The 288,358-nt window shown below is 44.4% G+C and overlaps 1 protein-coding gene across 1 annotated transcript; it reads left to right on the forward strand.

Moving 5' to 3' along the window:
• The first annotated feature begins 26,497 nt into the window (after positions 1 to 26,497).
• LOC126183921 (dual specificity protein phosphatase 10) lies at positions 26,498 to 243,001 on the forward strand. The gene is made up of 6 exons (XM_049926267.1): positions 26,498 to 26,645; positions 83,431 to 83,654; positions 109,162 to 109,472; positions 232,069 to 232,401; positions 242,203 to 242,513; positions 242,942 to 243,001. Exons 2-6 carry the CDS (start codon positions 83,431 to 83,433, stop codon positions 242,999 to 243,001), a joined length of 1,239 nt encoding a protein of 412 aa, XP_049782224.1. The 5' UTR covers positions 26,498 to 26,645.
• The last annotated feature ends 45,357 nt before the right edge of the window (positions 243,002 to 288,358 follow it).

Raw genomic sequence — 288,358 nt, forward strand, 5'->3', positions numbered from 1 at the left:
GTCTGAAAGGAACATACTAGTATACAATCTGGGCGGAAGACTTGCTTTCTTAAGTGATTTCACTACTTCCAGGAAATCTACTTCCCTTCCGCACAGTGTGCTTGTTCAGTGGATACAGGAGCGAGGAACAGATGCTGTTCATGAACGGAGAATTCAGATATTAATTTATTCTACATCTGATAGGAATAGTAAAAATAATACATAACTTTGCCGGACGGTGTGGCCGTGCGGTCTAGGCGCTTCAGTCTGGAACCGCGTGATCGCTCCGGTCGCAGGTTCGAATCCTGCCTCGGACATGGATGTGTGTGACGTCCTTAGGTTAGTTAGGTTTAAGTAGTTCTAAGTTCTAGGGGACTGATGACCAAGATGTTAAGTCCCATAGTGCTCAGAGCCATTTGAACCAATACATAACTTTGTTGCTAAAGTTGCGTCAGTTGCTGACAATAGATATGAATGTAGCAATATATACAGATACTAAAGATTTGTAAACCTGTCACCCTTCAGTACAATGTCTATTCCGAAAATGTCGAGCCCTGGCCAGTACGAAAGTCTGTAAATGCTATTCAAGTGGGAAACACACAAAATGCGGTCAGTGCATGAATGTTCGAATTTTAGTACACCCACTGCTGTAGTTCCAGAGAGGATGCTTCTATCTCATTGATACCAGTGTCATCGTTCGTGGCAGCGCCCTGGCGTTAACTGGCGGCACGCGTATTTGAAAGTGAAGGGGACCGGATAACAGCCGATAGCGCACTTCTAAGCTGCTGATACTGGCTTCTGTTCTTGATAAGCCGGAGCGAGGACACTCGGCCATACGGGTGCAGTACTCTCTGCGACCACTGAACGAGTTTCCTGAGTGGACGGCAGTAGCTGCTAAAGCCGTCGGCACACGGACCGTGCATCCGAACGTTGAACGTTGAGCGTGCCGAGTTTCTGACGTCATAGCGTGGAATAGCACGTTCGGGAGTCTTTCCGAACGTGCAGAGCAATATCTGGCATGTCAGATATTCTGAGCGTGCGTCTGAGCGTTGACCAATGAGATGGCACAACGCCACCTACGTCACACGCACGCCGCCTCCCTTCAGTACAGAGTTGTGAGGCGCCATATTGGCATTCATTTCAAGCCTGTATGTATATATGCCGTTTCTGAGCACCAGCAAATTGAGAATCATTGGAAAACCCGTTGTTAATTCTGTGATTCGTTCCAATAAAATAACGAGAAACATCATATTCATGGCAAAAGAATTATTGTAACTTGCGTCTTATGAGAGTAGGCTATTTGAAGGCAGTGACACAAGGATGATCCACCCAAAACGCATTGTTCTCGTACAATTTGTTATAATTAAATTTCAATTAGTAACGCACCTACGATAACGTTTTCTGCAACGGGTGAGATAGTTGGATTACTTGCGACATGTGGCTGTGTGTTGTTGGATTAGCGTAATGTGTAGCGTAACTGTCTCGTATTTGATGATAGATGGGATGGTGGTTCGCGTCTCGACACTTCCGTATTTTATTTCTTAACATTAGGGTTTTTATTAGGTTCTGATACTTTATTATTAGTTTATTGTAAGTATATACTATGATATTTGATATTATGTAAATATAAGTTCACCTTTTTTTGAGGGGTGACTTTGTTCGATTGGCTTAATCTACAGGACAGCTTGCGCTACTTCCATAAAGATATTTTGCTCCTTTTCTTTTTCGCTTCGCAATTCACATGTTGCAAAGATTTTGCTATTGGGTAGGAACAGTGATTGAGTATGAATGACCTTGGGGTTTTAATAAAATGTGGGAATGATGAAATAATGTTTATCATATGCGGAGAAGTATTCCAAATTTGTACCGCACTGTTTGTAATGGAACTTTTATGTCTCTGTCCTTATTGATTGGACACGGTACTTTCCTTTTCGTGGAAGATGGAGGAAATGTGCGTTTTAATAGTGCTAACGTGGGAATTTTACGCGCGCCCGTTGAGTAAACAGTGTGATTTACGAACTAGAAACATCGCTCAACTGCCGCTGGAGTGCGTTGCGATCGCGTATACCACATTGGGGCCCACGTACCGTATGCACAAGTCGCATCATTCCTGAGCGTTCAGCAGCACGTTGCACTTGGCACGCTCAACGTTAACGTTCGACAGCACGGTCCGTGTGCCGACGGATTAAGGCTCACTACAACGCCGGCGGTCGGCTTCTTCCCTTCGGCGCTCTACATCGGGTCCACCAGTTGCGCTTCGTGGGGCGGCGGGTGGAATTTAATTGTTACTTTATAAATGTACACGTAGAAAAGATGCATTTCCCGGCCGATGCACCATATGTGGGGCGGCGGGTGGAATTAATTGTTATAAAAATGTTCCTATTATTTATGCAGTCTTTTGCCGTTCTCAACACTGGCTCTCTAACTACAATATTGGCAACCAGAAAGTGATTAGCAAAACGTGAAGACTGTAATTAGAATTCCTAGTGCCCACTTCATCTGAGAAATACACTTATAGCTACAGCTTATAGCTCTGAGGAATTAGGAGATTGTCTGGGATTCATAATCAAAAACGATTCTCTAAAAATGTTCACTATATTCTGAAAGTCACAGACCAAAAAGAATCCACACAATCCAACTAACAGAGCAGTTCAGACTCTAATCCGCTGATACAACTATAACTGTTCAAATTAAATGTTTAAATGAATGCTCGCCATAATTTGATGATAATGTCCATCAAACGCCAAGCTAAATAATGGTAGAATGTCTGTCCCGCGACGGCACATGAAAATACGACATACGCAAACTGAAGATAGATCATTAACGTCATCCCAGAATTAACACTTCACTCGAAAACGATTTCATGGTTACGCGTATCCCGAGTAACCTATTACGGCATCCGAGGCTGTTTATAGCAATGATACCGACGCGACGCGACGCGACTCCCGGCACAGGTGGCGTGCTATTCAGCGTCTGGAGAGAACTTGGGCCTTCTTTTCTCGCGCAGCGTTCTTATATATAAAGCCGCGGTGCGGACGGCTAAGAGAACGCCTGAATAATTCCGCTCTCCCGACTAGCCGCTGAGCTAGTAATGCACCACTTTAAGTTATTGAATAAATCATTGCTTCCTTTGCTGATGACCGATGAAGCTCTCAATTTAAATGTGCAATCAGCACACAGGTAAGTAATCATAATAAAAGTCTGACGTGGCTAAGTCAAATATTTTGGGCGAGAAAATTAATGTAATTACACTACACGCAGTAGACGAGCTCTGAACTTGCCCTTTGGAGATACGCTTTTGCTACAGTTTTTATAGTTATTCTATTGAAACTTCTCACATCTTTATGATTATAGCGGATCTCCCTTCCACTTAAATTTAAACATCCTAGCCTTATTTATTCGCCTACTTAATCTATCTTGCTTCCTTAATTTCTAAGACAAAAACCAGAAAATCATGAATTTCAACTAAAATTTTAATTTGTGAGATCCAGAATACTGTTTCTACTAAATTATTATGAAAAAGGAATCTAAATACAAATTTTTAAGTTTCTAGCTCTTTTCTGTTGCGCCAATGATTTTTACAGAAAAACGTCCAAATTTCGAAAATGGTTAAAGTTATTGAACTGACAGTCAACATATATTGATTTAGTATTACTCCTGACATGCTAGAAACGTTTCAGGTTATTTACTTGATTTTTAAAGTATTGCGCAACATTTATGACGTCAGAGCTAGTTACAGCGGACTGGCTGGCACACAATGGAAAAACTGATGTAAATTTTATACGGCGTGAGTAGGCTGCTTCCCTACAGCTTGACGTAGCAGTCAGCCGCGTTCCGGACCACGGGCACAGTTATCGCACACGGCCGCCATTTGGCAGTAGTGAGAGTAGGATCGCTACGTCTGCAGACTGGGCAACCGGATGCCGACGCTGCAGATTCCGGCTGACGCTGACCCACGCACGCCGCGCCGTGCCATCGCCGAGTTCGCGCAAGGCCGGCTCTGTACCCTTGATGTAATAAAGTCAGTGACAGAGTTACCCGTGGTCGTCTGCACTCTTCGGCGTGAGTCATCCCCTCTCCCAAACCATACCTCTCCGTCGTTCTGATATATTACAGTCCCTGAGCTCAGGGGGTTGTAACTATTTGGTGTTAGAAAGTGATCGTTTCGCTTTCCAACACCATATGTTACGTCGGAAAGTGTCCGTCCACGTCCAACACTACGTTCTGGTAAAAGAATTGGATTTTGTGAGTGGTGAGTGGGGCAGGAGTGAGGCAGTGGCACTTGACGTAGGTACCATCTCATCGCAATTTGGTGCGATGAGTTTAAGTTTTATTTATTTATTTTTTTTCTGTTTGCTCTCGTTGTCAGAATTAGTTGTGTGAGCTAGCATACAAGATATTTAGAGCTACTCTTATGAAGCCACAGAATCCGATGGACTTATCTTTGTTCAGACGTAATGGTGGATGGGATAATTTAGTGTCAGTAAGCTGTCCATTTTGCAATTTGTGTGGGCACGAGTTGCAGTGTACCAGAGCTGTAGCATCTGTTTTCTCTGTATGAAGGCAGACTGGCGATCTGTCTAGCAGTTGTATTGTGTGTAGATGGGCGATGATTCACCGGAGGAATTAATTTGTGTTTACATTTTTTGTGTAGAGTTGAATGGTAGTTTGTGTTTTGTTTTGTTTTAAGCTTAGTGAAATTGAATACGAAGTAATCCATAAGCCAGGGAGATCGCACGCAAATGCAGATTCGTCAAGCCACGGAATAGCAATTTTAAGTACACCAGGAAAGAGCGTTGAAGAGTTGCAGCAGGCGCATGAGTGTTAGGCATTTAAGTCACAGCCACATTTCGTTATGCACCAGGGTTTGTTGTGTAGAACGACGAGGTGTGGACCATGTGTGGTGGTTCCAGAGGGTTTTCGGATGGACGTCAGCTCACGAACATATGTTGTCAGGTCATGTTGGGCGATGTGCGACCGACAGACGTGTAGCAGAGAAGTTTTAGTGGAGGAACAGGAAGCGTTACGTGGAGCAGTATGTTAAGGACTGTGTGCCATACACGCAGAGGGCCGACATTATGCATCAGCAAGTGTTGTTGCAAAGGTTACCAGACGCGTCCAGTCCATTTTCTGTGTTGGGGTTCGATGTCTTTGGGCCATTTAATAAAACACCTGCAGGAAATAGGTATGTTCTCACGACCATTGATCATTTTTCTCGGTTTTTGGGAATGGTACCGATGGCAGACCAACGGGCTAGTACTGTAGTGCGGGCATTAGTAAACAACTGGATATTAAAGTTTGGGGTGCCTGATACCATAACCACGGACCAAAGTAGGAATTTTGTCTCGGATTTAATGAAGCAGTTATGCTGCGTGTTGCGAATAAGGGAGTTTCTGACAAATCCGTTTCATCTACAGACTAATGGGAGAACAGAACGCGTGCACAAGGCAATTGCAAAGATGCAGAGCTGTTACGTAAGTTCCAGACACGACGACTGGGACGCCTATTCACCGTACGTATTGTGCGGCTATAATGCGAAGGTTCATGCTGCAACGGGTTTGTCGCCATTTGAGGTGGTGTACGGCAGGAAAATGCCACGTCCCTTCGACATTTTGATTCCTGAATTAGGAGCCGATGGTGAGTCGGTGAGGAAGTTTGCCAGAAGAATTAGGGGAGTTTGGAGGAGTGTGCGAAACCGAACACGAAGGCGATAGAACGCCAGGGACAACCAAACAGACGAATGGGCAAATTGCTGCTCTATCGCGTGAGGCAATGGGTAATGGACACTAGTCTCTATACGTCAAAGGGGAAAACGAAGAAATTTTCAACAAAATGGACCATGCCAGGTCGTGGAAATGACCTCACCGGTCAACGTGAAGATACAGTTCCCCCCAAAAACATCCTATATACACGTCAGTCGCATAAAACCATTTAAAGGAATGGTAGAGGAGATACCATAGTTATCGGCAGCCAATCTGGAAGGGAAAATTACAAAACGTAAAGAGAAGGAACCTGAATTTTGGGAGTAACATAAAATACATGATGTGCCGTATAGGTTAAGATCGCGTAAGTAAGTTGTGTAGTTGTAATTTGTTGATTTTTTATTTTTATTTAGTGTATCAGAGAGTATGTATTTTTGTACCGTAGATACACTTGTGTTTTTCTTTTGTTGCGGAGTTGTTAGTTCTTCATTTCGTTATTACCGAAACAGTCTTTATTTTGTGGATTGTGCATTCTCGGGAAAAGGGAGGGATTATAGAGTCATTTGTGATCTGTCTGGGTTGCCAAGTACGGACTGATAGGCGAACATGTGATGCGAGTTTGTTTATGGGGCAAATAAATGGGATGGGTTGTGGGAAGGAGCATTTGCCAGCCCGAACGTCCTTCCAGAGAGTGGGTACTCATTGGTTACACTCCGTATTCGCACCGGAAAATGTATGGTTGAATTGCTACGAAGGAGGCAGACCGGTAGGGTTCGAACGACTCGAGCTTCGGGAAAGCGGAATGATCATTAATGGCATGAAGTGTGATGTAGTCGGGACGGAGTTTCTCATCTTCCGGCTACGCTTACAGGCCCAACTGTTATGACACTGTAGCGGAATACGTTGTATTGGCCAGAAGGATATCGGAAGATATTGCCCGTTGAAAATTTAAAGTATTTAAATGACACACTCAATCCAGAGCTTTTGTAGTCCTTGGACAGATTAATATAGTCACAGCAAGACGGAATTTCGGTGGAACAAATGTGGCAGTATATACACCATTTCCGGGAAGAACAGGAGCGTATCTGGCACCAGTTGTGGCGTGTTTCAAGCACGGCTTTACATACTGTATTTCTGGGTAAGACGCAATAGGGCACAGGGTGTGGGCGTGCAAGCACACCAATTACCCAGTAGAGCGATTGACCGGCATTGGTTGGGGTAGCAAGTAGTTTTAAGATCTTAATTAGTGTATAAGGGAATGATAAGGGATAAATGGAAGTAGTAAAATTTGAGCGGGAGATTGTCCTCAATGAGTAAATCATTAGAGTTAAGGTAGTTGAGTGGGAGCACGGTGTTAAAGATTCGGCACGAATCTTCTCGGAAGGGAGGAGGTATGCTGCGCCACGAATAAGTACAGGTGTGGATTTGGAGAATTCTTGTAAATCTCGAGCAACTATGGCTGGAAGGCAGTAGTTAAGGGACCGATTGGCACATCGGATGGCAGGTGCGGGCGATGTTGGTATTTTGCAAACGATTCTGCGAGGCAGGTTTACGACACCGCTCACAGGCTAGAGGGCATGACCTGGCGGGCACTGAATACAAATGTAAAATAATCAGGGCAGCACAGGGCACCGAAGTGTTGTGAAGAAACCATACATTGCAGTTACAACAGCACCTAGTGGCCTGTGTGTAGGTGCCGAAGCGGACTGAGGAAAGCTGACGTTGTAATTATCAAAGAGCACACTCCACCTGTCCCCTCCAGGGGAACCACGTCAGAGGCGTAGTGAAAAAATAAGCAAGCCCGGAGGCTCAAAGCAGGCAGTCATGTAGACATTTTGTCCTCGTCTAGAACCAGACAAAATGGCGACTATTTAAGTTGCAAGCCAACTGCGACGTTCTCTTGGTGATGGATATCAGCAGCCAACTGGCCTATTGAAGCTACCACCAACACCAAGCTCCTGGACCTGTCACTGCTGTGGCAGGGAGCGTCTCACCTTGGAGCTACACCAGCGTGAGGAGAGAGAGGGCTGCTAGTCTCTGCTCTCTGGCTAACATCGTCTGGCGGGCTACAAGCTGCCATCCGCGAGGGGGGGGGGGGGGAAGGGTGCGAATTCTCGGCCTCTGGGGTGCAGAGCTGTCTGCAGGCACTGAATGAGCTACCTGGACAGTCGGCCGGAGCTCCTAAGACTCACTACAACTATGGCGGGCACAGTTAACACATACATCGTCACTTAGCCATAGCGCGAATAGGACTGCTACGTCTGCAAGGCTGGACAACCAGACGCTGACGCTGCAGATTACGGCAGGGCGCTGACTCACGCACGCTGTGCGTTGCCAGCGCCGAGTTCAGCGCAAGGCCCGCTGTGTACCTTCGATGTGATAAAGCGAATGACACACTTGCCTGTGTTTCTCTGTATGCTTTGGGGTGAGTCATCCCTCTTTCCCAAACCACATCTCTCGGTCGTTCTGGCATATTACAACCCCTGAGTTCGGGAGGCTTGTAACAATCGTATTTCCATTGCTATCGCTCAGAGAAGCCATTGATTGTGTCTTGCCGCTAGCATATCTTGCATATTTGGATTTTCAACCAGATTTCGAGAGAAACTTCCTTTTTGGAAACTATTATATCTATCTCGCATTGAAGTCAGCTTTAAATTTCGTGTTTCAGTAAAAGATCGTCAGTATTTGGGGGGGGGGGGGGGAGGGGTTGCGTTTGTTTAAATTCGGCCTGCTTTTGTCGTTGTTTCTGCAACAGTATTCTGACTGCTTTGTGTAACATTGGGGATCAGCTCAAACGTTTGTTAATTTATTTGGTATAATTGTCTCAATTGCTGTCGATACTGTTTCTTTGAATTCAAACCACATCTGGTCTATACATACATTGTTAATTTGTAAGGAATAGAGATTTTACACTCAGGATGGCGTCCAGCGAATATTTATCTGCTTTTTTGAACTGATGTATTTTTCGTTTATTTTTGGTGGATTTGGGAGTTAAGGCATTCAGTCTCACTACGATAACCCTGTGTTCACTAATCCCTGCATCCGCTTTGATGCTCCTAATTGGGTCAGAATTATTTGCTGCTAAGAGGTCAAGTGTGTTTTCAAAACAGTTTACTATTCGAGTGGGCTCATGAACTAACTGATCGAAATAAGTATCAGAGAGTGCTTTTAGCACAGTTGCGGATGATGTTTTATGCGTACCTCCGGATTTAAAAATGTGTTTTCGCTGACATATCGAGGGTAAACTGGAGTCACCACCAACTATAATTGTATGAGTCAAATACGTGTTTCAAATTAGACTCAAGTTTTCTTTTAAACTTTCAGCAACTGTATCATCTGAGTTGGTAGGCTGGTGAAAGGATCCAGTTATTATTTTATTCCAATTGCCAAGAATGACCTCTACCCATACTAACTCACATGAAATATCAACTTCAATTTCGTTGTAAGATAAAGTACTTCTAACATCAACAAACACGCCACCGCCAACTGTATTTAGCCTATCCTTTCTGAACACCGTTAGGTCCTTTGCAAAATTTCGGCTGAACTTGTCTCCAGCTTTAGCCAGCTTTCAGTGCCTTTAACGGTTCGAGCGCGAGTGCTTTCTATTAGCGCTTGGAGCTGTGACACTTTCCCGTCACAGCTACGACAATTTACAACTGTTATACCGATGGGCCCTGGATCTGCGTTTATTCTGTGTTTGACCTGCACCATTTGAGACTGAAGCCTTTTTTGTGTTCCTCACAAACTCTTTAACCTAAAAAACTGGCCAGTCCACGTCACTGTGTAGCCGCCTCCTGCATTTAATGGACATCTGACCTATTTAGTGGAAACCGAAACCCCACCATGGTACGACGCAAGTCGAAGAATCTGCAGCCTATGAGGTTGCAGAATCGTCTGAGTCTCTGATTCAGATCGTCCACTTGGCTCTGAACCAGAGGTCCGCAATCGGTCCTGTCAGCTATGCTGCAAATGGTGAGCTCTGCTTCCATCTCATAAAAGATTGACAGCCTTTACCACTTGAGACAGCCACTTGAACCCTGAGAGACTCTCTACCGATCCAAAGCAACACGCATCGTTGGTACCAACGTGAGTCACCACCTGCAGTTGGCTGCACACTGTACTCTTCGTGGCATCTGGAAGGGCCTTTTACATGTCTGGAATGACTCCACCAGGTTTGCACACAGAGTGCATACTGGCTTTCTTCCCCTCCTTGGCAGCCATATCCCTAAAGGGCTCCAAAGATGCCTAACATTGGAGCTCCCAACTACAGATAATCCCACCCTCTGTGACTACCTGGATCTTGCAGTCTGAGAGGTTTTTCTCAGAAACAGGACAAGTGACCGCATCTGGCTGAGGTACATTGGCAGCCACAGATAGCACTTGGAACCTATTTGTCAGACTAACCAGGGAAGCACTATGTTTGCCCCCCCCCCCAACCCCCCCGGAGGTCTTTCGCATCCTGCCGCTCCCTGAGACGACCTGCCACTCGAACACGGGTGAGGGATCAACCTCAATGAGAGCAGTAACTGGTCTGGCCACTGCTGCGGGCTGATCGGCGGACTCGTGGGTCGTGCTCGACGTCCATTGGATCCCCACGGAGCCGGCCGGAGTGGCGAGCGGTTCTAGGCGCTTCAATCTGGAACCGCGAGACCGCTACGGTCGCAGGGTCGAATCCTGCCTCGGGCATGGATGTGTGTGATGTCCTTAGGTTAGTTAGGTTTAAGTAGTTCTAAGTTCTAGGGGACTGATGACCACAGATGTTAAGTCCCATAGTGCTCAGACCCAACCCATAGTGCTCAGAGCCATTTGAACCATAAACAAAAGGATCTCGAGCCACAGTGGCAAGAGTACCAATTTCCGTTTCCTCGTTCGTAACTTTCCTTTGACGCATATATTTGCGATGCCTTAAAGATCCAGTTGTTCTCAATTTATCATTCACATATTTAAATGTACGAAGTGTAGGGTGAGTGCGTTGATGATATCTTTCAGCGTAGAAGTCTCTAGCTCTCAGTGAATTTTGTTGGCAATCTCCATAAATGAGAAGCATATCGACTTGTTCTTTGAAGGAATACATCCGTCACATTCTCTTGATTTGACGATACTAGTCTTATCAAATGGTTCTGAGCACTATGGGACTTAACATCTGAGGTCATCAGTCCCCTAGACTTAGAACTACTTAAACCTAACTAACCTAAGGACGTCACACACATCCATGCCCGAAGCAGGATTCGAACATGCGACCGTAGCGGGCGCGCGGTTCCAGACTGTAGCGCCTAGAACCGCTCGGCCACTCCGGCCGGCTATCATCAGTATTGTCCAGCTCCTTAAAACCCCAGATGTACTGTGATAGACTCTCATAATATCAAATTTCTCTGTGAATACATATACAAGTTGAGTCACTAACTATTGCCACCTAGAATAACTCCTAAAGTATGATATTAGCTGAAAAGTTTGTGGACAAATGTTGCATGGGACAACGGGGCCCATAATATGACGTTAGTTTTTTGTTGTTAGATGGGGTCGCGTCAGACATATGAAGGTCAACTTTGTTTCTTCAAATGGGATGCTATAGTTTGGTACTTATTTTCTGATTGCGGCTATCGAGACGATTCCAATGATGTGTAACAGTAAGGTCACAAAGGTGGCATGAACGTCCATTTACAGAAGGTGTTCGAAGTAATGACCATTGGCATCAATGAAGTGCTGCAATCTTCTTATCATGGATTGAGGGGTATTCCTTATCACTCTGGCACTTATCGAAGCACATGCTCTGACAATTCTCTCTCGTATATTGTGCAAATAGTAAATATTCGCCGAATATGGCGTATCCATATAACGTGCCATTCACATGTAAATACCATTCGACGGTTTCACAATACAACACTAACAGGAATGATAAGACTACTGCCGGCCGCGGTGGCCGAGCGGTTCTAGGCGCTTCAGTCCGGAACCGCGCTGGTGCTACAGTCGCAGGTTCGAATCCTGTCTCGGGCATGGATGTGTGTGACGTCCTTAGGTTAGTTAGGTTTAAGGAGTTCTAAGTTCTAGGGGACTGATGACCACAGAAGTTAAGTCCCATAGTGCTCAGAGCCATTTGAACCATTTGAATACTGATGATATCCCTTGCAGGGATGGAAGTTGACGTTGAAAATTTATGTAATTTTGAGCGGTGTTAATCAACGCCTCAGCCGTTGATTCACTCCAACACAAAATTAACCCGGAAGCGGAAGCACATGTAAGGTGACAGTATAATTTTCACCGCCTAACATGATTTTTATATCGAGAAATAAATTCTGCTCATCAAGTCGATGAATTTTATTCTTTGCTTAGAAACGCGCTATTTGCATAGTATGGACAGTAATTAATTGCTCACATGAACCCAATACTAACAAAATCCACCTAATTTGTATTTCTGTAGCAGTGGACTGAAGTCTAAGCGAGGATTCCCAGCCGACCCAGGCACAGCGACACAGAACTCAACTTAGGAAAGCGAACCCTTGCTATGGGAGTTCAAGTAGGGATGTGACGCGTGGACCACTCCTGACATTTTCAGCGGAGATAACCGCACAACAATGCGTCACCGTTGGGTGAGTCTTCTGTGTCACACCCGCACTGAAGTAAACATCCTAACGCAGCAGGGTACCATTTGGGTGGTGCCAAAGGTGAACGCAGCTCTTTCATTTACGCGGAAACATACGAACGCAAAAAGTGCATCATCAGCCTGACATAAACAAAATTCATGTGACACTGACATTTACAGGGCGTGAGATCCACACCTGGTATCCAAAAGCTTGTTCACTTAAGGGGCTCCGGAAAGGCTCAAAATCATGAAAAGTTCAATTTTTACTTTTTTGCGTTGTCTGAATCTGCAGACTATTACCTTTTAATAGATATATAATTTATTCAATTCCGAAGACTACAACTATTTTAAAATTTTTTTTGAAATATGTTCTACATGGGCGTGACCCACTGTGGCGCTGTTAAACTGCTGTCAAATGGAGTTATTATTAACGTCCGTGTTCATCAGGTACATTTTAGTGATGTGAGATAAAGTATGTGTTGTGGCTAACCTGTGATGGTTCAATACATATCGCTGGTGTGATTGTCGATTGTTTCATGTTTATTTACTCTGTCGTTATCTCGAAAATATTCGTAATTAATTCTGTTTCTTGAGTCTCTGTTTTGTTGAAGTATAATAATGAGTAAAAGTAAAGTTATTAGAAATCCTCTGAAGGCTTTTAAGAAAAGGAGAAATGTTGGAAAGCCTAAGGTATGTGTTATTACTGTAAACAATAAAGACGATAGGTTCTAACATGGTACGAGCGATGCTTGCTTTAGACAAGGAACGCCTTCGGGCTGCAGACAGGGCTGTAAAGAGTCTAGAAATACAAGCAAGAGTAAACAGGAGGAGGAACAAGAGGAAGCTGGAGGAGGAGTTTGTAGAGGATGAAGATAATCCATCCTATGGACCTGGAATGCACTAAAAAGTTAATCCAATCTTTGTCGCTCGATTCCCAAAACTTTTATTTTCTCATACTAATTACATGTTTTCTAAGGATCTTCCAAACATATTTGTTTCAAACTTTCAGTAAATGTTACACAGTACATTCTGCATAATTTAACACAGCCTTTTTCCCAAAAACTGTATATTTTTGAATATATAAATAAAAAATTGCAAAAAAATGTTGTGAATTTTCATTACAATTGAAAAAAATCATCTTTAATAACTGAACTAAAATTTTGTAAAATCGCTGTGTTAAGTTGTAGCCCATATTCCAATAAATAATCTGTAAAAAGTTCAACTTCCTATCTCAAATACTTTGTGAGGAAAGATGTAATTTATAAGCGTTATTTTAACACTGCAAGTATAGGGCGTTCCGGAGCCCCTTAAGAAAGCACTGAGGAAGGCAGTGAGAGGCCACTCTTGGGGCGCAGGAAGGAGCACAACAGCGTGAGTCACTGGCATTTCTGCCAACGTAAGTTGCAGCAAATCATCTCATTGGCTGCACTAGTTGTGGTAGGGGGCGAAACCACGCTACGGTGGGAAAGTCTGTTCAGTCATTCCCTTCCTACAAGGGCTGTGTGTTGGACAGAAAGCATCCCACTCTGTTGTGATTCTGGAAGAGAAGTTTTGTTTCTGTGTGTGTGTTCATGAGGTTCTGATATCACCCATATTTCGGCCAACAATCTCGTAATATCACCAGAATGGAGAGCTGTGTTCTATGGGAAATTTGATGGCAGCAGTGTACACGTCGCTCAGCCTTCGTGAGTCAACACGGCCAGTTGAATTAGCGGGAGGGAAACATAGTTTTTTCGTGTCACGAAAACTTAGGGCAATTTACAACTGTATGTCCAGTCAGTAGAGCAGGATTGTGAGGTCAACAGGTTCGCAAGGCGTCTACGCGCCCGCCGCCGACACACGTCACAGCAGTCCACGACCGCCCTTATCACCGTAGTCTGCACAAGGTAAATACTGCGTTGCTCAGGTGCAAAGTGTGGGAGTCACTAAAGTGTGTTCACTCCAGATCTGCTTTAGACTGGAGCTGATTTGCTTAGTTTTTCTCTTTCTCTCATGTCCATGTTGGCCACGGTATTGTGCATGGTTTCCTCCAGCTTAAATTAGAAGAAAGCGTTCGGCTGATAGACGATATTTTTCAGATACAATAGATTAGTCAGTGTACATACAGTCAATTGTGTGATTTTATAGCACTGTCAGTGTAATATTTACGGGATAAATTTATTTGTGTTCAGTGTGCTTGAAGTTACGTTAGTATTTGAGGAGCGCCGGAACAAACCACGATGTATTCACTTCTGCTGTATTCGCGTGTTTGAGCTGTAGGGGGGAGGTAAGGGAGTAATAATACATGCTGCCACAAAATAATTTTCAGCATAACACGACATCAAGTGTTTTAGGGTGTGTTTTTTCTTTTTATAGCTTGTGGAGCCATTTCGAGATTAATATTTGTTACTTTCTGTATTAAAAGCAAATGCGGATTTATCGGTTTTTGTTCCGGCGCTCCTCAAATGTAATAAAAATACGTAGTAAAGGTAGTAGCTTGTTTGCTTGATATGAAGCACGCACTGACATACAAGGTGTAAACGGTATAAGGCGCCAAAATTATACAGATGGCACATCTCGCAATGCTTGACAAAAAAGTCTAGTAACATGTTTGCGTATTTCCTACGGTTGTCCCAGAAAAAAACAGTTCGTCTCTGGATAATGGTTTTGGAAAAGTAGATACTTGGCAGTGCACGCACGTAAGCAATCGGTTCCTGTCATTGCCCGCTGCGCGTATTGACATCGCGAGCGTAAATCGTAAACACATAGGCAACTGCGGCCTGAGTGGCTGCGTCATTGTAATACACCGAGCGACGACAGTAGGCGAGTAACCTGTGCAGATGTTATTGCAACTCTGTCAACTGTTAGGATGAAAAGGAGATTTACTATAGCTGAACTATGCGATATGCATTTAATTTATGGCGAGGCAAAAGGTGTTGCGAGGGCAGCTGTACGAATTTATCGAGAACGCTTCCCACGACGACGACTTCCTGCACGAAAGACATTTGCTGCTGTACACCAAAGGTTTGTGTCATTGTAATTCTCTACTTGTATGCGATTATTATGCATTTACATCTTAATGAAGTACAGTAGTTAATTTCCTTCGATTGAGAGATACTGGCTCTTTACTGCCCCGCGCAGAAGGCAGAGGCCCACAACGCGCCGATCGTGCATTGGAAGCTGAGGAAAGAATTCTGGACCGCATCCAGGAGGATCCTTCTCAGAGTACTAGAGGCATCGCCCGCCACGTGGGTATATCGCACACTGTCGTCCATCGCACTTTGCAAGAGGAGCGTCTGCGGCCTTACCACATTCAACGCGTACAAGCATTAGAAGAACAAGATTTCCCTCCACGACGTGAATTCTCAGAGTGGTTTTTGTTACACAGCGCGCAGCATGATTTTGTCAACAAAATACTCGTCCCAGATGAAACGTGTTTCACTCGCGACGGAATAACTAATTTCCATAACATGCACACGTGGAGTGTACACAATCCTCTCCAAGTAGTGGCAACACATTTTCAGCGACGATTTTCCGTAAATGTGTGGGCGGGTATGCTCGATAATTACATTATTGGGCCCTATGTTTTACCTGCTCGTTTGACTGGTAACTATAACCGAACGTTTCTAAAAAAATGGTTCAAATGGCTCTGAGCACTATGGGACTCAACTGCTGAGGTCATTAGTCCCCTAGAACTTAGAACTAGTTAAACCTAACTAACCTAAGGACATCACAAACATCCATGCCCGAGGCAGGATTCGAACCTGCGACCGTAGCGGTCTTGCGGTTCCAGACTGCAGCACCTTTAACCGCACGGCCACTTCGGCCGGCGAACGTTTCTAGAGAAAACATTGTTACCAACGTTGTTAGAAGACATTCCGTTAGGCATACGTCATAACATGTGGTTCCTCCACGATGGTGCTCCACCCCGCGTTGGTCACAGAGTACGCAGATTTTTGGATATTCGATTTCCAGGACGATGGATAGGGCCTTCGGGTCCACGTCGATGGCTAGCACGCAGCCCTGATTTACATCCACTGGATTTTTACTTTTGGGGCCATATGAAGGAACTTGTTTATGCTGAGCCAGTAAATAATGTGGACGAATTGACGCAGAAGATTTTAGATGCTGCCAATACTATAAAGGCCAATGTGCATGTGTGTGAACGAGTGCGACGAAACTGGGTTCGCCGTAATGAAGCATGTGTAGAAGTGAATGGTGGTCATTTCGAACATTTATTATAGTATTGGTGTAAGAGGAAATGAAGTAATGGGTTTTCTTTTCGTTACGATGTTGTACAGAAGGAAAATAATGTGAATTTAGTATTCGTTATGGCATTGCCGTAAGAAGGTGAAACAGTTGATTGTAATTAATGCACAACTATCTACTTGGTGAGTGATTGAATTTGTACTAACGGAAATACGTTGTGTTTGATATTAGCTTGTCGTTACTACTACGACCTTCGTTATCGACTTATTGAGAAACAGACTGGTTGTATTCAATTCACGTAAAGCGAATTATACATTCTTAACAACCCAAAAACCGTTTACATTCCTTTTTTCGGTACCACCTGATTATCACACCACGTCGTTGTACACGTTTAATGATTTCAATCCTCTGGTCGGCTCGTTGCCTTTCTCTGGCCGCCCCGTCATTGTAGGCAATAAGCTCGGTACGCCGTGTACTGTCGGTTGACTACGTAAACAGAAATGCGTATACTATCTACCCTACGAACATAAGGTTTTAATAATACAAAAATAAAGTACATGATACAAGAAAATGTCATTAGACTTTTTGTCAAGCACACCTAGATGTACCATCTGTATAATTTTGGCGCCTTATAACGTTTACACCCTGTATTTTAGGTCATGTATATCAGATATTATTCTGATGTCGAAATATGACTGTGTTTGGGACCTCCTTACCTGGCATGGCCTGTTTTCACAGGCACTTTAAATTTGTCACAGCTATTAGTCCGTGGTAAGTGGTAAGGACAGGTCATACCAAACAGAGCGAGTACATTAGAATATTTCTCAACGAACCCAAAACTGTTTAAAATCTGAAACAAACTATACAGTTTTATGTTCAAAATGGCTCTGAGCACTATGGGACTCAACTGCTGAGGTCATTAGTCCCCTAGAACTTAGAACTACTTAAACCTAACTAACCTAAGGACATCACACACATCCATGCCCGAGGCAGGATTCGAGCCTGCGACCGTACCGGTGACGCGGTTCCAAAATGAAGCGCTTAGAACCGGACGGCCACATCCGGCCGGCACAGTTCTATGTTATTTGTTATCCCACAGGTTATGCGAGAGCAAAAACACGATGTAATTACCATATAAATAGATCCGAAAATCGATATTGGTTCGAAAGTGCTTAATGTGGAAATGTTATTCTTACAAAACTTTTAATGGAAAGGAAACAATTAACTGTGGAAATAGCGCTTACGCCGGGACCAAAAGAAAATAACGTAAATGTGGGAAACGTAAAATCTGGTAATCTCAGAATAGGTTTTACGGTAATTATCCTTTTATATTGTTTATAATACTGACCATGTACTAAAAGTGTACTTTAGAAACAGAATGATAAGTAGATAGTAATGACCTCATATTTCTAAATCGCATAGATGAGGAATGTGTTTTGCTCCTACTGACACAAAAACTTGCGTGCGCCCTTGACTATTACTGTTTCACCGAGTTCCACATATTTTGCACTACGTGATCAAAAGTTTCGGGCACCCGCAAAACACACGTTTTTCATATTAAGCGCAATGTGCTGCCATCTACTGCCAGGTACTCCACATTAGCGACTACAGTGGTCATCAGACATCGTGAGAGAGCAGAATGGGGCGCTCCGCGGAAGGCACGGACTTCGAACTGGGTCAGGTGATTTGGAGTCACTTGTGTCATACTTCTGTACACGAGATTTAAACACTCCTAAACATCCCTAGACCCACTGTGTCCGATGTGATAGTGAAGTGGAAACGTGAAGGGGCACGTACAGCACAAAGGCGTACAGGCTGGCCTCGTATGTTGGCTGACAGAGACCGCCGCTGTTGAAGTGGGTCGTAATGTGTAATCGGCGGACATCTATCCAGACTATCACACAGAAATTCCAAACTGCATCAGGATCCACTGCAATTACTATGACAGTTAGGTGGGAGGTGAGAAAAATTGGATTTCATGGTCGAACGGCTGCTCATAGCCACACATACGCCGGTAAATGCAAAACGACACCTCGCTTGATGTAAGGAGCGTAAACATTGGACGACTGAACAGTGGAAAAACGTTGTGTGGAGTGACGAATCACGGTACACAATGTGGCGATCCGATGGCCGGGTGTGGGTATGGCGAACCCCCGGTGAACGTCATCTGCCAGTGTGTGTAGTGCCAACTGTAAAATTCTGAGGCGGTGGTGTTATTGTGTGGTCGTCTTTCTCATGAAAGGGGCTTGGACCCCTTGTTGTTTTTCGTGTCACTAACTCAGCACAGGTCTACATTGATGTTTTAAGCACCTTCTTGCGTCCCACTGTTGAAGAACAATTCGGCGATGGCGATTGCATCTTTCAATACGATCGAGCACCTGTTCACAATTCACGGCCTGTGGCGGAGTGGTTATACGACAATAACATCCCTGTAAAGGAGTGGCCTGTACAGAGTCCTGACCTGAATCCTATAGAACAGCTTTGGGTCGTTTTGGAACGCCTATTTCGCGCCAGGCCTCACCGACAGACATCGATACCTCCCCTCAGTGCAGCACTCCGTGAAGAATGGGCTGCCATCCCCCAAGAAACCTAGCAGCACCTGATGAAACGTATGCCATGCTAGAGTGGAAGCTGTCATCAAGGCTAAGGATGGGCCAACACCATATTGAATTCTAGCATTACTGATTGAGGGCGCCATGAACTTGTAAGTCATTTTCAGCTAGGTTTCCGGATACTTTTGATCACATGATGTATGTCTTTCATGTTCTCTTCGAATATTCTTTCTAATATTCCGGAACGAAGAATATACGTAGGGACTTCAGAAAGTAAGTTACACATGTCATCCCATGCTAATAAAACCATTGCCCAACAAGGGAGTTACATTGTCAGGTTTTCCTGCAGACACAGTTTTGCTGTTCTACGGGTGACAGGTGCATCACAAAGTGCGAGTGAAGCGGCGAGGCAGCTACAATCGTACTTCAAATTGAAAGCACGTAGGACAGTATGATTCTTGTCAACAAAATGTCTACATTGCACGCAGATTCACCGTGAAATTCTGGTTGTATGTGGACCAAATTGGACCAATTCGTAGTGAAATGATGCCGACAATTTGGCCAAAGCCGCTCAGACGTGAGTAATTCTGATGGGGAAATGGAAAATGAGCGTATGGCGTCAGTCGGTGGGAGTTCCCAGGCTGGAAGTTCGGCCACCAAGTGCAAGTCTTATTGGGTGCGACGCCACATTGGGCGACTTGGGCGTCGACAATGGGGATGAAATAATGATGAGGACAGCACAACTTCCACTCCCTGAGGGGAGTAAATCTCCCACCCCAGCCGGGAATAGAACCAGGGCCCCGAGCGTGGCAATCCAACGCGCTGACCGGTTTCTTTTTATCTCATTTTGTTCTATATTGTTCGTTGATTTGTTCATGGCGGACGTCCGATGACACCCGTTAAGGTTGCTCGTTGATTCGTTCTCAGTTTTTTTTTCTTTTTTATTACAGAGGGTAGCTAAACCCTCTGGCCGAACACGCTGAAATACCGTGCCGCCGACCGTTCAGCTGTTGGGGCGGAATCTGAAGGGGAACGGAGGCTATTGACCACAGACGACAATGTCCAGGCAACCGAGGAACTCATTCACAGCAATCGCAGATTTTCCAACGATGACGAGGTTCACCCAGCGATTCTCGAATGGCTGCGTGACAGAGGAGTGGAATACTATCGTTTATAAACCGAATGATTGGCAGATCGTTCCGACCGTTGCTTACATAAAAGTTATGACTATGTTAGAAAATAGTATCGCATACCTTTGTCACTTTGAAGTTTGAGTGCAGCAATGAATAGAAGTCAGTTGGGTTGCCATAGTAATATGTAACTCACATTTGAAATTCCATCGTAGCTTCATTTATCAAACGAAGTCGGCGACATACTTCGGCAGCAATAAATATTAAAAACTACGTTAGTACGTTAGAAATTTCAAGACAGTGGTCGTTATAGCTAAGAAGAAACCACACGTCGATCTGTTTACTAGTTCTTTATACATCTGAGTTGTCCTGTCTTCGCTAACACATCGAGTGTCACACTTGTTACCTTTCTTTTTTTACACTGACAGATTGCTGATTTCGACAAATTCTTATTTTCTTGGTGATGTGCAGAATGATTCACCATCTGTATGTGCATCTACATCTACATAGATACTCCGCAAGCCATGTGCGCGGTGGAGGGTACCCTGTACCAATACTAGTCGTTTCCTTTCCTGTTCCACTCGCAAATAGAGCGAAAGAAAAACGGCTATATGTATGCTCCTGTATGAGCCCTAATTTCTCTTATATTACGTCGTGGTCCTTACGCGCGATGTATGTTGGCGGCAGTCAGCTTCAAATGCCGGTTCTCTATATTTTCTCAACATTTTTTCTCGAGAAGAATGTCGCCTTCCCTCCAGGGATTCCCATTTAAGTTCCCTAAGCATCTTCGTAACACTTACGTGTTGTTCGAACCTACCGGTAACAAATCTAGCACCCCGTCTCTGAATTTCCTTCATGTTTTCCCTCAGTCCGACCTGGCACAGATCCCAAACACTCGAGCAGTACTCAAGAATAGGTCGCAGCAGAACCCTATTTGCGATATCCTCTACAAGTATACCACACTTCCCTAAAGTACTCCCAGTAAACCAAAGTCGGCCGCTCACCTTTCCTACCGTATTTCTCACACACTACTACAACCGTACCCGAACATTGCAGGTTTGTTCCTCCTACTCATCCGCATTAACTTAACATTTTTCCACATTTAGAGCTAGCTGCCATTCATCGCACCAACTAAAAATTTGGTCTATGTCGTCTTGTATCTTCCTACAGACACTCAACTTCAACACCTTACCGTACACCACAGCATCATCAGCTGACAACCGCAAATTTGCTGAATATCTGGTCCACCAAATCATTTATGTATACAGGGTGGTCCATTGATAGTGACCGGGCCAAATATCTCACGAAATAAGCATCAAACGAAAAAACTACAAACAACGAAACTCGTCTAGCTTGAAGGGAGAAGCCAGATGGCGCTATGGTTAGCCCGCTAGATGGCGCTGCCATAGATCAAACGGATATCAACTGCGTTTTTAAAAATAGGAACCCCCATTTTTATTACATATTCGCATTGTACGTAAAGAAATATGAATGTTTTAGTTGGACCACTTTTTTCGCTTTGTGATAGATGGCGCTGTAATAGTCACAAACATGTAAGTACGTGGTATCACGTAACATTCCGCCAGTGCTGACGGTATTTGTTTCGTGATACATTACCCGCGTTAAAATGGACCGTTTACCAATTGCGGAAAAGGTCGATATCGTGTTGATGTACGGCTATTGTGATCAAAATGCCCAACGGGCGTGTGCTATGTATGCTGCTAGGTATCCAGAACGACATCATCCAAGTGTCCGGATCGTTCGCCGGATAGTTACATTATTTAAGGAAACAGGAAGTGTTCAGCCACATGTGAAACGTCAACCACGACCTGCAACAAATGATGACGCCCAAGTAGGTTTTTAGCTGCTGTCGCGGCTAATCCGCACATCAGTAGCATACAAATTGCGCGAGAATCGGGTATCTCAGAAACGTCGGTGTTGAGAATGCTACATCATCATCCACTGCACCCGTACCATGCACCAGGAATGGCATGGCGACGACTTTGAACGTCGTGTACAGTTCTGTTACTGGGCACAAGAGAAATTACGGGACGATGACAGGTCATTTGCACGCGTTCTATTTAGCGACGAAGCGTCATTCACCAACAGCGGTAACATAAACCGGCATAATATGCACTATTGGGCAACGGAAAATCCACGATGGCTGCGACCTTGGCGGGTTAATCTATGGTGCGGCATTATGGATGGAAGGATAATTGGCCCCGCATTTTATCCATGGTAATCTAAATGGTGCAATGTATGCTGATTTCCTACGTAATGTTCTACCGATGTTACTACAAGATGTTTCACTGCATGACACAATGTCGATGTACTTCTAACATGGTGGATGTCCGGCACATAGCTCGCGTGCGGTTAAAGCGATATTGAATAGCATATTTCATGACAGGTGGATTGGTCGTCGAAGCACCATACCATGGCCCGCACTTTCACCGGATCTGACGTCCCCGGATTTCTTTCTGTGGGGAAAGTTGAAGGATATTTGCTATCGCGATCCACCGACAACGCCTGACAACATGCGTCAGCGGATTGTCAATGCATGTGCGAACATTACGGAAGGCGAACTACTCGCTCTTGAGAGGAATATCGTTACACGTGTTGCCAAATGCATTGAGGTTGACGGACATCATTTTGAGCATTTATTTCATTGGCTCAAATGGCTCTGAGCACTATGGGACTCAACATCTGAGGTCATCAGTCCCCTAGAACGTAGAACTACTTAAACCTAACTAACCTAAGGACATCACACACATCCATGGCCGAGGCAGGATTCGAACCTGCGACCGTAGCGCTCACGCGGTTCCAAACCGAAACGCCTAGAACCGCACGGCCACACCGGCCGGCATTTATTACATTAATGTGGTATTTACAGGTAATCAAATGGCTCTGAGCACTATGGGACTTAACATCTATGGTCATCAGTCCCCTAGAACTTAGAACTACTTAAACCTAACTAACCTAAGGACAGCACACAACACCCAGCCATCACGAGGCAGAGAAAATCCCTGACCCCGTACAGGTAATCACGCTGTAACAGCATGTGTTCTCAGAAATGATAAGTTTACAAAGGTACATGTATCACTTTGGAACAACCGAAATAAAATGTTCAAACGTACCTACATTCTGTATTTTAATTTAGAAAAACTTACCTGTTACCAACTGTTCGTCTAAAATTGTGAGTGATATGTTTGTGACTATTACAGCGCCATCTATCACAAAGCGAAAATAGTGGTCCAACTAAAACATTCATATTTCTTTACGTGCTGCACTGCACGAATATGTAATAAAAAATGAGGGTTCCTATTTAAAAAAAAACGCAGTTGATTTCCGTTTTTCCCATGGCAGCGCCATGTAGCGGGCCAACCATAGCGCCATCTGGTTTCCCCCTTCAAGCTAGACAAGTTTCGCTCTTTGTAGTTTTTTCGTTTGACGCTTATTTCGTGAAATATTTGGCCCGGTCACGATCAATGGACCACCCTGTATAGAGAACAACGGTCCTATCATCCTTCGCTGGGGCACTCCTGTCGATACCCTTGTCTCTGGTGAAAACTTGCCATCGAGGACAACATACTGGCTTCTATTACTTAACAAGTCTTCGAGCCACTCACATGTCTGCTAACTTATTCCATATACTTGTATATTCGTTAACAGCCTGCAACGGAGCACCGTGTCAAATTCTTTTCGGAAATCTAGAAATATGGAGTCTATCTGTTGCTCTTCATCCATAGTTCACAGTATGTCCTGTGAGAAAAGGGAAAGTGAGTTTTGCACTAGTGATGCTCTCTAAAACCCTGCTGATTTGTGGAGATAAGTTTCTCAGTTACAAGAAAGTTTATTATATTCGGAGAATATGTTGAAGGAGTCTGCAGTAGACAGAAGTTAGGGATGTTGGTCTGTAATTCTGCGGGTCGTGCGCTCCTCCCCAGTCGCCTGGGACTTGGTGCTGGGCGAAAGATTCACGATAAATGCGAGCTAGGTAAGGGACCAATGTCGTAGAGCACTCTTTGTAAAAGCTAATTAGGATTCCCTTCTGATCTGGTGATTTATTTGCTTTCATATCTTTCAGTTGTTTCTCTATCCTAGGAATGCTTATTACTATGCCGTCCATACGGGAGTCTGTCCGATGGTCCAATGACGGTATATTTGCACAATTATCCCGAGTGGTCCGCAGCTCGTGGTCGTGCGGTAGCGTTCTCGCTTCCCGCGCCCGGGTTCCCGGGTTCGATTCCCGGCGGGGGTCAGGGATTTTCTCTGCCTCGTGATGACTGGGTGTTGTGTGATGTCCTTAGGTTAGTTAGGTTTAAGTAGTTCTAGGTTCTAGGGGACTGATGACCATAGATGTTAAGTCCCATAGTGCTCAGAGCCATTTTTTTTAATCCTGAGTGAACGATTTCTTGAACGTGAAATTTAAAATTTCGGCTTTCGTTTTGCTGTCTTTAGTGGTTAAAATTGCTCTGAGCACTATGGGACTTAACATCTGAGGTCATCAGTCCCCTAGAACTTAGAACCACTTAAACCTAACTAACTTAAGGACATCACACCCACATCCATGACCGAGGCAGGATTCGAACCTGCGACCGGAGCGGTCGCGCGGTTCCAGACAGAAGCACCTAAAACTGCCCGGTTTTGCCGTCTTCGACTGCCACATCAGACTGGTCGACAAGGGACTGAATGGAAGCCTTGACCCACTTAGCGATTTCACATAGGACCAGAATTTTCTCGGGTTCTCTGCCAGATCCTTCGCTAAGGTGTGATGGTGGTGGCAGTTGTGTGCTTTGCGTATAGTTGTTTTCACAGTGGCACGAATGTCTACCGACCTTTCCTTGTCATTATTTGTGTCTTTTTTTTTAAACGAGAGTACAACAGCCTCTGCTTCCTCGGCATCTTGGAATTTCAGAACTAACGTCCAGTCCGGCTTGGATAGCTCAGATTACTCATCCAAAGATCCGTGGATTTCCTGTGTCACTTATCGTTTCTTTTACGTCTGGTCCAGAGTAGATCGTGGCTACCCGACAAGAGGGACTCTCGAAGTCCAAGGTTGTGTAGTTATTGATCTTTTCACATGTCACCATCTCGAAAGTGTACCACGAATATCGCGATTCGCAGATGGCCTCCGGTGACAGATTCAACTACCGTCTACAACTTCGTTTTGATGACAGGGGTACATTCTTTTGTGTTAGCAGAAGAGCCAACACCGTGTTACGAGTGGAGGCCGAAATGCACGCGTTTTAGCTCACGCAGGCTGCTGTGAGGAGGGAAGAACTATACTGACGTGAGGTCTGCAACATGACAAGGAATGAGAATTCAGAAAGCGGACGTAATTAGTTTGATACTTAACTTTAGTCCATTAATGACGAACGTCGCTCTTGACGGTACATGATTCACAAAATTATCTGTTCAGAATACATTCTTGAAGATATTAATTATAGTAACTGAACAGGGGGCCTTGCTAGGTCGTAGCAAGTGACGTAGCTGAAGGCTATGCTAAACTGTCGTCTCTGCAAATGAGAGCGTACGTAGACAGTGAACCATCGCTAGCAAAGTCGGCTGAACAACTGGGGCGAGTCCTAGGGAGTATCTCTGGAATAGACCTGCCGTGTGGCGGCGCTCGGTCTGCAATCACTGATAGTGGCGACACGCGGGTCCGACGTATACTAACGGACCGCGGCCGATTTATAGGCTACCACCTAGCAAGTGTGGTGTCTGGAGGTGACACCACACATACGACTATGGCTAGTTTTAACAGCATATAGGCGAAATTGTTCAAATGGCTCTGAGCACTACATCTGAGGTCATCAGTCCCCTAGAACTTAGAACTACTTAAACCTAACTAACCTAAGGACATCACACACATCCATGCCCGAGGCAGGATCCGAACCTGCGACCGGAGCGGTCGCGCGTTTCCAGACAGAAGCGCCTAGAACTGCTCGGTTTCAGCAGCCGGCCATATAGGCGAGTCACAATGGTTCAAATCATTCGCATTACAGTAATTAGTTGTTCTCTATGACACGTCGGGCAAATGGGCTATCTGTAATGCTACTTCCGCCGGTATGACAGTCCCATTCGCAGTGGCTCCTCTTCAATGAGGTAGTTAGAGGACTAAACGAAATTCACCATCTTCAAAGCCGTGAATAGAATATGGACAGTTTACGAAATGTGGCTCGAAGCAATCACCACTGAGGAAGACAGAGGCAGGTGTAAGAAAAATGTAATGCATTCTTCCGTTGAGAGCTTTCATGAATGAGGACGAGGAAGCAACTTGCGTCCACTTCCCCCCCTGCGTGGCAGCAGAGGCGCGCTGCGCGCCGGCCGCTAGCTGCGCGGCTGAGTCACGCAGTTAGAAATCGGCAAGCCTAGCGGCAGCATGGGTGTCACACTGTTTGGCGTCGGCGCCTGCTACTTTGAGTGCGTGCGTGCGCTGTGCAAGTGTTTGCGGAACTAAACTACACCTTTCGGATTATTGTGCTCTCCTCTTCACATTCCATTTTTGAGACAGGTAAGGACAACCATCATAGTGTCCCTTCAGATTATAACTTCTTTTCTTCATTTCATTAAAAAATGTATGTCAGAAAGTTGTAAATTGCTTTTAAATCTAGTCGTCGCTTTAGTCAGCATTATTACCCGTCATGTTTCCCGTGGCAGGTGAAGAAAGAAACACGCGTAGAGCGAAACAATTGTACAGACGGATTTGTGTCAACGTATTTGGGATTGTATGACGCTTTATTTCGTAGCTAAACACAAGCCCTCGCAAAACCACACACACACAAACAAATATTTAAATTTTATTCTTTATGTCAAATAAATAGAAAAGCATGTCATAGACGTACCTGTGCTTATACAATGCTAATAGGCCGCATTTATACTAAGCTGATTAAAGGATGTAAGTACGTGTAGTATTGTATTGGAGATAAATGTGATGTTTTTTCGTCCTGTTTCGGGTGGTAGATGTAGTACAGACTTAATGAGACACGGTTCCACTTAACACGTATGTTCGATAGTCGTCACGAATTTTTTGTTGTAGTGGTCAGTCCACTGAAGTCATAATTTTCGAGATGAAATTGTTTGCCACTTGCCCGACTTCTCATTTTGATGAGCCCGACAGTAGATGTCAGGCGAACTATTGTGTACAAAAACAGGAACATGGAACACAAACGTTCGCTGGGCAGCACGGAAGTGGGCATGTGTTACCTGCCAGACACGCACAATTTATTCCATTCACGTTTATGGCGGTTTTATTCACGCTTCCTTTCTGACGTTTGTTTTAATTCCATACGTTAGAAAGATGAGGTGACATACACAGCTGACATTTTAAGAGAAACCGGATCTTTAACACAGAAGTAGAAATTTCGTGCATAGTGTTAAGTAAATTTGGTATTGCGGGTTAAATCGATCTGAAGAGCTGCTAAGCTCACACTTATTGTCATTCATATTAAAACATACACAAACACAAGCACAGAGAGAGAGAGAGAGAGAGAGAGAGTGTAGAAACACGTGCCTAGACTGCACCTGTCTGTATCGAGATTCCTGGAGCTTTGCTCACCGCTCGAAAGACTTCGGCCATGTTCGGTTGTCTCCGTAGCAGCACAGAAAGTTCCGCAGACGTTAAATTTAGACGGTGAGTCAGACACAGTTGGCCACATTTTCTCCTCCACGTTACTGTCACATGCTGATTTCTTTCTAAAATGTTTCCAGAGGCATTTTCGTGATGTAATTGATGGCAACAGCCAGAGATGAATGCTTATTGCCGAGATGCAAACTATTACCTGCAAAGAAATAGAGCGTTCGGAAGGTGCTTAAGTACATTGAATAGTAGCACGAAGATATTTTATATAGTCTGTTGCGGAATAATTGTTTATTAGGAATGCTGCTAAGTGAGAGCTACTCCGTAGTGACACAAGGGTGCTCCTTTTATTCATCGCGTCAATAATTTTCGTTATTGTCGATATCGTTGAAACAAGAGTACTCTCACGTCGAATACAGGTGATTGATTGTCGAAAGAAATTTTGTTATCTGAGTTAAAAGGTCGAGCAAACCATTTAGGTACCATTTGGTGAGACTCCATAATCTCTCGCAGAATGAAACTCTCAATTCTGTTTAGACAACTTTTCGTCATTTTTTACATTCCATAAACTCTTTCGAGTGACTTTTCTTATCAAGCTGTATCAACACATTAACATGTGTCAACACATGTTTAGGTTTACGTACGTTATTCTTCGAGCTTGCAATGGAATGCATACTTCGTATGTTCAGGTCTCGTGTTAGTTGTGGAAAACCACTAAATTCTCACTGTGCGACAACACTGTGAAAGCTTAGGAATTAATTAGTACATGTGTACCAATACACAATGTTCGCGAAGCATTCTTGAGGTATGCGCGTTGCTGTGCTTGTTTTTAAATGTGCAAGTGTCTCCTCGCTGACATTTACAAGACCTAGTCACGCGTGATGATGGACGTTAAGACACGAACAATTTTTTCCAAATGAAACCGATTCTGAAAATCGCTGCCCGACGAACATTGTAATACTCTCTTCCATTATGACAGTTGAATGTCACCATTGTAAAAGATCCTCACCTGAAAACTTTTTTATCATCACTGCTGGTCCAATTGTACATAAAAATGACGTTGATGAAGTCAATAGTCCGTATCAGTGGTCGCATACGACGCTGTCGTGATACCTTATGTGAAATTCGAGAAAGTCTACAGAAAGCAGAAAGTTAGTATACTATACGCCTACTGAGAGCTCACAAACATAAACAGAGTACAACGTGAAACCGTAATCGCATTTAACAAGAATGGTAAAGCTGGCATTACTCTTTATAACTTGGGTGGATGTAATATAAGACTGGACGAATTAGTGAATCTTATAATATGGAAGCCATTTTATGGTCATATGAAATGTTTGTGTGAGGTTTTGGTTTAACTAGGTAATTTCAAATATGCTTCTTGGAGTGCTTTCCATTTGTTTGTGTTTCTTATTTAGCAACACACTGAAGAAACTGAAAAATTTCAGTGAGCAGCTAGATACTCCAACAGTGCAGAATTTCTGTAGTCAGTACGAGGGCGATTAGAGATCAACAAAATCCAATAGTGAACTGTAGGAAAGGCGTTGTCTACCACATGAAACATTACATTTAAAATTCGAGGAACTTTCGTGGGGATAATTTCCTAAAAAATACCACGACCATGGTAAAATAAAGGTTAGCATTCTTCATATTAATAAGTCATTGCCAAAGGCGACAGAGAAAGCCCTATTAACACATTGAGACACACCTTTGGACTGGAAGTCTGTCTGTCGCGTACTTAGCTGCTGTTCTTTCCGCTGACTCACTCTTTACTCACAAAAGAGATATTTATCTACGTTGTGACGAGTTGCCATTTTTAAGTTATAATCCTAGCAATTGTTGTGCAGCTACATGTTCTTGATGCATGTTTTTCTGCGTCAGCGTCCGTGAACTTTTTGTTAGACATGTGGCGGAAGAGGTACAATACTGAATTTCGGTTAGAGCTCGTACAGAAATACCCCATGCAGCGTTTAAATGATGCACTCACACAGCAAAACCTTGAAAAACACATACATTGGAAATCCACCTTTGTTGGTAATATATTGTTGACCTCACACAGGGGTAACACCTTCAAAATGGCAAATGTGATTGTGAAGCAGTTGTAGCGATAATCATTAATATGGAAAAACAAGAGAAAAAGCGTATAAGTTCAGTGGAGGAGATAAAAAATCGTATAATTTCTCAAACAACAGCAAGAATATTTTAATTCAGACAGTAAAATTGCAGAGAAATTAAGGATGGAATCTAGAAACTGAGGCTGAAATTGGGAGGAATAATGTTGTTGTTGCAGTTTGATGCAGGTGTCTATCCTGAGCAAGCCTTATCGTATCATCATATCTATAGTTAGTGCAACTTACATGTACTGAATTTTATCCATAGTGGATGCTGTTGAACTCCGTGACTGTTCCTTTTAGAATGTAGAAAAATTTCCGCTATCAGTCACAATAAAAAAATTATTTATTCGCCACACGACCGGTTTCGGGCTTGTGCCCATCCTCAGGTGTTTGTAGTTTCATGTATCTGTTTATATTGCTGGAGATCACTGTTTGAATACAAAGAAAATTATTTTCTGGTGACGAAACAGATACAAGTGGAACAATTGTACGTCGCAAAGCAGCATTTGTCGAAAATATACATAAAGATGAAGTATCCGTATTATAATTATGCTGTGGTGACAGTTTCTCCACTCATTTGCACTGAGTGTGACGAATAAATAATCTTTTATTGTGACTGGTAGCGGAAATTTTTGTACAGCTTACATCTATCTGAACCCACTTACTGTATTCGACTCCTTGTCTCTCCCTGCAGTATTCACTCCTCTCCCCTCCCCCACAAACACACTTGCCTCCATTGCCAAATGGACTGTTGAAGAGTGTGTTTCCAAACTGATTTATATCCATAAAATAAGGAGCTCCAGAGGACAGCTTGTTTTAATATCAGATCCTTAATGTTTCATGAGCATATGTGAAATTAAACACCTGACTTCATGATCTACCTGTGTTACTAAAACCCTTGATGTTTGGAAGTGAAGGGACTGGGTTCACGTCTTGTAGCGTGAAGGCACTTTGACATTAAAATAAATTTCTTTAATATTTCTTCTTATTATAATATGAAACAAAGTATTGTATTAAATAATTGTTATATGTACTGTTTATTATTATAACTGAATATGATTAAAATGAAGAACCATAATTTTTAAATGTGTCTAATGTCCTATTTTATATACGAAACTATTTAGCAGTAAACACCACAGGAATAAAAATTTCGAAACTTCTGTAATGATGTATGCGTGTTTCATCAGCGTAGTACCACATTTCAGTACAGCAGTAATGAATCATAGAAACAATCTGATTTGATGCTTTCATTAGCACCTTCATAACTGAACATCTTTTTATGGAATCCATAGGGAGGTGATCCGATCCCACACCTAGTTTGGAAAGCAGTTTTTTACGTCACTTATTTTCTCTGGTTTCACATTTTCCCACTGACAAATCTCGCACATTCATTGAATAGCACTTTTTACCTCTTTTCAGTGGACTAGCTTATCAAAAGGAGGTTGGGATGTTGCCATTTATACTCTCTGATAATTTTTTTGGGTTTTCTGTGCTTTTAATTACGCTGAACAAATCGTTTTCGAAGATTATTGGTATGGCTTGTTCGTGTGAGTTGTTGGTAACGCCAGAAAAAGCTTCATATATTTAAGACAGTTTCAACAAAGAAAACATATACATTCAGGCATTGAGAAATAATTTGTAACAAACAATTTCTGAGTCTGTAGGAAATGAATTTTCGTAGCAATGAATTATGCTATTCTGATTTAAGTTTGGGGAACACTTTCACGTGTCTTAAGTCTGTAACAACTCCTTGTCAGTGGGACCTCAGTAGGAATTCCCACTTCCCATTACACGAGGTGCATCCAATCTGCGTATGGATAGGCACACTCCATTTTGTCGGCTTACCGCTATCTGATGGGCTGGATTCAGTTAAACCAACCTTTTTACTAGGTACAAGAGAACTCCACCACTCACAAGAGGTTATCTTCGCGCATAAACTTTCAGTAACGTTGAGATGAAAACAACAGTAACGAGCTGTAATGCTAGGGAGCGACAACAGGGAGGAAAGTACTAGTAGCAAAAGAGGTGAGAGCGAACAGGAATGCTTATACACGGTATGAGTAAGAGGTGGTACATCTTCGACAGATCTGATTTTTGAGGGTGAGAATATCCATTCACTTTTGAGAGCAGCCATGTGCCACTTTTTATAGCCAGTAGTCGAAAAAGGATTTTAATTTAGAGAATTGACTTATCTATAGCGAGGACTAAAAACAATGGCATTCGTTTACCGAATTAAAGCGAATCTTTATTTCTAAAACCGTCAGTAACAATCTGATTAACGTTTTCTTTAGCGATCACGATGTAGTTAAGCTTACTTTGCGTAATGAAATAAGAGTGCGTCTCACGTCATAGGGACGTGGACAGAGGCCGTTCTCATGAGCGTCACAAAAACGGGAGAAGGAACATCGCAACTTCACTACGTTCTGGATCCAATCACCTCTAATGCCCTAGGTTTTGTCCAAGAGAGAAAACCGAATACAAATAAAGCTGCACTAGTGACACCTAAATTAAGAACACTGTATTTATAAGTACCCAATGAGATTGTTTTATGATTTGTAACATCTTTCTGCTTTGTAGACACGAATTGTTAGGGCCCCTCACACACCCTACTTGCAATCTGTCGCTTTCTTCGATCCTTTCACACACGAGCGATTTAGCAAGCTGGTTCAACTATTTCGAACGCCATGGAAAATGAACTGCTGTGCTTAGGAGCGGTGACACGATCTCTCTACGTTGACTAATATGATGCAAAAAATAATTACATTTTATTGACATCAAGTGTGTTGAGTACACGTTTCTAGTCTGTATTTCCAGTCTACAAGCGCCCTACACTATTTCGAACTAAACTGAGTACATAACTGATATGACCTCAGTGAAAATATTTCCCTTTTTACACCAAATTTTGATCCAAGAAAGAATATTAACAGGATCTAACTTCGATTCCATTTATAAGTTGAGAAGTGGGACGTGTTTCATAGCGCTACGAAAATTTAATTACGTATTTATTTGAATGCAGCATTATATTCAAACCTTCTGATTTCTTGGGAAAATGTATGGTCTTTGTGCTCGCCCTTATAGAGAGGACACGTGATATGAGGGTATAAGACCTCAGTTGGTAGACACTAGAACTTACTCACAAATAAATCTGAAATACAGCATCAGCGGCCTGAGCGGGGTGGCGCAGTGGTTAGCACACTGGACTCGCATTCGGGAGGACGACGGTTCAAACCCGCGTCCGGCCATCCTAATTTAGGTCTTCCGTGATTTCCCTAAATCGCTTCAGGCAGATACCGGGATGGTTCCTTTGAAAGGGCACGGCCGACTTCCTTCCCCAACCATCCCTAACCCGATGGGACCGATGACCTCGCTGTCTGGTCCTTTCCCCCAAATCAACCAACCACCCGGGATCAGCGTGAACTCTCGATGTTCGCAGAAGCACTAACTTACCTTATACCGACCGTAAAATGCTTTCAAAGAATTTCAAAGCAAAATAGTCTGTGTCACATTTTCAAACGGATTCAAAATAAAATGTCTTTCTTAAACTGAAATTTTATTCTGCGTTTTTTTTTCAATTCAGAGTGTGTAATATGTTAGTAAATGGTAGTTTTCACCTCTTGATGGATTGCCAAAATAGCTAGATTTGTTAATTTCGAGGTGGATACTATAGATGGTGAATAATATTTTATCATTCTCAACTTACAGAAGCTTCTCTCACTACTATAATTAGTTACGACAGCTGCGAGGAACATTCTCAGTGTAGTGAAACCATGTTAGGTAGCCTCCTTCAAGCTGGACTCGTAAATAAACTGTAAATTAACCCCAGTAGACCAGAGTCAACAAGTTATTTCTTACAGTCTGTTGTAACTACGAAAGCACGTAGACGTACTCACACTTTTGTGTCAATATCTTGGGGAGCTTTGTCAAGGTTGCATTCCTCAACTTCGATACTTAATATTTTTGCAGGCCTTACAAAGGCATATTTTCGGCCAAATTCTAGAGCTGTAGGAACGTTTCTCGAATTTTAACAATTTCCCTATGTAATAAAGAAAATATTTTTCGTTTTAAATAATCTTCGTACGATAAACCGGCGTCTCTAATTTTGTCGCCAGAAATGTGCCTCCTAATTCAACCTTGGAATTCAACAGAAATGCCAACAACGTTTTACAAATTTTAAACGTAACTTAAAACCTCGTCTAAGAATTCCTCTGCTTATCATAGAATGTCGTCTGTAAGGCGCTTATTTACTGAATCACACTGATTTACGTTGAATCACTCAATTTGCAAATGGCTTTGGATGTTAGCCATTTCACGCAGTACTGGTTCTCAGGGACTCGAGATACATAGAAAACGAAAATGATTGCATCACGACTAACAAAGTTCCTGCGTCCGTTCAGGTGTTCAAGTTTTCATTTATTTCTCTTGGCCTCACTAGTGTTGTCAAATTTTTTTTGTAATGATTTCGTGTCATGTTTACTGCCTCGCTTCTGACGCTCCAATGTGTGCCCTGCACCCTCTCCAAACCCTTGCCCATAATAACAATCAAATAAACTCCCATCGCTGGGTGAACATTGAAAAGGAAGCATAACAGCCTTACAATTTGCCCTAGAAAGTCACTGAATCCACCTCTACCGAAGCCGCATGCAAGCAAACTACACTGAAGCACCAAAGAAGCTAGTATAGGGATGCGTATTCAAATGTGTAAGCAGGCAGAATACGGCGCTGATGTCGGCAACGCCTACATAAGACAAAGGTGTCTGGCGCAGTTTTTAGATCAAAATGGTTCAGATGGCTCTGAGCACTATGGGACTTAACTTCTGAGGTCATCAGTCCCCTAGAACTTAGAACTAGTTAAACCTAAGGACATCACACAAATCCATGCCTGAGGCAGGACTCGAACCTGCGACCGTAGCGGTCGCGCCCGTTCCAGACTGTAGCGCCTAGAACCGCTCGCCCAGTTGCTAGATCGGTTACTGCTGCTACAATGGCAGGTTATCTAGAGTTAAGTGAGTTTGAACGTGGTGTTACAGTCGGCGCACGAGCGATGGGACACAGCGTCTCCGAGGTAGCGATGAAGTGGGGATTTTCCCGTACGACCATTTCACGAGTGTACCGTGAATGTCAGGAATTCGGTAACACGTCAAATTTCGGACATCGCTGCGGCCGGAAAAAGATCCTGCAAGAACGGGAACCAGCGACGACTGAAGAGAATTGTTCAGCGTGACAGAAGTGCAAGCCTTCCGCAAATTGCTGCAGATTTCAATGCTGGGCCATCGGCAAGCGTCAGCGTGCGAACCATTCATCGAAATATCATCGATATGGGCTTTCGGAGCCGGAGGCCCACTTGTGTATCCTTGATGACGACACAGCACAACGCTTTACGCCTCGCTTCGGCCCGTCAGCACCGACATTGGAGTGATGATGACTGGTAACATGTTGCCTAGTCGGATGAGTCTCTTTTCAAATTGTATCGAGCGGATGGCCGTGTACGGTCATGGAGACAACCTCATGAATCCATGGACCCTGCTTGTCAGCAGGGGACTGTTCAAACTGATGCAGGCTCTGTAATGGTGTAGGGCGTGCGCAGTTGTAGTGATATGGGACCCCTGATACGTCTTGATACGACTCTGACTGGCGACACGTATGTAAGCGTCCTGTCTGATCATCTGCATCCATTCATGTCAGCTGTGCATTCCGACGAACTTGGGAAATTCCAGGAGGATAATGCGACACCCCACACGTCCGGAATTGCTACAGAGTGGCTCCAGGAACGCTCTTCTGAGTTTAAACATTTCCGCCGGCCTCCAAAATCCCCAAACATGATCGTTATTGATCTGGGATGCCTTGCAATGTGCTATTCAGAAGAGATCTCCACCCCCTCATACCCCTACGGATTTATGGACAGCCTTGAAGGATTCATGTTGCCAGTTCCTCCCCGCACTACTTCAGACATTAGTCAAGTCGAGGCGACATCGCGCTGCGGCACTTCTGCGTGCTCTCGGGGCCCTACACGATATTAGGCAGGTGTACCATTTTCTTTGGCTCTTCAGTGTACGGTCAGTGGGTGGTTTGGGCAATGCACAAATTCGACATTAGGATTGATATGTTTTATTCGTTGCTGCACATCTGTCTCTCTTCTGGCCACTGTAGCAACATTATCGTAAGCTTGCCCTATACAATTCATAATGTCGAGTCCATCAGCTTCGAGCGTCTGCTAAGAGAACATTTATACAGGTACGCCAACTGCTGAACGAAGCACAAGTGCGCTTCAGAATTTTTATGCCTGAACTAGAATTCCACCGACAAACTTTCAGAACTGCCCGGGGATAGCATCTGAGTATTCTCATATAAGACACCGACAGCCTCCGGCCGCTCGTTACACAATGATAACTTAATTATGATTTATTCGGTTTGTTGCTCCAGTTGTCTTTTTTTTTTCTTTGCGGATACATCGTCACGAAAGTGGAAAAGCCAGCAGTGAATATACCACCAGAATGTAAAACACAACAACCCTCAGACGATGGAAAAGTACTGCGATGCGGCTGAAGTCGGTTGCGGGAACAGATCGTCATAACGTCGTTGTGCGGCTCTTCCATTGCGCAGTCCAACATTGCATTCAGTGAATCCACATATGATGTGCATTGTGTATATCGGTCAGCTCTTCATCAGTAAACCTATCCAAAGTACTGTTGTGTCAATTCGCACAAGTGGCGTCAATTGAAGATAGTTGCACCAAGCAACCAAACTCCCTGAAGAGGCCTTTACAGCTGTTATCAGTCCACCGCCGTAGCTGGGTGGTCAGCATAGATGGCTGCAATATGAAGGACCCGGGCTCGATTTCTGATGCAGCCGAGGACTTTTCTTTGGTGGGAAGACTCCTAAAGGATTCACTAAACCTCGTGATGCCAATAAAGGAGCTACTTGAGCGAATAGCAGCGGCTTCATGGTCTGGAAAGCTTGCAAAACGGCCGGGAGAGTGTGTGCTGACTGCATACCCCTGCATACCGCATTCGCATGATGCTGCAAGGCAGAGGATGACACGGCAGCCTGGAGACGTCCATTGGGCCTTCACAGCCAGGTAATTAGGGCAAGAAACCCAACGAAATGCATTAACTCTATAACAAGCTGCCAGAGATCGTGGGTCCCTCATACCAAAATACTCAGAAGGTATTCCTCAACAATCTGTGAAAGTCTGTCAGAGGAGTTCTGGTTCACCATGTATAGTGATTCCTTTACTTCGAACATCACATTTCAGGTCTAACTCTACACATATTTGCATATGGTTATGATACTATTTATTCCAGTCTTCCAATAGTCCATCACGTTCTTCCCCCTGTCTCTGTCCATCTTCATCTCCTCCCCTATCTGTCCATCTCCTTCTGCTTTCTCTGTATCCACCTTCTCCTCCACCTCTATCTACCTGCTCCCGCCCCCCTCTGTAGACCTGCTGCTGCCCCCCTCTGTAGACCTGCTGCCGCCCCCCTCTGTCCACCTGCTTCCACTCCCCCTCTTGTCAGCTGCTCCCACCCCCCTCTGTCCACCTGCTCCCGCCCCCCTCTGTCCACCTGCTCCCATCCCCCTCTGTCCACCTGCTCCCGTCCCCCTCTGTCCACCTGCTCCCGCCCCCCTCTGTCCACCTGCTCCCGTCCCCCTCTGTCCACCTGCTCCCACCCCCCTCTGTCCACCTGCTCCCGCCCCCCCCTCTGTCCACCTGCTCCCGCCCCCTCTGTCCACCTGCTCCCGCCCCCCTCTGTCCACCTGCTCCCGCCCCCCTCTGTCCACCTGCTCCCGCCCACCTTCTGTCCAGCTGCTCCCGCCCCCCTCTGTCCAGCTGCTCCCGCCCCCCTCAGTCCACCTGCTCCCGCCCCCCTCTGTCCACCTGCTCCCGCCCCCCTCTGTCCACCTGCTCCCGCCCCCCCTCTGTCCACCTGCTCCCGCCCCCCCCTCTGTCCACCTGCTCCCGCCCCCCCTCTGCCCACCTGCTCCCGCCCCCCCTCTGCCCACCTGCTCCCGCCCCCCCCTCTGTCCACCTGCTCATGCCCCCCCTCTGTCCACCTGCTCACGCCCCCCTCTGTCCACCTGCTCACGCCCCCCTCTGTCCACCTGCTCACGCCCCCCTCTGTCCACCTGCTCACGCCCCCCTCTGTCCACCTGCTCCCACCCCCCTCTGTCCACCTGCTCCCGCCCCCCTCTGTCCACCTGCTCCTCTCGCCTGTCACGGTCCACCTGCTCCTCTCGCCTCTCACAGTCTGTCTCCTTCTCCTTTCTTCTTGGCCCAACCTTCTCCTACTCCTCCCTCCTTTATGTCTATCTCATCCTCCCCTCTATCTCACCTTCTGACCCCATCTAAATGCGTCTCCTCCACCCCTTTTCTCTGTCCATCTCTTCCTTTCCCCTCATTGTCTCATTTTCTGCTCTCCACTACTCTCTCTGTGTTACCCCATCCCTTAATAGGAGATCACTGTTTTTTATCGCCACAGTGTTTTCTTCCAGATACTAAGTGATATGTGTACAAATGTTGGGTGAAAACGATCCAGATATTTAGGAGGATCTTTGTACTTGTGGCTTTGCCTGCACACATCCCATACATTTCATTCTCATGTAACTTATTACACACAAATTTTCACACTTATTTCACCTGTATCTTTAACGGGTTTCGCCCTGTAATTTCATTTTCACACAGCTCAGTGTTTATGACGTTATATCTCCTGAAATATGTATCTTGCAATTACATATTTTTGAAGGTACATTCAGTGGCATATGTGGATACTGTTTGCTATAATATGTTGCGGTTGGTTGGTCGGTTTAGAGGGGGGGACCAAACAGCGAGGTCATCGGTCCCATCGGATAAGGGGAGGATAGGGAAGGAAATCGGCTGTGCCCTTTCAAATGGACCATCTCGGCATTTGCCTGAAGCGATTTAGGGAAATCACGGAGAAACTGTCAGGATGGCCAGACGCGGGTTTGAACCATCGTCCTCCTGAATGCGAGTCCACTGTGCTAACCACTGCGAAACCTCGCTAGATAATATGTTGCGAACAGAGTTGACAGCAAAGGAGTAATAGATCAAAACGTCCTGCTTCATGCGGCAGTTTTGCTGCGTGAACAGCGAAAATGTAGTAAGCGAGAACCTTGTTCTCTTTCATCAGTTTGTGGTGATTGTCAACGAGAATAAGTTTCGTTAAGGTTAGAAAGTATGTGTAAAGTTAGTTGCAAGTCAATAAGTTCTCTCATTGACAAGTACTGGCTTAATAATGTCTGAGTTTTCGTGCATCGTGGGCTACACTTCTGTTTCACCCCTACCCCCACCCTTTTGGTATTAAGTGGTTCTCAGCACCAGACTGATTCTTTCCAGACAGTGATGTTGTTGTGACCAGAGGAAACTACTTTCTTCTGGCCACAAATTTGGGTTCTTTGATTACTCTGGGAGAAGGCCAGTCACGAAATATTACACACGTAAAAAAAAAGTTTTACATCACCCCGGTTCCCAGAACTCCTGAAGATAGATGTTGACTGTGGGTATTGTATCACAGACACAGCCCCTTTGGCTGTTCAGAGATGTCACTAAACCCGCACAAAGATGTAAACAACCATACATGAGCAGCGCCTATTAGACGGAGGGGGTCCGACAGCCCATCAGTCCCAATCATTCCACCAGGAAGGAGGTGTTATCTGTAGTTCAACTATGCCTAGACGATCAATACCGCGGTTCGATCGCGTCCGCATTGTTACTTTGTACCAGGAAGCGCTCTCAACAAGGGAAGTGTCCAGGCGTCTCGGCGTGAACCAAAGCGATGTTATTCGGACATGGAGGAGATGCAGAGAGACAGGAACTGTCGATGACATGCCCCGCTCAGGCCGCCCAAGGGCTACTACTGCAGTGGATGACCGCTATCTACGGGCTATGGCTCGGTGGAATCCTAACAGCAAGGCCAGCATGTTGAATAACGCGTTTCGTGCAGCCACAGGACATAGTGTTACAACTCAGACTGTGCACAATAGGCTGCATGATGCGCAACTTCACTCCCGGCGTCCATGGTGACGTCCATCTTTGCAACCATGACACCTTGCAGCGCGGTACAGATGGGCCCAACAACGTGCCGAATGGACCGCTAAGGACTGGCATCACGTTCTCTTCACCGATGAGTGTCGCATATGCCTTCAACCAGACATTCGTCGGAGACGTGTTTTGAGGCAATCACGTCAGGCTGGACGCCTTAGACACACTGTCCAGCGAGTGCAGCAAGGTGGAGGTTCCCTGATGTTTTGGGGTGGCAAGACGCCCCCTACGTTCGTGGTCAAAAATCAAATCCCTGAAGAGGAGAAGTCGTGATAATAAATAAAACAAGTCATCAGGGCTAATAGGGCGGTGGCTAACTATGATATATATGTGTGTATAAAGTACAGTGAGTGAGAACGAAAGATATACATCAGGAAAGATCAGGATTAGGGTCTCCAGCAAGTTAAATATCCAAACCCCCCCCCCTTTGTTACCGTTGCAGTCACCCTAATATGATACAGGGTGTTTCAAAAATGACCGGTATATTTGAAACGGCAATAAAAACTAAACGAGCAGCGATAGAAATACACCGTTTGTTGCAATATGCTTGGGACAACAGTACATTTTCAGGCAGACAAACTTTCGAAATTACAGTAGTTACAATTTTCAACAACAGATGGCGCTGCGGTCTGGGAAACTCTATAGTACGATATTTTCCACATATCCACCGTGCGTAGCAATAATATGGCGTAGTCTCTGAATGAAATTACCCGAAACCTTTGACAACGTGTCTGGCGGAATGGCTTCACATGCAGATGAGATGTACTGCTTCAGCTGTTCAATTGTTTCTGGATTCTGGCGGTACACCAATCCACGCCGCCTCCTGCATGTTTCGGATAGCCCAAAGCAATCACACGATCATCGAAATATTCATCCAGGAAATTAAAGACGTCGGCCGTGCGATATGGCCGGGCACCATCTTGCATAAACCACGAGGTGTTCGCAGTGTCGTCTAAGGCAGCTTGTACCGGCACAAATTCACGAAGAATGTCCAGATAGCGTGATGCAGTAATCGTTTCGGATCTGAAAAATGGGCCAATGATTCCTTTGGAAGAAATGGCGGCCCAGACCAGTACTTTTTGAGGATGCAGGGACGATGGGACTGCAACATGGGGCTTTTCGGTTCCCCATATGCGCCAGTTCTGTTTATTGACGAAGCCGTCCAGGTAAAAATAAGCTTCGTCAGTAAACCAAATGCTGCCCACATGCATATCGCCGTCAACAATCGTGTGCACTATATCGTTAGCGAATGTCTCTCGTGCAGCAATGGTAGCGGCGCTGAGGGGTTGCCGCGTTTGAATTTTGTGTGGATAGAGGTGTAAACTCTGGCGCATGAGACGATACGTGGACGTTGGCGTCATTTGGACCGCAGCTGCAACACGGTGAACGGAAACCCGAGGCCGCTGTTGGATCACCTGCTGCACTAGCTGCGCGTCGCCCTCTGTGGTTGACGTACGCGGTCGCCCTACCTTTCCAGCACGTTCATCCGTCACGTTCCCAGTCCGTTGAAATTTTGCAAACAGATCCTTTATTGTATCGCTTTTTCGGTCCTTTGGTTACATTAAACCTCCGTTGAAAACTTCGTCTTGTTGCAACAACACTGTGTTCTAGGCGGTGGAATTCCAACCCCAGAAAAATCCTCTGTTCTAAGGAATAAACCATGTTGTCTACAGCACACTTGCACGTTGTGAACAGCACACGCTTACAGCAGAAAGACGACGTACAGAATGGCGCACCCACAGACTGCGTTGTCTTCTATATCTTTCACATCACTTGCAGCGCCATCTGTTGTTGAAAATTGTAACTACTGTAATTTCGAAAGTTTGTCCGCCTGAAAATGTACTGTTGTCCCAAGCATATTGCAACAAACGGTGTATTTCTATCGCTGCTCGTTTAGTTTTTATTGCCGTTTCAAATATACCGGTCATTTTTGAAACACCCTGTATATAACATAATATACAATGTTGGAAAACGTAATTCGCGTAAAAATAAGTAGAATCACAAAGGATATGAAATTACAATCCACTTTGTTGACAGTCAAAGATATTGAAAATACCACAGTGCTTTAGTTCCATATGGTTGTTCAGAGTGTGAAATCGCAAGGTGTTTTTACAAAAATGGTTCAAATGGCTCTGAGCACTATGGGACTTAACATCTGAGGTCATCAGTCCCCTAGAACGTAGAACTACTTAAACCTAACTAACCTAAGGACATCACACACATCCATGCCCGAGACAGGATTCGAACCTGCGACCGTAGCAGTCGCGCGGTTCCAGACTGAAGTGCGTAGAACCGCTCGGCCACCGCGGCCGGCGGTTTTCTTACAGTTCTTGCTCTCCACCTCCTCAAGGATGTTCAGAATCAAACCTTTTTCTCGACAATGTAAAATAAGATAAATTGGAGTTCAGGCAATCAACCGTATATCCCGTACCAAAAAGATGTGCTCTTAAGAACGACTGTGATCTGGCTACATTAAAATGCAAACAGAAACGCACATTATTATGACTTCCTTTGCACGTTGTGCGGTTCTTTAGTGGATACAGGAGCGAGGAACAGACGCCATTCATGAAGGGAGAATTCAGATGTTAATTTATTCTACATCTAACATAAATAGTAAAAATAATGCGTAATTTTTTTGCTGCAATTTTAGTGTCAGTTGGTAAGAGTAGATTTGAATGTAGACACACATACAGATACAAAAGATTTACAAATACGTCACTCTTCAATACACAGACTATTCAGATGAAGTCGAGCCCTGGCCACTATGAAAGTCCGTAAATGTTACTCAACTCTCAAAACACAAAAATTGGCTCAGTGCATGAATGTTCGTACATAAGTACATCCTCCTCTGGAGCTCCGAAGTGGGGATGCTTACATCTCGTTAGCAGCGGCGTAATCATTCGTGGCAGCGCCTTCGTGCCACGGTGGCGGCTCTTGGAAATGCGGTGGCGTAAATGGCGGCGCGCGTATTTGAAAGTGCGGCCGACCGTATAGCGGTCGATACCGCACACACTAAAAGGTCTGCCAGAGTGGCCAATGTATTTCATCGGGCAGTCCCAACACTGAACGCTGTAAACACAAGATGTATCGAACTGAGGAACAGAAGACCATTCCCTATACCTGTATTTTTGGCCAGTGCTCTGAAGAATAAAAGACGCTTGAGAGATATTTTTTATTACACAACTGGCCATTGAAATTGCTACACCACGAAGATGACGTACTACAGACGCGAAATTTAACCGGCAGGAAGAAGATGATATGCAAATGATTAGCTTTTCAGAGCATTCACACAAGGCTGGCGACACCTACAACGTGCAGACATGTGGAAAGTTTCCAACCGATTTCTCATACACAAACAGCAGTTGACCGGCGTTGCCTGGTGAAACGTTGTTGTGATGCCTCGTGTAAGGAGGAGAAATGCGTACCATCACGTTTCCGACTTTGATAAAGGTCGCATTGTAGCCTATCGCGATTGCGGTTTATCGTATCGCGACATTGCTGCTCGCGTTGGTCGAGATCGAATGACTGTTAGCAGAATGTGGAATCGGTGGGTTTAGGAGGGTAATACGGAACGCCGTGCTGGATCGCAACGGCCTCGTATCACTAGCAGTCGAGATGGCAGGCATCTTATCCGCATGGCTGTAACGGATCGTGCAGCCACGTCTCGATCCCTGAGTCAACAGATGGGGACGTTTGCAAGACAACAACCATCTGCACGAACAGTTCGACGATGATTGCAGCAGCATGGACTATCAGCTCGGAGACCATGGCTGCGGTTACCCTTGACGCTACATCACAGACAGGAGCGCCTGCGATGGTGTACTCAACGATGAACCTGGGTGCACGAATGGCAAAACACAATTATTTCGGATGAATCCAGGTTCTGTTTCCAGCATCATGATGGTCGCATCCGTGTTTGGCGACATCGCGGTGAACGCGCATTGGAAGCGTGTATTCGTCATCGCCATACTGGCTTTTCACCCGGCGTGATGGTATGGGGTGCTATTGGTTACACGTCTCGGTCACCTCTTGTTCGCATTGACGGCATTTTGAACAGTGGACATTACATTTCAGATGTGTTACGACCCGTGGGTCTGCCCTTCATTCGATCCCTGCGAAACCCTACATTTCAGTAGGATAATGCACGACCGCATGTTGCAGGTCCTGTACGGGCCTTTCTGGATACAGAAAATGTTCGGATGTTGCCCTGGCGAGGACATTCTCCAGATCTCTCACCAATTGAAAACGTCTGGTCAATGGTGGCTGGGCAACTGGCTCGTCACAATACGTTAGTCACTACTCTTGATGAACTGTGGTATCGTGTTGAAGCTGCACGGGCAGCTGTACCTGTACACGCCATCCAAGCTCTGTTTGACTGAATGCCCAGGCGTACCAAGGCCGTTATTACGGCCAGAGGTGGTTGTTCTGGGTACTGATTTCTCAGGATCTATGCACCCAAATTGCGTGAAATTCTATTCACATGTCAGTTCTAGTATAATATATTTGTCCAATGAATACCCGTTTATCATCTGCATTTCTTCGTGGTGTAGCAATTTTAATGGCCGGTAGTGTACAATCGCACAGCTGCTATCATAGTTTGACGAAATTGTCGAAATAAAAGCCATACCAGAACTCGTAACGTTACGAAGACGTCGTCTACTCGAACCGATAGCAAACCACAGACTAACGTCCCCTGGCAACACTTAAACACACAGAGCGAGATGTCGCAGTGGTTACCCGCTGAACTCGCTTTGGGAAGGACGACGGATCAAACCCTCGTCCGGCCATCCTGATTTAGGTTTTCCGTGATTTCCCTAAATCGCTTTTGGCAAATGCTGTGATGGCTCTTTTGAAAGGGCGCGGCCGACTTCCTTCCCCATCCTTCCCTAATCCGAAGGTTCAAATGGCTCTGAGAACTGTGGAACTTAACATCTATGGTCATCAGTCCCCTAGAACTTAGAACTACTGAAACCTAACTAATCTAAGGACATCACACAACACCCAGTCATCACGAGGCAGCCTAATCCGAAGGGACCGATGACCTCGCTGTTTGGTCCCCTCCCCCAAACCATCCAACGCTTAAACACCCGAAACCTGCAGTGAGTGGAATGTTGTTTACATTCTATGTAACCTGTATGCCTGTACGTTAAAGCAACCCCGTAGTGCACCTGTTATATATTCTAGGTGAAAAGGTAATACAAGTAAAGGGGGCGTCTGCCTGTTCTACAAATGGCCACCTCCTAACTACTACTCCTACGTGGACGGGATCAAGTTCGTATTTTCAAATGGAAACCCCCTCCCATTTTTACTGCATAATAGACGCGTACCCGACGTTGCCCGGGCATGTATTAATTCCAATCTTCTATTAGTCCATCTCCTTCACTCCGTCTCTGTCCATTTCTTCAACCCCCTTTCTCTGTCTACCTCCTGCACCATCGGCTCTATGTTCATCTCCTCCTTCCCCCCTCGCTTTTTGTCCATCTCCTCCTTTTCCCTCCCCCTTCCCCCCGCGCTTTCTGTCCATCTCCTCCTCCTCCTTCTCTCTCCACGTCATCATGCTAGTAGGAGGCTAGTGGTTCTTATCCCCACATATTGTGCCTAATAAGTGCACTAAAATTCGTTGAAACCGTTCCAGGGGTTGACGATCCTCAAATCGGTGAATTTGTCCGCATACGCACAATTACAATACGCTGACGGATATAAAACACAACATCAAGAAATAATACAGGTTAATGAAATTTCTGGAATACATTTACCGAGGTAACATACTTAAGTGATTAATATTGCAAAATCGCAGGTTAATGTAAGCGCGAGATAAACCATTGCAAATATGATAAGCTGGAGCATTAACAACCAGTTCTAACAACCCTACCACAACAAAGGTCAAAATTTAATAATGATTGTGGTGTTGCTCACGCTGCTAAATACTGCATTTTCGGGCAACAACAAAGTTATTATGTGGCAGGTGTCATTAGAGCACAGTTAATAAAGTCATTTCATGTAATAATAAATAAACTAGGCACTCATCTTTCCGTATTTCCCACGCTGGTCTCGTTGTAAAATCATGGCTCAATCGTCGAAAATCCAGGTGGTGATGATTCCAAGCTCGGATGCAAAGAGGCCTAGGTTTTATTCTGCGATATTCAAAAGTTTTGTAGATGTGTTTCACAAATCATTCTTGAAGATTAAACCTTTGAAAGTTAGCACAATGGTGACGTAAAAATGCAATCAGCACTCCGAATTTAAGTTACACTTCTTTTTTATTACTTTTGCTGCAGTATCACGTATCACACAAAACATCGCTTCACAATACAAAACATACTTGAAAACATCTTCCTCACTGTTAAAGATCACAATTTATAAGCTGACCACAATACGTGTCTTTTCAACATGAGGTCCAAGACTTGACCTTTTCAAGGTCCGACTCTCTAACTAATAATCGCTTACGCGCCCAAAAATCAGAGTTACAAGTACGTCAAAGATCATAGTGACAAAAGAAAGAATACACATAAGAATAATATCATTGCAACATAGACATATCGATGTATCAAAGTACCTCTACATTAATGAAATCAAATCTGAATGTTGTCTCAGAAATATGTTCACTACTTTACAGAAACACAGTAGAATATTGCTGGTATCGAGAGGTTGAGTTGAGGTGCCGTAATGGTTACGTAATTCAAGTACCATTACACAGTGTAACGGCCATAATGTTGAATGCAAACATGCATGCATTGTATTGTACAGGTACCAGCTGCCATATACATGCCTGTAACACCTGGTGGGTCAGTTCAAGAAGGTTAATGCTGTTTGTGGATGACACTGTTGTTGTCGTCCGATGATGTCCCATGTGTGCTGATCGAGCAGGCCAACCATGTCGACACTCTGAAGAGCATGTTGGGTTACAACAACTGTATGTGGGCGAGTGTTATCCTGTTAGAAAACACGCCATGGAATGCTATTCATGAGTATCAGCATAACAGGTCGAATCAACAGATCGATGTATAAATTTGCAGTCAGGGTGCGTGGGATAACCACGAAAATGCTCTTACAGCCGTCACTGGCACCGAGGCAGAACCAGCTTTCTTCAGAAAACACAACTGATCTCCACCCTGCCATCCAATGAGCTCCCACTTCACACCACTGAAATCGCAACTGATGGTGGTCACGGTTCAGTGGCTGGCTCGAGCCTGGCCGTGAAGTAGCCGATTTGTAGCAGTTAGTTTTGTCACTGTGGTGCCAACTGCTGCTCAAATTGCTGCTGGAGATGCAGTATCATGCGCCAGATCCATACATCAAACACGATGGGTCAAAAATGGTTCAAGTGGCGCTGAGCACTATGGGACTTAACTTCTGAGGTCATCAGTCCCCTAGAACGTAGAACAACTTAAACCTAACTAACCTAACGACATCACACACATCCATGCCCGAGGCAGGATTCGAACCTGCGACCGTAGTGGTCGCGCGGTTCCAGACTGTAGCGCCTTGAACCGCTCGGACACCCCGGCCGGCAAACACGATGGTCTTCCCTCTTGGTAGTGCCACGTGGCCATATGTAGCACGGTCTTATTGTGACCGTACATTCTCATACCACCGCTGCCATTAATCGTATACAGCGGGTACATTCCTGCCGATGTCCTTCTGAAGAAGGAACATACAGCTTCTCGTATCGCTATTAACGACCTCGTTCAAATTCAGTGAGGTGTTGACACTGGCGTCTTTGTCGCCTGAAAAGTATTCTTGACTAACATCTACTCACCACGTCCAGTCACTACGGTAACTAACGCTCACGAGTGTTCCAGCGCATATTTGAAGCAAACCTGATTTTCATCCTCTAGTAGTGCGAACATAACTTGACTAGAAGAAGGGATCGGTTGGTAGGACATGTTCTGAGGCATCAAGGGATCACCAGTTTAGAATTGGAGGAGAGCGTAGAGGGTAAAAATCGTAGAGGGGGACCAAGAGATGAATACACTAAGCAGATTCAGAAAGATGTAGGTTGCAGTAGTTACTGGGAGATGAAGCAGCTTGCACAGGATACAGTAGCATGGAGAGCTGCATCAAACCAGTCTCAGGACTGAAGACCACGACAACAACAGTAGTGCGAAGTTTGAATATACATCTTTCAGATGTACAAACATGCGTACCAACTTTTGTTTATGTCGCACAACTCCTTCTTAGCATTGCGATCTTTTTTTCGTCAGTGTGTGTTTCACATATATTTAACATATTTTACACGTACATCTATTTCACCTGTATCTCTAGCGAATTTCGCCCTGGAGTTTCATTTTCACGCAGCTCAATGTTTATGATGTATCTCCTGACCTGCGTACTGTACAGTCATACAAGTTTTCAGGTACATCCAGTGTTATACGTGGCTACTGTCTGCGAAATATGTTGTGAATATAAGTAGAAGTAAAGAAGTAATAAATCAAAACGTTATGAATGATGCTGCAGTTTTTCACGCAACTCTGTATTTGTTAGCATATCTCGTGAACTGCGTGTCTTGCAATGATATAATTTTTGTGGTAGATTGAATGTTACATGTGAAGTGTGTCTGCAAAATGTGTCGCGAATACGGTTAGTAGTAAAGAAAAAAAAACATTAAAACGTCTTGCTTCATACAACAGTTTTTTCTGCATAAACAGTGAACATCAAGTAAGCGATAATTTTTTTTTTCCTTTCATCATTTTGTGGGGGTCGTCAGCAAGATAAAAGTTTCATAAAGGTTTGAAATTGTGTAAAATTTGTTGCTAGTTTTCAAAGTGCTCTCATTGTTAAATACTGTATGACTTAAGATATAGGTATACGCACGTCGTGGTCTACACTGCTTTTTCACCCTCACCGCCTCTCATTTGATAGGTATGTCGTTCTGACCCCCATCCCCCCACAACGATGATATTGCTTTTTCACCCTCACCCCCACTCCTTTGATAGGTAGGTCTTTCTAACCCCCCCTACAACGATGATATCCAGACAGTAAGTGGTATTTGTACTAAGTTTGGTTGAAATCAGTCCAGTGGTTTAGGAGGAGATGTTAAACATACAAACATACGTAAGTACATAGAAACAACCATTGTTATAGTATGTATTTATTCGGATTCTACGCCAAAAAGTTCCTACGATTTACTGTAACCATTTTTACCATTCGTGGCAGATGGCGCTGTAATCGAAAAATTTCAAGTGAACCTGTTTTTTTCAGTTGAGTATGGACGCATTTTATTCCCCATTTCATTTATGATGTAAATGTAAACCTTCGTGTTCTAACGATTGGTATTCATGTTCAAACGTTACTTGAGCACTGCAAATGTGATGGTACGTTACACATAATATAGCTAGACATTGACATTTGTGGCAAGTAAGTTACTTGTATGGGAACGTAGTTTCCTTTTCCCCATGGTGTTGATTGTGGTGAGTCCCCATACGAAGCTTGGTTTCGGCAGCCGCCCTCGAACCCCGCCATCAGGGTGCCTAATTCCGGTGATTGTTTCCGTCATAACTCTCATAGTGGCCGCTACGCGGCTACAGGTGGAAATACAGACCACAACCATTGCGCTAAGGTACAATGTACATGAAGTGATAAGACAGGCGCACCTGTCACGGATACACACATCATTTGAACACTCACACGCTCGCTCCATCGCTCGCGCCCCACTGCAGCGTCGGGACATTCGTAAGCACGAACATCGAACGTCTTGACACCAATCCTTTCTGGAGCCCATTCTGGCACACCTGGCGCAATGGTTCAAATGGCTCTGAGCACTATGGGACTGAACTTCTAAGGTCATCAGTCCCCTAGAACTTAGAACTACTTAAACCTAACTAACCTAAGGACATCACACACATCCATGCCCGAGGCAGAATTCGAACCTGCGACCGTAGCGGTCACGCGGTTCCAAACTGAAGCGCTTAGAACCGCACGGCCACACCGGCCGGCCCTGGCGCAATGGATGTTGTATCTGTTGCAGAGAAGATCGAAATAATTTTAATTTATGACTGGGCTGCAAGAAAGTTGTACGCTGTTGTTTTCTTTATGCCGAACATTTTATTGATGGACCGCGATCTGGTGCAAACTGTTCATCGTATTGTAGAACAAGAAGGAAGTGTGTCGCAAACAAAAATCTCTTATAGAAACTGTAACGGGAAACGTCCATAATGAAATTACAATAATAGCTGCGGTGGAACATAATGCACAGGAAAGTACCAGAGACATTTCGCGGCGGTCTGGAATAGCTCACACAAGCGTTCGTGCGGTCATACACTGTCATAAATACCATCCCTATCACAACTCCATGCATTAAGAACTTTATGGGAATGATTTTGAGAATCGGATGCGTTTTTACAATTGGGCGTTCATGCATATACAAACAAACCCGCAACTCTTTCGTTAGGTAATGCCTGTCACTAGTCAACATTTACGAACCACGGCGAAGTTAACCTTTGTAACATGCATTGTTGGAGTGTAGAACATCCGCAATGGATATGTGAGGTGGCTTGTCATCAGCGTCCTTAGTCAGTTAACGTTTGGTGCGGTATCTTAGGCAAAAAACCAATCGGCCCCCATGTTATTGAAAGGCCATTGTATGGAGAGAGATATCGTAAGTTGTTGCAAGAGGAGATACCCATTCTGTTGGAAGATGTACACTTCGTACTGCGATAGAATACAGGGTGATTCAAAAAGAATACCACAACTTTAGGAATTTAAAACTCTGCAACGACAAAAGGCAGAGCTAAGCACTATCTGTCGGCGAATTAAGGGAGCTATAAAGTTTCATTTAGTTGTACATTTGTTCGCTTGAGGCGCTGTCGACTAGGCGTCAGCGTCAGTTGATGCTAAGATGGCGACCGCTCAACAGAAAGCTTTTTGTGTTATTGAGTACGGCAGAAGTGAATCGACGACAGTTGTTCAGCGTGCATTTCGAACGAAGTATGATGTTAAACCTCCCGATAGGTGGTGTATTAAACGTTGGTATAAACAGTTTACAGATAATGGGTGTTTGTGCAAAGGGAAAATTTCTGGACGGCCGAGAACGAGTGATGAAAATGTAGCACGCATCCAGCAAGCATTTGTTCGCAGCCCAGGAAAATCGACTCGCAGAGCTAGCAGAGAGTCCTACGAAAAAGGTTAGTTATGAAACCTTATCGTCTGAAATTGGTTCAAGCAGGCATCCCGTGACAGAGCACTTCATCACTGGCCTCCAAGAAGCCCTGATCTTACCCCCTGCGATTTTTTGTTATGGGGGTATGTTAAGGATATGGTGTTTCGGCCACCTCTCCCAGCCACCATTGATGATTTGAAACGAGAAATAACAGCAGCTATCCAAACTGTTACGCCTGATATGCTACAGAGAGTGTGGAACGAGTTGGAGTATCGGGTTGATATTGCTCGAGTGTCTGGAGGGGGCCATATTGAACATCTCTGAACTTGTTTTTGAGTGAAAAAAAACCTTTTTAAATACTCTTTGTAATGATGTATAACAGAAGGTTATATTATGTTTCTTTCATTAAATACACCTTTTTAAAGTTGTATTCTTTTTTAATCACCCTGTATATGGTTCCAACATGATGCCTGTCCAGCAAATTACTCTGCAAGAGCTAAAGGATGCACTGAATAACGATTTAAATGGTTTCTGTTAAGTTGTGTACATACATTCTAAGCACGAATTACAAATGGAAGGTCGTCAGTTTGAGCATTTATTGTGAATTACAGTTATGGTGAGAGGCAAGGCGACTCAAAAATATCAAGGATCACGATGGGAGCAGAAAGCTGTTACATCCACGTCGTTGTTTCTCGATCACGCTTAACGTAGGTTCTAACCAGTCATAGAATGGATAACCATCTTGTAGTGCACAATCAATTATATAATACTACAGTGAATTTCGAACATAAATATGAACCGTTAGAACACAGAGGTTTATTACACCGTAAATGAAATGTAGATTCAGATGCATCGCTTCTTGATTGCTAAACCACGGCACACTTGTTATTTGTCGATTACTCCGCAACCTAACACGAATGAAAAACAATGGTTTCAGTAACCCGTACGTATTTTTAGCGTAGAATCTGAATACGCAATAAAAATGAGGTGTCCCATTTGAAAATACAAAGCTGACGCCGCCCACGCAGAAGGGATGGTTAGGAGGTGGCCAGCTGTAGCATGGACAGATGTCCCATTTCGAAACATAAACTTTTCATCCAGAACATTTTTTTTTCCTACGATGCATCGTTTTTAGGATATTTGTTTTAACTTGACACAACGAAATATCTCGAACGACGCATCGTAAGAAATACTGTTCTACATGGTAGTAATGGGGACTTAAGTCTGTGCTAAAATTGGCCAACTCGTATCCACCTCTCTTGCTTGGGCAGGATCAGCTTTGTATTTTCAAAAGGGCCCCCCCATTTTTGCTGTATATTTGGATTCTACGCCAAAAAATTACGTATGGTTTACTAAAACCGTTGTTTTGCATTCGTGGTAGATGGCGCTGTAATCGTCAAATACCAAGTGAGCCTGTTTTTCTACCTAAAAACCGACGGATATGATTCTACACATGCCAGTCGGTGTGGCCGAGCGGCTCTAGGCGCTTCAGTCTGGAACCGCGCGACCGCTACGGTCGCAGGTTCGAATCCTGCCTCGGTCATGGATGTCTGTGATGTCCTTAGGTTATTTAGGTTTAAGTAGGTCTAAGTTCAATTGGTAAGTCTTATGGTGCTCAGAGCCATTTGAACCATTTGATTCTGCACTTCATTTACGATGAAAATGTAAGCCTCTGTGGTCTGATGGTTGATACTGATCTTCACGTTACTTGAGTGTTGCAGATGTGATGGCACATAAAAATAATGTGGCTGGACACTGAAATTTCTGACAAGTAAACTACTTACATAGGAACGTAGTTTTCTGCTTCCATCGAGGTTGTTTGTGGTAAATTCCCAAACCACCAGAATACTTGATTTGTTGGCCACCCTCGAATCCCGCGATCAGGGCTACTGACTGTAATGTCCAGGAAGCCTGCATACTCGGTTCGCTAGACAAATAAACAACTCGTATTAATGAGTTATATTGCCATTAATCAAATACAATACTTATCTTTGGCAACTACACAGAGTGTCGCAAGCAAAGGACGACATATGAAATAATCAGTCTTTGCAGTGACTGCTGATCTCTGACAAAAATCTGTCCTGAACTGCTGTCGATGTCGGTAACTTTGCTATCGAAGTGCCTTACGTCGACGCTGCTATTGAACTGGGCCACCACCAGTCCTCTTCATCTAGGGTTCTGCTGTCGCGTTGTCGTCCTGGAAGGGAGGTCTCGTCAGCGTGCGATTGACTGACTTCTTCTCACAGTCTTCTCTTCCCTGTCGTTCCCGACTGGCGTGCTGGCGCTTGACTTTACGCCGTAACACCGACTTTGGTGCGTGTTTCCATCCAACCGACCTGACTCTCAAGCAGGCCGCTACGCGGCTACGGGTGGAATACATACCGCAACCATTATACTAACGTAAAATATCCACGAAGTGGTAGTGACAGACGCAGCTGCTATGAATGCACACACATCGTGTAAACACTCACACGCTCGCCCCACACAACGTGGCAGGTCCCACTGCAGCGCCGGAGTCTTTCGAACACCGTACTATACTTTACGGCCCAACTCCTCTCTGGAGCCTGTACTGCACAGCTGGCATAATGGATGTTACAGAGAAGATCGAAAAATATTTAATAGAGGATGAGGCTCTGGTGGCGAGAGGGTTAACGTGCAATTCCGAGCCGGCCGGTGTGGCTGTGCGGTTCTAAGCGCTTCAGTTTGGAACCGCGTGACCGCTACGGTCGCAGGTTCGAATCCTGCCTCGGGCATGGATGTGTGTGATGTCCTTAGGTTAGTTAGGTTTAAGTAGTTCTCAGTTCTAGGGGACTGATGACATCAGAAGTTAAGTCCCATAGTGCTCAGAGCCATTTGAACCATTTTGCAATTCCGAACAAGATCGCAGACTGCACTGACGGGTTCCAGGCGGCAGCACTGGTTCCCATTGTTCGTAATGTGAGGCAGCGTCGTCTGCTGCCGTATACCTGCTTTGGCGACTGGCCGCGCATCCGGTCAGCAACCAGTAGTGCCGCTGCCGACAAACCGCATAGCGACCAGAAACTGCTTTTACTAGCTGGACATACCCAATTCCGTGAAGACGAGTTTCTCGGACTCCGATGACGAAAAGTTAGTTAATAATGTCGCAAATTATTCTGTAATTTATGACGCAGGACATGAAGAATACAGAAATGTTCTAGTAAATAATAATGTCTGGAAAGCTCTAACAAAGGAGTTATGTACACTACTGGCCATTAAAATTGCTACACCACGAAGATGACGTGCTACAGACGCGAAATTTAACCGACAGGAAGAAGATGCTGTGATACGCAAATGATTAGCATTTCAGAGCATTCACACAAGGTTGGCGCCGGTGGCGACACTTACAACGTGCTGACATGAAGAAAGTTTCCAACCCATTTCTCATACACAAACAGCAGTTGGCCGGCGTTGCCTGGTGAAACGTTTTTGTGATGCCTCGTGTAAGGACGAGAAATGCGTACCATCACGTTTCCGACTTTGATAAAGGTCGGATTGTAGCCTATCACGATAGCTGTTTATCGTATCGCGACATTGCTGCTCGCGTTGGTCGACATCCAATGGCTGTTAGCAGAATATGGAATCGGTGGGTTTAGGAGGGTAATACGGAACGCCGTGCTGGATCCCAACGGCCTCGTATCACTAGCAGTCGAGATGACAGACATCTTATCCGCATAGATGTAACGGATCGTGCAGCCACGTCTCGATCCCTGAGTCAACAGATGGGGACGTATGCAAGACAACAACCATCTGCACGAACAGTTCGACGACGTTTGCAGCATCATGAACTATCAGCTCGGAGACCATGGCTGCGGTTACCCTTGACGCTGCATCACAGATAGGAGCGCCTGCGATGGTGTACTCAACGACGAACCTGGGTGCACGAATAGCAAAACGTCATTGTTTCGGATGAATCCAGGTTCTGTTTCCAGCATCATGATGGCCGCATCCGTGTTTGGTGACATCGCGGTGAACGCACATTGGAAGCGTGTATTCGTCATCGCCGTACTGGCATATCACCCGGCGTGGTGGTATGTGGTGCCATTAGTGTATATATATTCAACCAGTTAATTATTAACAAATAGATCCATATGTCAATTGTTTTTACAACCCATTGTTAACAGCTGCCTCTTGCCACGCCACAAAATCGTACTCACTGAAGAAAAAATCCTTAAGTTTTTCTCTAATAGCCGGCTGGTGTGGCCGAGCGGTTCTGGGCGCTTCAGTCTGGAACCGCGCGACCGCTACGGTCGCAGGTTCGAATCCTGCGTCGGGCATGGATGTGTGTGGTGTCCTTAGGTTAGTTAGGTTTAAGTAGTTTTAAGTTCTAGGTGACTGATGACCTCATATGTTAAGTCCCATGTGCTCAGAGCCATTTGAACCATATTTTCCTCTAATATCAAAATCACTGCTGTTCAGAAATCCTCCAAAACGAGATGTGTTGTTTTGGCTGGTTGCCTCGTTGACATTGCAGCTATAAAATGGAATACCATTTTCTTCAAGATAACGGTCTAATAGGAAATTGTGTAAACAACTTTTCGATCAAATGAGATCGTCAGGCGCCACAGCAATAGGACTATAAAATACTCTAAATACTGGGGTTAACAGCAAAAAGGCGTTTCCTGATACTTCACGAGCACGGCATAGTCCATAGTGACAGGTCTGTTTGTCGCGATGTGATGTAGCAACTGTTCTGGAATAAAGTTTCATCATACAATCAATGAGAGGAAACGCTTCGTCTTCTATCAGGAAACGTGGTAACATCACAGCTGTGCCGGGAGGACATTTTGGTGGAGGTATATTAAACTCCTTTGCGGTTACTTTCTTGCCCATAGCCGACTGAAATATCCCGTTATTAGACTCCTTTTTCCGTAAACGTCGACATCTCAACGCCGAGGAATTTACAGTTTATGTTGACAATAGCCAACAAAGCAACTGAAAAATGTCTTTGTAATTAAAAAACAGCGATCCACTCTTCTCTGGTGCTCATATGTGCACATTTTTTTCCATCTATAGCGCTCATCGATGACCTTGTTTAGTCCCCTACCCTGAATCAACCAGCCGTCTATAGTGCCTACACAATCAGGTATATTCCGTTTAAGCCAAAATTCTTGTTCAACACGTCTGAAATTTGATTCAGTAGAAGGTGGCATCAACATGGGCAGCAGCCTTAGCCTTAAAATCTTCAAAATATTTTTCACAGTTCTTGTTATGTAACATGGTTATATACGATACGCCAATGATGAAGACCTATAAGTTTCTGCCTGTGGCAAGGAATCTGAAACAAACGAAAACATGTAGCTAATATAATTCCATATACAGATGATGACTGTAAGAAGTAGTGAAAGTTTTTAAGGAACGTTTATCAGAGGTTCAAGAAGAAAAGGAACTTAGGAACGGGCTCTGCTGCCTCAAAAAATTCCGAAACAGATACACGAACAGCTGTCATTCCTTGATAGTGTTCCACAACACAGATATGGTGAAACAAATATTACACTGACATCATCACAGCCAACTACATAAGAAAGCAAAGAAGATATTGGAGATCAAACTCGTCAACTGGACCTTTCGGCATGACAAGAAGAACATGTGGCAGGAACAGAAAATAGTGGTGAAACATCTGAGGTAACAAACGATGAACGTTGTGTGCCAGCACGGAAAAGAAAAGTTAGTAAAGTTCGTACTAATGATGATACAATACTGAAAATGGAAAGGAAGTGACGAAATTAGGCAACATTAACTAGAAAGGTTTATGGAACACAAAGATGTTGATACTGACGTAATTTTTCCATAAAATCAGCGTAGTAGTAAGTAGTTTACCTCCAGTTTATAAGGCAGAAGCCATAAGAAAAACTTGTTCAAAATGTTCAAATATGTGTGAAATCTTATAGGACTTAACTGCTAAGGTTATCAGTCCCTAAGCTTACACACTACTTAACCTAAATTATCCTAAGGACCAACACACACACCTATGCCCGAGGGAGGACTCGAACCTCCGCCGGGACCAGCCGCACAGTACATGACTGCAGCGCCCCAGACCGCTCGGCTAATCCCGCGCGGCGAAAAATTAGTTATATCGTTTCTGATTACGAAATAATGGCGGCACAGTGCAACACACATCAGTCAAATGTTACCAGCAACCCTTCAACCTACACACCTCTCTCACCAAGTCTTGGAATCGCAGCACAACATAATAATGTACAAAATTTTGTGTACTCAGCGTCAAATACAGGGTGATTAAAAAAGCATACCACAAATTTAAAAATGTGTATTTAATGAAAGAAACATAATATAACCTTCTGTTATACATCATTACAAAGAGTATTTAAAAAGATTTTTTTTCACTCAAAAACAAGTTCAGAGATCCAGAATGAGATTTTCACTCTGCAGCGGAGTGTGCGCTGATATGAAACTTCCTGGCAGATTAAAACTGTGTGCCCGACCGAGACTCGAACTCGGGACCTTTGCCTTTCGCGGGCAAGTGCTCTACCAACTGAGCTACCGAAGCACGACTCACGCCCGGTCTCACAGCTTCACTTCTGCCAGTACCTCGTCTCCTACCTTCCAAACTTTACAGAAGCTCTCCTGCGAACCTTGCAGAACTAGCACTCCTGAAAGAAAGGATATTGCGGAGACATGGCTTAGCCACAGCCTGGGGGATGTTTCCAGAATGAGATTTTCACTCTGCAGCGGAGTGTGCGCTGATATGAAACTTCCTGGCAGATTAAAACTGTGTGCCCGACCGAGACTCGAACTCGGGACCTTTGCCTTTCGCGGGCAAGTGCTCTACCAACTGAGCTACCGAAGCACGACTCACGCCCGGTCTCACAGCTTCACTTCTGCCAGTACCTCGTCTCCTACCTTCCAAACTTTACAGAAGCTCTCCTGCGAACCTTGCAGAACTAGCACTCCTGAAAGAAAGGATATTGCGGAGACATGGCTTAGCCACAGCCTGGGGGATGTTTCCAGAATGAGATTTTCACTCTGCAGCGGAGTGTGCGCTGATATGAAACTTCCTGGCAGATTAAAACTGTGTGCCCGACCGAGACTCGAACTCGGGACCTTTGCCTTTCGCGGGCAAGTGCTCTACCAACTGAGCTACCGAAGCACGACTCACGCCCGGTCTCACAGCTTCACTTCTGCCAGTACCTCGTCTCCTACCTTCCAAACTTTACAGAAGCTCTCCTGCGAACCTTGCAGAACTAGCACTCCTGAAAGAAAGGATATTGCGGAGACATGGCTTAGCCACAGCCTGGGGGATGTTTCCAGAATGAGATTTTCACTCTGCAGCGGAGTGTGCGCTGATATGAAACTTCCTGGCAGATTAAAACTGTGTGCCCGACCGAGACTCGAACTCGGGACCTTTGCCTTTCGCGGGCAAGTGCTCTACCAACTGAGCTACCGAAGCACGACTCACGCCCGGTCTCACAGCTTCACTTCTGCCAGTACCTCGTCTCCTACCTTCCAAACTTTACAGAAGCTCTCCTGCGAACCTTGCAGAACTAGCACTCCTGAAAGAAAGGATATTGCGGAGACATGGCTTAGCCACAGCCTGGGGGATGTTTCCAGAATGAGATTTTCACTCTGCAGCGGAGTGTGCGCTGATATGAAACTTCCTGGCAGATTAAAACTGTGTGCCCGACCGAGACTCGAACTCGGGACCTTTGCCTTTCGCGGGCAAGTGCTCTACCAACTGAGCTACCGAAGCACGACTCACGCCCGGTCTCACAGCTTCACTTCTGCCAGTACCTCGTCTCCTACCTTCCAAACTTTACAGAAGCTCTCCTGCGAACCTTGCAGAACTAGCACTCCTGAAAGAAAGGATATTGCAATATCCTTTCTTTCAGGAGTGCTAGTTCTGCAAGGTTCGCAGGAGAGCTTCTGTAAAGTTTGGAAGGTAGGAGACGAGGTACTGGCAGAAGTGAAGCTGTGAGACCGGGCGTGAGTCGTGCTTCGGTAGCTCAGTTGGTAGAGCACTTGCCCGCGAAAGGCAAAGGTCCCGAGTTCGAGTCTCGGTCGGGCACACAGTTTTAATCTGCCAGGAAGTTTCATATCAGCGCACACTCCGCTGCAGAGTGAAAATCTCATTCTGGAAACATCCCCCAGGCTGTGGCTAAGCCATGTCTCCGCAATATCCTTTCTTTCAGGAGTGCTAGTTCTGCAAGGTTCGCAGGAGAGCTTCTGTAAAGTTTGGAAGGTAGGAGACGAGGTACTGGCAGAAGTGAAGCTGTGAGACCGGGCGTGAGTCGTGCTTCGGTAGCTCAGTTGGTAGAGCACTTGCCCGCGAAAGGCAAAGGTCCCGAGTTCGAGTCTCGGTCGGGCACACAGTTTTAATCTGCCAGGAAGTTTCATATCAGCGCACACTCCGCTGCAGAGTGAAAATCTCATTCTGGAAACATCCCCCAGGCTGTGGCTAAGCCATGTCTCCGCAATATCCTTTCTTTCAGGAGTGCTAGTTCTGCAAGGTTCGCAGGAGAGCTTCTGTAAAGTTTGGAAGGTAGGAGACGAGGTACTGGCAGAAGTGAAGCTGTGAGACCGGGCGTGAGTCGTGCTTCGGTAGCTCAGTTGGTAGAGCACTTGCCCGCGAAAGGCAAAGGTCCCGAGTTCGAGTCTCGGTCGGGCACACAGTTTTAATCTGCCAGGAAGTTTCATATCAGCGCACACTCCGCTGCAGAGTGAAAATCTCATTCTGGAAACATCCCCCAGGCTGTGGCTAAGCCATGTCTCCGCAATATCCTTTCTTTCAGGAGTGCTAGTTCTGCAAGGTTCGCAGGAGAGCTTCTGTAAAGTTTGGAAGGTAGGAGACGAGGTACTGGCAGAAGTGAAGCTGTGAGACCGGGCGTGAGTCGTGCTTCGGTAGCTCAGTTGGTAGAGCACTTGCCCGCGAAAGGCAAAGGTCCCGAGTTCGAGTCTCGGTCGGGCACACAGTTTTAATCTGCCAGGAAGTTTCATATCAGCGCACACTCCGCTGCAGAGTGAAAATCTCATTCTGGAAACATCCCCCAGGCTGTGGCTAAGCCATGTCTCCGCAATATCCTTTCTTTCAGGAGTGCTAGTTCTGCAAGGTTCGCAGGAGAGCTTCTGTAAAGTTTGGAAGGTAGGAGACGAGGTACTGGCAGAAGTGAAGCTGTGAGACCGGGCGTGAGTCGTGCTTCGGTAGCTCAGTTGGTAGAGCACTTGCCCGCGAAAGGCAAAGGTCCCGAGTTCGAGTCTCGGTCGGGCACACAGTTTTAATCTGCCAGGAAGTTTCATATCAGCGCACACTCCGCTGCAGAGTGAAAATCTCATTCTGGAAACATCCCCCAGGCTGTGGCTAAGCCATGTCTCCGCAATATCCTTTCTTTCAGGAGTGCTAGTTCTGCAAGGTTCGCAGGAGAGCTTCTGTAAAGTTTGGAAGGTAGGAGACGAGGTACTGGCAGAAGTGAAGCTGTGAGACCGGGCGTGAGTCGTGCTTCGGTAGCTCAGTTGGTAGAGCACTTGCCCGCGAAAGGCAAAGGTCCCGAGTTCGAGTCTCGGTCGGGCACACAGTTTTAATCTGCCAGGAAGTTTCATATCAGCGCACACTCCGCTGCAGAGTGAAAATCTCATTCTGGAAACATCCCCCAGGCTGTGGCTAAGCCATGTCTCCGCAATATCCTTTCTTTCAGGAGTGCTAGTTCTGCAAGGTTCGCAGGAGAGCTTCTGTAAAGTTTGGAAGGTAGGAGACGAGGTACTGGCAGAAGTGAAGCTGTGAGACCGGGCGTGAGTCGTGCTTCGGTAGCTCAGTTGGTAGAGCACTTGCCCGCGAAAGGCAAAGGTCCCGAGTTCGAGTCTCGGTCGGGCACACAGTTTTAATCTGCCAGGAAGTTTCATATCAGCGCACACTCCGCTGCAGAGTGAAAATCTCATTCTGGAAACATCCCCCAGGCTGTGGCTAAGCCATGTCTCCGCAATATCCTTTCTTTCAGGAGTGCTAGTTCTGCAAGGTTCGCAGGAGAGCTTCTGTAAAGTTTGGAAGGTAGGAGACGAGGTACTGGCAGAAGTGAAGCTGTGAGACCGGGCGTGAGTCGTGCTTCGGTAGCTCAGTTGGTAGAGCACTTGCCCGCGAAAGGCAAAGGTCCCGAGTTCGAGTCTCGGTCGGGCACACAGTTTTAATCTGCCAGGAAGTTTCATATCAGCGCACACTCCGCTGCAGAGTGAAAATCTCATTCTGGAAACATCCCCCAGGCTGTGGCTAAGCCATGTCTCCGCAATATCCTTTCTTTCAGGAGTGCTAGTTCTGCAAGGTTCGCAGGAGAGCTTCTGTAAAGTTTGGAAGGTAGGAGACGAGGTACTGGCAGAAGTGAAGCTGTGAGACCGGGCGTGAGTCGTGCTTCGGTAGCTCAGTTGGTAGAGCACTTGCCCGCGAAAGGCAAAGGTCCCGAGTTCGAGTCTCGGTCGGGCACACAGTTTTAATCTGCCAGGAAGTTTCATATCAGCGCACACTCCGCTGCAGAGTGAAAATCTCATTCTGGAAACATCCCCCAGGCTGTGGCTAAGCCATGTCTCCGCAATATCCTTTCTTTCAGGAGTGCTAGTTCTGCAAGGTTCGCAGGAGAGCTTCTGTAAAGTTTGGAAGGTAGGAGACGAGGTACTGGCAGAAGTGAAGCTGTGAGACCGGGCGTGAGTCGTGCTTCGGTAGCTCAGTTGGTAGAGCACTTGCCCGCGAAAGGCAAAGGTCCCGAGTTCGAGTCTCGGTCGGGCACACAGTTTTAATCTGCCAGGAAGTTTCAAGTTCAGAGATGTTCAATATGGCCCCCTCCAGACACTCGAGCAATATCAACCCGATACTCCAACTCGTTCCACACTCTCTGTAGCATATCAGGCGTAACAGTTTGGATAGCTGCTGTTATTTCTCGTTTCAAATCATCAATGGTGGCTGGGAGAGGTGGCCGAAACACCATATCCTTAACATTCCCGCATAAGAAAAAATCGCAGGGGGTAAGATCAGGGCTTCTTTGAGGCCAGTGATGAAGTGCTCTGTCACGGGCTGCCTGGCGGCCGATCCATCGCCTCGGGTAGTTGACGTTCAGGTAGTTACGGACAGATAAGTTCGTAGGACTCTCCATACAGTTGATTGTGGAATTTGCAGCTCTCTGCTAGCTCTGCGAGTCGATTTTCCTGGGCTGCGAACAAATGCTTGCTGGATGCGTGCTACATTTTCATCACTCGTTCTCGGCCGTCCAGAACTTTTCCCTTTGCACAAACACCCATTCTCTGTAAACTGTTTATACCAACGTTTAATACACCACCTATCAGGAGGTTTAACACCATACTTCGTTCGAAATGCACACTGAACAACTGTCGTCGATTCACTTCTGCCGTACTCAATAACACAAAAAGCTTTCTGTTGAGCGGTCGCCATCTTAGCATCAACTGACGCTGACGCCTAGTCAACAGCGCCTCAAGCGAACAAATGTACAACTAAATGAAACTTTATAGCTCCCTTAATTCGCCGACAGATAGTGCTTAGCTCTGCCTTTTGTCGTTGCAGAGTTTTAAATTCCTAAAGTTGTGGTATTCTTTTTGAATCACCCTGTATAATTTTCTTCTTCACTTACTGCATTTCTTAGGCATTGTGGTTTTGTCATCTTTAATAAAACTGAGCATGAAGTTAACCTGTCTTTTATTGAAACGACAATAGCTCCTGAGTATATTTTCATTACTTAACAATTTTTTTTTATCACTGCTGTGTAACTACCTTATGCAGTTCTACTTTTATATAAGCGCATTACTAGCTTTCGTCTTTTCCTTTAATGTAACAATAAAATGTCATCATCTTCCTCTTCCAATAACAGCGCAATAACTGAGGTGGATTTACCAGAAGTCTCGCCTCGCGAAGTTCTTACAAGCGACTGCATTGCTTAGCTGTCGCTACGTTCCACAACACATCGACTGCGGGGGACAGTGTTGCCGTTTCCCGTCTGTAGCTGCGGTCTGTCGCTGTCGCCGTGTTCGGTATTGCACCTAAAGGCAGCTCATCACTATTAACCATTCATATGGGAACAGAAAACTGCTACAGCTAGATCGTTGTTCCTGGAAGACGGTAAATATAGTTTCCAACCAGATGCTGAAATGGCTAACCGTATTCTACTGTGCTGTAAGCGCTGAGTTGACACTCGACGCGGTGGCTGATGGGAGCGACCGTAAAGGTATCTCCCATTTACAGTCACTCCCATCAGCCATTGCGCCGGGTGTCAACTTTGTTTTAGGAATTTTACAATCAGATTTGCAGCACTAAAGTAAGTTTCGAACATAAATATCAATCGTTAGAATAGAAACGTTTACATTTACGTTGTAAATAAAATGTAGAATCAGATGTGTCGATTTTTAGTTGCAGAAACAGACACATTTGATATTATTCGATGACAGTGCCTTCTGTTACGAATGCAAAACAATGGCTTGAGTAAAACGTATGAATTTTTTAGCGTAGAATCCGAATATGGAATAAAAGTGGTGGGCGGTGGGGAGGGGGGGGGGGGAGTTTCCTGGCTGAAAATGTACATTTGCCTCACACACGTAGTGGTGGTGTTTAGAAGGTGTCCAGTTGCATCACACTCAGATGTTGCATCACACTCAATGTTAACTTTTCACCTAGAAAATTTTTTCCTACGATGCACCGTTTTTCAGATATTTAATTGTCTCATGTTGCAACAAACAGCCTGTATACACTACCTGAGTACACAGCATTGCCTGTGCATGTATTTACTCCAATCATCCATTAGTCACTCTCCTTCTTCCCCCTACCCCTTTCCTCTCTGAACGTTATCACGCTCGCCACAATAGGAGTCTGGTGGTTCTTACCCACACAGTATTTCTTTCCAGATTGTAACTAATATGTGTACCAAAATTTGTTAAAATCCAGCCAGGTATTTGGGGAGAGCTTTTTACGCGTGCCTCTTTGCCCATGTTAACACATGTCAAACATACTGCATATAAAACTTCCTGGCAGATTAAAACTGTGTGCCGGACCGAGACTCGAACTCGGACCTTTGCCTTTCGCGGGCAAGTTCAAATGGTTCAAATGACTCTGAGCACTATGGGACTTAACATCTGAGGTCATCAGTCCCCTAGAACTTAGACCGAGCGGGGTGGCGCAGTGGTTAGACACTGGACCCGCATTCGGGAGGACGACGGTTCAATCCCGCGTCCGGCCATCCTGATTTAGGTTTTCCGTGATTTCCCTAAATCACTCCAGGCAAATGCCGGGATGGTTCCTCTGAAAGGGCACGGCCGACTTCCTTCCAAATCCTTCCCTAATCCGATGAGACCGATGACCACGCTGTCTGCTCTCCTTCCCCAAACCAACCAACCAACCCTAGAACTTAGAACTACTTAAACCTAACTAACCGAAGGACATCACACACATCCATGCCCGAGGGAGGATTCGAACCTGCGACCGTAGCAGTCCCGCGGTTCTGGGCTGAGCGCCTAGAACCGCTAGACCACCGCGGCCGGCGCCGGCAAGTGCTCTACCATCTGAGCTACCCAAGCCCGACTCACGCCCCATCCTCACAGCTTTACTTCCGCCAGTACCTCGTTTCCTACCTTCTAAACTTCACTGAAGCTCTCCTGCGAACCTCGCAGAACTAGCACTCCTGGAAGACGAGAGCTTCTGTGAAGTTTGAAAAGCAGGAGACGAGGTACTGGCGGAAGTAAAGCTGTGAGGACGGGCCGTGAGTCGTGCTTGGGTAGCTCAGATGATGCCGGCACGGTAGCTCAGCGTGTTCGGTCAGAGGGTTAGCTGCCCTCTGTAATTAAAAACTGAGTGAACGGATCAACAAAAAACCTGAATGGCTGTCATCGAACGTCAGCCACGAACAAATTCATCCACCAATATAAAGCAAAATGAGGTTAAAAAAAAAAAGGTAGAGCACTTGCCCGCGAAAGGCAAAGGTCCCGAGTTCGAGTCTCGGTCCGGCATACAGTTTTAATCTGCCAGGAAGTTTGATATCAGCGCACACTCCGCTGCAGAGTGAAAATCTCATTCTGGATACTGCATGTATGTTTAACATATTTCACTCGTATTTCTACAAATATTTCACCTGTGTCTCTAGTGGATTTCGTCCCGAAGATTCATTTTCTCGTAGCGCATTGTTTATAACGTATCTCCTAAAGTACGCGCTGTACATTGATGTAAAGCCTAAGGCCGTGTCGCACGTAAGCGTCAGAAGCGACCGACAGCGAACGACGTCTGGATACTCGACACTCAAGCGCAAAATGGCTCTGAGCACTATGGGACTTAACTTCCGTGGTCATCAGTCCCCTAGAACTTAGAACTACTTAAACCTAACTAACCTAAGGACATCACACACATCCATGCCCGAGGCAGGATTCGAACCCGCGACCGTAGCGGTCCCGCGGTTCCGGACTGCGCGCCTAGAACCACTAGACCACCGCGGCCGGCGACACTCAAGCGACAAGCAGCAGCATTGGGCGAATAGCTCGGGTGTTCTGCGTGCGAGCGACCATCTCTCGCTACAAGATGACTACTTAGATCCGGCCAGTTTCTATAAAACGGCGCCTCTAAGCTGTAGAATACTGTACCTGGAGAGTAAGGCTACAAAATTAGCTTTGCTTAGGAAAATAAAGCGAAAAGGAATGTTATGCGTGAAATTTACAATGGAAGGAATCTTCATGGATAATTTCATAATTTATATCATCAACTATGAAGATCAGACTAATTCTTCGAATACACGTGAATGAGCAGAGGAGCATTAGACTATCTCATCTATAAATTGAAGACGAAAGATTTTTACATGACCAAGAACTTTTAACAGCCGATAAATGCGGAAGAATGACTGACTACTGTAAATGCAAAGAACAACACAGCAACCAAAGGCTAGCTGTGGTGTAATAGCCGGCACGGTAGTTCAGCGTGTTCGGTCAGAGGGTTGGCTGCCCTCTGTAATAAAAAAACTGAGTTAATCGATCAACAACGAACTTGAAAGGATGTCTTTCGACGTCCGCCCCGAGCAGATGCAACGAACAAAAGCGAACAAAATGAGATTAAAAAAAAAAAACGGATTGTCAGTGGAGGTAATGAAAAGGTCGTGAGTTCGACCCCAGCCATTTCGTATATTTCAACTGCTTCAGCTACAATTCTGTATACTAAGTTTTATGTATACTGTTTACACTGCATCGCTAAGTATATTTTTAAGCTCTTGCCAAAGTACGTGATCTGTAAGTATGTACGCACCTATCCCAGTGTATCACACACAGTAAACTCCTAATAAATTACATTGAACAACCATGAAATTTTACAGATGTTTGAAGTTGCCAACGTAATTCATCAGCAGTCAGTGTCAAGGCCGAGAGTTTCAGTTAATCTAAATAGTCTGTAAAAGTAAAGCATACAAAATTTTTGAAAAGAAAGTCAATATTTTTGTGAAATGAGTTGTCTAAAAGCATAAAATAAAAAATGTTAGGGAAACGTTTGAAGCACCTTATTTCCTGTTCATGATTTCGAGCATCATTCAAAGGCACGTAGAACGTTTCTCTGGTATAATTATTTCTTTCACACATCATTTCACAAAATATTTGACTGATTTCTTTCATTTTTTATTTTCAAGTTTTATTCAGAAAGCGTGATTTTACCGATTCCTCTTTTGCCTTCCTAACGTCTTCTGTTCTCGAAAATCCTAACTTTGGTACTTGTTCGAAGGAAGCCTTTTTGACATTTAAATACCGCACCAATGTATCTTTTTATGAGCAAAATAGCTAGGTCTTGAACAGTTGAACTTTTTGACACTTCATTTACGTAGCTTGGCAGCAGCTTTTCGTGAAATATTTCAATTTTTGCTCAACTCATTAAGTTTTTCTTAATTACCCTAATACTTTCAGGCAGTTAAATATTTTCATGCAAAACTAGACCTCCCTGGTCACTTTGATACCCCGTTTGCCTGTTTCTCTCTGTTTGTTTGGCTATGAAAATTCGGACAAAACCTCATGGTGTAATTTATAGGAAGTCTTGTTTTTGCTCTGCTCACGCGTTCACAAAAACGTATCGAGTGTTAATCATACGCTAAAATAGCCCTTCCTGCGTACTGCCATTTCCAAAAAATGTCATTTCGATATCTTGAACCGTTTAGGAGATACGACGATTTTTACGACCACTTGATTCGTGATGCGCAGGAAACAATTCGGACGCGCCGCGAGCAACCTGTCTGCGGATACAACAACCAATATCTCAAGAATGAAAAGAGAGATTCTTCCGGTCTCAACTTTAAATACAATTTAGATATATTGGTTACATTTCATACGCAATAATGTATGGCCTAAAATGAACTATACGGAAAGTGTACGCAGTGAATTTCGTGCTGCCGTGTAGTCAGTTTCGTGCAGCACAGTAAACTATGACGAATAGCGAAAATAAATTCAGACCGTTATCGAGCAAAGATATCAGCCTGTAATATGCGGAAGAATCAAATTTTTTCGCCGAATAGTTTTCTTATAATGGGATGATAAGTATTTCATAGCTACCGGAGCGTCCGCTCCGCTGTTTCGCCGAGAAGACACGTGGCTCTGGGGTGTACTGGAGCGACAAGATTCGAACACGTTTGAATTCAAACGTGGCAAGTTGTAGCAGAGAACAGGCAGCGCCGCAGACTTCGCACACGTAGGACGCTTCTGTAACCATAACCTGCGCTGGTGTTACGTCGTCTGACGCTGTAGCGCGCTGTCGGTCGTTTCTGTCGATTACGTAGGACGCGGCCTTGTGTCTGCTCGGCGCTGGGCCCCCATGTTTACCGCCGCCGCTTCCTCGGCAAGCTATCTGTCGTGCTAGTGGGCACATCTTGTGACACTACTGCCACACCACACCACGCTTCAATTTGTTCGCCTGCTTTCCGAGAAACCTCAAAAAGATTGTGCCGTTTGCAAAACTTCAGCCAGCGGGAAGCTTTCACAGAGTGAAGCCTTCTGGCGCACTCCCTTCTGCGGAGCTAAACAGATGGTTGCGTCACGCGCCATAGACTCTATTTAAGTCATTATAGGCATCAGAACGAACTGACACTTACGGCTAAGGCCATTTTCCTTGACTTCCGGAAGGCGTTCGATACAGTTCCGCACTGTCGCCTGATAAACAAAGTAGCCTACGGAATATCAGACCAGCTGTGTGGCTGGATTGAAGAGTTTTTAGCAAACAGAACACAGCATGTTGTTATCAATGGAGAGACGTCTACAGACGTTGAAGTAACCTCTGGCGTGCCACAGGGGAGTGTTATGGAACCATTGCTTTTCACAATATATATAAATGACGTAGTAGATAGTGTCGGAAGTTCTATGCGGCCGCGCGGGATTAGCCGAGCGGTCTGTGGCGCTGCAGACATGGACTGTGCGGCTGGTCCCAGCGGAGGTTCGAGTCCTCCCTCGGGCTTGGGTGTGTGTCTTTGTCCTTAGGATAATTTAGGTTAAGTAGTGTGTAAGCTTAGGGACTGATGACCTTAACAGTTAAGTCCCATAAGATTACACACACATTTTCGCGGATGATGCTGTAGTATGCAGAGACGTTGCAGCATTAGAAAATTGCAGCGAAATGCAGGAAGATCTGCAGCGGATAGGCACTTGGTGCACGGAGTGGCAACTGACCCTTAACATAGACAAATGTGATGTATTGCGAATACATAGAAAGAAGGATCCTTTATTGTATGATTATATGATAGTGGAACAAACACTGGTAGCAGTTACTTCTGTAAAATATCTGGGAGTATGCGTGCGGAACGATTTGAAGTGGAATGATCATATAAAATTAATTGTTGGTAAGGCGGGTGTCAGATTGAGATTCATTGGGAGAGTCCTTAGAACATGTAGTCCATCAACAAAGGAGGTGGCTTACAAAACACTCGTTCGACCTATACTTGAGTATTGCTCATCAGTGTGGGATCCGTACCAGGTCTGGTTGACAGAGGAGATAGAGAAGATCCAAAGAAGAGCGGCGCGTTTCGTCACAGGGTTTTGTGGTAAGCGTGATAGCGTTACGGAGATGTTTAGCATACTCAAGTGGCAGACTCTGCAAGAGAGGCGCTCTGCATCGCGGTGAAGCTTGCTGTCGAGGTTTCGAGAGGGTGCGTTTCTGGATGAGGTATCGAATATATTGCTTTCCCCTTCTTATACCTCCCGAGGAGATCACGAATGTAAAATTAAAGAGATTCGAGCTCGTACGGAGGCTTTCCGGCAGTCGTTCTTCCCGCGAACCATACGCGACTGGGACAGGAAAGGGAGGCAATGACAGTGGCACGTAAAGTGCCCTCCGTCACACACCGTTGAGTGGCTTGCGGAGAATAAATGTAGATGTAGTTGTAGAAAGGTCGGCTGCCAGTTCCTGTATGTTTTTTTTTTTCTGTAGAATTCAACTCGCACCGCTCTGACTTGCATTCGTTTGCGATGGTAGTTGCACAATAAACTGCACATGTGATCAAAAGTAAGAGCTGCCGGTTCTTGTAAAGGGGCAATCTGACGCAGTAATTATTACACCTGAGGTGGAGTCCACGAGAGGAGTAAGGCTTTGCACAAAGTCGAGTCTGTCACACCGAAAGCCAAAAAATGCGGTATGAGTCTTTTCGTAAGCTTCCCAATCCTCGGCTGCATCATCATACGGAGGAAAAGTGGGTGGATAGACCGGTGGAAAGGTACGCAGTCTGTTAATGGAAGCCAAAAAAGTAGTCACAGCTGAAGTAAGCTGTTCAATCAGGGCCGGGAGCACGGCGTCCCTAATGACTAAACCTGATGAAACCGCACTTGAAGACGCATACGCGGAAAAACCGTAGCGGTCGCGCCGTTCCAGACTGTAGCGCCTAGAACCGCTCGGCCACTCTGGCCGGCTCAACACACACAACACAGAGTCCCAAAGTCTGTGCTAAAGAAACGCATGCATGTACATGGGTTGCTGTTCACGTTGAATGTTGAAATTATTCTGTCATAAACACTGATACACGCATCTCATTTGCGCTATTTAGTGTGTATTGGCTTCTCACAGGACCCTCGTACATACTTCCCAGACGTGCCATGGGTTGATGCATTTCTGGGCACTATCTCAGATTATACATGAATGAATATGTACCAAGTATAACCCTGAAATTTTTTCATAGATGGGTCCACCCCGAGCACTATCCTGGGATTCGTGCCGGTGGATCAACCCCAACCATTATTCCAGACCTTGTGCAGGTGGATCTGCCCCAGACAGTATCCCCAGACATAGCACATGGTAGATCCACACATAGTAGTGTCCCTGGATGTAGCATGTTCTGTATCCACTGTGAGCAAAGTTCCAGAATTAATGCAGGCAGATCCACTTTTCAGGTGCTACTCCCAACACATCCGAGAGAGTGGGGGCCCCATAAAAACATAACTGAGCTATGTGTTTGTGTTGACAGCAGAATTATGTCAACACTCAGCTACCACAACAATCCATGTTCATATGAGTGTTTATAAGCTTTGGCTTTGGCAGCTAGAGGGATCTGTGTTGACATTCTGAGGAAGTATACTTTATAGGTACCACGGCTAGTTTGCGACACTGCATCATAGATGGACAGTAATGTAAGCAGTAAGAGATTATATACGTTTGTACATTTCCGTATAGAATATGGAAAAGTGAGAAAAATACGTGAAAACGGCAAAAGATACGTTAAAATCGCCGGCCAGAGTGCCCGAGCGGTTCTAGGCGCTACAGTCTGGAACCGCGCGACCGCTACGGTCGCAGGTTCGAATCCTGCCTCGGGCATGGATGTGTGTGATGTCCTTAGGTTAGTTAGGTTTAAGTAGTTCTAAGTTCTAGGGGACTGATGACCTCAGAAGTTAAGTCCCATAGTGCTCAGAGCCATTTGAACCATTTTTTTACGTTAAAATCCGGATACAACGTAGTCATACTGGATATCTGTATTTATACATAGGAAGGAGATGAAATTTCTTGTGATATAATCACAAGACCAAAGTGTCTGGAAATGTCTTCGATATTTTCCTCGAAAGGCACAAGTTCGTATCAAGGAAGAGAACCGCTGGAATCACAACACCGTCTGTTCCCAAATTGGCCGAGAAATCTGCGCCAAGGTTTGAGAGAGGTCGCAGAGCCTTAGAAAAAAATATATGGAGTTTGCTTATACAGGGGGAGGGAGACACGTGATGTCATACATACACTTAGAAATTAAAAATAAAAAGCATTGTACATGCGGATTAATCTGTGGAGAGGGCTGTAACGAACAGAAATATAATAGTGGAAAGATGATGCATTCGAGAGAGAGAGAGAGAGAGAGAGTAAGTGAGTGTAATTGCACCCTCATTTAGAGGATATAACCGAAAATGATGGCGTTTGGATTCTTTACTCATACCTTTTTGCTACCGATATGCATAATCGATTCAACTGTGTTAGATAGGTGGAGGTCTAACGGAAAATATTATCCATGTGCCTATAATTAACGTAGAAATCTATTACGCAAACATATGCTCGTCTAAGGCACTGCAGAATAACCTATAAGCACTCTTCGCAGTGTGTTTTCCGTAAAACATTCGGATTTTTATAATTTTTTTTAAAAATACACATCAGAGGTCAGTAAAAGGTTGATGCAGCCATGAAGCTTTATTACCACTTATCGCCCGCAGGCGGAGTCTGCGCGAAGCAGCTGCGTGAAGCCTCTGGACATTACGTGAGGCTCTCGTGAGCCTTCGCTGGCCGAATAAAAACTTATCTTCACTACCTTCTGTTACTATTTTTACTTTTACTGCGGGAGCGCTGCGTAGCGTCATAGCTGCTGGACTCTGACCTGTAACTGAAACGTCTGAAACGAACTGAAGTTCATTCCATGAATTTTAGCTGCAGTAGCTTGCCGTGTTAGAAGGAAATTTTATTTTTCCCCGCTCACTGTGTTGTCTAATGTCGTAGTTTACTCTGATGCAGAGCTCTCAGGTGGTGGTGGTGGTGGTGGTGGTGGTGGTGGTGGTAAGTTCCTATGGGAACAAACCACTGAGGTCATCGGTCCCTACGCTTGCACACTACTTAATCTAACTTAAACTAACTTACGCAAAGGACAAAACACACACACACACACACACACACACACACACACACACACACACACACACACACTCATGCCCGAAGGAGGACTCGAAACTCCTACGGGGAGAGCCGCGCGAACCGTGGCAAGGCGTCCAAGACCACGCGGTTACTCCCCGTGGATGATGCAGAGCTCTCCCTGGCCTTAAGCACAGACTCGACGAAGCGACATGCGCTCTGACTGAGTAGAAAATACAGGGTGATTCAAAAAGAATACCACAAATTTAAAAATGTGTATTTAATGAAAGAAACATAATATAACCTTCTGTTATACATCATTACAAAGAGTATTTAAAAAGGGTTTTTTTCACTCAAAAACAAGTTCAGAGATGTTCAATATGGCCCCCTCCAGACACTCGAGCAATATCAACCCGATACTCCAACTCGTTCCACACTCTCTGTAGCATATCAGGCGTAACAGTTTGGATAGCTGCTGTTGTTTCTCGTTTCAAATCATCAATGGTGGCTGGGAGAGGTGGCCGAAACACCATATCCTTAACATACCCCCATAAGAAAAAATCGCAGGGGGTAAGATCAGGGCTTCTTGGAGGCCAGTGATGAAGTGCTCTGTCACGGGCTGCCTGGCGGCCGATCCATCGCCTCGGGTAGTTGACGTTCAGGTAGTTACGGACAGATAAGTTCGTAGGACTCTCCATACAGTTGATTGTGGAATTTGCAGCTCTCTGCTAGCTCTGCGAGTCGATTTTCCTGGGCTGCGAACAAATGCTTGCTGGATGCGTGCTACATTTTCATCACTCGTTCTCGGCCGTCCAGAACTTTTCCCTTTGCACAAACACCCATTCTCTGTAAACTGTTTATACCAACGTTTAATACACCACCTATGAGGAGGTTTAACAGCATACTTCGTTCGAAATGCACGCTGAACAACTGTCGTCGATTCACTTCTGCCGTACTCAATAACACAAAAAGCTTTCTGTTGAGCGGTCGCCATCTTAGCATCAACTGACGCTGACGCCTAGTCAACAGCGCTTCAAGCGAACAAATGTACAACTAAATGAAACTTTATAGCTCCCTTAATTCGCCGACAGATAGTGCTTAGCTCTGCCTTTTGTCGTTGCAGAGTTTTAAATTCCTAAAGTTGTGGTATTCTTTTTGAATCACCCTGTAGAATGCATCGCCTTTCCTCGATTTTTAACTAACATGTTGGTAAGCCTCAGTGTGCGCTTCAATCTCTCTAATCTTACCTTCAGGGTCTTTACGTGAAATATACGTAGAAGGAAGCAGTACATTCTTGGAATCTTACCAGTAAATCACAGCGTGACGGATAAGGCCTCTTGCTGCGTCTGCGACTTACTACACGAACGTGTGACAAAACGTGGATTTTCTCTATTTCATGTATCAGTCATATCTGGTAATGGCTCCTGACTATCGTCTAATACTCTAGTGTCCGTCAAATGAGCTGTTTTGTAAACTGCCTCCTTCATGCATAGATTGCATTCCGTAGCCGTTCTACCACTGAGTGTCAGTCAGGCATCTGTCTTTCCTACGATTAGTTTTATGTGGTCATTCAAATTGTGTCGCTCCGTACCCATACCGATGTTTAACGGATGTGGCTAATCCCAGCATCGACAATCATGTAATCATACAATAACGGTTGTTTCGGCCTGCTTATGCTCAGTACATTGCATTTACCGCCAATCGCAACACAAAGCGTCGATCCTTCTTGTACTCGGCGACTTGACTGTATACAGCAGCATTAACCACGAAAATCTTCAACGAGCATCTGACGTTATCTACTTCGTCATTTACACGTACTGCCAACTCCGGTACTGGCTGTGAGACAACGGAGAAGGCATTCACGTGACGAGAAACAGCGGGTGGACTTGCCAATGAATGATGATGATGTTTTGTTTGTGGGGCGCTCAACTGCGTGGTTATCAGCGCCCGTACAATTATCCAATCTTTGCTCAGTCCAATTTCGCCACTTTCCTGGATGATGATGAAATGATGAGGACAACACAAACACCCAGTCATCTCGAGGCAGGTGAAAATCCCTGACCCCGCCGGGAATCGAACCCGGGACCCCGTGCTCGGGAAGCGAGAACGCTACCGCGAGACCACGAGCGGCGGACAATTGCCAATGAAAGTTATGGATTCACACCATTACAACATTCGTAGACATGAGATAGAGGGATAGAGGCCTGCTACTCTATGTGATCAAAAGTAGCCGGACACGTGGCTGACAATGACTTAAAAGTTCGTGGCGCCCTCCATCGGTAATGCTGCAATTCAGTATGGTGTTGGTCCACCCTTAGCCTTGATGATAGCTTCCACTCTAGAATGGCATACGGTCAATCAGGTGCTGGAATGTTTCTTGGGAAATGGCAGCCCATTCTTCACGGAGTGCTGCACTGAGGAGAGGTATCGACGTTGGTCGGTGAGGCCTGGCACGAAGTCGGCGTTACAAAACATCCCTAAGATGTTCTGTAATATTCAGGTCAGGACTCTGTGCAGGCCAGTCCAGTACAGGGATGTTATTGTCGTGTAGCTTTCCGCCACAGGCCGTCCATTACGAACAGGTGCTCAGTCGTGTTGAAAGATGTAATCGCCATCTCCGCATTGCTCTTCAACAGTGGGAAGCAAGAAGGTGCGTAAAACATCAATGTAGGCCTGTGCTGTGATAGTGCCACGCAAAGCAACAAGGGTTGCAAGCCCCTCCATGAAAAACACGACCACACCACAACACCACCGCCTCCGAATTTTACTGTTGGCACTACACACGCTGGCACATGACGTTCACCAGGCATATGACGTTCACCAGGCGTTCGCCATACCCACACCCTGCCATCGGATCTAGCCGTTGTGTACCGTGATTCGTCACTCCACACGACGTTTTTCCACTGTCCAATCGTCCACTGTTTACGCTCCTTACACTAAGCAAGGCGTCGTTTGGCATTTACCGGCGTGATGTATGGCTTATGAGCAGACGCTCGACCATGAAATCCAAGTTTGCTCACCTCCCGTCTAATTGTCATAGTACTTGCAGTGGATCCGGATGCAGTTTGGAATTCCTGTGTGATGGTCTCGATAGATGTCCGCCTATTACACATTACGACCCTATTCAACTGTCCGCGGTCTCTGTCAGTCAACAGACGAGGTCGGCCTGTACGCTTTTGTGCTGTGCGTATCCCTTCACGGTTCCACTTCACTATCACGTCGGAATCAGTGGCCCTAGGGATGTTTAGGAGTGTGGAAATCTCGCGTACAGACGTATGACGCAAGTGACACCCAATCACCTGACTACGTGCGAATTCCGTGAGTTCCACGGAGCGGCCCATTCTGCTCTCTCAAAATGTCTAATGACTACTGAGGTCGCTGATATGGAGTACCTGGCGGTAGGTGACAGCGCAATGCACCTAATATGAAAAACGTATGTTTTTGGGGGTGTTCGGATACTTTTGATCACATAGTGTATATTCTGTACGCAACTGCAGAGTTTCAGTCATTTGTCACTCGTTTCAATCCTGGAAACGAATTGTTAATGTGAACCGTCGTGCAGCTTGTACGTCCTCCTCTAACTGGCTGCGTATAATCGCAGTGGCGCGCGGTTAGAGGCCCCATGTACGGATTGCGTGTCCCCCCCCCCCCACCCTCCCCCTCTCCCGTCCCCCGCCTGAGGTTCGAGTCCTCCCTCGGGCATGGGTGTGTGTGCTGCTCTTAGCGTAAGTTAGTTTAAGTAGTGTGTATGTGTAGGGACCGATGACTTCAGCAGTTTGGTCCCTTAGGAATTCACACACATTTGAACGGACGGCAACGACATCGTCAAACGGAACTGTGCGGGAACTTCAGTACAACCGCACTTCACAAAACGGTGAAACGGAGCTTAAGAGACGTGATATAAAAATTTCAAATTTATTATAACAATTAGAACACGTAAGAGTTTCTTTTATAGTTTGTTTCTAGCAAAGCCGTAATTCATAACGAATGTTCTTCACAAAGGTTGTATGGTAAAATTTGCCACGTTACTGAGAAGTCATCAAACCATTTCAAAACTTATGCATTTATTTGCTACAGAATTTGTAAGGGGCAGTTAAACGAAAACGACAGTTGGAAAAAAGTAGGTTATCTGTTTATTATTTCAAAAGTAATCGCCGCAACTGTTAATACATTTATCTCACTGTGAGCCAAGACGATGAGTGCCATTATGGAGAAGTATTTGCGGTTGCCTACGGAAACACGATTGTACCCAGCCATCCACCTCTTCGTCCGAAGCAAATGATGGCAACGAATGTCTTTCTTCGGAGCTCCAAAAATATGGAAATCGCAAGGGGAGAGTTCGGGATTTTGTGGAGGATATGAAAGAGCATCCGAGTGAAACTTCTGCAATCTTTGTAAAAAGTGGGCGGGCATTACCCTGCAACAGAATCATGCTGTCCCATAACTTTCCTAAGCGTTTGACGTCGAAGGCCCGCTCCAATTCTTTCAAAGTGACCACATACGGCTGTGCCTTAGGCGACGTTCCGGAACACAGCACCACAATGACCAGTGAGCACTTGCAGTCAAAGAAAATGTTGTCGAGACTGTCGCGGAGGTGGAATGCCTCTCGTTTGACTACGCTGGGAAGCTCTTACACTGTGTGATCAAAAGTATCTGGACACTTGGCTGAAAATGACTTCAAAGTTCGTGTCGCCCTCCATCGGTAACGCTGGAATTCAATATGGTGTTGGCCCACCCGTAGCCTCGATGACAGCTTCCACTCTCGTAGGCATACGTTCATTCAGTTGCTGGAAGGTTCCTTGGATAATGGCAGCCGCTCGACCATGAAATCCAAGTTTGCTCACCTCCTGCCTAACTGTCATAGTACTTGCCGTGGATCCTGATGCAGTTTGGAATTCCCGTGTGATAGTGTGGATGGATACCTGCCTATTACACATTACGACCCTCTTCAACTGTCGGCGGTCTCTGTCAGTCAACGGACGAGGCCGGCTTGTACGCTTTTGTGCTGTACGTGTCCCTTCACGTTTCCACTTCACTATCACATCGGAAACAGTGGACCTAGGGATGTTTAGGAGTGTGGAAATCTTGCTTTCAAACGTATGACAAGTTACTCCCAATCACCTGACCACATTCGAAGTCCGTGAATTCAACATAGCGCCCCATTCTGCTCTCTCACGATGTGTAATGACTACTGGGGTCGCTGATATCGAGTACCTGGTAGTAGGTGGCAGCACAATGCACCTAATATGAAAAACGTATGTTTTTGGGGGTGTCCGGATACTTTTGATTACATAGCGTATATAGGGCAGACCATGACGCGCTGAAATTCTTTCTCGCAGTCACTTGCGGTGTGGCATGTTTCGGTCGGCACAATCGTTCGGCAGAATCGTATTGTCAGGACAGTTTACCCTCCGCTGTTTGTTCGTGGTTTGAGGGACATTCAGAGATCCACTGACGATTTGCATAAAGAGGCGCAGTTTAACAATCTATTGTTACTAGCCTTCGAAACTGAATGGGAACCACAGAAGAGAGGGATGAAAATTCTCGATATGTATTGTTCTGTCGCATAAGCGACGGGTACTGTAAATTACGTATGAAACTAGATTAAAAGACCACGTAGAAAGAATTAAAAAATTTAGGTGAAAATGAAGGGAAGAATGATCGACAGACGGGATTAATTTTTCTGTGCTAGAAGCACTTTGTGCTAAATTTGCAGGCATGGAGCATTTGAAATTGGTAGTATAAATAGTAAAATTTCTGAAGTCGGACGCATTATTCCAATGTAGAGATGGGTCGTTCGCGAGCTGACGGGTCCAAAGAAACGAGTAATCAAGATGAACGAAACGAGCGATGAAAGAATTCGAAGGAACGGTCCTAAAGTTCACGTCGGTCGCGGCTTTCTACTTATAGTTCCCGGGAACGGGAAACGGTGGGTCTCGTTCCCCGAACGGCACGTCGGCCGGTCTCGTTCTAGCCTCGGTCCCGTTCCCATCTGTCTCGGTCTCGCTCGGCTGGACTCGTCCATCTTCGCGTGGCCACCCTACGCAGTTCCACTGTCGACTGCTCATAGTTAGTTCAGTATAGAGTTGTTCGTTTCGGTCGCTGCGCACGCCAATTCTAGATCTGTTTCAAACCCTTTTTGAAAAAAAAAATGGTTCAAATGGCTCTGAGCACTATGGGACTCAACATCTTAGGTCATACGTCCCCTAGAACTTAGAACTACTTAAACCTAACTAACCTAAGGACATCACACACACCCATGCCCGAGGCAGGATTCGAACCTGCGACCGTAGCAGTCCCGCGGTTCCGGACTGCAGCGCCAGAACCGCACGGCCACCGCGCCCGGCAAACCCTTTTTGAACTCTGAACTTCTAGTTCTTTTCGTATTCCATTCAGCGCCCATGACCGGTAATATAAATGTATTTTATAATTACGTAGCCGGCCGCGGTGGCCGAGCGGTTCTAGGCGCTTCAGTCCGGAACCGCGCGACTGCTACGGTCGCATGTTCGAATCCTGCCTCGGGCATGGATGTGTGTGATGTCCTTAGGTTAGTTAGTTTTAAGTAGTTCTAAGTTCTAGGGGACTGATGACCTCAGATGTTAAGTCCCATAGTGCTCAGAGCCATTTTTATAATTACGTAAATTACATAAAATTACGTGGTATGTAATCAATACATCTTTTCAGTTAACAAGACGGCATATCATCTTACTTCACTATTTCGATAAACAGCAGAAGGAATACTTGTAAAAAGGCAAGGTTTTTTTGGTTATTACACATGCAAAGGAAGTCGGCACGGCACACACGAGTGTCCATTTTCCGTCTTTTTCTTGATCCAAGTTAAAAGAGCATGTTCATTGTTATGGAAGGTGGACCGACTTACAACCGAATGAAGTCGGCGTTCCATAATCGAGTGTCTGGTGTCACATTTTGTAAAGAGAATATGATAACTTCTACAATATTTCAATGGTACTGTAGGCGGAATAAAATAGCAAAAATTTCTGTCATGCAGCTGGTCATTGGGTCGGATAACAGTTACACATGCTGCTTCAGATCTGTGCCAGAGATGATCAGTGGAAGTGGCTGGCCAGTGCTGGCGTGCCAGTCTGTCTGCAACCATTAGCCGATGCTTTTAGTGTGCCACGTGTGCTGGTCGAGGCAACCTCTGTATCCAGGTAGATCAGGGCACTGTGGGCAACAGGGGTTTTTCGTTATCTTGTCGAAAGATAACATTACGGGTGACCGCGAAGGTACGACACAGCCGTCCACTTTACACACCAGACGTGTAACGGCTGCTGTCTAAATTAAAGGCTATGCAAGCCAGACGAAAGCGTGTTGTGTCCGCACCATGCCACCACGCAAGGTGCTGGGTCCCTATGAGGAAGGCAGATGCAATCTGGTAACTTTCTCTCTGTTCGGAGTATCCAAATAAGAAAGGTGTTGCTACTCACGTGTCCAGTGTGATCGTCGGGCGAATCACTGTCGGAGCCTCTGCTGGCGATCAAGAGAAGCTGCAATGACAGTCGCCCTGTGCGGAGTCAGACAAGTCGCCGCTGGCCGTGTTACTGCAGACGAGCCCATTTCCTGACTCCAGGCACGTTACACGGCTTTGTGGGTGAGCGATATGTGTCTCTCCTTTTGGAAGATAGTCGCGTGGGGCCGTCGAGAAGCGGACTGGTGTCAGAATCCATCGACTGCGTATTCTCGTGATAGTCGTGCTTTGTGGGTATTTTTCCGAGATGTCAGTAGCCGTGTGCACTGAGTTCCACACACACATTGCTAGTCTGACGAACACTCCGACACTCTAGTGCGCGTCGATCGTCCCTTAATTCAAACGATTTTAATCTTACAGAAAATATTTGGAGTAGAAAGTAAAACCTACCAACCGACATCCTCCCATTCTGTTAGCTATATGGGGTCTAATCGTTTGAGTCTCTCGGGCTGGGTTCGGCATTCTCGAATATGCGATTGAAAAAAAAAAAAAAAATTACCGCACCACTTGCTTTTTAAACGAGTAGCACAACGCGCTTCAGGAATAAATTCGCATTGTCTAATGCGACTGTTTACGTGTCTGCTGGTCTGCCCCTCTCGTGTACTCGCAGACGTCAGGTAAAATACCGATGTAAATAGCTGCATTCGAGAGTGTGAAGAATTCACGTAACGTGTCGTGCTGTTAGCGAAAAAACTGAACTTACACGGTGTTTTTTACGAGGTTCACTCCAAAAGAAATGCACACTATTTTTTTTTTAAATCCATCTTTTATATTACATGTTTGAAAGTTTTACAGTGTGTAGATACATCCTTTAGGAACAATATTTTGATTTCTCCACATAATTTCCATCCCTCTCAACTGCGTTACGCCATCTTGGAACCAGCGCCTGTATACCCGCACGGTAAAATTCTGGACCAACCTGTTGTAGCCACTGTTTGGCAACGTGCACAAGGGAGTCATCATCTTCAAACCTTGTTCCACGAAGAGAGTCTTTCAGTTTCCCCAAAGAGATGATAGTGACATGGAGCCAGGTCAGGACTGTAAGGCGGGTGTTTCAGTGTTGTCCATCCGAGTTTTGTGATCGCTTCCGTGGTTTTTCGACTGACATGTAGCCGTGCAACCGCAAAACATCCTGCTTTTGCCGATGTGGTCGAACACGACTCAGTCGAGCTTGCAGTTTCTTCAGTGTCGTCACATATGCATCAGAATTTATGGTGGTTCCACTTGGCATGATGTCCACAAACAAGAGTCCTTCGGAATCGAAAAACACCGTAGCCATAACTTTTCCACCAGAAGGTGTGGTTTTGAATTTTTTTTTTTTTTTTTTTTTTTTTTTTTTTTTTTTGCATGATGCCACTCCATTGATTGCCTCTTCGTCTCTGGTGAAAAAGATGGAGCCATGTTTCATCACCTGTCAAAATTATTCCAAGAAATTCATCTCCACCATTCTCGTACTATTCCAAAAGTTCGCTGCATACCGTTTTTCTTGTTTCTTTGTGAGCCACTGTCAACATCCTGGGAACTCACCTGGCACAAACCTTTTTTAACGCCAACACTTCAGTATTCTGCAAACACCTCCTTCACCTATCCCAACGTAGCGTGACAATTCGTTCACTGTGATGCGTCTGTCAGCAGTCACCAATTCGTTAACTCTCTGCACATGCACATTGTCTGGACTCTGGAGTGTGTGCAGTACGAGGCCTGCCGTTGCGAGGACAATCCTCAATATTGTCGTGCTCGCTTTCATCACGTAACGTGCTTGCTAACCGTCTAACTGTACTGCGATCGACAGCAGCATCTCCATACGCATTTTTCAACCTCTTGTGGACGTTTCCCATTGTCTCGTTTTCACAGCACAGGAACTCTATGACAGCACGTTGCTTCTGACGAATGTCAAGTGTAGCAGCCATCTTGAAGACGTGCTATGACGGCGCCACTCACGGGAACAGGTTGAACTAAGTTTGAAAACAAGCTGGAAAGATGTATCTACACACTGTAAAACTTTCACACATGCAGAATGAAAACTGTATTTTTACAAAAATTGTGTGCATTTCTTTTGGAGTGACCCTGGTATTTAAATTATTAATCAGGCAGTTGCAGACTATCTAAAAGTAACAGTTACGACGAATGTAACTTAGATAGCCGTATATATTTGTCACGATAAAGGACGACAGCCAAAACAGTTGCAGCATAAAAATTTATTAAAATTCTTGACCAAGGTTTCGGCATATGTAAATATACCTTCATCAGAAGTAAAAAGTCCTGAACAGGAAGACACTTTCATTAGCAAAACCTCAGCATCAGAAATGAGAAACACTAAAGCTTAAGTACCAGTGAAATTACCAGAGTAATACAGGCACAAAATCTTTTAGTTACTTTCTAAAATTACATCATGCAATGGAGATTAATAAAACAATTGTGCCAAAGGCGTCGTCAATAATTAAGACATCTTCTCCATTTGTACAACATGATTATGGGCACAAGGTCAATGCGAACAGTTTAGCACCAGTACTTCGCCTATGAACTATCGAGACGAGAGTGTGAAAGCACTAGGGCAGATGGTTTCGCCGAGAGAGGGCACTTGTGGTATGTGCCAGACACTCGCTCATATTAAAATCTATGGATACCTACATAAAAAAGCCTCCTTTTTTTAAAAAAAGTCTGTAGGCTGTAGAGCAGCGTAATAAGCTGCTGCCAGCACGCCCCCTTCGGGGGGAATTGAAAATCAATAAAGAAAAAATAAACTCATTTCTGATGCTAAGGTTTTGCTAATGAAAGTGTCTTCCTGTTCAGGACTTTTTACTTCTGATGAAGGTATATTTACATATGCCGAAACCTCGGTCAAGAATTTTAATAAATTTTTATCCTGCAACTGTTTTGGCTGTCGTCCTTTATCGTGAAGAATTTCAAAAGTTGCTGTTTCAGCCATGTTTAAAATCTCGGTATATACAGGGCTATTACAAATGATTGAAGCGATTTCATAAATTCACTGTAGCGCCATTCATTGACATATGGTCACGACACACTACAGATACGTAGAAAAACTCATAGTTTTGTTCGGCTGAAGCCGCACTTCAGGTTTCTGCCGCCAGAGCGCTCGAGAGCGCAGTCAGACTAAATGGCGACAGGAGCCGAGAAAGCGTATGTCGTGCTTGAAATGCACTCACATCAGTCAGTCATAACAGTGCAACGACACTTCAGGACGAAGTTCAACAAAGATCCCCCAACTGCTAACTCCATTCGGCGATGGTATGCGCAGTTTAAAGCTTCTGGATGCCTCTGTAAGGGGAAATCAACGGGTCGGCCTGCAGTGAGCGAAGAAACGGTTGAACGCGTGCGGGCAAGTTTCACGCGTAGCCCGCGGAAAATTGGCTCATGCCACAACTGGAGACCGACAGCGCCGACTTCATCTTTCAACAGGATGGTGCTCCACCGCACTTCCATCACGATGTTCGGCATTTCTTAAACAGGAGATTGGAAAACCGATGGATCGGTCGTGGTGGAGATCATGATCAGCAATTCATGTCATGGCCTCCACGCTCTCCCGACTTAACCCCATGCGATTTCTTTCTGTGGGGTTATGTGAAAGATTCAGTGTTTAAACCTCCTCTACCAAGAAACGTGCCAGAACTGCGAGCTCGCATCAACGATGCTTTCGAACTCATTGATGGGGACATGCTGCGCCGAGTGTGGGAGGAACTCAATTATCGGCTTGATGTCTGCCGAATCACTAAAGGGGCACATATCAAACATTTGTGAATGCCTAAAAAAACTTTTTGAGTTTTTGTATGTGTGTGCAAAGCATTTTGAAAATATCTCAAATAATAAATTTATTGTAGAGCTGTAAAATCGCTTCAATCATTTGTAATAACCCTGTATTTGTGGTCGATATTCCTGGCTAATGAAATGACCGATGTGGCAGATGTCGGCGCTGGTGTGCGAGCGGGCAGCGCGCGACGGCCTGAAGCTGTCGCTGAACCGGTCGCTGTCGGAGCCGGCGGGCAGCAACAAGCGCTGCAAGCTGGACCCGCTCAGCCTGCCCGCGACCCCCAGCCCGTGCACCGAGGCGCAGCCGCTGCTCGCCAGCGCCGTGCAGATCGTCTACCCGGACGCCCTCGCCGCGCGCCTCGTCCTCGGCGGCGACAAGTAAGTACAGCATCGGCACCTAGAAAGCGAGGCGCGGCAGCGGTAGGCAGAGAAAGGAGCGGCTTTCACTTCGGACAGACTTGACAATTGACAAAGCCTCCAAAACTCAGTAATAAGACAATTGCAAGACGAGGTCAACGTAGTGTACTCCCGAGAATGAGCGGAGCCTTCAACACCGCGTCACTAGAGGTACTTTGCGTTGTGATGGGGACCTGCCCTATAGACATAACAATACGTTATAGAGCTGCACTTTACTGGCTTAAGAGTTTTGTGACGGCTCCCAAGCCGCGCGGGATTAACCGAGCGGTCTATGGAGCTGCAGTCATGGACTGTGCGGCTGGTCCCGGCGGAGGTTCGAGTCCTCCCTCGGGCATGGGTGTGTGTGTTTGTCCTTAGGATAATTTAGGTTAAGTAGTGTGTAAGCTTAGGGACTGATGACCTTAGCAGTTAAGTCCCATAAGATTTCACACACATTTGAACATTTTTTTGAACGGCTCCCAAACCCAAGGTCCTCGACGGTACTTTTGCGGCAGCCACCACAAATTGTATAAAGCGTGGGTAGTGACCAGGATGTATCAATGTCTGTTGGCCGAAAAATAATTAATGACAAGAATTGCGCCAGCTAGAATGAAGAGATAACTTATCTTTATTTCTGACGAAACGTGAACCAGCAATACAAGTCCAAGCAATATCCAAGAGTAATCCGTGTACTGAGGCTAGTCGAATACAATAGCAAATATCACACTACAATGGCTCCGCTATAAACTCCACGAAAGACTAGCAATAGACAATCGACAATAGACTGTCCGTCTCGGGGCCCCTTTTTTTCCCTTTATTGAATTTCAATTCCCCCCGAAGGGGGCGGGCTGGCAGCAGCTTAGTATGCCGCTCTTCAGCCTACAGACTTTGTTAGAAAGATGAAGAGAATAAATAATAAACACAGGCGATAAATCGGAGACTTAAAGAGTAACATGGCGAAAAGAAATCGTAGAACTTAAAACAAAGAACAGAGGGATGATGACGCTAAGAAAATACATACAAAGCAGACAGGTAAAACAATAGGCAGACAATTAAAAAAAACGGCGACAGTCTGGTTTCTGTTCGCAAAAGACATAAAATTCACACCAAGCGACACGAGAAAGACGAACAACACTGAACAGTCACTGGAACACTGCACTAAAAAGTTGGCAAATGTGACATACCACAGCCGAGAGCAGGTGGGGGGAAACTGGACAGATCATGGGAAAATAAAAAAGGGGGGGGGGGAGCCGGGAAAGGAGCTGACGGAGGATGAGGACCCATAAGCTGGGGCAGACGCGATAGGGAGTGGGGTAGGCAGAGGAGGGGAATACAAAAGGACTCGGGGTGGGGGGAGAAGGGAGGTCGGGAGAGGTTTAGTGGGGAGAAAACAGGACGGAAGGGGGGAAGAGGGAGCCCAGGGAAAGGACAGAGGAAAGGAGGGGGAGTGAGGATCAGAGTTGATAGGAGGGATAAATGTAGGGAGAGAGGGCATCATCCGGGACGGGGAGCGTCTCGGGGCCAGCGCTCCTCCTTATATGAAAAAGGCAGAGGGCGCTGCGGAGTGCGGACCCGAGCTCAGACATGGCGCGACCTCTTCCGTCGGCGGTAACGCCCTGAGACGCCGACGGCCGCGACAGGAACTGTGGCCAGCGACGTCACGGTCAGGGCGTGCGTGCGCGAGTTGTTTGGTTGGTTGGTTGGTTGGTTGGGTCCGTGGATACAGCAAAGAGAGAGAGGCTCGACAAAGTCACCGAAATTACGGGAACCAACGTTATGAAGAAAACACAAATGAAACAATGGCGGATTCAAATATGACTGAGAGAGTGGAATGCATCCGACAAGGGTCGCAGAGCACACTCTTATCTTTCCTTATGTACACGAAAGACTACAACTGTAACATGTGGACCCAAGCCGGAGGATGGTCCATTTCCTGACAGGCCACAGGCCGTATCCGGTACATTAAAACCGTATGGGACTAACTAACGATGAAGTATGCGTATGCGGAGAAACTGGGACACCAGAACATGTCACAATGCTGTGCAACACGGTAGCACAAGTGAGACCTGTACAGAACGACAATGACATCGCCAGAATAATACGTAATCCCGATGACTGGAACACAATAAATAGCGAAGCCGATATTGTATCGAACACTCTGCACGAAGAATACAAGCTTGAAAACCCTTACGGGATAAGGCGTAGACAAGCACAAACAACACAACAAACCACACGGGAGGACACAAACACGGCCACAGATTCCGAAACAGAGGAAGGAACACTAAGTGAACATGACTCAGAAGGGATCAACATGTAAGGGTCCAAAACCGACGCCGGCCGTGGTGTCCGTGCGGTTCTAGGCGCTTCAGTCTGGAACCACGTGACCGCTACGGTCGCAGGTTCGAATCCTGCCTCGGGCATGGATGTGTGTGATGTCCTTAGGTTAGTTAGATTTAAGTAGTTCTAAGTCCTAGGGGACTGATGACAAAAAAAAAAAAAACGGTTCAAATGGCTCTGAGCACTATGGGACTTAACATCTGAGGTCATCAGTCCCCTAGAACTTAGAACTACTTAAACCTAACTAACCTAAGGACATCACACACATCCATGCCCGAGGCACGATTCGAACCTGCGACCGTAGCAGTCGCGGACTGATGACCTCAGATGTTAAGTCTCATAGTGCTCAGAGCCATTTGAACCATTTGAACCAAAACCGACAATGCATAACTTTGCATGTGACAACGCAGTCACAAACAACACAACAATCATAAAACAATAAACACCGGCACCACATCCTGAGACTGTAGTAATAAGGTAATGTCGTTTGGGAGGAGAAGGCTCGAAAAACTTTTCTTCCGAGGCTCCTCCTCCCCAATGACATCCTACATAGTGTTTAAAGTATACTGCACACAAGCAGTAATGTACTGCTCGTCTTATTGTGTGCAGACAGATGTATATTCTCTTCTCTATTCAAAGCTACAATCAGTGAATTTTATATATCAGAAATGTATTAAGTTATTTAAGAAATAGTGCATTCAAGTAGCAATGAACTATATTCTATTTCTACCAACAAGTCACAAACATAAGTGTATTTCTCATGTAAAGCTAAAATTTATGTATTCCGTGTATTAAGTGCTGAATCAGCATTTAATTTGTACAAACATACATTAGCACAAACCATTTCAGATGAGAATGGCTCGAGGTTGTACCGAGACCTTCTCATCTGAAATAGGTAGAAATAGGCCATTATCAACCAACATGATACTTAGACTGTATTACACATGCAAATACAGCATATCACTTCCCTCTACATACAACAAATTATTTTCACCACGCTCATTGTGTTAAATTTTCTTTTTTTATTTTTCTTTGACATTTGGATTATATAAATGATATTCTCATCAATTAGGTAGTAACAAATTATATGGAAACATTTTAACAATTCTTAAGCATTCAATTTGCTGTAACCTCATAGAAATCTTTATATATTACGTTCTTTACATTATTTAAAAAATAAGCATTATCAACTGTATACCAATAAGATTCAGAAGCATCCGACCCACCTTACATTTCAAGGCGGTGGATTACTCTGTACTGTTAATGAAATAAATAAATAAAAATAAATAAATATACTTATGACACGTTCAGACACTCACTAATGTTCAAAAAATGTTCAAATATGTGTGAAATCTTATGGGAATTAACTGCTAAGGTCACCAGTCCCTAAGCTTACACACTACTTAACCTGAATTATCCTAAGGACAAACACACACACACACACCCATGCCCCAGGGAGGGCTCGAACCTCCGCCGGGATCAGCCGCACAGTCCATTACTGCAGCGCCTCTGACCGCTCGGCTAATCCCGCGAGGCCGCTCACTAATGCCATATTCCTAAACCAGGTCTCAAAAATAACGCACACAAACGAGCCGGGGTACCACAACACCTATATGAAACTTTCAGACCTGCGGAGAGCGTCGCGCCGTGCAGTTTCGGGCATATAAATGCGGAGCTACACTACGTAACTCGTATATTTTATAGAATTCAGTTATATTCTCCTTGACCCGAACCAAATCGCCACCGAGAAGAACTACGAATCACTCACAGCACAGTGTTCGCATAACCCCATGAAGTGAAGTATCCCAGAAAAAAACTGGAAAAATATTTGGAACGAGGTCTCCACCGTTATCCTCCATACCGTAGCAAGCGCCTCTCGGTACGACGTCATCGGTAGGATTATCCCTACTCCTGAAATAATCCATAAAATTAAGCTGCAAGCCACTCCTCCTTGTCATCATTTGCTGCTGGTCGAATATGTGGAACACTTACTTCTTTGCGGAGATAAAGTACTAATTTGGCATTGGACCAGGAGAATGCTGGCTTTAATGAACAGAACCATTGCCATCACCGTGCAAGTGTATGGCGCCCTCTATCGCGCGTGGAACCTTTACCCGAGTGCATAACACTATAGCTACATTTGGCTAATGAGAAATATTGTGCACTTTGTCGTATTCCACAAATCACCTGCCCAGAAGAGCATTACAAGTTGCATAACCATCCCTGGTAAAAGACAAACTTTCGAAGTTTGCACTGTTGTAAACCGGCACAACTAGACCAAGTGACACGAGTCCTCTAACGCGCTTTACGTTCGTTGACTGAGTATTAATCTCTTTTGGTCGACCTCTGATGTACAACGATCCTTGTAAGGATCGAAAATAGGACTCTGAATTCGTATGGAAACAGAAGTTCATAGATATTATCCTACCGTGTTTTTAAGGGTCGAAAACTGAACTTGAAAATAATTGTAGAGTGACGAGACATTCACTCTACATGTAAGGGGATTTCCTTCGTTTCTTCACTTCAGTTTAATTAGGACATGTACATTACTCGCACGATTCAGGAACACAAGACAACTGCATAACGCCTGCAGAAGAGTAACGTTTGCTGTTCACGAACGCAACATTATTACGCCATTAATTCAGCACCCATTTCCTTTACTGGACATTCAGATTACGTAAGTCGAGGTAGTTTATCGCAACTCAGTCGGGTGATTTTATCGCTGAAGACGACTGTTTACGTTCCAAGTAAAAATTTTCGTATTTCGTTAAGAAAAGATTATTTTTATGTTAATTAAAATTGAAAGAGTTTCACTATTTGTTTTGTGTTTCTAGGGAAGAACACGCTGTTGAAGCGATGCAAGCTAGGCCGAAAATGAATAAGATCGAGAGAGGGAGAGAGAGAGAGGGGGGGGGAGGGAGAGGGAGGAAGGAGAGAAGAGGAAGAAGAAGAAGAAGGGGAGAGAGAGAGAGAGAGAGAGAGAGAGAGAGAGAGAGAGAGAGAATTTGGATGTAAGCTTTGTAAACGGAAAATGGAAAATTGATTCTCCAGTTGCCAGCCCAGGGCGGCTCGGTCTACATCTACATCTACATTTATGCTACGCAAGCCACCCAACGGTGTGTGGCGGAGGGCACTTTACGTGCCACTGTCATTACCTCCCTTTCTTGTTCCAGTCGCGTATTTCGCGGGAAGAACGACTGCCGGAAAGCCTCCGTGCGCGCTCGAATCTCTCTAATTTTACATTCATGATCTCCTCGGGAGGTATAAGTAGGAGGAAGCAATATATTCGATAATTCAGCCAGAAACGCACCCTCTCGAAACCTGGACAGCGAGCTACACCGCGATGCAGAGCGCCTCTCTTGCAGAGTCTGCCACTTGAGTTTGCTAAAACATCTCCGTAACGCTATCACGGTTACCAAATAACCTGTGACGAAACGCGCCGCTCTTCTTTGGATCTTCTCTATCTCCTCCGTCAACCCGATCTGGTGCGGATCCCACACTGATGATCAATACTCAAGTATAGGTCGAACGAGTGTTTTGTAAGCCACCTCCTTAATTGATGGACTACATTTTCTAAGGACTCTCCCAATGAATCTCAACCTGGCACCCGCCTTACCAACAATTAATTTTATATGATCATTCCACTTCAAATCGTTCCGTACGCATACTCCCAGATATTTTACAGAAGTAACTGCTACCAGTGTTTGTTCCGCTATCATATAATCATACAATAAAGGATCCTTCTTTCTATGTATTCGCAATACATTACATTTGTCTATGTTAAGGGTCAGTTACCACTCCCTGCACCAAGTGCCTATCCGCTGCAGATCTTCCTGCATTTCGCTGCAATTTTCTAATGCTGACACTTCTCTGTATGCTACAGCATCATCCGCGAAAAGCCGCATGGAACTTCCGACACTATCGGTGACTGAGGACAGCTTCGGACCCAGGACGTTGCGAGATCGCGCCCGGCTCCACCCTTGCGCACGTCATCTCGCAGTCTGTTGGATGACGTCACCCAGAGAGCGGAGGCTGACCGCACCCTGCCCTCTGCACCCGTGCAGCGTCAAGTTTCGCTCCCTCCCCGCCGCGGCCGCGACGCTTCCGTACTGCGGAGCTTGTTTGATTCAGCGGGCCGGCAGGCCGCCGAAATTCGTCACCAGTTGGTCGTCGTGGTTGGCTTGCAACTTCAACAATTCTCATTCTCTGCGGTTCGAGACGTAGACAGAATGGCGACATGACCGTTCGCCTTGAGCCCCTGGGCTTCGTTTTTCATACTCCTTTTTCTACGCCTCTTACGTCGTCTCTCTGGAGAGGCCGAGTAGAGTGTTCTTCAGTAATTCTAACTGCAAATTTTTCTAGCCCGCTGCGAAGTGCTGTTGTAACAGCAAGATACGGGTTTTTCATAGCATGTCATTGCCTCGTGTTGCGCCTGATAACTACTCACTCGTCTTTGCACTTGTTCATAGCGCCCGACAGTCCATATTTCCTCGCCTGCAAGGTGTGTCAACCTGCCTCGCAGACCTGTTAGCTTAATATCAACGTTTCCAGCGCGTGCTACCCGATGTGTCCATCGGACCCCTTAACTTCTGCCTTCTGGCCACAGCTGCGGGAAATTTTCCGTAATTTCCCAAATCCATGCCTATAGTTATTCGGGTTGCAGCAATACACAGTAACATTGGGTTGCCCCTCTGTGAAGTAGTATAAGGTAAGAAGATGCCGTTTCCTTTTCACTTAACTCAAGTCTGAACGGGGAGAAAATGGAGAGGAATTTACACTACTGGCCATTAAAATTGCTGCACCAAGAAGAAATGCACATGATAAACGGGTATTCATTGGACAAGTATATTATACTAGAACTGACATGTGATTACATTTTCACCCAATTTGGGTGCATACATCCTGAGAAATCAGTACCCAGAACAACCACCACCTCTGGCCGTAATAACGGCCTTGATACGCCTGGACATTGAGTCAAACAGAGCTTGGATGGCGTGTACAGTTACAGCTTCCCATGCAGCTTCAACACGATACCACAGTTCATCAAGAGTAGTGACTGGCGTATTGTGACGAGCCAGTTTTCAGTTGGTGAGAGATCTGGAGAATGTGCTGGCCAGGGCAGCAGTCGAACATTTTCTGTACCCAGAAAGGCCCGTACAGGACCTGCAACATGCGGTCGTGCATTATCCTGCTGAAATGTAGGGTTTCGCAGGGATCGTGTGAAGGGTAGGGCGACGGGTCGTAATACATCTGGAATGTAACGTCCACTGTTCAAAGTGCCGTCAATGCGAACAAGAGGTGACCGAGACGTGTAACCAATGGCACCCCATACCATCACGCCGCGTGATACGCCAGTATGGCGAAGATGAATACACGCTTCCAATGTGCGTTCACCGCGATGTCACCAAACACGGATGCGACCATCATGATGCTGTAAACAGAACCTGGATTCATCCGAAAAAGTGACATTTCGCCATTCGTGCACCCAGGTTCGTCGTTGAATACACCATATCATCGCAGTCACCTGTCTGTGATGCAGCGTCAAGGGTAACCGCAGCCATGGTCTCCAAGCTGATAGTCCATGCTGCTGCAAACGTAGTCGAACTGTTCGAGCAGATGGTTGTTGTCTTGCAGACGTCCCCATCTGTTGAATCAGGGATCGAGACGTGGCTGCACGATCCGTTACAGCCATGCGGATAAGATGCCTGTGATCTCGACTGCTAGTGATACGAGGCCGTTGAGATCCAGCACGGCGTTCCGTATTACCCTCATGAACCCACCGATTCCATATTCTGCTAACAGTCATTGGATCTCGACCAACTCGAGCAGCAATGTCGCGATAAGATAAACCGCAATCGCGATAGACTACAACCCGACCTTTATCAAAGTCAGAAACGTGATGGTACGCAGTTCTCCTTACACGAGGCATCACAAAAACGTTTCACCAGGCATCGCCGGTCAACTGCTGTTTGTGTATGAGAAATCCGTTGGAAACTTTCCTCACGTCGGCACATTGTAGGTGTCGCCACTGGCGCCAACCTTGTATGAATGCTCTGTAAAGCTAATCATTTGCATATCACAGCATCTTCTTCCTGTCGGTTAAATTTCGCGTCTGTAGCACGTCATCTTCGTGCTGTAGCAATTTTAATGGCCAGTAGTGTAGGTTGCGAAGTGCTGTTGTAACAGCAACATAGGGGTTATTCATAGCACGTCATTGCCCCGTGTTGCGCCTGATAACTACTCACTCGTCTTCGCACTTGTTCATAGCGCCTGACAGTCCATATTCCCTCGTCTGCGAGTGGAGTGAACCTGCCTCGCAGACCTGTTTGCTTAATATCAACGTTGCCAGCGCCTGCTACCCGATGTGTCTATCGGTCCCCTTAACTTCTGCCTTCTGGCCACAGCTGCGGAAAATTTTCAGTAATTCCCCAAATCCACGCCTATAGTTATTCGGGTTGCAGCAATACACAGTAATATTGGGCTCTCCCTCTGTGGAGTAGTATAAGGTAAGAAGATGCCGTTACCTTTTGACTTAACTGAAGCCTAAACAAGGAGAAAATGGAGAGGAATTTAATTTGTGAAGATGATGTGCGAGTTTAGCAGGATGTGAAAGAAGCAAATACAAAAGCAGTTGAGCGAACAGAACAGGTTAAATGGCGTACCGGTAAGTTACCTCAATAGAATTGGATTGTAGGTTTTATTGACGAACACTACACACCTAACGGCAAGAAAAAGAAATTTATGAATCGGTGCAAGAACTATATCAGTCATAGAAATGACATCCTCTGTGAACTTCAAGCTTCAATTGCCAGCGAAAACTTCAATTCTGCATGTTGGGTGTGTCAAGCCATTGAAAGGAGCTGTATGCCTTTTACCGCAGATACCAGTGCCATCGCCACTGCAGAATGTTAAACACAACAAGAAAGGAAAAGAGATCCTAAGTCAATAATAACTTAATTTTATGGGTTTGTGAAATGTATTGTCAGTAGCATGTGAAATAGTTAATTTTGTGTGCTTTGATATTTTTGGGCTGTTCTAGTGTTTATTTTGTTATTATAGAATGTTGTATTTTGGACACTTTTTTTTCTTTGTTAATAGCCTTTCACTATCTATGCCTTATGGTACATTTTTATCCAGTGAAGTGGAAAGCTAGTGGGAAATGGGTATGAGTAAAGACACAAGAACAACTACAAAAATAAAACTATGTAAAAATGTCTCGTACGGTCTGCCTGATTAGGATGGTGTAGATTAGTGCACAGGCACGTGAATTACAACTATGTCTGGGTAAGACAGAAGCAGCTGAATGTCACAGAGGAGTGTCGAAGCGGTACACTTATTTTCAGAAAGTGAGCACGAATTGAGTTTACTCAGTATTTTCTCCAATAGTGGTGCTCGATACGATTTGAAACGAGACTTGCCCCACCAGGCAGTTCACTTTCGGTGTCGACGGGCCTAGGCGAGGCGTAAAGCTTTGTGTCGTGCAGTCGTCAAGGGTGCACCAGTGGGCCTACGGCTCCGAAAGCTCATATCCATTATGTTTCGTTGAATGGTTCACACGCTGGCACTTGTTGATGACCCAGCATTGAAATCTGCGGAATTTGCGGAAGGGTTGCACTTCTGTCACGTTGAACGATACTCTTTAGTCCCGATCTTGCAGGACCTTTTTCCAGCCGCAGCGATGTCGGCGATTTCATTTCTTACCGGATTCCTGATATTCACGGTACACTCGTGAAACGGTCGCACGGGAAAGTCCCCACTTCATCGCTACCTCGGCGATGCTGTGTCCCATCGCTCGTGCGCAGACTATGACACCAGAGTCAAACTCACTTAAATAATGATAACCTGCCATTGTAGCAGAAGTAACCGATCTAACAACTGCACCAGGCACTTGTACATATATAGGCGGTATTCTGCTTGTTTACATATCTCTGTATATGAATGCACATGCCTATACCAGTTGCTTTGGCGCTTCAGTGTATGTAAACAGGCAGAACAGGGCGCTGCGGTCGAAAATCCAGGGGCGGCATTACGTGGTATTAAATAATGCTTATAATTATTTCTCTAGGGATGACTGCTTTTTCGTCCAGTAAGCTTACATGTATGCATGCAGACTGAAGCTTGCTGCGATCACACCTATAGGTATTAAATCAACACAACAATAAATAACACACAGTATATCTAAGAAAAGCATTGCGCCTATTGGTCTGAAAACCACGCAAGCAGAATTTCCTACATATGAAACCGATTTGTTTAAACAATATTGTAGGATGTAAAATGAATAACAAGAATAAAAAATGTTCAAATGATGTATATTTATTTCTGTACAAATCATTAATATTTTTGATAATAAAAGAACTATTTACAATGTACCACCTAAGTTATTATTGAAGCAAACGTAGCGGTTCCATAGGAATATGCTTGCATCATTTATTTACGTGGAAAAAATATTTAACTTTACGATAAGCATACATTTTTTAAAGGAAGCGTACAAACTTTACGATCTATCTTTCATTAGACCGAAAATATTACTGTTTTCAGGCTTTATTCCATAAATTTTATTAGCTGCATATCCAGAAGTATGGAATACACCAGGATAATACATTATCACTTCACGTGGGTCACAACTCTTCACACAGTAAATGAAGCTGGCCATATAAATGTAAAGTAATTTTAGGTCCTTGCAAAGAGTTTTAGCAAATTTCTAATAAAAACTGTTCATGTGGAGTTTACATAGATTCAGTACACTCACATAGCAACATAAAGAGGTCTCAGAAACCATAACGAAACCTTTGTCATTCCCAGAGCAGCGTATTAATTGTTGAGGATAGTTACCCATTTAAAATTTGGCATGATGATGTAATGTCTATCACCAAAATGCAAATATCAACAATTGACTAAACAAATATTGTGGTGATTCCTAATATTTTATATTATTTAAAAAAATTCACATTTTTCAGACATAAGTACTGTTATGTGTGTCGACAGAAGTGCCGACACAGTGTTATTATGAAGGGGCCGAATAGGGCACGCGTCAACTCACGCCGTCCTGCGTTAAGTCTGAAACAGGATACTTCATAAATGCTATAAAGAAAAGAACGGAGCTTCTCGTATACTCAACTTTATTCTCCTGTGTGGTACATCTCCATGGTGAATACAAGTAAGACTCTCTCCAGATATGGTTAACTGCGCCTTGCTAGGTCGTAGCTATGGACTTAGCTGAAGGCTATTCTAACTGTCTCTCGGCAAATGAGAGGAAGGCTTCGTACGTCTAGTCGCTAGCAATGTCGTCCGTACAACTGGGACGAGTGCTAGTCCGTCTTTCTAGACCTGCCATGTGGTGGCGCTAGTTCTGCAAGTACTGATGGCGGCGACACGCGGGTCCGACACGTACTAATGGACCGCGGCCGATTTAAGCTACCACCTAGCAAGTGTGGTGTCTGGCGGTGACACCACAAGTACTGCACTGCTCTAATGCAGATACATCACCGCCTACAGGTCATTGTGCTAACCTGTTCATTTCGTATCAGTTGTTACATCCTAATTTAACAACTCGTGGAACGTGAGTTTCCTCACAGACCAGAGCATTAGTATAGTGTGGAGTGAGTCAAGTAACAGCTTGTAGTCATCAAGACTCAATCTGCCATGATGGATGTTTGATTTCGTTTGTGATGTCATTCTGTATTCACTGTCGCCTTTTTGAAATGTTTTTCTCGATATTGAAAATGTAGCTTGTACATTGGTATTTAAGATACTGAAATTCAATAACTTTTAACAATCTCTGTATAGTAGCAGAAATTATCTTATCTCTCTCAGAGTACATCTCAGTAACAATACCAGCAAAAAGTATAAATTATCACGTAGGATAATTCTTGCTTCATCATCATATTTAGTGATTGAACACATGTATGAGTCAGCTCAAAGTTCATACACATGAAGTGAACATGAGAAAAAAAATTAGTCAGACAAAAATAGTTTAACAATACAGATACATGTTCAGTTTTCTATTTACGAAACCTTGTTTCATATGATAATAATAAACATTGTACATGGTAAAGAATATTTCTGTATGTTTTGAGACAATAATGACATACGCCTTATTCAGCGAGAAATTATAGCTGAGTAATAAATACGATCACACACTACATAAAACGCTTCCTCATAACAGGTCCTTTAATGTTTTTCAGCATATTTTTAGTACATATATTTGCCTCTTGTAAATGCTGCAAACAAAACAGTATTTTGTAATACTGTTGCAAATATGCAATGTTTTGAGCCACATTTTAGTTCTATAAAATATGGCCTACAACATGGCTGTGTCAGGCTACAATGAACATCTCGCATAATAGCTAACTTTGTTATCTTCCCTGTTCCCGTCAGATCACTGAAGTTAAGCGCTGTCGGGCTGGGCTAGCACTTGGACGGGTGAATATCCGGTCCGCCGAGCGCTGTTGGCAAGCGGGGTGCACTCAGCCCTTGTGAGTCAAAGTGAGGAGCTACTTGATTGAGAAATAGCGGTCACGTAAACTGACATACGGCCGGGAGAGAGGTGTGCCGACCACGTGCCCCTCCGTATCTGCCTCCAGTGACGCTTGAGGGCTGAGGATGGCACGGTGGCCGGTCGGTACCGCTAGGCCTTCATGGCCTGTTCGGGCGGAGTTTATTTTAGATATGTCACTTTCACTATCATCAGTATCGTCTAAATAACATCATTGACAAAGTGCAGATTTTATATTTTCACACTGAATATGATTTGCATAACAAAAGTGTAATTTAAAAACTGTGAACTATGTGCGTGTGTGTGTCTGTGTGTGTGTGTGTGTGTGTGTGTGTGTGTGTGTGTGTGCGTGTATGTGCGTGTATGCGTGTGTGTCCAGTTGCCACAATTCTAATTTCGTGTTTGAGAGATTTTTGGCGATCGTACCAGCTCTATGGAACATTCTATAAGCTCTCCTGGAAGTTTCTCGGATGTACTGTCGGATGGAATCATCAAAGACCAACGATATTTCGGCGAACAATCGTTCGGCCATCATCAGGTGGTACTGATGGAATCAGCACCACCTGATGGAGCGGAACAGTTGCTCGCAGGGAAAGCCTCCGATCGCATGCCCTTCAAACTCATTTCATGTCCTATTACATGAATAGCTCTCTTTGCTACTAATCTCTAGCTCATGGTATTGAGAATGCCAGGTCAAGACCAAAGTACAGTTAACTGACTACATTCCCAAGTGTGCTCATCAGGATGTGGAACGCTCACCCTGTGTAACTATGCTCCTCCCGTATTCATGTGTGTGAATACTTATGTCTCCATACATATGATTGTATTGCCAAAATCTGGTTATTGTACAGTGAGGTGACAGAATTCCTTGGACAGCGATCTACATCTACATCTACATCCATACTCCGCAAGCCACCTGACGGTGTGTGGCGGAGGGTACCTTCAGTACCTCTATCGGTTCTCCCTTCTATTCCAGTCTCGTATTGTTCGTGGAAAGAAGGATTGTCGATATGCCTCTGTGTGGGCTCTAATCTCTCTGATTTTATCCTCATGGTCTCTTCGCGAGATATACGTAGGAGGGAGCAATATACTGCTTGACTCTTCGGTGAAGGTATGTTCTCGAAACTTTGACAAAAGCCCGTACCGAGCTACTGAGCGTCTCTCCTGCAGAGTCTTCCACTGGAGTTTATCTATCATCTCCGTAACCCTTTCGCGATTACTAAATGATCCTGTAACGAAGCGCGCTGCTCTCCGTTGGATCTTCTCTATATCTTCTATCAACCCTATCTGGTACGGATCCCACACTGCTGAGCAGTATTCAAGCAGTGGGCGAACAAGCGTACTGTAACCTACTTCCTTTGTTTTCGGATTGCATTTCCTTAGGATTCTTCCAATGAATCTCAGTCTGGCATCTGCTTTACCGACGATCAACATTATATGATCATTCCATTTTAAATCACTCCTAATGCGTACTCCCAGATAATTTATGGTATTAACTGCTTCCAGTTGCTGCTGACCTGCTACATGGCGGTAGTACCGTGTTCACAAGGTAAGGGCAGTGAATTGGTGGAGCTCTGATTTGTACTCTGGTGATTCAGGTGGAAAGCTTTCCGACGTGGTTACGGCCGCACGACAGGAATTAACAGACTTTGAATGCGGAATAGTAGTTGTAGTAGACGCAAACGACATTCCATTTCGGAAATCATTAGGAAATTCAATATCCCGAGATCCACAGTGTCAAGAGTGTGCCGAGAATACAACATTTCAGGCATCACCTCTACGGACAACCCAATGGTTGAGGACCTTCACTTAGTGACAGAGAGCAGCGGGCTCTGCGTAGAGTTGTCAGTGCTAACAGACAAGCAATGTTGTGTGAAAAAACCGCAGATATAAATGTGGAACGTACGATAAATGTATCCATAAGGACAGTGTTGCGAAATTTGGTATTAATAGGCTATGGCAGCAGACGAGGCGAATGCCGTTGCTAACAGCACGACATCGCTGGCGCGTTAGATCGTCAAAATCCCGAAATGGTTGCCGCAGGGGGCTCGTCACTCTTTGGAGGGTTCGTGCTTGGCCGCCGCGGGTCCCCAGCCTTCGCAGCATTTTCTCCATTCCGTGCTGCATGTCTATCATCTTGCTATTCTTTTTCCCCTCCCTTGGGGAACACGTCTGGAGTCTTATTGGGAATGTCCTGCATTCTGTCACTGACGTACGAACAGTCTCACCTTTGTTTTCCACTTCAAAAAATGGTTCAAATGGCTCTGAGCACTATGGGACTCAACTGCTGAGGTCATTAGTCCCCTAGAACTTAGAACTAGTTAAACCTAACTAACCTAAGGACATCACAAACATCCATGCCCGAGGCAGGATTCGAACCTGCGACCGTAGCGGTCTTGCGGTTCCAGACTGCAGCGCCTTTAACCGCACGGCCACTTCGGCCGGCTGTTTTCCACTCCCTTTTCATTTCTTTGTTTCTCTTTCTCCTCTCGTTCCTCCGCTTCGGTGTTTGAGAATCCTCTTTTTTTTTTCTTCTTCCTCCCAATGCGTACCCCGAAGGCCGGCCCACGCGTCTGACGCGTAACAGGTGACTGGGTAAAGCGTAATTCCCAGCCCCGGTTCGACCGGTAGGGTTCGCACGTACCTCCTAGTACAGACCTGGCCCAGGGAGGCCGATCGCCTGCCCTGTAACCTTCCCAAGTTGCCAATTGATCCGTCTATCAGGTGTTCGGGAGGTGTGACCTGAGGTATGCCGGACGGTGTGGCCGAGCGGTTCTAGGCGCTACAGTCTGGAATCATGCGATCGATACGGTCGCAGGATCGAATCCTGCCTCGGGCATGGATGTGTGTGATGTCCTTAGGTTAGTTAGGTTTAAGTAGTTCTAAGTTCTTGGGGACTGATGACCTCAGAAGTTAAGTCCCATGGTGCTCAGAGCCATTTTTGACCCTGAGGTGTGAACAATCACCTAAGGCGGGTGCGCCCTCTTGTGAATAGGGCCCTCAGTTGGAAGGAGCGCGCCATCGGAGACGCTGGATATCATGGGAGATTTCCTCGCGCTGATTCAATCATCTTCCCATTCAACGTCTACAAAACGTAAACGAAATGAGGCACATTCACATTTGAAAGCATCTCTCTCGATGGCTCTTCAATACCAACACTATTTACGATACGATAAATGAAATGTTTATGAAAAGTATATGGTTCCATCACAGGAGAGCTCCGTTTTTGCGACAAAGAGTTCATTGTTATTGATAAACATGTTCAGTGTGTCATGTTGAATTCTCTCTAATGAAGCCAACAAAGCTTCGAATTTGTTCGTAATAAATGAAAACCCTCAAATAAAACTGTTTCGAATTAATTTGAAAATAAAGGACAATAAGTTATTATTCTGCAAAATAGTGTTCTTCCTGTGGAGTGGGATCCGCCTGTATTGCAGCAAGCTTCTGAAATCCTTTATAATCCAAATACCGTTTACTAAATGGTTCAAATGGCTCTGAGCACTATGGGACTCAACATCTTAGGCCATAAGTCCTCTATAAGTTAGAACTACTTAAACCTAACTAACCTAAGGACACCACACACACCCATGCCCGAGGCAGGATTCGAACCTGCGACCGTAGCAGTCCCGCGGTTCCGGACTGCAGCGCCAGAACCGCTAGACCACCGCGGCCGGCTACCGTTTACTGTGAGCTTCTGTATGTATACAGAGCTGCAAGAATAGCAGAAAAATTAGAACCTCAACGGAAAGTGAAATCAGTTCCTTGTAACCTGTGCGTTGATAAATGAAAGTACAACCCACTGTGCCATTACCTGTGGTTTCGGAGCCTTCAGTATAAAAGAGCTATACGCTTATTAAAGTCCGATCAGTGGCGAAACGGAAACCACAGTGAAAATCAAATTTTTTTTTCAACAGTTAGTACGTCTCCTAGCTACTTCTCTTTATAGTCGCCGATCCGACGTAGACATTTGTCGTAGCTTTGTTTCAGCTTTCGAGTACCTTCGTCATAGAAGGCAGCCGCCAGTGCTTTCCAGCAGTTATGTACGCTGGTCGGCAGCTCGTTGTCTGTGGCAAAATTCTGTCTTCATAGCCAGCGGTTCGTGTGAGCTGAGGGAGAGTCTGCATTGCCCGTGCAGTACGCGGCCGTGAATTGTCATGAGGAAGAAAATGCATGACAGTTACTTAATTTGTGCAGCATGAATCCAAGCGAAATATCTCAGCAGGCAGTCGTACTTGGCGGGAGGCACTATTTTCGTTTACGAGCTCACTGAGTGTTCAGAACTGAAAAGTTTGACGCGACACGGTGGACGGGCGTATTAGACACACAGCCCAACACATCTGTGCAAAGCTTCATCGGATTTTCACTGAGGTTTCCATTTCGCGTCCGATGGGACCTTAACAACCGAATAGCCCATCTTTACCTCGAAATAATGTGGATTGTCAGTAACGCATGTTACTACCGATTGCTGTGCTCCAGGGTTTGGTTTTGATCGAAAATAGAAAACATCAGAAGCTGTAGTAGATATCTCGTTGTATTGGCAATCGGAATGCATGCATATTATAAAAATCGATGTACGTACGTCTGAGGGCGTACTGGGAAGTTGTTGTTGTTGTGGTCTTCAGTCCTGAGAATGGTTTGATGCAGCTCTCCATGCTACTCTATCCTGTGCAAGCTTCTTCATGTCCCAGTACCTAATGCAACCTACATCCTTCTGAATCTGCTTAGTGTATTCATCTCTTGGTCTCCCCCTACGATTTTTACCCTCCACGCTGCCGTCCAATACTAAATTGGTGATCCCTTGATGCCTCAGAACATGTCCTATCAACCGATCCCTTCTTCTGGTCAAGTTCTGAAGAAGAGGAATTTGTTACTGGGAAGTATTGCCTCCTAATTTCATGTCTGAAAACTCTTGAAGTTTTTTAAATAAAACAAACCGTCTACATATTTATTCTTCATGTCCGCGTATTTATTTCTCAACATCGCCACCCTGGCGACGAACATATTTCTCCTAACGAAAGACGAGTTTGTTGATACCGTCGCAGTGACAGTGAATCCAAGGCGTCGCATTGTTGCAGATGTCGCATCGCTCTCGTGTGATCTGGCATTATCGTGCTGAAAGGGAGGATATTCCCTGTATGAACGACCTCTTCAAATTCGAAACTCGATTACAGTTAACTGTTTGTCACGCGCCGACATAGCTACATTACTCAACGCATTGTTGCACGCTATAATTGAAGGCCCCTAGTGACAAAGGACCGCAGGTATATAGAGGTGAAAAATAAAGATTTAGAATGTTAATAGCACTCCGTCTTCAGGCCACAAGTGGCCCATCGGGACCATCCGACCGCCGTGTCATCCTCATATGAGGATGCAGATAGGAGGGGCGAGTGGTCAGCATACCGCTTTCCCGGTCGTTATGATGGTTTTCTTCGACCCGAGCCGCTAATATTCGGTCGAGTAGCTCCTCAATTGACATCACGAGGCTGAGTACACCCCGAAAAATGGCAACAGTGCCCGGACGGTCCCATCCATGTGCAGGCCACGCCCGACAGTGCTTAACTTCGGTGACCTGACGGGAACCGATGTATCCTCTGCGGCAAGGCCGTTGCCAGAATGTTAATAACGTTTGTTTAATTTAAAAAACTTTAAGAGTTTCCTCGCCCAGAGAGAGAGAGAGAGAGAGAGTCTGTGTGGGTGCGTATCTGTGTGTTCCACATCTCCTAAATCGATTTCCACGGGACTTGGTACACATACCACTTACTGTCGGTAAATCGTCGCTATAATGGAGAGAACCACGTACTTATTAAAGGGGCGGCAGTGGGACTGAGAAACAAGTGTAGCTCTCGCGCGGGAATTGCCAAACTATGTATCCAACATTTCACTTAGTAGACTTGCAACAAACTTTACACGTAATTTCAAACATTTTCGAAACTTTTTCCCACTGACAAGCCCCCACAAAATACTGAAAGGAAAAAGTATATCACTTACTACATTTTCGCTGTTCATACAGTAAAACTGCCGCATCAGGCATGACGCTTTAATTTATTACTTCTTCGCTACTAAAGACACATTTTGCAAACGACATTCACATATACCACTGAATGTACCTACAAAATTATATAGTTGTACGACACATAGTTCAGAAGAAATGATATAAACACTAAGGTGCGTGAAGAACTGCTTCATCATGCATGACGTTCAAATTCATTACTTCTCTGCTACTAATACCATTATTAACACATTTCGCAGACAGTGTTCGCATAAGCCGCTGAATGTAACTACAAAATTATGTGATTCTGTGACGTATAGTTCAAGAGACATAACTTTGTTTAAACTGATCAGAAACCCCTCGAGTGTGAGGTGGCAAAAGAGGCCAGTGATGTTTACGGCATTCGACGCCCCACGTATTGTCTACCATGCAACCACAGTATTGGCTGCTGATGGCGATAGTGGGCTGGACTGGAGGTATCCAGTGATGAGCACAGCATCAGGCTACAGAGCGTAGCTGAACAGTAAGTCGACGAGGAACTCACAGCAGTGCTATAGTGCTAGCGGTTTTAATACACAGCAGAGTGATGGCAACGTTAAGCAAAGCAAATATTGCATTATGTGTGCAAGAACAACTTCCGAAGAGGAAATATCGTCAGAAAGGAACCGAAGGAATTTAGCACTGTGAGAAAGATGTGGCAGACGAAATATTAGCGTTTCTGCTAGATGGTCAGTGAAATGTGTGGTGTCATATACGCTCGACTGTGCGGTCTATCTACATCAGGAGTACAGTGATAATGGTAGGTGCCTAACGAGTGAAAGTGACACTAAAACAAATATCGAGTCATCTACGAAGGGCCGGCCGAAGTGGCCGTGCGGTTAAAGGCGCTGCAGTCTGGAACCGCAAGACCGCTACGGTCGCAGGTTCGAATCCTGCCTCGGGCATGGATGTTTGTGATGTCCTTAGGTTAGTTAGGTTTAACTAGTTCTAAGTTCTAGGGGACTAATGACCTCAGCAGTTGAGTCCCATAGTGCTCAGAGCCATTTGAACCATCTACGAAGGTTGCCAGGAAAGTAATGCACCGCATTTTTTCTCTCAGCCGCAAACAATGCTAAGAGTGCGAAACGTTACGTATGTATTTCTTGAAGTCCCCTGAGTGAGCGTGCCAAGTTTCCCCCACTTTCGACAGATAGCGTAGTTGCAGGACAGTTTCAAAATGGCGTCTGTAGGTGATGTACGTTACAGGCAACGTGACGTCGTTGAGTTTCTCACTGCAGAGAAAGAAACTGTGGGGAATATTCACAAACGCTTGTGCAAAGTCTATGGAGCATCTGCTGTCGACAGAAGTACAGTTAGTCGCTGGGCACGACGGGTGAGGTCATCAGAAGGCGGTTCGGCGGAGTTCCACGATTTGCAGCGATCGGGGAGACCATCTACGGCTATCACAGCTGACACTCGTGACCTAGCCCCCTCGGACTTCCACTTGTATGGGCCATTAAAGAATGCCATTCGTGGAGGACAGTTTGAGGACGTTGAGTAGGTGATTCACACAGTGAAACACTGGCTCCTTCACCAGGACAAGGATTGGTACCGACATACCCGCCCTTGTTTCGTGTTTGAGGAAGGCCGTAGAACGGGATGGAGATTACGTGGAAAAATAGGGTGCGTAGGTAAAACACCATTCTCTCGTGTGTGTAATTGTCATTATGTTCAATAAAGACTTGTTGAAGAAAAAAATGCGGTGCATTACTTTCTGGGCAACATACTTATCGGACAGAGAGCCACAAATTTCGTCTCCAGTGAAAAATAGCAAAGGACAATCGTTATCCAAGGAGCGAGTACTAAACATATAAATGGAATATCATACGCAGAATAGTAAAAAAAATCAATTATGAACAAATTTCGAATATGTCCACAGCAATATGACCCTGAAGTGCAGAAGAAAAACTACTATATTCAAGAGAGGACATGGCGCTCTTGTTACAAAACTGTTGTTTGCACGTTTCAGGGATGCTTGCTACAGTTTACAGGATATGCACCATAGTGACCTACTACGTTAAGCACATCAAACTGCGAGCGACTTAGATTACAGTGATTTCAGGGGAAGGAGTGGGTGGCTGCATAACTTCAAACAGTGCTAGAGAAGTGGAAGAAGTAAGATAACGAAACTTAAACAAAGCGTTCACTTGATGATGTACAGCAAACTGCGGAATCGGTCCGAAAATTTGGAGATGAGATAAACTAACTCATCCCATCGTTCAGTAAGGAATTTGTTTTCAACACCGACCAATCGGGTTTTGAAGAGGAAATGAAAACGAAATGGAACCCTGGAAATTACTGGTACCAAGAGAGTTGTACCAATATCGATTAACATCAGTGCTTAACGCTTTCGTATACATTTATGCCTACTGTTAATCTGGGTGGTGAATTGGCTGGAAAGTTATTTATTGTGCTGTGAAAAGTTGGAGGTGCTCTTCCCCCTACGATTCTAGCTGGTGTGCGTCATCTTGCAATGGCTGTAGGTAATATTTACATCACAGCAAGCAAGAGTGAGAAAATGGGCCAAAGAAAACTACAACTATAGAATGTGAGCTGCGTTTGGCGAATAGCTGGGCAAAATAACTTGCATTTACTTGATTTCTGGTCTGCGTATAAAAACCATACTCCTTTAGAGCAAACTGTCCCTCATGAAAAATTTGTGGCATTGCAAGTCATACCACCTGGAACTACTGGACAAATGTGTGTGAAATCTTATGGGACTTAACTGCTAAGGTCATCAGTCCCTAAGCTTACACACTACTTAACCTGAATTATCGTAAGGACAAACACACACACTCATGCCCGAGGGAGGACTCGAACCTCCGCCGGGACCAGCCGCGCAGTCAATGACTTCAGCGGCTAGACCGCTCGGCTAATCCCGTGCGGCACTACTGGACAAATTCAGCCCCTAGATATGTGTTTTTTCCGTGCCTTTAAAACATATTATCGCAATATCTGCAGCTACGCCTTAAAGGACAGCCAGTTTCGCTATACGACAGACGGTTTCGCATTCGGTTGTAATGTCCACGTACTCCACAGCTGTCTCACTGTTTTTGATTACTACCATCGATCCCACGGAAGCCGAGGTGGATGGCCTCATTGTGCCACACCAGCCTGTGACCGTGCTGGCCGGTGTGACCGAGCGGTTCTAGGCGCTTCAGTCTGGAACCGCGCGACCGCTACGGTCGCAGGTTCGCATCCTCCGTCGGGCATGGATGTGTGTGATGTCCGTAGGTTAGTTAGGTTTAAGTAGTTCTAAGTTCTAGGGGACTGATGACCTCAGATGTTAAGTCCCATAGTGCTCAGAGTGATTTGAGCCATTTGAGCCTGTGACCGTGGCTCGGTGTGTGTTTCGAGCAGCTGACCGCCTCAATGACAGCGTATTCGGACACGATCATCGACCTGGTATTTAAAGAAACATAGCCGCACGGTCTAGGGGCGTCTTGCACGCGTCACGCGGCTTTCCCCATCGGAGGTTCGAGTCCTCACTCGGGCATGGGTGTGTGTGTGTTGCTCGTAGTTAGTTTAGGTTAGATTAAGTAGTATGTAAGCCTAGGGACCGATGACCTCAGCAGTTTGGCCCCATAGGAACTTACCGCCACCACCACAAGGCCGGCCGGTGTGGCCGTGCGGTTCTAGGCGCTTCAGCCTAGGAGCGCACATCCGCTACGGTCGCAGGTTCGAATCGTGCCTCGGGCATGGATGTGTGTGCTGTCCTTAGGTTAGTTAGGTTTAAGCAGTTCTAAGTTCTAGGGGACTGATGACCTCAGATGTTAAGTCCCATAATGCTCAGAGTGATTTGAGCCATTTGAGCCTGTGACCGTGGCTCGGTGTGTGTTTCGAGCAGCTGACCGCCTCAATGACAGCGTATTCGGACACGATCATCGACCTGGTATTTAAAGAAACATAGCCGCACGGTCTAGGGGCGTCTTGCACGCGTCACGCGGCTTTCCCCATCGGAGGTTCGAGTCCTCACTCGGGCATGGGTGTGTGTGTGTTGCTCGTAGTTAGTTTAGGTTAGATTAAGTAGTATGTAAGCCTAGGGACCGATGACCTCAGCAGTTTGGCCCCATAGGAACTTACCGCCACCACCACAAGGCCGGCCGGTGTGGCCGTGCGGTTCTAGGCGCTTCAGCCTAGGAGCGCACATCCGCTACGGTCGCAGGTTCGAATCGTGCCTCGGGCATGGATGTGTGTGCTGTCCTTAGGTTAGTTAGGTTTAAGCAGTTCTAAGTTCTAGGGGACTGATGACCTCAGATGTTAAGTCCCATAGTGCTCAGAGTGATTTGAGCCATTTGAGCCTGTGACCGTGGCTCGGTGTGTGTTTCGAGCAGCTGACCGCCTCAATGACAGCGTATTCGGACACGATCATCGACCTGGTATTTAAAGAAACATAGCCGCACGGTCTAGGGGCGTCTTGCACGCGTCACGCGGCTTTCCCCATCGGAGGTTCGAGTCCTCACTCGGGCATGGGTGTGTGTGTGTTGCTCGTAGTTAGTTTAGGTTAGATTAAGTAGTATGTAAGCCTAGGGACCGATGACCTCAGCAGTTTGGCCCCATAGGAACTTACCGCCACCACCACAAGGCCGGCCGGTGTGGCCGTGCGGTTCTAGGCGCTTCAGCCTAGGAGCGCACATCCGCTACGGTCGCAGGTTCGAATCGTGCCTCGGGCATGGATGTGTGTGCTGTCCTTAGGTTAGTTAGGTTTAAGCAGTTCTAAGTTCTAGGGGACTGATGACCTCAGATGTTAAGTCCCATAGTGCTCAGAGTGATTTGAGCCATTTGAGCCTGTGACCGTGGCTCGGTGTGTGTTTCGAGCAGCTGACCGCCTCAATGACAGCGTATTCGGACACGATCATCGACCTGGTATTTAAAGAAACATAGCCGCACGGTCTAGGGGCGTCTTGCACGCGTCACGCGGCTTTCCCCATCGGAGGTTCGAGTCCTCACTCGGGCATGGGTGTGTGTGTGTTGCTCGTAGTTAGTTTAGGTTAGATTAAGTAGTATGTAAGCCTAGGGACCGATGACCTCAGCAGTTTGGCCCCATAGGAACTTACCGCCACCACCACAAGGCCGGCCGGTGTGGCCGTGCGGTTCTAGGCGCTTCAGCCTAGGAGCGCACATCCGCTACGGTCGCAGGTTCGAATCGTGCCTCGGGCATGGATGTGTGTGCTGTCCTTAGGTTAGTTAGGTTTAAGCAGTTCTAAGTTCTAGGGGACTGATGACCTCAGATGTTAAGTCCCATAGTGCTCAGAGCCATTTGAACCATTTTTGAACCACCACAAGGAACACGATTGATCGGGCCGGGCTACACTTTCCCATCTATATGTGGACCAATTTCGATGATCCCGTGCAAGACTGCAATCGTAATTGACGATCAACGTGGAATCACGTACGGACTCCCTAATCGAGTATGAGCGTTGTATGATGTGATCCGAAACAGTTATGGCCGCACCAGCAAGATGCTCTGCTGTCGGATCTGCCGGTAATGTCACCTGTCCTGCGTTATTGTAAGTAGGCTGTTTAGGTTTTTATGTTGATAACGCCACGTATGAAAATCACTGACTGTGCCGTGTGCTGTCTGTGGCTGGTTTGCATTGTTGGAATTAGAGCGGATGATCTGGGCGTGTGTGTCCATCAGAGATAGTAAATTTGTAAGACTGGATTTCATGAACTGATTATATATATATATATATATATATATATATATATATATATATATATATATATATATATATATATATTATGAAAAAATGGTTCAAATGGCTCTGAGCACTATGGGACTCAACTGCTGTGGTCATAAGTCCCCTAGAACTTAGAAGTACGTAAACCTAACTAACCTAAGGACAGCACACAACACCCAGCCATCACGAGGCAGAGAAAATCCCTGACCCCGCCGGGAATCGAACCCGGGAACCCGGGCGTGGGAAGCGAGAACGCTACCGCACGACCACGAGATGCGGGCTATATATATATTATGACTTTTGAGCACTATTAAAGTAAATACATTGTTTGTTTCTATCAAAATCTTTCATTTGCTAACGATGCCTATCAGTAGTTAGTGCCTTCAGTAGTTTGAATCTTTTATTTAGCTGGCAGTAGTGGCGCTCGCTGTATTGCAGTAGTTCGAGTAACGAAGATTTTTGTGAGGTGAGTGATTTCTGAAAGGTACAGGTTATTGTTAGTCAGGGCCATTCTTTTGTAAGGATTATTGATAGTCAGATTGCGTTGCGCTAAAAATATTGTGTGTCAGTTTAGTCAGTAGAGTGAAATGTCTGAGTACGTTCAGTTCTGCTCAGCTGTTTGAAAATCAAATAATGTAAGAGATTTATCAGCACAGTCATTCATAAATTTTCCTAAGGGGACGTTTCATTATTGACCTGGTAAGACTCGTAATGAGACGTCGACTTTGTGGAGACAGTCACGGCGGCAGCACGCAAACCGTCCACTAGCATCGCTGTTCCGGACAGGCTCGTTTTTCAGCGGCCAGGCAGTAATAATCTGTCTTTTTTCAGAGTCGCTTATGTCGGTGGATTCTCCGATTTGCGGCCCGTACCGTCGCCAAAATGCGTCTGTCCGGCCGCCGGGCGTCGGGCAGTGGTGACAGTGTTCCCGGTTGCGTGTTGCAGGCCGCTGGTGGTGCTGGACCTGCGGCCGTTCTTCTCGTTCAACGTGAGCCACGTGCGCGGCGCCGTCAACGTGAACTGCTCTGACCGGTTCAACCGGCGGCGGCTGCAGCACGGCAAGGTGTCGCTGGCGGAGCTGGCGGGCAGCGCCGAGGGCCGGCAGGCGCTGCGCCGGCCGCCGGGCGAGGTGGTCGTCGTGTCGGACGACTGCCCCGACGCAGAGGCCGGCGCGGGCCGCATCTCGGCCGCCAGCGCGCTGCACCTCGTCGTCACCAGCCTGCTCGCCGACGGCTGGCAGCCCGTCTACCTCGTCGGTGAGTCGCAACTGCGCACCCACATACACTACTGGCCATTAAAGTTGCTACACCGCGAAGATGACGTGCTACAGACGCGAAATTTAACCGACAGGCAGAAGATGCTGTGATATGCAAATGATTAGCTTTTCAGAGCATTCACACAAGGCTGGCGCCGGTGGCGACACCTACAACGTGCTGACATGAGGAAAGTTTCCAACCGCTTTCTCAAACACAAACAGCAATTGACCGGCGTTGCCTGGTGAAACGTATAAGCAGGAGAAAAGCGTACCATCACGTTTCCGACAAGGTCGGATTGTAGCCTATCACGATTGCGGTTTATCGTATCGCGGCGTTGCTGCTCGCGTTGGTCGAGATCCAATGACTCTTAGCACAGTATGGAATCGGTGGGTTCAGGAGGGTAATACGGAACGCCGTGCTGGCCTCGTATCACCAGCAGTCGAGATGACAGGCATCTCATCCGCGCGGCTGTAACGGATCGTGCAGCCACGTCTCGATCCCTGGGTCAACAGATGGGGACGTTTGCAAGACAACAGCCATCTGCACGAATAGTTCGACGACGTTTGCACCAGCATGGAGTATCAGCTCGGAGACCGTGGCTGCGGTTACCCTTGACGCTGCATCACAGACAGGAACGCCCGTGATGCTGTACTCTACGACGAAACTGGGTGAACGAATGGCAAAACGTCATTTTTTCGGATGAATCCAGGTTCTGTTTACAGCATCATGATGGCCGCATCCGTGTTTGGCGACATCGCGGTGGACGCACATCGGAAGTGTGTATTCGTTATCGCCATACTGGCGTATCACCCGGCGTGATGGTATGGGGTGCCATTGGTTACACGTCTCGGTCACCTCTTGTTCGCATTGACGGCACATTGAACAGTGGACGTTACGTTTCAGATGTGTTACGACCTGTGGCTCTACCGCTTCATTCGATCCCTACGAAACCCTACATTTCAACAGGATAATACACGACCGCATGTTGCAGGTCCTGTACGGGCCTTTCTGGACACAGAAAATGTTCGACTGCTGCCCTGACCAGCACATTCTCCAGATCTCTCACCAATTGAAAACGTCTAGTCAATGGTGGCCGAGCAACTGTCTCGTCACAAAACGCCAGTCACTACTCTTGATGTACTGTGGTATCGTGTTGAAGCTGCACGGGCAGCTGCAGTTGCACACACCATACAAGCTCTGTTTGACTCAATGCCCAGGCGTATCAAGGCCGTTATTACGGCCAGAGGTGGTTGTTCTGGGTACTGATTTCTCAGGATCTATGCATCCAAATTGCGTGAAAATGTAATCACATGTCAGTTCTAGTATAATATATTTGTCTACTGAATACCCGTTTATCATCTGCATTTCTTCTTGGTGTAGCAATTGTAATGGCCAGTAGTGTAGACACAGCGGCAGCGACAGGAATTCGACACACCGTCTCATCCGACCACGGATATAGTTGCAAAGCAACCTGCCAGGTTTATGTGCCATGTGCAGCATCCATAATCCACATCAACAAAAATATCTGCGATAGAATAACTCGCACTTGGTAGCTCACGAACCACTTTAAATGAGAGCAGATTTTAGTACCGTAAATTTGGTCATAAATATCATCGAGGGCTACAACAATGCGACTGATCCACTCTCGTACATACGGTTTTAACTGGGAGACCGAGTGGCGCGGACCTGCGCAACGCACAGCAGTGGAGAGAAGTCTACAGACGTGTTCTTAATCCCGCAGGACTTGGCCTTTGGGATCACCACGCGCAAGGGTTTGCTTGTTAGTGGTGAAATCCGCACGTGGGGTTTTGTCAGTTGTAAAATTTTATGTGGCGTGTGCTCGTCCCGCACGTTAATTGCAGCCACATCCCGTGCAAAAACGACTCGAACACGTACTATTATCGCTACTACAACAGTAGATATTGCAGCTTTCAGCGCGAGTAAAAATCGAAGATGTTCTAGTTCTCGCGCTAAGAAGTAGAAGTACCGTCACGATCGTATTCCTTCGATTTGAGAGCTGCAAGACAATTACCCAGATACTCCACCCCCTCGGGGATGGAATATGGAAAACGATGCCTACAATATAAAATGTACTCCCTCTGCGAATTTCATGATGAGTCAGGGATGAGTCAGTCAGTCGGAACATTGCTTTTTGTGTATAAGTTTTCAGACTTGCTTTGCTACCGGTCAGACATTTTGTGTTATTGTGCAAATGATCCACTGTAACTGCGAAAAATTTTCATGATTATAGTCATAACGGACTGATATGATGACGCAGTTTCACATGTTTATCGGCACTACATCTCTCAAGCGCATTATGTTTTGCAGAAGCAGCGTGAAAGCTCTTAACTTGGAATAATACGATACTCTCAGACGTTTAGCAGTACATAAAACTGCAATCATCCGCCTATAAACGGGAACTGATATAGTATTCAGGCTAGTATCATAATTTTTAAGCGATTCCAATCATATATTATAAATGCTTTGTGTTGTGCATAAGACATCTAACGTTTCCAGCGGATTTCTAATGGCACTGTGTTCTGAGATTCAACATCATGCGGATCTGTGAACTATGTAATTGAATATCATCATGAGGATGACGAACATAGGTACTTCACCGACAGCCCTCGCAAGAGCAGAGCTGTGTTAGTGGGCCTTGGTCTGTAGGGTATGCATCTATAAGTACGGTATGAACATCCGATGTTTTCATAAGATTTCTAAATCATTTCAGATGAATAAAGCTGTGCTTCCTTCAACAGCCTGTATGTGCTAGGTTTTTGCTGACGAAGATTCGAACGCTCACGACAGTGAGTGTCTGTTACTACGTTGAGACTGCATTTCACATGACAGTTCAAGATCCTACATCTACATTGATACTCTACAAATCACACTTAAGTGCATAGCAGAGGGTTCATCGAACCAATTTCACGATAATTCGCTGTTATTCCATTCTTCAACGGCGCGCGGAAAAAACGAACACTTATACATTTCTGTGCGAACTCTGATTTCCCTTATTTTATTATGATGATCCTTTCTCTCTATGTAGATCGGCGTTAGCAAAATATTTTCGCATTCGGAGGAAAAAGTTGGTGGTTGAAGTTTAGTGAGAAGGTTCCGCTCCAACGAAAAACGCCTTTGTTTTGATAGCGTTCATCCAAAATCCTGTATCATGTCAGTGACACTCTCTCCCCTACTTCGCGATAGTAAAAAACGTGCTGCTCTCCTTTGAACTTTCTCGATGTACTCCGTTAACCCTATCTGATAAGGATCCCACACCGCGCAGCTGTACTCCAAAAGAGGACGGTCAACTGTATTGTAGGCAGTCACTTTAGTAGATCCGTTCCATGTGTTCTGCCAATAAAACATAGTCTTTGGTTCGCCTTCCGCACAACATTTTCTGTGTTTTATTTCCAATTTAAGTTGTTCGTAATTGTAATTACTGGGTATTTAGTTGAATTTACGGTCTTTAGATTTGACTGATTTATCGTGTAACCGAAGTTTAACGGATACCTTTTAGCACATACATGGATGACCTCACACTTTTCATTGTTTAGGGTCAATTGCCAATTTTCGCGCCATATAGATGTCTTTTCTTATTCGTATTGCAATTTGTTCTGTTTTGTCGACAAATGATACATGCTACAGTGGATTCCTCTAGATTTCCGGCGATATCAAGCGTCACATTTTCACACATGCATTCTGTAAAATGCAGGTGTATAGCTGACAGCCAATAGCATCTTAAATGCACTCCGATCAGACGAATTTCGTGGCCAATACATCGACATGAGTATTCCTCAAACCACTGTATCACGATTTAAGCCTTTCAGCACAGTCAATTAATAGGGTGATTGTACAGGAAAATGGGTTATAATAGTTCTTAAGCATGTGTAGTTGGTGTACTGCAAATGGTAGAGGTTACATAGATTGAAACAGTAAGTCGAATGACAAATTCAGTATGGTAGTAGCAGTAGATTCGTATTATGGATTCAGATAGGCGCCCAGCTAGCTTTAGTCATATATTCATAAACATATATTCTCAACCATCTGTACCATAATGAGCATATACTCTTTTGATGGGTGATAGTATTATTATTTAACTAACAGTGGTTTTCGTTATTGGTGTGCCTTGATGTTATGGAAATTCTGATATCGATGCAGACAAAACGTTAAACTCCAATCATCCTTCTTATATACAGAAAGTAGTCTAGTGTCCAGGTTAGCATTGAATTTTTAAATGATTTCCATCTGATTCTTCACATAAATTGTGTTTTACGTTATACACATTTCTAAATCGTGACAATTGAGGACTCTGAGGGTGTAAGCGCTGATAACTGCAGTTATTTGTGTTGAATTCACACAGTTTATATCATTCACTTTCCTTTTGCTTGTTTCTTCTTTAAGATGAAACACTAGCTTCATGTCACCAAATCGTGGATTTTCAAAAATTATATCTATATTCATTTCATGATCAGAGTACATGCCTACAACGACGCGCTTTTTGTCACCCGCACTCAACTTATGGAAGATAAGACAGGGAATGTCACAACTCTCGTTACTCCACTGTACGATGGAAGTGGCTCGATGAGTGTGATGAGGGTGGACACACAAAGTCTGGAAACAGTTTTGCATGCTGATTTCATGTCTGCTCCAATCCATCAGATGCACAGTGCAATGCTGGTGACGTGAGCCTCGGTGCATATATTGGATATATTGGAAACTCGAAGTCTGGAAACAATTGTGTTGCCTGTTCCCGTAAATAAACTGAAATTCGCAAATAATCCGACTAAGAGGCGTCAAACAAAAGGACATTAACGGTTCGTTATGAAGTCGTCCAGATCTAACTTTGCAAAACAATCGGAGGTTGTTGGGTCGTGTCAGACCTTACGTATGGGTGTGTTTTATATGTCTTAGTGCTTAAATAATAAATATTAATAACTCTCGTGTGACTTTAAAAAAAATGAAAACAAGTTTACGACACCTGCCCACTGAATCTGCCGCGACAAATACAACCTGCAGGCAGCGATGATCATAGGAAATATATTTAAAAATCTCTATGCCTTACAAAAATAACATAAAAACACTTAAATTTACGTGTCGTGCTTAGGTCAGAATTTTCTCTAAGAAAGTAAAAATATCTGTTCTTGACTTTGATTAGAGCCAGAAGTATTTTGTTTTTCTGGACGAATTTTTTCCATCCGGGATACAAATTCATACGTATTACATTGTATCTCGAAAATTATTTATGTCAATGAAATCCCATTTTTTTCGTTGATTAGTTAAGTAACTCGTTCTGCAACGAATCTTTCCAAAGATGCATACGTATTCCGTTTGATATGTGTAAGTTCGTTTTTTTACGATATTGTATTGATTTTTAACTCTTAAAAGAAATGAAACTTTTAACCTCTGCCTCCTACAAAAACAAGTAAAAATTCAGAAATTCATGACATAGATGTATATAGTGTTACATACGCCTTATATCAGGTATCTTCATCGTACATGGTAAGGCAGGCGAAACTAAACATTACGCGATTCTCTCACAGCTGACTGGCTTTGCGACAACACAGTGGGGCGGACGATGGCATTACAGCTCCCTCTGTCAAATGCCAACTAAGAAACTTCCTGGCAGATTAAAACTGTGTGCCGGACCGAGACTCGAACTCGGGACCTTTGCCTCTCGCTGGCAAGTGCTCTACCAACTGAGCTACCCAAGCACGACTCACGCCGCGTCCTCACAGCTTTACTTCTGCCAGTACCTCGTCTCCTACCTTCCAAACTTTACAGAAGCTCTCCTGCGAACCTTGCAGAACTAGCACTCTTGAAAGAAAGGATATTGCGGAGACATGGCTTAGCCACAGCCTGGGGGACGCTTCCAGAATGAGATTTTCACTCTGCAGCGGAGTGTGCGCTGATATGAAACTTCCTGGTTCTGCAAGGTTCGCAGGAGAGCTTCTGTAAAGTTTAGAAGATAGGAGACGAGGTACTGGCGGAAGTAAAGCTGTGACGACGGGGCGTGAGTCGTGCTTGGGTAGCTCAGTTGGTAGAGCACTTGCCCGCGAAAGGCTGAGGTCTCGCTCCGGCACACAGTTTTAATCTGCCAGGAAGTTTCATATCAGCGCACACTCCGCTGCAGAGTGAAAATCTCATTCTGGAAGCTAAATGCCAACTAGTTTAAATCGTAATCTAGATATTTCTTTCCCTTCCTTCGTGCACCTGCTTGTACGATTGGTTTCAAACAAATAAGGACGCTGTAATTAGCATCGTCGTCAGAAAACTGATTGTTTGCCTACTTGCGTCTTTTCGTAATAGGTAAACAGGTGGACTGGTTTCCACAGAGTGGTAAGATGCTGCAGCCTTGCGACGAGTGGCGTTACGAGAACTCTGTTCCGCTTTTTGTTGTGAGGATCTCCGCTCCGATGCAACTTCCCGCCAGCTTTCTCAATTCCGACAGGGGAAAGCGACCAATTGTCAGCGCGGCGTTTCACTTAACAGCAGCACTCGCACACAACTACCGCACTCTGTGTTGCCACTTGACTAAACAAAATGTGTCTACTCGAGAATTTTTATCTCTAGTTGCAGGCTGCCGATTTTATTCATTTTGTGAAGTGCAGAAATATTGCCAGATGTATGAGACGACGTCACTGGTGATGACCAGATCCTATACTTCATTCATCGTAAGCTCAACCCTAATGTTCCGAGCTAGCGGACGCGGTGCACGAACAACAGAAGTCGTGATGTCACTGGAAACGGGGCCGACAAATGTACTGATCATTTCGTTATTTTTCTAGCGTGAATAAAACATTCAAAGTTGTGGCGAATAATCGTGTTAAATGTTTAACACAATTAGTTCTTGCTTCAAATCTGAACAGAAAGTCGTTTTTTCTGTCCCACTATCCGTAGTCGTGTGCTCCTGTCTTCGTATATTCTGTGAAAATGTATGACGTTTGTGGCGCCGAGAATTACGATGCCACAACGTGGGTGCACGCTGTCGTAAGTTGGCACTACGAGAGAAGACTTAACTACGCCGATCACAGCGCCCTCTGGCCGACGCTGTGGAGCTCAGGGAATGCCGTCTTGATTTCTCCCTTTTCATAAAGAGCAGACGGCCTGGAAATATCGCTTCTACTACCTCATGGGCTAGCTTGCTATTGAGACTTTGTATTAGTTACGTTCAGTTAAAGTTTGGACAGCAAGGAGTATTTTTTAGTTTCGAGATTATACAGAACACTCATACTAACTTCACAGTATTAGACATGGACTACGGCTTCACACCTAGCCAAAGTTACGTATGCATTTGATATTTACTTGTGTTTTTGACTCTATGAAAAGTGTTAAAGTTGCATACAGTACCGAAGTGCTTCACTTCTCCTGCTCCTACTCGTTTCCTTTACTCTCGGCCTATATTACAGAAGCAGTTCACAGGAGCTGACCCACGCACCGCCTATCCAGGCGGGATACAAAAAAGTAGCTTCATGTTATGCAGTGAAAAATATGTGCCAGAAACCGTTACAAGGCCTTCGAGACGTCTTAAGGAGGGGGGGGGGGGGAGCGGAGGGGAGGGCAGCGCAGGTGCAGGTGAAATACACCAGTAAGGTGATGTTCAAGCCGCAAAAAATAAAAAAAATAAATAAATAAATAAATAAAATAAAATAAATTACTGTAATAATCGTTGCTGCCTTTACTCGACAGGGCGTAGTTACGTTCGGAGGGGAAAGAGAATCCAGTGATGTAACAACGAACGCTGAGGAATGCTTATCTTCCCAATGAACTGAATATTGACTATATCACAGTTTTCTTGAGTGTTCCTTTGGGCCTTCAAAATCAGTAAGTCTAAACCAAGGAAACCATGTGGTAAAATATTTCTTCCACCCAAGAGTGTCATGTATTAGATTTTCAGGCATGGTGTTTACTTGTCGCAGACGTGATGATGATGTTGAGAGAGAGAGAGAGAGAGAGACAGACAGACAGACCTAAATGGCTCTAAGCACGATAGGACATCTGAGGTCATCAGTCGTCTAGACTTAGAACTACTTAAACCCTAACTAGCCTAAGGACATCACACACATCGATGCCCAAGGCAGGATTCGAATCTGCAACCATAGCAGCAGCGCGGTCCTGGACTGAAGCGCCTAGAACCGCTCGGTCACAGTGGCCAGCAGAGACCGACCTCCATATCTGTCAGTAGTGGGGTAAAGGAGGTTCTGGTGCACTTTTGATATCAAACTGAATGCTAATTAATTAAACTGAGCAGTTAAAGCACCCCTCCTCCTCCACCTAACCTACTGTTCTGCTAAGTGCTTTATGATCCTTGGGGGTTGATTTATCATCTGTGCGGATAATTTGTCCTTCTGAGAAACTTCCACTCCTCTCCCTCCACCTTCCCCACCCCTCTGGGAAAAGGGACACTTTTTTGTCACCTGCTCTCCATTTCAGTTCTGAGCCTCTTTTGCTCCTCAATCCTCCCCATGCCACAGTTTGTATCTAGAACCTGTAAAAACTGCAGTTGAGTTCACAGAGGGAATTCTTATGTGGATAATGCCACCAATCGGCTTGAATGCTGTACAGGCTGACTTGAGGGCAACAGATGGCAGATATTTTTCTAATTTTGTCCTGCCACTATGCATTGTATGTAAAATGAATAAAACCCAGTGTTTTTTTTTCGGAAGAGTTGTTTCAGTCAGAGACCTCCACCCAGCCATGTCCTATCCAACAACCTTTTAAAAGAATATACGAGTGTAGCTTCTTATTACAGGGGTCAGGGTGCTCATGTGCAGCTCCCTCCAGTGCTGCCACCTTCTGCTCTTTTGTGCTGCCACCACCGTCAAACACTATTTTATGAATGTTCGATGTGGCCGCTCATTGAGACAGATGCTGAATATTGGCTTATTGGGCTCTCTCAGTAAATGGCTCTGACTGCTCAACCACGAAGTGTTGCTCATATGTCAGTAACAGTCAGAGCAAGCAAGAGCCAATTGTATTTCATTGAAATAAGGATTGTGGCTTACACACTTCGCAAACCTCTGTGCGTACACATTATTTTTTAAAAAAATACACTGGGCAGGAAAACATCGTTTATCATTTTCCATTTTTACAACCAACAGAGTGAAGTTCAGTGGACGGATGCCCATCAACCTGTTGTCAAGCGTTCACATCGTAATGTTTATAGCAGTGCTCGTACACAGAAAGAAGCATACCATTTTTAAACATTTGAGGCAGTAACTTTAATCTGTGTGAAATGTCTCGTTTGCCGAGGTATAAGCTGTGTAGGTAACAGATTTACACTGTTACATCTTTCAGTAAGATTCCTACGAGGTTAAGTCAATTATTATCCCCAAAGTAGTTACAAAATTTTATTGTAATCAAATAGGAAACTTACAAGAACAGTTTTCGACATAGCCTCCTTGGTCCATCGTTGTACAAGCTTCCTGATGCCCTCATAAAAGAGGGTTCTCGGTTGAGCTGCGAGCCGTAGCAAACTTAATTTCAAACAAATAATCAACGTAGCTCATCACATATTGAAGAAAAAAACACCTCCTGGGTGTTTAAAAAGCGTATTCAGTCAGTGGTCGTAGTGGAAAAAAATCATTGAGAAAGGAGTGAGAAGAGGTTGTGTTAAAACGCCTATGGTTTGACCAGTACCTAGTGTATCTGGTAAAATCAAACTGTTTCTAATTCCAGTGTTAGCAGGGTTATCGACAGTGTGGTCATTAGCACGTTGGGGTACCACCAGACCCCGAACAGTGAGGAACGCATAAAAAGCTCGTGAGCAACTACAGGAATCTTAAAGACATAATAGGGTGATGGACGCCTTCGTAATCGGTAAAGGACTGTATATAAAACCACGTTAGAAAGGGCTTGGGTTTTTTATTTTTAAAAAAATCGCCTAACTACACTTACCTTTCAGACCACTTACCAATACACATCTGCTTAGACTCGTCAAGAAACTCAAAATCCCAAGATCTTGTTGTGCGTTTATGCGAAAGACTTTGCCGAAGACGATTTGGAAATGCAAGGAATGTGGGATCATAAATTTAGACATCACAGGAGGATCTGGAATCCAGTGAGTTGCGTATGTAGAATAACGTATTGTACTTTGGCTGACATGGGGATTTAGGAGCCACCAGAAGAATTGCGTCGCTACTTCGCCATTAGCTGTGTGTTCTGCAGTTTTCGGCTCTGCCAGTATTTTGATTCATACCTCTGTGGACATTTCTGTCTAATGTTTCTCCTGATGAATGTATAAAAACAAGCAGCATGCACATCACCAAATCAGTTGAGCCTCAGGTGTCATGTCGCACACCCTACTTTAAAAGAGCACTCATCTGTATAAGTGAAAATTGCTTCCACCGAAGCGAGGGTGATAGAGTGGAGTATTGCATTGCTTGGTATGGGAACATAACAGCATTCCAAACATCACCGAGGTGAACAATAAACTTCACATTGGAGTCGGTAAGGTTGTAGAGATTCCTCCGGGCTTGTGCGACACTGACGATCTAAATGTAATTATAAAAGAATCTTTAAAATTATTTGACTGATGTACAAACACTAGTACATTTAAAACCGAGATAAAAACGACAAAACATATAAGAGCCTTTAGCCGAAAGGCTCTATACGATCAATACTCTGTTTCTGGAGGAGCAAAGTTTGAGCTAGTAATATCGAGAATACTGAGAAAAATTTACTTGTTGGATCAGCCAGTGGATACTATCTTCGTTAGTAAGATATACGTTGAGTGCAATATCGCTGGGAATTCTTACATCAGCATCTGATTAATACATACAGTTTGAGTTGTTTTCTGCAGGGGGAACGTGATACAAACTCGTTGAGGTGCCCAACAGTCAGTATATCCCCCAGTGCCTGTTCAGACGTTAGACCATGTTGAATTGAGCATTTTTGACCAAGACAGGAACCTGGTTGATTTTCAAGGAGAGTAAATCATAATACGTATTCATTTGAAGCAGCAGCGCTATAGAAATGAGGTAGAAAATTAGCTCACATCTAGTCACTATGCCACGCTGCAGTGAAAGGACAAGGCGGTAACAATTCACCATTTAGACACAATCTCATTGGTGTCGAAGTCAACCGAACAAGAAACATTGAAATCACACCAACTCTCAAAACTTTCATATCCGTATTAAATACAGACCTCAGTATACTAGAAAATGGGGGATTGTTCATTGACGGGCCGTTAAGTAATCACTTCAGAATGTGCATCGCTCTCAAAATGCCTATGGAATTCTTTGAGGGCAATAACTGGCCCATTATGAGTGCTAAGCATGAACTGATTCTCGTTAAAAGTGCAACAGAAAATAATGCATACATTCAATATGCACACACAGTGGAAAATAAGTCTTTTCCATAAATTAGTGTGAAAAGTACTGCTCATTCCTGTGTCAGATGAGACCCATCTGAAACATTGCATGAGTCGAACTCTGGGGTTCAACTGACATTAAGTTTCAGTTCATTGGAATGCTGAGTATCCAGCTCTACCGATGGCTTCAAGGCATTACTGATGCTGAGACATCTGATGAACAAGAAATGCTTCCATTCATTATACTCGGGCTGCGAACAGAAAGGCGAGGGTATATGTAACTAAGAATTTCAGCGCATTCATTAACAGTAAATTAGCCAATGCAAAAGTGTTCATAAATTAATTATATTACCCATATGATAATCTACAGCTTAAGTGGAACAATGACAGCATCGGTCAGCTGTACATTATTTACTCGAGATTTCGATCTTCTTCCTACGAGGCTGATGAATTTTGATGTATACTAAGTAGGATGTCTCTTGTTTTCTGACTTCAATATTTTTGAGCGCTCACCCTCCAGGAATATTTTTTGAATGAATCTAAAACATGTCTGCACAATTTTTTTTACTGATTGAAGCACTTTAACTCTTCCTTATTTGAGCATGAACTCGTCGGAGGATCACGATCTTTCACATCGTTCGCAGATGTCACGTGACGTCACCTCAGTTTACCAACTTGGGAGCATGTAGTGCAGTAGTTATTTGTTACCGATCGTGTCGCACGGATTTTCCAGTTGCTATATATGAGAGCGCGCTGAAAAGCAATGCCTCTGAATTTGTTGCGCGAAAATCCTTAAAGGTTTTTAAATAATACAAAAGTTATTAATATTCCACATCCTTATTCTTTGTGTCTTCGTATTTGTTTCTCAACACAGACACCTTGGCAAATAACCTATTTCTCCCAGCAAGAGACTAGTTTGTTGATACCGTCACTGTAGAATGTTTAACTTCGTTGATGGAGCCAGAACCTTACCTCTGCCCGCACGACTTCATCTCTATCAAAGTGAAGCCCCCAAAGGTGTTCTTTAAATAAAAATCGGATGTAGCCAAGATGGGACTGTATCAGTGACAGTGGACTCAAGGCATCATCGGACTGTTGCAGATGTCGCAACGCTCATGTGTGGTCTGACATTGTCATGCTCAAGGAAATGGTGTTTCATGTGAGGACGAACTCTTCGAATTCGAAACTCGATTATAGCGTTCCTCACACACCGACATATTTACGTTACACACTACAATTTCGAACCCTCTAACGACAGAGGGCTTAAATATGTAGACATGAAGAACAAAAATGTAGAATGTTAGCAACATTTTTTTTTTCATTTAACAAGCTTTAAAAGAGTCTTCACATAATAAATTTGGAGGTATTACTTTTCAGCACACCCTCGTAAGAAGTGACATCAGCTACACAGTGGTAAGGAATATGTGTTTTTAGTTGTAGATATCAAGGCACTATATAGCTGGACATAATTACCATCAAATAGACAAGTGCTCCCATAAGGGAGGTAAAATCAATCATTAGTTAATGAGGTAATCACCTGGTTCGCGAGTGCATTATATTTTAGGAGAATACGCGAATGCGAAGAGTTATTCAGCATTGTTTACAAAAAACTTAATAAGTTGCATTAAGACTGGAGGAAATAGCAAAAATGCAAAAAAAGTCGAGATGTGTTTAAGCGCCGTGAAGAGAACTTTGTAACTCATTTGGGCCATTTATTTGATATCGCACATGCCAGTGCTCTACGATCAATCAAGTAGGTAGAATTCAGGATATTTTTACTTCGACAGAGAGAGCCAGGGCATAAAGGCTACCTTGCAGGAACTAGACCGAGTACTTGTGAATAAAGAAGGAAGTACGAGGCAGAGAAAACCGGAAGAAGACAAAAGTACACGGCATCTGCGGCCAATTTTCTGCTATAATTCCTTCTTTATCGTGTTGAGAATGAGATAAAGCGTCTTCAAGATCATATGAAAGTGAGGTAAATGACGGTGAGCTTTTAGAACATACTTCTGACCGTCGTTCATTGAGAATCGTGCAAAGCGACGTTCCACAGGCTTTATTGCGGAGAAATTAGCACCTGCCTTGGATAGATACCAGCTGAGTGTAGGAGACTATGTATATGTTCATCAGGCGACAGCAGAGGCACCTGGTCATAGTACTGAAGAGCTCTGTATTAATATGCCTTCAAAGATTCAGACAGAAGAACAGCGTGAATCGGTTCCGCATTAACGCATAAGTATATCTACCAAGTTAGACTGTTATACAGTAAATAAAGCCCAAACGGGATCTCTGTGAGCAGCTGCACTTTATGTGCAACGCCACCCAGCAGGAAGAGCGGGCTGAAACCAACTTCTTCCGCTATTCTCGAAGCCACTGCATGACGTCATTTCCGCCCTTACCGAGGATGCGTTCACTACGCTATTGCAACGTGATATATATCTCTGACTTAATATGTAACTATTACATTTAAGTGGGTGTTGTAATGTGTTTTATCTACAGGTAGATCTGAGTGTTGGTGTTGTAATTTCGGTGTTGTAATGTAGACATTTTTTTCGTTCTATTTGCAATCCTGCCCGCCAGTGCAGGTAAGGATGTGAGGTCGAGTCCAGAAAGCACTCTCCCCCATGACTTGACTGGCACTGCGCAGACATCTCAGCAACAAAAATTTTTCCTGTTAGGAAGGCGTACATTTAACTCTTTGATTGATCAAACAGTGGTTTGGATAGTTTTAGAACGTAGACTAGTATTAATAGTGTAGTTCAGATAATGGTTCAAAAATGTAACTGTGCAGCATCTGTTTGTTTTTAATTTAATGAAATAAAATTTTAGCATACGCTACCTTCATGTATTATGTAGAAGTAGAATGAACATTTGAAAAACATAGTTATTTAGTTAAGTCCGATGGTTCGTTTTTATTGTCAGTGGGAATAAAGGAAGAATCTATTTTTAGTTCTTATTATACATTCGTATACAAGTATGGCTGTATGCTGACTATTTACAATTTTTTGAATAAAAATCTGAATTATTATTTCGCATTAACTACACTTTAAATGTTATATGAATGGAAATTATGCTGCGGAATGAAGAAACTGTCAAGGAGAAACGTTTCCAGTTTATTTTCAAATATGACTTCGTTGTCCGTCAGACATACTGTATCATTTCGTTGGTGATCAAATATTTTGGTGACAGTATTGTATACCCATTTTTGTACTAAAGAAAATTATAATATGGAGTAATGAATGTCATTTTTCTTTTGCCGGCTTCCTCAAAAATATTTGAAAAGGCTGCGCCCGAACGTCGTCTTATTCATCTGAGTGCAAACAATATATTGTCCAAGTCTTGGACTGGGTTCCTTAAGGGTTCCGATATAGACAAGACTATTCACATATACTGTTAGAATGTGCTTAATTCATTACGTAACGAATTAAAGGCCACTGGCAATATCTGTGACCTGTCGAAAGCCTTTGACTGTGTGAATCGCAGCGTTCTCTTAAGTAAATTAGAATATAATGGTGTCACTGGCAGTACTGCAAAATGGTTTGCGAAATTCCTGTGGAATAAGTAATCATTCTTCGTGTGAATGGAAATAAATTACATGTTGTCTTCTGTAAGGTTCCATCTCGGATCCATTGCTTTTTCTTTTGTACATTAATGACCTCTCGTCTGTTACACTGCAAGATGCGAAGTTTATTTTGTTTGCAGATGATACAAGCATTACTATAAACAGCATGTCAAGTGTGAATGGCTGCTAATCAAATTTTCACTGACACTAACTAATGGTTTAAAGCTAATTCACTGTCATTAAACTTTGAAAAGACTCACAGTATGGTTTTCAGGAGCTTTAAGAGATTTCCTAACAGCATGTGCATAACGTACGAAGACATGCAGATAAAACAAGTCGACAGTGTTAAATTTCTGGGATTACAATTCGATAATAAATTTAGTTGGGAAGGCTAAACAACAGGACTGTTGAAGCGCCGAAACAAGTCTTTAATTTCAGTGCGAATGATGTCAGAGATATGGGAGATATAAATATAAAAAACTTGCATACTGTGCTTGCTTTCATTCTATTATGTCATATGGGATCATATTCTTGGGTAACTTGTCAAACCAAGCAAAAGATTTTGGAATGCAAAAGCGTGTAATAAGACTCATTCGTGGTGTAAGTTCAAAGACATCATGTCCAAACCAGCTCAAGGAACTAAGTATTCTAACCACTGCTTCTCGTATATTTATTCCTTAATGAAATTTGTTGCAAATAATGTCTCTATTTCCAACCATAGTATCTACACTAGGAATAAGAACAATCTACGTATATACCTAAAATCACTTACCTTCGTCCAAAAAGGAGTCCAGTATTCAGGAACACACATTTTCAATATATTACCAGCAACCATTAAAAACTTCGTTTCAGATAAAGCATAGTTTAAACAGAGTTTGGAAGACATTTCGGTTGGCAGCTCCTCCTACTGTATGGAAGAATATCTGAACAGGTATTGTTGGACCGATTTAAGTAAAAATGTCTGTTAGATTTCAGATTTGACAGCATTTGGTCAAAACAGCCAAGATGAGGTATTCTGTATTTATTATAAGTACACAATTATGTTTCATTCTGACAGTTTATTAATTCTGTAAATATTAGCAGTTCCACTTTACTGTAATGTATTCACATATTCTGACATTCTCCTGATAAATGACGAGAGGAGTGACTGTTATATTCAAATGGTCTACGTTTTTTACGTTGTACTCTCTGACATGTTCCACACCCACGAGAATCATCTCATTTTTGGGTCTGTGGGCCGAAAACTGAATCTAACCTAACCCAGTCTAATCTTGTATCGTAGTAACGTACATCAATGTTTCTTTTGATCTGGTTAAAAAAAAATGGTTCAAATGGCTCTGAGCACTATGGGACTTAACATCTGAGGTCATCAGTCCCCTAGAACTTAGAACTACGTAAACCTAACTAACCTAAGGACATGATGCCTAACTCCTGAAAAAGATGTCTGTGAGATGATCGCGGTTAAGCATCATATTGTGTTCTTACAACACGCTTTGGGGAATGATGAGCTACCCCAGAACATTTCGTCATTCGACAATGTGAGCACGTAGTGGACCTGTAATGAATTAAGGCGGCACTCATTCTGACGTCAGTATAATTCTATGAAAGACAGCTTTACATGGTCGCTATAGTCGTGAAAACGTTTTCAGCGATCTAGGGAAATATTTGCTTTATTACAATTACAGTCTCGGATCACAATGTTTATTTGTAATAATGTAATCAATTTCGGTTAGTAATGACCAGCTTCGTATTTCAGTAGAAGGTGTTGCATTATACGTGTGACACCACCACACTTAATGGCGTGATGTGTATAATGCAACACATTTCTACTGAGGTCTGAAGATCGTCATTACCGACCAACATTAATTACATAAATACAAATAAAAATTGTGATCCAAGACGGGAATTATAATAAAATCAAAACAGCTTGTTGCGGAAAAGACCTTGCTTTCCGTTATAGTACGTTTGTCCGCGGTATAGTTACATCCAAAATGTTGTATGATGTCAGCCAGATTCATGCTATTTTCAATTCATTATTTTGATTGTCTTCGCAGGGGTTAATGCATAGTCTGCAAAGATACCAGAGACAGCATGTTCAAATTAATACATCATTGAATAGAAGATGAATGGCTAGCAGTTTGTGTCATATGTTCGAAAGAAATTAGATCCATGTAGAGGCGTGAATCTTTGAAATATAACATTGGTACTTCCTGCCTGGAGTTTATTATGTTGTGTCCAGAACGAGTGAAATGCACTTGGTGGCATCTTACTTATATTCATTAACTGAGCATGACAGGCATTGTAAATGTCATGTAAATTGCAGGTGGAGGGGAGAGAAAGGGAAGGAATTACTGAGGTCAGCTGCTTCGGGATTTTATGCAGAACCAGCGACGGTGAGTGGAAATGTGTGCCAGACCGAGATTCGAACCCGGGGTCTCCTGCTTACTAGAGTGTTGCGCCATCCGGACACAATGTTTATTGCAGTTGTGCGGATTATCTCGGCACGTACCCCAGCTAACTCACAATCCTGCCGAGCGCCACCTATTTGCAGCGGTGTCTGTTCTTTTAAACATGTCCGAAAGGACAGAAACCACACATTCATATAATTGATTCGCCTCGGTAGTCCATGAATCCACCATCTTTAGTGCAGATTCACACTTACGTTCGACCTCCTGCGGGAATCTCAAAGTAGCGAGCATGGAGTACATGGATGGGCACTGCGGATAGGTGGCGGTGGGCAAGAGTGCGGTTTGGCCTGGAGGCGTGCTGAGATAATCTGCGCGATTGCGACAAATACTGAGTCGAGAAAGCGCAGTGGCTCACGGTAATGCCTTGGAAGCAGGAGATCCCCAGTTTGAATCCTGGTCCAGCACACATTTACAAGCATTGCTGCTGATTTTGCATGAAGTCCCGATGTAGATGACGTCAATAATTCTTTTCCTTTCCTTTCCCTCCCTTTTCACCCTCAATTTGCGTAATAAACTGACACAAAAAATTGTAACACCAAGAAGGAGTTGTGTGAGGTAAATCAAAGTTGGTAGGTGTGCTTCTACATCTGGAAGATAATGTCTATTCAGATTTAGTGCCAGTCGTATAAGAGTGACGGTAGTAACTCCACTTTGAGAATGCAAATCAGGTTTGCTTTAAATACGCACTGTAACAGACGTGAGCATTGGTTACCTTTGAGAGTGGACGTGATAGTCAAGAATGCCTTTGAGGCGGCAAAGACGCCATTATCAACACCTCACTGCGTTTGAACGAGGTTGTGTAATAGGGATACGTGAGGCTAGCGATATTGCAGAAAGACTGGGCAGGAATGCAGGCAGGCGCTGTACATGATTGCTGGCAGCGGTGGTCACGAGCAAGAAGACTGGGATCCAGACGGCCACGTGGCACTACCGAGAGGGAGGACCATCCATCGTGTTCGGCGAATAGCTCTGGCCCATCGTACTGCATCTCTTGCAGCATTTTGAGCAGCAATTGGCACCAGAGTGACACACTTCACGGACAGCTCTGAGCCAGGCGCCCTGTAGCGAGCGTTTCACAGACGGCAAACTTTCACCATTTGCGACTGCAGTGGTGTCAAACGGGACCTCATGGGATGGCGGGTAGGACTTCTGTTGTGTTTTCGGATGAAAGCTGGCTTTGACTCGGTGCCTGATATTGGTTGGGAGGAAGCCAATTGAGGCCCTGCAACCAACCTGTCCGCATCCTAGAAACACTGTGCATACACCTGGAGTTATGGTTCAAAAATGGTTCAAATGGCTCTGAGCACTGTGGGACTTAACATCTATGGTCATCAGTCCCCTAGAACTTAGAACTACTTAAACCTAACTAACCTAAGGACAGCACACAACACCCAGTCATCACGAGGCAGAGAAAATCCCTGACCCCGCCGGGAATCGAACCCGGGCGCGGGAAGCGAGAACGCTACCGCACGACCACGAGCTGCGGACTGGAGTTATGGTCTGGGGTGTCAGTTCATATCGCGGGAGGACCACACTCATTGTTATCTCATGCAGCCATACTGCAAAACTGTCCGAAGCTTGTGGTCTAGTGGTTAGCGTTGCTGCCTCTCGTCCGCAGCTCGTGGTCGTGCGGTAGCGTTCTCGCTTCCCACGCCCGGGTTCGATTCCCGGCGGGGTCAGGGATTTTCTCTGCCTCGTGATGACTGGGTGTTGTGTGCTGTCCTTAGGTTAGTTAGGTTTAAGTAGTTCTAAGTTCTAGGGGACTGATGACCGTAGATGTTTTTAATTCCCCTAGTGCTCAGAGCCATTTGAGCCCTTTTTTTTTTGCTGCCTCTCGATTATGAGGTCCCGGTTTCGATTCCAGGCCGGGTCGGAGATTTTCTCCGCTAGGAGACTGGGTGTTTGTGCTGTCCTCATCATTTCATAATTATTAGGGAAAATTGACGTGACTGGACTGTAAGGGGGCTGGGATTTTATACGGGCACCGATAACCGCGCTGTTCAGCGCCCCACAAAGCAAATATCGTTATCATCATCTTACTGCATAATTGTATGTCACTATGGTGATTCGACCTGTTGTGCTGCTATTCGTGAACAGCATTCCAGGGGGTGTTTTCTAACGGGATAACGCTCGCGCACGTATCAAACCCAATATGATCTACGGAATGTCGACAGGTTGCTTCTCCTGCTCAGTCACCGGATTTGTCTACAGTCTAGCAGATATAGGACATCAGCCAACGACAATTCCAGTGCCATTCACAAAGAACATTAACCTTCCCTGTATTGACCGACCAAGAGTTATAGGCATGGAACTCCACCCCGCAAACTAACGTCCGACACTTGTACAACACAATGCATGCACGTTTGCATGCGTGCATTCAACATTCTGGCTATTACACATATTCTTAATGTACCAACATCTGGCATTTGCAATGGCTTACCTCGTATTTACATTAACCTGTGTTCTTGCTGTGTTAACCAGTTAAATATGTTACCTAGACAAAGGTGTTCTCGAAATTTCGTTAATCTATATTAATTACTTTTTTGGTGTTGCAATATATTTTCCATGAGTGTCTGTATCACAGCTGCGGGTCCCGCGTGGTGAACCGAGCGAGGTGGCGCAGTGGTTAGACACTGGACTCGCTTTCGGGAGGACGACGGTTCAATCCCGCGTCCGGCCATCCTGATTTAGGTTTTCCGTGATTTCCCTAAATCACTCCAGGCAACTGCCGGGATGGTTCCTCTGAAAGGGCACGGCCGACTTCCTTCCCCATCCTTCCCTAATTCGATGAGACCGATGACCACGTTGTCTGGTCTCCTTCCCCAAAACAACCAACCAACCAACCAACCCGCGTGGTGTCTGTTCTTTCGGAGACGTCTGAAAGAACAGAAACCACGTATTCATGTGATTGTAAATGTTATTCTGCTTATTTTGCAGTGGAATGACTTCGGTCTCTTTCGGTCTCTCTCTCTCTCTCTCTCTCTCTCTCTCTCTCTCTCTCTCTGTCTTCCTAGTGGTAAACGACAAGCACGTTTCGATGTTCTTCTGTTATGCGCTCTTCGTTGTTTTTCTTTGGGATAAACTGTGCTTTTTTCCTTTTATTTCTGTTTTCGACACGACGTGGAGCAGCTCGTGTTTCCTGGACCGCAGTATATTTTCTCCTTGTTACTGAACGAAAGTAACATTTCTCGTTACCTACGTGCAACAAAAATGTCATTGCTAAAGATGATTTAGCTTGGTGCGTCACAGCGTCAGTTGTTCTGTAGTATGCTTACACCAATTGTTGGAAATTTTGATGCACTGCTGAGAATGTGTTTCTTTTAGTGGTCGTTAAGCAGCTCATAATCGTATTGTAAGTGTCGTATTGATATTGACCATGCCCCCAGTGTCTGAATATTGATGAACTCTTGTTGCTATAAGGATGTGACTGGAAGAGGTCATCGGTAGCGACACCGAAGTCGGCTGTATCTTCGAATATGTAGCGAAAGAGCATATTCAAAATTAAACAGTTCGTATTCATGAACCCTGCATTTCAGTGATTCTGTAGTTAGGTAGTAGAACTCATGAGTATGGGAGTGACTACTGTCTCTTATGAGATTTTCACTGACTAAATGAGGTCAATATCGATGTTGCATGAATTCGTGCAGCAACTATGAATTGCTTGACGAAAGTGTGAAGTTCGATTTTAAATTATTTTATGTATTCCCGGGGAAAGTATTTGGTAGCGCCGCGAGTACTCTTACGAATTTTTCTCTGCCTTTCTGCCAGAACAGGTCGTTATAGCAAAGTCGAACCATTTAATTTGGGCAGTCGAGTCTCCAGAGATTGGCACCTAGACAACTGGGGTGCTACGCAGCTTGTGGCCGCTACGGCCTTCCCATTTAGTCATGTACTGCGCATAAACAGGTGGAAATTCCCGTTAATGTTTGATTACACGATTGCTGAAATGTAAGCCTTCACATGCACTACTTACCTGAAGGTATGAGTACGGAATGATTTGAACTGAAACGACAACATAAAACTAATCGTAAGTAAGACAAAAGCCAGCTACAAAGTTGGTATCGGTACCTTACAAAATGGTCGCTTGAGTGTTGTTCGTCAGTCTAGGAGCCTTACTAGATAAGAATGATAGATAAGATCCAAGGAAGATTTGCGCGTTTTATCACAAGTTCGTTTTGCAAGCGCGAAAGCGTCACGGACATGATCATTCATCGCGAGTGGCAGACACCACAAGAAGGGCGTTATTCCTCACAGTGGTTTTTGCTGTTAAAATTCCGAGAAAATACACTCCTAAAAGGAAAAATGGTTCAAATGGCTCTGAGCACTATGGGACTCAACTGCCGAGGTCATTAGTCCCCTAGAACTTAGAACTAGTTAAACCTAACTAACCTAAGGACATCACAAACATCCATGCCCGAGGCAGGATTCGAACCTGCGACCGTAGCGGTCTTGCGGTTCCAGACTGCAGCGCCTTTAACCGCACGGCCACTTCGGCCGGCTGTTGAAGATAGTACCGGGAGAAAGTGGCCACCACCCATGTAGGTTTTTCTCTGCTTTTTCTGTATGACCAGACGTAAAGCTAATATATTCCTCTCTTGTTGTTGTTGATGATATGACCTTCAGTCCGAAGACTGTGGTGATGCAGCTCTCCGCGCTGTACTATCCGCTGCTAGTCTGCGTAATTGTAGTGACCTGCATCCAGTTGAACCTGCTTATTACAGTAAAACTTAGTTGCCCTTTACAATCTTTAGCTCCCAACCTTCCCTTCATTACCGAGCGAGGTGGTGCAGCAGTTAGCACACTGGACTCGCATTCGGGAGGACGGCGGTTCAAACCCGCGTCCGGCCATCCTGATTTAGGTTTTCCGTGATTTCCCTAAATCGCTCCAGGCAAATGCCGGGATGGTTCCTTTGAAAGGGCACGGCCGACTTCCTTCCCCATCCTTCCCTAATCCGATGAGACCGATGACCTCGCTCTTTGGTCTCTTCCACCAAACAAACCAACCACTAAAACGTGTAGAAACGTATGTAAAAACAGGTGAATACGTGTAGCACTAAAGTTTCGCTGTTACCACAAATTGCAGACAAGCAGCGACGTCCCATTACGACGTGACTAGCCCGGTTTGATGTTGAGAACATGTGCAGTAGGCTGTGCTCACTCCATAGATATTTATGCTCTATGATGGTGCCTCATTATTGTATTCGTTTTCAGTGAGTGTATTTCACCTCGTATGTACAAATATGTTGAAACTTACGTCCTGTTCTATAGTAAGGCATCATAAAAAGGAGTCGAACTGGAAACAGACAGTATCAAGAATTCGATTTTAAAAACCATCACATTTGCTAGATTTTAAATCGTCATACAGTAGGACAATAGGAATGACGGACTGCCTACACCATATCCGCAACCTTCACACCATTCCACCTCATCAGACCAACGGTTAAAACTATGGAGGAACCTTATGCTATGTAGCACATTGCCCCACTCCCATTTGGTATGCGAGTAAATTTCTATTACCACCAGTGCCTTCAAAACCCTTCCTTTCTTACTTTTATGTAGAACTTGCACGGCCTTGGTGGTCTCTGAAATAGCGTGGCCAGTTTCCTTGAAATATGTTTCCACTGCAAAATAATTGCTCCTGGTCAGCTGCTTGCGTTCTTTGAATATAGTGCCAGAATTACGTTCTGTATTATATACTGGTCAGTTAACACATAATTTGGCACTAGATTCAAAGGGCACAGTCGGTCGACCAAGGGCAATAATTTTACACTGGCAACATATTTGAAAGAGACCGCACACACACACTGTTTCAGAGACCAGCAATGCTAGACAATTTCTATATGAAAGCAGGAAAGGAAGGGTTATGAATGCACCAGAGAAGACAGAAATTTAAACGCATTCTAAAAGGGAGCTGGTCAGTGTGCTGAATGAACAAACAGTACCACATAGAATAAAGTTCTTACAGAAATTTAACTGTGTTTGATGAGGTAAAACGGTGTGAAGGTTGCACGTACTGCCCACGCAGTCTGTAATTTGTAAATGTCAGTTTACAATCTTGTTGAGCTTGATAGTTTTTAAAATCCAATGCTTGATAATGTCGGTGCTAAAGTTTGACTGCTTTTTATGATGACTTGTTATGGAAAAGGACGTCAACATATTTGTATTTGCGAGATGGAACAGGTTCCGTAGATAAAATAATTTTAGATACGTCGAGACACGATATAAGAGTGAGGCACTATATCCCTGGCACATATGATCAGCTGGGGTGTGGTAACTCTCAGTATATTTTTGAACAACTGTTTACTTGCAATTGGCCTGCGTCGAACTAACGGGGCGAGATAGAAGTTACGCGCGAGTAGTGTAGTGAGTTACTTTTTCGTGCGTATGTCACTTCGGCATTAGTCAGTGAAGTGTTGACTAGCATAGAAGGTTGTACCACCCATGTCTTTAAGAATATGGGAATATTCACTTGAAAATGGCTAACGGCCGAAAACAGCTGACAGTGACGTAAATAACTGTTCTCTATTAACAGCCAAGGTATGGAATTACCCTTGTCTCGTGTGGTCCCATATTTCTCCGGAAAATATGTTCTCCAGTTTGTCCAGTCGTCTGCAAATAATCCGTGTCGTTCTCTTCCGACCACTTACTAAACTGACAGTTTAATTATATTCACGCCACTGGGCACTTACCTTCTACGTATGGGAATTACCATGTTCTTTTTGAAGTCTTGAGGGTATTTCGCCAGTCTCATACACCTTGCGCACAAGGTGGAACAGTTTTGTCATAGCTGGCTCTCCCAGTGATCTCAATAATGCCGAGGAAATATCGTCTACTCTAGGGACCTATTCTCTATTTAGGCCTTTGAGTGTTGTGTCAAATTCTTCTCGCAGTACCATATCTTCCTTCTCATTTGTATTGACATTCTCTCACCTTTCATGTAAAGTCGTATTTAAATTTCGCTTGTTTAGATCTTATATACAGGGTAAGTCACCTAACATTACCGCTGGATATATTTCGTAAACCACATCAAACACTGACAAATCGATTCCACAGACCGAACGTGAGGAGAGGGGCTAGTGTAGTTGGTTAATACAAACCATAAAAAAATGCACGGAACTATGTTTTTTAACACAAACCTACGTTTTTTAAATGGAACCCCGTTAGTTTTGTTAGCACATCTGAACATGTAAACAAATACGTAATCAGTGCCGTTTGTTGCATTGTAAAATGTTAATTACATCCGGAGATATTGTAACTTAAAGTTGACGCTTGAGTACCACTCCTCCGCTGTTCGATCGTGTGTATCGGAGAGCACCGAATTACCTAGGGATCCAAAGGGAACGGTGATGGACGTTAGGTACAGAAGAGACTGGAACAGCACATTACGTCCACAGGCTAACACCTTTTCATTGGTCTTTTTCACTGACGCACATGTACCATGAGGGGTGAGGTACACGTTCGACGGGCGTTTCATAGGACGTGGAGGACGCATAAATTGTCCAGCCCGTTCTCCTGATCTTACATCTCTGGACTTCTTTCTGTGGGGTACGTTAAAGGAGAATGTGTACCGTGATGTGCCTACAACCCCAGAGGATATGAAACAACGTATTGTGGCAGCCTGCGGCGACATTACACCAGATGTACTGCGGCGTGTACGACATTCATTACGCCAGAGATTGCAATTGTGTGCAGCAAATGATGGCCACCACATTGAACATCTACACTCTATTCCACTCTGTAATTGAAAACGGAAACCACGTGTGTACGTGTACCTCACCCCTCATGGTACATGTGCGTCAGTGAAAAAGACCAATAAAAAGGTGTTAGCATGTGGACGTAATGTGCTGTTCCAGTCTCTTCTGTACCTAACGTCCATCACCGCTCCCTTTGGACCCCTACGTAATTCGGTGCTCTCCGATACACACGATCGAACAGCGGAGGAGTGGTACTCAAGCGTCAACTTTAAGTTACAATATCTCCGGATGTAATTAACATTTTACAATGCAACAAACGGCACTGATTACGTATTTGTTTATATGTTCAGATGTGCTAACAAAACTAACGGGGTTCCATTTAAAAAACGTAGGTTTGTGTTAAAAAACATACTTCCGTGCATTTTTTTATGGTTTGTATTAACCAACTACACTAGCCCCTCTCCTCACCTTCGGTCTGTGGAATCGATTCGTCAGTATTTGATGTGGTTTACGAAATATATCCAGCGGTAATGTTAGATGACTCACCCTGTATATTACTTCCAATTTTTAGCTTTTCCTTCGTCACTTAATAGTGCAATTTGAGATCTGAATACTTACATAGCTTCTTCTCGTTTCCTCAAAGAACTCCTTAATTTTCCCATAGGCGACAGCTATCTTTCCTCCAGAATTTAATGTATCTTCAGTTCAGAATTTGTCCTTTAGCCATGCGTGTAAAACTATGTGTACATCTCTAATGTTCCGAAGGCGAGCGTACTGAGTTCGATTTTACGCTAAGGCCCTTCTCACGAGCCGAGTTGATTGCCTCTGTGGGATGCTCATGGCAGGAGTGTCTTACGTCAGCGCCCCTCTGCTGAATCTGTCTTAATACCAGTGATCGTTTCTTTTTACACATTGGCGACAAAATTCCATGTGTTTTGAGAACTGTCTGCTGCGTAGTTTAGTATCAGAACAATGGAAACCAACCTTCTTTCAATAATGTGTACATGTAGTTACAAATGGTTCAAATGGCTCTGAGCACAATGGGGCTTAACATCTGTGGTCATCAGTCAAATGGTTCAAATGGCTCTGAGCACTATGGGACTCAACATCTTAGGTCATAAGTCCCCTAGAACTTAGAACTACTTAAACCTAACTAACCTAAGGACATCACACACATCCATGCCCGAGGCAGGATTCGAACCTGCGACCGTAGCAGTCCCGCGGTTGCGGACTGAACTCCTAGAACCGCTAGACCACCGCGGCCGGCCATGTAGTTACAGAAAAGAGGAATTAGCAGTAACAGCAGAATTTGACGAAGAAGATTCATAACGGAAATTCTTGACAGAGATCTTAGCGTAAATTGTCCATGCTTCCGGGAACTGAATGACTTGTAAAAGTGCCACACAAATATTTGAAAACGTCAGTATCTGTTTTTTCGAGAATATGTATACATACAAACACACCAAACGGTATTTGAAGGCACTAAACATCGTCTTTTTGCTTTATCGTTTGTTCCTCGTTTTATAACTGCCAAATAACATCAATAGCAGGTGAGAGCCTGTTACAACCCACTTCGAAATTTTCCAGATTTCCTTCTTCCCCCGTGACATCATCCATGTTGTCAAATTTCTCATTTCCCACCCTCCGATGTAGACCAATTAACTTACGTATAAAACAGCGGGAAATTCAAAAAATGATGGAAAATTCATAAAGGTGTATCCTGTTGTAATGAGGACAGCCACATTGTTCTTCCTCCCCTCCACATCGTCTCTAGACCAACTGTGTGATTTGAAAATGGCTGTAAAAACAAATAGGATGGCTGGGGCATTGTTCTATTTGTTGGGTATATGGATATAGCCTCTGTTGCCTTCACATGTGTTACTTGTCTTCTTATCAGTTTCCCCCCCCCCCCAGCCCTTTTGGTTAACTAGGTGATGGCAGAAAGCTACTCCATTGATATGATCCCAACCACCATTCCCCTCCACACTCCCCTGGGGATGGTAGTCATCGTCATGTGATGGTATTCACGCACTGTAAATCTGTCAGTAAACATCATGAAATGTCATCAGAGATCAGCCATCACCCCAGACAGAATACAAAGAATAAGAAGACTGTCGCATTCGATTGGAAGCATTAATCTACTCTTCTCTCTTACTGCGTAAGTGTATAATTTTGGGAATACATATGATTTTCTTTTCTGTGGTGAATAGTGCAACAAGCCTCTGATGCAGCAATACCTGATATGTTGCAGCTGGACATACACCAGTTTGCAGCAACATCATTTGTCGAGCTGCAGCAGCACAAAGCTGAGTTACCTGATTTATTGGATCAGCCATTTTGGTTTCTGGCGTCTGCACCATCACAGCTGCATCCCACAGTAAGCCTGCATGATATATGGGATCAGGTGACACAGCCATTCAAATAGAAACTAAATCCTCAGAACGCTAAGCTGCTGCTGAGTGGTTCCAATGTACTACTCTTCACCACAACATGTAATTTGACTGCCAGAGGATCGAGCCTGTAAATAGAGGCATAGGAGAACATACTGACTCTTGTGTTGTAATAGAAATCGAGAATGTTAAACATTGTCTAAAAATGGAGTATACACAGTATTAAGTAGGAATATCGATGTGGCATGATGGAGTTCAATGGCAAGTGTATATGATGCTTCCCATACGCCTATTGACATCTGCTTCTTTGGCAGAAACTTCATCATAGACATGTACAGAGCTGCAACACTCAAGGTAACGTTGACAGTAGTCCATCTGCTTAAATCATTGGAGTTTTATGAACTTATGTGATCTACAAAGTGCATTATGTATTTTGGCAGACAAGTTGAGTCGCTGGCAGGTGTATGTCTTTGCCCTATTCAGTGACTTTGTAAACAATTTGTGTGAATATAGTATGCATGTGAATGATTTAGAATTGTGTATAAATTCGTATGTTCATACAGTACCGAAGTGCCCTACAAATCTCCCCGTAACTATTAAATGAATAAAAGCTAAATTTACAAATCTAATAACTAGTCATATAGCTGTGGATGCCATAGAGGTCGAAGTGAAGGCATATAAAAACAGTTATTTGTGAAATAACGCAGAAAAGAATGACAGTATTTTTAACTATTGTGACTATCTATATATATATATATATATATATATATATATATATATATATATATATATATAAAGTTGTATTTCCTACAACACTGATTTTTCCCACCTGATCAAGTCAGTCACATGTGGTTCAATAAGTAGATCAACATCGTCAGAGAACTGCTACCACCCTCCAGACAGAATAAAAAGAAACTGCGTAGTCAAATGTAAGTATTATTAACGCCTCCCTCTCATTTTTATAATTATTGGTATTGACAGTTTTTGGGTAATTTGCTGCAGTTTTGAGGTACTTTTGGCGATTTTCTCGCAGTACTCCAAATACCCACATTTAACCAGTTTTCAAGAATAATATGTGAATTACAAACATATCCCATGTTAAATGATTCCCACAGGGCAATATTTAAACAAATACGCCCTTACCGGTTTCATCTCCTAGAAGCCCACTTGTGCTCTTACATTATGTTAAATAAGACTAATTTAAGATTCCCTTTAATAACATTGCTGCAATAAACATTTACAAATTCACACAGATATCCCTTGTTTAACAATTACCACAGGGGAACAGTTAAACAAATACTATCCCGTTACATACCTCCTGAAGGCATTATAAGCTCATTTAGCACATCCTTGGTATCGATCAATCGCACTGTAATCAAACACCACAGATTTTCCACGCTATCATGTTTAAACAATACCTCACCACCCACGGCAAGAACTTCTGTGTTATATGGACAAGCAAATACCCTCTGTGCACCATGCAAGGTGTTTCAGTCTCGCATCACAGCTGCACTGTCCACTGTCGACCAGATGTCAAGTCAGGGTCATTGTCATGTAGTCAGATTTGAGCGACTGTATAGGTGGCGCTGTGTAACAGCCAGCAATTGTATGGTAATTATAAAACAGCCAGTGACTACATAGCTGACGTGAAGCAGCCCACGTGTGTATGCTTATCACTCACTTGTCAGTAGAAGCAGTGAACCTCTGCGGGTTGGTGGGTAGAGCAGTAAGGACTCTGACATACAGCAAACACACATTGAAAACATGATAAACCAACCAATCATGAAAATTGATTTTATCAGTAGCTGTGTAAATACATGTTCCATGTGAATCACTTTTTCCTTACATTTTGTATTACAGAATCATTCCACTTTCTATTGCTTTTGATGGTTACTTCCAAATATTGTTTTATCATTCCATATACATATGACTCATAGTTCACAGATATTGGGAAATAACACCACAGCATTCGGAATACAATCAGAGTGTGTCTGCAACTTCACACTCCACTAATGTAATATCAGCAATGAAACAACTCAGGGAAGAGGATGTAATGTATGTAAGCAACATTTCTCCCTATATTGTTGGGTAAATAGAACTAGAATTTCTAGGACTTTTGTAATGAATGATACTTACCAGTTTACACTACAGTGGAAGCATATGACAGGGGATATATTGTAAATACTCACAGGCACTACGAGAAACACATAGCACAGCTTATGTATAAAACTTGTTTCGTCTGTATTAACAATGTGCTGTTATATATATCAAACTATAGATACACAGAGAATAGTTCATAACCTTCTCTCTCTTGATTATCAAGAAGGAAGTCCTCTAGATCACACAACTTTAATGTGTTGTTATTACCCTCAGCAGACAAATGGCAGAATGACAGTAGTGTCACATATATGCTTGATACACAAAACCTTTAATATGGGATGGTTTACGTCTGCTCAGCACATTGGTACTTTTAGGTATTATCCATCTTGCAAAAATTTTGATATGCTGTGCATCACTTTAACGAGTTCCCAGATTGGGAATAATATATCTCTCCTGGAAATGGAAAAAAGAACACATTGACACCGGTGTGTCAGACCCACCATACTTGCTCCGGACACTGCGAGAGGGCTGTACAAGCAATGATCACACGCACGGCACAGCGGACACACCAGGAACCGCGGTGTTGGCCGTCGAATGGCGCTAGCTGCGCAGCATTTGTGCACCGCCGCCGTCAGTGTCAGCCAGTTTGCCGTGGCATACGGAGCTCCATCGCAGTCTTTAACACTGGTAGCATGCCGCGACAGCGTGGACGTGAACCGTATGTGCAGTTGACGGACTTTGAGCGAGGGCGTATAGTGGGCATGCGGGAGGCCGGGTGGACGTACCACCGAATTGCTCAACACGTGGGGCGTGAGGTCTCCACAGTACATCGATGTTGTCGCCAGTGGTCGGCGGAAGGTGCACGTGCCCGTCGACCTGGGACCGGACCGCAGCGACGCACGGATGCACGCCAAGACCGTAGGATCCTACGCAGTGCCGTAGGGGACCGCACAGCCACTTCCCAGCAAATTAGGGACACTGTTGCTCCTGGGGTATCGGCGAGGACCATTCGCAACCGTCTCCATAAAGCTGGGCTACGGTCCCGCACACCGTTAGGCCGTCTTCCGCTCACGCCCCAACATCATGCAGCCCGCCTCCAGTGGTGTCGCGACAGGCGTGAATGGAGGGACGAATGGAGACGTGTCGTCTTCAGCGATGAGAGTCGCTTCTGCCTTGGTGCCAATGATGGTCATATGCGTGTTTGGCGCCGTGCAGGTGAGCGCCACAATCAGGACTGCATACGACCGAGGCACACAGGGCCAACACCCGGCATCATGGTGTGGGGAGCGATCTCCTACACTGGCCGTACACCACTGGTGATCGTCGAGGGGACACTGAATAGTGCACGGTACATCCAAACCGTCATCGAACCCATCGTTCTACCATTCCTAGACCGGCAAGGGAACTTGCTGTTCCAACAGGACAATGCACGTCCGCATGTATCTCATGCCACCCAACGTGCTCTAGAAGGTGTAAGTCAACTACCCTGGCCAGCAAGATCTCCGGATCTGTCCCCCATTGAGCATGTTTGGGACTGGATGAAGCGTCGTCTCACGCGGTCTGCACGTCCAGCACGAACGCTGGTCCAACTGAGGCGCCAGGTGGAAATGGCATGGCAAGCCGTTCCACAGGACTACATCCAGCATCTCTACGATCATCTCCATGGGAGAATAGCAGCCTGCATTGCTGCGAAAGGTGGATATACACTGTACTAGTGCCGACATTGTGCATGCTCTGTTGCCTGTGTCTATGTGCCTGTGGTTCTGTCATTGTCATCATGTGATGTATCTGACCCCAGGAATGTGTCAATAAAGTTTCCCCTTCCTGGGACAATGAATTCACGGTGTTCTTATTTCAATTTCCAGGAGTGTATATCTCCTGCTTTAGTGTAGCACTTCTGTATAATACCTGTACCGCCTGTGTTTACAGTCTCCTACTAGAATGAATTGTCAGTCTGCAATGGAGTGTGTGCTGATACGGAACTTGAGCAGCTGGTAGAGCACTTGCGTGGAAAAGGAAGAGTCTTGGGTTCAAGTCACAATGAAGCGCACAGGTTTAATAAGCCAGGTAGTTTCAGTCTCCTCCTAATTTATCGGTATTTAATTAAAACTGTAGGTACACAAATCGTAACTTACAACAATCTCTTCGTATTGCTAACTGTGGTGTCGCGGGGTAGCCGTGCGGTCTAGGGCGCCTTGTCACAGTTCGCGCGGCTGCTCCCGTCGGAGGTTAGAGTCCTCTCTCGGGCATGGGTGTGTGTGTTGTCCTTAGCGTAAGTTAGTTTACGTCAGATTAAATAGTGTGTAAGGCTACGGACCGATGACCTCAGCAGTTTGGTCCCATAGTCCGTACCACAAATTTCCAAATTGTATTGCTAATTGTTATGTAATGCAGTAGGATATTCTCCATGGTGTACATCCAACACGGCCTTCTACGGCATATATGCCCCAAACTTCCATGCTCCTGATTTTGAAATGAAACTCGCTTGTGAATAATAGCTGGTACTCCAGTAGAGCAAGGGAACCCGACGTGTAACAAAGATTTCCACATAATTTACAGGTAAATAATTAAAACAATGGACTAACAGAGCATAGTTTATAATCTTGTCTTGATCTCGATTATCAGCAAGGTGAACTTCTACAAATGCCAACTTTGTACGTCCTTATTACCCCTGTGGAAAAATAGCAGAATGACAGTGGAGCTACATATTTTACACTCAGTATCTTTAATAAGGAATGGTTTTTGTTAGCCAGCCTTCTTAAAGTATGTGAAATAACATTGTTTGTAGGAAGCAATCCTAATTTGGCAATGTCTACGTATGTTTGACGGTATTGTAGAGAATCAAAGTCCTACATTCAGAAAAATATATTTCTCCATCTTTAGTATGACACTGATGTATAATACATGTGTTTTCCTTTGTTGGAGCCTGTAATGTAATGTACACCACAATAGTTTTAAAAAAACCGGTTTTTGTTGGCATTTAATACGTTTAGGAAGCTTCCTCAGGGTCAAACACATGGTCCATTCCATAGTTAGAAAAATAACAGTTTCTAGTTTGGTCATACAATCATCTTTAGCCAAGGATGATGTAAGTCTTTCCGTTGTTCACTATAACATTATCGGTGCCCTGGTAGTCTTCCTCCTGCTTGTGTGGCGACTGTAGCGCAACTCACTGGTGTAGACATGAGTGGCTCCCGGTCCCAGCAGGCAGAGCGGCTATGGTGCATGATACGAATATGTTTAACAGATCACTGAAAATATCCACATTTTTTGCTTGTTCAGTGAATAAAGACGTTCCTGTCATATGCCAGTCAGCTGACAACTGAACATGGAGATGTGAGATATCTATATGGTTTGTTTAAAGTGCATTTGATATCAAGAATGTGCTAAATGAACCCATGTTACCACCATCGTGTAACTGATATGTAGCAAACGTGCATTTGTTTAAACATAACTGTGTGGTATTTGTTAAACTTGGAATATATCTGTGTAGTTTACACAGATTCCACTCTTGAAAAGTAGTATGGAATACTGGGAGAAAAATAAGAAAAATAACTCAAAAACTGCACATAATTACCAGATAACTGTAAATTGTAATAATTTATAATAATGAGAGGATGGGTTTAATAGTAATTACATTTGACTTTACAGTTCCATTTTATTATGTATGGTTCGAATCCTGCCTCGGGCATGGATGTGTGTGATGTCCTTCGGTTAGTTAGCTTTAAGTAGTTCTAAGTTCTAGGGGACTGATGACTTCAGAAGTTAAGTCCCATAGTGCTCAGAGCCATTTGAACCATTTTATTCTGTGTGGGGTCGATAATCTCTACTGATGCTTCATGATGATGATTGACAGACATGCAGATCGTGAATGGCATATCATCATGATGACTACCAGTCAGAGATGACTGGGGGAGACCAGTGGTGGGGGTCTCACCAATGAGGTATCAAGTATCGTTTCACGAGTTAAAGTTTGGGAAGCAGATCGCCTACTTAAAAAAGAAAACATCAGCAAAGCCGTATTAACAGTTTTCTTTTTACTTGTTTTCGGTATGTAAATTGAAGGTGGGTGGGGGCAGAAACGAAAGGAAAGGGAAGGAATTCATGAGTGCAGTAGGAGATTAGTGTTTAACCTCCTGTCGACAAGCTCGTGTTAGGGAAGGATGTGGAAGGAAATCCGCCGTGCCCTTTCAAAGGCATCATCCCGGCATTTGCCTCGGACGGTTTAGGGAAATCACGGAAGACGTAAATCAGGAGGGCCCGATGAGGGTTTGAATCGTCGTCCTCCGAATGCGAGTCCAGTGTGCCAACCACTGCACCACGTCGCTCGCCAGGAATTTGTGATGTCAGCTGCGTCGGGACTGTATGCGGAGTAAGCGGGAACGAGTGAAAATGTGTGCCGTATCGCCTGCTTATTAGGCAGTTGCTTTAGCCACTGCGCACCCGCACACACGCCTTCCGCAGTTGCGCAGGCTATCTCGGCACTCCCCACCGCCGACCCACATTCCTTCCTATCTCCACCTATCCACAGTCCCCGTGCATCTCCCCCTTGTTCGCTACTTTTAGATTTCCGCAGAAGGACGAACGTGGTTGTGGATTCCTACCGAAGATAGTGGATTCATAGCCGGTCGAGGCGAATGCGCGGTTTCTGTTCTGTCGGACTCGACCACGCATATTATTGTTTTCGTTGCGGAATGCAAAAGCACGGGAGCCGCACTAATTCGCTTCCGTCAATTTCTCGGCAACACTATGGTCCTTATGACCACCCCTGGTCCGGAAACGTATTGCCTGGCATCAGTGTCCGGCAATGTTGCCAAACGGTTGGCTATGATTCGTGTAGCCGTCAATACTGACAGTCAATATTGCCGGGCCCTACGATCGATAATATGCTCCGATAACGTACAGGGCCTGCAGTACTGGATCTACTAAATCAGTTCCGTATAGAATGTGAAGATAACATCTACTTTCATGTGTTTAAGGCAAACAAATTTTATATACCGTAATTTTTAAATAATTATCTGACAAACATTATCTACATTACCGCGCTCAGTGGTCAGCCAGCGCCGATGTTAGTCATCGTCTGCAGCTCAGTCATTGCTGCCATCATGTCTTTGTAGCTCCGTTCCAAGTTAGTCTTCAAATTTACCGGATTCGACATTCAAGATTACGAGAGATTAATTCGTCACTGCAAGATCTGTGACTTGTAAATTATGTCAATCTACAGACGCTTAGTCTAGTAGCGTCTTCTATAATTGTCATCCAACTGGACTACAGCAAAGTTAAGTAATAAATACTTTCTTATTTTGTACTCCTGCTAATTAATTGTGTCTTCCTGTTGTAGCTACCAAGCAGTCTTGGCATAGTAGAACTCACGTTTCCACCTCCTTGGCTACCTCATATTTGCCACCTCATGTTGATGGACTCGATTATGGTGGAAGATCGAGAGCCATCACTTATCACTTCCATTAATGTAGTGAGGAAAGACTACTGTTCACCAAAACATGCTAAGTGAACTGGGTGTCCTACCGCTTGTTTCCTCTAAATGAGAAAAGTTGGCTAACAACTGTTACAAATTTTTACCGGCAAGCAGAACTTGCGCTGTCCCCGCCCCACTGATGAGTTTTATTATTTGCGTACTTCGGCTCTGTCTTGATGTTGACTAAATTCGTCGAGCGAAAGAGGGGACGGCGCAGCTGATGAAGAAAAGTAACTGACGCTGTCTGATTGCCTCTCGTAATAACTCTTATTCAGAACGCCTTTTTTACAATAGTTACAGCGATTTATTTCTGATACCTATGTACAGTCGGCTCTTGAGGTACCGCCTACTGCGTTACCGGCCGTTAAATTGCTTCTTCCTACTTTCGCTGTTATACACAAAGTTCCTCATTATACGTTCTTCGTTTTTTTTCCTCCGAAGTCCAACAACCGCCTCGGAGTATCCCGCCGCCGCGACTCTGGACCTCTATGGAGCGACGTCATCAGCCTCACTGTGTTTGCTCCATGGCGGCCCGCTACTTGCCGCGCCGGTTGCTGGCTCGGTGTTTGAATTATCTGCACATATAAAAACCAAATACTTCCGCAGTATTTATGCACATAACTAATAAATTCTAACCCGCAATTTTATCATTTAATTAGAATTTGCGCTAGGCCAGGGGCGATAAATGGCGCATGCAACAGACCACTTGCCGTCTGTTACACCACAAACTGAAATTTGACTTAATTGACCATTCCCTCGAGAGAGATTTTTTTTGTTGCAGTTCAGATTAAAATGTAAAAAAAACTCAAAAAGCTTAGAACTGTAGATTCGGCAAAATTTCGAACACAAGACATAGTTTTCTGCCACACAGAAGTATTTCAGTAGTATATTTTTTACACGAGCTTCAGTGGAAAGCAAACTGTAGTTGCTGTCGATATGGTGGCACAAATAAGTAATAATGCGCACAGACAAAATTGGAACAGAACACCTATTATTAACGTTATCCAAGTTGACACTCGGTGCGGTGGCTGACGGGAGCGATCGTTAATGGAAATGTTTGCAGTTGCTCACATCAGCCACCGTATCGAGTGTCAGCTCTGACTGCGAATAAAACCCATGTGCCAATTTGTAATGGGCAAAATGTCGTTTAATACATGTCGAATGTTTTCTTCAGACGTTCGACAGTACACTGACGGAAAAAAATCGCAACACCAAAAATAATTGAAATTAGAATTATACGAGGCGTGGCTAGAAAAAAACCGAACTAGTACTGGTGAAACAATAAAACGAATGCAATAAGGCTGAAAGTCGCGTGGCCTGTCACGTGACTCTCGCTCCGCCTACTGCTCGAGTTTCATCTGCCTCCTGCACTCAGTCTGCCCGTGGCGTCTGTTTTAAGTAGTTGACGTTTTGTCGGAAAATGTTGAGTGTACAGAAAGAACAGCGTGTTAACATCAAATTTTGTTTCAAACTAGGAAAATCTGCAAGTGAAACGTTTGTAATGTTACAAAAAGTGTACGGCGATGATTGTTTATCGCGAACACAAGTGTTTGAGTGGTTTAAATGATTTAAAGATGGCCGCGAAGACACCAGTGCGAGTGTCATCACTGGTGTCTTCGCGGCCATCTTTAAATCATTTAAACCACTCAAACACTTTTGTTCGCGATAAACAATCGTCGCCGTACACTTGTTGTAACATTACAAACGTTTCACTTGCAGATTTTCCTAGTTTGAAACAAAATTTGATGTTAACACGCTGTTCTTTCTGTACACTCAACATTTTCCTACGCACAGACAAAACGTCAACTACTTAAAACAGACGCCACGGGCAGACTGAGTGCAGGAGGCAGATAATACTCGAGCAGAGCAGTAGGCGGAGCGAGAGTCACGTGACAGGCCACGCGACTTTCAGCCTTATTGCATTCGTTTTATTGTTTCACCAGTACTAGTCCGGTTTTTTTGTAGCCACACCTCGTATTAATACCTTCAGCTACTGACGGGGACTCGAACCCTGGATCTCCTGCTTACATGGCAGACGCTCTATCCATCTTCTTTTTTTTATCTCATTTTGTTCTATATTGTTCGTTGAATTTGTTTGAGGCGCACGTCCGATGACACCCGTTTAGGTTCTTCGTTGATCTGTTCACTCAGTTTTTTTTTTTTTTTTATTACAGAGGGTCGCTAACCCTCTGACCGAACACGCTGAGCTACCGTGCCGGCTCCCAGCAGAGCCACCGAGGGCACAGAGACTACTGCGACTGCAGAGACTATCTCGCGCACGCCTGCCGCGAGACCCACATTCTCACCTACATTCGTAGTGTCTCACACCATACAAGTATAAAAATAATTGAAGTAGAGTAATAAAATTTCTGGAACACATTTGTCTAAATAACACATTTAAGTGATTAACATAGCGAGATCACATGTTAATGTAAGGCGTAGATAACCCATTGCAAATGTGAAATGCTGATACATTAATTACCGGTGTAACCGCCAGAATGTTGTATGCAAGCAATCAGACGTGCATGTATCGTGTTATACGGGTGCCGGATGTCAGCTTGTGGGATGGAGTTCCATGCCTGTTGCACTTGATCGATACAGGGACGGTTAATGCTGGTTGTGGATGACTCCTATATGTGCTCGATTGGAAACAGATGTACTGATCGAGGAGGCAAATGCAACATGTCGACACTCTATATGTCAGCGAGCGTTATCCTGTTAGAAAACACTCCCTGGAATGCTGTTCATGAATAGCAGCACAACAAATCCAGTCACCAGATTGACGTTCAAATTTGCAGCCAAGGTGCGTGTGATAACCACGAGAGTACACCTGCAGTCATATGAAATCGCACCCCAGAACGTAACTCCTGGTGTAGGTTCAGTGCTTCAAGCATGCAGACACATTGGTTGGAGGTCCTCAACTGACCTCCATCTAACCAGTGTGCGATTTGTGCTTTTACCAGTGGGGGGGGGGGGGATGTCTTAGGGGGTTAGTATAATTACATATGTTACTAGCTTGGACCGTGGCGTTACTCATGGTTAAACATTTATTTATAAATAGATGCTAATGTCGAAACTCACTATTCACGCGTATGCACTATCAGAAAAGCCATCCCTTGTTATATCTTTAAAAGTACATTATAGGTAAAGCTTATTTACAAAATCATCTCCATACAGGTATACGACGGGAATGCAAAAAGTAAAAGGCATATTTGTGAAAAGCTGCACTTATTCTGATTATAGGAAACTGAAACATGCGTTATTTTTCTACGTAACCTCCCTGGACTTCAATGCAGTTTTCCCGACGTATTACGAGTTTTTTTTTTTTTATTTCATCAGAAAATACCTTTTTCGGTCGCATCTGTAACCAATTTTGCACCGCAACAATGATGTCTTCATCACTTTCAAATCTTCTTCCCTGTAGTGCTTCCGTTAAGGGTCCAAACATGTGAAAATCGCTTGGAGCCAGGTCTGGACTGTATGGTGGACGTTGCAGCACCTCGAATCTCAACTCCTTTATTGCGTCGGCTGTCCGTTTGGCAGAATGTGGGCGAGCGTTATCTTGCTGCAGGATGACACCTCTTCACAGTTTTCCACGACGTTTGGATCTGATTGCAGGTTTTGGTTTCGTACGCAACACATCACATCCACCATACAATACAGACCTGGCTCTAAAGCCTCGTTTACGCTGGGGCGACGTCTTACAACATTATGGCATGCTACGGAAATGTGGCCGGCCGGTGTGGCCGAGCGGTTCTGGCGCTACAGTCTGGAACCGCGCGACCGCTACGGTCGCAGGTTCGAATCCTGCCTCGGGCATGGACGTGTGTGATGTCCTTAGGTTAGTTAGGTTTAAGTAGTTCTATGGGACTGATGACCTCAGAAGTTAAGTCCCATAGTGCTCAGAGCCATTTGAACCATTTGAACGGAAATGTGGCGTGCGTCGTCTTGTAGCATGCTACAACAGGCAACATCTTGCGGCGTATGTTGCATACGGCAGGTTAATTTATACCAAAGCCACAGAATTTGTGCCACACGAGTGTCGGTCTTACAGTATAAAGGACGATAAAGTATCGCAGCGGCGGCCTACTTGGTACTTGTACATGCAGCTAACAACGGAAATGAAAACCAAAGGAAAAGAAAACGATGGTTGAAGAGAAGAGTATTTAAAGAAGGTCCACCAGATAGTATCCAAGGAACTAGAAGCAGACTATGGTGCGTTATTTAGTAATGTGTGCTTTCCTCCCAGGCGCGTTAGTCCGCGACATACCGTTGCCAAAAGGTGACCTAACGATAAATGTTCGCACAGGTACCGGGTCGGTCACCACCCTGTGTCAGGGCCCGGGGTGGGAATTTCAGCCCCCGGTTCACCCAACTCTGCGGTACGACTGCTGCGGTATGACTGCCACACTACTTCCCTCGCAAGCTGGAAAGTAAACGGATGACGCACCTTAGACGAAAGCAACAATGACAACATGAGAACGATGTTTTGAAATGCTTAACTATTACATAACACTTTTTCAAAATTAATAAGCAAACATATTAACAGTAAGACTGTATTAAAAACTTTCAGTGTTCGGCTTCACAAATTTAAATTATATGTGAAGTTTTACTCCAGTGCGTGGGAAATAAACATCCCAGGTTGGGATGCATAAACTAAAGCCAGAGGAGGGGATGGTCTGATGCAGAGGGGGGGGGGGGGGGAAATCCCCCCCATCCCCCCCTGCAAATCGCACACTGCAGCTAACCAACACACGGACATCACTGGGACCGAGGCAGAAGCAGGTTTCATCAGGGAACACGACAGACTTCCACTTTTCTCTCCAATAAATTCTCGCTTGACACCACTAAAGTCCCAAATGGCGGTGGTTTGGGGTCAGTGCAATGCACACTACAGGGCGTCTGGCTTGGAGCAGTTCTTGAAGTAACCCATTTGTAACAGTTCGCAGTGTCACTGTACTGCCAACTACTGCTGAGACTGCTGCTACAGATGCAGTGTGACGGGCCAGAGCCATTAACTGAACATGATGGACCACATGGCCGTCTGTAGCCTGGTCTCGATGCGCCCTTACCTTCCCGTGATCACCGCTGCCATCAATCACGTATAGTGGCTACATACCTAACACGTCTTTCTGCAGTATCGCAGAAGGAACAGCCAGCATCTCGTAGTCCTATTACACGACCTCGGGCAAACTCAGTGTGGTGTTGATAATGGTATCTTTGTCGCCTTAAAGGCATTCTTGACTAGCATCAACTAAGTACGTCCATTCTCAAAGGTAACTAAAGCTCACGACCGTTGCAGAGTGTATTTAAAGCAAACCTGATCTGCACGCGAATAGTGGTGCTACTTGCACTACGCTTATGCGACTGGCACGAAATTTGAGCAGACATCATCTTTCAGGTGCAGAAACACACCTTCCAATTTTCGGTTACGCCGCACAATTCTTTCTTGGTGCTGTAATTTTTTTCCCTTCAGTGTACAACTTTGTATCATTGATCTGTTATTTCTGGTGCTCTAAGCACACTGCACAGTCATTCCCACATAATTAAATGGTGTTACTACTATCATGTAGATACTACTAAGTGTTAATTTTCTCCGACTGAATAAGCAGTGCTGGGACCTGTTGCTCTTCCAAAAATGGTTCAAATGGCTCTGAGCACTATGGGACTTAACATCTATGGTCATCAGTCCCCTAGAACTTAGAACTACTTAAACCTAACTAACCTAAGGACAGCACACAACACCCATCCATCACGAGGCAGAGAAAATCCCTGACCCCGCCGGGAATCGAACCCGGGAACCCGGGTGTGGGAAGCGAGAACGCTACCGCACGACCACGAGATGCGGGCGTTGCTCTTCCATGTTGGTAAACATCCTCTGGGTTGTGATAGAACTATGAAGCAGTGATTACACACGAATGGTACTGATCTTTTTTCCAATATAGAAAATTTTAACATCAATTAGAAAAGTATTGCAATAAAAACTGAGTTGTTTTCGCATTGCTATCCAAAAGAGGTGTATTGTAACACCTCGCTTTTGTGTTGGCGAATATTGCCCACTTACAAATTTAATAGGGCCCAGCGTGTAACAGTGGTATTTTAGTAGTTACATTCACTATTTGGCAGCGTGCCGCACTATTTTTATGACCTCTGAGCTCTGCCTAACAGCCGGCTTCTAGAGCGCCGGCGGCAACAGAAGCCTGTGCTCGTTTTGCCCTCCTCCCGTCTTTCCTTGGATGGATACAGTAATGAGGTACGTAGACATAGTACTCATCTTGTCATGTCCGCCATATTCTGAATTACGAAGTTTTTTGCTTTGTGCAGATGACACAAGGCTACCGCGGCTGTCCGCTTTCCATGTGCCGGTTCTGTGTAGCGTATCTGCAGTAACAACTTCCGTCTCACGACAGGCAAAAATACCCATAGACTTCGGAAAGAGTATAACAATTAAAATAATAAAACCGGCAGGTGCTGACATGTGTGATTATTGATGAGCTAGCAGTTTAATAACTCATAGCTGGAAAAATAATGACACCAATTATTTAAAGAAAGAAACCCCAGTTTTATAGAATTTTTAGATATAACATTTTGACAATGTTGTCTCTGACACGCTGTTTTATATTATGACGGTAGAAGAGTTAAAATAAAAGGATTGAAAGGTTATCTGTAACTTTCACAGAAACCAGACCGCAGTTATGAGAGTCGAAGGAACCATAGGGAAACAGTGGTTGAGAAGGCAGTGAGAAAAATGGTTCAAATGGCTCTGAGCACTATGGGACTTAACTTCTCAAGTCATCAGTCCCCTAGAACTTAGAACTACTTAAACCTAACTAACCTAAGGACATCACACACATCCATGCCCGAGGCAGGATTCGAACCTGCGACCGTAGCGGTCACGCGGTTCCAAACTGAAGCGCTTAGAACCGCACGGCCACCCCGGCCGGCCGAAGGCAGTGAGACACGGATGTAATCTACAGGGTGCACATAAAGTCCGGGAACACTTTCAGTTATTTATCGAACAAGAACTAACATTGTAGAGATGCCATAAAACCATGAGTGACCTGGCAGACATCAATACGGTAATCGAATTGTTGCCATGCCTGTACCAGCGTGGCATCGTCGACTGTGGCAGTCGCTTCCCGTATTCTCTTCCGTATTCTCACGTGATAGAGGCGGTACATACACCAGATCTTTAATGTGTCCCCACAGAAAAAAGTCACACGGAGTGAGATCTAGTGGTCAGGGAGGCCATTTCATGAAACAGCTGTCCCCTTCTGTAGCACTGCCGATCCATCGATGGGGCAGTTCCGTGTTCAGATACCCACGAACTTCACGATGAAAATGGGATGGAGCCCCATCCTGTTGAAAGATGTACGGAGAGTCCGATTGCATTTCAGGCATCAGCCATTGCTGCATTATGTCCAAGTAGGAATATCCAGTGGCACAAGAGTGGCCCGCACAGTTTTCGTCGTGACAAGGCACAAAACATTTACCTTTGGAGAATCACACTCAAATTCATTGCATTCGTGTGGATGCTTTGTACCCTTAGAACCTTGATACTAAACATCCGTTGAACAGCTACAGCACACTTGTTTTTGTCGCTCCGCACCTGAATTCGCCATGTTTGCGACTAACTTTGACTACGCTGTGGCTGTATACATGAAAAAAAAACTTTCACGGTTTTTCTTCAAAATGACGATACCTGTACAATGTCTGGTTCTTGTGCAATAAATAATTGAAAGTGTTCCCGGACTTTATGTACACCCTGTATGTTCCGTATCATTTAATCTATACATAGAGGAAGCTGTGAAAGGAAGCAGGGAGATACTTAGATACTTGGAAATGGAATTAAAGTTCAGGTAGAAGAAATAAAAACAACAAAGTTTACCAATGACATCGTAAACTTACAACCAAACTGACAACTTACAACCTAACCTAAGCCTGGGGATACGCTGCAGATCAGTTATTCAAAAAAACTAAATAAATAAATAAAAAATACGCGCAGGGAAATGTGGTCTGTTTTGTTCTCTTCCTGTGCGAGCATATATGACGTCACATGCCACATCATCAACATGTCGCGGGACGAAACTGACATCCGTTAGGCCATCAAAATCGTTCGTAGAGGTAAGCGAAAGTAGTACATCTACATAAATACTCTGCAAATCACATTTAAGAGCCTGGCAGAGGGTTCATCGAACAACCTTCATACTAATTCTCTGTTATTCCACTCACAAACAGCACGCGGAGGAAACGAACACCTGTATCTTATCTGATTTCTCTTGCTTTATTATAATGATAGTTTCTCCCTATGTTGGTCTGCGTCAACAAAATAGTTTAGCATGCGGAGGAGAAAGTTGGAGATTGGAATTTCGTGAGAAGGTCCCGCATCAACGAAAAACGCGTTGGTTTCAATTATTATTGCGATTCCAAATCCTGTATCACGTCCGTGGCACTCTATCCCCTATTTCTCGATAATACTAAACGTGCTGTCTTTCTTTGAACTTTCTCGATGTACTCCGTTAATCCTATCTGGGAAGGATGCCACACCGCACAGAAGTACTCCAAAAGAGTTGTTTTTGGGGAGGGGACCAAACAGCGAGGTTAAAAAATGTTCAAATGTGAGTGAAATCTTATGGGACTTAACTGCTAAGGTCATCAGTCCCTAAGGTTACACACTACTTAACCTAAATTATCCTAAGGACGAACACACACACACCCATGCCGAAACGGCGAGGTCATCGGTCTCATGGGATTAGGGAAGGACGGCGAAGAAAGTCGGCCGTGCCCTTCCAAAGGAACCATCCCGGCATTACTCTGGGACGCTTTGGGGAAATCACGGAAAACCTAAATCAGGATGGCCGGACGCGGGATTGAACCGCCGTCCTCCCGAATGCGAGCCCAGTGTGCTAACCGCTGCGCCACCTCGCACGGTAATGCTCCAAAGGAGGACGGACAAGTGTAGTGTAGGCAGTCACTTTAGTGAATGTGTTGCGTCTTCCTAGTGTTCTGCCAATAAAACACAGTTTTTGGTTCGCCTTCCCCACAGCATTTTCTATGTATTCTTTCCAATTTTAATTTTCGTTATTGTAATTCCTAGGTATTTAGTTTAATTTACGGCCTTTAAATTTGATTGATTTATCGTGTAGCCGAAGTTCAACAAATTCGTTATAGCACTCAAGGGGTGATATGTTACTTTTCATTATTTATGGTCAGCTGCCAATTTTCGTACCACTCAGATATCTTATCTAAATCGTTTTGCAAATTTTTTTATTTGATCTTCTGATGACTATACTAGGCGATAAACGACAGCGTCATATTCAAGCAACCTAAGACGGCTGCTCAGATTATCTCCTAAATCGTGTATATATATGAGGAACAGCAGAGGGCATATAACGCTACCTTGGGGAACGCAAGAAATCACTTCTGTTTTACTCGATGACTCAACGTCAGTTACTGCGAACTGTCACCTCTCTGACAGGAAATCACGAATCCAGTCACATAAGTGAGACGATATTCCATAAGCACGCAATTTGATTACAAGCCGCTTGTGAAGTACAGTGTCAAAAGCCTTCTGGAAATCTAGAAATACGGAATCAATTTAAAATCCCTTGTCGGTAGGACACAACACTTCGTGTGAGTGAAGAGCTAGTTGTGTTTCACAAGAACGATGTTTTCTAAATCCATGTTGACCATGTGTCAATAGGCCCTGTTGACTATTTATCAATAGGCCGTTCTCTTCGAGGTAATTCATAATGTTCGAACACGATATACTCGTATGTTCCAAATCCTGCTGCATATCGACGTTAAAGATATGGGATTGTAATTTAGTGGATTACTCCTATTGCCTTTCTTGAATGTTGGTGAGAGCTGTGCAACTTTACAGTCTTTGGGTAAAGATCTTTCGTCGAACGAGCTATCGCATACGGTTGTTAAGTATGGAAGCAGGCGTAAACATGTCTATTGAGAAACAGTTTTGCAGCCACGGAATTGTGATATACCAGTCAAATGAAGCTCTGAGAATCTGGAAATGTTGTACATATATTCCACCTGTATCTCCAATGAATCTCCTGCAGTTTCATTTACACGCAGCTCAATGTTAATGACATCGCATCTTCTGAAATACGTGTTGTGTATTGATGTAATTTTGCGGATACATCCAGTGGCGTATGTGGCTACTGCCTGCGAAATAAGTCGTGAATAAAATCAATAGTAAAGAAGTAATAAATTAAAACGTCATGCATGACGTGGCAGTTTCTCACATACCACTGTATTTGATGTCATATCACCTGAACTGTGTGTCGTACAGTGATATGATTTCTGGTACATGAAGTGATATATGTGAATAGCGTCTGCAAAATGTGTCGCGAATACAGTTAGTGGTAAAGGAGTAATAAATCAAAACATCGTGCTTCATGTGACAATATTACTGCATGAACAGCGAAAATGTAGTAAATGATAAACTTTTTTCCTTTCATCATATTGTGGAGCTCATCAGTGAGAAAAAGTTTCGTAAAGGTTTGACATTATGTGTAAAGATTGTTTTAATTCTCTAAGTGTTCTCATTCTCAAATACTGGATGACTAAATTATGGGTATTAGCGCTTGATGGACTGTACTGCTTTTTCAATCTCGCCGCCACCCCATTGATAGGTTGTCGGTTCTTACCTCCACTGCGATATTTCTAGTCAGTAAGGGATGCGTGTACCAAGTTTTCTTGGAATCATTTCACTGGATTAGGACACGAATAACTAATAATCATTTTTACCTGTATTCGTCACTGAAACAATTTTTATCTACATTGGTGGGAAGGGAAGCACGTTATGCAATGCGCACACTGCAGATAGGCAGCGTAGCAAGTGAGTGCTAATCGTGGCCGTTGACAAGCGCTACTAGGCGAGGCAACATCGGTTATCTTCGGCAGTTTCCGCTGACGTTTGCGAAGTTCATTCGCGCTCTCTCTCGCACACGGCAACTGAGTGCAGACGACGGCGATGGGCTACTCGTTTGCTGTCGTCACCAAGCGGAAAGGTGCACCTGCTAGCGTCAGCAGTGTTGTGCAATGCGTCACGCCGCAACCGCAACGAGCGCTTTGTGTTGCTGACTCCACGAGATATCTGTAAGGATCTCTCTCTCTCTCTCTCTCTCTCTCTCTCTCTCTCTCTCTCGTCCGCCGCTCGTGGTCTCGCGGTAGCGTTCTCGCTTCCCGAGCACGGGGTCCCGGGTTCGATTCCCGGCGGGGTCAGGGATTTTCACCTGCCTCGAGATGACTGGGTGTTTGTGTTGTCCTCATCATTTCATCATCATCCAGGAAAGTGGCGAAATTGGACTGAGCAAAGGTTGGGAAATTGTACGGGCGCTGATAACCGCGCAGTTGAGCGCCCCACAAACCAAACATCATCATCATCATCATCTCTCTCTCTCTCTCTCTCTCTCTCTCTCTCTCTCTGTGACACACACACACCCGCGCGCGCGCACGCGCAAAGAGAGAGAGAGAGAGATCGTATTTACCATTCAGCGCATTGGAATAGGAGTTTCACATTAGCACTTGATGACGTCTTTGATATACCAATGCAAAGAAAGGCAGCACACTGCACCGATATTTGGGGACGTTGAAGGGGTTGTTCTTAACCGCGAAGTTCGTTTGAACACCGCAATAGTTTACTAAGCATGTTTCTATTGTCCCTTTTGTACCTGGCCAATAGCGTGGACCATACAATTTAATGTGGTCTCCGAATCACGGAATAACTTGGGATTTTTCACATTAATAAATCCTGGCTTGAAGTATAGAAAGCAACAAGTTACAGAAAAAAGGCCTAGGACGAATTCAGGATTGAATATTGGAGCTGTGGATTTATATCTTACTTTTAGCCATGGAGGCCCACCTGTGGGTGCGACTTTGTTGTCATTCGTTCCCAGTGGCATGAAATGATAGAGATGCCATTACCAATCCACTTTTAACAATATAGTGAGAAGAGCTGTCTTCCAGCGTCTGAATGCAAAAATAATGGTTCCAGAACACTCTGTTGTCGGCCCTGCGCAAGCCATCTGCGAGTACTATCTCATTTTTGGCCTGCTGACATGGGAAGCACGACGCCGTGAGAAATTTTCATGAATGTGCAATTGCCTCGTCACATGCAGGGTGAACTTGAACTCCACCGACGAAATTTCGGACGTTTGTTCCGCTGAGTATTTTTGGTGTAAGTGGCTCCACGTCTCCGGGACTACTTACAGAGTAATAATGTAAATGTGATTTATTACTTTTGTTACCCTAACTACCATCATTTCCGCCAAAATTCCTTCGCAAAAGGGAAAAAGCCTGTAATTGCAGTCACGGAGATGAGCAACGCAGAACACAGATTAATGAAATAGCCCACCGATCCAAAGTCCGTTTCCATAGCTGGTTGGTGAGAGCGGTAACTGCCATGTGGTGAACCCAGGTACTGCCAGGACCTTTTCCGTGGTGGGAGGAACCAGTACGCGGTCTCGTAAGGCCAACTGAGGAACTGCTCGCACGATAAAGGGGGGGTTTACTATCTTTGGCCCGAAAAAAACATCTTCTTTGAGAACTTTTTCTCGGCATGTGTTATAGATATCAATGTCAAATTTGGTCAAAATGTTTATTGATATTTCCTCTACAAACTGAAATTTTTTCGACCGGAAATGTCGAAGAGCAAAGGCGGAAGTGCCGTCCGAACGAAACAAAATTTCGATGTAAACCTCCACGCGCGGTATGTCACACATCACCGGCTCGTCTGAAATCAAAACTGAGTTGACGTTAGCGAAGTACATAAGATTCTTTAGGAGTTGTACCTCGCTTAAGCTATTTGGACCGTAGGAAACAAAATGGCGGCCATTTGAAAAAAAAATAGGGTTTATTTCATCGATTTTTCGACTTCGTTGGCCAAGTAAAAATATTTGTAGTTGATAGATCGGAATGAAAGTGGTACAACTCGTACACAATTTAGTTAGCTTCTTCGGAAACAAATATGATGCCAATCGGTTGAGTAGATTTGAAGTTACCATACCGCGCGATAAAAAGAACGTCATTTCGAGGAAAACACGTTTGACGTTTTGATACATATAAATGCAATATTATGCAGCGTACGTTCAATCTGCTATTCCGGGTCCATAAACTCTCATAGATGGCGTTCTGCTCGATCTGGGCCATCCTGCGCTGCTCCAGAGCCGCTCGTACTGTCGGTGACAAGCGGTTTTCGGCCACTTGAGTCCGGTGGTCGTCCGAATGCTTGGCAAACTACGTCGAATAAGAGTCCCAGGGTGACGCCCATCGTTGTCATGGTCTTCAGAATTGCTGAATACTCTCATTGCCAGGGAAGTTGCAATCTCCACAGTCTTCGCACGAGAATGCAAATACTTGGAGGCTAACTTCCAAACATACGCGTTCAAACTTTCATTTAAATTTTGTGTGTTTCCTCCCAGGCACCGGTACAATAACTCGTCCTCCGAAAGAAAAAAAACTGGTGCGTGAAAATGGCCGATTTCAGGCACGTGCATTTTTTTGTTCAACCGCGAATAACAAACATTTCGTCCGCAGCTCGTGGTCGTGCGGTAGCGTTCTAGCTTCCCACGCCCGGGGTCCCGGGTTCGATTCCCGGCGGGGTCAGGGATTTTCTCTGCCTCGTGATGACTGGGTGTTGTGTGATGTCCTTAGGCTAGTTATGTTTAAGTAGTTCTAAGTTCTAGGGGACTGATGACCATAGATGTTAAGTCCCATAGTGCTCAGAGCCAACAAACATTTCCGCTCCGTATTCGGAAAAACAGTTTCAGGGGTGGATTCTAAACACTTTTATGTAACCAAAAATGCTATAAAAAATCTATTTTTTGAACCAAAAGATAGTAAGCCTCCCCTTAATACAGGTTCCAAGGTCAAGAAACCCGAGGCAGCAGTGTACCGAGCACATGCCCCTAGATACGCCTTTGGCAGAGGATGGCACGTCGGTAGGTCGGGCGCGACTGGCCTGTCTAGGTTCAAATGGCTCTGAGCACTATGGGACTCAACTTCTAAGGTCATCAGTCCACTAGAACTTAGAATTACTTAAACCTAACTAACCTAAGGACATCACACACATCCATTCCCGAGGCAGGATTCGAACCTGCGATCGTAGCGGTCGCGCGGTTCCAGACTGTAGCACCTAGAACCGCTCGGCCACCCTGGCCGGCAGCCTGTCTAGGACCAGGACGGAACTTCCTCTAGCTCTGACGCAAAAGTACAGCGACGTGACTGCCAAACAGCTCGGTAGAGCGTCGTTACCGAGCGACGTGGCGCAGTGATTAGCACACTGGGCTCGCATTCGGGAGGACGACGGTTCAAACCTGCATCCAGCCATCATGATTTAGGTTCTCAGTGATTTCCCTAAATAGCTTCAGGCAAATGCCGGGATGGTTCCTTTGGCAGAGGACGGCCGACATCCTTCACCATCCTCTCCTAAACCTATGGGACCGATGACCTCGCTGTTTGGTCCCCTCCCCCAAATCAACCTACCAACAGCGTCGTTGTATTACTTTTCCACTGCATTCAGTAAACCCACACCCCCAAGTGCATATCACTCAACTCTTCTCATCAGTAAACCTATCGCTACTACTGCGTATCTTATGTTAACGTACAAGTAAGCCGTGCTGTCTCAGCCGCCTTCCCACAGTTCGCTCGGCTGCCCCCGTCGGAGGTTCGAGTCCTCCCTCGGGCATGGGTGTGTGTGTTGTCCTTAGCGTAAGTTAGTTTAAATAGTTTGTAAGCCTAGGGACCGAAGACCTCAACAGTTTGGTCCCATAGGACCTTACCACCACCGTTCAAGTAACAGTGCCGGAAAAACAAGACCGAGACAGAATACAAGCTTGAGGGCGAAGAGGAAAGTGGCCATTCCTGTGTCAACAGGAAGATCCCTTATTGAAGGGAAAAACTTTGTCTGCAAACAAGTTGACATCTGCACAATTGTGCACACATTTTCAGTGAAATACTAAGATAAATAAGGTTAAGAAATCAAACTAAATGCAATTATTCTGTATAAGTCACTGGATAGCAATGTTCCGTTATACATATACTCAGGAGTTATCCCTGAACAACCACAGAAATTCTGACGGTGGATTTGGGACTCAACTGAATAATTAACAAGTATGAAGTGTGGCGCGAACAAACAATGACAAAGAAGAGACGCACAGGCACGGAAACGTTCTTCGGTGTAATCAATATGACTGAAGCAACTAACAGGAAAGGAAGACTCAAGGGTCAACATCATTACGTCCACAGATAAGGATAATTGTGATTCTGAAAATGCATCCTCGTTAACATTAATCTGAGATGTACACAACAATGGCTTCCTGCTGTACACAGCAGAGTTTATAGATTTCAGTTAAATTCAGTATACCTCAGTGAGTTCGCTAATTCGAATACACTGTGCAACATATAATTCAAATTCTATCTTTCCTGACTGATTAGCGTAGTCTATGGCAAATATACTGTTATACACGAATGTGTGGGTTTTGCGACGCGGACATACCTTAGTAGATCTACTGCGTGCAGCTTCTAAAAGAAAAATGTCGGTTCTAGTGGCCTTTGTACTGTCTCATCTCAGACTACAGAGTTTTGTTACCTTGCTTGCCTTACAGCGCTGAATCACTGGTTATAATTTAAATGACCCTTTTAGCCGATAGTATACGTTTTCCTGAGTATTATTTGTCTAATGAACGTGTTGGGCATAACTGGTTGGCTGCTGGACGTATCTCTGTACTCTGTGTGTAAAATATCTCTCCCACTTTGAGATAGGATGGTCAATGCCTTCTTGGAAAATGGTTGTGGTCACCTACTTAACTATGTCCTCCTTCAGGGTTTCAAAAATATGGAAATCGCAAGAGGAGAGGGCGGGACTGTACGGAGAATGTGTACGTATGGTCTTCCCAGCGAAACTTCTGTAACGTACTCGATACCACCTTGGCGACATGTGGGAGGGCCATGAAAAAAAAAATATTCGTGGCCGTCGATTAGCTTTGAACGAAGAGATGCACGCGTGAGTACAATCATGATTCCGTAGCCAACCGCAAACACTTTTTCATGAAGGACTGACCGTCTTGTTTTGCAGTGGGATAGATTTATTAATTATTATCATCTTTACTCCTTTTCCTACCTGAGACTCTCTTTGATCTTCTTTGTCGGTTTATAAATAATGTTTACGCCGTTTTTGCGCAATATATGGCCGATTCTGTCCGTCACTCATGGATGTAAGGCAGAAAGACAGTTCGCGACACTTCTTTTTCCGTTGTGCCACTTCGTCGAATATTTGATTCTGTGGCACTTCTTATGTAACTGGTGGAGCACCCATTGCTCCTCAGAACGCTTTGCAGATGTTACATCTCGCGTCTGAAGTGCTGCAGCTCACGTATTCGTGTTGCTCGCGTTGCGAGCGTGTTAATCATGCCTGTTTTCTGGCTCGGGTGGTGTGGCATTATGGTAAACAAAGAACCAACGCCAAAGCCGACCAGGATGTCGTTTGGTGCAAGTTTTAGTTTCTTCAGCTTCTCAATGACATATTCTGAGTCCTTTATATATGCGTCAGTCTTTCCTCCGTGCGGCTGGAGCAATGTGAGCCAAGTGTTTCGCTAGTTAATACGTCGGTAAACCAGGAGCGCTAACAGTCGGACTTAAAGGAACATTATTTTTGGTAGACATTCTGTGTTGCGCAGGTTCTTCTGTGTATCCGCCGAGAGAGAAGACGTCTTTGTGAATCGATTCCTATTCCGTGTGATTCGCTGCGTCGGAGCTGGACCTAGTTTTCTGTACGTCGCCGGATCTAATAAGTCTCGGATCTTCTGCTCATAATCTTCGGCCTTTGTTACGACGGTTGCATTTCCCTTATCGGCTGCCATTGCCAGCGTACGTTTGTCGGCGTTATTACCCTTGCTAGCTTGCAACTCTACTTTCTTCAGGTTGCAAGCTGGTAGTTTTGCTCGGCGAAGTATCCAGGCGGTTTCAGTGAGTATTTCCTCAGCTCTTTCAGAAGGAAGCGTCCGAATGACTGTTTCCATATTAGCAATCATAATGCGATGACAGCGAAATTCTCTTCTTTTTTGAAGACAGGCTGTTCTCGTTGGTCAGTTGTCGTTCGGTGAGACTGACCACAGTGCGTGACATGTCGGGAATTACATTGTCAGTCTGCTTCCCGCGTCTTGCATACTTTTTCTTCTGTCGCTCCGCCCAGTGGTCGAGTTCATCCTGCATGCGCCGTCTATCTTGTCCCAGTCGTCTCTATTCATGCTACTGCTTAGTTGATAAAATATGTCCAAAAGTTCCGCAATATTTTTGCCAAGTGTCTCCATGTTGATTGCTCACGAAGAAAAGCTCGTTCTGTTCTGTCATAGATACGATGTGATTGTGCGGTGGTGATTAGGCGCTTACATTTCAAGAACTTCGGTGTGGCCACTTTATCCCGACACCGCGACGGAGAGACAAAAGAGGTAAATCAATCTCGCTTTCTTCCTCCGTCGTTGGTTCAAATGGCTCTGAGCACTATGCGACTTAACTTCTGAGGTCATCAGTCGCCTAGAACTTAGAACTAATTAAACCTAACTAACCTAAGGATATCACACACATCCATGCCCGAGGCAGGATTGAACCTGCGAACGTAGCGCCCGCGCGGTTCCAGACTGTAGCGCCTAGAACCGCTCGGCCACTCCGGCCGGCCCCGTCGTTGCTCAAGGCGTTGGTACAACCCAGAAATCTCCTCTCCGTAGTACGTAGTACAAAATTGTTAAAGCTTTCGTGGTCACTTCTTGGCAAACTGCCTGTTGGCTTCTGCCTCGGGTTCTTCGGCCGATGGTTGTTCCATAATTTTTCTGACGTTTCGTGAACGCGAGTGGATCTGGCTCGCTAACATCAACGTGCTTGTCCGTGGTCATTTCCACTGCGGATCACGTCTTGCCACTTGCAACGGTCTTTCTCTGCAGGTCGGTGATTTCCTAAGACACCTGAACAGTCTACATGCCAACGTAAAATTTACCATGGAGGTAGAAGAGCACCAACGGCTACGTTTTCTGTGTGTACTGGTCACGAGGGATGTTGAAACCCTGAGACACAGCGTGTATCGAAAACCGACAAATACTGATCAATACCTGCACAAACTATCAGATCACCACCCGAACCAGAAAAGATGCATGATTAATGTGGTGTCACCGCCAGACACCACACTTGCTAGGTGGTACCTTTAAATCGGCCGCGGTCCATTAGTACATGTCGGACCCGCGTGTCGCCACTGTCAGTGATCGCAGACCGAGCGCCACCACACGGCAGGTCTAGAGAGACTCACTAGCACTCGCTCCAGTTGTACGACGACTTTGCTAGCGACTACACTGACGAAGCCTTTCTCTCATTTGCCGAGAGATAGTTAGAATAGCCTTCAGCTAAGTCCATGGCTACGACCTAGCAAGGCGCCATTAACCATTTCAAGAGAGAGTCTCACTTGTATCATCAAGAATGTTGTATACAAATGATGGATTAAAGTTAAGTATTCCAGCAGCTACGTACTTTTCTTTATAGCATTCATTACGTATCCTGTTTCAGACCTAACGCCAGCCGGCGTGTGTAAACGCGTGCCTTTCGGTTACCCGTCACTGTGGACTGGCTGTCTTGTCAGTCCACAACATTTAACACGCTTACAAAACGAGCAAGACGAATATGTGAGCCGCAGCACCTCACACGCGAGAGGCAACACCTGGAAAGCGTTTTGAGGAGTAGCGGGTGTTCCACCATTTACATAACAAGTAACACAGAATCAAACAGCTGGAGCCGGCCGCTGTGGCCGAGCAGTTCTAGGCGCTTCAGTTTGGAATCGCGCGACTGCCACGGACGCAGGTTCGAATCCTGCCTCGGGCATGGACGTCTGTGATGTCCTTAGGTTAGTTAGGTTGAAGTAGTTCTACGTTCTAGGGGACTGATGACCTCAGAAGTTAAGTCCCATAGAGCTCAGAGCCATTTGAACCAGTTTGAACAAACAGTTGGAGAAGTGACACATCGGAACAAGAAATGTCGGGGGCAGCCTTTTTTGCCCTACATTCCGAGCGTGGCGTACAGTGTCGGCCATATATTGCGCAAACACGTCGAGAAGATTATTTATAAACCGATAAAGAAGATCTAAGACTATCTCAGATCGGCAAAGGACAAAAGTTACCCATTTGAAATGTCGCGAATATACCGAAAACCATGTACATGTGGAAAAGTCAGTGATGGAATGACTGGACTGCAACTCAACACCAGGTTCACATTTCAGGTGTCATGTCAGGTGGGAGCAGGTAGCGAAATCTAACGTGGCGGAACACGCGCTGTGTGAGACCGACCACATAGTATAATTCACAGACACGGAACTTTCTTCTATAGAGAAGAGCTATTACTTTTGCTTGTTTAGGGAAGCTATAGAAACACACAAACATTAAAATAGCTCCATCAAGAAAGAAGAAGGCCTCAATGTGAACACATTGGGCGGAAATGATCAGGGGAAACCCTTGGACGTCGGTGCGCTAGGTACAGTAATCTGCGGCCGAAAACTCGACTCCAGTCCACCACCAGCATTGAAGGGTGAAGCTTTAACAATGGCAACCGCTCGTGCTGGAAATGCGTCAGAAAAATTATGAAACAAAAGTTGGCAGAAGAACCCGTGACAGAAGCCATCAGGCAGTTTATCAATGAGTGGCCACGAAAGCTTAACAGTTTCGTACTAGTCGGTGAGTTTGGCTATTTGAGCAGCAAAGAAACTGATGATAGACGAAATAGTGTCGAAGTGAAGTGACTGTAGGAGGATACAAGATGACTCAGATGAAACTTCCAGGTGGTGTGATGAATTGAAAACTAGTTCTAAATGTAGATAAATGTAAGTTAATGCGGATGAGTGGGAAAAACAAACCCGTAACGTTCGGATACAGCATTAGAAGTTAAAAAATGGTTCAAATGGCTCTGAGCACTATGGGGCTCAACTGCTGAGGTCATTAGTCCCCTAGAACTTAGAATTAGTTAAACCTAACTAACCTAAGGACATCACAAACATCCATGCCCGAGGCAGGATTCGAACCTGCGACCGTAGCGGTCTTGCGGTTCCAGACTGCAGCGCCTTTAACCGCACGGCCACTTCGGCCGGCGCATTAGAAGTGTCATGCTTGGCACAGTCATGTCGTTTAAATTTCTGGGCATAACGTTGCGAAGCGATATGAAATGCTACGAGCATATGTGGATTGTGGTAGGGGTGCCGAATGGTCGACTTCGGTTTATTGGGAGAATTTTGTGAAAGTGTCGTTCATCTGTAAAGCAGACAACATGCAGAACGCTCGTGCGACCAATTCTTGAGTACTGCTCGAGTATTTCGGATACCCACCAGGTCGGATTCGAGGAAGAGAGCGAAGAAATTCGGAAGGCGTGCTGCAAGATTTGTTACGGGTATGTTCGATAAGCACACAGGTATTACGGAGGTGCTTCGTGAACTGAAATGGGAATCCCTAGAGGGAAGACGACGCTCATTTCGCGAGGCACTATTGCGGAAATGTAAAGAACCGGCATTTTGAGGTTGACTGCTGATCGATTCTACTGCCACCAGCGTACTGTACACTTCGTGGAAGTGCCACGAAGATAATGTGAGAGAAATTAGGATTCGTACGGAGGCTTTTAGACAGTCGCTTTTCCCCCACTCTGTTTTGCAAGTGGAACACGAACAGAAATGACAGGTAGTGGTGCGTGGCACCTTCCTTCATGCATCATACGGTGGCTTGCACATTATGTATGAAGATGTTGAGTAAAGATCATCACGTCAAAATGAAAATAGTAAGGTAACTTAAATGTGCCGCCAGAAAAAACATCTCTTAACACAATAGGTGCAATTTTATTTGATAAACGACAAATGATGTATAATATGAATAAGGCAATCATGTTTGGATGAATACAGTTGCGAAATACAAATATTATTTATTCTTATCTACATGTTAAAATAATTGTGGTAGCTACTGAGGAAGAATGGCTTCAAATAATTGTGGTACCTACGGAGGAAGAATGGCCTCAAATATTCACACAAATGTTATCAACTGAGAGAAATTTCGGTATATAGAAGCTATCGGAAATTTTGGTAACGACCTTGTAAAGAAAACTGAGTACACACTGTCTGAATAGGCGCCCATCTGCAGAAAGGTACCGTTTCTGGTCTACACGAATGACGGATTTCGTGAGGGGAAGAGCACAGTTTCGGGTTCGACTGTTACGCTATGCAACACAGTAGACAAGAAAAAGAGTACCAGGCCACACAGATTGTTCGAGGCACAGCAAAAAACTGCGTGGCTGGCTTTAATTCCATTGTGCTTTTTCATGTATGCGACAGCAGAATGTCAGCCGGCGCGAGTTCGGATTGGTGAAAGAACAGTTGTGATGGAGAGAGAGCACCATAAGATGATTAGTAGGTACGGTGTGTGATGGAGAGTGTGCCATAACACGATTAGTAGGTAGTACGTGAGAGGTCGTCACACCGAGGTGCTGTTGTCCATGCCAGTCGTGGTGCATTTGTTTCTTTTTCCTTCGGAATAATGTAATGTAAACAATTTTTAAGTCTTGCTAGTGACAAAAGTACTTTATTTTTCTCCCTGGAGCCGGTCGGGGTGGCCGAGCGGTTCTAGCCGCTACAGTCTGGAACCGCGCGACCGCTACGGTCGCAGGTTCGAATCCAGCCTTGGGCATGGATGTGTGTGATGTCCTTAGGTTAGTTAGGTTTAAGTAGTTCTAAGTTCTAGGGGAATGATGACCTCAGAAGTTAAGTCCCATAGTGGTCAGAGCCATTTGAACCATTTTCTCCCTGGAATTTTTACCTTATTTACTTTGGTTGTTAGTGGCGTAATTCAGAAAATATCGTTCTTGTGAATTATGCAAATCGATCTTTATTCACACAAAGTACTGTGGGCTATCGGCAGGAAATTTCAAGTTGATCCCATATTTCTAGATTTCCACAAGGCTTTTGACACCGAGCGTCACAAGCGGCACGTAATAATATTCCAGGCCTATTGAGAATTGTCTTAGCTATGCGACTGGATTCGAGATTTCCTGTCAAAATGGTCACAATTCGTACTAACTGAATGGTAAGTCATCCAATGAAGCCTAGGTTGTATCTGACGTTCGTTAAAGAAGTGTTGGGGCCCAAAATGGAACGATGACACAGAAGATGTTGTGGCGCAGGCGAACCAAAGATTGCGTTTTTTGGCAGAACTCTTAGGAGTTGCAGCAAATCTTCTAAAGAGACTGCACACACTAAGCTTGGGTTGTTTTGGGGGAGGAGACCAGACAACCAGGTCATCGGTCTCATCGGATTACGGAAGGATGGGGAAGGAAGTCGGCTGTGCCCTTTCAAAGGAAACATCCCGGCATTTGCCTGGAGCGATTTAGGGAAATCACGGAAAACCTAAATCAGTATGGCCAGATGCGAGATTGAACCGTCGCCCTCCCGAATGCGAGTACAGTGTGCTAGCCACCCTACCACCTCGCTCGGTCAAAATGGTTCAAATGGCTCTGAGCACTATGGGACTTAACATCTGAGGTCATCAGTCCCCTAGAACAGAACTACTTAAATCTAACTAACCTAAGGACATCACACACATCCATGCCCGAGGCAGGATTCGAACCTGCGACCGTAGCGGTCGCGCGACTCCAGACTGTAGCGCCTAGAACCGCTCGGCCTCGCTCGGTCACTAAGCTTGTCCGGCCTCTTCTGGGGTATTGCTGACCAGAAGAGGATCCTTACCACACAGGATTGACAAACACTGGAAAAATTGAAAGAAGAGCAGAACGATTATGTACTTTCGCGAAATAGGGGAGATAGTGTCACGGATATGATGAGCGAGTTGGGGTACAAGTCATTGAAAAAAAAGGCATTTTCATTGCGGCGAGATATTCTCACGACTTTTGAATCACCAATTTTCGCCACTGAATGTGAAAATATTTTGTTGAATGTGAAAATATATTTTGCCCTAGATGCTCCAAACTCTCTGTACAGATTGTTACCGACAGTCTTTGTGAGCCAGTCGTTAGCTTTACGGAGGACGACATTCCAGATCCATTTTCCATGACTTGTATAACATCAGGATTAATTAGTACGTAGGTCACTTAACAACAGTATTTTGCTGTATCCCTGTTATCCTTTTCTAAACCTCTCTGTTAGGGGAACCATCAATGCGTTCACCGCGACGCTCTATTATTTCGTTGTATGGTCTTTCCATTAACGTCGTGATCAGTCGCGATTCCGTCTGCCAGGTGTTTCTCACAGTAAAATTCCGTTTGGCCACGAACGCTGTAGCTTTGTCAACAAATTTCCATACTGGTTTAGTGGTTTCATTTCAGTCCTGGCTATCACTGTTTCATATGTCCTCATTCCAGCTCTTACTCCGTCGTTAGGTTTCTCTCTATTCCAGATATTCTGGCGCTCCTTCGTAAATAACAATTTAAAAAGTTATCTGTCTTCTTAAACCATTTTTTCCTTAAAATTGCTTGAGGAAAGGCCACGGCGTATTGCCCTCCTCATCCTTTTCTGATGCGAGCTTGTGCTCCGTCATTAATGACCCCGGTGTCGACGGGGAGTTAAACACTACTCGTCATTCCATTCTACCTGCATACCCACAGCGAAAGAAATAGAAGGGGGATTTTTAGTCTGCGCCGTACATCGTACAAAGGCTTACAGAAGAGTTACGTAAATCGCCTCAGTTTGACGCGTTTTTCCCGTGGCAGTGAGCGCGTGGTGGCGCCAGAAATATGCACGGGAGCCGTGTAGCGGCCGGGACGGGCGAAGCCAGGTGTGTGGCGGCGACTAAATCTGGCAGCTGGAGGTGGGGACGCCGGCGCTGACTCACGCATCGACCGCCGGCTGCGGCTGCCCGGGCGCGCTGACTCAGCCACACACACCACGCCCCACGCACGTGCGTGTGCCCCGCCACGCCGCGGCCCTCGTTTCGCTCCCGCCTGCATTCCTGGGCACTCTTCACTCCCGTCTCCGCCGCGGACTTGCGGTTGTCGCATTTACCGTCCTTTTCCTTCCGAGCAACCACATCGACATTTCGCCAGTCTACTATTTGAGAACTCATTTCTAGTGACACCATAGTAAACACCCGGACAAAAAAATTTGTCACCTCTGCGGGTATGACGCTAATGGTGCCTAGTCAGCTTCTAGCCTCCATTCGGCGTGGTGGAAGCGTAAGAACATTTGACTAAAACGTTTCCAATTTTTCATATACAGAGTGGTCCATTGATTGTGACCGGGCCAAATATCTCACGAAATAAGCGTCAAACGGAAAAACTACAAAGAACGAAACTCGTCTAGCTTGAAGGGCGAAACCAGATGGCGCTATGGTTGGCCCGCTAGATGGCGCTGCCATAGGTCACTCGGATATCAACTGCGTTTTTTAAATAGGAACCCCCATTTTTTATTACATATTCTCGTAGTGCATAAAGAAATATGAATGTTTTAGTTGGACCACTGTTTTCGCTTTGTGATAGATGGCGCTTTAATAGTCACAAACATATGGCTCACAATTTTAGACGATCAGTTGGTAACAGGTAGGTTTTTTAAATTAAAATACAGAACGGGGGTACGTTTGAACATTGTATTTCGGTTGTTCTAATGTGATACAAGTACCTTCGTGAACTTATCATTTCTGAGAACGCATGATGTTACAGCGTGATTACCTGTAAATACCACATTAATGCAATAAATGCTCAAAATGATGCCCATCAACCACAATGCATTTGGCAATACGTTAACGACATTCCTCTCAACAACGGGTAGTTCGCCTTTCGTAATGTTCGCACGTGCATTGACAATGCGCTGACTCATGTTGTCAGGCACGATAGCAAATATCCTTCAACTTTCCTCACAGAAAGAAATCCGGGGACGTCAGATCCGGTGAACGTGCGGGCCATGGTATGGTGCTTCGACGACCAATCCACCTGTCATGAAATATGCTATTCAATACCGCAATACCGCTTATGTGCCGGACACCCATCATGTTGGAAGTACATCGCTATTCTGCCATGCTGTGAAGTATCTTGTTGTAACATCGGCAGAACATTACGTAGGAAATCAGCATACATTGCACCATTTAGATTACCATCAATAAAACGGGGGCCAATTACCCTTCCTCTCATAATGCTGTACCATACATAAACCCGCCAAGGTCGCTGATGTTCCACTTGTCGTAGCCATCGTGGATTTTCCGTTGCCCAATAGTGCACATTATGCCGGTTTATGTTACCGCTGTTGGTGAATGACGCTTCGTCGCTAAATAGAACGCATGCAAAAAATCTCTTGTCCCCGGTGGCAGAACTGTACACGACGTCAAAGTCGTCGCCATGCAATTCCTGGTGCGTAGAAATATGGTACGGGTGGTCGGTGTTGATGCAGCATTCTTAACGCCGACGTTTTTGAGTTTCTTGATTCTCACGCAATTTGCCTGCTACTGATGTGCGGATTAGCCGCGACAGCAGCTAAAACACCTACTTGGGCATCATCATTTGTTGCAGGTCGTGGTTGACGTTTCACACGTGGCTGAACACTTCCTGTTTTCTTAAATAACATAACTATCCGGCGAACGGCCCGGACACTTGGATCCTAGCGCACGCCCGTTGGGCATTTTCATCACAATAGCCATACATCAACACGATATCGACCTTTTCCGGAATTGGTAAAGGGTCAGTTTTAACACGGACAAGGTATCACGAAGCAAATACCGTCCGCACTGGCGGAATGTTGCGTGATACCACGTACTTATACGTTTGCGACTATTACACTGTCATCTATCACAAAGTGAAAAAAACATTCATATTTCTTTACGTACTAAACGAATATGTAATTAAAAATGGGGGTTCCTATTAAAAAAAAATGCAGTTGATATCTGTTTGACCTATGGCAGCGCCATCTAGCGGGCCAATCATACCGCCATCTGGTTTCCCCCTTCAAGCTAGACGAGTTTCGTTGTTTGTAGTTTTTTTATTTGATGCTTATTTCGTGAGATATTTGCCCCAGTCACTATCAATGGACCACCCTGTTTAAATTTCAATGTTTCGGAGCTAACTGTTGGAAAAAGAAATAGCGTAACAAGTAAGTCTCAAAAATGGCGAGGAGTTCTAGAAATTTACAAGCGAATTTCATTATATCCATTGTGGATGATCAACTGTAAGTGCAATGAAAATATCTGGTTCACACATGTAAGTATAATGCGCAACCACACGCGTTTTTAGTTTAATAGGATTTGTTGTTCCATTAACAAGTTTTCGATCCACTGAATGCTCATAATCAGATGGAGGCGTTACAAAATTATTCTTGTGCTGCTATAGTTAATGAATGGTCGTGATGCTGTCCAAACGTATGCGTAAATTTCCGCTATTTTCGTCATCACCAGGGTCCTAGTATCTAGCTACACATCACCAAGAAAATAGAATTTTTGTAATGCCTCCATCTGATGATAGGCTCGCAGTGAGCCGAAAACTAGTTAATGCAGCAATAAATCGTATCACATTCAAAACTCGGCTGGTTGCATATTGCACGTACGTCTACATGTACATTTATACTCCGCAAGCCACCTAACGGTGTGTGGCGGAGAGCACTTTACGTGCCACTGTCATTACCTCCCTTTCCTGTTCCATTCGCGTATGGTTCGCGGGAAGAACGACTGCTGGAAAGCCTCCGTGCGCGCTCGAATCTCTCTAATTTTACATTCGTGATCTCCTCGGGAGGTATAAGTAGGGGGAAGCAATATATTCGATATCTTATCGAGAAACGCACCCTCTCGAAATCTGGACAGCAAGCTAGACCGCGATGCAGGGCGCCTCTCTTGCAGAGTCTGCCACTTGGGTTTGCTGAACATCTCCGTAACGCTATCACACTTACCAAATAACCCTGTGACGAAACGCGCCGCTCTTCTTTGGATCTTCTCTATCTCCTCTGTCAACCCGACCTGGTACGGATCTCACACTGATGAGCAATACTCAAGTATAGGTCGAATGAGTGTTTTGTAAGCCACCTCTTTTGTTGATGGACTACATTTTCTAAGGACTCTCCCAATGAATCTCAACCTGGCACCCGCCTTACCAACAATTAGTTTTATATGATCATTCCACTTCAAATCGTTCCGTACGCATACTCCCAGATATTTTACAGAAGTAACTGCTACCAGTATTTGTTCTGCTATCATATAATCATACAATAAAAATACATTTCTATGTATTCGCAATACATTACATTTGTCTATGTTAAGGGTCAGTTGCCACTCACTGAACCAAGTGCCTATCCACTGCAGATCTTCCTGCATTTCGCTGCAGTTTTCTAATGCTGCAACTTCTCTGTATACTACAGCATCATCCGCGAAAAGCCTCATGGAACTTCCGACATTTTCTGCTGGGTCATTTATATATATAAACTGAGGCGAAAGAAGTCACGGGATAGCAATATGCGCATAATTATGCAGATGGCGCTGGTATCGTTTACACAAGGTATAAAAGGGCAGTGCACCGGCGGAGCTGTCATTCGCAGTAGGTTGACTCATGTTAAAAGGTGTCCGACGTGATTAATGCCGCTCGACGGGAATCAACAGATATTGAGCGAGGAATGGTTGGTGGAGCTAGACGCGTGGACCATCCCATTTCGGAAATCGTTAGGGAATTCTGTATTCCGAGATTCACAGTGTCAAGAGTGTGCCGAGAATACAAAACTTCAGACATTACCTCTCACCATGGACGACGCAGCGGCCGGCGGCCTTCACTTAACGACCGAGAGCAACGCGTATACGTAGAGTTGTCAGTGCTAACAGGAGAGCAACACCGCGTCAAATAACCGCAGAAATAAATGTGGCACGCCAGACGAACGTATCCGTTGGAGCAGTGCGGTCAAATTTGGCGTTAATGGGCTATGACAGCAGACGACCGACGGGAGTACCTTTGCTAAACGGTTCAGTGCCTCTCCTGGGCTCGTGACCATATCGGTTGGACCTTAGACAACTGAAAAACCGTGCGCTGGTCAGATGTGTACAGATTTCGGTTGGTAAGAGTGTGGCGCAGACAGCAGGGAACCATGGATCCAAGTTGTCAACAAGGTATTGTGCAATGTAGTAGTGGCTCCATAATGGAGTGGGCTGCTTTTACATGGAATGGCCTGGGTCCTCTGGTCCAACTGAACCGATCATTGACTGGAAGGCTACTTGGAACCTATTTGCAGCCATTCATGGACTTCATGTTCCCATACAACGATGGAATTTTTATGGATGACTGTGGGCCAAGTCACAACATTCGGGACATTCGAGCGAATGATTTTGACACCAAGATCGCCCGACATGAATCCAGTCGGGCTTTTATGGTACATAATCCGGAGGTCAGTTCGTGCACAAATTCTTGCACCGGAAACACTTTCGCAGTTATGGACGGCTGTAGCGGCAGCATGGCTCAGAATATCTGCAAGGTTCTTCCTATGGCAAGCTGAGTCCATGCCACGTCGAATTGCTGCGCTGCGCTGGGCAAAAGAAGTATCTCATGACCTCTATCACTTCAGTGTGCACAAGGTGATTCAGCTTTCGTTTTATGCAACGCGCAATATTATAGCTGGCCTTCGTAAACCACGCTGAGATTTTCATATTCTCTCGTTCCCTACGCGCAAACTATTAGCACTACAGAGAAAACGAACAGGACCTTTTTGTAGGAAATGTGATGTAATTGGATTTTGTACTGGACTAAGTTTGCGCTAGAGGCCGTAATTTTAGAGTTATTCAAGAAAACCATGCAAAAGTGACCATCAAACGCCGGCCGGGTGGCCGAGCGGTTCTAGGTGCTACATTCTGGAACAGCGCGACCTCTACGGTCGCAGGTTCGAATCCTGCCTCGGGCATGGATCTGTGTGATGTCCTTAGGTTAGTTAGGTTTAAGTAGTTCTAAGTCTAGGGGACTGATGACCTCAGAAGTTAAGTCCCATAGTGCTCAGAGCCATTTGAACCATTTTTGACCATCAAACGCACCGCCACTCTCGCACTAAGTCCCCAACGGTGAGGACGTCTAGTATGTTGTTCATAGCACTTCCTCCTACCACTGTACAAATATTGAAGACTGCTCGAATTATTTCCCATATTCGACATTTTTGGGTCTTCGTTGATTGGCCGTATTGTGCCACCGGTTTAGTGGAACACCTACAAATTGTGAAACAGATCTTTGTATAAATTTTACCTAACGGTTTTGTAAGTTTTAGCTGCATAAAGTAAACAATTGCAACCTTGTATTCGTCAGACCTTCTGACAACCAAACTCCTGTACTTGTAAGGGTTTAGTTTCGAGCGATTGGGGTTTAACGTCCGGTCGGCATTGAGATCATTAGACACGGAGTGCAAGCCCGGACGGTGTCAAGGATGGGGACGGAAATCTGCCGTGCACTTTCAAAGAAACCATTCCGCATTTGTCTGAAGCGATTTAGGGAAATCACGGAAAACCTAAATCTGGATTGTCGGACGCGCGTTTGAACCCTCGTCGTCCCGAGTGCGAGTCCTGTGTGCTAACCTTTCGCCACCTCTCTCACTAGTTTCGACCCAATTGTCAACGTAATTAGTTTTATCGTAACGTTTACCAAAGTTTTTTTTCATTATCCTCACGGGAAAGTTTAAATTAGTAACGTTAACGAAATGGTCTAAAATGCTAGTGGCGTAAAATACCGATCAATAGACGCCAAAGGAGGTCAAATATCGGGAATAGTTCATGAAGTCGGAAATTTTGTACAGTGATAGCAGGGAGGACTTAATCATGGCCTTTTTGGACATTGAGAAGGCGTATGACAGTATCTGTAGGGATAAGCTCTGGGATGTGCTGAACGCAAAAGGGATAGATGAAGAGATAACACGAAAAGTCAGAAAAATGTATGAGGGAAGTGAGAGTTGTGTGAAAGTGGGGAGGGAACGTACTGCATGGTTCAAGCTGGAAAATGGGCTACGACAGGGAAGTGCACTTTCGCCTTTATTGTTTATTATTGTTATGGATGAAATCTTACAGCAAGTATCAGATGCAATTGGAGATCATAAAATGAAAGCAGTGCTTTTTGCCAATGACCTGATGTTATGGGGAAATTGCGAGAAGGAGGTGCAAGAGCAGTTAGATGCATGGGAGGCAACGGCAGCACAATATGGAATGCATTTCTCTGCAAAGAAAAGTGAAATAATCGTCACAACAAGGAAGAAGAATAGGCCAAATGTGGATATAACTTGTGGAGGGGAAAAACTACAAGTGGTAGAGAACTTCAAGTACCTGGGAAGCGTGATTGAAAGTAAGGGGGGAAACGCAATGGAAATAAATGAAAGGTGCAGAAAAGCAGGGCAGTTCTACAAATGCATTAGGGGGCTTATTTGGAGCAAGGAGGTGCCACAGAAATCCAAGGGAATTATATACCGAACCTACTTTGTCCCCATATTGGCATACGGAAGTGAGACATGGGTAATGCACGAAAGCGACAAAAGTAGAATACAGGCTAGTGAAATGAAGTTCCAGAGGAGCAGGTTGGGTGTAACAAGACGAGACAGATTGCGAAATGTATATGTGAGGGAAAGACTAAAGGAGGAACCAGTGCATGACAGGATAGAAAAATCAAGACTGCAGTGGTATGGACACATGAAGAGAATGGATGAGGGAAGAATTCCAAAGAGGATGTTTGATCTGCAACTGGAGGGGAAGAGGCCCAGAGGAAGACCAAGGGATAGATGGGTGAAGGGAGTGAAGGAATGTGTGATGAGAAGAGGAGAGAACTGGACGAAGGTGGAAGAGGGGGAATGGTGGAAAGACAGAACACGATGGAGAGGCTTGTGTTCCCGACAGACCCAGCCAGTGGCTGGAAACTGTCCAAGATGATGATGATGATGATGATAGCAGGGAGTGCCACGAACAACATACTAGAAACCCTGACGGCTGAAGAATGAGTGTGGGGTGGAGGTGCGTTTGAAACTCATTTTTGTACGTTTTTTTTAATAACTCTAAAACCGTGGCCTCCATTGAAACCGTATTCCAGTACAAAATTTAACTACACTAAATTTCCTACAAGAAGGTCGTGCTGATTTTTTTTCTGTAGGACTAATATTTTTCGCGCAGTGAGAGAGAGAATATGAAAATCTTGCGCGTGTTTTATGAAGGCCACTTACAACATTACGGTTAACATAAAACAACAGCGGTAGGGCTGCTGAATCAGCCTGTATAATACTTGCACCAAATTCAGGCTTTCTCCAATATGGTCTGCATACCACTGTTCATAGAACAAAAAGGCTGCGCGAAAATAGTATTAATCGTTTTGAAGGATCCCGAAATAAATGAACTTTTATTAATATATAATATACATTTAATATCACTGAACCTTCAATTACTTTGCAGACGAAAGACTTATATGGTCACCAAGAGAATCCTTGTCGTCCATGCAAGAGTAAACTCTTGCTGGTGCATTTTTTTCTATTTGTCGGCATGCCGCATAACATATGGAATGTAAAATTATTGATGCAAATTATGTTTAACACAATAACATTGGCCTTAAATGCGTTGCAGATGTCATGACTCATGACTGACTCACAAACTGCCACGCAGTGATTTCAGCCGGCGCAGCAGGGAACTCCTCGAATGAAATTTGACATTTGCGTGGCAGTTGTTTCAAATCTGAGAATCTGGCATACACGCATGTATAACACTCACTTCAGTTCACAGATGCCATAAATATTGGTGAGCACTTTAATTTTGTGTATGCTCGGGATTAAATGTATAAAACAAATTGTTACCGTTATAATAATGTATATTCTCTGAATAAAAAAGCTGGCGTTAGATTTACATCCCCCCTCCCCTCTCCTCTCACTAGAAATGAGATTTGGTGAGTTTTTATCGGACCCTCTGACGCCCCCCCCCCCCCGGTTGTTATCTTGTGTAATTAATGGACGTCCCCTAAGTGTAAATTACAGAGTCAAGAAAGTCCTTCGTAATTGATGGGGCGCCTCCTTTGCCTCCACCAAAAACGCATTCACATGTATTGAACTCATTATTCGAAGACATATTTGTATGGCGCATCGATCCTGTTTAGCAGAGACGTCAGGGCGTTTCGATATAACGTGCACACATAATCAGATATAGAATGAATCATGCCTCGGTAAACAGAGAGTAGGAATGCGTCTTCAGCTCCCCACCATACGCGGGTACCGCCCCTATGATTATTGAGTGAGCGACCGACGTTGGAAATAAAATACACTCCTGGAAATGGAAAAAAGAACACATTGACACCGGTGTGTCAGACCCACCATACTTGCTCCGGACACTGCGAGAGGGCTGTACAAGCAATGATCACACGCACGGCACAGCGGACACACCAGGAACCGCGGTGTTGGCCGTCGAATGGCGCTAGCTGCGCAGCATTTGTGCACCGCCGCCGTCAGTGTCAGCCAGTTTGCCGTGGCATACGGAGCTCCATCGCAGTCTTTAACACTGGTAGCATGCCGCGACAGCGTGGACGTGAACCGTATGTGCAGTTGACGGACTTTGAGCGAGGGCGTATAGTGGGCATGCGGGAGGCCGGCTGGACGTACCGCCGAATTGCTCAACACGTGGGGCGTGAGGTCTCCACAGTACATCGATGTTGTCGCCAGTGGTCGGCGGAAGGTGCACGTGCCCGTCGACCTGGGACCGGACCGCAGCGACGCACGGATGCACGCCAAGACCGTAGGATCCTACGCAGTGCCGTAGGGGACCGCACCGCCACTTCCCAGCAAATTAGGGACACTGTTGCTCCTGGGGTATCGGCGAGGACCATTCGCAACCGTCTCCATGAAGCTGGGCTACGGTCCCGCACACCGTTAGGCCGTCTTCCGCTCACGCCCCAACATCGTGCAGCCCGCCTCCAGTGGTGTCGCGACAGGCGTGAATGGAGGGACGAATGGAGACGTGTCGTCTTCAGCGATGAGAGTCGCTTCAGCCTTGGTGCCAATGATGGTCGTATGTGTGTTTGGCGCCGTGCAAGTGAGCTCCACAATCAGGACCGCATACGACCGAGGCACACAGGGCCAACACCCGGCATCATGGTGTGGGGAGCGATCTCCTACACTGGCCGTACACCACTGGTGATCGTCGAGGGGACACTGAATAGTGCACGGTACATCCAAACCGTCATCGAACCCATCGTTCTACCATTCCTAGACCGGCAAGGGAACTTGCTGTTCCAACAGGACAATGCACGTCCGCATGTATTCCGTGCCACCCAACGTGCTCTAGAAGGTGTAAGTCAACTACCCTGGCCAGCAAGATCTCCGGATCTGTCCCCCATTGAGCATGTTTGGGACTGGATGAAGCGTCGTCTCACGCGGTCTGCACGTCCAGCACGAACGCTGGTCCAAATGAGGCGCCAGGTGGAAATGGCATGGCAAGCCGTTCCACAGGACTACATCCAGCATCTCTACGATCGTCTCCATGGGAGAATAGCAGCCTGCATTGCTGCGAAAGGTGGATATACACTGTACTAGTGCCGACATTGTGCATGCTCTGTTGCCTGTGTCTATGTGCCTGTGGTTCTGTCAGTGTGATCATGTGATGTATCTGACCCCAGGAATGTGTCAATAAAGTTTCCCCTTCCTGGGACAATGAATTCACGGTGTTCTTATTTCAATTTCCAGGAGTGTATTCCACATGACGTGCCCTAGTCAGTCTGTTGTCGACATAAGATTCTAAGCTATTTGACTGAGCTGCTGACTTGAATAGTAAAAGACCCTGTTCGTATCTCGAGCGTTGTTATCGTCCGTCTCTGCCGTGTAAAGACTGCCGCTGAAGATCTGTTATCAGTCCGATATAATCCAGATATTAACGCCCACGAGAACTGCCCGTCTGCCTCTAGATCCAGCCACATTATCGTCATCGGTTCAAAATGCTTTCTAATGTTTTAAGCGCAGAAGAAGAAAGAGCGGTGGTTACTTGCAAAAGTGGCCGCATTACGAATATGTTCTCAAATGGCTGTAGGACAGAAACGGTACGTTTCCGGACATGGATTCAAATTGAAAGTTCATCTGCTCACTCCCCTCGAGAAGTCCTAGATGTTCTTAACAGGAGTTTACTAACACTCTCTACAGTATATGTAACATTAGCGTGTCTAACCGGCCGAATTTGTAAGATATTATACACTTTGGAGTTTGGAATTGGCTGCGTTTACGTGCTGTTTTGTATGATACTGCCGGCCAGAGTGGCCTAGCGGTTCTAGGCGCTTCGGTCTGGAACAGCGCGACCGCTACGGTCGCACGTTTGAACCCTGCACGGGCGTGGATGTGTGTGATGTCCTTAGGTTAGTTAGGTTTAAGTAGTTCTAAGTTCTATGGGACCGATGACCTCAGAAGTTAAGTCCCATAGTGCTCAGAGCCATTTGAACAATTTTTTTTTTGTATGATACTAAAGAAACATGGAAATTTGGCACTTAGCGTATACACATAAAGGAAACCAGTTAATAAATTATTCATTGCCACAATTTTAGTTTACTCATTTTGAGAAGCAAGAGGCAACCTACGACTATTCATTAGTCAACATACATTCCTTGGCCGAGATCGTCAATAATAACCTTGTTGTTTGCGATATTGGCTAAGAAAAGAAGATTATCTTCACTAATTTAAAACTTGTGTATTCGCAGAATTCAAAACTTCTGCTGTCAAGAGTAGGAAGGGCATTATCAAGTGTGCAGTATCATAATTCGTTTGCCATTACACGATAGAGTACTGGAAGCAGCGAGAAGAATTATGATGCAGAAGATTTCTTAAGAATTCCTCACTGATTATCGATATGACTGCTTGTGGCTCTGTAAAAGAAAATAGGTAAAAATCTGTACTCCATCGAAACTGGAACGAAGAGCTAATGCAGTCTTCACTTCACAACTCGACGCCATTAGCTCAGAGATGGCGAAGACGTATCTCTTCCATGTTGCCCAGTGATGGTTCGGAATGATAAATATCGTCGTAGAAGGCGAGATGAGCTGCAGTTTATTCATGGAACAATCCCCGTGGACTCAAAACCAAACATTGATAACCCAGTGTGACAACTTAAGTGAAATCACTCAGATTATTCAATGAGAATGACAACATAATACGAAGTGATGATGTTTTGTTTGTGGGGCGCTCAACTACGCGGTCATCAGCGCCTGTACGAAGTCCCAATTTTATCACACTCTTATTTTTTGTGGAGCAGGACAGGAACGCATTTCGAAATACAACAGTCTGTAATACAGTAAGGAATGAGGAACTGTGGCATAAGATGAACTCGCTGACAGCTAAAATATCAGCCATACATCAACACGATATCGACCCTTTCCGCAATTGGTTTGTCAAATGGCTCTGAGCACTATGTGACTTAACTTCTGAGGTCATCAGTCCCTAGAACTTAGAACTACTTAAACCTAACTAACCTAAGGACATCACACACACACCCATGCACGAGGCAGGATTCGAACCTGCGACCGTAGCAGTCGCGCGGTTCCAGTCTGTAACGCCTAGACGCAATCGGTAAACGGTCCATTTTAACACCGGTAATGTATCACGAAGCAAATACCGTCCGCACTGGTGGAACGTTACGTGATACCACGTACTTATACGTTTGTGCCTATTACAGCGCCATCTATCACAAAGCGAAAAAGTGGTCCAATTAAAACATTCATATTTCTTTAGGTACTACACGAATATGTAATAAAAAGTGGGGGTTCGTATTTTAAAAAACGCAGTTGATATCCGTTTGACCTATGGCAGAGCCATCTAGCGGGCAACCATAGCGCCATCTGGTTTCCCCCTTCAAGCTAGACAAGTTTCGCTCTTTGTACATTTTCCGTTTGGCGCTTATTTCGTGAGATATTTGGCCCAGTCACGATCAATGGACCAACCTGTTTTGATAACAAACAAAAAGAAAATAGCAAAAAAATACTCCATCAGTCATATGATTATGAAATGGTGCGTCTTTGTCAGCAGTTGACTTCAGTGCGAACTCATGGCTTTTCTTAGGATTCCGTAACTGATTTCTGTGTGGTCGTTTCCAATTACAGTAGAGGAGAAAAACATCTGTCTTTAAATGTACTTTTCCAGCGTTATTTGATCCATGGCTATAGCACACGGTAGTGAGGCATCGATAATGTGAACATTCCCTCTTAGCTGTAGTAGCGGCTGAGCCAGGAAGCGACAGATTTCTGACTAGTAGAAGATGTCAGAAGTGGTAATTTACTCGTAAAATAACCTTCCTGCAGTCGAAAAATTAAATTTTATAACTCGCTCTAATTTATTATGCAAAACCTGTTCGGACTATTTTATGAAAATAAAGTAAATATCTAATGAACCTCGCAGGATTATTTTCTGCGTATGACATAACGGAGTGTTACGGAGCTATTGCTTTTCACAATATACAGGATGTTACAAAAAGGTACGGCCAAACTTTCAGGAAACATTCCTCACACACAAGTAAAGAAAAGGTGTTATGTGGACATGTGTCCGGAAACGCTTAATTTCCATGTTAGAGCTCATTTTAGTTTCTTACACCTACGCTCAATGGAGCACGTTATCATGATTTCATACGGGATACTCTACCTGTGCTGCTAGAACATGTGCCTTTACAAGTACGACACAACATGTGGTTCATGCACGATGGAGCTCCTGCACATTTCAGTCGAAGTGCTCGTACGCTTCTCAACAACAGATTCGGTGACCGATGGATTGGTAGAGGCGGACCAGTTCCATGGCCTCCACGCTCTCCTGACCTCAACCCTCTTGACTTTCATTTATGGGGGCATTTGAAAGCTCTTGTCTACGCAACCCCGGTACCAAATGTAGAGACTCTTCGTGCTCGTATTGTGGACGGCTGTGATACAATACGCCATTCTCCAGGGCTGCATCAGCGCATCAGGGATTCCATGCGACGGAGGGTGGATGCATGTATCATCGCTAACGGAGGACATTTTGAACATTTCCTGTAACAAAGTGTTTGAAGTCACGCTGGTACGTTCTGTTGCTGTGTGTTTCCATTCGATGATTAATGTGATTTGAAGAGAAGTAATAAAATGAGCTCTAACATGGAAAGTAAGCGTTTCCGGACACATGTCCACATAACACATTTTCTTTCTTTGTGTGTGAGGAATGTTTCCTGAAAGTTTGGCCGTACCTTTTTGCAACACCCTGTATATGTGGTGTCTGTTCCTTCGGATCCGAAAGAACAGACACCGCGCGTGAAACTGAGGCGATGACGGCCAATGATCCCTCCAGTGCAGATGCACATCGCTTACGGGAATCGGTAGAGATGGCGCGAGTAATGAGGGTAATGAGCAGAGCACTGCATCAGTAGTATGTGGTGTAAGTTGAAAATTTGGGAACTTCGTGGCTCGTCCCGGCGGAGGTTCGAGTCCTCCCTCGGGCATGGGTGTGTGTGTTTGTCCTTAGGCTAATTTAGGTTAAGTAGTGTGTAAGCTTAGGGACTGATGACCTTAGCAGTTAAGTCCCATAAGATTTCACACACATTTGAACATTTTTTGAAAATTTGGGTGTGACAGGAGGCATGCTAATGTAAATGGCTCTGAGCACTATGGGACTTAACTTCTAAGATCATCAGTCCCCTAGAACTTAGAACTACTTAAACCTAAGTAACCTAAGGACATCACACACATCCATGCCCGAGGCAGGATTCGAACCTGCGACCGTAGCGGTCTCGCGGTTCCAGACTGTAGGGCCTGGAACCGCACGGCCACCCCGACCGGCACATGCTAATGTAGTCCATGTGGTTTTGGTGACCGCTGTGTCCATATGACGTAATGTTCAGCGTATTTGCATTGTAAGCAAAGCAGCAAACCTGGGTTCGAAATCCACTCCGGCACAAATTTTCAACTCGCCCCATTGACATAAATCAGTGCCCACTGGCAGTTAACGTCTTTCATTCCTTTGTGTCTTGAAACTTATTTATTTCTACATTTCTCTAAACTGTTGTTGAAGAATCAAGAAAGCCTTTTATTTATGAAAAATCAATTTTTATTAAAAAATTATCTTGCCAACAATTACAGCTCTTACGTTAACACTAGACTCCCAAACCAAGTTTTTGGTATTGTCCGCCTCCATAGCTGAGAGTTCAGAATGGAAGAATGTCATCCGTTGGGCCCCGTCCGATTCGTGGCCTGGTGGGAGGTTTTCTCTGTTCGGAGACTGTGTGTTTTGTTGTCTTCATCATCATTTCGTCCTCATCAAGATACAAGTCGCTGAAGTGGCGTCAACTAAAAAGATTTGTACCGGGTGACCGGTCTATCCGACAGGAGGCCTCGCTATACGTACATTTACATTTTTTGGAATTAACATAAAAAACAAATAAAATTTTCTTCAAAAATGTTAAGAAATATGTTCTAAGACCAAATAATAATCAATTAAGTAAACTACAAACAAAAAATGAACAATGGCTATTAATTTAAAAAACGACAGTAGGTACATGAACGAATTAACGAAGCATTTATATTCGTTCATCACAGTCAAGAGAGAACTTTTTATCAATGCATTTTGTAACGTTTCCATAAGGTGAAGTTCAACAGCCGCAAAGTATTTTATAAAATGCATTTTTACCATCAGCTGTATTCTCTGCATAAATGAACTCTAGTCCTGGGGTTCACAGCCTCAGAGTGTGGTCCTTGGGTGACAGCAACTAAGGGAAAACTGCCTACACAAACTGATAAAGGAGTGACTCACCGACCTGTGTGTGTCACTAGCGTTAACGGTCAAGAAATACCTCCCTACCACCATACCGAAATCTTCATAACACTGTCCACAGGCTGCTCTGCTCCGCAGATGTTAAAAAAGCAACAACTGAACGTGGCCCACACGCTAGAGGCCCACAGGACACTGTTTGATGAGGCTACTAGTGTCACCTGTAGAAAACGCGAAGCAACCAGCAGAAGAGTTATGAATAAAAATCTCCTAAAATCGTTTTCGTATCACGGCTTATATATCACTGGACACGCCTGTGAGCTGTTGAACGTACCCGTACAGTACTATCAACAAAAACACATCTACATGTACGCCTCACAGTAATATCATCAGCTGTAAGGTGTTGTATCTTAAGATCTTATCACGAGTTTATCTCTTTTTCTAGTTCACATATATATCATTAGAGCTCCAACAATGCCCTGTCTACATTATTGTCATTGATGATGAAGCATAAATCAGCTAATATCGGAGTGAAGTTTAGAGCAGAGCAGAAAAATCTTGACGTTGGGCTGTATAACTGACAAAGTTAAATAGCTTCAAATGACTTTTGACAATAGCTATCTTTCTCTTATGGCGTACTTAAACTTACTGCTTATCTGAAAACCAAGTTAGAATTTCTGCAGCACATCAAAGCGTCCTAGGATCGTCAGTTCAGACTCAGATTTTATTAAGATCTATTTCATTTCATTAAAATTCTTTAATTTCCTTAAGTAATCCAGAACTTTTTAATTTTTTTTCACCAGTCAGCTTGAAAGTACAGCAACCAAATTTATTTATAAAACAAAGCTGAACACGCAAACCTCGAGCTACCGTTTTGTAACCTTAACAGTGATTCACGAATTCTACTAGGCCTCTAATACATGCGATCTCAGAAATGAGTTTCTATTTATCCATAATAAAATGATTATACAGCCTTTGATGCTAATAAACTCCTCTACGATGCACAACATGCGTCGTCTTTCAGATGATGTTTATTTACAAATATGTTAGTTTTGTGACGGTTAGACCCACTTTTCCGAGGATATTACGAATAAGGCATTTCATAGTAGAACATCGTTCTTGTGGTAAAACTTGAAGACATAACATAACGCCGTTCCACAAGTGAGCTATCTTCTTGCACAGATACATAGTACAAAATGTCGATCGATAGCCGCTTTCCATTGTAAATATACCTTGTAGTGCCGGGAGTCTCTGGAGAAATATTCGGCTCGCTTTTGATGCAGATTTTGTCATTTAAGCAGTGAAGCTACATCCTCAAGGGAATTGGAAGCTGTCAGGAAAGAAAGGAATTCGAAAGGAATTGACGGTGGCCAAGGGACCAACCCCGGCATTTGCCTAAACTGGAAATGCGAAAGCACAGGATACCGTTTTCCAGGTTGTGGGCGGATGGATTCGAACCACTTCGCCTCCCAAGTCCGGGGATTGCTAGCTCAGCGCCTCAAGGCACAGAGATACACAAGCCTGTGAAGAATCTGAAAAAAAAAACGGTTTTGTACATTGTTTTCAAATAAAATAGAATAGATCACAACAAAAGGTGAAATTCTGATACTGAATGTTATTCTTTTAATTTTACATGTTCCGTCATTTGGCAGTGTATGTATCATGCATATTTTAAGATTTAATTGTGCAGTGGATTCGTGGCTTCAGTTATTCTAGTACTACAAGAGCACAGATAGATTTTGGGAAAGGGAGGGGGTGGGGTGGGAATACAGGGCGCAGTCGGCTCCGACGATTTCCAGTAGCCTGCTGAAAAGAATTCTCTAGAAACGAACGAACTGTAGCATGTGCTGTCATCACACAATCCTCGTGCTCTCCACAAACCCTTCCCCATCGATCCGTATCGGAAACGGTATTCATAACAGAGTAGCGCTGCGTGACCAGATTGGGCGATATTTTGCCATTTTGGTTAATAATACAATTAAGAGCAGATCCGCAGCCCGTGGTCTTGCGGTAGCGTTCTCGCTTCCTGCGCACGGGGTCCCGGGTTCGATTCCCGGCGGGGTCAGGGATTTTCTCTGCCACGTGATGACTGGGTGTTGTGTGTTCATCATCATTTCATCTTCATTGACTTGCAAGTCACCGAAGTTGCGTCAACTAAAAAGGACTTGCAATACGGCGGCCGAACTTCCCCGCATGGGGCCTCCCGGCCAACAATGCCATACGATCATTTCATTTTTTTTTTTTTTTAAGAAGTGCTGCCATCGCCGTTTGGGCGATATTTGTTGATCAACGCGATTTTTATGCGACACGGGGAAATCCAAGTGTATTTTTATGTACTCCTTTTAATTTAATGTTATTTGTAATGACTGCAACAATGATGTTTACTGTTCCGCTACAATGTGAAAGACTGAAATACTGTAACCGAAATGTCCTACCAGTATCCATATAAAAACTCCAGTGCTATCATTAGACTGCTATAGATAGGTAATTAGGCTAATACAATAGTGCTTACATATTATTAACTTATCATAACGCTAGTGGACGAAACAAAATCGGTTTTCCTCTTCTCCCTTAAAATGGTTCAAATGGCTCTGAGCACTATGGGACTTAACAGCTGTGGTCATCAGTCCCCTAGAACTTAGAACTACTTAAACCTAACTAACCTAAGGACATCACACACATCCATGCCCGAGGCAGGATTCGAACCTGCGACCGTAGCAGTCGCGCGGTTCCGGACTGCGCGCCTAGAACCGCGAGACCACCGCGGCCGGCCTTCTCTCTTATTTCAGATTTATCCACAATTAGAATCTATCAGTACAACGCACAGCACAAAATCAAAAAACGGCTTCAGTTATATTAAATTCAAATTCAAGTAATAACTGAACTGATTGACAAAACAACAACTGAACTCAAGTAAGGACAACAGTGTACTGTAGTTGTCCCTGGCTAAGGCAGAAGTAGGCTATATCCGATAGCGCTATCGATATATCGATAGTATAAATCTGTCGATGGTCTTGCTGACTGTCTATAGTGGGTATCTCTCTCTTCGTCGTATGACTGAAAATCAAAATATAAGATGCGATCGAAAAGTCTCCGTTTGATGGCCGTATGGTGAAGAATCAGTATGCCGCTCAGGCAAAATCGCCTTGGATACTCAGGCAGTCATCCCTATCAGGTTGAAGATACCTCTCTGCTGAAACACCATGTCCTACTGCGTGAAGAAGTCCGTAACTGCCTGCTGTACATGTTCGTCGGACAGGAATCGTTGGTCCATCAAGACCCTATAGGACAGGTGCTCCAGTGGCACCCACTTCCGTTGGCGTAACCTCTGCGCTACAACATTTGCAATATGGGGTGGTCGTGTGTTAACGCGAAGCAGCGGCAGACTGTCGCAGTTTTCATTCCGCAACTGTGGTTCTCGACAGACATTTTGTTCCGTACACATTATTCATTCTCCGATGGATGTCTACCTCTCTTCGTCCTTCGGCAGCCAAAAGAAAAATAACAGCACGTTGGTCCTGTTTGGACGCATTTGGTAATAACGTCACCATAGTTTACGTTCCCGCATTTACTGCACGCACGTCAGAAAGACACGAATGCCACACTAATCCCTTTCCCACACGTCGGTGCTTACATACCCGCACCAGAGTCGCGCTACGTTGCATATAAGCTGCAGCAAAGCCCTCAAACGGAACTTTTTGGTCGCCCCTTATCACGTGCAGTTTGTAGGGGTCCTATTGCTGGGGGTATGGAGTATTTTTAATGTTTGGGAAGGCGAATGGTGACTTTTAAATAGCCAGAAGAATATTCCAATTTCTACAGCGTTAAAAACCTGCGTAGTACCGATTTTTAAATCATTTTCTTGGAAGAGAAACACCAGACTACACTATATACCTTATAGCTATAAACTATACATTATAGCGTCGAAGAGGCTTGATCTTATCGTCGGTGTCAGCACAGACAGAGGTCAGTCAGAGATCATGATGTCATCATAGCGATGTGAGTACTAAAGTTAATAAATCCGTCAAGAAGCAGATAAACAGTTGTTAGCATTTCACTTAGAAAATTAATGGATACCACTTAGTTCCAATGTGGTGGGCATAGAGGAATTATGGACGAAGTTCAAACGGATTTTAAACCGGGCCCTGGAGCGCTGGGTGCTGATCTACATTTTCATCTACTTGGATACTCTGCAAATCACATTAAGTTCCTGGCAGAGGGTTCATCGAACCACCTTCACAATTCTCTATTATTCCAATCTCATATAGCGCGCGGAAAGAATGAACACATATATCTTTCCGTACGAGCTCTGATTTCCCTTATTTTATCGTGGTGATCGTTCCTCCCTATGTAGGTCGGTGTCAACAAAATATTTTCGCATTCGGGGGAGAAAGTTGGTGATTAGAATTTCGTGAGAAGGCTCCGTCGCAACGGAAAACGCATTTCTTTTAATGATTTCCATCCCAAATCCTGTATCATTTCTGTGACACTCTCCCATATTTCGCGATAATACAAAACGTGCTGCCTTTCTTTGTACTTTTTCGATGTACTCCGTCAGTCCTATCTGGTAAGGATCCTACACCGCGCAGCAGTATTCTAAAAGAGGTTGGTTGGTTGGTTGTTTGGAGGAAGAGACCAAACATCGAGGTCATCGGTCTCATCGGGTTAGGGAAGGACGCGGAAGGAATTCGGCCGTGCCCTTTCAGAGGAACCATCCCGGCATTTGCCTGGAGCGATTTAGGGAAATCACGGAAAACCTAAATCAGGATGGCCGGACGCGGGATTGAACCGTCGTCCTCCCGAATGCGAGTCCAGTGTGCTAACCACTGCGCCACCCCGCTCGGTCTAAAAGAGGACGGACAAGCGTAGTGTAGGCAGTATTCTTAGTAGGTCTGTTACATTTTCTAAGTGTCCTGCCAATAAAACGCAGCCTTTGGTTAGCCTTTCCCACAACATTTTCTATGTGTTCTTTCCGATGTAAGTTGTTCGTAGTTGTAACACCTAAGTATTTAGTTGAATTTACGGCTTTTAGGTTAGACTGATTTATCTTGTAAACGAAGTTTAACGAGTTCCTTTTAGTACTCATGTGGATGACGTCACACTTTTCGTTACTTAGGGTCAACTGCTACTTTTCGCACCATTCAGATATTTTTTTCTAAATCGTTTTGCAGTTTGTTTTGATCTTCTGATGACTTTATTAGTCGATAAACGACAACGTCATCTGCAAACAACCGAAGACGGCTGCTACCTGATTCGTTTTCCATAATTTTTCCTTGAGTTGATGTTCTTTAGGAAGTCGTTGTGCAAATTAGAATTTTGTTTTTGGTATTACAATCATAAGTTTCATTCTTTCCTCATTCGTTTTTATCTCCACGCAGAATACTTCGGATGATTTCCACCTTACCCACGTCTTCGTTACTTCTTATTTGTTCCTCCCGTGTTTCCAGAGATACCACGATTAACAGTCATATCATATAGCACTCAAAATAAATGACTTGTCAAATTGTTTCACCGCTCGTATGTTAAGGTGGCTGCTTGATAACAGATTATTATTTGTTTTTTCAAGTCTTGTTTTGTATTTTAGTGTTCGATAGTGTCCGAGAAGAACGCTACATCAGTGCTGGTATGTAAATGCTATCTTCTCCGCCACACTGAATTTAAAGAATGGCAAAAAATAAGTCGCTGAAGAAACAATACCATTTAACAGACAAAGCAACAAGATCCACAAATGAAGTGTTATTTGACAGAAAGCAACACAAACTATATGTAGTAAGATATGCAGTGCTTACACAACCATTTTTATCCCCCAGAAGAAATTTCTCTGTTGTAGCTGCGAGAAGCTACGAAACGTCACTTGCGTGCCAGCCAAATGAGGCTTCCTTCCTGTCGTACGTTCTTATTCGTCTCCGAATAGCAGACGTGAGCGTGAGTCAAACAACACGTGTAGTTGACACATCATTTCGGTGTATCTGCACTGCAGCGGTCACACTATACAGATATTTCCCGGGAGTTTTTCTATTCCCCTGCGATTTAATCACTTCATTTGAACTCCACATTTGCACTTGGAAGAAGAATGATAACTTACCAAAAAAAAGCAATAAATAATCATCTGGATGTATGAAACATACCCGTATTTTTGTTCGGTTTGAGCTACTATCGCTGGAGTACTCCCATTTCCAAACTTAATTTTTAATCTTCCATGGATCATATTCATCACGCTGTGGAACGTTTCGGTGACAACATAGCTGCATGCTGGCAATTTACATGACGTGATTTTGTGTTTGAACCTTAGTTCATGACAAAATTTTGTAAATGAAACCCAAACTCATGCGTAATATGTAATCAAAAATTCTTCTACGAAGTACAAGGGTTTGTCAAGTAGAAATGATTTAAGTTTGTTTTTATAACTTTCATTATCTTCCAATACCTTTAATTCACAAGGAAAGTGGTCAAATATATTTTTGGGTGCACGCTTTGCTCTTTTCTGTGCAAGAGTAAGTTAAAGTAGTGGGCCACAGAAGCTATTTTTTTTCCTAGAAATATATTTACGAATGCTACTATTATTTTCAAACTGTGTGTAACTCGTCGCAACGAACATAGGTGAATTATGAGGATGTTGTTAGTATAGTGAATATTTTAAACAGCTGCATACATGAAGTTCGCTGTTGGACACCAGATACTGTTCTTACAGCACGTTTCTCTTGGTTCAACATTTTGTATCTGTGTGCGGAACTGCCGCAGAAAATTATTCCATATGACATCAGTGAATGGATGTATACAAAGTATGCTAATTTTATAATGCTTTCATCACCAAAATCAGCAGTTATACGTAGATCAAATGTTCCTGAACTGCCGGCCGCGGTGGCCGAGCGCTAGGCGCTTCAGTCGGGAACCGTGCGACTGCTACAGTCGCAGGTTCGAATCCTGCCTCTGGCATGGATATGTGTGTTGTCCTTAGGTTAGTTAGGTTTAAGTAGTTCTAAGTTCTAGGGGACTGATGACCTCAGATGTTAAGTCCCATAGTGCTCAGAGCCATTTGAACCATTTTGTTCCTGCACTCATGCGTTTGAAAAGGTCTACAATATGTTATCTATAATTCAGGTTGTGGCCCACAAGGCAGTAGATGCCACCGCCCAGGTTGTCGTTCGATACATTTCCGCATGAACAAAATACGCGCATACGGAATATCAGAAGAGATTTGGAAATGGACTGAAGAATTCCTAGTAAACAGAAAACACATCATTGTTAACGGAGAGTAATCTTGAGGCGTGAAAGTAACTTCGGAGATACCCCAGTGAAGTGCTGCAGGCCCATTACTACTCACTATATACATTAATGACGTACTGGAGAATGTCGAAGGACTGGAAGCAGTCACATCCATTAAGTATCTGGGAGTATGAATAGGATACGATTTAAAGAGCAACGGTCGTGTCAAACTAATTGTAGGAAAACGAGATGCTAGTCTGAGATCGATTGTAATATTCCTAAGAAATTGTAGTTCACCCACGACGAAAGCCTTGTGTGAATGACACTTGAATGTCACTCGCCAGTCTGAGACTCCTGCCAGAAATGGTTTATAGAAGAAATTGACAAGGTCCAAAGAAAAGCAGCGCGTTTCGTTATAGGTTCATTTAGTAAGCTTGAAGCATGGTGCAGATGCTCATCCATGTCGTGGTAGACGTTACGAGAGAGGCGGTGGGCGTCACTATACGATTACCTGTTAAAATTCCGAGAGCGTACGTTCCTAGAAGGATCAGTGCGTCAAAATATTGCTTGCTACTACGTTGTTGTTGTTGTGGTCTTCAGTCCTGAGACTGGTTTGGTGCAGCTCTCCATGCTACTCTATCCTGTGCAAGCTTCTTCATCTCCCCGTACCTACTGCAACCTACATCCTTCTGAATCTGTTTAGTGTATTCATCTCTTGGTCTCCCTCTACGATTTTTACCCTCCACGCTGCCCTCCAATACTAAATTCGTGATTCCTTGATGCCTCAGAACATGTCCTACCAACCGATCCCTTCTTCTAGTCAAGTTGTGCCACAAACTTCTCTTCTCCCCAATCCTATTCAATACCTCCTCATTAGTTATATGATCTGCCCATCTAATCTTCAGCATTCTTCTGTAGCACCACATTTCGAAAGCTTCTATTCTCTTCTTGTCCAAATTAGTTATCGTCCATGTTTCACTTCCATACATGGCTACGCTCCATACAAATACTTTCAGAAACGACTTCCTGACACTTAAATCTATACTCGATGTTAACAAATTTCTCTTCTTCAGAAACGCTTTCCTTGCCATTGCCAGTCTACATTTGATATCCTCTCTACTTCGACCCAAATAGCAAAACTCCTGTACTACTTTAAGTGTCTCATTTCCTAATCTAATTCCCTCAGCATCACCCGACTTAATTCGACTACATTCCATTATCCTCGTTTTGTTTTTGTTGATATTCATCTTATACCCTCCTTTCAAGACACTGTCCATTCCGTTCAACTGCTCTTCCAAATCCTTTGCTGTCTCTGACAGAATTACAATGTCACCGGCGAATCTCAAAGTTTTTATTTCTTCTCCATGGATTTTAATACCTATTCCGAATTTTTCTTTTGTTTCCTTCACTGCTTGCTCAATATACAGATTGAATAACATCGGGGATAGGCTACATCCCTGTCTCACTCCCTTCCCAACCACTTCTTCCCTTTCATGTCCCTCGACTCTTATAACTGCCATCTGGTTTCTGTACAAATTGTAAATAGCCTTTCGCTCCTTGTATTTTACCCCTGTCACCTTCAGAATTTGAAAGAGAGTATTCCAGTCAACATTGTCACGTATATCTCGCGAAAAGGCCAGGGAGATAAAATCAAAGAGACTGGATTTCACACAGATGCTTGGCAAAATATCGTTCATCCCTTGAAAGTCGCAGTGGTACACATAGTGTCCACCATCAAACACAATAAGGTGGCTTACGAAGTGCAGATATCCATCAATATGCACACCCAAGAAATCTGAGCAATCAGTAGCACGTATTGTCTTTGCCCCGTGTCGTATTCATGTTGGTGACAATGTATGTTGCCTTCTACAGAGTTGAAAGAACTCTGTTTTTGTGTGAGTTCTGTGACAGACCACCGAAGACGGTAGAGGGCAGACGGTGTCCGGTGTCCTCGCCGCAGCCAGGAGAAAGCGGCAGTGGTGATTCGTGAGTCACGCAGACGCAAGGCCGCTTTCCATCTGGAAGCCTGAGCGGAGTGTCGCAGTGGTAAAGGCCCCATCCGGCACAGTCACTTCTTCGCTACTGCAGCAGTCCCTTTTAGCCTGTCTCCGACGTTATTCAGTCTGTACACTGAGCAAGCAGCGAAAGAAAGCGAGAGCAAATTTAGACAGGGAGAAGGAATGTAAATAATGAGGTTGTTATCCTGTTGTTGGCAGAGCGGGCAAACGACTTGGAAGAGCAAGTGAACGGAATGGGTATTGTCATGAAAATACGTTCATCTACATCTACATCTACATTGATACTCCGCAAGCCACCCAACGGTGTGTGGCGGAGGGCACTTTACGTGCCACTGTCATTACCTCCCTTCCCTGTTCCAGTCGCGTATGGTTCGCGGGAAGAACGCATGCCGGAAAGCGCGCTCGAATCTCTCTAATTTTACATTCGTGATCCCCTCGGTAGGTGTAAGTAGGGCGAAGCAATATATTCGATACCTCATCCAGAAACGCTCCCTCTCGAAACCTGGACAGCAAGCTACACCGCGATGCAGAGCGCCTCTCTTGCAGGGTCTACCACTTGAGTTTGCTAAACATCTCAGTAACGCTATCACGGTTACCAAATAACCCTGTGACGAAACGCGCCGCTCTTCTTTGGATCTTCTCTATCTCCTCCGTCAACCCGACCTGGTATGGATCCCACACTGATGAGCGATACTCAAGCATCGGTCGAACGAGTGTTTTGTAAGCCACCTCCTTTGTTGATGGACTACATTTTCTAAGGACTCTCCCAATGAATCTCAACCTGGTACCCGCCTTACCAACAATTAATTTTATATGATAATTCCACTTCAAATCGTTCCGCACGCATACTCCCAGGTATTTTACAGAAGTAACTGCTACCAGTGTTTGTTCCGCTATCATATAATCATACAATAAAGGATCCTTATTTCCATGTATTCGCAATACATTACATTTGTCTATGTTAAGGGTCAGTTGTCACTCCCTGCACCAAATGCCTATCCGCTGCAGATCTTCCTGCATTTCTCTGCAATTTTCTAATGCTGCAACGTCTCTGTATACTACAGCATCATCCGCGAAAAGCCGCATGGAACTTCCGACACTATCTACTAGGTCATTTATATACAGGGTGTTACAAAAAGGTACCGCCAAACTTTCAGGAAACATTCCTCACACACAAAGAAAGAAAATATGTTATGTGAACATGTGTCCGGAAACGCTTACTTTCCATGTTAGAGCTCATTTTAGTACTTCTCTTCAAATCACATTAATCATCGAATGGAAACACACAGCAACAGAACGTACCAGCGTGACTTCAAACACTTTGGTACTGGAAATGCTCAAAATGTCCTCCGTATGCGAGGATACATGCATCCACCCTCCGTCGCATGAAATCCCTGATGCGCTGATGCAGCCCTGGAGAATGGCGTATTGTATCACAGCCGTCCACAATACGAGCACGAAGAATCTCTACATTTGGTACCGAGGTTGCGTAGACAAGAGCTTTCAAATGCACCCATAAATGAAAGTCAAGAAGGCTGAGATCAGGAGAGCGTGGAAGCCATGGAATTGGTCCGCCTCTACCAATCCATCGGTCACCGAATCAGTTGTTGAGAAGCGTACGAAGACTTCGAATGAAATGTGCAGGAGCTCCATCGTGCATGAACCACATGTTGTGTCGTACTTTTAAAGGCACATGTTATAGCAGCACAGGTAGAGTATCCCGTATGAAATCATGATAACGTGCTCCATTGAGCGTAGGTGGAAGAAATGAAAATGAGCTCTAACATGGAAATTAAGCGTTTCCGGACACATGTCCACATAACATCTTTTCTTTACTTGTGTGTGAGGAATGTTTCCTGAAAGTTTGGCCGTACCTTTTTGTAACACCCTGTACATTGTGAAAAGCAATAGCTCCATAACACTCCCCTGTAGCACGCCAGAGGTTACTTTAACGTCTATAGACGTCTCTCCATTGAGAGCAACGTGCTGTGTTCTGTTTGCTAAAAACTCTTCAATCCAGCCACACAGCTGGTCAGATATTCCGTAAGCTCTTACTTTGTTTATCAGGCGACAGTGCGGAACTGTATTGAACGCCTTCCGGAAGTCAAGGAAAAAGGCATCTACCTGGGAGCCTGTATCTAATATTTTCTGGGTCTCATGAACAAATAAAGCGAGTTGGGTCCACACGATCGCTGTTTCTGGAATCTATGTTGATTCCTACAGAGTAGATTCTGGGTTTCCAGAAACGACATGATACGCGAGCAAAAAACATGTTCTAAAATTCTACAGCAGATCGACGTCAGAGATATCGGTCTATAGTTTTGCTCATCTGTTCGACGACCCTTCTTGAAGACTGGGACTACCTGTGCTCTTTTCCAATCATTTGGAACCTTCCGTTCCTCTAGAGACTTGCGGTACACGGCTGTTAGAAGGGGGGCAAGTTCTTTCGCGTACTCTGTGTAGAATCGAATTGGTATCCCGTCAGGACCAGTGGACTTTCCTCTGTTAAGTGATTCCAGCTGCCTTTCTATTCCTTGGACACTTATTTCGATGTCAGCCATTTTCTCGTTTGTGCGAGGATTTAGAGAAGGAACTGCAGTGCGGTCTTCCTCTGTGAAACAGCTTTGGAAAAAGGTGTTTAGTATTTCAGCTTTACGTGTGTCCTCGTTACAAGATAAACGTCGACAAGGGTAATGAATTGTAGTCTAACAAAACAAGGCGATGCTAAAAGAATTAGATATGGAAATGAGATGAGTGTAGACTTTTGTTTAAATTTCTCATTTTTAGAACTGATTTTGGCTACAGAGCAAAAACCGGTCATGAATTTTGATAAACTGACATGTGACCGACACAGTGATTTCTGTAATTTAATCCGTTACAAAGGTCACTGGTCAGCAACCTCATTTGACGCCGTCGTCCCAATGTATCTAGTGAACGCGTACACGCGGTGCATATGGACCAACTCTGCAAAAGTGTACCTATCCATACTTTTGTTAACGTACAACTAACGATGCCGGAAGACAATCCAAAGACGGAGTGGAGCAGTACCGAATACAAGCTACAGTAAAGAGGCCGTTACTATTCTCAGCAGCAAGTTCCGAAAGCGAATGCTACAAGTTTGTTTCCAGACAAGACACACAACGCGTAATGTCCACGTTTGCACTGTTTTGTAGATATTTTCGCTGCAGTATACACACAAAAATAAATGGCGGCAAGCCATCAAACGAAAAGCAATTGCTGTGCAACGAGACACTGGGGCCCAAGTGTCCCTCATACCAAAATGCTCCGAAAATATCCCTGAATAGCTCTGAAATTTTGTAGGCGAATTTATGTTCGTCCTGTCGATTTTATTATGTGTTTTTTTTTTTAACGGAAAGAAAAAATCAATATTTTTCTCCCTTACGGCGAGATAAATTTGAGATGTCTATAAGAGGGTCAGCACTGATAGGACACAAAACTTGTGAGGAATGAGGCAGTACACAAAGGCCAACGGTGAGATGTATATGATTCTACCAGTCAGCAGGCACGCTTCCTGTAGATAAAGGGTCCGCCGTCGTAATCTCCGGCTGCAATCGATAATTGCCGCGATGAGTCAAACATCAGATGTCTTGTGACCGCTGCTGCTATTTATCAAGCGATATTGTCACGTATATTTGCTTCGTATGTCCTTCTCTTTAGACAGCGCAAAATAGATACTCGAGATGTTTATGGCCACGATTTCCAAATCATCAAATTTCATTGTCACTTAGCTTCTTGTTTACGGCAGAAAGTACATGTATCAAATATCTCTAATTTCTTCAGTTCCATGAATCTTTTGACCACGTCCAAATTTTTCTTTCCTCACTTGGCATGTATAAGCTGTATACTGTGGATGACTCACTACGCGTGTTGCACTGAAATAAGTGCAAGTTCCTCTTTAACTTTTCGAGAATAGTATCGAACCAAAGAAGTATTACATGACATTATGTTTCTCCACCACGTTGCTTTATTCGGCCACCACTTGACGGTCTTTCGATTTTCATCAACTGGTATGTGCCGTAAAACGGACAATAAATTACAATGTAAGTATGGAATACACGTTATCTGCGTATTCTCGTCAAAATGTGTACGGGACGAGTCCGAACTACACCGACAATATTTCAGAGGCCGTTAAGAGTTATTTTTTGATAATTTTTGTATGAGGAATCCTTGGTCACCGGTGACTCATTACACAGTAATTGGATTTCGTTTGATTCCTTATACCCATTTATTTTCGTATGTATTACAATGAAAATATTTGTCCAAGAGAGAAGATATAGACAATACGCACTGTGTCTTGTTTTGAAACAAGCTTGCTGCATTCACTCACGATAGTTGCTGTTGACAACAGTAATATCCGCTTAATTCTTCGCCCTAAAGGTCGCATTCAGTACTGTCACGGGCACAGTTAGTTGTGCAGGGGTGGACGAGACATGGGACTCCCGCCACACTTCACTCTTGGGACGTAAACTCGGCCAGAAGTTGGAAACCGTGTGCAACAAGACTCATCCCACCAAATGACTTCCTTCCATTACGCAGTCCAGGTTTTGTGACTCCCTCACCACGTTGTCCTGTTACGGGGATTTGCTTTCGATTTCCAAAAAGCCCGCATCTCGTGGTCGTGCGGTAGCGTTCTTGCTTCCCACGCCCGGTTTCCAAAAAAAAAAAAAAAAAAAATGGTTCAAATGGCTCTGAGCAGTATGGGACTTAACATCTATGGTCATCAGTCTCCTAGAACTTAGAACTACTTAAACCTAACTAACCTAAGGACAGCACACAACACCCAGTCATCACGAGGCAGAGAAAATCCCTGACCGCGCCGGGAATCGAACCCGGGAACCCGGGGTTGGGAAGCGAGAACGCTACCGCACGACCACGAGCTGCGTACTTCGATTTCCATCTCACGCTGCAATTCCCTTCTTATGGAGCTCCCTTCGTGTTGTTTTGGTGCGGACATGATTTGCGAGTGCGATATTCAGTTCTGCAGCGACGTTTGCAGCTGCCGTCGTCTTATTTTTGGTGACAATCCTCTTGAATGAACGTCTGTTACGATCAATCAACACACAGTGTTGTCCGCGTTGTGACTTAGCGGGTGATGTTTTTTTTCGATTTCCCTGTATGAGGTATAAATCCTCGATACGATGTCTCTTGAAATATCGAACACTTCTGCTGCCTTAGTTACGGAAGGATCTATTATGCTGGCAACAACAAATTTCCCACGTTCGAATTCACTTAGCTTCGACATAATGCACTCACAACTCCAAATTACACCGTTATTGACAGACGCGTGCAACGTATGGAGGACATTGCACAGGTGCAGTTCGTGGTCAAATACACCAGCGCAAACTGCAGGCTTGGCTAACTCTGCAGTATTTTTCAGCTCGCATTTCTCGCGGTGTGTTCATATTTTTGTCCAACCCATGTACGGTAACAGTGATACACAACAGTACGGATAGGTTCAGAGGCGTTATTCCTAGAAGAGTCAACAAATACAAGTATATTGGTTCCGTTTACATATATCTCGCATGAAGACCGTAAGTATAAAAGGTTTACCGGCAATCGTTCCTCCCCGGAACTAAGTACACATAGTACCCTCCGCCACAAACCTCAGGGTGGCTTGCCGAGTATAGCTTTAGATACAAACCTTACAATGCTAGCTGAAATTAGCAAAAAAAGGAAATAAATGAGTATCTCCAAACTGCAGTGCATTGGGGGCCTACTTAAGCGTCCACAGCTCGTGCTCGTGCGGTAGCGTTCTCGCTTCCCACGCCTGGGTTCGATTCCCGGCGGAGTTAGGGATTTTCTCTGCCTCGTGATGACTGGGTGTTGTGTGCTGTTCTTAGGTTAGTTAGGTTTAAGTAGTTCTAAGTTCTAGGGGACTGATGACCATAGATGTTAAGTCCCATAGTGCTCAGAGCCTTTTGAACCATTTGAACCTACTTAAGCAAATAAACTCTTCTTCTGTATGAAATTTATGAGGAACATTTCTCTGCATTATTAATTTGTGACGTCTTTGTATGTCAGTAAAAATGGCATCACTATGATATCTGAAAGGAGTCTGACACTCGACGTACGGCCACCTGCCATTGCTGTTTACAATTCAGAGGTAATTGTAGACCCTTTTCTCCAAATACTCATTGTAAAGAACACATACAGAAACGAGACAGAACAGTTACCATCATCATCATCATCATTTAAAACTGATTATGCCTTTCAGCGTTCAGTCTGGAGCATAGCCCCCCTTATACAGTTCCTCCATGATCCCCTATTCAGTGCTAACATTGGTGCCTCTTCTGATGTTAAACCTATTACTTCAAAATCATTCTTAACCGAATCCAGGAACCTTCTCCTCGGTCTGCCCCGACTCGTCCTACCCTCTACTGCTGAATCCATGAGTCTCTTGGGTAACCTTGCTTCTCCCATGCGTGTAACATGACCCCACCATCTAAGCCTGTTCACCCTGACTGCTACATCTATAGAGTTCATTCCCAGTTTTTCTTTGATTTCCTCATTGTGGACACCCTCCTGCCATTGTTCCCATGTACTAGTACCTGCAATCATCCTAGCTACTTTCATATCCGTAACCTCAACCTTGTTGATAAGGTAACCTGAATCCACCCAGCTTTCGCTCCCATACAACAAAGTTGGTCGAAAGATTGAACGGTGCACAGATAGCTTAGTCTTGGTACTGACTTCCTTCTTGCAGAAGAGAGTAGATCGTAGCTGAGCGCTCACTGCATTAGCTTTGCTACACCTCGCTTCCAGTTCTTTCACTATGTTGCCATCCTGTGAGAATATGCATCCTAAGTACTTGAAACCGTCCACCTGTTCTAACTTTGTTCCTCCTATTTGGCACTCAATCCGTTTATATTTCTTTCCCACTGGCATTACTTTCGTTTTGGAGATGCTAATCTTCATACCATAGTCCTTCCATTTCTGATCTAGCTATGAAATATTACTTTGCAAACTTTCAATCGAATCTGCCATCACAACTAAGTCATCCGCATATGCAAGACTGCTTATTTTGTGTTCACATATCTTAATCTCACCCAGCCAGTCTATTGTTTTCAACATATGATCCATAAATAATATGAACAACAGTGGAGACAGGCTGCAGCCTTGTCTTACCCCTGAAACTACTCTGAACCATGAACTCAATTTGCCGTCAACTCTAACTGCTGCCTGACTATCCATGTACCACAGTGCAGCAAATAGACTCCACTACTAGGGACTTGCCCGTGCAGCGATAGCTTGTTAAAAACAATGACGTCACTATAAGTGGAGTCTTGACACTATAGGATTATAGCACTCCTCGGCGGAAAATTCGTGTATGTACACGCACAACACATCGCCAAATTTTCAATTTAAATAAACAGTTACCTCCCAACCCACCACCATCACCACCGATAAATGATGGCAAATTGGACAGACGTGCACCTTATTCGAAACAAGCAACTAATGCGAGGATGTCTCCTCATCACTCCACGCGATTCCCGCGACTGATCGTTACTGTACCTGGCTAGCCACCCTGCTGTGCGGTAGGTCATACGCATCCCACACAAGAAATAATAGCCGACACATCGCGGAAGCCACACGCGTCTCTTCCCGATATCCGCAGCCGCTGTCCGTCAAGGTCGCTCAGCGCTCCAGTGGCACTTCGCCTCACGGCTGCGGTTACAGTGGAGCGCCGCGGCACGTTCAGGGGAAAAGAATTTTAGGGGCCAGTAAAATTTTGATACTTGTGTAACTGAAATAACGCCAACCTAATTTTACACCTCAGACCAGATTTTACGAGCACAAAAATTTTGCATGTGCTCCAGTACTATAACATGGGATTCTCAGAGACCTTTTGATGATAACGGAGACACTTTACACGCCACTTTATAAACTTTGGTTTCTCCTCGTACCGGATTTTGCGTGCACGTTTTACGTGTACAAGTATAGTATCTTTGAACCTCTGTGTCTCGGAAATTTCATAATATTTTCAGCAAACTATGGTGAAGTTCCTATTGTCTTCCAAAATGCGCTAAACCTAGGACTCATTACTCCAAAAACACTTTCAATTAATCGTCCTGGTCTGGAAAGGCGACTCTTGAAATATTCTTTTCTCGGATCGATAATTTTTTTCTGGAGCTTCAAGGTAGTAAAAGGTATGTTTAATCCGTGAAGGAAAGCCCAGCAGTCCGCAGCTCGTGGTCTTGCGGTAGCGTTCTCGCTTCCCGCGCCCGGGTTCCCGGGTTCGATTCCCGGCGGGGTCAGGGATTTTCTCTGCCTCGTGATGACTGGGTGTTGTGTGATGTCCTTAGGTTGGTTAGGTTTAAGTAGTTGTAAGTTCTAGGGGACTGATGACCATAGATGTTAAGTCCCATAGTGCTCAGAGCCATTTACTTTTTTGAGTGTTTAGTCCCCCTTTGTGGTTTCGCCCTTACGTGGCGTCAGAGCTCATTGCTCTCCTCCCAGAATTTACAGGAATTAGGTGATTGTGTGAGAAGGTGTGGTGGCAACTCCCTCCAGCGACCTACGAAGGCCTCATTGCTTGCCTTCCACGACACATCGCCATTGTGGACATACCGGCTATTAGGTAGAACAGTGAATAGAATTATCGTGTGTAGGCAGAGACGGCGTGCCTCGAGATTTAAATGTGTACTGTTAGTTTGGAACTGTTCTTCGAATAGTACATCAAGACAGAAGATTAGTTTTCTTTCGACTTTAGTTCAGAGAACATTATTTAGTTTGTGTTCATGGAACTGTAGTCAACGCAGGACACGTTCTGCAATTGCTGCACCAGCGTTACCAAAGTCGAGTAATGTATTTTACTATTCACTATTCTCTCTTACTATCAATATATGTGCGCCACCCTAGAACCCAAGCATACGTCCTACAAGGACACCTGTACCACTCTTTTCAGCGGCAGCGATATTGTCATCAAAGTGGACGCGCCTAGACCACAACAATATTTGACGCCATTGCCTCATACATTTCCACCTCTATTCCGGCGTAACATGAATCATACAATTTCTTCCGATGGACGCAGAGTTCGACGAGCAGACTCCAGACCATCTTGTACAATCGGTGGACGTACGATTGCCACCTTAGTCAGCAGTCGACACCATACTTTATACTATGACCTGCGTATGTAAGATTCTTAAAAGTCTGTTCCTATAGATGCATACACGTGCTGTTGTTAAATATTTCAATTGTTCCAGAGAAGTCTCCTACTGTGAGTATGATTCCCCAGCAGAAGCGATGGCGAATGAACGTTGCCGTTGAAAAGGGCGGAAATATGCGTTGACGTATCGCCTAGTTGATACCGTTCATCAGCCGGTAACATAACTTTAACGTCACAAAATCGTGGATTTTCAAATACGACCAGCGGGTAGAACCCTGGGTGAAAAAATGGTTCAAATGGTTCTGAGCACTATGGGACTTAACTGCTGAGGTCATCAGTCCCCTAGAACTTAGAACTACTTAAACCTAACTAATCTAAGGACATCACACACATCCATGCCCGAGGCAGGATTCGAACCTGCGACCGTAGCGGTCGCGCGGTTCCGGACTGTAGCGCCTAGAACCGCTCGGCCAAACCGGCCGGCTACTCTGGGTGAGAAATCATACTAACAGTGCCACGTTTACAGACTGTGTTGTTTAAACAGTAGCTAACGTTAAACAACATATTTTCCGCGTCATGTGGCATCTTCACCTCACTTGCTGCTGCTGTGTGCCTCGAAATCTTACTCGTTTGCTGGTTCTCTGACAACCGGGTGAACTATTCGTCGAGCACTGTTTGTTTACCTTTTTCTGCAATGCTGTGAATAAGTTTAAAAAAAGAAATCAGGCTATGAATTACGAATACACTGGCCTCTGCGGGCCGTTCATCGCAAGCGAGGGCAGTGAGTGTATACTACAAGTCGGATCCGCTGATGTGTCGACTGTTACATCTCTGTTTAGTGAATGCAAAACTTTGATGTATTCCAGAAGACGACGACGTAACCTAGCCATTCTTGAATATGTTACGACGATTCAAAAATGATTCAAATGGCTCTGAGCACTATGGGACTTAACTTGTGTGGTCATCAGTCCCCTAGAACTTAGAACTACTTAAACCTAACTAACCTAAAGACATCACACACATCCATGCCCGAGGCAGGATTCGAACCTGCGACCGTAGCAGTCCCGCGGTTCCGGACTGCGCGCCTAGAACCACTAGACCACCGCGGCCGGCCATACTACGATTCATCTGGAGAATTACAGGCTACAACACGATGGCGAGAGACCTACGACCACATATTACGTGTTCGAGTTGCTGAAATCACGAAATATTTATAAAAGTACTTATGGAGATTTATTCGAAATTTCCAGTTTAAATGCGTTGGGATATTACCTGTTTCCTACACAGCTTATACCTCGACTATATGACATTTCGCACAGATTTAAGTTACTGCCTCGGTCTTTTAAAAATGATAAACTTATATTCTGTGAACCGTGCTATACAGGGTGAAAAATATTTAAACCGACAAACTCTGGGAGGTTGTAGGGGACATCAAAACAAATATTTTTCACTAATGTCATTTTTTCCTGTGAGGATTATTTAAACCGGTGGAGGCCGTATTACGTTCTTCAGTTGTTAGAGGCCGTATTACGATCTTCAGTTGTTAGAGGGCGTATTACGCTCTTCAGTTGTAGGCAACTGCTGTCCACCAGTGGAGTAGTGCATTGTCTCTGTTTACTAATGGATGCGATACACCTGGAGTGAGTCCACTAATATGGTTGGTGCGTACTACGTAGCGCACCACAACGGACGAGCTGCACAGCGAATTTATCAACAACAATGTCCTAATCGCCATATCCCGCATCATACGACCTTTGCTGCTGTGTACCAATGTCTGCGTGAGACCGGGTCATTTAGAAAATTACCTGGACAGGGACGCCGTCGCACGGTAAGAACGCTGCAATTCGAGGAAGCTGTCTTGCAGCATGTGGAGCTGGATTCTTCAATCAGCACTCGTGCAATTGCACATAACTTGGGAACGAATCAGACGAATGTAAGAACAGTCCTTCGAAGCAATTGTTACGTCCATTTCACTTACAGCGTGTCCACAATCTGGAACCAGTTGGTTATCCACGCAGAGCACAGATTTTGCAGAGGTAGCTGGAACAGTGTGAGTGCCTCCTACATTTCTATCCTCTGTATTGTTTACCGATGAAGCAACGTTCGGGTGTGATGGAGTCTTCAGCATGCACAATTGGCATGTTTGGAGTGAGGATAACCCAAATGCCACAGTTACTAGCGCTCATCAAGTGCGGTTCTTCGTTAATGTGGTGTCGGTGTTGTTGGGAACTGTTTAATTGGGCAGTATCTGCTACCTAGGCCATTAAATAGCAGGCACTATTACAATTTTCTCACCAGAGCATTACCAGAATTGCTGGAAGACCTCCCGCTACCTACAAGACAAAGCATGTGGTTCCAACATGACGGGGCGCCGGCACATTTCAGTCGTCGTGTGCGTCTATTCCTAGACCGACGGTTCCGAGAAACGTGGATTGGCAGAGGTGGTCCTGTACCATGGCCTACTCGATCCCCAGATATGTCCCCTCTGGAATTTTTTGTGTGGGGAGAGATGCACAACCTTGTTTGCGCAACTCCTGTTGTATCAGAAGAGGATATGGTTGCCCGGATAGTAACAGCAGCAGGACAATTCAGGATACTCCTGGAGTTTTTGCCCGTGTCAGATAGAACATGATCCGACGATGTAACTTTTGTTTACGTGTCGGTGGAGTCATTTTTGAAAATCTACTGTAATTGAAATTGGGTTGTGTTAATGAGTTGTCTCTTGGTCATAAAAAAATGGAAAAGTGTTTGTTGGTTTATTTAATTTGCCGCCAGAGAAATCTTCCTCTACTGGTTTAAATACTCCTCATAGGAAAAAATGACATTAGGGAAAAATATTTGTTTTGATGTCCCTTACAACCTCCCAGAGTTTGTCGGTTTAAATACTTTTCACCTTGTATACGTTACGGTGTGAGTGCTCGATGCTTGATCGACGGGCATCCATTCATTAAACTGCACTTTGTTGGTGTAAAATGGAAGACAGTAAATGATTTATTGCTACTCTCTGTGTGGTTTATTTTGTAGGCGTTTACCAGGACACAGATCGTAGCTCCTCGCCCGCTTCGATCGCTGCGTGGTTGTTAGTCGGAGAACCGATAACCGCCTGCCTGCGGCTAGCTCAAAGTGCGCTTCGTATCTGGCCACTCATTCAGGACTCATCGGCTCGGGTGCGATACTTCCAGCTCCAGGGAAGAGGGACTTATGCCCCCGGCGGCAGCGGGGCCTGTAGGCGGCGCTATCACTCCTCTTATGAGGAAGCTGTATATTCTTCTAGTAGCTTGTCCAATAGGACAGGAAACGACTGGGGAAAAAAAACTCTTTACGCACACACACCGAACTTGATTCACTTTTTTTAGGCGCATTACGTAGCGACAAAACCTGGCAAATAACAGTTGTCTGTAGGCCTGAGTGGCGCTCAAGCCAATTGGCGGCATTACTCACACAGGAATTCCATCTCTGAACTCTCCCTCGACATTCTTTACAAGTTCTACAAAATGGTCCAAATGGCACTGAGCACTATGCGACTTAACATCTGAGGTCATCAGTCCCTTAGAACTTAGAACTACTGAAACCTAACCAACCTAAGGACATCACACACATCCATGCCCGAGGCAGGATTCGAACCTGCGACCGTAGCGGACAAGTTCTACAGATACACCGTTCCTCACAAGCGACTTCTAATCAAGCTGCGGGCCTATGGGGTATCGTCTCAGTTGTGCGACTGGATTCGTGATTTCTTGTCAGGAAGGTCGCAGTTCGTAGTAATAGACGGCAAATCATCGAGTAAAACTGAAGTGATATCAGGTGTTCCCCAGGGAAGCGTCCTGGGACCTTTGCTGTTCCTGATCTATATAAATGACCTGGGTGACAATCTTAGCAGTTCTCTTAGGTTGTTCGTAGATGACGCTGTAATTTACCGTCTAGTAAGGTCATCCGAAGACCAGTATCAGTTGCAAAGCGATTTAGAAAAGATTGCTGTATGGTGTGGCAGGTGGCAGTTGACGCTAAATAACGAAAAGTGTGAGGTGATCCACATGAGTTCCAAAAGAAATCCGTTGGAATTCGATTACTCGATAAATAGTACAATTCTCAGGCTGTCAATTCAACTAAGTACCTGGGTGTTAAAATTACGAACAACTTCAGTTGGAAAGACCACATAGATAACATTGTGGGGAAGGCGAGCCAAAGGTTGCGTTTCATTGGCAGGACACTTAGAAGATGTAACAAGTCCACTAAAGAGACAGCTTACACCACACTCGTTCGTCCTCTGTTAGAATATTGCTGCGCGGTGTGGGATCCTTACCAGGTGGGATTGACGGAGGACATCGAAAGGGTGCAAAAAAGGGCAGCTCGTTTTGTATTATCACGTAATAGGGGAGAGAGTGTGGCAGATATGATACGTGAGTTGAGATGGAAGTCATTAAAGCAAAGACGTTTTTCGTCGCGGCGAGATCTTATTTACGAAATTCCTGTCACCAACTTTCTCTTCCGAATGCGAAAATATTTTGTTGAGCCCAACCTACATAGGTAGGAATGATCATCAAAATAAAAAAAGAGAAATCAGAGCTCGACCAGAAAGGTTTAGGGGTTCGCTTTTCCCGCGCGCTGTTCGGGAGTGGAATGGTAGAGAGATAGTATGATTGTGGTTCGATGCACCCTCTGCCAAGCACTTAAATGTGAATTGCAGAGTAATCATGTAGATGTAGATGTACACACTTTGTTACAGGGGGTACACGGGAATTTATACACTGTTGCACTTGGTGCATTGTAAAACTATTTTTGCTCGAATAATCTATAAACTCATAGTAAGCAGCTCTTATATAACGCTGCCAACGACACAATGTTTCTGTAGCGATCATCACTGTACATATCACCTAATTTCTCAACACTCGGATATTGTAAGTGTATATTCGGACGCCACGAAGTTAGTTGTTACATGGCCTCGCCGTACAATCAACTATTGTGACTTTACGGGCTAGAATTTGAAAATCAATCTGTGTTCTTAATGGATCATATTCGTCAGTCGCCTTATTCTTTATATAATCCGTCTTGCTGCTCATACATTCCCACTCGTACCATGAATATTGAAATTTAGAATCAGCGCGTTGCGCGTTTCCATTTCAGTAACACCGCAAAGTGATTTTTAGGATTCAGATCCACTACTTGTTTCGATCCACACGCTGTAACGTTATATGTATTTACAAACACAAGTACCCTTGACGGCAGACTTGGCTGTGGTTCTGCGACCTGCTGAGACAGGGACGGCTGCGGCGACTCGGTATAGTTGAACGAAGGCGGCGGTAGAGTTTAGTACGGGTTTGATAAATCGGGAAGTCCGTCTACGAGCAGCTGTCGCTGCGGTAATCCATCAGATGTATGTGCGTGTCCTCATCAAACAGTTCCGCTACCACAGGTTCAGGGACACGTTGAGTTGCTGGAACAATAACAGACAATAAGCTTATATTCGAATATATATTTGTTATTAACAAGCCGGCCGGAGTGGCCGAGCGGTTAAAGGCGCTACAGTTTGGAACCGCACGATCGCTACGGCCGCAGGTTCGAATCCTGCCTCGAGCATGGATGTGTGTGATGTCCTTAGGTTCGTTAGGTTTAAGTAGTTCTAAGTTCTAGGGGACTTATGACCGCAGCAGTTGAGTCCCATAGTGCTCAGAGCCATTTGAACCATTTTTTTGTTAATAACAATAATAACAATTATATTAGGTGCTTACTCCAAGTCCTATTCTCTTATGCCTGGGGATGCTGGCTGATCCCTGCTGATGCTGCTAGCACTTCGTCATCATATCAGTATGAAGTTCAGGTCTCGAATGATGGTGGCTGCTGAAATGATACGATCATAAAGAGAGGGAAGGGGAGAGCTCGGTTCCTATTTGTCAATTAGGTTCATGGTCATTTTTATGTCACATGACGACTTTTAAGTTTCGTCATGACCTTGAATATAAGTAGCACAACTGCCCTGGATGGTTCCCCAGGGTGACCTTGATCAGTTTCCCTGGGGACATGGGGAGGAGGGAGGAGTGACCGACGAGATCAACTGGGTAACCTAACACCGGATGTGAAACGTGACACCGGATGTGATAAGATCGTTATTTTGCCGTGAACTGCTACTGCTGTCCTACTTTTGCATACCTAATGAGCATCAACAAAAAGCAGCTGGGGGGGGGGGGGGGGGGGGGAGGGTGCCTGCTTTCCTACCGATTCATTTCCATAGTCGAAGTCACCAAGTTGCTACTCAACTCTTCGTAACGGCTCGCAACACTCGTTCGTTAATCACTGCAGAGATTAATTTACTGTGTTTTTTAAACGGAGTCGTCACCAAGACGAACAACTTGTTCGTCTTCTTTGACACTACCAGCCTCAGTGGGCTTTGGCCTTCTCAACAATCTGCCTCCTTACTGTTCTCTTCTTTTCTCTTTCGTCAGTGGCCAATGCGAGGTGGGTACACCGGTTATCGTCAGATCACCTAAGTTAAGCACAATCGGGGGAAGCCAGTACATGGATGGGTGACAGTCCAAGTATACCGCGTGCTGTTGACGATTTTCCCTGGAGGAGTGGTAGCTAAGGTCACTGATCACCAGTCTTTGAGGCAGTGTCCTGGATTCGATTCCAAACCTCTCCGCTGTGTCTTACGAGGTGAAGGCATGCGACTCTGTTGATGGTGATCCATCTGCCGGATACGCATATGGGGGGGGGGGGGGGCGGGGACGTTAAGCTTGGCGACCCCCTGTGCTGGGGGCCTGCACCGGGTGTATTTCATCATCACGAACACAAAACTACACTACACATACAGCATTTCAGTCACCTACGCTTAACAGATACACTTCCTCACACACTTCGCGGAGCAAAGGTGCCTGCGGGCGCGGAGTACAGAGAAAATCTTTCCAGTTAGGCGTCTGAACCCGCCCTTCGGGTCACCCTGCCTTTCGTGCCTTACGGCTTTACCTTTTTTCTCTTCCCTCCGAAGATCTCCATCGTGGTAGAGTCAACGATCACAGTATCCAGCCAAACTGCTCGTGGTCGCCCCTTGCGTGTGGTGAAGTACCATCTGCTTTTCTTTATTCGCCTGGGTTCCCTGTTCTTTCAAAAACTGGCCCTGAGCACTATGGGACTTAACTTCTGAGGTCATCAGTTCCCTAGAACTTAGAAATACTTAAACCTAACTAACCTAAGGACATCACACAAATCCATGCTCGAAGCAGGATTGAAACCTGCGACCGTAGCGGTCGCGCGTTTCCAGATTGTAGCGCCGAGAAACGCTCGGCCAATCCGACCGGCCCTGTTCTTTCATCCTCTCCTTATGACCCAACCACCTTATTGTCTGTTTCGTAACTTCTACTATAGCCTTCCCTTTTATATGTTGTTGTATTTCATGTTACGTTATAAAATATCAATATCTAGGAAACTGACTCGCATTCTGAAATTGTGTACTTTAACCCTGGCGAAGCTTACTCGCCGGCCGGGATGGCCAAGCGGTTCTTGACGCTACAGTCTGGAACCGCTACGGACGCAGGTTCGAATCCTGCCTCGGGCATGGATGTGTGTGATGTCCTTAGATTAGTTAGGTTTAAGTAGTTCTAAGTTCTAGGGGATGGTTCAAATGGCTCTGAGCACAATGGGACTTAACTTCTAAGGTCATCAGTCCCCTAGAACTTAGAACTACTTAAACCTAACTAACCTAAGGACATCACACACATCCATGCCCGAGGCAGGATTCGAACCTGCGACCGTAGCGGTCACGCGGTTCCAGACTGTAGCGCCTAGAACCGCACGGCCACCACGGCCGACGTTCTAGGGGACTGATGACCTCAGAAGTTAAGTCACATAGTGCTCAGAGCCAATTGAACCGTTTGACGCGTACTCAATTTTATGCCTGTAATGTGCGTACCACTCCAAAGCACTTCTCGTTGTATCAATTATTACCCATTCCATTCTGGAATGGAGCGCTGGGAAAACGACTGATAAAACGCCTCATTGCGCACAGCGATCTTGTCTTCGCTCTCCCTAAGGGAGCGATACATAGAGGGTTGTAGTGTATTCCTGGATACCTAACTCGGAGCCGGTTTTTCTTCTATCTTCAAGCACCTGTCAGTTCAGTTGCATCCCAGTAGCGGTATCCTATGGGTCAGACGTACCTGTGACCATTCGTGCTTGCCCTCCTATGCGTACATTAGAAAAATTCCTTTCTGGTACGAGTCCTGCACACCAGGATGCGTACTGACCATTTATTTGGTGTGCGGCTCTTGGGAGCACGAGCTGACGTAAGATTGGCCTTCCCCGGATCGTAGAATGAGCACGTTGTATGAATCGTGCTCACACGCCATTCTGGTGACGCATCTCCTGAGCGAAGGTTCGTTCCGCGGAGCCAGTGACTAACTGCGAAGGACGTGCTGGCGTGTTTATCTCGTGGGTCTGACCGCCAACGTGTCTGCAGGATTCCGAACGCTAGGTGGCTTCTGAGGAGCGAACGTGCTATGGAATTTTCCAATCTTTCTCAAGGACATCGGAATATTTTAAACAACGTCTTTGCTTAGTTTTTCGTACCCATTGGAGAGATTGTTAATCTTTTTTCATAAGTTTAATATTGTTGTTATGTCAGTCCTCAGTTATGATTTTTATGTTAGGATCGCCTGTTAGCAATTAAATAAAGGCATTATTTGTTTTGCCAGACGCGTTTCGCCTCAGTTTATTAAGACATCGTCAGCTGCCTGACGTACATATGTATTTTCATATGTATGCAGCACTTTCAGCCTTTAACTGTACACTTTATTCTTTTATTCTATATGTTATTCTGTTATTGTACTTCTAAGTTACAAACAGTTCTGAAATAAGCACCTTTTGCTCAGTATGTATTTTATTAGTTACTGTGTACAAACGCACACACACACACACACACACACACACACACACACACAGACAACTTCGACCATAGGCGTCACTAAATTCATCCCACATTTGGCGACGCTACATAACACTAAATACTTTAACGTGGTGGAAGAGTATCTGTGCTGATAACTGTTTTTATGTCGTTAGTGCTACAGCAAGAGCACATGTAGAGCATTCTCAACACACACAGTAAGTAATAAAACATATATTGAACAGAAAGTGCCTATATCAGCATTGTTTGTAACTTACATGTATAACAGCGGGATACGTAAGCTGAAATTCCTGCATACATATGAGAATGTATATGTCATGAGGCGTTTATTAACAATTCTGCTACAATTGCAGTGCATATGTATGGTGACTAGTTACGAACCAACTGGCTTATTCCCAAGCCTGATCTAATGAGTCTGCCTCATCTTAATAAGCAACATTAAAAAGGGAGTACATACTTTACAAAGTAATCGCAGGCGACTATCACAATCAACTTTTGCCTACTTAGCAAGTCAGTGACAGTCACCTGCGATTACTTTGCGTAAACTGTACTGCCATTTTGATGTTTGCTACTGACACGGAGAGGTCCCTAGCAGTGGGATCGACTTTTTGAAATATACCGTGATGTAGGTTGAGATCCCAGTATCACATCCTGCAGCCATTCACGCTGGTGGACCCTCATTTGCGAGTAAGTGACGAAAAAAATGCTCAGTAGCATTAAAAAAGCAAATTAGACAGTATGGTTGCGAGTAATTGACGAAAAAAATGCTCGGTAACGTTAAAAATGCAAATTACACAGTCTGTTTGCGTGGTGTAGTGGATAGGATAGTAGCTTCCCATGCGTGAGGTTGAAAGTTGTAATCTAGTTTTTATTTTTAAATCTTTATCGAAATGACTTTGGTCATTATTTTTATTCGATTAATTGCTTTAAATCTAATTTTTTATATCTGCTCATTTGCCACCATCTTATGAATATATTTCATTTTTTCTTTACATCATTATTTTTCCTATCGGAATTTCTGTGAATATGAATTTCATTACATATATCTTTTATAACATTCAATTAATTGAAAATTACCTGCCGGCAAGTGATGGTTGAAGTGATCACTGCGGAAAATATCTACTAATACCAATATCGCTGGCCCCTGTTTTGAACACAACGGAGGTAGATTCTTCCTACACATCTGTCAGGGGCCTGAAGATGGCGTACTAAAACGCTGAAACCGGTTGCCAAATAAAGTAAGGTTGAAAATTGACGGCTGAAAGGTATTTAATTTGATATCCTCTTCACAATATGCTGTCAACGACAGACAGCGGCAAGATGCTACAGTGTCTCAGCCATTGTTTATGGAAACTGATTTTACATAAATTTCAATTATCAGCTGCAAATAAGTGTGGGGTGGTGGTGGTGGGGGAAGTAGCGTTTCCCAGAGGAATGCCGGCCGCGGTGGCCGAGCGATCAGTCTGGAACCGCGCGACTTGTACGGTCACAGGTTCGAATCCTGCCTCGGACATGGATGTGTGTGATGTCCTTAGGTTAGTTAGGTTTAAGTAGTTCTAAGTTCTGGGGGACTGATGACCTCAGATGTTAAGTCCCATAGTGCTCAGAGCCATTTGTACCATTTGAATCCAGAAGAACATTACAGTTGCTTTGCAGAATGACTTAGGAACTATTTCCCCTGCAGCTGTGTAGAACAGTGTGGAGTGATATACGTACATTCTGCACTTATGCGTTTCTAGTATTATCAATAATTCATATCTGTATTCCGTGTATTGTTGACGCCCTTTGTGGAAAATAAACACGTGCTGGCGTGTCTGCAAACTGTGTCGCTAGTAATTCGTAAGGTAAGGTGCGGAAGGTTAGGACGACTTTGTGATATACCCTGTAGCGAGGGAAGTGTATGACTACAACCTGGCGACTTGCCTTCCCTCACGCGTACACCATACCTTATAAACGCGTCCGACAGTCCGCGCTGATACATTAATAGATCGAGAAACTTCATTCGCATTTGGTTAAGGGCACGTTTAAACACGATAGCTCGTTTCCACCACAGAGTGTATCTGCACAACAGTGCAAATCAACTGACGACGGTATGTTCTGTGTGTCTTGTGTCTTTTTCGAAAACAAATTGGTTCTGTTTATTGTAGGTACCTTCTCTTGGCAAAGTAATATTCACTTTACTCTTCGTCTTCATGTTGGTATTCAGTACTGCTCCGTTCTGTCTCGAGATTGTTTTTCCTGCAGTGTTATGTGTGCATTGACAAAGATACAGAGCAGCAGCGATAAGTTTACTAATGAAGAGTTGACCGATGTGCACCTTGTGGGTCGGTTCACTGAATTGAGTGGAAAAGCAGCACAACGACCCTATTCAGAACTGTTTCCGCAGCGACGTCAGTCACATCTGAGTAAAAATGGTTCAAATGGCTCTGAGCACTATGAGACTTAACTGTTTTGGTCATCAGTCCCCTAGAACTTAGAACTACTTAAACCTAACTATCCTAAGGACATCACCACACACATCCATGCCCGAGACAGGACTCGAACCTGCGACCGTAGCGGTCGTGCGGTTCCAGACTGAAGCCGTCTACAACCGCTCGGCCGCCGGCCACATCTTAGTGCGTTTCTATCTGTACGTATCCTTGCATGTTAGAATATATTGGATATTACAGGCCTTTTCACTGTTGTGAAAGTGTTTTCACAGAGCCAAGGTAACTGTGGAAAAAAAAAAAAAAAAAAAAAAAAAAAAAAAAAAAAAAACACTGAATCATATTTACGGTATTACTCTGTAAGATGTGATTCCATAACTCGAAAATACCCAGAAAAAATTTCTGTACGATCTCCGAAATTTTGTCAGTCGAGTTGTGGTTCACCCTGTATTACTCCACCGTAATTTTAGAATTCTTTTTCTTTGTCGAATTATTTTTTCTTTCGGTGTAACTCGGTCTGCATTAACTTAATGCTGAGTGTGACTAGTCGCTGAATTATTTGGCAGTTTCTTCCGCGTTTGGTTGGGTGGTGGTCCAACAGAGAAGAAATCTAGTTGAGCGTAAAAACCTGGCACGTCAAATAAAGAACGTGTGTTGTGGCTACAGATCGAGTTCGTGAGTACCTTACAAGCAAACTCCCTGCATGATACCAGTTATCGACGATTATCTCCATCTCGCACGAGGTTTACTGAGCAACTGGAACAGTGCCACGACACACGTTCGGCATTTTCCCTTTGAGGCTGCGTAAGTGCAACTGTAAGCAGGGACCAGTAACACGTCTTCATGCGAGACGTTCATTGTAACCTCAACGTTAAAAGAAGATATCTCGCGGTGTTGCATGTTATCTCCCAATCGTGCCAGCAGATAATAGTTAACGAGTACTGAGTCATGATGTGTTATCAGGCGCCCCGGTGTTAGCGACAGCGCGCTGTTGCTCTCTTTCGAAGCCGTCGCTAGTTTGTTTACCTTACTTTTTTATCCAGGCGTGGCGCCCTTTTTTCTGGTGCTTCAACAAGCTTGTTCTGTTCGCCATCCTTCAGTGCTGAATGTGGCCTTAAACGAGTCCTATCGGGCTCAGTTTTCTCTTTGGTTTACTCGTGTCAGAAGTAGAGTAAACAAGTCCTTGCATAGAAAAATACTCCACGGATGACCAAATGCGACGACGTCGAGATCATTTGGATCGCTTCCTCGGTGCCGGACGCTGGTCGGCTGGTAGTCACGACAGCAAATCCACATATGTGGAGATTACGTCAGGACATTTCGACTTCAGAGCGTAGACGATAGAGAACAGGCCATGTAGTGTCCATCTGTACGTCGCCGTGAGGGACATTTCAAGACGGTTTAAGCCAGCAAGGATGATTTAAATCTTGTACTTTCTAAACTCTTGCTCGCTAGTTTTAAGCGATAACGTCGCTTGTGAAAGCTCCCTCTACTTTTTTTCACGCTCGCACATTTAGGAATTAAGGAAGGAAGTTTGTCGTCAGCTTAGAGGACGGGCACGTCTAAACCAGGTTGCGATCAACACGGTAACTAATAAATAACTGAAATTATTTTCACTAAGCGCTTAATAACACGATTTTACACATTCTTTAGAAACAAAAATACACCGCGTGCTATCAGAGCGTCTCTCTTATTTTAATATAGCTGATATACGTGATTAGCGCACGGGAGCGCATACATCTTGCTGACGCAGAAGCGAGACATTTTGCAGTCAGCACAACTGAATGCCAGAATGCCATACAAGGGCGCCAATACGATAGATTGTAGGGGAAGAGGGGGAGGAAGAGTGGATGGACTTGGGGGGGGGGGGGAATACTTTTAATATTTTGGAATGGCGACTTGTAAGTAGCCATAAAAAAGTTCCAGTTCCGACCCTGTTAAAAACCTGCGTAATACCGATTTTTAAATCATTTTCTTGAAGGAAAAATATTTGGCTACGCCATATTTTTTCCTTCTCTGAGAGCTATGGAAAGAGGGCGGGGCAGTCCCCCTTGCCCTCGAATATGGGCACCCTTGTTACCATGAGAATGGTAGCGAGTAACTCTGTCTAATCAAGACATGTGTGGGACATATGTCTCAGAGTTGTTGCTGTGAGGCAAGTTGTGGCTTGGATCGTAGCTTAACTGATGCAGGGAAGACGAAAGAACAGTAATTCTAAATCAGTACAGCGCCGTACTTATGTATCAGATTGATCCTTCTTAATCCCTCATTACACGACAAACGAGAGGCTAGCTGGCCGTTGTATTACTTGTAGACCCATTTAACCTATTGATATGTGAGATGCGAGCATGCAGCCGTTTACTCGCTCGTCGTCGTTCAGTACGAGTTTTCCCTTTTCACTCTTCCATGCATTCAGCTATAAGCACATCTGAGACATCACGCTAACACCCCCTCTACCTTCCATGGTGGTTCAAATTTGGCGAGGAAGTGTCGACAGGTTTTTTCAGGTATGGCATATCCAAGTGAAATCACTCACTGACGATTATATCCTGTGGGGCTACGCTTAACCTACTCTTCCATATTATGCCAGACATTTTCTAACGTTGTGTGGTTTAGTCGACATGCCATAGTGTGCACGAGAACGTATACGTACAACTCTGTAAACACAGCTCGTGTCGCAATTATAAAGATGCTAGGGAACCCGGCAATGCTTCGCAGTTGCTAAACAAAAGCGAACTGAAATATAGTAGTCAACTCGCTTATTTTCAGATCATTTACACGAAAAAGTTGAGCGCGTTGAATATCCCATCATTCCCAGTCGGGCTATAATAAATTCGTCGAAATAGTGACGAAAGTCAGAATTTGAAACAGGCGAAATGAAGAAGACGGCAGTAAAAGCAGGTCAGCTCTGAAAGGGCAATGAACTAGGAAAACCAATAAAAGGCACTTAAAGATTAATAACGATGTTAAATAGTAGTAGCGATCAAAAAACAGAATGTAGTGAAGAGCACCAAAAAAGTGGCTGTAGAATAAAATTAGAATGGATAGAAGAACAGTAAAGAGACCAAAACAAATAAAGCCAGTTTTCCGGGAACGGATCTCTTGATGTCGGTAAGAACCGTTACGGGCACCTGCCAGCAGAATAAATCCAATTTCCTGCTTGTACAACTTGTCGTCCTTTCAGAGATGACCTGCTTTTATACTTTTGTCACTATTTCGACTAATTTATTGTAACCTGATTGGGAATAATTGGACATCGAACGTGCTCAACTGTTTCATGTAAGTGATCTGAAAATAAGTAAAAATGGTTCAAATGGCTCTGAGCACTATGGGACTCAACATCTTAGGTCATAAGTCCCCTAGAACTTAGAACTACTTAAACCTAACTAACCTAAGGACATCACACACACCCATGCCCGAAGCAGGATTCGAACCTGCGACCGTAGCAGTCCCGCGGTTCCGGACTGCAACGCCAGAACCGCTAGACCACCGCGGCCGGCTGAAAATAAGTAAGTTGAGTACAATATTTACGTTTGCTTTTGTCAGTTATGTATCAGATATAACGTTATATTTCCTACACTGCAGATTCTTGCCATTTCTAAAAAAATTTATGATTTATAAATCCCTCATAGGCTGCTCCTTTTTATTTAGATGTACCTGTAGATGCAACTCTATAACGTTGTGAAACGGGTAGGACTATTAGAGAACTATGCAACAGCTGTTTGCGGTTTATTTTTCAAGAATGCATACTTTTAGCTGCGTGTGTCATCTTACAAAGTTTGCTGCTTCTGTTATTGAGTCCGCAGCTCGTGGTCGTGCGGTAGCGTTCTCGCTTCCCACGCCCGGGTTCCCGGGCTCGATTCCCGGCGGGGTCAGGGATTTTCTCTGCCTTGTGATGACTGGGTGTTGTGTGCTGTCCTTAGGTTAGTTAGGTTTAAGTAGTTCTAAGCTCTAGGGGACTGATGACCTAAGATGTTAAGTCCCATAGTGCTCAGAGCCATTTTTTTTGGTTGTTATTGAGCGCCTATAAACCCCCCTCCCTCCCCCCTTCCCCTCCATTTTCGCTTCGACGTTCTATCACGGAGGAGGAATTTCATTTCCGTACTGTCACTAATGATATCCTGAAGACGCCAGGCACCTGTGTTCCTCGAATTTCGAAAGACGTTAGATACTACCGATGTTTACAAGGGAAACATACACCCAAACGGTCACAGTTATAACGTATGGTGCTCTAGTGCGACGCGCATCTCCATTGTTTTCGATAGGTCGACGTTCAAAGCTTTATGCGGGTGTTGAATACCGTTCGAAAGCGCCAGCCATAGGACAGCGGCGTTAGCATGACCGGCTAAGGCCGTAACATGGCAGAATACTCTTCTCATTAGAAGTACCCGGATGCCTACTAGCGGGCATTAATATGGGGTATGTCCCTCCGTCACCTTTATGGCGGCTTTAACTCTACTGGGACAATTTCAGTGAAGTTTCTGAATGTTTGTCGAGGAATGGTAGCCCATTTTTTTCCCTCAAGAACTTAAGGGTTGTGCTATCGGACGCAAGGCTTTGGATCGAAGTCGACATTCTAACTCAAGCCAGAGGTTTTCCTTTGCATTGAGGAAGGGTCTCTGGACAGGCCAGTCCATTCCAGGAAAGTTATTGTCCATGAGCCATTGCCTCACAGGTGCTGCTTTATGACAAGGTGCATTGTGATGCTGGTATAACCAGTCATCGTTACCGAACAGTTTCTCTACTGTACGCAGTACACAATGCCGTAATATGTGCTCATATCCTTCCGCATCTATCGTTTTCTTAATCGCAATTTGGGGACGATACCGTAACATCGAAAACCATCTCCATTCCGTAACGCTACCTCCTCCGACGCTTCACTGTTGGCACTACAGATTATGGCTGGTAACGTTCTCCAACGGATTACCGCAGGGTATAGTGTGATTCATCACTCCAAATCACCTCTTCCCATCCATTTACGGTCGCAGGTTCGAATCCTGCCCCGGGCATGGATGTGTGTGATGTCCTTAGGTTAGTTAGGTTTAATTATTTCTAAGTTCTAGGCGACTGATGACCTCAGAAGTTAAGTCGCATAGTGCTCAGAGCCATTTGAACCATTTGAACCCATCCATCTACACTACTGGCCATTGAAATTGCTACACCAAGAAGAAATGCAGATGATAAACGGGTGTTCATTGGAGAAATATATTATACTAGAACTGACGTGTGAATACATTTTCACACAATTTGGGTGCATAGATCCTGAGAAATCAGTAACCACAACAACCACCTCTGGCCTTAAAAACGGCCTTGATACGCCTCGACATTGAGTCAAACAGAGCTTGGATGGCGTGAACACGTACAGCTGCCCATGCAGCTTCAACACGATACCACAGTTCATCAAGAGTAGTGACTGGCGTATTGTGACGAGCCAGTTGCTCGACTACAATTGACCAGAGATATGGAGAATGTGCTGGCCAGGGCAGCAGTCGAACATTTTCTGTATCCAGAAAGGCCCGTACAGGACCTGTAACATGCGGTCGTGCATTATCCTGCTGAAATGTAGGGTTTCACAGGGATCGAATGAGTGGTACAGCCACGGGTCGTCACACATCTGAATTGTAACGTCCACTGTTCAAAGTGCCGTCAGTGCGAACAAGAGGTGACCGAGACGTGTAACCAATGGCACCCCATACCGTCACGCCGGGTGATACGCAAGTATGGCGATGACGAATACACGCTTCCAATGTGCGTTCACCGCGATGTCGCCAAACACAGATGCGACCATCATGATGCTGTAAGCGGAACCTGGATTCATCCGAAAAAATGACGTTTTGCCATTCGTGCACACAGGTTCATTGTTGAGTACACCATCGCAGGCGCTCCTGTCTGTGATGCAGCGTCAAGGGTAACCGCAGCCATGTTCTCCGAGCTGATAGTCCATGCTGCTGCAAACGTCGTCGAACTGTTAGTGCAGATGATTGTTGTCTTGCAAGCGTCTCCATCTGTTGACTCTGGGATCGAGACGTGGCTGCACGATCCGTTACAGCCGTGCGGATAAGATGCCTGTCATCTCGATTGCTAGTGATACGAGGCCATTGGGATCCAGCACAGCGTTCCGTATTACCCTCCTGAACCCACCGATTCCATATTCTGCTAAGAGTCATTGGATCTCGACCAACGCAAGCAGCAATGTCGCGATACGATAAGCCGCAATCGTGATAGGCTACAATCCGACCTTTATCGAAGTCGGAAACGTGATGGTACGCATTTCTCCTCCTTACACGTGGCATCACAACAACGTTGCACCAGGCAGCGCCGGTCAACTGCTGTTTGTGTACGAGAAATCAGTTGGAAACTTTCCTCATGTCAGCACGTTGTAGGTGTCGCCACCGGCGCCAACCTTGTGTGAATGCTCTGAAAAGCTAATCATTTGCATATCACAGCATCTTCTTCCTGTCGGCTAAATTTCGCGTCTGTAGCACGTCTTCTTCGTGGTGTAGCAATTTGAATGGCCAGAAGTGTAATATCCAGGGTCGTCGCTCGATATACAACTCCAAACTTGGCTTAGTAATGCTCGACGATTCCTGTCCGTGAGTACACGAGGACTGCGCGGTCTTCGGATAGGCTGCAATTCCTTATAAGCCCCATTCGTGTATAGTGGACTGAAACGAACTCACGGCCATTCATATTGCAGTGATGTTTGGTGCTAACCGCAATCTTTAACGTCTTTAGTCTGAACCCATTTACAGCTAAGATGCAAGTGCTCAGATGCGCGAAATGGTGCCTTATTGACAATTGAGTTGGTTGTCGTGGGACAAAAGGCGGAATAAGTAGTAATCGTGTGCGATATGCTCTGCGCTGAAATGCAAATACCGTCCACTGTGGCAGTCGGCGCGCGGAGCACGCACTCGGCGACGCTGCCCTGTGTTGCAATTTTTAGTTTCCAGTGACTCACCGCTTGTCCTAGTACAGGCTTACGTCAATGCCGCCTCCCCTACTTTCTTGCACTGCGCGGCTTACGAATGATCTTTCAGGAAATGATTTCTCAGTAGCGTGTGACTCGTTCGCGTAGTTTTCCCGAACCGAAATGGAAATCATTAGGTCGTTAGTGTAATGTGGTTTATTATCCGATTACAGACGGGTCAAAGGCGATGCAGAACGACTTACAGTATCTGAACGTGGTATACTCAACAGCACCTCTATTTAAATTTGAATCAGTGCTAGTTAACGTTCATATGCAAGAGAAAAGAAGCCAGCAGCAACATTAACCACATGGGTGGTAAACTTCTGGAGACTGTAGTACCATTTAAAGGAGGAATATTATAATGTCGTGTGACTAGGGCCTCCCGTCGGGTAGACCTTTCGCCGGGTGCAAGTATTTCGAGTTGACGCCACTTCGGCGACTTGCGCGTCGATGGTGATGAAATGATGACGATTAGGACAACACAACACCCAGTCCCTGAGCGGAGAAAATCTCCGACCCAGCCGGGAATCGCTCCCGGGCCCTTAGGATAGACAGTCTGTCGCGCTGACCACTCAGCTGCCGGGGGCGGACAAATGAGGAATGATAACACAGCGAAGCGATATCAAATGGAAAATGGCAGTAGTCGCTTTGCTCAGTCTCCTGACTTGTGCTACCTTCTGTCTATCATCCACGAATTACAACGCCCAGCGAGGTTCGAGGGTTCATCAGGGAGGCGAACAGCAGCAAGGCCGCTGGACTAGATGCAATATTGAGTCTGAGCCTCAAGAATTTACCACGTAAGCCTCTCGTGCTTCTTATGCATACTTACAACGTCCATCAACAGACCTATAAATTTCCATACTAGTGGAAGACGGCCCAGAAGAACTATCGTCGAATAAGCTTACTCAGAAGTGCGACCAAGCTGCTGGAACACATTCCACAGAAGTGAATAGCAGTCGAAATTATCCGCCTCGATGAATTTGGCTTTCACAGAAAGTGTCCGCCGAATTGCAACTTCTCAGTCTGTCGGAACGTATCACCTCCAACTTTAGCTTAAGTAGATGGACGGCCACGGTCTTCCGTGACAGTGAGTGTGCGTATGACAAGATGTGACGTGAGAACCTTCTGCGGAAGATACGAGAACAGACCACAAAGGTAACTACTACCAGCGACTTCTCGTCAGCTTTCTCCACGATAGGCAAGTGGTTGTGTGGGTTGCCGACAGGTGATATGATGCAAAAACTGCCACTGGCGGCCTACCCAATTTCCACTATGTGTAACTTACATACCTACGGTCCCAAACGTTCAATTGGCCCAGTTCGTTGATGATACCACTTTCTTCACGACTAGCAGACGCCCTGCGACTAATATACGACGTTTTCAGAGGCAGTTAGAATTGACCTGCGAGTGGTGCCGTTCAAAAATAGCTCTGAGCACTATGGGACTTAACGTCTGAGGTCATCAGTCCCCTTGAACTTAGAACTACTTAAACCTAACTAACCTAAGGACATCACACACATCCATGCCCGAGGCAGGGTTCGAACCTGCGACCGCAGCGGTCTCGCGGTTCCAGACTGAAGCGCCTAGAACCGCTCGGCCACAACGACCGGCAGTGGTGCCGTCACAGAGAGATGAAACTTAACCCGTAGATGGCAGTGATGTTGTATATGGAGGTTATAATTGAACTTGAGCCAGTAGAGACGGGAAACTATTTACCATGTGGGTACCCAACTTTACGTGAATGGTTTTCAGACTGTGCACTCCCGAATTTGTGTTGCCCGTAGTGTTAGTGTCATGACTTGCGGCTAGGCGTGGTACTCGTACGGCAACATAGGGTTGAAACACAAGCATCAGATTGCATTACAGTTACAGACGGTCAATACGGGCCTAGGCAAGAGGGACAGGGCTTTACTCGCGAAGCAGTATTATCAAAACAACAGCAATTGTGCTGCTGCTCGTCGCGAGTGTCAACGCTTTCAAGAAATACCGGCAGATCCTCTTTCCACACCGGGGTTTGAGAAAGTTATTCTGAAGTTAGATTCAACTGGCGATTTGGGAATTGCTCCTGGGAGGGGCCGACAGCCGATTGCGCCACAATTTGTTAAAGACGTTACAGGTGCCATAGCTGAGAATGCTGGACGCAATGTGTAATAATCTCATTCCACTGTTCGAAAAGTGCTGCGAGCAGTTGTGAAATTGTATCTCTAGTGCTGTTCCAGTCCGGAACCGCGGGACTGCTACGGTCGCAGGTTCGAATCCTGCCTCGGGCATGGGTGTGTGTGATGTCCTTAGGTTAGTTAGGTTTAAGTAGTTCTAAGTTCTAGGGGACTTATGACCTAAGATGTTGAGTCCCATAGTGCTCAGAGCCAATTTTTTGCTGTTCCAGGCTGTCATGGATGCAGATGGTCCTGACATTGAGCAACGTAAATATGGTACACAGTTAACAAATGTTACCTTCTCATGTGGAAATTAAAAATGTCTTTCATTTAATGGTTTATTCGTTATTTCTCTTCCACTTGTTCTTACAAATGTTTCCGCAAAGTTTTATTGTTCTACAATCACTCGTTTTTCATGAGGGCCCTCTCAAGTACCGAAAGTTTAATTGTAACCACTTCAGTACGAACAGACCGTCGTACCTACATTTAGACTAGTCCCTACGTTCGATACTTGGCGTCATACTAGACAAGCAGCTCTTCTTCATGCCCACGCTGAGGACGTACCCAGCAACACCACAAGTACGGCCACAGAATTGATGCCTTTTGTTAACAGTGTCTATTTACGCACGCCTACCAGTCTCAGATTCTAAAGTCCGCTTTTTAAGCGGAGATCGTCCGTCGTAGTTCAGTGTGGGGAAAAGCCAGCCTTACACAGTGCAAGAAGATACAGGTCCTACGAACATATACCTTCGCAGTAAACTACGCGCGCACCAATAGAACAGGATAGTGGACCTCCACACCGAAAGCCACGTGGACATCGTCTGTGAAGCGATTAGGAAAATTTCTGAAACTCTCTACCAACTTTTTGAGTCTGAGTCTAAACAAGGCAATATCAGTCACTTACAAGAGACGAAGGAGTGGCGGAGCCGGTGGCTTGCCACCGCTACGAAATTCCGTGCACGCTTATTCCGCAAGGTTAACGCCCCATCCATTTGATACAGGTTTGAGGGTCTCAGATGCCCTCCAAAACCTCCCCACAACGAAGAAATAGATAAAGAAATCTTATCTTGTTTAACGAGACACAATGAGGTGTCCCATACTACACAGTAAAATACAGAAAAAGTGTGGGGAATCATTGTACCCACGACACGAACCGCAAAGGGGAAATCCATTGGCATAAGCGACTTTGACAAAGAGCAGATTGTTATGGCCCGCCACCTGAGAACGAACATCTCAGAAGCGGAGAAACTGGTCGGAAGATCGCGTGCTGCTGTCGTGAGCACGTGTGGAAAGTAGTCGACCGACGGAGAAACCACGAGCAGGCCACAAGTTGTAGGGCGTCCATCTCTCATCACAAAATGTGCAGGTCGGAGACTTGCGCGCTCTGTAAAGTAGGATAGGCTGCGATTTGTGGCAATCTGGCGGCAGATTGCAATTCTGATGCAGGCACAAGTGTTCAGAGGCACAGCATTCAGCACACGTTGAACATAGAGTTCAGCAGATGACCCACACGTGTTCCCACCTTGGCCCATAACATTGCAGTGGGCACGGTATCATCGAGTTTGGATCGTAGACCGACGGAAACGTGTCGTTTGGTCGAATGAATCACGTTTCTCTTTGCACCAGGTCGAAGGTCGTGTCCAGATAGGCCGTTATCCAGGCGATAGTTGCCCGAAACATGGTCTGCGCCACGAACGCAGCTGGTAGGTCCAGATTTATGCTGTGCCCTTCGGGAGGCATTAACGTGAGCTTCCGTTGGACTTGTGGTAGTAATTGAAGGCGCCATGGCAGCTGCATGCTACGTGAACATTATAGCGGACAACGTGCATACCTTAATGCTCGATATCTTGCCCGACGGCGATGCTACGTTCCTGAGGGATAACTGTCCCTAACAAACGCCATAATCGGACTACAGTGATTTGAGGAACGCGATATTGAACTTTCGTTGTTGCCTTGGCCGCCAAATTAGCTTGATCTGAACACAATGGAACACATCAAGTGCCAGCTCCGCACCGACAAGACGTCGGCCCGTAATTTATGGACGTAGACATCTGGAGCCACTGAGGTACGGAAACCTAGCAACGACTTGTCGAATCCATGGCACGCACAACGGCTGCAGCAAGTTATTATGCAGGTGGTCGTAATGTTTTGGCTCAGTGGCTATATCTATATAAGCGTTGACTCTAGCTCTCACGTTTGCAAGATATCCATTTGATTAGACCGATGACTGAAGACGTAGTCCGCAGCTCATGGTTGTGCGGTAGCGTTCTCGCTTCCCACGCCCGGGTTCCCGGATTCGATTCCCGGCGGGATCAGGGATTATCTCTGCCTCGTGATGACTGGGTGTTGTGTGATGTCCTTAGGTTAGTTAGGTTTAAGTAGTTCTAAGTTCTAGGGGACTGATGACCGTAGCTGTTAAGTCCCATAATGCTCAGAGCCACTGAAGACGTAAATCTATCCTCATAAAACATAAATAAATAGCCATATACCATGACTGACTAGGAATCTCTTAGGAGGGATGTTCAGCGATCTGGTGCAAGCCTTTCAATTGGATGCCACCTCGGCAGCTTGCATGCCCGTACCCAGTATTTCTACAATTTAACGCGAGATTCGAACCACCTGTCGTTCCTGGTATATCTTCACACCACTGAGCGGTCAAAGCTAGCGTAATGGCACACTAAAAAAATTCAATTTCTGATTGGGAGTTGGATCCCACGACCTTTCGGTTTCTAGGCATGCGCTTTGCCAGTAGCCCTCCAAGCGCTACTGCCGACATATATGGGAACCCATGGAATCTGCGATGAACGAAATAGGTTATATGTGCACTCGGAAATTGCTCCTGTACGAGACGAAAAGGATCTTTCCCGGGGGTATAAAGAGAAAACGCATGTATCCTTTCTTCTTTGATACTAGTTTTTTGTACACGATTAGTGAACTTTAATAACGGTAAATTGTGGGAGGAAAATAAAAACTGCGCTTCTAAAGAGAACAAGCTATTTCCCTAAATGTGGATATCATTAAGGGCTCACAATACTGAAATCATATATTCAGTCTCTTTCTTCACTTTTACTCGACGCACAAAATAGCGTTACTGTAACTGTTGCTTCATAGATGATTATAAGTTAGCAAATAAAAAAAGCTCTTTCGCTCGCGCCACACACGATTTATCAGCAGTGAGATATGGAAGGCCTGTGCAGAAAATAAACGTAAGCTCGAGAGGGGAGGGGGGGATAACGTAATGGAGATACGCCATTAGCTTGCACTTCGCTCAACTCTGGCCATGACTTTAGTGGCGTACTTTGAAACTTCAATTTAGTACGTACCTGATAGTACTGCTCAATCTTTCCTACCGTGTGTTATCTTTTACTGATCGTATTGGCATTTACAGTAACTTATGACAGTCGAGGTCCGCTTAGAATTTCTTCTGACAACCGGGTTGGGGTTGGGTTGTTTGTGGGAAGAGACCAAACAGCGAGGTCATCGGTCTCATCGGATTAGGGAAGGATGGGGAAGGAAGTCGGCCGTGCCCTTTCAAAGGAACCATCCCAGCATTTGCCTGGAGCGATTTAGGGAAATCACGGAAAACCTAAATCAGGATGGCCCGACGCGAGATTGAACCGTCGTCATCCCGAATGCGAGTCCAGTGCGCTACCACTGCGCCACCTCGCTCGGTACTGACAACCGGTGTCGCGAGTTTAGGAAACAGTTCTTTCGCTTTACAATGTCCGCCAAATGCAGCGAGTTGTTAAATTGAACATAGAGGAAGCGCGGCAGCCAAGGGAAAGCGCGTGAGACTACTCGACAATGCCAAATTGTGCGTATTTCCTAGGCGACTCATCGTGCTTGACGTAATTGGGATCTGCCGTGTGTGGCGCTGGCGGGGCGGGAGGGGCGATTTCATGGCCAGCAAGCGCGGTGGAGGGGGCGCTGACGTCAGCGTGACACATCTGGCCGCTGGCCCCTGTTCCTGGCGGCTGGCAGTCGGCATTGCTGTAGCAATGAAGAAGGACGCGCCGTGTCTAGTGTTAAGGTTCCTGCCGCTGCATTCCTGGGGTATGTAGCATAGCATTTCTCTAGCAAAGCGCTTTCTTTGTTTCTCCCACAAAACTTATGAAGCAGAAGCTTCGCATTCACCATGCGGATTTTTCTTTCCGTTACCATCTCAACACGTAGTGAGCGAGTGACATAGAATAATTCATTTCTGTACTATTCTTCCGTTATTTTTTCGTAGTCTATTAGACAAAAATGGTTTCAACTCCCATTGTTGATATTCGAATGTGTATACTGACAATATTAAAATACTAAATACTTGTAGTTATTAGCTGTCTATCCCGGAAAGGAGATTAGATTACGCACAGCTACCCAGTAGCACACAGATTTAATGTAACACTTAGGTAAAGTGTGGCGTTTCTTTCAGTTTTAATCTGTATTTTTGTTTTTGTGAAAGTGTTAAAACTTGCATGCAGACGCTGTTCGGTGTTGTAGCTATCTTCGTCTGTGTACCTACATTAAACTAGGTTAGTTATGGTCCTTTTTCTGCCTTCAGTAGGTGCGTTACTATGTCCTGAAGATAGAGCTACTTTGTCCGTTGATACAACGAATTAGTCTTCAGATCATTGGCTAGGGTAGGTTTGCTATGTTTAAATACGAAAACATTGGCATTGTTTGTCGTGAAACCATTTCCCTCTGACTCAACGGAGGCTACGCAATGGTAATTGACAGACGGGTGTACTGTCTGCAAAGTGGAGATTACGTTTAGACTGCACAGAAGTGTTTGAAGAAGGGCGGAAGGAGGCGCAGCACTTGTTGATAGCGGGTGAGTCAGACCTGTGACTCACGGCAGCTGACTCACGCCCGTCCCTCAATGGAATGGCCGGTTGCTCGCTTGCTCACAGCTGCCGAGGCTGTAAAGTGAATATGACAGTGTCTCTCCTGGGCACTAGTGATTACAAATAGCGCCACCGTAATGCTGAAGAGGCAGTCAGGTAGGAACGTCCTGTTAAATATTTCGCAGTGGGATCCACCGTTTCGCGTTTTCCATATTTTGTGCGATATATGTACATAAAATGCATGAACTCATTGGAGTCTTGTACGTTATCAAATATGCTTCTCTGAATTTTCCTTGCTTGATTTTTGTGAAAAGTGTTAAATGTGACAGTGTTTAAACATGTCGCGAACGGGAACATTATGCTACGCTTAAGGACAATCTGTTATTGTAAACTTAGCTTGAAATGTTCATCGGCTTCACCAGCACCCAGCCGAATTGTCTTACTGGTATAAACCCGAGACCTGGGACTACGTAACGGAGATCACAACAAAGACTTGAGGTGGTGTTACGGTATCGCGTTAGTCATATTGACTGCCTCGTAGTAGAAATGAATCTTGCTCGCGTGGATGCTGTCACTATTTCCGGTTTGCATTACGTTCTTTTCTCTGTAGCTGGTCTTTCTAGATATCTTTGGTCCGCGGCAGCGGTGCGTCTTTCGTAGTGGAGAATGCTTTCACTAATTGCGACGATATCTCTACTACGAGGCCGCACTTTAAAGTTTGTATAAAAACAGTAAAACATTTGTACCAAAAATGTTTAGAGAAACATTCGCGTTTGAATCTGATACGCTGTAAAATGTGTTCAAAAAAATTGACATTTTCCCCACTCTGATACTGATGTCATGGCTTTGGAAGGATACTACATTGTGATGAAACTCGCTGTCCAGTTTTAGAGCTGTCAGTGAGACAGCACATACGGCATGAATTCGCCGTGTGTCACCATTCCGGTATTTGCCACGCGTGCTGACAGCTAAAGAATGCGCAGTCCTACATTGTTTTTCTCGATTTTATCCATGGTTTGTGGCAAACGTTTAACGCAACCAAAGAAACAAGCTATCAGTTCTTGCAAGTGCTTCGGGACAGTTATTTTTTGATTAGTCGTGGAAAATCCAGTCGGTTGTTTACACCCAAACCTCCAGATGGACGCTCAGCTCTGTACCAAACATTGTTTCGATAGAGTATCAACCAAAACACCGATTTAGTTTTTACTGTCGTCCAGTAGAAGATGCGTAAACGGTAATTAAAGTAACAGAACTACGGAGTATAGGCAAACAATATCTGTGAAAGCTCAATGTGTAGATCTCTGGTTGGTGTTAGACCGTCAGATTGTGTTAAAGGTCCCGAGTTCGAAACACGTTGACTTTTTAACAATTACGCGTGATATGGTGGGAGAATTTTTCTGCCATGTAAAATGATGTTTCAGGTTTTGTAGCAGTGTTCTTTTGGCAGTCTACTTTCGCTGCGTTAGTTGCAAGTAGCAAACGCACAGCGTCAATTTGTATAGATAACACACCTATCTATACAAATGAACTCTACGTTTACTACCTTCAGCTAACGAAGCGAAAGCAGACTGCCAATAGAACATTGCTACACTCTGAAACATCCTTTCAAATGGCAGAAAAATGTTCTCCCATATAACAATTTCACGCGTAATCTATTAAAAAAATAGATATAAGTGGATTTCGAACTCGTGACCTTTAGTACCACGCTCTGTCAACTCACCTTAGAGCTGCACATTCAGACTTCAGATATGGTTTGCCTATACTCCGTAGTTCTGGTGTTACTTTTAATTACCGTTTACGCATGTTCTAGTGGACGTCAGCACACAGCACGAACTAAATCAGTGGTTCGGTTGATACCCTACAGACACGGTGTTTATTACCGATCCGAGTGTCTGGAATCTGAAGGTTTAGGTGTTACATTACTGTTAATACGGATATTTCAAAGTTGCGTTTCGTCGCACGATGGCGCAAACTAATTTAGTTTGGTCGGCAGATTTTTTGTTGAGTATTGTCTTTACACCATTTGACTTCAGCGTGTTTCCGACCTACGGTAACATAGTGAGAGAACAAATCTTTAGCACACCTAAATACTTCTACAAAATCGAAATGTGTGGCAGCCGAAGATGGGCTGTCTACCAGTAAGTCGCATGGGAATAATTTTCCGGAATAGATTTTTATAATTGATCGCTGACGGAAGCACTACCATGATAAAATTCTTGCAATTTTCTCTGAAGGTGATCAGTAAAGGCTAAACAAAGCGATTCGAGGCAATGTTTTTGAGTCACGACTCCATGAAAATCGTGAAAGCATTCAAGCGAAATTTTCATTTTTTCACACTTCTTGCTTCGTGGGTCGTTGTAAGCAAACTACTTGCAAAATAAACAATTCACAAATTTTATAATAGTTATCACATCTGAATGTTGTAGTCGTTTGTAATAACGTACGACCCATGTGCTACGTTTGCAAGGCTGTGCTTATACCCCCTCAGCTGCATAGAAAGTGATGCCCTTATTGGGATTAACATCCATTTTCTCTATTGACAAGGAAGGCGTTGGGAGTTGGTGCAGACAGTGGTTTTTAAACTTGGGAATTCACGAACTTATTTAATACGTGTACATCGCTGCAGCAAGAAGGTTACTATTTCTGCCTATTAAGTTGACTTCACAAACTCATAAAATTTAGTCACAAAATGAAACGGAATGTACACTTGCAGGGACGTGGAAAGGCGATGGAAGAAAACCGTAAAACTTGGGCTCAATTATATTGTGATAGTCTGACGCACGTCGCGCTATACTATCTCTGGATCGTGTGAACAGCCGTATGTACTGATAAACTTATTTTATGCTATAGGGCTTACGAAATTACCCATTGGGTACACTTCAAAAGCAGGTGTTATCGGTTGTGTGGCAATCTGAACGTTAAGTGATCTACCTGTAAAGACATTGCCCCTTAGCCACAAGATATCGTGCAAAAAAATTCGCGCGCTTACACCCCAGATATTCCGGCACGGATAGAACTAACGAAAGATCATTGTTCCATTAAGCATAGGCGTTAGACAGTACGTCCGCAGGGGCCGACTAGGTTAAGTTGCTGGAATTACAGCATGTTATCCTTCGGAATAATTTGTAGACACGGGTAACATCTTGGTGTGCTGTCGTACAACGTGTATACGCGATGGAGTCGTAGCTTATCATAATGTCAAATGACCGGACACTGTTGTCCGAATGAAATATTTCGCAAGAACTTCCAAAAGAAAAACTAGGAGCAGTATCTACACTGTGCTCCCTTTCTTAAAGACTGCATTGAAGTTTGCCCTGAAGTGTGTTGGCTCTTCCGGTGAAAATCAGGGAAACAGGTCATAAGCAACACACGTGCCCGTTTTTAACAGCAGTGCGTGTCCGTGGCTGTGCGCCCAGTAGTAAGTTTTTACATCGGAGACGTAGTTGCCTGTGTATGAGAAAGTGATAAGATATGTTTGTCACTCATGGATACAGAAATGGTGCACATTTATAGCACTGAAAGGAGTCACACGTTTCCGCAGGAATCTCGACGTTCCGTGCCATAGATAGGCCACTACAGAAGGGGCAGCCGCTCGAAGAATGCAGTTGGGATCTACAGCTTCGCTCTGATCCCAAACCGATGCCTTGCACCTCAGATGTATTAGGAGCCATGTTCGGGGAGGGTCCGACGTACCTATCTGTACTGCAGCAAGCCCTGGCAGTCTCCGTAGGTTAACGGCGAGATTTTTGTCACTATTTAATATCTACACTACTGGCCATTAAAATTGCTACACAGACGAAATGTAGATGATAAACGGGACAAATATATTATACTAGAACTGACATGTTATTATTTTCACGCAATTTAGGTGCATAGATCCTGAGATCAGTATCCAGAACCACCTCTGGCCGTAATAGCTGCCTTGATATGCCTGGACATTGAGTCAAACAACTTGGATGGCGTGTACAGGTACAGCTGCCCATGCATCTTGAACATGATACCACAGTTCATCAAGAGTAGTGACTGGGGTATTGTGACGAGCCAGTTGCTCGGCCACCGTTGAGATCTGGAGAATGTGCTGGCCAGGGCAGCACTCGAACATTTTCTGTATTCAGAAAGGCCCGTACAGCAACTGCAACATGGGCGTGCATTATCCTGCTGAAATGTAGGGTTTCGCACGGATCGAATAAAGGGTCGAGCCACTGGTCGCAACACATCTGAAATGTAACGTCCACTGTTAAAAGTGCCGTCATTGCGAACAAGAGGTGGCGGAGATGGGTAACCAATGGCACCCTATACCATCACGCCGGGTGATACGCCAGTATGGCGATGACGGATACACTCTTCCAATGTGCTTTCACCGCGCTGTCGCCAAACCCGGATGCGACCCCATCATGATGCTGTAAACAGAACCTGGATTCATCCGACAAAATGTTTCGCCATTCGTGCACCCAGGTTTGTCGTAGAGTACACCATCGCAGGCGCTCCTGTCTGATCCAGCGTCAAGGGTAACTGCAGCCACGGTCTCAGAGCTGATAGTCCATGCTGCTGCAAACGACGTCGAACGGTTCGTGCAGATGGTTGTCTTGTAAACGCCCCCATGTATTGACTCGGGCATCGAGACGTGGCTGCACGATCCATTACAGCCATGCGGATAAGATGCCTGTCATCTCGACTGCTAGTGATACGAGGCCGTTGGGATCCAGCACGGCGTTCTGCGTTACCCTCCTGAGCCCACAGATTCCATATTCTGCTAAGTCATTGGATCTCGACCAACGCGAGCAGCAATGTTGCAATACGGTAAACCCGCAATCGCGATAGGCTACAATCCGACTTTGATAAAAGTCGGAAACGGGATGGCACGCATTTCTCCTCCTTACACGCGGCATCACAACAACGTTTCACCAGGCAACGCCGCTCAACTGCTGTTTGTGTATGAGAAATCGGTTGCAAAACTTTCAAGTCAGCACGTTGGTGTCGCCACCGGCGCCAACCTCGTGTGAATGCTCTGAAAAGCTAATCATTTGCATATCACAGTATCTTCCTGTTGGTTAAATTTTGCTTCTGTAACACATCTTCGTGGTGTAGCAATTTTAATGGCTAGTAGAGTATATGAATGCGCGGTGTCCTGTCGGACACGACCACGCATTCATATATTTTTTCCGTTGTGGGATGCAAAAGCACGGGAGCCGTAACTGAGACTCTAAAAGTCGTCCTCAGCATATATTTTGCAGTGATTTTTGTGCATGTTTATTGGGGATTTTGGAAACCGTGACTGCACGGATGACTCTGTTTTCAGCGGGCGGCCACAAGGAGTTCCAACGGCGGCACTCTGCGCTGTGCGAGAACGCGCTGCTGTGCGCGGACGGCGACGCGGAGTCGTCGTCCGCGGCGGAGCGCGTGGAGGAGGCGCCCGCGTCGCGCGTGCTGCCGTTCCTCGTGCTGGGCAACGCGCGCGACGCGCAGAACCTCGACTGCCTGCGCCGCCTGGGCGTGACGCGCGTGCTCAACGTGACGCAGCAGCTGCAGCCGCCGCCCGCCGCGCCCGACATCTCCTACAAGCAGCTGCCCGCCGCCGACTCCACGCACCAGAACATCAAGCAGTACTTCGAGGAGGCCTTCGACTTCATCGGTGAGCACACTAATCCGAGCTGACACACTGATTAACTTCTAGAATACCGATTCAGAGAACCCGGGTTCGAACTCTTGTTATTCCTAGGTTTTCGTGTCACGTATCGTCTATTTCGTCCTGTGGCAACGTGGAAAAATAATTGCACCGTGGGTGGGGTCGACGTTGAACTGAAGGTCCACCCACAACTGTCTCGGTGACTCAATTCGAACGTCTGAGGAAGACGATAACGTACAACCGTGACTAATAACGCCCCAGTGTTAGACATTTGCTCCGAACTCCATTTACAGGGTGGCGCACGAAATGTTACCATTTTGTTTTTGAATATAAACATTGTCAATGCAATCTGAAAGGAACATATACTAAAATGAAGAGCCGTCCATGGAGATTCGTTCTCAGCACATGCTCAATGTGTCCATTTCGTATCCTAACTTCCTTCAAACGAACTCTGAAGTTAATTACCCTACGGCACATGTCTTCCGTAATTTCACTGCAAGCTGGAAGAATGTCTTCTGAGCTCCATTAAATCACGTGGACGTTTCGGGAAAATTTTTTCCCTTAGGTACCCCCAAAGAAAGTCACGTGGATTGGGGTCTGGACTATTGGGGGGCCAATTTTGTCCGTCATTGAAACGACCTGGAAACCTGAGTGAAATGATCCGCATGTCGAAATGCTCGTGTAAAAACTCCAACACAGTGTTTGCAGTATGTGGCCTTGCTCCATCTTGCATGAACCACTGCGTGTTGAAGGGCAAGGCAGTAGCAAGAAGCTGTGGAATTTAATGGAGCTCAGAAGACTTATTCCTCAAGCTTGCAGTGAAATTACGGAAGACATGTGCCGTAGGGTAATCTCTAACTTCAGTGTTCGTTTGAAGGAAGTTAGGATACGAAATGGACATACTGAGCATGTGCTGAGTTAGAACAAATCTCCATGGACGGCTCTTCATTGTAGTATATGTTCCTTTCAATTGTATTGTCAACGAAGTTTATATTCAAAAACAAAATGGTAACAATTTCGTGCGCCACCCTGTATTTGGTTTCTAGCTACCTACCAATTCAACAAATTACATTATCAAATACGTGTAGAATTCGTTTTCGTTGGTGTAAATTCATCACTGCTTAATTATGTATCATAAGCTCCACGGAATTCGTCATCGCAGGTAACTAATAAGAGATGGACTGCCACTGTCCAGATATTTGTGCGAAAAATTGCTTCAGACATTACTTGCCGCTCGTCAGATGATACGAACGTCAGTCGATTGTTGGGCTGGCGACAACGCGTTAGCGTTAAAAGCAACGCCCAGTACTTACTGCTAGACTGTGGTACATTGTGCAGCTTTTAACTCCTTGACGCGTTGCTACGTATGCAGTAACTATGATGATAGTATCTAATGCGGATAACTGAATCGAATTGTTAGTCACCTGTGGCTGTTACCTGAACACTATTCGCCACTGTGCTTGCGAAAGTAATGGTAACTTAGGCTTCTTTTACAAAGGAGCTGCTGACTGTAGCTCACAAGATTTTCACATTTTCATCGTTATTGGTGGTTCATCTAAATCACATGACCCACGACCTAAGATTACAAAAGTAATTTTGTCCATAACAGTAACAAAGAGTGGAAGGAAAGGAAGAAATTTAACCTAGTTTTCGAGCATCTAGTTTACAAAACACTTCGGATACACATCGTATTAATACATTTGTATGTACTAAAATCATACTAAAGATGAACGAAATCGATAACACTCTGGATGTATGCAGTGTCAGATTTTACGAACTTCAGTCTCTTGGAATGTTTGTTGTTGTAGTAGTAGTAGTAGTAGTAGTAGTAGTAAATCAGTGTTTCCATAGAGTATGTGGTTGTTTGCAGCAGGCGATACCATTGTGAGGAGCAAATCATGAAAAAGAGATACTGCCGCGCAAGGACGAGTTATCGAAACTTCTCTTTCCATAGACATCATGAGACATTAAGAGATCCTAAATTGTTTTAAGTTTGTCGTTTGTTAGCGACTTGTTTAGTATCATTCAAAGCTGTAAAATTTTTCAAGACATGGAGAACGGTTTCATAGTATTGGCTGCCTCTGCACTTAGACAGTAACTTTCTGCGTAAACTAGTAAGATAATCTGAACGCGCGTTCGATGAAATAGAACAGAGCGCCTACTGCAGGTCACGTCTGGTTTAAACAGCATCGTGGCTGCTCGGGCAACAGAAAATGTGTTAAAACAGTGCCTGCCCGTTATCAAGTGGAAATTACAATAATAAACATGGTCACGAGGATGCTCTGTCCTGTCTTTGAGAAAGTGGAAAGGTAATTAACGCCCGTCATCAGAACTGGTGTGCGGCTGACACTAACATTTGCAACTTGAGAACCTTGCTGTCGGCCGTTTGTGAACTGTTGGAGCCAACGGCACGCGGCTTTTCCACGCCACGCCAAACGTTCAATGTGGTGCGATCGGAGCGTGTGTAAATGTGTCACATACAGCGATGCTTTCCGTTTTCTTCTACGATGGAGGAGGCTTAGTTAAATTGGATTATAGTACAAATAGTGTCAAACCTAGAGATCAGGGCGGAATGGCCACTGGTGCAGTATCTATGCAGACCTAAAAGAGAAATTCAAGATGCTTGTACGGCGGCTGAGGAAGTTTAGCGCAAAATCTCTTCGTAACATTTTTCCGAAGAGCTAATTTGCGGACGTGTACCACACCTGCCGGCCGAGCCGACATGATTTAATCCACCGCAGTGGTAAAGTGTCAGCCAATAAATGGGAGGTCTACTGTTTGATCCCCTGTCGGTCCCACTTTTTACACGTGTGGCAACATTTTCTGATGTGAGAAATGCCGAGTTACACAATGGTTCGGACTCCACCTTAAACTGCAGGTCCTTTAACTAGCCGGGTCAGTCAGTTCAAAGATAAAAGGCAGGCCTGTTGAAACACTATTCTGCTCAAACTCCCAGGTCCACATTTATCTTCTAGGGAAAATAAATTTCGTTTAACAAAGACCTGGCGGCTATGGTGGAGCAAGACTGCACGGAAAATGCGACAGTATGAAATGGCTGTTGTCAACTGAGGGCGTACATTGTAGCTGTCGACCATCAATCTGAACATGCTTAGTAAGATTATTGCATAGGTTGCTGTAGGGTGGGTTGGATAAGGCTCCCACATTATGATAGACAGAATAATTACAGATTTCAAAAGGTTGTGGAGACGATTACTCGGAACGTCTTCCCTGGAAAGAACAGGCTTTCTCTAACCAAATTTCCAACGTCTTTTAGATTACGAAAACAGTAAATGGAAATGAAGTATATAGGAATTGATGAATCAAGAGACTGGATTATGCATTAATTCAGTCGCGTAGAACATGTTACTCAGTGTAATGAGCGCTCGTCTCGTCCTTTATAGCGCGGTTGACCAGACGTGAAATGGAAAGGAATAATCCCAGCACAGACGGTAGATAACGTCAAAACAGGTTTAGCGGACAAGCTGCATGCGGAATAATTATCTATGGACCGCTGAGCAGTAGTTTGTTGGTGAGTGGAAAACATGATTTAGACCACCACCATTGCCTGTTGAATTATCGCTCAGTTAACTGATGCCATCGCTATCCCACACTGTGCACAATAGTGAAATAGTCGTCTCGCCCACGAAAGTAGCTCGACCTGGACCCAAAGGAACACGTGGCGCCCTCAAGCCACTGTCCCGTAATCTACGGGATTCGTGCGGCCTGTGCATAGTGAGCTGGTGCTGCACACGTCCGGAAACCTAGCAAGTAATTATCGAATTCGTGCTACGCACGGGCGCTACTCCTTTGCGTTATACACGCTGTTAAGCAGTTCACCATAAATGTTTCAGCTCCTGAGATGTCAAAATTACATAAGCTTCGTCCTGACATTCGCCTTAGGTTACTGCCCTCCAGTGCAGTTAATTTGTAAGTTTAATATGGGTACAAATGAGCGTCTGGTCGCGTAACATGTAATTCGTGGCGTGAGGATTGCGTGCCGTTTGACCCTGACTGATGATTTTAAGTCACAAACGCCGATGCACAAAATGATTCAAAAGTATTGGACAGCTGTAAATCATGGGCTCGCTAAAATGAGGTGTAAATTTTCAATTTGTGTCGCACAGGGATTTGGTCGAAGTCGTGGCAAGAACTGCGTCTAGAGCCACGTGGATCTTAGTGTCCTGTTCCCGTTTTCGTTATTCTATGGCAGTTAACATCTGCAGAAGTCTTCCGCTGACAAGATTTCATACCTCTTCGTACCTGCACCCCTATCAGAGCACTGCAACCACATTACTGCTCCCCTGCGTGCTGGTACGAGTGTTGAAAGTTTGCAGAACACCTGCAAAACGCAGTAAGGTGTAGAACCTTAAATTTCCTTATGAAGCTACGCTACGGTTAGAGGCAGAGCTCCACGCGTAAGACCAGTCTCACAAATAGCAGACACTGCTGACGCGATCCGCTGGGCTTTGTATGCAAATTGTTGCGGCATCCTGGCGAGTGCGTTTACCCCAGGCCCTGGTCCAAAGCTTTCCACACGCAGAACGTAAATTGTCTCAGTATTACGTTGGCTGAAAGATAAAAGCTAAATTTAATTTCCTGTGTGATGTGCTGTAGTGAAGCACCTGGAAGGGGAGGAGGGTATGTGCTGTTACTTAGATTGATCCAGAATAGTTCACGAAGAATTTGGGAATATGGACCACTTGTTACTATGACATTGCATCCTCTGTGGCCAGAGTGCCTGCACTGATTCAGCTGCGAAGGGTCTCGTAAAGCCGTTCTCTCTCCAGAGGCAAACTTTCCCACTTCGTAACTGGTCATTCATATGGTGGGTGCTGATGTCAGAGCTGGTCCCATACACTTCTTGTCGGGGTTAGACGTGGGGATCTCGCTGGCCACTATAGTTCTTAATCACGAGACAGTTCATAAGAGAAATGTTACTTGTGGACAAGAACTTTCCTCTTGAGATGGCACCATGATACTGTCGTATGAGGGATAACACACAGGACGCGGGATGTCGGTGTAGCGTCGTGCCTCTGTTCCAGCCGTGACCTGAAGTTACACGCAATGACTTCCCATGGCGTGACCTCGCGAGAAACAACGCTGTGCTTCTATACTTTCCCCTAGGCCGCCACTACTCGCGGTTCTGCACTAGCGTGAATGACCATCATAGCAATTACACTGAACACAATGCGATGCCATTCACCAGCAGTCCACGATTTACTTTCACGGCACCATATTAACAGCTGTTCGTGTTGGTGACATCTTGTACATTGGACAGTAATTCCGAAGTTCAGCTACTGCTGTTCTCAAATAAACAGGTTGGGATGACCCACTTTCGCAGTTGTCCATTATTTGGTCTCGGCTGGCCAAATGGAGATCCACAATCCAAATACTTGGCACTGATACGCGGCATCTCCGTGTGCTTCAGTGATCGCTCAACCTTGCGGCGCTGTTTGTGTCCCTTAACTGCTCTACCAGGCCTGGTAAGAAATCTATAACACTAACGCTCTTCATTAACCCTTCTGTCACAAAAAATTGCAGCTCTAATTATTTACATACCCGTTTTGTCAGGCAGTGTATATATAACGCGTAAGTTCTGTTAAATTCTTAAGTTGATAAAACTAAGAAAACTGTCTCTTGAATGGAGGGGTAGCCATTTCGCGAATAGGTGACGTGCAATCCGGTTTGTTGTAAGCAAGACTGCTGTTATTTTTTCCTTCATAGAAAGAGGCTGACCTTACTGCACTGGCGTGTATGCTGCTGAAAGTAGTTTAGTTATCGGTGTCTCTTCCGTAGCGTTAATCAGGCCTCGTGCAAGCTATCCTTGGAACACACAGGCAGGATCCGCCCGCCACTGAAATCTCCAGACGGGTTTACGTTCAGTCGTTGTCATGGTTCAAGGGGAAGAAATACTGTGACAGGGTGGAAGGTGAGAAGAGTTTGCCTAGTTACTGATTGACTATCGAAAAAGTGGAAGTTGATTTAGCTGACGGTGGCAACTATACATAAACTTCACTGGAATAGATGTGGGCTGAGTGCAAGGTAGAGATGTTAGTTTCTAGAATTGGAGAAGTGAGCTAACTTCCATAGACAGCAATCACTGCCCGGCATTGCCTATATTAAGATAGTGAGTTTAAGAGACATTCGCTTTCATGTTACTGCTTTTTGATCGTTGCGGTCTCTGCATTTTCTGATCGCAAAACAACCTCGATTTCTTAAACTAGTTGTGGAAGTAACAGGCATTGCGCCTAGCTCTGTGATACGTAAAGTATTGATGTTCTCTGTAAGTTATCTTTGTCGTGAATTAAATGCGGCGGTACAATCGCACTCCAGCAGCTAAGATTTGCTTGTATTAAGTCAGAGTGAAACAGGGTCACATGATTGGCCACATTTTTCACTCATTGGAGCTGTTACAAACTAAACAAGGTTTGCATTTCAGCACTCAAATCTCAACAGGTCACTAGCACGCGACGGAAGGCATTTGGTACCAATTCGAGGGTGGGGCGATGGTGAAGTCAGTTCGCGCCATAATCTGTTCCTAAGAGTAACACAAATTGATGGCAGAAAATCTGTTACATAAACTGCTTTGAATTAAGATTCTAAATAGATCGCCCTGGACACTGTTACTTTCGTATGATCGGTTACTAGCCTGCTATTATCGTAGCAAGATGTCGCTGATAGTCTGATTCCTACTCGATAAAAGGACTTGAAACAATAGGGCAGTAACTCCAGATCACACAACTTACTTGCAGCACCGTTAAAAATATCGCACTTCCTCAGGATCGCTAAGTCGATCATTCGCATTTCCTATTTCACGTGTTACCCCAATTCATAAAAGTTGGCACTCTTCGCCGCTGAGGTATTTAAATGTATGATTCCAGTAGCTTAACAATACTATTACGTTAGTGTTCACCGTATTAGAGCATAGAATGGTAAAACCGCTTTGCATCCGTGGGTTGGTTTTGACCCAAGTTCTCCACCAGGAAATGACCTTATTACAGACGGAATGCTCGTGATCTCTGAACAGTTGACGAAGTAGTTTCGCATTCCTTTAAATCGTCCGACGACAGTATTTCCTTGTAGACAATAGCTTTGTAAGCTAATTGGCTGTGGCTGTCAAATTAGCCCCGTTGGGAGTTTTTCATCCGTCATAAGCTATGTCTTCGGAAGGCTTGTGACTCTGTCGATTAATATTAAAGTACGAGAACTGCACCAGTTAACGTTTTTATGCGTAGTCTGACGCGTTTCAAAAATTTATTTCCATTTTACAGTACTAAGAGAGTTCGTCGTGCTATGCATGGAATAAAAACGAAGCTATTCTCGTATTTAGTACTGTCATTAGTGTGTGGCGAATTCTTCGTGTCGTACTGCAATTGGTAGGGGCGCACGCAGTGTTAGTTTCCCCAGCACAGCCTCGTGTGAGATGTGCGCATGGGCAGCGAGGACGAGGCAGTGAATGACTCACAGCCAACCGCTTCCGGCCAGCTGCGTCGCGCCTGCGCACTGCTGTCACTCGCTACACCGAATGTGTGGGCCGACAGCGAACAGTCACACATTCTCATGTAACCTCCGCCGAGTTGGAGGCCGCAAGCACGACGTAGTCGACATGGATTGACGTACTTGCGCGATAGTTAGGAAACACTTCATAATTGCACGAATACTATGTTTTTAAGTGCTTCACCCGTAAATTGCGCCTTAGGCCGGTATTACACTATCAAAATTTGTCAATCTTTGTCCAGTACCTTTCTCAAAGATATTTGATGGTGTGATAGGGAACTTTGTCAAATGTCGTCCAATATTGGATCAAATCTAGGGCCTCGCTGTATATTTGATCAAAGAAGTCGCTTGTCTTCTGTTCCCTGCAGTGTGACATGTTACCACAAGGAACGCTAGCATCGTTGCATTCTGTCGTCTGTAGTGTTTTTATAAACATTGCCGGTAAATACAATTGGTGTGTGCCGACAACTACAAAATTAATAGAGATGTATGAAGCTGTTGAGGCGCTTTACAACGTGCGGCACGCTGAATACGAAAATAGACTACGAAGATTGGAGACCTGACCTGACCTAACCTACACTAACCTAACCCTACCCTCTCCTGTAATGTTAGTGAGCCTGTCTCCTGCAGATTTGGCAGTTCTTAAGTGAACAGTGTTCTTTGTGATATGAGCATACATTTCATTGAGCATATCCAGAAATGTATGCTCATCCATTCTTAAGCAATTGATGTAAGACTTGACGTCCGCCACTATAAGCTCACGTAACAAGTTTTGTTGAATGCATTTATCGTGTCGTCGTAAAACCCACGGTTTCACCCAGGTATGTTTCCTTTTTTCCCCCCAGCTTCCCTTCCGCATGTGCACACAGTGCAGTTGTGGGGAAGGCGAGCCAAAGGTTGCGTTTCATTGGCAGGACACTTAGAAGACGCAACAAGTCCACTAAAGAGACAGCTTACACTACACTCGTTCGTCCTCTGTTAGAATATTGCTGCGCGGTGTGGGATCCTTACCAAGTGGGATTGACGGAGGACATCGAAAGGGTGCAAAAAGGGCAGCTCGTTTTGTACTATCACGTAATAGTGGAGAGTGTGGCAGATATGATACGCGAGTTAGGATGGAAGTCATTAAAGCAAAGACGTTTTTCGTCGCACCGAGATTTATTTACGAAATTCCAGTCACCAACTTTCTCTTCCGAATGCGAAACTACCGGGTGATCAAGAAGTCAGTATAATTTGAAAACTGAATAAATCACGGAATAATGTAGAGAGAGGTACAAATTGACACATGCTTGGAATGACGTGGTGTTCTGTTAGAACCAAAAAATACAAAAGTTCAAAAATGTCCGATAGATGGCACTTCATCTGATCAGAATACCAATAATCAGCATAACAAAGAAAGACAAAGCAAACATTATGTTCTTTACAGGAAATGCTCAATATGTCCATCATTCCTCAACAATAGCTGTAGTCGAGGAATAATGTTGTGAACAGCACTGTAAAGCATGTCGGGAGTGATGGTGAGGCATTGGCATCGGTTGTTGTCTTTCAGCATCCCTAGAGATGTCGGTCGATCACGATACACTTGAGACTTCAGGTAACCCCAAAACTAATAATCGCACGGACTGAGGTCTGGGGACCTGGGAGGCCAAGCATGACGAAAGTGGCGGCTGAGCACACGATTATCGCCAAACGACGCACGCAAGAGATCTTCCACGCGTCTAGCAATATGGGGTGGAGCGCCATCCTGCATTAACGTAGTCGTTCCAGTTGGTTTTTATCAGCCAGGCTGGGAATGATGCGATTCTTAAAATATCGGCGTACCTCTCAGCCGTCACGGTAGCAGTTACTGACGTTTTGCTGTCCAGTGCTATCTGTCGGACATTTTGTGAACTTTTTTGTTCCAATAAATCCCCATGTCATTCCAAGGATGTCAATTTTTACCTCTATCTACATTATTCCGTGGTTTATTAAGTTTTCAAATTTATACTGACTTTTTGATCACCCTGTATTTTGTTGAGCCCAACCTACATAGGTAGGAATGATCATCAAAATAAAATAAATCAGAGCTCGAACAGAAAGGTTTAGGTGTTGGTTTTCCCGTGCGCTGTTAGTGTGGAATGGTAGAGATAGTATGATTGTGGTTCGATGAACCCTCTGCCAAGCACTTAAATGTGAATTGCAGAGTAATCATGTAGATGTATTAAACATAGCACTCGTTCTTTCTGGTACATGCACGCAGCTTGCGGTCTGACTATTTGACGTTTTGAAATTGATACGGTGCACGTTGTGAGGAACATAATACTGTTGCAGAGGAGGCGCGCAAGACGGGCACGAGCGTGCTGGTCCACTGCCAGGCCGGCATCTCGCGCTCCGCCACCATCGCCATCGCCTACATCATGAAGCACAAGCTGCTGAGCATGGTGGACGCGTACAAGCTGGTAAAGTCGGCCCGGCCCATCATCTCGCCCAACCTGAACTTCATGGGCCAGCTGGTGGAGCTGGAGCAGTGCCTGAGTCAGCGGTCGTCGCCTGCCGCCGCCGCCAAGACGCCGGAGGCGGGCCCCGCCGCGGGGCTGGCCGCGGAGCCGGGACAGGAGCAAGCCGCCCCCGCCAGCGCCCCCGCCCCCGCAAGCGCCCCCACCCCCACTGCCGCCATCGCCACCGCACCGTCGCCCGCGCCGGCGGCCGCAGAGCCGCCCTGGAGCCGCCACAAGCCCGCGTGCGTCGCCTGAACACCATCGCCACGTCTCCGCCCGCACCGGAGCCACCGTGTGGTTTTTTAATCTAGTCGTTTCCTGTCATGAGAAAAAAGGCTGTGTTTACAAACTGTGTGTGTGTGTGTGTGTGTGTGTGTGTGTGTGTGTGTGTGTTTAGGGGGGCGTGCGCGGTGCGGCGGGACGCGGTTAGTGAGTATATCACCGCCAGTGCTAGTGGCCGTTTTCTGCCTACTCGAACGCTCTCCAAAGAGTTGTGTAAGTACAAGGTGTATGTGTAGCCATGAAGAAGCTGGACTTGAGCTGTAAAGATCGCGCGTACTGACGCTGTACAGTGCTCTTGTGAAGTGTCGTGGAGACCTGCTCCACCATGGAAATACGTGTCGGAGCTTTAGAGCTTTAAAATTCCGAAACTTTTACTTTCCCCCACAAAGTTTTCATTGTGCTATTTAGTTCGACAGCTCTTCTCGAAAGCGCATCTACTGGCAAATCTAGGTTTGTAGACGGTTAGTTTTGTAATAGCTGTGTTTGAAAGATTCACAATAAGCTCTGTAGATTTCCGTATTCAGATAACCGTCTAGTGTTTGTGCTGGACGTGAGGATGTGTGGAATGTCTTTGGCCTGAAGATGTCTGTACCCTTCTGTTCTAACAGAACATTTCTTTTGCAGTTCAATACTTCTAAACCCCTGTAACGGGTTGTCAGAGCCACACGTTTGCCACCCTGTGTATTGTAAGAGGACACCGTGGAGATTCTGTGGGGCTATAGAACGGCAGTGGTTTGCGAAAAACTGTTACGATGAGATAGTAATAGTGTCACAGATAGTGATTCGTATTACTGCCGTAAAGACTGGACCAGAGGATCGTGTACTTCAGATTGCTGTTAGCCTTCATTTTTACTCAGATTTTGTTGTAGCTGTATTTATTGACAAATAGAAAATTGATAAATGACCAGTGAATGTCATACACGTATTTCAGAATATTTACAAAAGTATGCCTCAATATAGTGCCGAATCACAAGGGCGTCCTCCGCAAGTGTGGCTGTGGCTGTACATCTTGAGCTCTAGCATTTTTCTACAGACGTTACTTAGTCACGCTACAGTGAGTTGTATAACTTCACGAATTCACTCGAATATATTGTTGTAGAGTAATGTAACTGCTTTGTGCTGAAAGTAATGTTATTGTGCGTGACTGAAAAGAATGCATTTTTATTCTGAATTTTGACGAATGGGAACTTGTTTACTTACAAATGAACGCCTTTGGAGCTATGTAAAAAATAGCTCGGAATGGTTTGTCAGGACTGTATTTCCCATAAGGTTAAAATGTACTTAGGCTGCGGAAGAGTTTATTTAAGCACTGTAACATAGTTAGAATATTCTGACCTTTTGGGTTATTAAGTGACGTTGTCAGTGATGTGACTGCAGATTTGTCAGCGTTGCTGTAGCCTTTAAAATGTATCGAACATTTTTCATTTGGCTTATGCCGTAATAAACTTCCTGTGGTGTGAATGCATTCTGTGGATCCACTATTGGGTGTATTACTGAAACCTTGGGTGTATAAGTTCTGAAGATGTTCAGAGTGATATGCTATGTAATAAGCCTTGTATGTAGGAATCATTTATTTAGTGAGGTGTGTAACTCTTCTTTTACCATCAAATGTGTATGCTTCATTGTATTGCCACAATTAATCCAAGATTCAGTATTTTTCATTGAAAATAGATGCACATATTTTGTTAAAACTGATTTTGTGCCTTCATCTGTCAGCTGAGTGATAAGATCTGCTGTACAGTGTATTTATATTTGGAAGTTGATTAGCTGTGTCTGCATGGTCGTCATTCCAGTGGAGAAATGTTTATAAATGTTACTTGAAATATAAAGTAATTTGATCTTACTGGGGCTTATTACTTAAATGTTTCACTTCCCATTCCTATTTTACAAAAATTGTGTACATGCAATTTTCATTGTGGTTGCCCTAGTATCTTCAGTATCACATTGCTTAAAAAACTGCTTGGAAGGTAGGAGACGAGATACTGGCAGAAGTAAAGCTGTGAGGACCGGGTGTGAGTCATGCTTCGGTAGCTCAGATGGTAGAGCACTTGCCCGCGAAAGGCAAAGGTCCCGAGTTCGAGGCTCGGTCGGGCACACAGTTTTAATGTGCCAGGAAGTTTCATATCAGTGCACACTCCGCTGCAGAGTGAAAAATCTTATTCTGGATCACATTGCTTACTTTTACATGACAAACATTTGAAAATGTATTTTAGTAGAAGGCTTCACATAAGTTTGATGCTTTTGTGCATTATGATACCAAATGAACAGGTAAGTTTCTACAGCAACTTCCAGTGGTTTGATTTCCAGCACATGAAAATACTGAAAGCATTTTATTTTGTTTGTTGTGCATCTGATCATTCAGCAATATCCTGTTACTTCAGAATGTGGGCTTATTTTAAAAAGTAAGATTGATTTTTGCATTAAATGTCTGAATGTACAAGGTAATGTACAGTTTTTAGTGTTACTCTGCTGAACTTCAGGTCATGTAAATATTCATGCCAGTTAGTGTTTAACAACCATCACTTACTAAAAGTGTTGAATTTGACCTAAAGAAGACATGTTTAAGTATCACTCAGACAGCTGCACATTACATTCACTGTTCTCAGCAGGCATGCAAGTTTTGATCCTTGGTTTGATCCTTGGTTTGATCCTTGGTTTGATCCTTGGTTTGATCCTTGGTTTGATCCTTGGTTTGATCCTTGGTTTGATCCTTGGTTTGATCCTTGGTTTGATCCTTGGTTTGATCCTTGGTTTGATCCTTGGTTTGATCCTTGGTTTGATCCTTGGTTTGATCCTTGGTTTGATCCTTGGTTTGATCCTTGGTTTGATCCTTGGTTTGATCCTTGGTTTGATCCTTGGTTTGATCCTTGGTTTGATCCTTGGTTTGATCCTTGGTTTGATCCTTGGTTTGATCCTTGGTTTGATCCTTGGTTTGATCCTTGGTTTGATCCTTGGTTTGATCCTTGGTTTGATCCTTGGTTTGATCCTTGGTTTGATCCTTGGTTTGATCCTTGGTTTGATCCTTGGTTTGATCCTTGGTTTGATCCTTGGTTTGATCCTTGGTTTGATCCTTGGTTTGATCCTTGGTTTGATCCTTGGTTTGATCCTTGGTTTGATCCTTGGTTTGATCCTTGGTTTGATCCTTGGTTTGATCCTTGGTTTGATCCTTGGTTTGATCCTTGGTTTGATCCTTGGTTTGATCCTTGGTTTGATCCTTGGTTTGATCCTTGGTTTGATCCTTGGTTTGATCCTTGGTTTGATCCTTGGTTTGATCCTTGGTTTGATCCTTGGTTTGATCCTTGGTTTGATCCTTGGTTTGATCCTTGGTTTGATCCTTGGTTTGATCCTTGGTTTGATCCTTGGTTTGATCCTTGGTTTGATCCTTGGTTTGATCCTTGGTTTGATCCTTGGTTTGATCCTTGGTTTGATCCTTGGTTTGATCCTTGGTTTGATCCTTGGTTTGATCCTTGGTTTGATCCTTGGTTTGATCCTTGGTTTGATCCTTGGTTTGATCCTTGGTTTGATCCTTGGTTTGATCCTTGGTTTGATCCTTGGTTTGATCCTTGGTTTGATCCTTGGTTTGATCCTTGGTTTGATCCTTGGTTTGATCCTTGGTTTGATCCTTGGTTTGATCCTTGGTTTGATCCTTGGTTTGATCCTTGGTTTGATCCTTGGTTTGATCCTTGGTTTGATCCTTGGTTTGATCCTTGGTTTGATCCTTGGTTTGATCCTTGGTTTGATCCTTGGTTTGATCCTTGGTTTGATCCTTGGTTTGATCCTTGGTTTGATCCTTGGTTTGATCCTTGGTTTGATCCTTGGTTTGATCCTTGGTTTGATCCTTGGTTTGATCCTTGGTTTGATCCTTGGTTTGATCCTTGGTTTGATCCTTGGTTTGATCCTTGGTTTGATCCTTGGTTTGATCCTTGGTTTGATCCTTGGTTTGATCCTTGGTTTGATCCTTGGTTTGATCCTTGGTTTGATCCTTGGTTTGATCCTTGGTTTGATCCTTGGTTTGATCCTTGGTTTGATCCTTGGTTTGATCCTTGGTTTGATCCTTGGTTTGATCCTTGGTTTGATCCTTGGTTTGATCCTTGGTTTGATCCTTGGTTTGATCCTTGGTTTGATCCTTGGTTTGATCCTTGGTTTGATCCTTGGTTTGATCCTTGGTTTGATCCTTGGTTTGATCCTTGGTTTGATCCTTGGTTTGATCCTTGGTTTGATCCTTGGTTTGATCCTTGGTTTGATCCTTGGTTTGATCCTTGGTTTGATCCTTGGTTTGATCCTTGGTTTGATCCTTGGTTTGATCCTTGGTTTGATCCTTGGTTTGATCCTTGGTTTGATCCTTGGTTTGATCCTTGGTTTGATCCTTGGTTTGATCCTTGGTTTGATCCTTGGTTTGATCCTTGGTTTGATCCTTGGTTTGATCCTTGGTTTGATCCTTGGTTTGATCCTTGGTTTGATCCTTGGTTTGATCCTTGGTTTGATCCTTGGTTTGATCCTTGGTTTGATCCTTGGTTTGATCCTTGGTTTGATCCTTGGTTTGATCCTTGGTTTGATCCTTGGTTTGATCCTTGGTTTGATCCTTGGTTTGATCCTTGGTTTGATCCTTGGTTTGATCCTTGGTTTGATCCTTGGTTTGATCCTTGGTTTGATCCTTGGTTTGATCCTTGGTTTGATCCTTGGTTTGATCCTTGGTTTGATCCTTGGTTTGATCCTTGGTTTGATCCTTGGTTTGATTCTTGGTTTGATCCTACCCTTCTGTTTACACAGATGCAGTAGATGTCTCAAAGATTAATCAAGAGGTAGAAAGTAAATTCCACAATTTCATAATCAGGCATGAAGGCTCTTTCTGTACAGTTTGCTCGTTGGGAGTGTGCCAACACACTTGTTTCAGGAATGTTCCCTCCTGTTGACAACATAGTGCATTAAACGTTCTTACTACATTTGGTAAAGAAAGAAAGAGTAAACATTTTTCTTAGTGTTCCCCTTGTGTGTGTACAGTGTCAGGCTGATTTTTCAGTGTCGAGAATCACTTGTACATGAAGAATTTGAACAAATGTCACTTGAAATTGGGCTTCACCAAAAATTGTCACTAATGCTCCAATAAAACTGTTTGCTATTAATCTGGGTGGTCTTGATTACCTTCTGGGAACCAGTTAAATGTCTTTGAAATTCCATTTTTGAATAGCTTTATTTAATCCATGCAAGCACTTGGCATTTCCTTAAATTGTTCAGTGACTCTTATTGACGTTTCACACAAACTTGAGGCTTGATAGTGTCCTACAGTCCTTTCAGCCCTTGCTTGCATTTGATTTTCTAGACTGATCAGAAAAACACAAACAAAAATGAGCATTGAGAGCCTGGCAGGATGTCACACTGTTTGCACTGCTCCGAAGCTTGAGGCCACACAGTGCACTAAGAATGTTTAAAATATGTATACTTAACTTGTAGTCAACAATGATAGTTAAAGTTCTTTGGAGATTGTTTGTACAATGCATACTGCTTACTAAAAAAGCTTGGTTTGCAACAGGAACTTCCTAAATTTCATTGGCAACTACTAATTAAATTCAGTGGCACAGATACTGCCCTATGAATTGGATTTATACCTGATCTTCAGTTACTCTGAAAGAACTGAATTCATTTGTAACGTCAGCACTATCACTAGATGCTCCAATCATTCAAATAACTTGAAAAACCATGCTATGACACATTATAAAAGTTCTTTTTCTGTTTCTGCATATGTTTGTCAATGATATCCAAGCCAAAGGTATTGACATTAGTCACCAATTTGACCTTAAGTACACTATTAAGTTATTGCTAAGTCCCAAATTAGACTCATAAATTTTGGTGGTGTTAGATTTAGTGTCCACAATGCAGTCCTTGATTTTGGCACAATTGAACTTACTGGGAATAATTTTGTCCATGTGGAGACTATTCTCAATTTGCAAATCCAAAAGCTCATGAAAGTCTAAATATGGTTTCTTCTTTGTTATAAAATGTGCTTTGCGAAACATTTTCCTACTTCTTCCAAAAATGTCTCAGCTTACAGGTTTTCCAGAAAATTTTCTCCTTGCCTGCTTAAGTGGGCTTGAATTCCTATATTTAAGAATTTTTTTCTCGGTTAACAGAGCTTGTTAACTTTCACAAAATGGGCACCAAAATAATACCCCATTCATTAGAAATGTACTTCCCTTGTCATTGCTCACTTGTATACTCTGCACATATGTACACATTTAACATCCCAGCTTGCCTTCCTTAGGCAGTAACAACTAATCTTTCATCTTAGTCTTTCTATGTACTAGAATTCCGACAATGTTTTAGGACTACAAATAACAAGGAATTACTACATATAACTTGCTTTAACATCAAATACCTGTGTTGATACTACTATTTGTATATAACGTAGATGCCTGTTTTGTTTCATTCTTTCATGCCACATGTATCATTGTCTGTTGTTGAAACTCTGGAAATCGATCTACTGAAGCAATCTACTATGCTGAAAATATACCCTTAAATTATCACAACTTGCACACCTATCACTTAATGTAATATGGCAGACTTTCAAATAGAAAAGTAATTTGTAAAACTGTAGAAGTCAGTAGAACTGTTCATTGCATCTGCAACTTCATTAAGAACAAAACTGAGCTGCGATACTTAAGCTGGATGTGCCATAACATAAAAGTTGCTAACAATGGGACTGTGAACATACAAACCAAAGGCGTGACAATGACAAAGTAATAGGTATACTGTTCGCTTCACACTGTCACATTAGTGGATAAGAGGTGTTGCATCATTGAATGCAATTTCAACGTAAGGTAGTGGAAATGGTTTTTACTGTCTTGATTTCAGATGAGTTCATTAGCGTCATCAGTGGGAGGGAGAAGAGTTTTGTTAAATTTCTGTGAACATGGTACACATGTCTTAATATCTTGAGTGAAGACATGCTGCCTGTTACATTGTGATTTTATACATGTTGTATAAATCAGCTTTATTAGTACATTTTTGTTTAAAATTTTCAAAAGGATAAAACAAATTCTGAAGTAAAAATGCATATACAGTTTAAACAAAACTGGTTGCTAGCTTTGATAAGATACACAATAGGTTGTGGCTGTACTTAAATTTGAAATTGTGTTTAATAGAAGAAACGAGATGTCATTCTGGCTTAGATATGTAATGGTCTCTTCCATTATACCTTCTGAGTGTATGGTTACATCTGTTGTCTTGACAGTGATGATACTTACAATGAAACCTAATTAATTAATACATTAGTTTTCAAACTAATGGTAACAGTGAAAATTAGCAGTCAATTTTAAATGTCTGCAAGCTCTGTCAGGTGGAAGAGCTCGGGAAAACTTAAAGCCTATCACACTTGAGGCAGCAAAAGAAATGTCAAATCTTCAGATACTGTGTGTTGCAAAATGGTATAAAAACAGCTACATAGTTAAATTATCTGGTTTGATTTAGTGTTGTAGAACCATTGCGTGCTTTTGCTATGTTCTTATATTTACCTCATCTCCACTTCGTGTGGGATATAGCATCAGATTCCATGTGCTTTTGTGTTCACTATGTACTGCTGATTAGTCTAATATGGAGCCAGTCTTATTCTAGCATATGGTCACTCCTGTTCGTATGCTGTATGTAGTGCTCAAGATACTTCATCGGGGAGTTATTCAGCTTGACTGCGTATTAACTGTTCTACATCCTGGGTCCCTAAACTGCTCTTGCCTTAAGGCATAGTGATAAGTGTTCAGGTGTGCCATTCTCACAACAGGCACAAGTGTGTCTGTTTTAGGCCAGACCTGTAGAGATGAACAAGATGTGGATCATGGAACTTGAGAAAGTGCACCATTCCATGTGTTGGATTTATGTATTTGTTCATCAACTCTCGTATACTAGGGAAGATAGAGTAGACTCAGCTATCGGTTGTGTCCCATTGTCTGCCATGTATCAATTCTCCCATTGCTTAGTTGCCATTTGTTGAAATGTATCTAAAATGATATTCTGCAGTAACATGACATATGCCTGATGCCATGTTCCTCATGTTCATTGCTACATTTTCTCATTGTGTGGGCGATTTAACAATGCTAGATTGAAGTCGTAGCTAATGCTCTAAGTGTTACAAAAAGCATTGAGAATAACAGAATGAGGGATAATGAAACTGGGGTACTGCAGTGAGAAAATGTGTTGAGACAGTGTACCCAATCAAAATAGTGGGGGTGGCATCCACCTGCATTCTCCTCAAATAGAACCAAGCATATTCTGAAGTGTATTCTATCATGACTGTACTTGAGTTGTTGCCTAAAAATACTGTAGAAATAAACTGCTACACATGAAGTAGTTATATAAGAACCCTGAAAGAACAATACTTGTGGCATTATTTGCAACACTATGGAAATGCTGATTAATTTCTTTATCCCTAGATAACCCCCTAACATAACAAAATGCACACATTCTTTGGCTTGTTTCTATATACCAGTCTGACATTTGATGGAAATGACAAGCTGCTGCTCATACGACATCAATATTAAACACACATCCGTGAGGCTGTCAGTGTGCAGCAGTCAACACAACAGTATAGCACATACAAATTTGTATTTTTGTAATAAAGTGAGAAATTGGCTTGTTGCTGAACTGAAACAAAGATTTGAGAGCTGGCATCATTGGAGATGGAAACCTTACGTCAGGATGCAAGACTTTGTAAGAGTCTGTGACAATTATAGTTACTCCTTGTTGCTGCTGCTTATGTTTGGCACAAAAAAAAATTTGGCGCAGACTCCACTAAAGGTTAACTCTGATGTTGGGTTGCTCAGTGAGGGCTTTCTGCTTTGTTCATGATGATGCTATCATGCTCTTGACTCATGGACTCTGCACTCACTATAAATACCTTACATTTCCAATACAGTCAAGCAGGTGAGATGGTATAATAATGAAGTACTTTGTTATGAAATATTTCACACATGTCTGGCTTAGATGACAGTATAGACCTATACAGTACAACTGAGTGTGTAAAATTTAGTGTGCAGTACATTTAAAATAAGTGCTTTGGAGTTTCTGAAGGTAAAAGGGTGCAAAATTTACCATTGTGTCAACTGTCAGCATTAAAAAGATGCAAAAGTGTTTGAATAAAATGTGAGATGAATCAGTAGATGGCCCTCTATGCACACTTCCCAGCAGAGGATACGCTTAAAAAAAAAGGGGGGGGAGAAGAGGTGTATCTTCCCATTTGTCATTTTAGTGGTGTCTGTGTTGAGATCGAAATTTCCTACACTCTTAACTTTCAAGCCAAGTCATATCCCAAATCATGAAATAGTTAGCACTGACACAGAAAAAAATCGTAATTCCAGTTGATTGTGCTAATCCAGTAGGTATGGACGAAGTTCCCATAACATTTTTCAAAATGCTGTACTGTCTAAATTTACCATAATGGAAGGGATTAAAGTTGTAGGAAAGGTGCTTGGTGTGATTCTCCTGGTGACCTGGTCAAAACCTGATTCTCTGCAAAATTCAGCATATCTAGGTTTATGCAGTGTCACTGTGTGTATTGGCAAGTTCACAACATTAACACTTTCGCTGCGGCTGACGCTTATAAGCGTCCACGCTCACTGTCGGATTACTAGTCTAGTTGCAGCGTCTAAGCTAGCATCAAAGCGTGTAAACTTTTCTTTTCTGTGGTCAGTTATCGAACATACATTGGTTCGTAATGGCGGTTACTGAACACACCTGGACCTTCCAATGTGAAAAGGAGCAGGAAAAGTGTTAAATTGAGAGAGGAACAGTTACTTAGTGTACTAGACGACAGTGGTTTTCTGTGTAGTGAGGACGAGGCATAAAACGGATATTGTCATTTAGAGGCAGCAGAAGAATTGCAGAGTGATGATACCGTGGAAACACAGCTTTCGAATCTGTATCGTGACAGTTCCGAATCTGGCTATACTGATCACGACGATTGTGTGGACATCGACAAGGAAAAAGAGCCAGACCCGTCACACGGAGATAATCCAGGTAATTCCTGACATAAAGAACCACGTAATATGCAGTATCACCCATTTATGGAGGAAGAAGTTCTGCAAATACATACCGTTGTCAGTTCTCCTATGGATTTCTTCAGATTATTGGTAACAGACGAATTGTTGCAACTTGTAATTGACGAAACGAACGATAATGCAGTCAACATATTTCTGAGCAAAAATATAAAAGAGGGATCTAGGATCTGTAAATGGAAACCTCTAAGTATAGGCGGATTACTAGTTTTCCTGGGTGTTTCGTTATATATGGGTAACGTTAAATATCCGCGATTACAAGACTACTGGAAGAAAGAACCGCTGTTTCAGAATAGAGGAATAGCGATGAGTATAAGCAGAGACCGGTATTTGATCATATTACGCTCTCTGCATTTTGCAAAAAATCCACTTTCAGGAAACCCGAAACCAGACGATCGTTTATATAAGATACGACCTGTATTGGATTATTTTAACACGAGAATGTCTCAAGTGTATTACCCGGGCAGAAATTTATCAATAGATGAATCAATGATTCTTTGGAGGGGAAGATTGTCATTTACACAATACCTAAAAAGCAAATGTAATAAATATGGCATTAAGAAGTACATACTCAACAACCCAGACGGTTTTATAAATAAGTGCGCTGTGTACACGGGAAGTAGTGGAGATATGGGGGAAAAGATCACGCTGAAAAGGTCGTTTTGCATTTGATGGCAGAAAAGCGGCATGTTGGTCATCACATTTACTTGGACAATTATTATAACAGTTTTCATTTAGCTACAACTCTGTTGAACCTAAAAACACTTTTCACAGGTACTATGAAATTAAATAGGAAATATACCCCCGAAGACGTTGTATCGGCAAAACTTGGGAGAGGAGAGACAATTGCGCGGTATTCTAATGGAGCTATGATTGTAAATTGGAAGGATCGACGAGATGTTTCCTACATTTCCACAGAACATCTAAATGTTGTGGAGCAAGTGACGAATGCGCGCCAGCAAATAGTCACGAAACCTTTGCCTATTATTAGGTACAATAGTGTATGTCTGCGACTGACAAAGAAGATCAGATGTTATCGTATTACTTATGTGAACGAAAGACTATCCGCTGGCCGAAAAAACTATTCTTTCATGTCTTTGACATGCTAGTTTTCAGTTAAAAAAAATGGTTCAAATGGCTCTGAGCACTATGGGACTTAACATCTATGGTGATCAGTCCCCTAGAACTTAGAACTACTTAAACCTAACTAACCTAAGGACAGCATACAACACCCAGTCGTCACAGTTTTCAATTCTCTGTATCTGTACAACAAATACTCAGGAAATAAAATGACGTTGTACGATTACAGAATGAACATTATAAAGGGCTTCCTTCAAATCAATGGACGTGCCACGAAATGTGAGCAAGAAACATCACAAACAAAACACGCGTTGTGCAGAAGAGGGAAGCTACTGCAGGGAACAAGCAAGTTATGAGGAAGCGGTGCAAGAAGAGCGCGGAACAAGGCAAGCGCACCGATACACCATACGGGTGTACAACCTGCCCAGACAAACCTGGATACTGCTTGAACTGATGTATAATTTCTCATAAGTAGCAAAAACGCGATAATATCGGGGAAATTCCGATTACCAAAGACAACTTCCTTTGTTTCTTTTGGCATTCTATGGTTTCTTTTTATGACTTGAAAGGTTAGAACTTTTTTTCACAAATACTCAGAAAATTAGGTTTTCCTTTGTGTTGACTTATTTGTTATTGCGTTGTAAAGCGTTCACTTCAGTTTTTTTTATGAAAGAATTTGTTGTGCTATATTTGTTTTAATAGCACCGAAACTGAAGTGATGAGGGACACGAGAGAAGCCTCGACGTAGGGTGTGTTTCGCTTACTAATTTCTACACATCCGGGCGTCCCCTGGGCGTCTATGATAAATGTAGACGGCTGATTCTCTCATACCAGGAGCAAACATGCTACTAAATTGACAACCTCTATCAGAATCAATCTTAAAAATGCGCATTTGAAGTAAATATAATTTCAAATGAATCCAGTTTCCTTTTTCCTTTTTTTTCCTTCTTAAGAATTTGCGTTTTGCAATCCAAATTTTTCCTGAATGCAGCGGATTTGTTGCTTATTTGAATTGTATTTTTTGCTAAATTATCAACAAATCATGAACATTTGAATGACGCCTGTGACCCCTATAGGTATCAGACAACAAACAGGCTTTAAAACATGACCACAATACAGTCGAAGCTTATTTGAAGTAATGCATCTAAGGTGTCATCATTAAGTCAGTATAGAACATGATCCTACAGATCTTACAAGGTCTTGACGCCAGCCTGTAGCTCAGGTGTACTTCGGAGCGTCGGCTCCGAGCGGTACCTGCCGTTGCAGTGTTACCGGCGCGCACTCACACGTTGCCGAGCCGCACTGGAGAGTTGCGCGCCTGCACCGATGCCGCAGCGAAAGTGTTAAATGTTAGTGAAAGAAAGTATAGAAATGAGTAGTTTGGTAATGGATCAGTGCTCAGGATAATATTTGGAGGATACCTCCCATTCTGGCAGACACCTTAAGATAACTAGGGAATGCTGCTGTGGTGTTGAGTTCTAGTGTCTTGTACACCTCATTAGACAGGGCAGTGGCTTTCCCTCTGCCGACATTTCAGTTCATTGTAACATTAAATATCTCCTGTAATTAATCCTTGTGTGTTACACAACCAAGGAAACATCTGTAGTTTCCTGCCAAATTATCACATGTGGTGGTACATTTTGCGGTGTCACCGCCAGACACCACACTTGCTAGGTGGTAGCCTTTAAATCGGCCGCGGTCCGTTAGTATACGTCGGACCCGCGTGTCGCCACTATCAGTGATTGCAGACCGAGCGCCGCCACACGGCAGGTCTAGAGAGATTTCTAGCACTCGCCCCAGTTGTACAGCCGACTTTGCTAGCGATGGTTCACTGACAAATTACGCTCTCATTTGCCGAGACGATAGTTAGCATAGCCTTCAGCTACGTCATTTGCTACGACCTAGCAAGGCGTCATTACCAGTTACTATTGATGCTGTAAAACATGTACCGTCAAGAGCGATGTTCACCAATTATGGATTAAAGTTAAGTATTCCATCAGCTACGTACTTTATTTGCTAGTCTCATTTACTTGACCTGTTCCAGACCTCACGCCAGCCTGCGTGAGCTTAACGCGTGCCTTTCGGCTTCCTGGCATAGTGGGTTGGCTGTCTTGCCAATCCACAACACATTTCCTTATAAGAGATTTTTCAAAAATAATTAAAAATACACCCTTCAAAGGTAAGACTGATCTACGATGTAATCTACATCGTCTTTTGACTCTGCCACAGGGTGGTTTTCACCAAGGCTATTCCACTGTTGATAATTTGGTTTGCCTGGAGTCTGCCATCGAGACGGCTTTCGACTGACATCATCACGTTATTGCTGTCTTCTTCGACCTGCAAAAGACTTATGACATCACATATCCTTGCACATTACATGAGTGGGATCTCCAGGGCCTGCTTCGGATTTTTGTACAAAACTTATTGTCACACCATACTCTCCAGGTTCTTGACAGTACTTCCCACAGTATCCTCCAAATCGAAGAGAGAGTGTGGTCCCACAGGGTCCTACATTAAGTTACCCCCTCTTTTTAGTAGCCATCAATGGTCTTGCAGCAGGTGTGGTGTCTTCATTATCACCCTCCTTGCACGCTGACAATTTTTGCTTTTACTATTGCTCCTCTAGTGTGGGTGTTCCAGAATGCAACTGCATGGTGCCATTCAAAAGGCACAGTTGTGGTCCCTCACGCATGGCTCTTAGTTTTCCACTGCAAAGGCTCGCATCATGCTCTTCTGTCACCATCCTACTGTTAATTCACAACCATAACTTTACTCGATAACCAGTTGCTCAATGTAGTGTTGACGTAATGCTTCTTGGGACTGGTCTTCAATGCCTGGCTGATGTGGCTTCCCCATGTGCTCTAACTTAAGCAAAGGTGCTAGCTAAACCTTAATACACTTTGCTGCCTCAGTAACACCAGCTGGGGATGCAGACTGCACTACCCTTCTGCAGCTTTACAAAGCCCTGATATTGTCCCATCTGGATTATGGGAGTTTGGCATATCGTTTGGTATCGCCCTCAGCATTGCGGTTACTGGACCCAATACACCACTGTGGTGTTAGACTTCCAACAGGAGCCTTTCGAACTAGCCCTGTGAACAGCTTCTTGTGGAGGCTGGGGTCCCTTCACTACAGATCAGGTGCCAACAACAGCTACTCAGTTTATTATGCTATAAATTTTTGCAGCTCCAACTATCATGCCGTTTTTCCTAGCAGGGAGGTCCAGTTCCCACAACAGAGACCCAGAACTGGAATCACAACTGCAATCCAACTACAATGTCTTTGCTCTGAACTCAAACTGCCCCACTGTTGCCTTTCGTTATAGATCAATCACATACATCGTCATGGTGTGTACCTCGACCTTGATTTATACTTCAGACTGCAAGATTCAGTTGATCCACAGTGTTTCGCCAACTGTTTCTGGCTGTCCTTCATGCATTCTGAGGTTCGGAAAAGGTCTACACTGATGGCTGAACAGTTGGTGGACGAACTGGTTTGCATACGCATATGCAAGGTGCAGTAAACTTCGTTCCTTACCAAATGGACGCAGTGTCTCCACTGGTGAATTGGTAGCCATCAAACAAGCCCTTAGTCATGCTTTTTCGTGCACTGGCAAGATACTTCTAATCTGCAGCTACTCCCTGCACAGCCTTCAGGCTATAGACCAGTGCTACCCTCGTCACTCGTTAGTCACGACGATCCGGGATCTTCTTTCTGACCCTCATTAAGCTAGAGAGCCAATCGTCCTTGTTTGGACTCCTGGACATGTGGGAACCTAGAGAATGAACATGCCGACCACTTGGCCAAGCTGGCTACCGGGATGCCAATTTTGGAAATGGTGGTCCCTGAACTGGACGTTCAGTCAACTCTATGCCATCAATTGTTTCCACTCGTCTCTGCAAGGTCAGGTTCTTTGGACTTCCTGACTTTTCTGGCCCAGGGGTCCCATGATGGCTCTCGCTCGGTGGTCTCGTCTGGCCCCTACCCTTCCCATCTTTTTATTCTTCTTGTTCTTTTATGTTTTTTGTGTTTCATCATTCTTAAAATTTTATCATCTTGTCTACGTTGCTCGTTTTTTTGAGGTAGCGGGGATGCAGAAGGTGTGTCTTCCACCTCGTACCATGCTCCATGGACCTCCAACTGCCTTGTGGACTGATGGCTCCCCTACCTTACCCCTCTCACTCACATCTTACATCTCCTTGATTTTATCTCTCTGTTATTGTATCTTGTTTACAAGCGGGCTTCCCAGGATTTGACTTTCGTACCCTTCTTCGGAGTGTTATTCGTGGGTCTTTAAAGACAGGATGAGGGGACTGATGACCTCAGAGTTTGGTCCTTTTAACTCCAACAGCCACTCAACCTGCATCTATGTCTACATACTGAGCAAGCCACCGTACTACTACTACTACTACTACTACTACTACAACTACTACTGGTTATTTCCGTTCCTGTTCTACTAGCTAATACAGAGAGAGAAAATTTACTTTCATATGCCGCTGTATGAGTTCTAATTTCGGGGTGGCCGTGCGGTTCTAGGCGCTACAGTCTGGAGCCGAGCGACCGCTCCGATCGCAGGTTCGAATCCTGCCTCGGGCATGGATGTGTGTGATGTCCTTAGATTAGTTAGGTTTCATTAGTTCTAAGTTCTAGGCGACTGATGACCTCAGAAGTTAAGTCGCATAGTGCTCAGAGCCATTAGTCCTAATTTCAGGTATCATCTTCGTGGCTCTTATGCAAAAGATACGTTTACAGCAGTAGAATCGTCCTCCAGTCAGCTTTAAATGCCGGTTGTCTAAATTTTCTCAAGTGTTCCTGTAAAACAACATCACCTTTGGATTCCTACTTGAGTTCCCGAAGCATCCATGTAACATCTGAAAGTCGTTTCAACTTACTGGTAGTAAATCTAGAACCCCGCCTCTGAATTGCTTCGTTATCTCCCTTAAATACGACGTAGTGTGGGTCCCACTACTCAAGAATAGGTCGCACTAGCATCATATATGCGGTCTCGTCTACAGATGAACCACACTTTCCTAAAATTTTCCGATTCAGCTAAAGTCAACCACTCGCCTTCCCTACCATAGTACTCACAATATTACGTATTGTTTTTCTTACTCATCCGCATTAACTTATATTTTCCTACATTTAGAGCTAGTACCATTCATAACACCAGCTACAAAGTTTGTGTAAACCATTTCGTATCTCCCTATAGTGACTCAACCTCGACACTTTCCTGTGCACACACAAAAACTCAGCAAACAACTGCAGATTGCTGCCTACTCTATCCACCAGAAAATTTATGCATCTAGAAACTAACAGATGACCTATCACTTCCCTGGGACACTGTTGACGATGCCCTTGTCTCTGATGAACACTTTCCGTCGAGTTCTATTACTTAGGAATTCTTCGTGCCACTCACCTTTCTGGGAAAATTCGTTAACAGCCTGCAGTGGGGCACTCTGTCAAATACTTTTCGGAAATCTTGCAATACGAGAACTGCCTGTTACGCTTCATCCATACTTCGCAGTGTATCATGTGAGAAACGGACAAGTTGAGTTTCGCATGAGCGATGTTTTCAATACCATATTGATTCATGGACGTAAGCTTTTTCACTCTCAAAGAAAATTTGTGATACTCGGAACTCAGAATATGTTCTAGAATTCTGTAGCAAACAGATATAAAAGATATTGGTCTGTAATTTAGCGCGTCCGTTCTTTTACCCTTCTCACATACAGCGGGTCACATGCGCTTTTTTCCAGTCGTTTGGTCTTTTCGCTGGGCGAGAGATTAGCAATAAATGCAAGCTAAGCAAGGGACCAGTGCCGCAGAGTACTGTTTGTAAAACGGAATTGGAATTCTGCCCGGACCTGGCGACTTATTTGTTTTGAACTACACTCCTGGAAATGGAAAAAAGAACACATTGACACCGGTGTGTCAAACCCACCATACTTGCTCCGGACACTGCGAGAGGGCTGTACAAGCAATGATCACACGCACGGCACAGCGGACACACCAGGAACCGCGGTGTTGGCCGTCGAATGGCGCTAGCTGCGCAGCATTTGTGCACCGCCGCCGTCAGTGTCAGCCAGTTTGCCGTGGCATACGGAGCTCCATCGCAGTCTTTAACACTGGTAGCATGCCGCGACAGCGTGGACGTGAACCGTATGTGCAGTTGACGGACTTTGAGCGAGGGCGTATAGTGGGCATGCGGGAGGCCGGGTGGACGTACTGCCGAATTGCTCAACACGTGGGGCGTGAGGTCTCCACAGTACATCGATGTTGTCGCCAGTGGTCGGCGGAAGGTGCACGTGCCCGTCGACCTGGGACCGGACCGCAGCGACACACGGATGCACGCCAAGACCGTAGGATCCTACGCAGTGCCGTAGGGGACCGCACCGCCACTTCCCAGCAAATTAGGGACGCTGTTGCTCCTGGGGTATCGGCGAGGACCATTCGCAACCGTCTCCATGAAGCTGGGCTACGGTCCCGCACACCGTTAGGCCGTCTTCCGCTCACGCCCCAACTTCGTGCAGCCCGCCTCCAGTGGTGTCGCGACAGGCTTGAATGAAGGGACGAATGGAGACGTGTCGTCTTCAGCGATGAGAGTCGCTTCTGCCTTGGTGCCAATGATGGTCGTATGCGTGTTTGGCGCCGTGCAGGTGAGCGCCACAATCAGGACTGCATACGACCGAGGCACACAGGGCCAACACCCGGCATCATGGTGTGGGGAGCGATCTCCTACACTGGCCGTACACCACTAGTGATCGTCGAGGGGACACTGAATAGTGCACGGTACATCCAAACCGTCATCGAACCCATCGTTCTACCATCCCTAGACCGGCAAGGGAACTTGCTGTTCCAACAGGACAATGCACGTCCGCATGTATCCCGTGTCACCCAACGTTCTCTAGAAGGTGTAAGTCAACTACCCTGGCCAGCAAGATCTACGGATCTGTCCCCCATTGAGCATGTTTGGGACTGGATGAAGCGTCGTCTCACGCTGTCTGCACGTCCAGCACGATCGCTGGTCCAACTGAGGCGCCAGGTGGAAATGGCATGGCAAGCCGTTCCACAGGACTACATCCAGCATCTCTACGATCGTTTCCATGGGAGAATAGCAGCCTGCATTGCTGCGAAAGGTGGATATACACTGTACTAGTGCCGACATTGTGCATGCTCTGTTGCCTGTGTCTATGTGCCTGTGGTCCTGTCAGTGTGATCATGTGATGTATCTGACCCCAGGAATGTATCAATGAAGTTTCCCCTTCCTGGGACAATGAATTCACGGTGTTCTTATTTCAATTTCCAGGAGTGTATATCAGCTGTTTCTGTGTGCCGGGGACGATTCTCTGTGTGCCGTTCATACGGGACTCTGTGCGATGGCCAGACGACAGTATGTCTGTACCATTCTCCTATGTGAACAATTTCCTAAATACGAAATTTAAAACTTCTCTAATAAACCACGCAAGTATACAGTAAAAATTTAATATTTTGGACACTTACTGTATAACTGTAAGGAGAATGCAATTTAGAGCAAAGTGAATGTACATCATTCCTCCAGAAAGTGTCCTTTGTGACTGAAACTGTGTTCAGCTGCCAAGCTAGTATCAAGATTTTTGAAATATAAGTATAAAATTTTGAAAGCTCGGAAAGCACATTTGCTATAATTTTAAATGATCCGGAAAGGGCATCAAACATTAAACATATGGAAGAATTTTGACATTTGATATAATGGAGGCCTGGCTATCACAAACTCTGCATTTCACTAGACTAAGATTTAACATGTCAAATTCTTTGTGGCAGAAGAAATTAAGAGCGAAACATTGAGCTATTCACATAACTTACAGGAATACAGCCAAATGACGTCGGCGACAGCCGCTGATATTTCGACTGGAGCACACCCTGTCATTTTCGAGATATGACTGCAGCAAGTAAGCACTTTGCAAGGAATTTAAAACTTCGGTTTCGGAGAAAACACACACACACACATAAACAAACACAAAACTACAGGTGAGGTAGCATTAACTCTGTCTCTCTTGCTTTTTTGGCAAAGGAGTGAGCAGGATTCCATGGAGAATTTAAATTAAAACCACCATCTCTATTTATATGGTTACTTGCTAATTTAATTTCAACTGCTTCCTTGGTAACACTATCCCAATAACTGGAAGTGCGTACCAAAATCTCTGTTCTTGTATTCCATAGGATCACGGGTGCCAAGACACTGTTCTGCAGTGGCGGATTTTTTCAGCTCAGTACACCGGTTCTCCACAGTCCTGGTAGTATGGCCAACATATGACGTGCCACAACTGCAAGGAATACGGTAGACACCCACCTTACACAAACCAAGGTAATCCTTTACGGAGCCTAAAAGGATCCCAGTCTTAGATGGTGGTCGAAAACCACACTTCACATCATATTTGCGCAAAACACGACCAACCTTGTTTGGCATAAGGCAAAAAGTCTGTAGACTTCGATGCCACCTTCATATTATCACTACTCATTCGGTACACAGTCAATCGATATCGAGGCCAAACAACAGAAGTATCATCTACATACATGGAAAAAAACACGCCGGTTTCAAAGCTGCCGACTCCAAGGCACATTCCTCGAAGTCACCCATTAACAAATTGGCAATAATAGATGGCAACGGGCTTCCTATCACAACTCAATCTGGATTATCGTAAGACTGTCACTGGGTACTTTTTATTCACTGACCAGTACTATGAGCAGACAGATGGAGTTACAATGGGAAGCCCATTGTCACATATTATTGCCAATTTTCTTATGGAAGACTTCAAGGAATGTGCCTTGGATTCGGCAGCTTGAAACCTGTGTGTTTTCAGGTATGTAGATGGTACTTTTGTTGTTTGGCATCAGGGCAATGTAAATTTGAACGACTTTTCAGAACACCTGAATTCAGTTCACCTGAATATTTTTTTTTTATGGATGAGCTCAGCAGTTTGGTCCCATAGTCCTTAACACAAATTTCCAAAATTTACTACTACGTTGCTAATATGATCACTAACTCAAGATTATTTTGCAAGAATTGGGTAGAAGGTTGACCCATATACATTAACCTCTTAGCGCCAGGCGTCGCGAATTCGCATCGTACCAGTGCCACTGTAATAAGTGTAACTGGAGCTGTTCTCGAGCGCCAGTGCCTAGAGCGACATTATTTTTGATGTTTTTCTTCCATGAAGAAATTTATTTAGGCATTAAAGGGTTAATATCTTGATGTTCAGCTGAGCAAACCACACCTGGTTAGTTAGCAGTGAGAGCATATTTATAATTGTACATTTATGTATCGAATATGGAAAGAATGCCTAAATGTTGAAAAAGTGTGGGAAATGTCAGTGATACCACACACTAAACCAAGTAACACAGCATAATTAATAGCTGCGAGGGATTAGCCGAGCGGTCTAGGGCGCTGCAGTCATAGACTGTGCGGCTGGTCCCGGCGGAGGTTGGAGTCCTCCCTCGGGCATGGGTGTGTGTGTTTGTCCTTAGGATAATTTAGGTTAAGTAGTGTGTAAGTTTAGGGACTGATGACCTTAGCAGTTAAGTCCCATAAGATTTCACACACATTCCACTTAAACCGGAGTGGGGGGAAAAGCGATTGTCTAAAAGCCCCCGTACGAGTCCTAATTTCTCTCATATTATCTTCGTGGTCCTTACACGAAGTGTACAGTACGCTGGCAGCAGTAGAATCGGTCCGCAGTCAGCCTCAAATGCCGGTTCTTTAAATTTCCGCAGTAGTGCCTTGCGAAATGAGCGTCGTCTTCCCTCCAGAGATTTCCATTTCAGTTCGTGAAGCACCTCCATAATAACATTTTTGATCAGCATAATAATTTTGTTAAACATTAAAACCAAAAGATGCAAATAGATGCATCCTGGCTGCTATGTAATATATATAAGACTATGATAATTGCTGGCCGGGGTGACCGAGTGGTTCTTGGCGCTACAGTCTGGAACCACGCGACCGCTACGGTCGCAGGTTCGAATCCTGCCTCGGGCATGGATGTGTGTGATGTCCTTTGGTTAGTTTGGTTTAAGTAGTTCTACGTTCTAGGGGACTGATAACCTCAGATGTTAAGTCCCATAGTGCTCAGAGCCATTTGAACTGTGATACGTAGAATACATACATTGCTTTTCTAAGGCAGCCCCACCTCCAAACTCGTCGAGAAACTCACAAACTACATAGGTATCATAGTATAAAAATATGTTACGGATCTCTTAATCTCTGTCGCAAGCCTTAAAAACTGCAGATCACTTGATCGTTTACTGTAGGTGGTTCTGCCTACCTGCGAGTGACATTGTGTGCCTTTCTTCTCCTCTGGCTTTACACCTATCTTACTGCAGCACTGGTTATTATGTGTTGTATCAGCATGTCAGAAGGAGGTGTTAGCTTATTATCTACCAACAACAGAACATAGATGCAAACAGGTGTGTTGGTTGCCTATCCCCTGACACCTGACACATGACACATGATGCTCAGTGCCCGACGTGTGACAGGCCTGTGAGAAACCGACACACAGACACAGAATTGCGCAATTGAGCTAGGAGTTTACAATTTGACTGCAAATGCAGGCTAATTTGGAAGGATCGAGTGGAAGATCATGTCATCAGAAGCACTGTCATCTTTGATGTTTAGAGTGTAAGAGGAGGCATCTGTGGTAATGGAAAGTATTAACATGTATTCCTCCACTGTGTTAAACATCCCTGCAGCTATCAGGGAGGAAGAAGAGACCAACCAACAAATGCTTTGGTTTGTCATTATTAATGGAGAACAATGACCACCTTGTTGGTGATATTGGTATTATAAACCACACATTCCTCAATAAATAATTTTTTGATTTTTGATTTACTTCCTTCCTTTTTCCGCCTCCTCACTTACAGGCTTAAGGTAAATATTTAATGTACGTCATCTGTACTTCTTTTGAAGAATGGGAGAAATAATTTTGTAGACTTCATCAATACGACGTCCAAAGTGCCAGCACTGATTGCTACTTGGTTCTAGTGTCCCTTTTGAGCCTCTCTGCATGTGGTAAACTCCAAATCATGCAATACATAAACTGATGTGCATACAGGACCTGGCAAGTGAACTTGTCTCCAGCAGGTGTGGCCCAACAGTTGTTGATAAGTGAGAGATCCATCTGATCTCTGAGGTGGCGCAGTGGTTAGCACACTGGACTCGCATTCGGGAGGACGACGGTTCAATCCCGTCTCCGGCCATCCTGATTTCCCTAAATCGCTTCAGGCAAATGCCGGGATGGTTCCTGTGAAAGGGCACGGCCGATTTCCTTCCCCATCCTTTCCTCACCCGAGCTTGTGCTCCGTCTCTAATGACCTCGTTGTCGACGGGACGTTAAACACTAATCTCCTCCTCCTCCTCCATCTGCTCTCTGGTTGCATGAACAGGTCCCAAAATGCACATTGTCATGTCGCTGGTTCTCAGTTTCTCTCAACCTTGGCTGATATCAAGAAGAGCCTTGCGGACCTGAACTGTCTCTCAGGTCGCACCAGCAGGTCACAGCAGCCATGGTATTGCTGTGTTGGGTCGCCATTTCTCCATTGCAACTGCACATGATGCATCAGTGTGCACTGTGATTCCAGTTCTCGACAGTTTCAGAACAATGTATATCGAGTGTCACAGTTGTGGGAGCAAGTGTTGTTGAAGAGGAAGTACGACATGCATTGTTGCTCATTAGAATGTTTTATTCAACTGACTGTGGTTCTCAGCGTGTCAGTGTTGACATCTCTCCTGTCATTGGGTTGTGGCAGGTAGAGTTGGAAATAGAGGATGTGGTATGTCATAGAAACGGTGCGACTCACGCAAATACAATGGTATCACTTGTGTGATAGTTTATTGAACTTTGGGAGCCAATTAACCTCTGAGTTCAGGCCAAACAATGCCAATGTTGACATGAATGTCTTCCCCAGCTGTGAGCATTTTACCGCCTCAGTAGTAAGTGTTTTCAGTAGCACTGCACTTAAATTATTGAACTGTACTACACTTATTGTATATTATTAAAAAACAAAATGTTGCGTACATCCAAGTGCAATGTGAGGCGATATGTTTTGCTGCTGTTCAGATACATCCATTAATTGATGATGTGATGAATGTGTTCAGTACTACTGTGCATGGTATGATTCAACATCGCCAGTGTGTTGGCTGTAAGATAGGTGATTTTACAGCAGCCCATTTAGCGTGCATGAAAGAAAATTGTTTGACAAATATTGCAGCAAAGTATGTGGTTTTGATGGAGGAGAAAAAAATAAGCTTGTATTGAAAAATGTCTACATATGTAAAGAAAAATGTAATAAATTAGTATCGTCTTTTTGAAGAGTTATAAGAGTTCTAATACATGTATAGAACTTCCAGGACGAGGTGGGTGCTCTATTCCATCAACGTTGACATATTACTACCTGTGTTAAATGTGCCCTCTGCATTTCCTTCATTTCCTTGTGTTACATGTTGGGAGTCTACAGTTAGAGTATCCATTCATTGTAACTAGGACAGTATCAGCAACCAGTGTATTCTTTCTTTTTTTACCTTTGCAACATGTTTAACTCTATAGTTTACAAATTAATACGTATCTGTTGTGAAGCACAATAAATTTCTTCATTTGTAAGCAAGCTCACTCACATATGTGGCGCCTAGAAACCAAGGGGTCCAAGTGACATTTCTGTCAGAATGGAGTTACGTGCAGAAATGGATAATAAAAAGTCATATCTGTTGACTGGAATAGAGATCCAAGCTCGTATCTTGATGGGTGCTGCTACCTAGCATGGTGCCCCTAAACCAACTAGGGATAGTAGTTAGTCGTTTGGAGCGCTAGGGGTCCAAGTTGTCACTTAGTTTCCTGCACCACCAAAATAAAGGAGCAAATTGTTTTGTTGTTGTTAGGCAATGAACATTAGTGTCACATGTTTTTAGTCAAATTGATGTGTATTATTGAAACTTAACAGTTGTTTTTTAAAGTAAATTTTGGTGTTTACAGTAAAACTATAATTTCTCATTGTTCTGAACCAGTTCATTGTTTTTTAAACTGAAAGAGACTTGTTTAAAACATCAAAGTTAAAGGTTCATTGCAATATGAGTGACCAACGTGAAGATTCATCTGAGTCAGGTTCTAGATATTTCTTTACTCGCTGACTGAAAAAAACTCTTCGTTTAGTCTAGTTTGAATTTCTTATATGCTGCTTTAATTGGAGACAGACATGAGAATGATGCAGATCCCAATTTTGTTTCGAGAAGTGATGAGGAAACTACAAGTGAAAGCGATGAACGTGGTAGCCCGATATTGAGAGAACGTATTTCACTTTACCAGCATATTCTTGTTTATTCATAGCCCTACTCTAACCTAATCTAACTCCTTGCCTAACTTAACCTAGACTTCTTACTCTAAACGTAACTACCTTTTCTATCCTTCAATTTTCCTTTTTAGCTGGAATATCGGAAGCTGAAGTGGTTGGGGGAATTATCGAGGATTTACCAGATAGTGCAATACTACCACGGGGGCAACCAGGAAGAAAAACGTGCTCGGAGAGGGGGACTCTGGAAACGAGAACAAATCAAGAATTCACGAAACTCCGGCAAGGCTTATCGTGACCATAAATCGAAACATCATGCATCAAGTAGGTCCGTGAGTACGACCAAAACTGTCGTTGTAAGTGCAATGAAAATATTCCACAAGAGCAAAGGCAAGTCATATTTGAGGCATATTGGAACCTAGCTGATTGGGAACTGCAAACGGCCTACACACACAGTGCTATAGATCTGAATCCTATCAAAAGGCGAAAAGAATTAGCTGTAAGCAGAAAAGACATGTCAGTTACATACAACCTTAGTGGCTACAGAGTTTGCAGAGATTTTTTTTAACCCCTTGACGTATCAAACAAAAGAGTAAGAAATACTATTCTAAAAAGGAAAGAAAACCCATCATCTGTGGCTCTGCGAGACAAAGAGGTCAAACGGAACCTGCGAACAAAATTTCAGCAGAAAGAGTGGCAGTTACTGAGGGAACACATTAGAAGCTTCCCGAAGTACTCAAGTCACAACAGCAGATCAAAGGCTTTCAGCAATAAGTAACTTAATCCAAACTTAAACCTAACAATTATGTACAAGCTGTACAAAGAGTCATAAGAGGAATCGTGCCGGAAAAATAAAGCTTCTATCGAAAATTTTTTAACACAAAGTTTACTTTGGGTATTCATAGGCCTCAGATAAATACTTGTGTCACTTGCGACAAGTTCCAAATTAAAATTTTGCATGGCACAGAAGAAGAAAAAAAGTTGGCGATGAAAAAAAAAAAGAATTACACTTGAGAAAGGCTGAAGCTATAAAATAATTAAAAGAAAAAAGCACCAAAAACAAGGCAAAAGGTACAGCATCGATCTGTTTTGACCTTCAAAGAATAATGCCAACGCCTGCAGTTAAAAACTCCAAAGCGTATTATACGCGACAACTGTGGACATATAACTTAAATGTCCATCTCAAAGATGATACCAGAAACATGTATATGTGGCATGAGGGGCAAGCCAAGAGGGGGTGTCAGGAAATAATGAGTTGCCTTCTAAAATACACCAAGACCCTGCCTAGCTACACCAAATACATTGAGGCGTTTGCCGACGATTGTGGAGGCCAGAACAAGAGCCACATGACGTCAAAATTTTGGTTGTACGTAATAAGAAACACAGCCACTGAGACAGTCCCCAGCATTACTTTGTACCTGGCCACTCGTAAAATGAATGTAACTGAGATTTTGGGCACATAGAGATTAAAAAAAAAAAACAGAGACATGAACGTTCCGGACGACTGGGCGAACCTAGTAGCATCAGCAAATCGGAAGTTTATTGTAACAAAATGAGAGATGAAGACTTTGTTGATATTGATGCCCTGAACAATTGTTTCCCCCAAAAGGTAAAAGGCATCAGAAAAATGCAAATTCTTAAATTTAAGAAGAGTACGCCAGGCATACTACACTACAAGTATTTGGCAGGATACCTAGAGCCATGCAGTCAACTTAGCCCGAAACAAAACACAACTGGAAAACTACCTGCAAAGCTCCCAACTCTACAACCAACAACAACAAAGCCTAAACTAAAACCACAAAAAGTTGTTGTTGTTGTGGTCTTCAGTCCAGAGACTGGTTTGATGCAGCCCTCCATGCTACTCTATCCCATGCAAGGTTTTTCATCTGCCAGTACCTACTGCAACCTACATCCTTTTGAATCTGTTTAGTGTATTCCTCTCTTGGTCTCCCTCTACGATTTTTACCCTCCACGCTGCCCTCCAATACTACACTCTTGGAAATTGAAATAAGAACACCGTGAATTCATTGTCCCAGGAAGGGGAAACTTTATTGACACATTCCTGGGGTCAGATGCATCACATGATCACACTGACAGAACCACAGGCACATAGACACAGGCAACAGAGCATGCACAATGTCGGCACTAGTACAGTGTATATCCACCTTTCGCAGCAATGCAGGCTGCTATTCTCCCATGGAGACGATCGTAGAGATGCTGGATGTAGTCCTGTGGAACGGCTTGCCATGCCATTTCCACCTGGCGCCTCAGTTGGACCAGCGTTCGTGCTGGACGTGCAGACCGCGTGAGACGACGCTTCATCCAGTCCCAAACATGCTCAATGAGGGACAGATCCGGAGATCTTGCTGGCCAGGGTAGTTGACTTACACCTTATAGAGCACGTTGGGTGGCACGGGATACATGCGGATGTGCATTGTCCTGTTGGAACAGCAAGTTCCCTTGCCGGTCTAGGAATGGTAGAACGATAGGTTCGATGACGGTTTGGATGTACCGTGCACTATTCAGTGTCCCCTCGACGATCACCAGTGGTGTACGGCCAGTGTAGGAGATCGCTACCCACACCATGATGCCGGGTGTTGGCCCTGTGTGCCTCGGTCGTATGCAGTCCTGATTGTGGCGCTCACCTGCACGGCGCCAAACACGCATACGACCATCATTGGCACCAAGGCAGAAGCGACTCTCATCGCTGAAGACGAGACGTCTCCATTCGTCCCTCCATTCACGCCTGTCGCGACACCACTGGAGGCGGGCTGCACGATGTTGGGGCGTGAACGGAAGACGGCCTAACGGTGTGCGGGACCGTAGCCCAGCTTCATGGAGACGGTTGCGAATGGTCCTCGCCGATACCCCAGGAGCAACAGTGTCCCTAATTTGCTGGGAAGTGGCGGTGCGGTCCCCTACGGCACTGCGTAGGATCCTACGGTCTTGGCGTGCATCCGTGCGTCGCTGCGGTCCGGTCCCAGGTCGACGGGCACGTGCACCTTCCGCCGACCACTGGCGACAACATCGATGTACTGTGGAGACCTCACGCCCCACGTGTTGAGTAATTCGGCGGTACGTCCACCCGGCCTCCCGCATGCCCACTATACGCCCTCGCTCAAAGTCCGTCAACTGCACATACGGTTCACGTCCACGCTGTCGCGGCATGCTACCAGTGTTAAAGACTGCGATGGAGCTCCGTATGCCACGGCAAACTGGCTGACACTGACGGCGGCGGTGCACAAATGCTGCGCAGCTAGCGCCATTCGACGGCCAACACCGCGGTTCCTGGTGTGTCCGCTGTGCCGTGCGTGTGATCACTGCTTGTACAGCCCTCTCGCAGTGTCCGGAGCAAGTATGGTGGGTCTGACACACCGGTGTCAATGTGTTCTTTTTTCCATTTCCAGGAGTGTATATTGGTGATCCCTTGATGCATCAGAATATGCCCTACCAACCGATCCCTTCTTCTTGTCAAGTTGTGTCACAAACTCCTCCCCAATTCTATTCAATACATCCTCATTAGTTATGTGATCTACCCAACTAATCTTCAGCATTCTTCTGTAACACATTTCGAAAGCCTCTATTCTCTTCCTGTCTAAACTGTTTATCGTCCAAGTTTAACTTCCATACATGGCTACACTCCATACAAATACTTTCAAAAACGATTTCCTGACACTTAAGTCTAACATTTTATATCCTCTCTTCTTCGCCCATCATCAGCTATTTTGCTCCCCAAATAGCAAAACTCAGTTACTACTTTAAGCGTCTCATTTCCTAATCTAATTCCCCTAGCATCACCCGATTTAATTCGACTACATTCCATTATTCTCGTTTTGGTTTTGTTGATGTTTGTCTTATGTCCTCCTTTCAAGATACTGTCCATTCCGTTACAAAAAGTAAAAGAACTGATTGAGCTGCTCCAGTTTGTACCACCCATCCATCATCCCTTTTATTTGGAGTTAAGAAATGTAGCCGCTCGGCTTCAAGCCCAAGCAGCAAGTCAGCGTGATAAAGAGCCCGAACTAAGTGACGGGGATGAACAAGATGAAGCTCTGGACAATGTTTATGAAACTGATGAGGATGAATGAAAATGAAAATTTGTATTTTGTTCCACCTTTTAGATTGTGTATTTTTTGATTGATCTTTATTTTTTTGTAATACAGATTTTTAGTACTTAAAAATAAATATAAGTGCTCTTCTACTTTCAAAATAATTTCATTATTGACCTACATTCAGAAGGCAGGGGGTCCAAGTGCAGGTGTACAACAGATACAAGTGCTGCGTGCAAAACATGGTGAACTTCCAGTATATAAAAATATGTTTATGTATAATTGAAATAATGTTTCAATATGCTTTCATGATGAACTATATCTTTGAGATGTATGGTAATGTAAACAAAACTACCTAACTCCAAACACGACCTACTGCAATTTTTTTGAACTTTAACTTCAGTTATCTCGAAATAATGCTTTTTTTCTTGGACCCTTTGGCTTCTAGACGCCACATGTGCAAGTCATAACTCTACCCACCACCATTATGAAGTGTGTGTGTGTATATATATAATTCGAGCACTCGGGATTCGCAGCACGACTCCTCGAGTGCCAGCGATAAAAACATGTCTGTTACAAAATTTCGTCCGGCGATTAAACCTGGCAGAAAAGGGATGTTAAAGAGTGGCAGCCTGGCAATACTATAACCACACCTATGGTAACTACCTCTGTTAGTACTTATTACTCGTGCTGTACAGTTGGTGCAGTGGATACAGTTTTGGGTTAGAATCAGTGATCTCCATACTACCTGGATGTTGAACTTCAGCTATCTGATCGTGCCAGCCATAGATGCTCTTATTTCGTTTCATGCCAAACTGCAACATGCTTGCTAGGAAATGTCACTAGAATACGAAAAGAAAATACTTTCCAATTCCGCTCCCTCATCAGCCTATTACATCATATGTTGACATAAAGTTCAAAACAACAAAACAGTCTGCAATTCTTTGTCACATGCATAACGATGGAAATTTGTTCGCCAAACCACAATATGGCGGACGATGAAAAGCACGTGTATTTCCAGACACACTGCAGTTCTGTACTCAGAGACCAGACTTCTACATCCAGGTTGTATAGAGATCACTGGTTAGAATGCAGGAGGTCGAGGGTTCGATCCTAGGTTGGGGTGCATTCTTTTATTTGCTAATTTCATTCTGACATTTCATACTGTAATATACACCGTTTCTTAGGTGTCCTAAATTTACAATATTTTGTAACATAGAACATAACAAATACATGGTTAGATAAATATGAAACAGGTGGTTGAAACAGATGACCTGTCATCAGACAGAATAACTACAAAAACAGTATCAGTTTCGAGATGCTAAAGATGATAGCACAGTACAATAACACAACATCTAATTGTCATTTATACTACATGTAATATGAATGCTCAGATGTCGCACATTAGCAAGCAGTGACAATAATAATATACATATTAATGACTGCATGACCTTCACAGCAGAATACGTTGTCCTCGGCACAACAGATGCTGAAAGCGACCTCCCTGCACATTCAAACACTGCGCAGCCCTCCATATCATACAGCAAAGCTATGTCCACACTAAAAAGAGTGGATGAAAATGTGCTACCAATTCTTCCACATTCGTCAGTGGAGTGGAGTGCACGTGCTCCTTCAGGCGTTCCCACAGGAAGAAATCCAGGGGATTTAGGCCAGGTGAACGCGGTGGCCATACAACTGGATCTCAATGTCTGAGCCATTTCCCTGGAAATGTTCTATCCAAATACTGTCACACATTAATTCCAGAGTGTGGAGGTGCACCATCATGTTGGAACCATATCCTCCGCCGAACATGTAGTGGAACATCTTCCAGCATATCAGGTAGATAGTTTGAGAGGAATGCATGATATCTTCGTGCAGTCAACTGGTAAGGCGCAACATGTAGGGGCCCAAATACCTGTCGCCCAATATTTCGGTCCAGACATTAACAGCAAAGCGAACGTGATGCTCGTGCAGCACATTGACAACTGTGCATTGTGAGACATGCAGCTGCCTTGCTACACTACGTGTACTTCACTGAGGTTCTTGGTGTATGACCTCCAGAATAGCTTCCACTGTAGCTGGAGTACGGCGGGTCCGTGGACGACCTCTGTCATGTGATGGTGGAAGGAGAGAACCCGACTCCTAAATTCGTAGCTCCAGATGACGAAACACATTGGGTGGTGTCGATGAGGATATCTAGCAGCAAAAACCCAGTTATCAGATGCACCAAGTACCAGAAACATATCCACATATTCATCGTTTGTGTATGCCACATGTCTGCCACACTGGCTTGGAGGTTTACAATGAGATAATTCGATATGTGTACGCATGTACATTGGAGTCTGTCATGGGCGCGTTACTCCGTTCACAACTAATCCCTGTCTGATGGACAGCACATACAGTATAAACACACTGTCAGTCCTGCGCACTGTTGCCTCTAATGCACATTACCCCTCAGATAGATATTGTTCTGCATGATTCATCCTGAACCCCTAATTGTGAAATGTTTGGTTTCAAATTACACTGTTTCCCTAATGGTAACAGATGTGATGTTTCCACAGCCCCATAAATAGAATAATAATAATACATTGAGATACGTACTAAACAGCATGCGGTTACCAGACTCAATGTTGAAAGGCATAAGTAGTGGGACCATGTGGATACGTACAAATAGTAACCATGTTTGGACATTATTCACAAAGCACATTGCCAGTCCTACTGTTAACTAAGGCTCTAACGAAATGTAATGGACGCGAACAAGGCAAGAATAATAGCTGGTACTAATCTATAGGATCACTGGAGGAGGGTACAAAGAAAACAGGTTTCGCGTCTAGTAGGTGAAATGGTGCGAATAAAGTCACGCCCACGACGTCGAAAGGGCTTCTTTCAAAGCTGAGCAATCTTCCATTTCTACGATTGTAGTGTGTAAGTGCATTTTGTTTAAGCTTCACTTACTGGAAGTCCTACCACGAATGATGTGGTTAAGGGCTTGATGTTAAGCACATATTCCAGTTGTGGTAGTATCAATTTTTTGGTAGAATCTCTAATGTCATTTCCAGTCGGCTACACAAATTTTGTTTGGAACATAATGACTTCCACATCTACATATCTGTACGTTATAGAGATTATCATCACTTTAACCCGTGTTGTGTCATTTGTTTAGCCTTTATTGCAATGCAGGGTGGTCATACAACGTCTTGTGTTAGACATACTCCTATTACGTTGGTACTTTGTGTTTGCAAATCGCACGAAATTGAATTTTCGTGACGATTTCGGTTATATTGCAGTAAACATATATTTTAATAAGTTAAACAGACAATTTAGATGCAGCAATATTTAGTTTGTGATTGCAAAGTCTGAGCCGTCTCGCAGTATATTATGATACGTAGTTTTTTTCCGAGATGTCGACTCTGACATTGTCTTTTGAGATGTCACATCTGCCACTGTTATCGTCTTTGATCGTGTGTTGACGAGCTGTAGGCTACATGTTCCGTTGTCTAAGTAACTATTTTGGTAATAAAAAACAACTTATTCTTTCCATCCTTCCCTAATAAGACAATTGTGTTATGCATGTGTTTGCAGTGGTTACTCATTTTCATTTTTGCAAGCCGTAGTTTGCAGAAATGCAACTGCACACACTGAATTCTCACTTAACGTATTTACGTATTTAACAACGTGAACAGCGCTATTAACGTATTTTTTAGAATACTGTGGGCAATAATATCGAACAAATACCGTCTATAAAGCTTGTAAGTAGCCTCCTGACTGCAAACAGTTGTTATTTATACATCCTTTCGTAGGCATGTTTTATCTGTATAACAACAATAATTAGCAATGAATAACTTCTTTTATAACGTTTCTAGTGAGTAAAACGATGCATTATCTATGTTCGTCCTACACTGATGGCTGAGAAGTATTTAAAAATGTGGATATACATACTTAGAGGGTATATTAACCTCGGTCGACAACACGAATATCGTACTTTTTGCACTGTTTGAGAAATAATTTATTTGAGGGCGAGTCTCATCAGTAGCATTCAGCCTGTCTGTTGCCTACTTAGGTAATACTTGTTTATCTGCTGGTGTAAGCCTGCTTAGGGTAGTTTTACGACATGCTATTTTTAAGCGGACATTCCGAAATGTCAACTTTTGGGGTGCATATTGCGGAATTTCGGGCCCTGTATGTGGATATTAACTCAGTGCTTTGCAGACTTTTTTTCAATAATGTGACATCAGAAAGGGTTTTCCATGTATTAATCTCAGCGAGCGATGTACCTTTTGCACTGCCTCGGAAATATTTTCTTTTGAGATGTGTTATGAGTAGTTACATTCGGTCTGCCTGTTTGCCTACTTAACTAACACATAGTTTTCTGCACTTATAAAGCTGGACTGGATGATTGTACGACATCAATTTTTAGGCCTAATTTGTAGAATTTCAGATGTTGAAATCCACCATTGGGGTACATATTTCAGAATTTTGGTTGGTTGGTTGGTTTGGGGAAGGAGACCAGACAGCGTGGTCATCGGTCTCATCGGATTAGGGAAGGATGGGGAAGGAAGTCGGCCGTGCCCTTTCAGAGGAACCATCCCGGCATTTGCCTGGAGTGATTTAGGGAAATCACGGAAAACCTAAATCAGGATTGCCGGACGCGGGATTGAACCGTCGTCCTTCCGAATGCGAGTCCAGTGTCAGAATTTTGGACATTAATTTGGCGAATGTGAGTAGACATGGAAATTAACTCGAGCTTTCTTTTACACTGAAGACTTTCTTGTTTTTTTGCAATGTTGTGACATCTAACATGTAGTGCCGGCCGCGGTGACCGTGCGGTTCTAGGCGCTGCAGTCCGGAACCGCGGGACTGGTATTCTTTTGCGTTAGGTATGTTCTAGGGAAGACCCTAGGCTACTCATAAAAGCCCCATCTGTTCATTGGTGGTTCCTGAGAAAACACCGAGAGTCCATGTATTTTGGGTTCTGGAAATGGCCACTCCTATAAAGTCTATTCAGGGGGATTCGTCGAATCTAAGGCGTAAATGCAGTTTTAGCTGATGTAGTGAAAACATGGGAAGGGTTCTAGGGTCATCACAAGAGTTCTGAGGCCACCCAACTATGTTTTTATCAGCATTTTTTTACCAATACATCTTTATGACGTGCCGCCTCTCTACAATGGGCACTTAACATCTATACATATATAGCTAAAGTGATGTTGCAGCGACAAAAAGTGGGCTAAAAAGGTTCTTAACGTGCCTGAAAATAACTTAAAATGACTGCCAAAAATTATGTAAGGGAAGATTGCAGATTCACTAAAATATTTCTAATAACACTTTTACTCTTTCGAGATACATATCATAAGTCGTGTGTTTCCGGTGAATTGCGATTGATGAACAAAGTATCCAGAAATAAATGTGAAACAAACGATTCTGTGGTAACCTTATGTATACTTATTTGTTGTCTATATGTGTCAAAATTTATAAATAAACTGTCAAAACTTCACTTACCTGTAGAATTCATTTAAAATAAACAGCAGTCCCTTGTGTAGTAGGGAAAAGAAGAGGACCAGCGGAAAGACGTTCCTTTCAGACCAGAAAAAAGGCGAATATGTTCCTTTCTAAAAGTTAGTGCTTTCTTGTGCTTAAAGAGAGTAGCAGAGAGACATTGACGGTGGAAGAGAGAGGAGACAGTGGCAGTGGGACAGTAAGAGAGAGGAGGTGGCGATGGGGAAGAGAGAAAGTGGTAGCGAAAGTGGAAGGGAGAGGGATGAAGACAATAGCAGCATTGACGGTGGAAGGGAGAGGAGACAGTGGCAGTGGGACAGTAAAAGAGAGGAGGTGGCGATGGGGGAAGAGAGAAAGTGGTAGCGAAAGTGGAAGAGAGAGGGATGAAGACAATAGCAGTGGGACCCAAAGAGAGGGGAGATATTGATGGTCAGTAAGAGACAGTGGCAGTAAGAGAGAAGGGAGTGGGATGGAGATAGAAGCAGTAGCAGCAGAAGAGCGCATAAAATGGAAGTAAAAAATATAGATCGGTAGGGACCATGCAGACAATTGGGGGATCTGCTTCCCAGATCGTGAACTTTAACACGTAGGTGTAGCGAAGGGCGCATTTTGGACCGAAATTTTTAACATGTGATTATTGGGGAAAATAAAAGTTGGTCCCTCTAGAATTTTTGAGCTGCCGAGTTATGGTGGAGACAGTGGCAGTGTTGAAGAAAGACAAAATTAGACAGTGTAACTGGGAGAGAAGACAGTGGCAGCGGAAAATACTGTAAATCAATGGGAAAATAGGAGACGGTGGGAGAGACGTATGTACACAATGCAGTGAGATGGAGATGCGTAGTATGAAGGCATAATTAGAAAAAGACATCAGTTGAAAGGATTATTAAAGAAATAGAATGTTCTGTGTTAAGAGAGCCGAAATTTTCGTGAGAAAGGCGAAATAAAAATTTAGACAGCTGGTTCCCAACAATCCTGTCAGAATCTTATAAAGAGAAACATGTTCGCATTTTTGTGCTCTGAAAAGAGTAATTTTGGCTTCTTGCATTTCTGGCTCGCCAGCAACTTTCTGGGTGTCAGGGGTACTCGGTTCTCGACCTCCTATAAATTTCGCTGTTGACAAGTTCAAAGGTGATTGTCTTCTTATTTGTACAAATCTTTTCCGTTCATTACTGACATCATGAAAATTACACATGAGCTTATGTTGCCATTTGAATGGCAATATTTTTTTCCTAAGTCTATCTGTGATAATACCTAGCCCCCTTATTCCTAATGTTCTGAGAATTAAGTATTTAGTATGACCGTATTTTGACCATTCTGTGTTCCTATGCTGTTTGATGATTTTTATTTTATTTTTGGAAGGGCCTAACTGGATTTGAAATAATAATACACGTTATGTCATTATTTTAAAAAGGCAAATGTAAATTGCAGCACACATCTAAGATTTTTATGGTGTTTCATTCGCAACTAGAAACTGTGAGAACTGAATCTGATAGATTTGTGTATAAGAGTTTCTGTTCTAAATTTTCTTTTCATGGCCGTGTTTTGAGGTTACTGTAAGGTGTCTGTTGTATGGTATGGTTAACTATGAGGGATGACTCTTGATTTTGATTTGTAAGTTAAGATTTTATGTAGTCAGTAAAAATGTTCCCTGAATGTTGTTTCACACCTCTCAACATGGCAACGCCACTCGCTACCACAGGAACGAAATTTTCAGTAGACCTAACCTGTGTTTCAGTTCTAAACGTTGAAACAGTTTATGATAGTTCAACTGGTGATATTTTGCGATACTTACCTGAGTGAACATCTTGTTTATGAAAGGAACTACCCCCTCTCCCCCCCCCCCCAAGAAGAAATAAATATCTATACCCCTACATAACACACACATTTTTAGCTGGCATCCAGATCATGGCGATGATGTTTTCTTCCCTTTTTGTGTACTGCAACCTACCGTTCGCTTGTCTGAAAAAATGAGTTAGAGTCTATCGATAACGAGTGAGATTTTTAGGTCAGAAAGAGGATAAGATGGTAGTATTATACATTAAAGATCCTGTGCGTACAGATTTCCAGAAAAGAAGAGTAAACAGTATTATAATGCGAAACTGTGGTGTGAACTGTTAGAGATGTATATTTACTTGTATTACATTTCTTACCAAACAATGTCTACATTAGTTGACATACCAGTTGGAGGTTAAATCGTTATGAGGACTGTAAATGGTTTCAATCTAGAAACACAGAAACCACATGAATATAAAATTATAATTGTAACTCTGCACATAATCATATGGCAGCAATAGAGTGGTAATGGGGCTATATCATTACTGGCGGTGTGACTGATGACCCTTGTGTAAACAAATACCACCTGTCACTTTCAAGGTCACCTCGTTTCTCCTTCTAGCACATCCACATCTCTAGGTCAATTAGGAGATGTATAAATAGTGGGATTTTTCATAATTGCTGGCACAGCCAATTATCTTCATGAGTATAATTTATAACCCTTTATCATAACACTTCTGACTCTATATTTATGTTACCTTGCCACAGCGCACTAGACAGCAGGCACTGACGATATCACATGTGACATGTATATCATCCAGTTGCAGCAAGCTACAGTTCAGGTGACATGACATTTCGCATCCCCAGAGCTCAGCAGCGGGCGCAGCTGATGGCATTAAAAGTGCTCTGGCCAGGCCAGCAGACGGCATACATGGTGATGATACACTCCTGGAAATTGAAATAAGAACACCGTGAATTCATTGTCCCAGGAAGCGGAAACTTTATTGACACATTCCTGGGGTCAGATACATCACATGATCACACTGACAGAACCACAGGCACATAGACACAGGCAACAGAGCATGCACAATGTCGGCACTAGTACAGTGTATATCCACCTTTCGCAGCAATGCAGGCTGCTATTCTCCCATGGAGACGATCGTAGAGATGCTGGATGTAGTCCTGTGGAACGGCTTGCCATGCCATTTCCACCTGGCGCCTCAGTTGGACCAGCGTTCGTGCTGGACGTGCAGACCGCGTGAGACGACGCTTCATCCAGTCCCAAACATGCTCAATGGGGGACAGATCCGGAGATCTTGCTGGCCAGGGTAGTTGACTTACACCTTCTAGAGTACATTGGGTGGCACGGGATACATGCGGACGTGCATTGTCCTGTTGGAACAGCAAGTTCCCTTGTCGGTCTAGGAATGGTAGAACGATGGGTTCGATGACGGTTTGGATGTACCGTGCGCTATTCAGTGTCCCCTCGACGATCACCAGTGGTGTACGGCCAGTGTAGGAGATCGCTTCCCACACCATGATGCCGGGTGTTGGCCCTGTGTGCCTCGGTCGTATGCAGTCCTGATTGTGGCGCTCACCTGCACGGCGCCAAACACGCATACGACCATCATTGGCACCAAGGCAGAAGCGACTCTCATCGCTGAAGACGACACGTCTCCATTCGTCCCTCCATTCACGCCTGTCGCGACACCACTGGAGGCGGGCTGCACGATGTTGGGGCGTGAGCGGAAGACGGCCTAACGGTGTGCGGGACCGTAGCCCAGCTTCATGGAGACGGTTGCGAATGGTCCTCGCCGATACCCCAGGAGCAACAGTGTCCCTAATTTGCTGGGAAGTGGCGGTGCGGTCCCCTACGGCACTGCATAGGATCCTACGGTCTTGGCGTGCATCCGTGCGTCGCTGCGGTCCGGTCCCAGGTCGACGGGCACGTGCACCTTCCGCCGACCACTGGCGACAACATCGATGTACTGTGGAGACCTCACGCCCCATGTGTTGAGCAATTCGGCGGTACGTCCACCCGGCCTCCCGCATGCCCACTATACGCCCTCGCTCAAAGTCCGTCAACTGCACATACGGTTCACGTCCACGCTGTCGCGGCATGCTACCAGTGTTAAAGACTGCGATGGAGCTCCGTATGCCACGGCAAACTGGCTGACACTGACGGCGACGGTGCACAAATGCTGCGCAGCTAGCGCCATTCGACGGCCAACACCGCGGTTCCTGGTGTGTCCGCTGTGCCGTGCGTGTGATCATTGCTTGTACAGCCCTCTCGCAGTGTCCGGAGCAAGTATGGTGGGTCTGACACACCGGTGTCAATGTGTTCTTTTTTCCATTTCCAGGAGTGTAGAAGTCTGTTCATGCATCTACTGTGTCATGTTCCGAACACACACAAGGCGGATGTTTAGGCCAGCACATGAGCTCCACATGCTGCACCAAAGTCTCAGCTACAGCGCTGTATAGCACGATAGTTTGTACTGTTGGTCTACTGACAAGATAGCGTCAGACTTAAAAAAAATTGGAAATTTGTGATAAGGTCTTATGGGACCAAACCAAACTGCTGAGGTCATCGGTCCCTAGTCTTACGCACTACTGAAGCTAACTTAAACTAATTTGCGCTAAGGACATCCCACACACCCATGCCCAAGGGAGGACTCGAACCTCCGACGAGAGGAGCCGTGTGGTCAGACTTAAAGTTTTCTACTCCTGTCAGACATAAATTTTCATTTCCGTTGGGCTCTTGATACTTCAGCAAGTAAAGTATCTGTATAAGATTTCGTGAACTGTTAGCTCTTTCTATAAAACGAATTTCGTTGCAGACTAGTTTCCTAAAACCGACCCGAGCAAAACTTTTTTTCTGTTCAAGTAAAGTTTTGAGTATTGCTTTATTTGGTTACTTAAAGTGATTGTCTATTTCAAGCATTGTGGAACTGAATTATTTATTCTGTGAACTTGGAACTCTAAAGGAGCTCCATTCACGAAGAACTTTCATTTATTTTGTTTTTGGGGACTTTTGTTCAATTCAGACTCACAGGAACTGGAGAAGTGTTGGAACAATGTTTATCAATAAATCTGTATGATTGTGATTGCTTGCCTTGTTTTGTGGATGTTTTCCTACAACGAAATATATCAGATAGTGACGAGTAGATAACGGACATTATACACATAACTTGTTTCAGATAGTCCTTTTTCTGTATGGACAATTTCAGTCATGGCAACAGATGCAGTGCAAGTGAACTTAACACACCCAATGCTCATTCTCTTGCAGAGGACGCAACACACCAATGAACTTCTCTTTCAGCAGCTGGTGGCATTCCGACAGTCAGCGTCAGAATTTGCTGACCACCTTATACAGACTGACTTTTCTGTGCACAACATCTGACCAACGCCTCAACTACTTCAACAGTTTGACCACAAGTTGGAAATATGGTCCTGTTACATTGGTCCAGATGGAGCAACCCTTCCTCATCCACTACATAACAGGCAACATGCAGCAACACACATCCTTCCTGACCAATGGGGGACTGTCGTTCTACCAGCTGATCCAACAGTAGCGCCCAAAACCTAAGCCCCATGCTCCCTCACACCATGCTGAAAAGAAAGGTTCAAATGGCCCTGAGCACTATGGGACTTAACATCTGAGATCACCAGTCCCCTAGAACTTAGAACCACTTAAACCTAACTAACCTAAGGACATCACACACATCCATGCCCGAGGCAGGATTCGAACCTGCGACCGTAGCACTCGCGCGGTTCCGGACTGAAGTGCCTAGAACCGCTCGGCCACAGCGGCCGGCCACCATGCAGAAAGCAAGTATTTTGCACATTCAAGTGCATGCGGCGGCAGCCTAGCACAAGTTTTTCAGCTGTCACAAGTTGTCTTCTGAATCCTTTAGGGAACACACTGTGTATCTGCAGGTTTTATCTCAGGAGTGCGATTCCATTGTGCCAAAAGTCAGTGCAAATCATCTTACACCTCCTCCCTCATCATAGACAAGGTGCTGGTCAACTCCTCTGATGAAGCTTAGTGCCACAATTTGTTGAAACTCAAAATTACATTCTTGGAGGCATGTCTCCCTATTATCCTTACCTTCGAAAGTCATAGCTTTCGTTGGTAGCACAGCACGAACTAGCGCTTGTTTTTGCATCCTGGCTGTCTCGTAGTGGCCCTCCCCTGTGTAAGCAACAGGAAGCCAGGCTTTCGCTGTTTTCGCCAACTTCTCTCTTTAGCTATCAAAGACAACTATGCTCGCACAGATGGGTGAGAAGCACAGCATGTAACAAATCGGACGACAAGGCAGAGGTTTGCCGTTCCGCATCTGCTATGGTGGTCGAGTCGACGTACATTGACTGTCAGGACTTTGGTGTTGCAGTCGAGGACTCCAATCGCCCTGATGTGTTGTTCATGCAATTAATCCTCCCACTTTCTAAAAAGTTGATGTCAGTTACAGTGGTGCTAGATGGGGTCCCTGTTGAGTTACAAATTGATACTGGGCCTTCCTCCATCATCATTGATTGGCTCACTTATCAAAAAGTAGGGGTTCTTCTCCTCCAGTGTTTTCACCCCCCCCCCCCCAATGCAGCTTCAGCAAGGACCTCATCAAAGTCATGGGCTCTTTCCCTGCCCAGATACAGTACGGGGCAGCAGGTCTCACCACCTAGATCCTTGTGGTCGCCATGCCCAGGGCTTTTAATTTACTTGGTCATCTCTTCACTGCCTTGGGGTTGCAAATTCACAATATTGGCTCAATCATCAGTGGTTTGCACCTCGGCTCATACACCTCTGAACCCCTTTCCGCGTTTACATCTGTGTTTTCCTCACTCTCCACTAGGACCACCAACTTCGATCTACACATCACCTTAATATCCACAGCTATTTTTTCAAAGCTCATACGGTGCCGTTAGCTGGTGACGACGAACACTGCCTTGAGTCACAGTGACTTCAAGGTGAAGGGATTTAGACGTCTGTCTCCAACTGTCTATGGGCAGCCCCCATCATTGTCGTTGAAAAGTCTAATGACGCCCTATGGATTTGTGGTGATTTCAGCACAACAGTGACTTTTCAATCTGTTTTAGAATGGTACCCTATTTCAAAGATGTAAGACATTGTTGTGTAGCTTGCTGCAGGCAAAGTTTTTGTAAAAAGTGACATTTGCGATGCATACCTTCAACTTCCACTTGACGCTGCATCCCATGAAGTTTTAGTCATCAAAACTTCCGTCCGCTTGTATAGGTACAACCACCTTCCCTTTGGACTCACAAGTGCATCTTCAGCATCAAAACCTTCCACTACTACATCTATGGCAGAAACTTCACCCTTCTGATTGACCACAAACCTCTGCTGCTGATGTTCAAGTTCTCAGCCCATCACAACCAAGACGGCTCACTACTTGCAATGCTGATTGCTGTTCCTGTCCAGCTACATATATGAAATTAAGTGTCAATCAATGATGCATCATGCTGTTGCTGACCTACTGTTCTGCCGGGCGCGGTGGTCTAGCGGTTCTGGCGCTGCAGTCCGGAACCGCGGGACTGCTACGGTCGCAGGTTCGAATCCTGCCTCGGGTATGGGTGTGTGTGATGTCCTTAGGTTAGTTAGGTTTAAGTAGTTCTAAGTTCTAGGGGACTTATGACCTAAGATGTTGAGTCCCATAGTGCTCAGAGCCATTTGAACCATTTGAACCTACTGTTCTGTCTACCTCTAGCCCACTGGCATAAGCTCTCTACCCCCTAGGGCATCATCCTCATTCAAGCTGACGACGTAAAGATGTGCGTCATCATCCTCATGCATTGCAGTGTCGAGTCCTTAATCTACTCCATGAGGAATGCACGGGAGTTCTTGTTACAGAGAGGTTGCCATGCCAACATGTCCATTCGAGAGGTAAACTCTACTATCACAGATATGGTTGCGTCTTCCTCCTTGCCAGAGCAAGCAGGCTGCCTCTGCATTACATTATTTTCATTGGCTAACTACCTCCATGCCATGATCTCAGATGTGCTTTGATTTTGCTGCTGCTTTCTTGGGAGCCTTGTGGCTCATGGTCATTGACGCTAGATTGGCTTCATTTCGTCACCAAGATGGCTTCCACATCCTCTACTCATAGCATCTAACTCCGGACGCACATTTTTGCCTAGGTGGGCGTTCCAGAGACTACAGACATAGCCAGTGGACCTCATTTTACATCCTAAGAATTCTCTATGTTTTTTACTGTCAACAATATCTCCCTCATCCACACAGCAGCGTTTCATCCAGCCTTCAACAGACTAGCTGCCGATTTTTTTTAGAATATTCAAAACAAAGGTGATGAAACATAGCAGCCACCATTCTGTGGATGATGCCCTCACCCTGATTTTCACTTCCTAGCGAGCCACACTACAGGATGGCTCTTACCTCCTTTTAAAACTGCATGGGTGACCACACCGTTTACAGCTCTCCATTTTCCACCACCAGGTAACAAACTCATGCATTCCACAGGATCAAGACCATCGCTTTCTCTTACAAGATTCTTTTTGCACACTCACCTTCTCCTGAGCTGAATCCCAGTGGCTCCCTGCTACTGTTACGTGCCCCTTTGCCCATGCCATGCTAGAGGACGAGTTGCAGGATGGCACCCAGAGCACAAAACATATCAGCCAGGTTTGGCCCTGTTGGAATTCCATGTCTTCCTCAGGAACTCTTACACAACTCTCTCTTCCAGAAACGCGACCTAGTAGATATCATCTCTTCAGGATCGGCACTAGCTGACATACATCAGAGTGATGTGGGGTGTTGGAAATTATCGGACGACACCCCCCCCCCCCCTCGATGTCGACCTGTGACAGGCTCTGTTCTTCCCTCGGACAGAGGACTCAGGCTGTGCTGAAGATTCTGATGTCTGCCGCCTGCCTCCAACTCTCCTTCTATGCCCATGGGGGGCGGGGGTTGTAGGAATGCCATGGCGCCCCCTACACAGCAGGTGCCAACGACACCACATGCAACATATACATCACACAGGTTGCAGCAAGCTCAGTCCCTACAGTTCAGATGATGTGGGACTCAATGCCAGGCCAGCAGAGTGAATAAACAACACTTGGGCAGGGCAATAGGTGGTGTACATGATGGCAGCAAAGGTCGTTGGCAAACTGCAGCTCTTCATGCATCCCCCATGTCACGCGCTGAAATTAGGCCTGCAGGTATCCGTCCAAAAGGTGGGTGTTTAGGCTGGTGCTGAGCTCCAGATGGCACTTCCATCGCAGCCAGCAACTGGAAGACCCTTGCCTATGCCACACCGAGGGCTCAGCCGCCATCCTGAACAGCAACCCAACTCCACAATCCTGGGACTCTAGGTGTGCACCAATGTGCTAGCTGCGACTTGGTATCATTTGTACTGTGGTGCTACTGATTGACAAGATAATGTTGGACTATAATTTTTCTATCCCTGTCGGACTCACAAATTTTTGTCACTGTTGGCCTCTTTATACTAAGTAATTGTAGTACCAATGTAAGATTCCGTGAAGTGTTTGTTATTTCAATAAACTGAAGTTGGCTGCAAATTTGTTTACCGAAAACCAAGTTGAGCAAGGCTTTTTTCTGTTCAAGTTGAAGTTTTGAATATTGCATTATTTGGTTTCTTAAAGTGATTGACTATTTCAAACATTGTGGAACTTAATTATTTATTTTGTGAACTTGAAATTCTAAACTTATTTCTTCTTCTTCTTCTTCGTTTCACCCAACTTTGGGGTACGTTGAATGAATCACTTCTGTGTGTTCTGTGCCTTTCTTTTCGCCCAGTACTGTTTCATTCTTTCTGATCTTGCTTTTCTTTCCTCATCAGAGATGACAATCGTTCTTTTCTTTCTATTTTGGAGCTGGAATCCCTCTTTTCTGTCTTTGCTTATCATTTTTGCGGTCCTGTCTGTGAGCATTTTTTCTGTGATGTGTAGTTCTCTTAAGTCTTTCTCTGTTTGGATAAACCAATTTGGTTTGGATTTTTTATTCCTGAAGTAGTCAAACATTCTTTTTGTAAGTCTATTTGGGTTCATTCTGAGAATGTACCCATAAAACTCAATTCTTCTTTTCCTCATTGTATCCGAAAGTTTTTCTGTGGCTTTGTAGAGTGTTTCATTTTTGGTATGAATTAGTTTGTCGTTATGAAATTTGGGGCCTAAAATTTTTCTCAATATTTTTCTTTCTTTGATCTCTAGCCTTTCAATTGGGCCATGGTTAGTGATAGATAATGTCTCAGCTGCATATAGTGCTTCTGGTTTAATGACAGTGTTGTAATGTTTTATTTTTGAATTCCATGAGAGGGACTTTTTATTATCAGTATTTTTAGTAAGCTGAAAGGCTAGTTCAACTTTGTTTCTTCTTAATTCTATTGCTTTTTTCTCAAGGGCGTTCCAGCTAATCCATTCACCAAGATATTTGAATTCTTTAACAATTTCGATCTTTTGGTCTCTTACTTTAAGATATTTCATTGGCTTTTTTATATTTGTGATTATTTTGGTTTTTTCAAAAGAAATTTTAAGGCCTATTTTCTCTGCTTGTTTCTGTAATTCGAGGATCTGTTCTTTGGCTTCTTCCCATGTTTCAGCTAGTAGGGCCATATCATCTGCAAATGCTAGGCAATTAACCTTGATGCCTTTGTTTTTTGTTCCTAGTCGGATTCCACTATTGATTTTCTTGTTCCATTCTCTTACTATTTTTTCTAGGGCACAGTTAAATAACAATGGAGAGAGTCCATCACCTTGTCGTACTCCAGTTTTTATCTCAAATAGGTCTGAGAGTTCTCCCATAAATTTAATTTTGGAGTATGTGTTGGTGATGGTTTCTCTAATTAGGTTTGTAGTTTTATTGTCTAGGTTCAATTCTTTTAATATGGAGATTAGAGATTCCCTGTCTATGGAGTCGTACGCCTTTTGAAAGTCAATGAATGTGATGACATACGCTTTTGCTCTTGATTTTTGGTAGGCCATAAGATTTTTGAGGTTTAGAATTTGTTCTGGGCAGGATCTTCCCTTTCTGAAGCCTGCCTGGTATTCTCCAAGTTGACAGTCTAGCTGGGGTTCTGCTCTGTTCAAAAGGACTTTAGACAGTATTTTGTATGTTACGTCAAGGAGCGAAATCTATCTGTAATTGTTGGGGTCTGTTCTGGATCCCCTCTTATGAATTGGGTGAATGAGGGCCATCTTCCATTCATCCGGAATTCTTTCTGTTTTCCATATTTCTTCAAATATGTTTTGGAGAGATTCTATGGCATTTCTATTGACATTTTTCCACAGTTCAGCTGTAATTTGGTTCTCTCCCGAAGCCTTATAGTTTTTGAGATTCAAAATGATTGATTGTAGTAAACTTATTTCATTGATGAAGAACTTTCATTCATTTTGTTTTTGTTCCATTGAGACTCACAGGAACTGGAGAAGTGTTAGAACAATATTTATCAGTAAATTTGTATGATTTTGTGACTGCTTGATTTCTTCTGCGGATGTCTGCCTAGAAAGGGATGCATCATATCTTATCTTTATTACCATAATTTATGACCTAAAAATTGCCACTTGTGTATTTAGCCTTACATTAATCAGGGTAATTTAGGACGAAATATTGCTACTGGATGTTTGCCAAATCCATCTACAGCCATAACATGGCTGTCTCGATATATACAACAGTCATATATTAATCACTATAATTTATAATCCAAAAATTAGGTGACACTCTATGTCATCACTACAAAACTGCCCATGGTGAGTCCAATACATGAGATTACAGAGGATGTGTAAAAGCAGCAGAATATTAAAGACATGGCACGTAGGAACGTTTATAAAGACATGCATATACATTAAAAACGACTCACTGCAGGACCGGCCGCTGTGGCCGAGCGGTTCTAGGCGCTTCAGTCCGGAACAGCGCTGCTGCATTTGAACTCACTGCAGGTCACACACAAGACAGCGGTAAATTACACTGAAA

This window comes from Schistocerca cancellata, chromosome 4 (assembly GCF_023864275.1).
Source record: "Schistocerca cancellata isolate TAMUIC-IGC-003103 chromosome 4, iqSchCanc2.1, whole genome shotgun sequence".
Taxonomy (NCBI): Eukaryota; Metazoa; Arthropoda; class Insecta; order Orthoptera; family Acrididae; genus Schistocerca; species Schistocerca cancellata.

Excerpts from the sequence above, each read along its gene's own strand:
- LOC126183921 (XM_049926267.1), top strand. The coding sequence starts at position 83,431 with ATGTCGGCGCTGGTGTGCGAGCGGGCAGCGCGCGACGGCCTGAAGCTG. Across the intron at positions 109,473-232,068 it reads GCAGCCCGTCTACCTCGTCG|CGGGCGGCCACAAGGAGTTC; the intron begins GTGAGTCGCAAC and ends CTCTGTTTTCAG. Across the intron at positions 232,402-242,202 it reads GGAGGCCTTCGACTTCATCG|AGGAGGCGCGCAAGACGGGC; the intron begins GTGAGCACACTA and ends ATACTGTTGCAG.